The sequence below is a fragment of the Neoarius graeffei genome, chromosome 20 (assembly GCF_027579695.1).
Source record: "Neoarius graeffei isolate fNeoGra1 chromosome 20, fNeoGra1.pri, whole genome shotgun sequence".
NCBI classification, from domain to species: Eukaryota; Metazoa; Chordata; class Actinopteri; order Siluriformes; family Ariidae; genus Neoarius; species Neoarius graeffei.
In genome coordinates this window covers 19,084,710-19,373,067 of record NC_083588.1, presented here as the reverse complement: position 1 = coordinate 19,373,067, position 288,358 = coordinate 19,084,710, and the positions used below count along the sequence as shown (strand labels likewise).

Sequence of the window (288,358 nt, the reverse complement as noted above, 5' to 3'; positions counted from 1 at the left end):
AGAGACCCTCTGGTGTAGCAAAGGCCGTCTTCTCCTTTGACGCCGGGGTCAGGGGCACCTGCCAGTGTCCTTTTGTAAGGTCCAGAGTGGTGAGGAACCGGGCATGTCCTAAGGAGCCTACTAAGTCGTCAACACGGGGCATAGGGTATGAATCAAACTCTGACACCTCATTCAATTTGCGATAATCATTGCAGAATCTCACTGACCCGTCTGGTTTGGGAACCAGGACGATGGGGCTTGCCCAGGCACTTTTGGACTCTTCGATAACTCCCAGCTCTAGCATCTTTCTCACCTCCTCTTGGATGGCCACCTTGTGAGCCTCCAGCACACGATAGGGATGCTGGGTCACTGTTCGGCCCGGGACGGTGCGGATCTCGTGTTGGACCACCTCTGTGGGCCCGGGGAGTGAGGAGAAGACGTCTCGGTTGCGGTCCACCAGCTCTAGGGTCATCTGCCACTGGTGTGGGGATAGGCCTGGCCCCACCTGAACCTCCTCTCGGGCGGGTTCTTTGGACTCTGTTGGGGGCAAACAACTGAACAACGCCTCCCTGGCGTGCCATTTTTTCAAGAGGTTAACGTGATATATCTGCTCAGGCTTTCTTTTATCAGGCTGTCTCACCTTATAATTCACTTCTCCTACCCGCTTGATGACCTCATACGGTCCTTGCCAGGTTGCCAGGAACTTACATTCCACGGTCGGCAAGAGGACCAGCACTCTGTCCCCCGGCTTAAACTCTCTCGGCTGGGCAGGTCGGTTGTAGGAGGCCTGCTGTTGCCGTTGAGCAGTCTCCATGTGTTCACACACTATCGGATAGATGGCCCTCATTCTCTCCTTCATGGCCCCAACATGCTCGATCAGGGTCCGCTGTCTGCAGGGTTGCTCCTCCCAAGCCTCCTTGGCAATGTCCAGCAGCCCTCTGGGTCTGTAAGAAAGCAACAGTTCAAAAGGCAAAAAGCCAGTAGAAGATTGGGGTACCTCTCTTACTGCAAACAGCAGGTAGGGCAGCAGCTGGTCCCAGTTCCGCCCATCCTCTTCAACCGCCTTCCTCAGCATGAACTTCAGAGTCCTGTTAAACCGTTCGACCAACCTGTCTGTCTGGGGGTGGTAGACAGATGTTCACAACTGTTTGATTTTCAACAGGGCACACAGTTCCTTCATCACCGTGGACATGAATGGAGTGCCTTGGTCCATCAATATTTCCTTTGGAATCCCCAAACTGGTGGAGAGGAGGAACAGCTCCTTGGCTATCTGTTTGGAGGTAGCCTTCCTCAGGGGGATGGCCTCAGGGTATGGGGTCGCATAGTCTAGGATGACCAGAATGTACTGATGCCCCCTGGAGCTTTTTGGCAAAGGCCCAACTATATCCAGTCCAATCCTCTCAAAAGGAGTTTCAATAATTGGTAAGGGGATGAGCGGGTTATGGTATGGGGGTTTAGGTGCCACCTTCTGGCATTCTGGGCAACTACGACAGTAATTCTCCGTTTCCTTGTGCACTCCCAGCCAGAAGAAATGCTGTAAGATCCTTTCTTTTGTCTTCTCTACACCTAGGTGGGCCCCCAGTGGATGTGGGATGTGTGTGTGCCAGATTGAGCACAGTCGCCCGGTGGGGCTGTGGTACAAGGAGCTGTTCATGCACTTTGTCATCTTTCTTCACCACCTGATACAGTAGACCCTGTTTAATTGCGAAATGGGGGTATGTAGGGCTTGCTCTACCCCCTAACAGCACACCCTCTAGCACCTGCACATTTCTTAAGTCATTTGCAAGGGTGGGATCCTGCAACTTGGCAGTACCATACTGGCCTATGAGAGGGGGAAGTTCCTCAATGCCTGGGGCGTCTTCTTCGTTGGAGCTAAGAGAGCTTTCTGGGGCCCCATTCTCTTCTCTGGTCTCCGGGCCAGTCTCTGTGTCAGCCTGGGTGCCTGTCATCCCTGCGAGGGCAAAAGCGGGGATGCGGGGTTGTGCGGGTTGCACTTGTGTGGTTGCAGGATGAGTCTTACCTCTCTGACTGTGGGGTACCCAGGCTGGCCTCTGCTGGGTCTCTCTCCACAGCAGGTGGAAGGTTGGGCAATCTCACCCAATCAGAACAGGAACAGGGAGGGAATCAACCACTCCCACCCACGTGTGTATAGTCCCCCTGGTGGTGGTCATTTTTAGTTCAGCGGTGGGGTACTCTTTGGTGTCCCCATGGACGCAGGAAACTGGGAGAACTTTGTCAGTGGTCAGACACGATGGATCCACCAGGTCCTTATGCACCAAGGTGACCCGACTACCTGAATCTAACAATGCCTCGACATCACGGCAATTCACAGTCACTGGGCAGGTGGGGGGTCAATCTGGGGGCCCGTCTGCAGCCCTGATGAGTGATGCAAACAGCTGGGCGGATGGTGAGCTGGAGGACCCTGCAGTGGGCATAGGCTCGTCCACTGGTTTCCCACACTGCCACGACATGTGTCCCCTGCCCCCACACCAGAAGCATTGTCGGATGTCACCATCACAGGGAATCCTAACTGGACCTGGCTTGCTTCTGGCTCACCCTGGAGCATAGCCAGGTCCTGCTGTGGCTGGGCTGGACCCCTTGGTTTTTTTGGGGTGGCCTCCCCCTGTCAGCAGTGGGGGCACAGTCCTGGGGTCCTTCCTGGAAGCACAGAGCATTTCTGTTGTGGCCTGGTACTTTTCCACAGCTTCAACCGTCAGTTCAGCTGTGGTTAGGGCTTGTTGGCTGATGAAGCGCGTCACCTCATATGGCAGGGCTTGAATGTAGTGATCCACGACAATGGCCTACACTACTGCAGCCACTGTGGTTTTCTCAGGTTCCAGCCATCTCCTCGTGATTCTGGAAAGTTTGTGCATCTGTGCATGGGGAGCCTGGTCTGCTTGGAAGGTCCAGCTGTGGAAGCGTTGAGCCATACCGAACTTGGTGAGCCCATGTCTGCTGAGGAGCTCAGTCTTCAGAGTATCATAGTTCGTAGTCTTGTCCGGGGATAGGTCTTGGACAGCATTCAATGATTCTCCCATTAAAAATGGGGCTAACAGTCCAACCCACTGTGCCTTGGGCCATCCTTCCCTAGTGGCCGTGGCTTTGAAGGTGTGCAAGTATGCCTCAACATCATCTGTAACCCCCATTTTGGTGATAAAATCACTTGCCTTTATTGGGCCAACGCTCCGAACAGCCATCTTCTTCTGTAGCTGCAACTCCTCTGCCTTCAGTTGGTTGGCTTTCACTTGTTCCTCCAGGAGGGCCACGCTCACCTGCATTTGGGCTTGCTGGCCGGCGATAAGGGCCTTCAAAATTTCCTCCATCTTGTTATGCAGAAGGCCTATGGTTAGCTGGGAAAGTTGAGCAGTCAAATGTACAGTGTCCTACTCATACCTGCACTATTACTGATGATTGAAATGCCCACATTCTCCACCATATGGGATATCACGAGAGGCTGGCTGGCTCTTGGCGGGACCCTTCAACAGTGCAAGGACACAAAGGTTAAAATAAATCAAGATTTTTTAATGTTATGCCAAGAAATTAAACAGAAAAGGTAACTCAAAGTCCGATGTTCAAACAAAGATGGATTCCCAAAAGTCAAACTCAAGCAATGTCTCTGGCTTTAGAACAACAAAATTATAGGCAGGTTTCCTTCAGTCCAATATCCCGTTCTCAGAACAAACAAAATCTTCTGCCTTACTTTGAGTCCAGTCAACAATCCCTGTAGTCTTTAGCCTGGTGGCAGCCCAGTAGCAGGCATTCATAACACAGGTAAGTCCTTCAGTGCAAAATCCTTCAGGTAAGAATTCCAGATAAGCTTTTCAACAAATACTCCACCCAGCAGGTTCCACTCAGCAACAGGAGTCCATGAACCTCTCTCCTCCACATTCACACTGGGAGTTTTAAGCTCTCACAAAGCCCTCTTACTCATTAGGCCCTTATTGGCCACAGGTGTGTTGCCGTGTTGGGTGCTGAGGGTGAAGTTCCCAACTCCACCACCAGATGGAGTTATAGCTGCCAGAAGTTGGAGCCATCTGCGTGTGACATAGCGCCCCTCGATGACGCAGCCTCTCGGGATATCAATATATATATATATATATATATATATATATATATATATATATATATATATATATATATATATATATATTAGGTCAGGTCAGGCATGGAGCCTGCTACTGGTAACATGTAACCTAGTACAACCTGCCGCATGGACAGGTGGTCGGTGGCTAAACCAGCTCCCCCACCAGTGCATAAAACTGGTGAGGAGGGTGGCATGTCACCCAGCAGGACTAAAAACAAAACCTGTCAAAGGGCGAATGAGCTCCTTGCGAGCCAACGGCCAACATGTAATGGCGGTTCTGACAGCCAGTTCGACTTCAGTTCCATCAACAAGCAACGAGCTGCTCTGCGACCATCTCAGCGACACTGTGCTGTCGATCAACAGAGCACCTTGCCAAGGGACACTGCCCATGCACCAAGCAGCATCGTCATCATAGGTGCAGCCCCACAGTTTTAATGGAATTGCAGATAAGGAGTGAAGATATGGCTATCGCATATGGTGGAAGGGGGACAAGTAGTAAACCTTCATGTGGTGTCCCTCGTTAATCTGGCATCGCCAGAGACCAATTGCTACAACACATGAAGAGTGCAAAACTTCAGGGGTGGTAAAAGGATTGACCCTCGGCCCCGACCATGGCTTCCTTTATAGTCTGCACCTTCAACGCAGAAGGAATGTCCCAAGACAAATCAGTCCACCTGTCGCAAATGGACGTGGATTTTTTGTGCCTCCAAGAGACCCACAAAAATGCCACACCCCCTAACATCCCAGGAATGGCTTTGATAATCCACCGCCCTAGCCAGACTTATGGAAGTGCTATCTATGCTCGGGATTCATCCATCATTTCAGAGAGCAAGGATTGCACATTGAATGGGATCGAAATACTTCGCGTGGACACTGAGAAAGTCACCTTAATCTAGGTGTATAAGCCACCACCGATCTCACTTGAATGGCCCGCTAATTTTGACTTTGGAAATAAGGTTTTATTGGTTATTGGGGATTTCAATAGCCATAATACCTTATGGGGCTACGACCATAATAACAATGACAGTGAAGCAGTTGAGGAATGGGCCCTAAACAACAACTTGACACTACTCCACAGCGCAAAGGATAAACCATCTTTCTCTAGCGCTAGATGGAAACGAGGGTACAACCCAGACCTCGTCTTTGTATCCTCGCAACATCGTCACAACTTCAAAAAATCAGTTATGAGCCCCATACCAAGATCACAACACAGACCAATCTTGGTCGAAGCTAAGCCCGTTTTACGACCAAGGGTTACCACCAATCCCATGCCACGCTTCAACTTCTGTAAAGCAAACTGGGACAACTTCACTGCAGAGTTAGATGAAAGTGTTGCTGCTATACCACCAGCATCGCAGCACTATGAAAATTTACAGAAGCTTGTATGGGATTGTGCTAAGCACAACATTCCCAGAGGATGTAGGAAAGAATACATCCCAGGTCTAAATACCGAAAGCAGAGAAGTCTTTGATGAGTACGTGCGTGCATATAATGCAGATCCATTCGCAGAGAATACAATAGAACTGGACGAAGTCCTCATCGCACTTGTTAGTGATGAGAGAAAGGTGCGATGGAAAGAAACCATAACCAGCATGGACTTAACTCACAATAGCAAGAAAGCGTGGAATACGATTAGGAAACTTGATTGCAACAAGGAGCCGCCAAGATGATCTGCTGCGGTGACACCAAACCAAGTCGCGAACCAGCTCTTGATGAATGGAAAACCCATCAACAAAGAAAGAGGATGTCTACAGAAGATGAAAAATGAAATGGCATGCATCATGAACACCTGTGACGACCAATTCGAACCATTCACGATTGAAGAAGTAAATGCAGCTATTAAACAACTAAAGCCAGGAAAAGCTGCAGGACATGATGGAATCCCTCCAGAGACTGTTCAGCACTTCGGGGGACGAACCAGGAACTGGCTTGTAAGCTTCTTCAACTCGTGTGCGACATCCTACACCATTCCCAAGATATGGCGAAAATCGAGGGTTGTTGCTTTTCTGAAACCAGAGAAAGAGCCCGAAGATCCTAAGAGTTATCGCCCAATCTCACTCTTGTGTGTACTCTATAAAGTATATGAGAGATTGTTATTGGAGCGAATAGCACCCTCGGTTGAAGATCAACTAATCCCCGAACAAGCAGGGTTTCGACAAGGTAAATCGTGCTGCGGGCAGGTTCTAAATCTCACGCAGTACATTGAAGATGGCTTTGAGGCTAAGAAGATCACTGGCGCTGTGTTTGTGGACCTGTCCGCAGCTTACGACATGGTGAACCATAGGTCATTGCTCATGAAGTTAGCCAAGACAGTAAGCAACATCCCAACTGTCCAAATCATAGAGTCTTTGTTGACAAACACAAGATTCTTTGTCGAAATGGATGGAAGGAAGAGCCGCTGGAGGAGCCAAAAGAACGACCTACCACAGGGCTCTCTCCTATCCCTGATATTATTTAATATTTACACGAACGATCAGCCAGTCTTCAACAATGTCAAAAGATTTCTGTATGCTGACGATTTGTGTCTAGCGACACAATCTGATAGTTTCAAGACTATCCAACAAAGGCTAACTGAAGCACTTGAGGCACTGACCAAATACTATTTAAAATGGTCCCTGAATGCAAACCCAAGACTCAAGTTTGCACTTTCCACCTGAATAACAAGGAATCCAAGACCACCCTGGATATCAGATGGAACGGCAAGCTGCTTAAGAACACCAAGCACCCCCTTTACTTAGGAGTGACCTTGGACAGGACACTGTCGTTCAAGGAACACATCCTTAAGTTAAAGAAGAAGATCTCCAGCAGAAACAACTTGCTGGCCAAACTGGGAAACTCTAACTGGGGAGCCGATGCCAACACCATCCGAACAACAGCTTTAGCACTGTGCTATTCAGCTGCTGACTACTGTGCTCCCGTTTGGGCTAGGTCCGCACACGCCAACAAAGTAGACCCCTCACTGAATAGTGCATGCCACACTATAACAGGAACCATGCGTGCGACCCCACTGCCAAGCTTGTATAGGCTATCGGGCATTGCACTGCCCAACGTACGACGAGAAGCTCTGTCTCGTGCAGAGCGGTTCAAGCAGGCCAACGATGAGCGCCATCCACTTCACCAGCACCAGGAAGTACCTCGCCATCTTGCCTCGCGCAAGATTTTCGTCACCGTTGAACCTCTCGACCCTGCTCAGACTAGAGGTCTGCGCGTGTCGGATTTTTCAGTCCCGCTCCCGCCCGTGCCCGCATTGTGCAGTCCCACTCTCGCCCGCACCCGCAAAGAATTATGATTTTCAGTCCCGCTCCCGCCCACAAAAAAATTATGATTTTCAGTCCCGCTCCCGCCCGCAAATCCCGCATGATGCAGACGTTGGCGTTATTTCTCAGGAAAGTTCTTGTCTTGACACAGCGTGATAGCGCCCCGCCCCCTACTTTGAGTGGATTTCAGCATAAATATCTACAGCTCACGTTATTATTTACCTTGTTTCGGAATTCAACATGTACCATCTCTAATAATAATATTTAGTGCTATAAAACAATTAAAATACTTAATCACGAATCACACATTTTTAGTATATGAAAAGCCATTGTAATTCTCTGATCAGCATAAAAAAAGTGAAGGGGCTTGCTTTATACCAATGGGTGTGTGTGTTTTTTTTTTTTTTTTTTATCACAAAGCAGAGTTAGTAATAGTAGTGAATTAATTTACTGCTCGAGTTAGTCTACAACTTTAGTCAGAGAGACATGTTACACAGTGACGGTAGGCTTGACTCAATGCTATCCCAGAAATCCTTCCTGTAATATGCAAATTTGGCAGCCTCTGATTGGACAGCCAAATTTGCATATTACAGGAAGGATTTCTGGGATAGCATTGAGTCAAGCCTACCGTCACTGTGTAACATGTCTCTCTGACTGAAGTTGTAGACTAACGCAAGCCGTAATTCACTTCACTCATGGTTTTTTTTGTTAGCTGGGTGTGAACTGCGAGTTATTAGAGTGATCAAAGGACTTCCCGTTAGGGTGATTTAAGATGCTATTACTCTGGCAATCTAGGCATCTTAAAATGTTTTTATTAATGCCAAATAAAATATCCAGCACAAATTATGTATGATAGATATAAATTAATAATTTATACATTTTATTTCAAACACATTCTTAGTTAGCGGGACTGCAGCTTATAACTGCTCCCGCCCGCGCCCGCAATGAGCTTTCAAAATTTGTCCCGCACTGCTTTGCGGCGGGTCCCGCGGGACTCCTGCGGGAGTGCAGAGCTCTAGCTCAGACATCAAATTAATGTCTTGAAAGATGGAAAAACCTAAACGATGCCGATCTCAACGCAGCACTTCCCGAACATCAAGAGCAGTTGCCAACAGGAAGCTCTCCCAGTTGCAAGGACTGGGTGACATTGAACTGGGCAAGGAGTAAAGTGGGTAAAACAAAGAAGAACCTGGCACGTTGGGGTATTGCGACAGATGCAAGATGTCCCTGCGGCGAAGAACAGACTATGGACCACATCTTACGGGACTGTCCACTAGGTCCTCACTGCTCTGATGTGGACCTAAGAGAAGTCACCAACACTACCATCTCCTGGATAAAGCACTATCATGACAAGATATGCTGATGATATGGGGGAACCGATGTGCCACCCAATACAGCAGTGGTAACAAGTGGACGAAGACCGTATAAACGTTTTAATCTTGGTGTCTGGAATGTTCATACTACCAATGACAATGACTCTTCAATTAGACCAGAACGAGCAACAGCCCTCATCTGTCGTAAATTAGAGAAAGCAGGCATCAACATATGTGCTCTGAGTGAAGTTTGGCATCCTGGCACTGGGAACAGTTGAGAGAAGTCACACAATCTTCTGGAGTGGAAGAGAAGAGAGAATAGCAGGCATTGGTTTTGCCATGGGGCGGCACGGTGGTGTAGTGGTTAGCGCTGTCGCCTCACAGCAAGAAGGTCCTGGGTTCGAGCCCCGGGGCCGGCGAGGGCCTTTCTGTGTGGAGTTTGCATGTTCTCCCCGTGTCCGCGTGGGTTTCCTCCGGGTGCTCCGGTTTCCCCCACAGTCCAAAGACATGCAGGTTAGGTTAACTGGTGACTCTAAATTGACCGTAGGTGTGAATGTGAGTGTGAATGGTTGTCTGTGTCTATGTGTCAGCCCTGTGATGACCTGGCGACTTGTCCAGGGTGTACCCTGCCTTTCGCCCGTAGTCAGCTGGGATAGGCTCCAGCTTGCCTGCGACCCTGTAGAAGGATAAAGCGGCTAGAGATGATGAGATGAGATGAGATGGTTTTGCCATCTCCAACAAGTTTGCTGCTCAAGATATCAGCCCAACACCAGTCAGCAATGGAATCATGTCATTGTGCATATACCTGAGGAGAGGTGACTCTCTAACTCTCATTAGTGTATACGCACCAACCATGTTAAGACTGCATGAAGAAAAGGAACAGTTCTACGAAAAGCTTGGTAGCTGCATATCTGCAGCTGAGAAAGACAACCTTATTATTCTGGGTGATTTTAATGCATGTGTAGGTAAGGACTGGACATCATGGCCAAATGTTGTCAGGAAACATGGTGTCGGAAAGATGAATTCCAATGGTCTCATGCTCATAGAGTTCTGCACCAGATTTCAGCTCAGTATCATGGGTACAATGTTCCAGCTTAAAGACAGCTTAAAGAACACATGGCAACATCTGCGTTCAAAGCATTGGCACCAGCTTGATCATGTACTATCTAACAAGGCTGCAAAACCATTTGTTACAGTGACAAAGGTCAATCGAGCGACAAACTGCTTCACTGATCACAAGCTCCTTGTGTCTGAGTGCCTCTTCTCTATTAAGAACAAAAAGAAAGGTTCCAAACCACCCAAGAAGCTTGACACACGCATGGATGACAACAAGAAAGCACTGCTGGAACAGTTTCTCGATGACAACTTGTCTACTTGTAACACCAATTTTGATTAGCTCAGAGATGTTCTTCAAAATGTAGCTAACCATGTGTTTGGTAAGAAGAAAAGGGTGCAGAAAGACTGGTTTGATGACCAGGATGAAGAAATTCAAAAACTGCTTCAAGACAAGAACCTGGACAGATATGTTTTGAGAAGGCATATTAGAGAGCTCAAGAACAGTTGGTTTCAATAAAGAGCTGAAGAAGCAGAGCGGTTTTCTAAGGAGAAGAACCAAAGAGAGTTCTACGCAACTCTAAATTCCGTCTATGGTCCAAGGTCTAGAAGCTCTCATCCAGTGAAATCTAAAGATGGTGAGCTTCTGACCTCTCCCGATAGGATCAAGAGCAGATGGGTTGAACATTTCAATGATTTATTAAACCAACCAACTGATGCTGATTTCAGTATCGTCGACGATATAGACCAGTTCCCAGTCATTGAAGCAATGGTCTGCCCAACTGAAGATGATGAGCTTGATCTAGCTCTCAGTAACACTTGACTAGGAAAGAGCTCAGGTCCTGATAGACTTCTTCCTGAGGTACTTGTGTATGGTGGACACCGCCTGAGATCTTTCCTACTCGTCCTTTTTAATATCATCTGGGCTACAGAAATCTTACCTTTGGACTGGATCGATGCAATTATTGCCATACTGTTTAAAAAGGTGACAGAAGCCAATGTGGAAACTACAGAGGCATATCGCTACTGTAGTGCTGTTGGTAAAGTCTTTGCGGACATTATTTTACAGAGGCTATGCCTGCTAGCTGAATCCATATATCCATAGTTGCAGTCAGGATATTGTAATGGAAGAAGAACAATAGATGGTATTTTCATGCTTTGTCAGCTGATGGAAAAAAACAGAGCAATGCAGAAGTCTGTATATAGCCTTTGTGGACTTTGTGAAGGCATTTGATACTGTCAACCATGAGCTTCTCTTCATCATCCTTGGTAAACTTGGCTGCCCACCAAAGTTCATCAGAATCATCAGGAAGCTATACACAGATGTACATGCAAGACTCATCGTTGATGGTGATCTCACCCAGTCCTTTGGATACAATATGGGGGTCAAGCAGGGGTGCAAATTAGCATCAACACTCTTTGGAATCTATGCTACAGTCTTACTCTGGCTCGCTTTCAAGAAAATCAAGCACACTTGTAGTGTCCAGATCAGACTCCGTTATGATGGGGATCTTTTTGATCTATGTAGACTTAAAGCCAAATTTAAAGTCCTCACAGAGTTTATCAGAGAAGCTCAGTACGGTAATGACACTGCAATATTCAGTGACACACCAGAGGGCCTGCAGTCGCTTTTGATGTCCTACAATGATGTAGCAAAGAAAATAGGCCTGTTCATCAATACTGCTAAAACAGAGACCATGTGTATTAGAAACACTGCTGAGTTCTTCGTGGACGGCATCAAGTTAGCCAGTGTCACTCACTTCAAGTACCTAGGCAGTTATGTCACCAGTGATGGAGGTGGAACTCACATCCCGTTTTCAAGCAACATCTTGTGCATTTGGCCGCTTGAGGAATAGTGTTTGACTCGCATGATCTCACAGTTTCGACCAAAATTACCGTGTACAACCAATGCTTAATGCCTCTTCTGATGTATGGTAGCAAAACATGGACTTTATATCAGCATGAAGTCAGGCAGCTCCGTACAAAACAACAGCGCCATCTACATCTCATCCTGAACATCAGATGGGATCATTTCATCAGCAATGAAGAGGTGCTATGGTGCACAAACGTCGAAGATATAGAAATAAAGCTGGTGAGAAATCGTCTTCGCTGGCTAGGATATGTCTGTCATATGGACAATGACAGACTGGCAAAGGAACTCTTGTACCTGGCGAGTCCAGTAGGTCGACCCAAGCTCCATTTCAAGGACACCTGTAAAAATGCTCTAAAGTGTGGCCATATCCTTGATAAATGGCAGTCAACAGTGAACAACAGAACGGAGTGGAAAAGACTGATTAACGTTTGTCTGCACCAAGTATAACACAAAGAGGATCAAGAAATACGAAAGGAGAAGGGTGAAACGGAGAGAAAAGAGAACTTAATCTGTGTTTTTTACCCGTCTGCGGGTTATGGCATGCGAGAATATAGGCCGGCCCATAAAGGCCAGCGAGGGCCTTTCTGTGTGGAGTTTGCATGTTCTCCCCGTGTCCGCGTGGGTTTCCTCCGGGTGCTCCGGTTTCCCCCACAGTTCAAAGACATGCAGGTTAGGTTAACTGGTGACTCTAAATTGACCGTAGGTGTGAGTGTGAATGGTTGTCTGTGTCTATGTGTCAGCCCTGTGATGACCTGGCGACTTGTCCAGGGTGTACCCCGCCTTTTGCCCGTAGTCAGCTGGGATAGGCTCCAGCTTGCCTGTGACCCTGTAGAAGGATAAAGCGGCTAGAGATAATGAGATGATATATATATATATATATATATATATATATATATATATATATATATATATATACAGTGCCTTGCAAAAGTATTCATACCCCTTGAGCTTTTTCACATTTTTCCACCTTACAACCACGAACTTAAAAGTTTTTATTGAGATTTTATGTGATAGACCAACACAGAGTAGCACATAATTGTGAAGTGAAACGAAAATGATAAATGGTCTTCAAAATTTTAAACAAATAAAAATCTGATAAATACGATGTGCATTAGTATTCAGCTCCCCTGTGTCAATACTTTGTAGAGCCACCTTTTGCTGCAATTACAGCTGCAAGTTTTCTGTGGTATGTCTCTACCAGCTTTGCACATTTAGACACTGAAATTTTTGCCCATTCTTCTTTGCAAAATAGCTCAAGCTCAGCCAGATTGGATGGAGAGCGTCTGTGAACAGCAATTTTCAAGTCTTGCCACAGATGTTCAATGGGATTTAGGTCTGGACTTTGACTGGGTCATTCTAACACATGAATATTCTTTGATCTAAACCATTCCATTGTAGCTCTGGCTGTATGTTTAGGGTCATTGTCTTGCTGGAAGGTGAATCTCCTTCCCAGTCTCAAGTCTTTTGCAGCCTCCAACAGGTTTTCTTCCAGGATTGCCCTGTATTTAGCTCCATCCATCTTCCCATCAATTCTGACCAGCTTCCCTGTCCCTGCTGAAGAAAAGCATCCCCATAGCATGATGCTGCCACCACCATGTTTCACAGTGGGGATGGTGTGTGCAGGGTGATGAGCAGTGTTAGTTTTCTGCCACACATAGCACTTTGCATTTAGGCCAAAAAGTTCAACTTTGGTCTCATCTGACCAAAGCACCTTCTTCCACATGTTTGCTGTGTCCCCTACATGGCTTCTTATACCTGTCTTTCAACAATGGCTTTCTTCTTGCCACCCTTCCAAAAAGGCCAGATTTGTGGAGTGTACGACTTTTAGTTGTCCTGTGCACAGATTCTTCCACCTGAGCTGTGGATTTCTGCAGCTCCTCCAGAGTGATCATGGGCCTCTTGGCTGCTTCTCTGACCAGTGCTCTCCTTGCTCACTCTGTCAGTTTAGGTGGACAGCCATGTCTTGGTAGGTTTGCAGTTGTGCCATACTTTTTCCATTTTTGAATGATGGATTGAACAGTGCTTCTTGAGATGTTCAAAGCTTGGGATATTTTTTTATAACCTAACCCTGCTTTAAACTTCTCCAGAACTTTATCCCTGACCTGTCTGGTGAGTTCTTTGGTCTTCATGATGCTGTTTGTTCTTCAGTGTTCTCTAACAAACCACTGAGGCCTTCACAGAACAAGTGTATTTATGCTGAGAGTAAATTACACACAGTAGGACTCTATTAACTAATTAGATGACTTCTGAAGGCAATTGATTGCACTGGATTGTATTTAGATGTATCAGAGGACAGGGGGCTGAATACTAATGCACACCACATTTTTCAGATTTTTATTTGTTTAAAATTTTGAAGACCATTTATCATTTTCATTTCACTTCACAATTATGTGCTACTCTGTGTTGGTCTATCACATAAAATCTCAATAAAAAACTTTTAAGTTCGTGGTTGTATGGTGGAAAAATGTGAAAAAGTTCAAGGGATATGAATACTTTTGCAAGGCACTGTGTGTATATATACATTTTATATATATATATATATATATATATATATTGGGGCGGCACGGTGGTGTAGTGGTTAGCGCTGTCGCCTCAAAGCAAGAAGGTCCTGGGTTCGAGCCCCGGGGCCGGCGAGGGCCCCTCTGTGCGGAGTTTGCATGTTCTCCCCGTGTCCGCGTGGGTTTCCTCCGGGTGCTCCGGTTTCCCCCACAGTCCAAAGACATGCAGGTTAGGTTAACTGGTGACTCTAAATTGACCGTAGGTGTGAATGTGAGTGTGAATGGTTGTCTGTGTCTATGTGTCAGCCCTGTGATGACCTGGCGACTTGTCCAGGGTGTACCCTGCCTTTCGCCCATAGTCAGCTGGGATAGGCTCCAGCTTGCCTGCGACCCTGTAGAAGGATAAAGCGGTAATGAGATAAAGAGATAATGAGATGAGATATATATATATATATATATATTGTATATACTGTATATAAATAGAGTAAAAAGTCTCTGTCAGCCAAGATTGTATTTCTAGGAACATTGTTCCTTCAGGACTTTTAATGCGCTACAACCTTAATTTGGTTTGCCACGATGAGCGCTTAAAGCAATTTTGTGAACAGCAGACTTTTCGGTCATCCAGGATTATTCTCCATGAGGTTTGGGGCGCGATCAAGATAGAAGTTTCAAGATTACAGAGCCTACTGCAAGAGATGCGAAAAGAAGCTTTTCAGAGCATCGACTACAACACAGCACTCAGTATTTGGCATGAGATTCGTATCAAGATTCGGAAGTTACAGGACGATCTGAGGAATAAGGAGAAAACCAAATTGGCTAAAGCTATTTCATTTAAACATACAACTACAGTTTTGGACGAGGGTGGAAGGTTACGTGGAACTGGCTGTGGAACGAAGAGAAAGGCTCGACATTTCAGACTGAGACCGAGGAAAAGGCGTAGATCGAAGAAGCAAGTAGGGAGGTTCTATCATGCAGACTCAGCACAGGAGAGGAGCGCTACTCTTGAGTCGGGGTCGGAAGACAAATTGGATCTGGAAGCAATTAACTTGAGTGAGAAGCGCTGATGGAAGAACAAGCGAAGTTGTTACGAAAGGGTCCAGCATTCTGCCCTACTCCGAAGGATGTCAACTGGCTCAAGGTCCAGGAGGACTGGGACAACTTTGAAAGGAGGATGAGGTTGAAAGTGTTCTTTCACAATAAAGAAAAGGAAAGTGCAGACCCTGAGGATGTTCACACTAAGGATTTCCCAGTTCCCAAGAAGAGCATATGGAATCCACCTACCTCCAGTCATCCTGAGCTGGAACTCTTTCTCGCTAAAGTCAGGGACGGTATATTTAATCCTAAGAACTATAGAAAACCTAAGGACAATCTATCTAAGGGAGCATGATTAGCACTAAAGGAACTCAAATTGGATAACCATAGAATTATTCGGATACAAGATAAAGGTTCTAGGTTCGTAATGCTTAATAAGTCTGAATATTCTAGTAATATGCTGGGACAATTACAGAATCCCCTTCATTATAATGAGCTTAATTTCGATCCTACAGATCTAGATTTAAGGAAGGTTAAAGAATGGGGGGAGAAATGGCACGGTGAAGGCCAAATTAGTCTTGATATAGCCCAGTGGGTTATAGACATCAAGGCCAAACCAGGTGTGGCCTTCAGTAATATTAAAACCCATAAACTGGATAACCCACTATGTCTTATTACTTCGTGCTGTGGCACAGCTATAGAGAGACTATCTGTCTTTACCGAGTTCCATTTGAAGCCTCTTGCCCAAGGGCTACCATCATTTGTTAAGGATACTACTGATTTGCTTAACAAAATTGAAAATATCATTAAGGCGGGTCCTTTTCCCTCAGATACCCTACTAGTATCATGGGATGTAATTTCTGTGTTCCCCAATATAGACAATACATTAGGTTTAACTGTGGTTAGGAAAGTCCTTGATTCTAGAACAGTCCTGCAGCCCTCTACGGAATGCCTTTTGGAAGCAGTAGAAATTTGCCTTTTACACAATAACTCACAATTTAGTCAGTTTAATTTTTTGCAATGCATGGGTACTGCTATGGGCCCCAAGAACGCCTGCAGCTATGCAGATATGGGTGAGATCGATAACCTAGCTAAAAATGGTTATGCGATCAAACCCTTGCTTTGGCTGCACTATAGAAATGGCATAGTTGACATCTGGGTGCACGGTCAGGATAAATTACATGAATTTACAGATTACATTAATGGGTTGTACCCTACCATCAAATTTTAATTGTTTTTTTCTGAGCAAAAGCTCAACGTATTAGACCTGACCCTGCACCTAGTTGATGGTTTCGTTCAGTCAGATGTCTATTCGAAACCTACTGACAGTCACCTCTATCTTCCCCCCACTAGTTGTCACCCTGAGCATTGCAAGCGCGCCATCCCTTATAGCATTGCGTTGCGTCTCAAACGTAACTGTTCTAATGAGGGCTTTCTTAACCGCAGAAATTCAGAATACAAGAAGTATTTAGTAGATCAAGGCTATGACCCTAACCTGGTCTCTGGTAAATTTGATCAAGTAGCTTCTCTCCCTAGGAGTGAGTTACTTAAGCCTAGGGCAATTAAGCCTGAGCATAAGGTTACGCCCTTGGTTGTTGACTTTAATCCTAACCTTCCGGATATCAGTAAGATTTTGCGGAACAAGCTCAGCTTTTTGCATTCCTCTACTTTAATGCAAGAATTATTTCTGGAGGGTAGTATTATTTCGGCTTTTAGAAGGCCGAAAAATCTTAAGGATATTCTGGCGCCTTCTAAACTCAAGCGTGGTAACACAGAAGTCAATAATCAAAAGCGTGAACAAGGTTGCTTTAGGTGTAGCAAAAAATGTGATTTATGTAATAACTTTTTCGCAGAGTCAAATTTTTTTGTCAGCTCCGTAACCGGAAGGAAATACAAAATTCGCCAACATCTTTCTTGTACTTCCCACAATACAGTATATTTAGCAACTTGCTGTAAATGTAATCTCCAATATGTTGGCTCTTGTACTACAGAGTTTAAAGTATGTTTTCGTAACCATAAATCTAGTATGAAAAACAAAAAAAAACATGTGAAGTAGCCAAACATTTTAATCAGTCTCCCCATAATTTGAATGATTTTGAATATATTTGCATAGAAACTCTCTCTCTCTCTCTCTCTCTCTCTCCTTCTGATTTATATGGCGGTTGACAACTGTTTCGGTGTATTACCGCCACCGCTGGACTGGAGTGTGGAACAGGAGTCGCTTCTTATCTAGAAATTAAATACGTTTTAATAATCCTGTGTTTTTCAAAAAAGTAAACAAATAAGATAAAATTTTCCCATTACTTGTTTGTAAGATATTTCTGACATTAAAGGGTGTATTATTGGCCTCGACTTGAGCAATAAAATTCTGTCTCTCTTGATAGTATTTTTGACAATGAATAAGAACATGCTCTACAGTCTCTGGGCTTTGTGATGCACAATACTCGCAGTTACCATCAGCATGCCTACTCATAATAAAGAGAGTACTATTAAGATGGGAGTGCCCAATTCTCAGCCTGGCCAATACCACTTCCTCCTGTCTTGCATTAAGTGAACCAATAGCTCTATGTATTTCAGGCTGAATGTTAAAAAGATGCCTCCCAGAAGACCCATTCTCCCAAAGGTGCTGCCATCTCCCATGTACTCTGGCCTTAATGATGCTTTTGACTTCAGCCTTACTATACTGTATATTAGTATCTATATTGTCCCTACTTGCCGCTCTTTTGGCATATTTGTCAGCCAACTCGTTCCCCTCCACCCCTACATGAGCTGGAACCCATAAAAAGGAAAGTTTAAAACCTGCCTTCATTAACACACTTGTCAACTGTAAATGTCAAGAAGAATGTCGTTCCTGGATGTGGAATGTGAGTTCTGAATACTCACAAGAGCAAAGCTAGATGCTATGACCACTTGCCTGTGCCTATCCCCATTACCCTCTATCCAGAGCAGGGCAAACCATATGGCTACCAGCTCTGCTGTATACACAGCCAGGTCATCAGTTATTCTCTTTTTAATGGCCAACCCCAGCTTGGGTACCACATACTCCACTCCCACCCTTTTATCAGGACCCTTTGAGGCATCTGTATATATGAACATACTCTTGCTGTAATGTTCATGACTGTACCCATCAACTCTCCACTTGTCCACCTCACACTCCTGCCTTTCTTCAAGCAGCCCCAGGTCTACTTTAGCTTCCTCAAAGGTCCAAGGGGAGCTGTAGAATATGATACTGCAGGGCAGATATTAAAGCCACTTAATCCCATATTCATAACCCAATCCCTGACTGTCCACCCAAAGCTTTTCCCTCCCTCATACAGTCGCTCTTGGCAATATCTCAGGACTGGCTGAGTAATGTGGCCATCATTGTGACCCCTGAGGTTAGGCCAGTACACCAGGGCAAGCTGCTGTCTTCTTAAATATAAGGGCATTTCCCCAAACTCAATTTGAATGGCTGCCACTGGTGATGTTTTAACTGCTCCGCAGCAGATTCTCAAAGCTTGGTTGTGTATCACATCTAGTTTGTGCAACAATGACTTGGAAGCCGACCCATAGGCTATACACCCATAGTCTAATACTGACCTCATGAGGCCAGTATAGATTGATCTCAGTGCTGCACCGGATGCACCCCATTCAACCCCACACAGGCACCTCATTACATTTAGAATTTTTTTTACACCTATCCACCATTTTCTGGATGTGGAATGCCCACGTCAACTTCCTGTCAAACCATACCCCCAAGTACTTAAAAAACCCAACTCTTTCCAGCTCTCTGCCTGCCAGGTAAATTTTAAGCTCAGGACTAATACTTCCCCTAGAGAAAATCATAACTTTTGTTTTCTCCACTGAGATCCTAAATCCCCACTGAACCGCCCATTGCTGAACTTCATTAACTGCACATTGCATTTTATTTATAATGAAACCCAAATTCCTCCCCTTCTTCCACATGGCTCCATCATCAGCAAACAAGGCTACACCATCAGGCTCCTGTACATTCTTAAATATTTGATCTATCTATTTAACAGTAATGGACTAACAATACTTCCCTGAGGAGTGCCATTTTCTGCTACATAGCTGGAGCTTACGTCCCCATTTATTTTAACCCTTAGCCGTCTGTCAGTCAGGAAAGCCTCCACCCACTGGAGCATTCTACCCCCAACCCCTAATTGCTGCAGCTTGATTAACAAACCTTTTGTCCAAAGCATGTCATAAGCCTTTTCAATATCAAAAAATATTGCTACTCCTGATTCTTTATTTACTTGGGCTCTCCTTATGAAGTCTTCTAGACACACTACTGGATCCATGGTACCTCTACCTCTCCTAAAGCCACTCTGGTAGCTTTGGAGAAGTCCCTTAGTCTCTAGCCAGTAGGTCAGCCTATCATTTACCATCTTTTCCATGGTTTTTCCCACCTGGGAAGTCAAAGCTATTGGCCGGTAACTACTTGGATTATGAGGATCTTTACCAGGTTTCCTGATTGGTACAATCAAAGACTCTTTCCATTCCCTAGGAATCACCCCCTCTACCCATATTTTATTGAATAGTAGCAATAGCTTGTCTTTTCCTCTATCACTGAGCCTACTCAACATTTCATAACAGATAGAGTCCTTCCCTGGAGCAGACTTCCTTATTTTCCTCAGGACATTGTTTAATCTTGTAAACAGGGCACTCAAACTGCTTTCTTCCTAACCAACACTCACATTCTCAGTGTATTTTAAGACTGTTTCTTCCCTTCCTTTCCTTTCCACCAGACTTAGGTTATCAGAGCTATGCATGCTAGCTAATATTTTAGCTATAACCTCTGCCTTATCTTTGCTAGTAGCTGCAACATTCCCTCCATCAATAATCAAGGGGTAGTCATAGCTTCTGTTAATGCCATTCATTTTCTTAATCGTACCCCACACTCTCTCTATGGGGGTAGTATGCCCCAAGGAGTCACAAAACCTCCTCCAATACTTCTTTTTTGCCTTCTTCACAGCCCTCCTCACTAGAGCCTGTGCTCTCTTATACTCAATCAAAGACTGAAAGTTATGAGATTTCTTTAATATCCTGAATAACCTGTTCCTATTCTTCACTGCATCTTGACATTCTTTAGACCACCAAGGTACAATCCTGCTCAAAGGCCTGGCTTCTGTCTTTGGGATAGCCTCCCCTGCCACAGCCACTTGCACTAATTCCCTTACACATCTCTTCCACACCCACATCATCATCCACCAATGATAGCCACTCATCACTCAACTCTGTATACTTCTCCCAATTAGCTTTTTCTAGTATCCATCTGCCCCCTCTCGTCACCCCATCTTTTAGCACCTCCACCCCCACCTGAACCCTAATAGGGAAGTGATCACTCCCAATTGTATTACTATCAAGCACCTCCCACCCACACTTATCAGCCATGTCCCTGGAAACTATGGTCAAATCTATTGCTGATTCTGTCTCATCTCATCTCATCTCATCTCATTATCTCTAGCCGCTTTATCCTTCTACAGGGTTGCAGGCAAGCTGGAGCCTATCCCAGCTGACTACGGGCGAAAGGCGGGGTACACCCTGGACAAGTCACCAGGTCATCACAAGGCTGACACATAGACACAGACAACCATTCACACTCACATTCACACCTACGGTCAATTTAGAGCCGCCAGTTAACCTAACCTGCATGTCTTTGGACTGTGGGGGAAACCGGAGCACCCGGAGGAAACCCACGCGGACACGGGGAGAACATGCAAACTCCGCACAGAAAGGCCCTCGCTGGCCACGGGGCTCGAACCCGGACCTTCTTGCTGTGAGGCGACAGCGCCAACCACTACACCACCGTGCCGCCCTTGCTGATTCTGTCCCTCTGGAAATGTCTATCCTAGTGGCAGACCCATCATTTATACAAACTAATCCTTCTTCACCCCAAGACATTACCATCATCCCTATCCCCCCATAAAGTGCTATGTGCATTAAAGTCACCACACCAAATTATTTTCCCAGACATATCATTAAAAATGTCTTCAAGTGATCTCATTTCCAACTGCCTACAAGGATTATAAAAGTTAACAATTAAAACTTTACCAACATCACACCAAACTTCAACAATAATATATTCCATGTCATCTCCTTTCCTTACCTCCCTAAACTGTACTCCCCTCTGAATGAAGGTAACAACACCTTCACCCATACCAGAGTCCCTGTCCCTTCTCACTGAAATAAACCCTTTAATAACAAAGTCCAGCCTAGGTATCAGCCAGGATTCCTGAATGCAAATAACATCAGGCATTACATCAAGATTCTCAATGTACTTCTTAAATTCCTGGCCATTGGAAATCAAACTCCTTGCATTCCATTGAAGGATATGCAACACCATTAATACGATACTAAAGGTCCTGAACATGATTGATAAAGAGAGGACTCCTCAACAGTAGCGTCTTGTTCATTAAAAGTATCCACAACACTTGTCCATTCCAACCCTTGCACGTTCAAAAGCTTCCTGGCAGACTTAACTATGATTTTAATCCTGTCTGTTCTGCTATTTGTTTGAGCTGCTTTATTAATGACATCGGCCATAAAAAACACAAAGTCCCGTTTCTTAACAATCAGTGAATCTTCTTGAATCTTTTTGCATGTCGTGCACTCTCCTTTCGATCTATTATCATTCTTTGCCACATTAACTGGTTTAGGAACTTGCTTAACTGCCTCGGCATAAGAGTTTCCTTGCTCAACTTTAATTCTCTGAACTTTTCTCATTCATTTATACACCTCACAGCCTCCATACGCTGCACTGTGATGACCACCACAATTGCAACATTTTTTAATTGACCCTTCCGCACATTCCCCATAATTATGTTCTCCTCCGCACTTACTGCATCTTAATTTCCCTTTACATACTGTCGCTATATGCCCATACCTTTGGCACTTGAAAGATCTCAATGGAGGAGGGATATACGCCCTTACATCAGAACTCAGAAACCCTATAAACACTTTTTGGGGAACCATGATTTCATCAAACATAAGCAAAACCGACAGACTGTCGCTCAACACCCCATCCCTTTTCATTTTTAGGCACTTAGCCTCTTTTACTTTGACCTTTCTAATACTAGCCATTAGGTTTTCCATTGAACCCTCAACAGGGATCCCAGTTATTACTCCCCTAATCAGTTTTTTATCCCAGCCTACCACACACTTTACATTCTGCCCAGCAAATTTAGTCATCTTTACTGTTCTCATTAATTGTGCCTCATCCATACATTCTACCAGAAGTGACCCACTCCTTGTTTTAATGGCACGCACAACTTCTCCTAACTCCCCGTACACCTTCCTCGTCAACTGGATAGGACTCCAACCTGTAAACGAATCACCCTCTTTAACCAACATAATAAATACCTTATATGATTCCTTCCTCACCGATGTATCCATATTCTCATTAATACTGTTATTAATCCCCTTCAATTTTTTACGCTTGGGACTCCCATCCTCACCAAACCCGCACTCAGATTCATCCATCCCACATTTCCTACTCTGTCACTTCCCACAAGCAACTCCTGACCATTCACCCCACCCAACGCCCGTCCTCCAGCTCGCCACTAACCATTTGTATTGAGGTATTTCACTCACGTGACCAAGTCATGTGACACTGCCATTTTGGACGGCACGGCTCGAATCAGTTTGAATGCAAGGAAGGCGACAAACGAAAAACATAAAAGAAAAAGGAGCGAGATGCAGAAAACACCTTCACTATCCAGCGACGTAGGGCATTTACAGGGCGAGCAGAGGGAGAGGTATTTGCAAAAATTGAGGTTAGCAGGCTTAGAGAACGACGTTTACCTGATTCCACCAGGATTGTTCACTGACAGCTAAGATTTGTTCACATTTTCATTTACTTTCGGTCCTCAGGATAAACAAAATGTTATTAAATGTCATTGAAATAACTTCTTAGTCTGTTGAGACATGGCCCGTTATAAGTTTTTCCTTTACTGTATTTACTAGTTTACTGAGCGTGCTCCGGGGCGGGCTGGCTAGCTAGCGCTCCGGGGCTAGCTAGCGCTCCGGGGCTAGCTAGCGCTCCGGGGCCGGCTGGCTAGCGCTCCGGAGCCGGCTGGCTGGCTGGCTAGCGCTCCGGGGCCGGCTAGCTAGCTAGCGCTCTGGGGCCGGCAGGCTAGCGCTCCGGGGCCGGCAGGCTAGCACTCCGGGGCCGGCTGGCTAGCGCTCCGGAGCCGGCTGGCTAGCGCTCCGGGGCCAGCAGGCTAGCACTCCGGGGCCGGCAGGCTAGCGCTCCGGAGCCGGCTGGCTAGTGCTCCGGAGCCGGCTGGCTAGCGCTCCGGGGCCGGCTGGCTGGCTAGCGCTCCGGGGCCGGCTGGCTGGCTAGCGCTCAGGGGCCGGCTGGCTAGCTAGCGCTCCGGGGCCGGCTGGCTAGCTAGCGCTCCGGGGCTGGCAGGCTAGCGCTCCGGGGCTGGCAGGCTAGCGCTCCGGGGCCGGCTGGCTAGCGCTCCGGGGCCGGCTGGCTAGCGCTCCGGGGCCAGCTGGCTAGCGCTCCGGGGCCGGCTGACTGGCTAGCTAGCTAGCGCTCTGGGGCCGGCTGGCTGGCTAGCTAGCTAGCGCTCCGGGGCCGGCTGGCTGGCTAGCTAGCTAGCGCTCCGGGGCCGGCTGGCTCAGTAAACTAGTAAATCCAATAAAGGAAAAACTTGAGACTGAAAGGTTTTAACAGTCATCCAAATGACTGACCGTAAACATTGCTACAGTAACATACCAGCTACTGTTGTTGACATTAGCTAGCTTGCCGTCCAAAATGGTGGACACCAGGGCGTCACGTGACCCTGTGACGTCAGGTGAAATACCTCAATAGAAACAATAGTTAACGCTGCTGAAGATAGTTTAGACAACGTGCTTCTAAATAGGGAAGCATACTGGATGTCGCAATTGTTTACTTTAGCCCCTTTTGGGTTAAACAAGCAAAAAGAATATAAATCTAAAAATCACATTCTTTTTAATAAATTTTAATAATATTGAATTATTAAATTGTGTAATCAATAGTTTATTTTTTCTTTGTCTTTCATTTTGAAGTGTATAGAATTCACAAATTTGTATATACCGTATAAGACCATGCCCTTAGCACCATGTTGTTTTTTTGATACTGAAGAAGGCTGAAGGCCGAAACGTTTGTCGAGAATAAATTTTTAATAATGTTCAAAAGTTGGGTGTCAGAGTGAAATTTTTCTATTCTACATTTTATATATATATATATATATATATAAACCTTTTAAAAAGCAGCATAATGGCATATAAGCAGCAGTATAAATTGCAGTATGTAATTATTCAATGTAGCCAAACACAGTAAGGTGTAGAGTGTGAGTTCAAGTCCGGATCAGGCCTCCAACAGAGCTTTTACAGCCCTGGGGAAAAAGCTATTTTGGTGTCTTGCTGTTTGTGACTTTATGACCCTAAGCCTGCCAGAGGGAAGACATTGTCCGGGGTGAGTGCAGTCAGTCCTAATTTTTGTGGCTCTGTTTGTCAGCCTGGCAGAGTAGATCTGCTCCAGGGATTGGAGAGGGGTACCAATGATTTTAGATGCAGTCCTGATGATCCGCTGCAGATCTTTCCTCTCCTCTGAGGTGCAGCTGGAGAACCACACTATGCATCCATAGCTCAGAACACTTTGTATGGTTCACTGGTAGAAGTTGGTGAGGAGCTTCTGTGAGAGCCCAGTTTTCCTCAGGGATCTCAGGAAGAAGAGTCTCTGCTGGGCCTTCTTCACCACCTCTCTGGTGTTCACTCCCCATGTCAGGTCCTCTGAGAGGTGAATGCTGAGGTACTATTATTATCCATTGATGAAATTTGTCTGGAGAAATCATGAGCATTGAATTCAATTCAATTTTATTTATATAGTGTTTTTAACAATAGACATTGTCACAAAAGCAGTGTTACAGAAATGTGGATATTCATTTAAAATTTGGCATTTATTCCTAATGAACAAGCCAGAGGCGACAGCAGCAAGGAAAAACTCCCATGACATGAGGAAGAAACCTTGAAAGGAACCAGACTCAAACGGCACCCCATCCTCATCTCGGTGACATAATTACAGTGCAATCATAAATAATTTCTCTTCTATAACTGTATACTCTTGATCAGGGCCGTTGACAGCTTTGGCTGGGCCCGGGACAAAATAATCTGAGTGGGCCCCCCCAAATAATCTGAGTGCCCCCCACACACACACACATACGCGCGCACGCACATCGCCACACAGCAACCACCCACACCCAAGCCCTCTTTTCACAGTCTCCATTCACTCCAACCCTTAAATAACAGGTATTCCAAGCCCATTATAACAGTCAACCATTTTATTTCAACATTTCAACATATTTACAGTTTGAACATTTCCTTAGTCTGCAACTATTCAGGTGCGAAATGCAATGCGCCGGACTTTTGCTGTGGCAAAGTCGTCAATAAGGTCATTGAAGTCCAGCTTCTTTGCAAGTTCGTGCTCTATAGAGAGCATAGCCAGCCCATTGAGCCTCTCCTGTGACATGTTTGAGTGCAGGTAGTTGATAAACCAAAATGATTGTTTACGGGATGGAACTGGGCCTCAATGAGAACGGAGTTATGGCTTTCCCAAAATCTGAACATAGAAGCATCACCACTAGTGATGTGTACAGTGAGTTTTTCAGTGTATTTTTTTGTCTTGTTTTTCATAAACGTCCTTTCCGTACTCGATTTAGAATGTTACAAAAAAAATTGACACCCTCCCAACCACGTAACATTAGCCTATCTGACCTGGGGGCTGACACGTTTATTACGGATAAACCAAAAGGATTACAACGTTCCCTAGATATAGAACTGGACCAAGAAGATTTCAAAATCTTAACGTGTAAGCAACAACAATAAAACAGAGGTTGTTTTATTCATTTAGGGCTTATTAGGCTACTTTCATTAATTGCGCTTTTCATACAGGCCTATCATTTTTCACTTGAGCAAGGGAATTGTTTGAAGAGTATCCAGTCTAAGCGAAAGTTTAATGTTTTGCAACAGACTAACCTCAAAACACCCCATTTATAGCCCATTCGTTACATTAAACTCTATCTAGCTGGCAATTTCACATGCCGTCGTATCTACACGGGATGATTTCTAACAAAATAAGGTTTAATTAACAAGAGGCAGCATTCCACGAACTTTCAGCTAACCGGAGTCCAGCTCAGCGCAGCTCAGCAAGCGTGCCTAAAACATTTGGATATGATTGCAGGCCAATGTGCTATTCTTTGCTTCATTGAGATATATGCAACACAGTGTTATTAAACCGATATGTTTATGAAATAATTCAATGCCCTGTGCATTTCAGTGTTCACTCAGTGTACCCTGCTATCCCCTACTTTATAATTATGAATGGCGCGTCGCGCGTGCTGGGGTTACATTACGGGGCTGGAAAAAAGTTATCTGTGTCTTACTTGGCTCAGCTGCCCCACTGCATCATCTGAATCTTTTCTAAAATATCTATGCAGTGAGCCCCTGAGGCTCTTGGCTTCTTCATCTCTTTTTCTCTTTTCTTTTCTTTTCTTTTCTTTGCTCCTGACTTGTGCATGTTGGCAAACGGGCTCGCACGCTTATTGTCGAAGCGTTATGATGGAATAGTGCCGTGTTATTTGGCGCCTTAGTCAAAGACCAAACCATTTCTGCATTGGGGTGGTAGGTGGGTTCTTGAATCTATTTTCGAAGACAATAAAGGCAAAAGAACCAGAAATCATTCATTGAATGCAAATATAGCACATTTTTCTCCCCCAAATCAACACATTTTGAAATGAAACAGAATGATTAATGGCATCTTCATGAGGGACCAGTTCTGGGCCCCCCCTCATGCCTGGGCCCGGGACAAAATACCCGGTTGTCCCCCCCTGTCGACGGCCCTGCTCTTGATCTTGGTCTAAATCTTTGGTTGGAATTGTAGCATATAGAATTATGACTGGACCGGGAACCATATTACTCAGAGTCATGTTCTAGATCTTATTCTTCAAGTAATTAAAAGCTCAAATGCTTGTACGGAGGCTGGTGAAACTTTGTTTTCCATTGAAGCTGAAGATCACAAAATTGTATGGATTATAAATGATTGCATGGGTGGCATGGTGGTGTAGTGGTTAGTACTGTCACCTCACAGCAAGAAGGTTCTGGGTTCAAACCTTATTCATACCTTTCTAAGTGGAATTTACATGTTCTTTTGGGTTTCCTCCCACAGTAAAAAGACGTGGATTCACCCATAGGTGTGAATGTGAGTGTGAATGTGTGGCAGAAGGGGCGTGGCCAAGTGTCGATTTGTGAATGGAAGGCAGGGCCAGGGAAGGTGAGTGGCAAAGTCAGTATGCCTGTTGTTGATTAATATTGTGTCTGTGTGTCTTTTGCAGTGAGGATAGGAGGGAGAAAGCGACAAGAGAGGAGGCTCTCAACCTGAGTGTGTGTGTGTGAGAGCAATCAGATGAGAGTAGTAAAGGGGAAAAGCAAGGGAGAAAGTGAAAATAAAAGTCTGTCTGAGCATCATTTCCCGCCTGCCACGCTTCAGTATTCCATCCACATCAGGAATTCGCTACAGTGGTGCCGAAAGCCGGGATACTGAAGGGAACCACCCCATGGAGTCCTCCCCACTAAAGGATCTCATCCATGCCCTCACTACCACCCAACAGAACCAGCACCAAGCACTGACTGACCTCCAGAAGGAGCAGGAGCAACCCTTCGAAGCTTTGCTACTGGCCCAGCAGGAAGCTCACCAGGCGTTCCAGCACCTGCTCGCATCGTCAGGGTCCTTGACCACACCGCAGTGACCCCATCCCACATCACGCTGATGAAGATGGGACTACACGATGATCCAGAGGCATTCATCTCTCTCTTCGAACAAGTGGCCAAAGCATGTAGGTGGCCAGTCGAGCAATGTGCAGCACGTTTACTCCCGCTGCTGACTGGGGAAGCACAGCTCGCTGCACAACAGCACCCTGCCAACAGTCGGCTCGTCTATGCCGACTTGAAGCGAGCCATCCTGCAGCGTGTCAGCCACTTTCAAGAGAAACATTGCCGACACTTCTGCATGCTGATGCTGGAGGAAGTCAGCCGGTTGTTCGCGTTCAGTAGGGTATGGTAGGTATGGTAGGGTGTTCTTTTCCTTGTAGGCTTCATTGCGCCATCTGTAAACAAACTGTTGCTGTGCATTGCCAAAAAGCTCTATTTTTGTTTCATCTGTCCACAGAACATTTTCCCAGGTGGATTGCGGTTTGTCCAGGTACTCTTTGGCAAAGATCAGTCGTTCCTTTTTATGTCTTTTCCTCAGCAATGGCATCTTCCTTGGCCTTTGCCCATAAAGCCCTGTTTGGTTTAGTGTGCGGTGTATGGTACTTGTTGAAATCATGACCCCAGACTTTTCCAGGTTGGCCTTCAGATCTTTGGATGTTTGACGTGGTGTTTTTTCCACCATTCGCACCAACCTTTGAAGACTTCTCTCATCAATTTTTCTCTTCCCCCCATGTCCAGGGAGGTTCTTGACAGTTCCATGCTTGGCAAACTTCTTAATAACATTACGCACTGTTGAAACAGGGATACCAAGGTCTTTGGAGATGGCCTTATATCCTTTGGAGGTTTTGTATATGCTAATAATAGCTCTTCTGATGTCTTCAGACAGCTTCTTTGTCTTCACCATTGTGACAAAGGAACAGGGAATAACAGGTGGCTTTTTAAAACATGAAAGTCATCATTCATCGGCTAATTCATGTCACATGGGCACAGACAATTTATCACAGGTGATTCTCATTTGTGATTGACCACAGGTGAATCATAATGTGTTTCCATACTGATTTACAGCAAAGGGTGCCAATATCAGTGACACAGCAAGCTTTAAGTTTTTCTATTTTTTCCCCTCATTGTTTATTGTTTTAAATTGTTGTTTATCATTTGCTCTTTTGTATCAAACATGAGTTCTCTATAGAAAAAAGTTGTTTCACTTGATTCATTTTTTTCAGGATATATTCCACATTATGTACTTAAACTTCATGGTGCCAATTATGGTGAGCAGGTAGGTGTAGGTGCTACTCGCTTTTATTTGACACTGGACTTGACCAAGGGATATTGGCAGATCCCCTTGACTCCTCTACCCCAAGAGAAAGTGGCCTTTTCCACACCATTCAGATTACACCAATTTGTCATGCTTCCTTTCGGGTTATTTGGGGCCCCCGCTACATTCCAGTGGCTCATGGACAAGATCCTCCGCCCCCACACCGCCTATGCTGTGGCACACCTCGATGACATTATTATATACAGCAACGATTGGCTGTGGCACCTAGAACACCTCAGGGCCATCCTAGAGTCGCTGAGGTGGGCAGGTCTCACAGATAACCTGAAAAAGTGTGTGATTGGGCCAGTGGAAGTACAGTATCTGGGTTTCCACTTGGGTCATGGGTAGGTACATCCCCAAATTGACAAGACTGCAGTGATTATGGCCTGCCCAAGGCCCAAGACCAAAAAGGGGGTGAAACAGTTCCTGGGGCTGGCTACCATCGCAGGTTCATACCTAATTATTCAGATGTCACCAGCCTGCTGACTGAACTCACTAGAAAGGGAGCACCAGATCCAGTCCAGTGGATGGAACAGTGGCAACAGACCTTCACCAAGGTAAAAGCTTCTCTCTCCCTTTTATTTTGTAGATGGATGCATTGGACAGAGGGCTGGGGCTGTTTTGTCCCAGAAGGTGGAGGGTGAGGAACGTCCAGTGCTGTACATCAGTTGCAAATTCTCAATGCATGAAAGTAAGTACAGCACCATCAAGAAGGAATGCCTGGCTGTCAAGTAGGTGGTCTTCACCCTCTGATATTACCTGCTGGGGTGCCCTTTCACCCTCTGTTCAGACCATGTGCCCCTCCAGTGGCTCCACTGCATGAAGGATGGCAATGTGCAGATCACCCGTTGGTATCTCACCCTCCAGCCATTTAAATTTGAGGTGGTCCACAGGCCAGGGGTGCAGATGGTGGTGGCAGACTTCCTGGGGGAGTCTGCTGCAGGCCAGATGGCTCCCTGGCCTGAGTTGGGTGGTGGGGGTGTGTGGTATGGGCGTGGCCAAGCATCAGTTTGTGAATGGAGAGCAGGGCCAGGGAAGGTGAGTGGCAAAGTCAGTACACCTGTTGTTGATTAATGTGTCTGTGTGTCTTTTGCAGTGAGGATGGAAGGTAGAAAGGAGGGAGAGAGCGATGAGAGAGAAGGCTCCCAACCCGAGCACGTGTGCGTGTCTGTGTGTGAGCAACCGGATGAGAGTAGTAAAGGCAAAAAGCAAGTAATAAAGTGAAAATAAAAGTCTGTCTGAACATAATTTCCCACCTGCTGCAATTCAGTATTCCATCCATATCAGGGATTTACTACAGAGTGGTTGTTTGTCTCTGTGTCATGGGTTTCTTCTGGGTTCTTCCATTTCCTCCCACCTCTCAAAAACATAGCAGTATGTGGACTGGATTAGATAAATTACTCCTAGGTGTAATGTATGGCACCAAGAGTATGCTTATGCACCCCAGCCACTGGGGTGCATAAACATACTCTTGGTGCCGGTCCCAAGCCCGGATAAATTGGACAGGGTTGTGTCAGGAAGGGCATCTGGCGTAAAACTGTGCCAAATCTAACATGTGGATTGAAAAGAGAAATACCATACCGGATCGGTCGGGATTAACAATGGCCACCTCCGGTACTGTTGGTCAACAGGGTGCTGGTGGAAAGTATACTACTGTTGTGCCAAAATGGAGAAGGAAAAAGAGAGGGGGGAGGTGTGTTAGGAGAGAGCATGAAAGATGGAAGGGAAGGAGCTTAGAATTGAGGGTAGGAACACTGACTCTGGGAACATTGACTGGCAGAGCGAGAGAGTTAGCAGGTATGATGGAAAGAAGGAAGTTGAACATTTTGTGTGTGCAGGAGATGAGGTGGAAAGGAAGCAAGGCCCAGAACATTGGAAGTGGATGCAAGTTGTTTTATTATGGAGTCAATGGAAAGAGAAATGGTGTTGGTATCGTTTTGAGGGGAGAATTGGTCAACAGTGTAATTGATGTGAAGAGGGTGTCAGAGTGATAGGCATGAAGTTGGAGATTCAAGGAGTGGTAATCAATGTTGTGTGTGCGTACGCCCCACAGGTTGGATGTGAGAATAAAGAGAAAGAGTCTTTCTTGGAAAATATGGATGAAGTGGTAGAAAGTATACAGAGGGAGGAGCACATGCTGATAGGAGCAGATTTCAACAGACGTTGGTGAGGGAAACAGAGGAGATGAGGACACAATGGGCAGATATAGTGTAAGAGAGAGAAATGTGGAAGGGCAAATGGTGGTTGATTTTTCAAAGAGGATGAATTTGGCAATAGTCAATACATACTTCGAAAAGAAAAAGCAGCACAGGGTGACATTTAAGAATAGAGGAAGATCTACACAGGTGGACTACATACTCTGCAGAAGGGGTAACCTGAAGGAGATTGAAGACTAAAGTGATGGCAGGCAGGGCCGTACCCAGGATTTTTCAAATACCAAGGTCAAACATGGCTGACAGCACCGAAGCCCCCCGGCACAACTTAAATAAATAAATAAATAAATAAGGATAGATTTGGTGGAGGACACATTTATTTTTATTTTATGTGGTGTTTTATCTGACATAAAAGTAGAAAAGTAGTGAACTCTTGAACTGAGTATACATACCTAAAGTACCAGTTACCTAAAGTATTGGCATTATTTACATTGCAGCATACACATGACAGAAAGGGTGTGAACTGCTGAATTGTAAGCTTTAGTATTACACCTTATAATAATAGTGTGAGAGAGAGCGTGAGAGAGTTTGTGTGTTATTTGTGGGTGTCTGTATGTGTAGAGACATTCTGAGCAGTAATGTAAAGGCATCAGTCTATCTGGCTGTCTTGAATTGAGATCCATTTGCATGCATTCTCTGAAACAGAGTGTTCTCACCATTGCCTGTAATGTAAGTTTGGCTCACAACACATTTACTTTAACAATTCTAAAACTGTGCCATCAGAACTGTGGAGTTTTGTCTGACATAAAAGTCAAAACTGAACTGAGTGTATTGCTCAGCTACCTGAAGTATTGGCATTATTTACATTTCATTATCTTAAATTACATTAGAATGTAGAGCTATTAGTTATGTGTGAAGACTATGCATTAGAGTGTGTGAGAGTGTATTATTTGTGTGTATGTGTCTGTATTGTGTGTGTGTGTGTGTGTGTGTGTGTGTGTGTGTGTGAGTGAGTGAGTGAGTGAGTGAGTGAGTGAGTGAGTGAGTGAGTGAGTGAGTGAGTGAGTGAGAGAGAGTTATGAGAGAAAGAGAGAGTTACTCGAACAAGCCCGTTTACTCAGCCCTGCACAGGGCTGCCTGTGACAACGTAGTTTTGAATGTTTCTCGAAATGCTAACTAAAATGTAATAGGCAATGACAATGAAACGTTTCCCCTTGGAAAGTTGGCATGACACCGCTGAACGGTCTGCCACTGCACTGACAATATTTTCTCACCTTCCCTCCTTCTCTTTCCCTGCTCTTCTGTTGGCTGTCCAAACCTTAATTTAGTTTGTTGCAACTTTTTCATTTTGCACTCGGGTAAAGCCCTATAATGCTATGTGACTATTAGCCTACGTTAGGTTAGGTAGGCATATGTGATAGAGCGTAGACTACACCCTGCCTGTTTTATCCAAAACCCAACTTCCCCGCGGCCGACACTAGTATAGGCTACGTCGCGTGACGCTGCGTTAGACACGGCAACGATAGAGATAGAGGCTAAGAGATTTCAGATGACATTAGACAAATGTGAATTTTATTGGGGGGAAATACAGATGACATGTGGATGCGGACGCTGCGTTTTACATTGATCACTGCTCGAATTCAGCATAGTCCAATTTGAAATTTCTGAAAAAAATACTGAGGACATGACCTCGGTGTCCTCAATGGTAGTTACGGCCATGATGGCAGGGGAGTGTGTAGCTAGACAACATCGAGTGGTCGTGTGCAGGATGAGCTTGAAAGTGAAAAAGAGGAAGCATGAAATAGTGGAGCCGAAGATTAAGTGGTGGAAACTAAAAGAGGTTGAACATCAGAAGGAGTTTAGGGAAGAAATGAGATGAGCATTGAGTGGTAATGGAAGTCTGCCAGAAGATTGGGATACTACTGCTATACTAGTAAGAGAAGCAGCAAGGAAGGTGCTAGGGTGGTCATCGGGAAGGAGGAAGGAAGACAAGGAGACATGGTGGTGGAACAAAGAAGTGCAGGAAATTATAAAAGAGAAGAGGCTAGTAAAGAAGAATTGGGACGATTAGAGAGATGAGGAAAGCAGGCGGCTATACAGAGAGACGAGACAGAATGCAAGTAGAGCAGTAGTGAAGGCAAAAGCAGATGCATACCAGGAGTTGTACAAAAGACTGAAGACCAATGAAGGAGAGAAAGATCTGTACAGACTAGCTAGGCAGAGAAACAGGGAAGCGAGGGATGTACAGCAGGTAAGAGTGATGAAAGATGTAAATGGAAATGTGCTGACAAACAAAGAGAGTGTATTAAGAAGGTGGAAAGAGTACTTTGAGGATTTATTAAATGAGGAGAATCCAAGAGAGAAAAGGTCAGATTCATTGGAGACAGCAAATCAGGAAGCAGAGTTGGTTAGTAAGGATGAGGTGAGGACAGCCATGAAAAGAATGAAGACTGGGAAAGCAGTCGGACCAGATGGTATCCCGATTGAGGCTTGGAGATGTTTGGGTGAGACGGCTGTGGAGTTCCTAACAAGATTGTTTAATAAGATCCTAGAGAATGAGAAAATGCCAAATGAATGGAGAAAGAGTGTGCTAGTCCCAATATACAAGAATAAGGGAGATTTACAGAGCTGCAGTAATTACAGAGGGATAAAATTGATGAGCCACACCATGAAGTTATGGGAAACGGTATTGGAGGTGAGATTGAGAACAGAGGTAGCAATCTGTGAACAGCAGTATGGGTTTATGCCAAGGAAGAGCACGTCGGATGCAATTTTTGCTTTAAGAATGTTAATGGAGAAGTACAGGGAAGGCCAGAGAAAGCTACATTGTGTGTTTGTAGACCTGGAGAAGGCATACGATAGAGTGCCGAGAGATGAGTTATGGTACTGTATGAGAAAGTGTGGCATGAATGAGAAGTATATTAGAGTGGTGCAAGACATGTGTGAGAACAGTGAAACAGTAGTGAGGTGTGCAGTTGGAATGACTGAATGGTTCAAAGTGAAGCTGGGACTTCATCAAGGATCTGCTTTGAGTCCTTTCTTGTTTGCCATAGTGATGGATAGCTTGACAGACGAAGTGAGGCAAGAGTCACCATGGAACATGATGTTTGCGGATGATATTGTGATATGTGGTGAAAGTAGAAAAGAGGTTGAATTGGGTTTGGAGAGATGGAGGTATGCATTGGAATGAAGAGGAATGAAGGTGAGCAGTAGCAAAACAGAATACATGTGCATCATTGAGAATGGGGATGAGAGTGTAGTGAAGATGCAAGGAGTAGACGTAAAGAAAGTTGGTAAATTCAAGTACCTGGGGTCAACTGTGCAGGAAAATGGGGGCTGCAATAGTGAGGTGAGAAAGAGAGTGCAGGCAGGGTGGAGCAGTTGGAGAAGGATTTTGGGAGTCATTTGTGATAGGAAAGTCCCAGCAAAAGTGAAAGGTAAGATGTATAAGACAGTAGTGAGACCAGCTATGATGTATGGATTGGAGACAGTACTCTTAACGAAGAGACAGGAGGCAAAGTTGGAGGTGGCGGAGTTGAGGATGTTAAGGTTTGCAATGGGAGTGACAAGGCTGGACAGGATAAGGAACGAGCACATCAGAGGGACAGCACATGTGGAGAGCTTGGGAATTAAGTTAAGAGAGATGAGACTGAGATGGTATGGGCACATCCTGAGAAGAGATGCAGAGCATGTTGGAAGGAGAATGTTGAGGATGGAGCAGTCAGGCACACGAAAATGAGGAAGGCCAAAGAGGAGATGTGGTGAGAGAGAACATGAAAGTGGCAGGTGTGGAAGAGAAGGATGCGGAAGACAGGGAGCAATGGAGATGAAAGATCCGCTGTGGCGACCCCTAATCAGGAGCAGCCAAAAGAAGAAGAAGAAGACTCCTAGGTGTAAATGAGTGTGTGAGTGTGTACTCATGGTGTCCCATCCAGACTGTATTGTCCCACCTGACATCCATTGTTCCCAAGATTCCTTGGAGTCATCGCAACCCTGACCAGGATAAATCTGCTGCTAAAAATGAGTGAGAAAACACTCTTCTTCATAATGACCAGCTGATGGAGCCATTTCACTGTCAAAAATAAGCTCTTGATACCACTGGGTGGCAGTATAGCCTATAAATGGTACAAAAAAGGTACAAAGCTGAATCAGAGGCAAGAAACATAAATAAAACATTTAGAGTTACCTAGAAACAAAACTTTTTTTTTTTATTTATGTTTTGTTGGTGTTGGAACAAGAGGCGGTTCATGCACTGACACAAAATCAGGATAGATCAGAATATAATGGAGTAATATTGAAAAGAGTTTAATGCCATCATTAACAACTTTTTCTCAGTTTTAACAGACATGACCCCTAAGGATAAATGTGCCAGTTCTCCTGAATTATCAGCTTGGTTTCAATCTAGTGTTGCTGCTGAAATGACATTCACATCCATATTTGCAAGTCACACTTCCTTTATTCATGCCATGCTGAAATCATAGTGTTTTAACACCCTTATTAGTCACATTAAAGCCCATCCTGCTCTGTATCAACCCCCCACTGCTGTAATCAACACATTCAACCGCAGCACTGATAGATGAGACAGGAAGAGGTAGCCCCTGCTGACAGGAAGCTCATTTTGAGTGACAGGTGTGGTCTTGCTGCTGGGCTAAGCGCTACCTTACACAATGGTCGTAAATGTCAGAAGATGACAGTAGCTGTTTAAATGACAATTTGGCTTGTTTATTCACATGCTGAATATCAATGTTAGTGATGGCAGTCCACCACACCTCACTGCCATCAACTTGATATATGGCTCAAGCTCTTCTTCCACAGTATATATTTTAAGATTGTGTTTTATATTTTTTGTAAATTGCTGTTTTCTTTTATTACATACATGATCTTCATGTATTCTTTAAATGATTCTAGTGTCCCTTTTACATAGGAAGTTTATAATGAGAGTAATAAAATGTTTTGGGGGGGTTCTGAGTTGTTATTCCAATTTTTCTTTTATGTATACAAAGTAAGGCCTCAGAGGGATTCACAGCTGCTGAAGGCAGAAGAGTTATAAGCATGTAACCATTGAAGCGCTCACACAAATTCAGAGATGGGCATGGCCAATTATATCTCTCATCTCATCTCACAAAGTCATCTAAGGTGTTTGAATCTCCTGATCTAGGTTCCCTTTTCTTTCAGTCTTTCTCTCCATCCCTCTCCATCTTTCTCATCCTCTCTTTTTTGTTTGATGTTCAAGGTTTCCAGCTGAAGGAACTGTACAGGGAGCTACAGAGAGTCGTGCATGTATACAGACACACAAAGAGAGAGAGAACTGATCAAGTTTTATAAGATCCACCCTTTGGCCTGGACATAGATGAATGTGCTCTATCAGTCTTGGACCTTTTCAGATCAGGTCATTCTTCAGGTTTGCCAGCCATTAGAACCTACTACTGCATCCATTAGCTTGTTAAACTCACAAGAGGGCATATTCTATGTGATAATGTCTACTGTTAAAAGCACTATACAAATTAAAGTACCAGCACTCACATGGACTCCATAATCTTGTTCTATGTTGATTCATAACCCCCCAAGAAAATTATACTCTGCTAAGTAGAACGAAGTCTGTGTGATATTGTAGATGGTCTTTATGATACTAATATAACTTTTTTTTTTTTGGCCTGTCTACTTTGGAGAAGTGTGTTTGATTATAATGGTCCTTGATAAGTTCACTGCCATCGTTTAACATAAGATATTATGCACTTTAAAGAATTATTTTAAGGAATTTGCAATTTACATGGATGTATTTGAAAATGAATAGCTGTACTCAATTACAACTACCTTAAAACAGCTATAAATTTTCCTCCTTATATTATCATTAAACCTTTTAAATATTCAATACACATCTCAAAGATCATAGTTAAATTTGAACAGTTGCATAACACAGCCATCATCTTTGCACAGGAACTCCTAGTTAGTCTCATACATTAAAAGGAAAAATAATTAAATTGTTGGATTTGGGTTGATTTCATACAACAAAGCTATAAGAAAAAATCTAATTTTAATCTAATTTTAAATCTAATCCCTAATCTTCAACTTTAGAACTTCAGTCATGCAAATTATTACAAATTCACAACTATGAGACCTCTCTCACATCTGTGTGTGGGGTCATTGCCATGTAGACCCTATTGATCCACATGTCATATTAATTGGAGTATAGGTTTATACAGGACACCCTTCCTGCCACAACTCTCCAATTCCTGGGCTTGGAAAACAACCATTCACACCTATGGACAATTTAGAGTAGCCAGTTAATCTAACTGCATGCCTTTGAGGGAAACTGAAGCACCTGGAGGAAACCCACACAGACACAGGGAGAACATGCAAACTCCTCACAGAAAGGCCCCTGCTGGCCACTGGGCTCAAACTCAGAACCTTCTTGCTATGAGGTGACAGTGCTAACCACTACACCACGTTCCACCTTCACAAGTATGAGACCATGATGTAAAAAAAAACCATGTCCTGACTTCTAATTTTTAAATCTTTTATCTTAGAAATGTATCTTAGAAATCTTTTAGAAATGTGATAGCATGACATGATCATCATACATTCATTTAAGTATAAATTTTCTGTTTTTATGCCTAAAGCCTAATGATTGTAATGAATAAAGGCTAGTGGCTAAAAACCTTGACAGAAATATAATAATTTAATATTTGGTCATAAATCAAACTATGTGATGACTCCAAGACAATAAATTGACACAATAATAAAAGCAATAGGTTTTAAAGGATCTCATTAATTCACATGTGAATAATCACATGATTACACTTTGCATGTTAGGTTTCACATTTTTCTAACACGTATTGGACTTTCATGTGTTTTCATGTGTCCAAGTGCATGTGTTGTTTGTTTGTTTGTTTGTTTGTTTGTTTGTTTGTTTGTTTGTTTGTTTGTTTTTTACATGTAATTCTTTTCACATGATTACTTACACATGAATTGTTGGTGTTTTTTTTTTCCACAATTCACTTTTCACACATTACATGTAATTCATTTTTACATTGGATAACACATTACTCATATGACATCACACATTTCAGGCCAGGGCATGGTAATGGCACTTTCACATGTTTTTCAAATGTGGTCATGTAATATGCAAATAATCACAATCATGAACTCATACAAGAAAACATATGATTGCATGGGAATTTTGTATGTGATTTTTCCATAAGGGCTGGATGGTGTCGATGTCCTTTTGCTTGAACTGGAGAAAAACATGAGCTTCTGTCCAGTTCTCATTACTGAGGGTGTGCACACATCAGCACCACAGGCTGCATTTCCCTCTCATCAGCATGTCCGCACTTACTGACCCCATAAATCCACATATCAATTCACAGAAGCTCAGTTACAGTTTATGTGGTCTAATGGGGACCTTAGTTGAAGTGGTCATCATAATAAGCATTAAATGTCACCTGTTTAATAGTGCAGTTCGAGAGCCGTTCTTTATTTTCATTGCGGGACAAGAAGAGTCAAAGCAGAAATCAAGAGAGAGAGTGTGTGGTGGTTTGACTGGAAATTAATTATGAGTAATATATGTTGTAAAACATTCAAAAAATGAAGCATGAATTAATGTCATGGCTTTATACTAAACTCTGGTGGGTTGTTGTTGTTATGGAAAAACAAATTCAAATTTTCAGTGGGATTCACAAAAATTCAATTCGTTGGAATAGCACTCAATGTACAGCGTCTCAAGAACGTATTCACCCCTAGTGATTAGTTTTTCCTTTTGCTTTATTGTAACATCAAATCTAACTAAATTAGAATGAGATTTTTTCCTGCTCCTTTTGAAGTGACTCACTACACACACACACACACACACACACACACACACACACACACAAAAGTAAAATATCATACTTGGAGGTCCTCAGAATGATTTAACCTTCTTCTTTGTCCCATAGCCCACAAGGGCACCACTGATGACATTTTAACAGTCCATCATTGGTGTGTCTAGGGCATTTAAGCTTGGTGGAGCCCATCCCTCTCCAAGCTTGATCAATGGACAATTTAGAGTAGCCAGTTAGCCAAACTGCATGTCTTTGGACTGTGGGGGAAACTGGAGCACCTGGAGGAAACCTAAACAGACATGGGGGTAACATGCAAACGCCACGCAGATAGCCCCTCCCATTGGCTGTTGGGCTCAAACCCAGATCCTTCTTGCTGTGAGCCAACGGTGCTAACCACTGCACCACCATGCCGCCCTGAATTGTTTAATAAAAATCTAAAAACGGCTTTATAAGTATTAACCCCCTCTTTTTTCTTTTAACAGTCTAAATTAGGACGAGTATCTACTTTTCTTAAGCACGCACAATAAACACACTGTGTTCCTTTCAAATCCATTTGTGTCCAATTGTATGGCTGCACAATAAATATCACTGACTCTGGGAGGTCTCACAGCTAAAATGGCAGATCAGTGCAGAGTTTCCCAAACGCATCATAGCAAAAAGATCATTGTTAAATGGTAGAGCAAGTAGCACAATGAACACTCTCTCTCCTAGTTAAGATGTTCTTAGCATTAAGAGACTTTTGGGGAAACCCACCACAGATCAGTCCTACTTTCATTGGGCTCAAGGAACTTCCCATGAAGCATCAAGATGACTGTGACAACTCTCTGAGGTTTGGGATACAGAGGAACCAGGAGCAGCTTCAGAACAGGTGTGTTTATTATTTTTCCTCACTTTTCAGTGCAATTATTAACACACACACAGACTGAACACACATGGGGGAACACAGCACTCTCTCTCTCTCTCTCTCTCTCTCTCTCATTTCTGGCTATCTGAAAGACACACAGAGATACACGTTAAAAGACAGACAGAAATTAGACACAGGTGTACCTTGTCACATGTTACCTGCTGGTTCACCCTGACTCCTCGCTGTTCACAGCTGACGCTCAACCACACCCTTACTGCCACCATGATATTCTTAGGAGGAAAAAAGCTGGAGTTATAAAAAGATCAGCAAGGCTTTCAACCTTCCTAGGAGAACTGTGAAATCCATTATAACAAAATGGAAAAATATAGCACAACTCAGACATGACCAAGATCATGCAAAACTGAGCATTCCAAGACTCCAAGAAGTATAATTGTCAGAGAAGTTTCCAAGAGTCCAGATATGAAGTTTAAGGCGTTACAGAGCTCACTGGCTGAAATATGAGAAACTGTTCAGACCTCAGCAATATCAATAACAATATTGGCTCAGGCCAAATAAAGCCCAGGTATCATCATTGCTACCACTGAGAATGGTGGGGGTAGCATCATGTTCTGGGGTTGCTTTTCAGCAGGACAAACTGGAAATCTTGTTACGATCCAAGACAACATGGATTGAGCCAAATACAAGCAAATTCTTGAAGAGAGCTTGTTCCAGTCTACTAGAAATCTGTCCAAGGTAAAGATTTACCCAATGACAATGACCCAAAGCACAGAGCAAAAACTATAAGGGATTGGCTTGGGAAGCAAAAGAAGCCTTGTGTTTTGGAATGGCCAAGTCAAAGTCCAGATGTAAATCCAAGCTGGGGCATGACCTTTAAATTGCTGTCCAACAACATTCTCATTCTAATTTGGAGTAAGAGAAAATTATAATTGAAGAATGGAGAGAAAAGCCAAAATAAAAATGTGCCAAATCAAAGCTGTAATTGCTGCAAAAATGCACTATTGATACTAAGGAGTGAATACTTATCAATTAAACCATGTTTAGATTTTTAAAAAATAGTTATAAGGTAAATGTAAATAAATTATTTAATTTTATTCCTGCAGAGAGTCAATTCAAACAGAATAGGAAAAAAAAAAACCATACCAACACACTAAAATTTGATGATGCAACACAGCAAAAAGAGAAATAATCACTAGGGGGTGGTTACTTTCTGGAGGTAATGTCATGTACTGAATATAACAGAGTTGTCTAATCATATAATGCATAAGTATAGCTACACTGATTGGATAAAATATACAAAAGAAACAAAACTACTAAAATACACTGTTTTATTCTGAAATCATTATATGTTGCTTTTATAGTTACCTTTTTGTCTTGTGAGGAGAGGGGTAAATTTAAAATACTTTTCAACTTTGTTTTTCATATATTAGTTTGTATTCATGCATTAGTGGCATAGTTGTGCAGTATGTAGTGTTGCTGTCCCACAGCTCCTGGGACCTGGGTTTGATCCTGTCCATGCTCTCCTTGTGTTCACATGGGTCTCCACTAATTGCTCTTGTTTCTTCCAACTGTCCGAAAACATGTAGGTAGGTGGATTGGCGATGCTAAATTGCCCCTAGGGTGTGAATATGTGCATTTGTGCTGCCCTGTGATGAATCCCATCCATGGTGAATTCTACTGCCTTGAACCCAGTATTATTGGCTTCTCATTTTGACCAAGATGAAATGGTTACTGAACTTTTTTACTTTTAGACAATAAAAGAATGAACTTTTTTACTTTTAGACAATAAAAGTCTATTATTATACATACAGTCCACTTTTCCATGGAATAAAAACATGTATTCTATTCCCTTCTAGTGGGTTTATTGATGGCATGCAATATTGTTATCATATTGCTTATCCTACATGTATTACCCCACTCTCCCCAATGGAGAATGAACGTGCAATATTGTTACCATATTGCACATTGTCAAGACAACACGACATCACACATCGAAGCTCATGCGAAGATCCAATGACAAAAATTTTCTGCTGCGCATGCACAGAATCATTTGTTTGTCAGCCGGGAGAGAGAGAAGATGAGGCTAATCTAGTGCTAGGTTTAAGCACTAAGTAAATAAAATGAAAACTGAAACTAAAGACTCACTGAACACTCGAAAGGCTACCAAAACTTCACTGGATATTTTTCATGCATATTTACAAGAGAAAAACATACCAATGAACATCAAAAAACTGGAAAAGAGACACATCGGAGACGTAAAACTTCCACGCTAGCGAGCGACTGTGACAGTTTGTACACAAATATGGTCGCAAGGTTTGCTTCATTAAAAGTGGAAGATTTAGAGAGAATTTTGAAAGAGAAAGATGCGCTGAACACCCAAAAGGCTACCAAAACTTCACTGGATATTCTTCACGCATATTTACAAGAGAAAAACATACCAACAGACATCAAAAAACTGGAAAAGAGAGCAATAGCAGAAATATTGTCAAAGATCTACTTGGAGGTGAGGAAAAGTGATGGACGCTTTTACAAGAAGACTTCACTTGTGGACTTCACTCAGCAAAGCCCTTTTGTTTTGAACAACTGCAATGTAACAATTAACTACAACCAAAAGTAACTTTGAACTTGAACTGTCAGCCTGTATATAGTTTGTATATAAGTTGGGTTGTTGTTCAGGCTTTTTGGACTTGTACCATTTTTATTGTTAGAACTTTGAGCTTGTACATGTACACTGGATTGACAGAACATTGAATTACGTTTAATCAGAATCAGCATTCAATATTGGTTAGTTACCCCCCTGTTCTTAACTTTCTGTAAAATCTGTAATCGAATGTGTATGTATTATAATAATAATAATAATGTCTGCCTTTTTTCGTTGTATATCAGATATATTCCATTCAGCCAGCATGATATTGAACTTGTTTTTGACTCGTTATATATCATGCTACACTGTAAAAAAAAAAAAAAACAAGACCTGTCTAGGGTATTTACAATGAACACCGGGGAATTTAAATAATACCTCAGGAAGTCTTCTAGGAAGGCATGGGTGTATAAGGAGGATGCAAGAAAACACGAGTGTCTATTATAAAGATGTCTCTCAGTAGACACAAGACATGTCTTCCAGGCATTGCTAAATACCCTAGACATGTCTTCCAAGTATTTTTAAATACCCAAGAGGGTATTTAAATAAGACATGTCTAAGCTCTTTTTATTTACAGTGTAGCTGAATGGAATATATCTGATATACCATTCAACACCAGCCAATATTATTTAATTATTTTACTGCAATATTTAATGCTGTTACATCATTCAACAGTACAAACCCTTATTTACTTTTACTAGTATAAAGATTTGTTCTTTTTAAAGCTTCATCTTAAAGATAAATCAGAATGCCTAGTTAAATGGGATTTTATTTTTGAAGAACTGAAAAATGATTTTACTTTCAAAACGGCAGATACAACTCCATGATTAAGTATGATATCACTTTGACTTTACAAGCTGTTTCAGCTCTCAGAACACCTGACCCTAATACCCCAGGTTTAATGGAAGCTGCAGTAGAATAGAAATGTGGGCTGGAATGAGAAAAACTAAATGCTTATTTAAATCCAGAGAAAACAAAGTAACCTTTGTGCCGCCTTCATGCCCAGCTGTTACCTGCCAAGACTTGTGATCTTTCTATTAGATCACTGAAAACTATAAACAAAAGCAAAACCACTTTGTGTGATTTCATGTAATTCTCTTGAAATGCTCATAGCTATACCACATTATGACATATATTCTCTCTCAGTACGTCTTAGCTCGTATAAATCCACCATCTTGCTAGAGAATTTGTGTCCATGTGTGTATGTGGTGACTGTATCTCCCCCTCTGCATTCACTGTTTAATATATGGTATTGCAATCTAAACCAGGCTGGACGTATGACGGCTCGTGATGCGGTTTACTGCATTCCCCCACACACAGCCTGTAAAAGAGGGACAGATTTACACACAGGAGTGTAAATAGTGAACAGGCAAGACACACTGCATCCTTGTGCCATTGTAATGCCAGGGGTATAGGGGGAAGTATAGACACTTCCAAGTGCTGAAAGGTGTTCACAAACTGTAACATAGAGTATAGTAGTTAGAAATAACTGCTTCCCAAACTGGATTTTCACCATCTATTGGGGCAGAAGATACTATCAGTAGTACCAGTACTAGTAACATTGTAAGAGTAATGTTTGTTATCCTGTAAGAAATGCAGTAATTGCCATGAGTTCCTTACCAAAAACACACCCCTGACAGATAGTTTATGAAACAGATCCACAGGTTTATCCCTTCCTTTACAAAATCTTAAATCCCCTTGAGACATTTCCAGATTCATGCAGTTTGGATGACACACTGTTGCATTTTAATTATATAATATTAAAATCAGTTGAAAGACAAAAGTATCCTCTTTAGTACCCTCTATCTGCTGGTAGCTATATAACACTCTTGGCAGGCCCTCCTTTTGTAGCTGGTTTGGCATGTGTCTGAGGCAAAGCATGGTTGATGCTCACTTTGCCAGCACAATCCTAATTTATGTCCTATTGGGATCCATCATTTGACCAACAAAGTCATTTAGCAGTTCATTCCAGCTGTCTTTGATTGCAGTGAACCAGACCCCATTCAGAAACGATCCAACTGGCACCCAGTATATGATCAGTACAAGTACGAAGTGAGATCCATATTCAGAAAGCAATAGATATTATTATTATTATTATTATTATTATTATTATTATTATTATTATTGGTTTGTTTGATTGTCTGTTTTTTATGTTTTATTTACTTAATTACTTGCTTACTTGTTAGCAGATTTCAGAAATTACTCCCATAAAGGCTCCTTTATCATGAATAGATCTATCTACAGTATGTAGATTCCTAATCTTACCATATGTCAAATACAAAAGCATGTAATATATATCAAAATCATTGTAGTACCAAGAAATTAAAGGCAAAATGGAATTAAAAGAAGACAAAAGAAAATGAAAAAAGAAAATGCCTCCAAAATGGCAGCAAAGAAGAAACACAATATAATGTAAGTGCTGCTATCTATCCATCTATTATCCATAATTGCTTATCCTGTGCAGGGTCATGGGCAAGCTGGAGCCTATCCCAGCTGACTATGGGCAAGAGGTGGGGTACACCCTGGACAAGTCACCAGATCGTCACAGGGCTGACACATAGAGACAAACAACCATTCACATCTACAGTCAATTTAGAGCCACCAATTAGCCTAACCTGCATGTCTTTGGACTGTGGGGAAAACTGGAGCACCCGGATGAAATCCACGCAAACATGGGGAAAACATCCAGACTCCACACAGAAAGGCCCCCATCGGCCACTGAGCTCAAACCCAGAACCTTCTTGCTGTGAGGCGACAGTGCTAACCACTACACCACCATGCCGCCCTGCTGCTATCTAAAATGTTTTTTTTTCTTTTAACTTATCTTGGGAGCATTTATAGATATACTATGAAACATATTACATCATTCATTAGAGTCATGACCTGCTGCATTAGTTACATAATTACAGTTCTGGAAAACATTTCAGTAAAACTTCAAATGTTCATGGAAAGTGTGTGACTTTATATGGATTTTTTCAGGTGTATAGGATAACCATACTTGCCAACTCTACCGATTCACATAGTAGTCTACCGCTTTTGGCAGGTGAATACCACCTACCGATTTTAGTTCTAAAAACTACCACATCACAAAACAATCAGTGAACACTGTTGGATTCACTCTTCTGGCCTTGCTTCAGCTGTTTTCAGCACAGGTGATACAAGTATACAGCGTCAAATATTCATATTAAGTGAAGCCGAGAGCCAATGGAACGGCGCAATAATGATGTTGACTCTAAATTGTATCACTCTATCATGCCATTCCCTTGGTTCTCATTATGGTTCTGGCCAGTCGGCAATGAGCTCACATGTTGCAACAAATCTCATCTCATCTCATTATCTCTAGCCGCTTTATCCTGCTCTACAGGGTTGCAGGCAAGCTGGAGCCTATCCCAGCTGACTACGGGCGAATGGCGGGGTACACCCTGGACAAGTCGCCAGGTCATCACAGGGCTGACACATAGACACAGACAACCATTCACACTCACATTCACACCTACGGTCAATTTAGAGTCACCAGTTAACCTAACCTGCATGTCTTTGGACTGTGGGGTAAACCGGAGCACCCGGAGGAAATCCACGCGGACACGGGGAGAACATGCAAACTCCACACAGAGAGGCCCTCGCCGGCCACAGGGCTCGAACCCGGACCTTCTTGCTGTGAGGCGACAGCGCTAACCACTACACCACCATGTTGCAACAAATCATGCCAGTATTTATAAAAACCAAACACACTCTGGTGATCACAAACAATGAAAAATCTGAAGACAAAAAAAAAAAGCTTCATCATGACAACAAGTTCAAGGTGACTTGTTCATCGGATCACCGATGCATCAAAGTGTCAAGGTGAAGTGAAAAGAATGCATTTTGTGAAGTATGTCGGTCTGATTTCCTGATAAATTTTCTTTAAATATGGCACTCAGAATGCAAGAGAATGCACCATTTACCCTTTTTTTTTCAAAATTTTCCAGACCCCCTACAAGGGCACAACTGTGTCATGCAATCTGATCTACTGCTTTTCATTCTTTGGGGGTTGGCAAGTATGGTATAACATGAATTCATTCAAACAGTGTTTACTGAACATTGTGACTACAGACCTCCATTTGACAAGAATATGCAATATGCTTTTTTCCAACAGTAACCAAAGATAAAATTTCACTGATATCATTGACCATAGTAATATAGTATTGACTGCTGGTTCTATTGGAAGCATTGGGAGCTAGCTTTAAAGCAAAACTTGAAAATATAAGGATAATATACAGCTGCACATCATGTACATCGTGAACATCTTCTTCCACGTTACATCTCTGGCATGGAGGAGAAATATAATTTTCAAGAATCCTTAGCCAACTTGGAGTGCACCATGCTGTATCATTGGTCGGTTTAAAGTTGATTAACAAGAAAAAAAAGAGGTAAAACAATACAATGTTTGTAGAAAGTACATTTTATGATATATGAATTATGCTGGGTGAATATGAATGCATACAATTTTAGATCATTTTCTATTTTTATTTTCTCTTCAGACGCATTGAGTCCAACTCCTTTATGGGTTTTGAAGTAGGCTCTCAAAGGGTCAAGGGTTAGTGAGGGCATATTTAATCCCTGCACTGATTGAATCAGTCACTTCCCGTTGTTTATGCAGCTGTGAGGAATGCAAGACAGAGGGAGGGAGAGAGGGGGTTGCAAGAATTCGTGACCTTTGGCCAGTGTCCCTGGGACAGGCGAACATGGTCGGCATAGTGTGAACTCCTGAATACAGTGGCCTGAGTGGTCAGTGCTGAAGTGTTAAGCCTCTTGAGTGTAATGACCTCAATAGCACTATGTCACTCACTCACACACACACACACACACACACATGCGAGCCAAATATCGTATTCTAATCCTATGATATCCGAGTCAAGTAAAATTGATACCCTTGAAGGTTATGGAAAAAAGTGAAAGCTACAACATACATTCTGTTAAACTACTGCATTTACATCCTGTGTTTCTCTGGCATTATGTATAACTTTGCTATGGCCACCCCACACTTCTTTTTCTTCTTTTCCTCCTTCCTTTGGTCCCTAACTACCATCTGAATGAGGGTGACATCAGAACCAGTACTTTGCTGTGGGTGCTGCTGGATTTCAGACAATGCTTTGGCGATCAAAGGCAATAATTCTGGTTACTTTGAGGTCAAGTCTCTGATCCATCAGGTCATTTTCAACTTGCTTGGTCCACGTCTTCTTTGGTGCTGATTGCTGCACTTTCCACTGTGTGGGCCGCTGAGAACATGGTAGCCGGCTGACTTTCACCATGCACACGTGGCCAAACCATCAGAACCTTTGATTTTGTCTTCAACTGTGGGCTGCTGTTCCCATTTTAGTGGGATGGTCCTGTTTTGAAGGTGAATGTGAAGGGAAACTCCCAGAATTTGTCCCAGTCATTACACTGGAAAGACCTGAAGCTTGTTCAAGTCTGACTTGACCAGTGTTAACGTCTCCTGAAATCACCATTGGTCTTGATGGATATGTTCGGGTTTTGTCCCCCCCCCCCCCCCCCCCCATGTGCACTTGAGTGAAACGAAGGCTGTGGTAGCCTGACCAATCTTGAAGTGAGTTTGTGCTTGCTGTGAATTCTCCTGGATCATTTGTCTCAGATATTTGAACTCCTTAATTTGTTTGATTTGGACTCCATTGAGGTGGACAGTGGTTTGCAGTCCATCAGTCACCAGGACCAGTTGGTCTTTTTTGAACTGATTTTCTAGCCAGAAGCCTGCATGACATGTGCAGTGTTGTCAAGGATGTCTGTGGTCTCTGCTACAGGCTCCATGACTATGGAAATGTCATCTGCAAACATCAGATGTGTAACAAAGTGGTTTTCATCATACTGAATGTTTTCCTAATGCTAGCTATATTGAGGGGCAGTGGAGAGACAATGTCATCCTGGCAAACTTGTTTTGGATGGAAAACTCCTCAGACAGATTATTTTGAGTATTCACACAGCTATATATTGCTTGGAGGAGACAAATGCTAATTTTCCAGTGATTTCCATAATGCTGGCCAACACACATATTCGAAAGCCACTCTGAAGATGATGAAAATGATGACATTTTGCTTTCCACATTGTGGAGTGATCAAATGACTTTCATGAAGACTTTTTGCTGATGATCAAGAGCAGGTCGAATCTCTAAGCTGTCACCTTTTTCAGGATTGGCACAACGACTGCCCACGTCCACACTGCATCTGCATCCCATCTTAACCACCCCAGTCAAAATGTTCTTGACTGGCCACTGCCTGTAGAAATTCATTAGAGAGTGAAAACCATCACCAATCCAAAACTCTAGAAGAATGCACACTCTAAGAAACATTAAATCCAGAAACCTTAATTGGGAGAAGCTTTGTACAAGAGATTCTATGTATAGTAGAATGGTATCCTTCTTGGAAAAGCCCAAAAATCTTTAAGTCTAAAAGTTTTAAGGTCTTTATATCTGGAGCCACCGGCACAGTGGTGTAGTGGTTAGCACTGTCGCCTCACAGCAAGAAGGTTCTGGGTTCGAGCCTAGTGACCGACAGGGGCCTTTCTGTGTGGAGTTTGCATGTTCTCCCCTTGTCTGCGTGGGTTTCCTCCGGGTGCTCCGGTTTCCCCCACAGTCCAAAGATATGCAGGTTAGGCTAATTGGTGGCTGTAAACCTTAGGTGTGAATGGTTGTTTGTCTCTATGTGCTAGCCCTGCGATGATCTAGCGACTTGTCCAGGGTGTACCCCGCCTCTCACCCATAGTCAGCTGGGATAGGCTCCAGCTTGCCCATGACCCTGTACAGGATAAGCAGTTACGGATAATGGATAATAGATGGATATCTGGAGCCCGTAAGGTTTTGCAAGGAACTCTTTTGAAATTCTATGAAAGTTTCTCTTTTAGAAAAAAATTCCAAGTGTTAAAAGCTTGAGCTGTTAACAACCCTTGATGCAGTCTTTCTTCTAAGAATGGACAAATGCTGCAAATAAACTGCTACAAATTTATTTATCCAATTGCCATGCTTGCAGTTCGCTCAAAAATGTAAATAAATATTGGAAATAAATTATTTTCCCCACAGCAGTTGGTGTGACTGGGCAGATGGTGGCACTGTGCCCCTTGTGGCCCTAGGGAACAAAAAAAAGTATAATTGTTAACGAATAACTAGAGAGAGCATAATGGCTTCTTATTGTGCTAAAAGTGGGCTGAGACAGACTACAGGTGGTGGAAGCCGAGGTTTGTGTGTGTGTGTGTGTGTGTGTGTGTGTGTGTGTGTGTGTGTGTGTGTGTGTGTGTATTACTCAGTGGGAGACAGCAGATCACTTTACATTATACTCTGAACTTCAAACGGTTAAAATCGTTATGTCCATGAGCAACACACTAAATCAGAGGGGGTTCCTCACAGCTGTACTCCTCACAAATTATACCTTCCCCAACGTGTGTGTGTGTGTGTGTGTGTGTGTGTGTGTGTGTGTGTGTGTGTGCGGGGGTAGTTGTAGAGAACAGTGTACTGCTGGCTACATGAAGGAGATATGACATTATATAAATATTAACAAATCAAATATTCTGGGTAACATGCAGTGAAAATATGATGTGATTATTTTTTAGATTCTTTAAGTGACTCTAAGTCACTCTACACATGACACATTTTCAGTTAGTATGCATCATGATATGTGTTGTTCCTGGTACATAAAATCAAACATTTACCGTCAATCTTCATGAAAATGAGCAATAATATGTATTTAAAATGAGCATGCACGCTGTGGCACAGTCTGTAATTATTTTAAAACAATTTTTAGTTGAAACATAAAAAGCTTGTTTTTTCTCCTTTGGGGTGTATTCTCACTGTGTTCTCAGGATGAACTCTGTATCTGCTGTGACTATGACCAGGAGAAAGCAATTACCAAACATAAATGGATGAATTAATTTAGGAAAAAATTTAAAGCAATTAAAAAAATAGAGCATTTCCTTCGGTGGCACGGTGGTGTAGTGGTTAGCATTGCTGCCTCACAGCAAGAAGGTCCGGGTTCGAGCCCCGTGGCCGGCAAGGGCCTCTCTGTGCGGAGTTTGCATGTTCTCCCCGTGTCCGCATGGGTTTCCTCCGGGTGCTCCGGTTTCCCCCACAGTCCAAAGACATGCAGGTTAGGTTAACTGGTGACTCTAAATTGACCGTGAGTGTGAATGGTTGTCTGTGTCTGTGTGTCAGCCCTGTGATGACCTGGCGACTTGTCCAGGGTGTACCCCGCCTCTCGCCCATAGTCAGCTGGGATAGGCTCCAGCTTGCCTGCGACCCTGTAGAACAGGATAAAACGGCTAGAGATGATGAGATGAGATGAACATTTCCTTCTATACAACACAGGCTTTAACATTACTGGCACCTAACAATTAATATTTTAGAGGCATGATCAGGTGTTTTCCCTGACAGTTTTATATCCAATAAGCCAATGAAGGGGGAAGCCAAGCCAAGAAGCCTTTATTTGTCACACATACACTCAAGCACAGACTGAAGCACACAGTGAAATTTAAGAAGAAGAAGAAGAAGACAGTGCTTTTCGAAGAAGAACTTTATTCATCATACGTACACTTGTGAAATTCCTCTCTGCATTTAACCCATCTGAAGCAGTGAACACACACACTTGCACACACAAGTGAGCAATGAGCACACACACATACCCAGAGCACTGGGCAACTATGCTACAGCACCCAGGGAGCGGTTGGGGGTTAGGTGCCCTTGCTCAAGGGCACTTCAGCCCAACCTCAGGCCATGGCTGCCCCATGTTAACCTAACCTGCATGTCTTTGGACTGTGGGGGAAACTGGAGCACCCAGAGGAAACCCACGTAGACACAGGGAGAACATGCAAACTCCACATAGAAAGGCCCCCATCAGCCACTGAGCTTGAACCCAAAACCTTCTTGCTGTGAGGCGACAGTGCTAACCACTACACCCCAATGTGCCTGGACAAAAAATTTCATTTAGGTCTCATTTGATCGCAGCTCATTATTCTAGTTCCTTGAAGGTCATCCATTACAAACTCATCTCATTCTCATTATCTCTAGCCACTTTATCCTTCCACAGGGTCGCAGGCAAGCTGGAGCCTATCCCAGCTGACTACGGGCGAAAGGCGGGGTACACCCTGGACAAGTCGCCAGGTCATCACAGGGCTGACACATAGACACAGACAACCATTCACACTCACACCTACGGTCAATTTAGAGTCACCAGTTAACCTAACCTGCATGTCTTTGGACTGTGGGGGAAACCGGAGCACCCGGAGGAAACCCACGCGGACACGGGGAGAACATGCAAACTCCGCACAGAAAGGCCCTCGCCGGCCCCGGGGCTCGAACCCAGGACCTTCTTGCTGTGAGGCGACAGCGCTAACCACTACACCACCGTGCCGCCCCATTACAAACTGCTTCCGTTTATTGAGGTGGCTGATAGTTGATTTTAAATCTCAACAATTGTGCAATTCTGAAACTGTAATCTTTTGGTTCTTTATTGCTTCCTTCACCATCCTCCACACTGTATAGTGTGCATTATGCTCATATTCAACTGCTGTTGACTGTTACGGACAACTGACACTTTTTAACTATTTATGCTTTTATATCCATTCTGATGTTCGCAAGTTTTTGGATTTGGATTTGATTTTCCCCATGGTGATGGAAGATGAAGGAATTTTAATGCACCAATCTTATATTTGTTTAATGGCAATAAGAATTTCTTAAGACTGAGAGGGTTTTTTCCAAAGATGCATTAAAACATTTTAGTGGTATAAATTTTTATTTTTACATAAAATCCCGGCGGCACGGTGGTGTAGTGGTTAGCGCTGTCGCCTCACAGCAAGAAGGTCCTGGGTTCGAGCCCCATGGCCGGCGAGGGCCTTTCTGTGTGGAGTTTGCATGTTCTCCCCGTGTCCGCGTGGGTTTCCTCTGGGTGCTCCGGTTTCCCCCACAGTCCAAAGACATGCAGGTTAGGTTAACTGGTGGCTCTAAATTGACCGTAGGTGTGAATGTGAGTGTGAATGGTTGTCTATGTCTATGTGTCAGCCCTGTGATGACCTGGCGACTTGTCCAGGGTGTACCCCGCCTTTCGCCCGTAGTCAGCTGGGATAGGCTCCAGCTTGCCTGCGACCCTGTAGAACAGGATAAAGCGGCTAGAGATAATGAGATGAGATGAGATAAAATCCCATCTGAAAATCTTTTAAGAGTGTTTGTTTGTTTGTTTGTTTGACCAAATGTGAGTGGTTTCTTTAATTGAGTGGATAATTGTAATCCTTGTGTGTAATGTTTATTTAAAGCAATCAATTTGCTTCTTTTATGCAACATTGAGTGTTACAATAAAAGTAAAAAGACTGGAAAAAACAAATCAATTATTTACACTCAAAAAAATCCTCCACATTTAAATGTCTTCTTTACTTAAGCACAATTCTTGTATGATTTTTCAGTCATGCTCAACTAACCTAACATCAGCATGTCAGCATATATTCTAACTGAGGTATGAGGGGACGTTTGGTACGATCAGTTAAAGCAAACTGTTTTACAAATATTAATACTTGTAATTCGCTGCTGTACGCTACTAGATTAAAAATGAACAGTGATAGTAGAACCTGTTTTAGGTTTACTTGTGCACGTGACTGGATGACAGAGTACGAGTTGGCTATTCTATGGATTTGGCACAGTTTAAAACCTTTCTGACTTTGAGCGGCACCTTTACGAGAGGCACATGTCTTTCTGCTTTTTACATCTTGTTGTCTGCAGAGGCAGAATTTAATCCATGTAATTTAGAGTCTTATGTCTTATAGGTCCTTAAATTGACATGAAAACTTAATGCAGATCTCTGCTATGCTGACTTTGACATACAGTCCTGTGTAAAGTCTTAGGCACCCTATTTTTTTCATACAAACTTTGTTATAGATTTCTATTTTATGACATCTACATGATCGAGTCAGTACAAAAACATTTTAGAGTTCAAAACATTCGTTTTCCAGCACAAAATTAAATGTTCCAGGAAAAAAAAGTTTGTATCTGAGCAGCATATTACATAAGAGTCCACTTTTCCGACTAAAAAATAAAACATAATGAAGGCTACTGGGTTTTGCTGCAAAATGAAGAAGCGAGTGTGACAGTCAAAGTGTCCAGAAGAACTGTTGCTGGTTCTGCAAGATGCTCAGTAAAACCTACAGCTCATTTCCTTATAAAACTGCACTCATTATAACTGAGACGATTTTTTTTTTAAAGCAAAGGGTCGTCTCACACCAAATATTGACTTTGTTTCATTTATTATGGCTTACTGTTCACTGTTTATATTTTTTTTTAATGTTGAAAATTTTCATTTCATTACTTTTAAGCCATTTTTGGTCTACAGCATTTCTTTACATCTGCCAAAGACTTTTGCACAGTATAGTATGTGTAATGTATGTTTTTCCCTTATCTGTGATCTCTGAAGATAGAAATACATTCTACTGGTTTAAGTATAAGAGAATATGTTCCATGGTGTCCTGTGTACACATCTATATAAATGAGTAGTACTTGACCTCAGAATCCTGAGTAAGACAAATTGATGATTTATATACACACCAGATAGATTACAGTTGACCTTTATTTTCCTTGTTGGTGTGCTATATTTCCCCTGTGCTGTGTTATACACAAGGGCCTGACTTTGTATTCTTACTTGAGTTGAAGTCCCTATGTACAGTAAGTATTTACTTAAATAAAAAAAAATGATCTCAAATGTCTTCTCATGTTTCACAGAAGAAAATTTGCCTACAGGTCAGTTTCATCTGAAAAATCAGTCAGATCCCTTTGTGGCTTCTTGTTCAGTGTATACACAATCCAGCACCCATTAAAACTCTGGACACACAACAGTATTTCCCTTTGGCTAAAAGATACTTTGTGAAAGGCTTATGGCCGAATTTCTTCTAACACAAACATAAATGGTGAAGTTAATGACCATGTATACATTTATTTCTGAAGTAGTGTGATTTATAATAATAATAATAATAATAATAATAATAAATAATAATAATAATAATAATAATAGGGGTGGCACGGTGATGTAGTGGTTTGCGCTGTCGCCTCACAGCAAGAAGGTCCGGGTTCGAGCCCCGTGGCCGGCGAGGGCCTTTCTGTGCAGAGTTTGCATGTTCTCCCCGTGTCCGCGTGGGTTTCCTCCGGGTGCTCCGGTTTCCCCCACAGTCCAAAGACATGCAGGTTAGGTTAACTGGTGACTCTAAATTGACCATAGGTGTGAATGTGAGTGTGAATGGTTGTCTGTGTCTATGTGTCAGCCCTGTGATGACCTGGAGACTTGTCCAGGGTGTACCCCACCTTTCGCCTGTAGTCAGCTGGGATAGGCTCCAGCTTGCCTGCGACCCTGTAGAACAGGATAAAGCAGCTAGAGATAATGAGATGAGATGAGATGACCTGGAGACTTGTCCAGGGTGTACCCCGCCTTTCGCCCGTAGTCAGCTGGGATAGGCTCCAGCTTGCCTGCGACCCTGCAGGACAGGATAAAGCGGCTAGAGATAATGAGATGAGATGAGATAATAATATTCAACTGTCCAGTTCCAAGTTTCACTGTCCATTTTTTTTTTCACTTGATGCTACTGCTGCATGATTGGCTGATTAGATAACTGTGTTACATTGATCTTGTGGTATACCTGCTGTGTTTACCCTGGTGAAGCCTTCTCTTGACTGTTGATTTTAAGTCAACCTCCTGGTGGATGTTCCTGAACTGTTGTGAAGGGCATTTTCTTCACCAGTGAAAGAATCCTTTTGTCGTCCACCACAGTTGTTTTCTATCGTCTTCTTTTTGGTGTTCCAGAGCTCACCAGTTGGTTTCTTTGTAAGAATGTACTCAATAGTTGATTTGGCCACACCTAATGTTTTTGCTGACTCTGACGGGTTTTTTGTATTTTCCAGCCAAATAATGGATTATTTCACTGGCAGTGGTAGTGGCAGTGGCAGTGGTCTTTGGACTTCATTTTGAGAGTTAATAGCAACAGATTACAAATGCAAATGCACACATGAAATCAACTTGAGACCTTTTATCTGCTTATTTCTAAACAAACAAATAAGGGAATAAAACAGACCTGGCTATGGAAGAGCCAAGCATCAATTACTTGTTCAATTACTTTTGGTCACTTAAAAAGGAAAGGAGGGGCATGTATGTGGATTTTCACATATTCTCCTTCTGTTCTTATCCATGTTTGAGAATTTACTATGTAAGTGTGAATGTGTGTGTGAATATATGTGCGTGGTGCTCTACATTGGGCTGGCATACCATCAAGGCCAAATTCTCCCACCTTGCTCCCATTGTTCCCACAACTGGCTCCAAATCAACCCTTGCCAGAATAAAGTGGTTACTGAGGGTGTCTGAATGAATAAAAAGAAAACTTTGATTAGATTTCTTGGTCACTGTCTGATTCCATTTCCATATGTTAATGTGGAATTATTTTCTACTATTTCAGAATTATTATTCTGAAATAGTAGGAAATAGCAAAAATGAAGAACACTCATCTATGAGTAGGTGCATCCAAACCTTTGACTGGTAGTATATGTACAAAAGTCTGGATGTGATCTAGAGGAATATGAAGGTGTGGAAATCTAGTTTTCCACACCTGAGTGAAGGTGTGTTTAGGTACTATTGGTTTTGTTTTGGGTTTTTTTTAATGCAATATACTAATTACTGCAGCTGCAGTCAACTCCAGAAATAATAAAATGAATAACACATGCAATCAGTGATAGTGAGGTTTTAGCCCATGCACACCACTTGCATGTTTGGCAAATTGGGGCCTGCAAACAAGAAAAGAAAACAATACGAACTATAAAATGTGGTGGTGGATTGTTGTTATTTTGTGGTTGTCTTGGTGGTCCAGATCTTGTGAAAATTAATGGCAGCATGAATTCAACTGAGTACAAGGAAGTGCAACCCCAATTCCAAAAAAGTTGGGACACTGTGTAAAACACAAACAAAAACAGAATGTCAAGATTTGCAAATCATGGAAGCTCGATATTTCATTGAAAATAGTATAAAGATGTATAAATATCAAATGTTGAAATGGAGAAATTTTATTGTGTTTTGAAAAATATATGCTCATTTTGAATTTGATGTTAGCAACATGTTTCAAAAAAGTTGGAACGGGGCAACAAAAGACTGAAAAACTTGTGTAATGCCTAAAAAAACTAATTAGGTTAATTGCCAACTGGTCAGTAACATGATTGGGTATAAAAAGATCATCCCAGAGAGGCAGATTCTCTCAGAAGTAAAGATGGGTAGGGGTTCACCACTCTGTGAAAGACTGCATGGGCAAACAGTGCAACAATTTAAGAATAACTTTCCTCAGTGTAAAATTGCAAAGAATTTGGGGATCATGTCATCTATGGTACATAATATCATTAAAAGATTCAGAGAATCTGGAGAAATCTCTGTATGCAAGAGACAAGGCTGAAAACTGACATTGGATGCGTGTGATCTTTAGGACGTCAGGCGACAGTGCATTAAAAGCAGATACATATCTGTAATGGGAATCACTGTATGGGCTCAGGAACACTTCAGAAAACCATCATCTGTGAAAACAATTCATTACTGCATCCACAAATGCAAGTTAAAACCAGATATAAACAATATCCAGAAAAACCGACACCTTCTCTGGGCACAAGCTCTTTTACGATGGACTGAGGCGAAGTGGAAAATTGTCCCGAGGTCTGATGAATCAAAAGTACAGTAGAAATTCTTTTTAGAAATCATGGACACCACATCCTCCAGGCTAAAGAGGAGAGGGACCATCCAGCTTGTTCTCAGTGCACAGTTCAAAAGCCAGCATCTGTGATGGTATGAGGGTGCATTAGTGCACATGACATGGGTAGCTTGCACATCTGGGAAGGCATCATTACTGCTGGATGATACATACACATTTTAGAGCAATATGCTGCCATCCAGACAAAATCTTTTTCAGGGAAGGCCTTCTTTCTTTCAGCAAGACAATGCCAAACTGCTTTTTGCTCATATTAAAACTGCATGGCTCCATAGTAAAAGAGTCCGGGTGCTAAACTGGCCTGCCTGCAGTCCAGACCTGTCTCCCATTGAAAACATTTGGTACATTACAAAGTGCAAAATACAACAAAGGAGACCCCAAACTGTTTAGCAAGTGAAATTGTATATCAGGCAAGAATGGGACAACATTTCTCTTTCAAAATTACAGCAATTGGTCTCCTCAGTTCCCAAATGTTTACAGAATGTTGTTAAAAGTAGAGGTGATGGAACACAGTGGTAAACATGCCTCTATTCCAATTTTTTTAAATCATGTTGCTGACATCAAATTCAAAATTAGCATATATTTTCAAAAAAATATTCTCTGTTTCAGCATTTGCTATGTTGTCTTTGTACTATTTTCAATGAAATATAGGGTTTCCATGATTTGCAAATTATCACATTTTGTTTTTATTTACAGTTTACACAGAGTCCCAACTTTTGTGGAATAGGGGTTGTAAAAACCTGGTTATTGGTCATTGCAAAACAATGATATATTTTGCATCTCATTCTGAAAAATATTGCTGAAAACATTTAGTTTTGCAAATACATTAAATATGTATTGTGAGACAATAATTTTGAAATCAACTGTTTTAAGAAAACACAAGAGGCAAAAACATTTTTAAAAAACCACTATGGGAATATACTGTGTTAAAATAAAACTGTACAGTGTCAATATGTTTTTGCCTATTGTCTTGAAGAGTGCCAATAATTCTGGAGCTGACTGTCTATCAAAAACAGATCATTATTACCAAAACAGCTTACAAGTGAAGCAGCTGTATGCTGACCTCAACTGCACAGCACAGAGCTGCTCAAGGGCGCAGTAGTGGCTCTCCTGCAGTCATGTGATTTGAACTCAAAAGCTTCCGGTCACTAACACAGAATCTTAACAGGAAGAGAAGAAAGTCAGATACAGACTATGAAAAGGGATGGAGTGAGTGAATGAGAGTGAGAAAGAGAAAAAGCAAGGGGAAAGGGGAAGGGGAGGGATCGATGAATCTCTTCACAATGAGCTATTCAGTGTGTATAACTGCCTCCATTCAGCAGCAGATGTGTGTGGGTGGAGCAACCCAGCATGACAGAGCTGCCCAATCTCCCATCACTGAATCAGGATATGGAATTCATATAGAACAGATAGGGGGGTTGGTGTAATATATTTCGGCGCATTGTATAAATCCTAAAATGTGATTAGCCCTTAAGACCGCATGGTAAAAGGATCCTTGTGTAAAGACACTTGATCCTAGTGTCCATGATGCGTGTGACATCATTGCTTACCTCTGACAAGAGAAGTCACTTGACTGCTTCAAACAAGGCTGCCTTTTTCCTGACACACAGACATCCGATGTGCTTTCCTTAATAATAAAAAGCTGAACATGAAGGGAAGTTTGTAGTGCTGCTGTTCTTTCTCTACACACATAGGAGCCTGAGGGAGGCAGTGTGTATTGTTTGGAGATTAATAGCTGGTCCCCTGTTTTTGAGTCTCTAGGGAGGCTTGGTGACCTTCTCGCTCAGGTTCCCCTTCCTCCTGACTCAGCAACAGCTGCTAGAACACGCACACGCGTGTGCGTGCACACACACACACACACACACACATACACACACATTCTTGTAATTCTATCTTTGTGGAGACTCACTGACATAATGCATTCCCTAGCCCCTTACTCTAACCTAAACCATCACAACTAAATGTCTGACTCCAACCCTTACCCTTACCCTAACCTAAACCTAATTCTAACCTGAACCCTAAAACTAAGTCTTAACCCTCAAACAGCCCTTTGAAGAAGTGAAGACTGGATAAAATGTCCTCACTTCCCAAAAATGTCCTCACTCTTTTGGTAAACTACGTATTTTAGTCCTCAACACATAGCAAGTACAAGTACACACACACACACACACACACACACACACACACACACACACACACACACACACACATACACACACACACACACTATAGGCAGTAAACCCTGACACAAAGGGTACACAGCAAGAAGTCCTTGCTTATTAAACCTATTCAACTAATTAGTTCATGCTCAATACTGTGCAGTGCTCAGTGCAGTGTATTTTAGAACAACAGGTGGGCCATTAAGGAAGGCTGTGAAAGACCTTTAAACATGTTCTCTGTGCTCTAGCAAAGGGGTCGGATACTTTGTGAAGAAGAAGAAGAAGAAGTAGAAGAAGAAGAAGAAAGTGCTTTTCGAAGAAGAACTTTATTCATCATACGTACACTTGTGAAATTCCTCTCTGCATTTAACCCAGCTGAAACAGTGAACACACACACACACACACACACACACACACACACACACACACACACACACACAGAGCAGTGGGCAGCTATGCTACAGCGCCTGGGGAGCAGTTGGGGGTTAGGTGCTTTGCTCAAGGGCACCTCAGCCTAAGGCCGCTCCATGTCAACCTAACCACATGTCTTTGGACTGTGGGGGAAACCGGAGCACCCAGAGGAAACCCACACAGACACGGGGATAACATGCAAACTCCAAAACAGAAAGGCCCCCGACAGCTGCTGGGCTCGAACCCAGAACCTTCTTGCTGTGAGTGCCACAACACCACCGTGCCACCGAAGCAGAGACAATGCTTTCATGGACAGAATACTCTAAGATTGCTGTTTGAATTTTTTTAGGAAAACTATGAAAGAACCTGCCATAAAAACTGCATCAGTCCAAAGCAACATGGTCCACAGTGCAGTCTCTCACACACACACACACACACACACACACACACACACACACACACACACACACACACACGTCTCACTATCCTTGTGGGGACCTTCTATTGACGTAATTATTAATGCACTTAATTGATGTTGTGCCTGCACCTAAACCTAACCTCAGTAATGAAAAGGCTTATTTATTTATTTATTTATTTATACAACAACAATTTCCTTGTGGGGACCATCCAAAAGTCCCCACAAGGTCAAAATTGTCAGATTTCACTATCCTTGTGGGAACATTTGGTCCTCAGTAGTATACACACACACACAGACACACACAGAGTTTACAGTCTTCGAGACCTGAGTAAACAGGGTCTGCATGCTATGTACACAAGGACAGAATTTAGTGGGTTTTACTGCTTTGAGTGTCATAAACACCCACGAACGTTCAGCCAAAAAACTTTACCCACATGTGGTACAACCAACTTGGTTGCATCCAAGACAGAGCACAGCAGAAATCTGAGGATGATGTAGTTAATTAGCAGATTAGCTGAGCTTTAGTGCACAGAACATTAGGTTCAGTGCATATCCATATCTAGGGATTTATGTCTGAATGGCCAGGACAGAAGTTAGCCAAACGGATCCAGTTGGCTTATTTATTTCCCTGAGCCGCTTTCCCAGCTGTCTTACTGATCAAGAGGAAAAGGAAAGGAAATTGACATTGTTTTATTGCCAGTCAGTCTATGTCCTGGCATTGTCATTCAAGGAGGAACTACAGGCTATAGATTGGGCTCTAACAAGTGATGGATACTGATATGGCAACTGAAGGGCAGACACAAACCCAGGTACAAGCACAGACTCCATGAGATCTCTGAGTTCCATTAACTGAGAGGGCATCCCCTGTGTGACAAATCCAAGGAGGAAAAACATATGTACACCTTAATTTCCCTGAGGTAACCTTTCAGCACTGAGGAGCACCTTCACTGCATAGCAGCCCCACGGTGCCCTAATGGATCTCCAGCAGCATGACCAGAGGGAGACACACTGTGTGTGCATGTGTGTATGTGTGCATGTGCGTATGTGTTCCTCCAAAGAGACTCTGCTTTCCATTAGAGTTGGCTATCAGCCCTGAAATATAATGCTTCATAGAATAGAATAGAATAGAATAGAATAGATCTTTATTGTCATCGCACATTTGGTACAATGAAATTGGATGCAATCCTACCAGGGCAACATCTGCTTATAAAAATATATGTTCAGATGATATATATTAACAACTCTAAAACTCTAAAGACATACATACACATCCAAGACAGTCACACTCTGCTGTTTTTAACTGCACAGTCCCTTTAAAACAAACAGCATTTAGTGCAATTATGGCTCTTGGGTAAAAGCTATTTTTTTGTCTATTTGTCCGTGTCTTAATTGACCTGAACCGTCTGCCTGAGGGCAGCAGTTCAAACAGACAATGTCTGGGGTGGCATGGATCCATGAGTGGCATGGCAGTGGGAACTGTAAAGCTCTTCCAGGGAGGGGAGAGGGCATCCAGTGAGCTTTTGGGTGGTGGTGATGACCTTCTGAAGTGCTTTCCTCTCTGCTGCTGTCGAGCTGGCAAACCACACATTGATGCAGTATGTAAGTATGCTCTCTATGGAGCAACGGTAGAAGGACACAAGCCATTTTTGGAGGAGGTGGTTCTTCCCGAGGATCCTCAGGAAGTAAAGTCTCTGCTGTGCCTTCTTTATCACTTGTGTGGTGTTGTGCTCCAGGTCAGGTCCTCCTCTATGTGCTCCCCCAGAAACCAGAAGTCCAAGACCCCCTCCACATATTCCCTGCTGATGAGAATAGGCCGAATGTCTGTTTTCTTCTTCCTGAAGTCTATGATCAGCTCCTTCATTTTGGTGGTGTTGAGGACCAGGTTGCTATCTCTGCACCACCCAGACAGCTGCTCCACCTTGTCCCAATAAGCAGACTCATTCCCCCCAGAGATGAGCCCCACTATGGTACTGTCATCCGCAAATTTGACGATGCCATTACTTTAGTGGGTGGAGGTGCTGACATAAGTATAGAGGGTGAAGAGTAGGGGGCTCAGAACACAGCTCTGTGGGGAGCCAGTGCTGAGACTGAGGGCTGAGGACATGTGGGGGCCTACTCTCACCCTCTGGGAATGATCAGACAGGAAGTCCTTAATCCAGAGACAGATGGAGGAGACAGTCCCCGGTCTGTCAGTTTGGACACCAGTCTGTGAGGGAGGATGGTGTTGAATGCTAAGCTAAAGTCCATAAAGAGCAGCCTAGCATAGCTCCCCTGCTGCTCAAGGTGAGTGAGGGCAGTGTGGAGAATTGTGGCTATGGTGTCCTCTGTAGACCTGTTAGCTCTGTAAGCATACTGGTGAGTGTCTTACATGGGTGGGAGGCTTGTGATGATGTGAGTCCAGACCAGTTTCTCAAAGCATTTCATGATGACAGGAGTAAGTGCCAGTGGACGGTAGTCATTCAGGCTGCTAATGGTGATCTTTTTTGGCTGTGGAACTATGGTAGAGGACATCAGGCAGGGTGGGATGGTGGACTGGAATAAGGACTGGTTGAAGATCTTGGTAAAAACCCCAGCCAGCTGATCTGTGCAGTCCAGCAGCACCCACCCACAGACGCCATCGGGTCCCACAGCTTTCCTAGGGTTCACCACCTTCAGTGTGTGCCTCACCTCGTGCTCCTCTACTGTGAGAATGTGGCTGCTGTGGGCTGGTGGATGTAATGTACAACCCCAATTCCATAGATTTGGGACACTGTGTAAAATGTAAATAAAAAACAGAATATGACAATATGCAAATCTTGGGAACTCTATATTTCATTGAAAATAGTACAAGGACAACATATCAAATGTTGAAACTGAGAAATTTTATTGTGTTTTGAAAAATATCTGCTCATTTTGAATTTGTTGTCAGCAACACGTTTCAAAAAAGTTGGGACAGAGCAACAAAAAACTGAAAAAGTTGTGTAAAACAAAACAAAACAAAATGAATTAGATTAATTGGCAACAGGTCAGTAACATTACTGAGTACAAAAAGAGCATCCCAGAGAGACTGAGTCTCTCAGAAGTAAAGATGGGGATGGTTTCACTGCCCTGTGAAAGACTGCGTGGGTAAACAGTGCACCAATTTAAGAATAACATTCCTCAATGTAAAATTGCAAAGAATTTGGGGGTTACATCATCTGTGGTACATAATATCATTAAAAGATTCAGAGAATCTGGAGAAATCTCTGTATGCAAGAGACAAAGCTGAAAACTGACATTGAATGCCTGTGATCTTCAGGTACTCAGGCAACACTGCATTAATAGCAGGCACGTGCCTGTAGTGGAAATCACTGTATGGGCTCAGGAACACTTCAGAAAACCACCATCTGTGAAAACAGTTCATTACTGCATCCACAAATGCAAGTTAACACCAGATATAAACAATATCCAGAAACACTGACAACTTCTCTGGGCCCGAGCTCTTTTACAATGGACTGAGGTGAAGTGGAAAATTGTCCCGAGGTCTGATGAATCAAAAGTATAAATTATTTTTAGAAATCATTGGCACTACATCCTCCAGGCTAAAGGGGAGAGGGTCCATCTGGCTTGTTCTCAGTGCACAGTTCAAAAGCCAGCATCTGTGATGGTATGAGGGTGCATTGGTGCACATGACATGGGTAGCTTAATGCTGAATGACATATATACACATTTCAGAGCAATATGCTGCCATCCAGACAAAATCTTTTTCAGGGAAGGCCTTCTTTCTTTCAGCAAGATGATGCCAAGCTGCTTTTTGCTCATATTAAAACTGCATGGCTCCATAGTAAAAGAGTCTGGGTGCTAAACTGGCCTGCCTGCAGTCCAGACCTGTCTCACATTGAAAACATTTGGTGCATTGTGAAGCACAAAATGTGACAAAGAAGACCCCAAACTGTTAAGCAAAGCAAAGGGGAGTCCCATATACAATTCATACATTGGGGGAGTGCCTGTTAGAGAGCACACTTGTCCTGGGCCATCGGCATAGTGAGGTAGGGTGGCCAGTTCCTTTCCTTGCCGCCTTTAACTTCCCCAGTGTTTCCACCAGGTCCCCATTCACTGCTGGGTGGACAGGGAGCGAGCCCCAGATCCCCGTTGAGCCGAGGCTCGAACCAGGGACCGTTCGCTTAGCGGTCAAGCGCTCTAACCACTTGGCCACCTGCGCTCCAAACTGTTGAGCAATTGAAATTGTATGTCAGGCAAGAATGGGACAACATCCATCAATCATCTGTAACCGATCCTGTGCAGGGTCGCAGGCAAGCTGGAGCCTATCCCAGCTGACTATGGGCAAGAGGCAGGGTACACCCTGGACAAGTTGCCAGATAATTGCAGGGCTGACACATAGAGACAAACAACCATTCACACCTACAATCAATTTAGAACCACCAATTAACCTAACCTGCATGTCTTTGGACTGTGGGGGAAACCGGAACACCCAGAGGAAACCCACGCAGACACAGGGAGGACATGCAAACTCCACACAGGAAGGCCCCCATTGGCCACTGGGCTCGAACCCAGAACCTTCTTGCTGTGAGGCAACAGTGCTATCCATTACACTACTGTGCCACCATGGGAGAACATTTCTCTTTCAAAACTACAGCAATTGGCTGAGAACACTACACTTAGGACGAGAACAGATTAAGATTCTTTTGACTCAATTGAACTCATACATTACAAGTAATTGCATACAATTAACTCATGCAAAAAAAAAAAAAATTGGTCAGCATACAGGATCAGGTACAACCCCAATTCCAAAAAAGTTGGTACAAAGTACAAATTGTAAATAAAAACGGAATGCAATGATGTGGAAGTTTCAAAATTCCATATTTTATTCAGAATAGAACATAGATGACATATCAAATGTTTAAACTGAGAAAATGTATCATTTAAAGAGAAAAATTAGGTGATTTTAAATTTCATGACAACAACACATCTCAAAAAAGTTGGGACAAGGCCATGTTTACCACTGTGAGACATCCCCTTTTCTCTTCAACAGTCTTTAAACGTCTGGGGACTGAGGAGACAAGTTGCTGAAGTTTAGGGATAGGAATGTTAACCCATTCTTGTCTAATGTAGGATTCTAGTTGCTCAACTGTCTTAGGTCTTTTTTGTCATATCTTCCATTTTATGATGCGCCAAATGTTTTCTATGGGTGAAAGATCTGGACTGCATTCCATTTTTATTTACAATTTGTACTTTGTCCCAACTTTTTTGGAATCAGGGTTTTAAAACGGAAGATACGACAAAAAAGACCTAAGGCCTCAGGCTCCCACAAGAGAACTTGTGCGGCAGGTTGATCGTGACGAAACACATGGCCGCACAATGCCAGACGGCGTTTGGCGATTATGGTCAAGAGGCATGGTAGGGAACCGTACAGGTGGTCGTTTGTCCAATGGTCCTGCCAGCTGACGTTGAACACTCTGCGGAGCATGCGGGTGTACGTGCCATCCAAGGATTGTTCTTGTGCTCTCATTAGAGACCAAGACCCGGATCCGTAGAGAAGAATGGATTCAACTGAGGCCTTGAACACTCTGACCTTTGTGTCTCTAGACAGCGGGGCAGCCCACACCTTGATTAGAGAATTTAGGGCGCCCCAGGCTTTGGCCTTTCTGGAGTTGATGTCATGAGCAGTGTTCATCCAACTGCCAAGGTATTTGAAGTTGTCCACCTTCTCGATAGTAGAGTTGTCAAGCGCGTGGAGAGATTGGTCCGTAGAGGAATTTATATGCATCCATTTGGTTTTGCATGCGTTCAACTGAAGGCCAACTGATTTAGCAGCCAGTTCTACTCGGTGGAGAAGATCCTCGCCCGAATTCACAGAGTCCTCGAGAAGAGCAATGTCATCAGCGAAGTCGAGATCGGACAGATGGACAGCAGGGTGGCAAGAACTTCTACGGTGTTTAAGAGTGAGCCCATCATTCATGCGAAGGGCTAAACGCAAGGCATAATCAAGAACAATGATGAATAGCAGAGGAGCTAGGGGGTCTCCTTGAAGGACGCCCGAGTTGATAGAAAACTCCTCAGTTACACTGTCAGGAGTTATAACCACAGCAGTGTTATCGATATATATTGTCCTGATTGCCTTGACCATGCTAGGGGGGACGCCATATGCTTGTAGAATGGAAAACATTGTGTCGCATCTGATGGAATCAAAAGCCTTCTTAAAGTCCAAAAAGACTATCACACCTTCTTTATGGTGGTTCATGAGCTCTTCGATAATGCGCCGGAGGGCTAAGATGTGAGCGCTAGTAGAACGCAGTTGACGGAAGCCATTTTGGTTTAGGCGCAAGAAGTTATCCATTACCGGCCTCAACCTATTGAGTAACAGTCGGTTATACACTTTAGAGGCGATCTGAGCTAGACTAATTCCCCTGTAGTTGTCAGGCAATGTCAGGTTGCCTTTCTTAGGGACAGGGACGATGCCTGCTAGACCCCATTCCTTGGGCCTGTTGCCTGCAATGGTTTCACTGCAGAACGTGAAGAGGAAGTTGTGGATGTTTGGGACCTTCCATAGCTCAATAGGGAGATCATCCATACCAGGAGCGCGACCAGATTTCATCTCATCAACAGCAGAGTTAACTTCATTAAATATGACACTAAATATGACATATTTAAAAGTACTTTATTTTCAATGTGTAGGAATACCATGAGTTTAAAAAAAGGATATAACATTGTACCTAAAATTAAAATAAAAAATCTGTTATCGTTTGGCTTTAAACGATGGTGTAGTGGTTAGCACTGTCGCCTCACAGCAAGGTTCTGGGTTCGAGCCCAGTGGCCGACAGGGGCCTTTCTGTGTGGAGTTTGCATGTTCTCCCCATGTCTGCGTGAGTTTCCTCCAGGTGCTCCCGTTTCCCCCACAGTCCAAAGACATGCGGTTAGGTTAACATGGGGCGGCCTTGGGCTGAAGTGCCCTTGAGCAAGGTACCTAACCCCTGACTGCTCCCCGGGTGCTGTAGTATGGCTGCCCACTGTTCTGGGTGTGTGTGCATGTGTGTTCACTGCTTCAGATGGGTTAAATGCAGAGGATGAATTTCCCTGTGTGCTTGAGTGTGCATGTGACAAATAAAGGCTTCTTCTTCTTCTAGAAAATATAATTTCTGAACAAAATACAGCAGTAATGTTGACATGCAATATATTTACTTGCTTTAGGACTGTTGTACGATGCAGCTGGTTTCTGTGTGTTTAAGTCTGCTTTGGAGTCTAGCACAATTTTTTTTTTTTTAAATTTCAGATTTTGTTTTGAGGGTGGCACGGTGGTGTAGTGGTTAGCGCTGTCGCCTCACAGCAAGAAGGTCCGGGTTCGAGCCCCATGGCCGGCGAGGGCCTTTCTGTGTGGAGTTTGCATGTTCTCCCCGTGTCCGCGTGGGTTTCCTCCGGGTGCTCCGGTTTCCCCCACAGTCCAAAGACATGCAGGTTAGGTTAACTGGTGACTCTAAATTGACCGTAGGTGTGAATGTGAGTGTGAATGGTTGTCTGTGTCTATGTGTCAGCCCTGTGATGACCTGGCGACTTGTCCAGGGTGTACCCTGCCTTTCGCCCGTAGTCAGCTGGGATAGGCTCCAGCTTGCCTGCGACCCTGTAGAACAGGATAAAGAGGCTAGAGATAATGAGATGAGAATGAGATTTTGTTTTGAAAGTTTGTAAAGTTTTACCAGAGACATGCTGCACTGAGAATGACAAATATATACAGTTTATAGAGCAAGAAATCAAGTTAATGATTTATGATCAATTACAGTAATGGTCTGGAGTGACTTGGAGGTGATTTATATTTTATAAGTGTGGACTCTATGCATGAAAGGGTTAAGGGTAATGTTTATAGGGCTACATATCACCTACATAAGCCTAAATAAACCTTCATAAATATTTTTAATGGTTTATTCCAACAGGCATCGGTTCTCATACAGACTGCTTTCAATAATTTTGATGACAAGTGACAGATTTCTTTTGACATATGTTTGTGTTAAGACACTTTCCAGGCTGACGTACATTAGAACATCATGATTTGTAGCTCAGTGCACTTCTGGAAAGTCACATAATGGTACAAATGTGACATGTTGAGACATGAAGACCAAATTCAATCCCTTTAAAAGCCAGAGAAAATATACTAAACTTCTTATGACTTATTACAGTTCTGTGGCTTTGCCAAATGAAGGTTGAATTGGAAAAATCAAACAAAGGTGAACATCGCAATAAAATACTCGGCAGCATCTACTAAACTCGGCACTTTGTGGAAGCACTGAAATGAAAACCTGCTGTTTAACACTGCTACATACGGTAGTGAAGATTTATGACAATTGTTGCACTGTAGCAACAAAGTTATTTATAGTTTCACTGACTCTGAAGTAAATTATATTTCATATTTCTGTTTATTGGTGGTGTAGTGGTTAGCACTGTTGCCTCACAGCAAGAAGGTTCTAGGTTCAAGCCCAGTGGCTGACAGGGGCCTTTCTGTGTGGAGTTTGCATGTTCTCCCTGTTCCTGCATGGGTTTCCTTCCAAAGACATGCAGATTAGTTCAAAAGGTGGGTTGCATCTGATGTCACATCCACCTCGTTAGATATGCAAAACATGAAATGATGTTTTGGTCAACTAAGCTCACTGTTCACTTTCGCTGTGACGCCTTGCTAGTCATTAAAATGTCCTACGCTTGCATTGTTTCGGGCTGCTCGAATCAAACAAACTGTAAAACTGATAAAAAGTTTCTTCTGGGTTCCCCGTGAAGTGATAAAGGGTGAAAGAGCAAAGGATTTTGCCAAAAGATGATGAGAAAGGTGGCTCTTGAAACTTTCACTGCAATTGAAGGGAGTCAAGTTGAAGAGCGCTTAAGTTTGCACTGATCACTTCATGAAAGGTTTGTAAATTCCTCTGGTTTATTTCATTTGGATTCACAAATGACTTCTCCCCATTTGCCATTATTTCATGATGTTTTGAAGTTCAGGAGACACTTAAGTCCTCAGACATGTTTTTGTTTACTGTTTGATCGTGGTCGCCATATTGTAATCCAACACGTATGGTTTCACTTTATTCCTAGCAATCTTGACAAGGATGATGATGTAGATTGGGCTCCTGCACTGAACTAAAGAGACAAGATAATCGAGATGATCCACGTTAGCTCATACGTTAACAGCACGAAACTGCCTCCACGGCCATGCTGTGACAGTAAGCTGTGATAATCTCCATCCTATTTCACCAATACCTAGGTCTTTAAAGGGGTTTCTGTGGCTCTTTATGAATGATTTACCTGGAAGAGAAGATCAGGGAGGATTGAGAATCGAGCAGCTGTGGTTAGTTTACACCCAATACTAAAACTTGTAGCATCCTAGCAATCATCACAAAGATGCATATAAAAAGCCCAGAAATTCCTACTTACCCAGGCATAAACAATACAGTATTTATCTTGTAGTTTCTTGATCCCCAGATCTTTAACCCAGCCACACACACACACACACACACACACACACACATACATATATATATATATATATATATATATATATATATATATATATATATATATATATATATATATATATATTCCTCCATGCTCTTCCAGGTTTTCATCTGTTTGTCCATGTAGAATGATGTCTGCAGCACCAGATAGTGTGAGAAGTCAAGGAACTCAACAGATGGTTAATTTTCCAACTTGTAGGAAAAATCCTTCTTTACAAGCGTGTAAGGATCTATCTCATTGCAAAGAGCAACTTTCTGAAGGTATCTTGATCATGCATTGGCCTCTAAACTCTGAAAATAGTTGGAGACAGTTTCACTAGCTCTTTGCATAATGGCAGCCAAATTGGTTTGCCTGACTACCACTTCATTCACCAGAAGTAAACTCGCAAGCAAAAGTCACGTGACTGAATAAAACCTATTGGATACTCTAAATTACCCATACCGTAGGTGTGTATGTGTATCCAGCTGCCAGATGAGGGTATGGGTCCCTCTGGTGTGCTATAATCAACCAAGGAAATTCATGGAAGCTAGTTGAGAAATTTGCAGAACGGCTTCCTGGATCACTAACCCTCAAATATGAGGCTTACACACAGACAGAATAGTGTGCAAAGCTTCATCAAGGTAAATGGTGGCTACTTTGAAGAATCTAAAATATGAAACGTGTGTTCCATATGTTATTTCATAGTTTTGATGTCTTCAGTATTGTTCTACCATGTAGAAAATAGTCAAAATACAGAAAAACCTGTTGAGTAGGTGTGTCCAAACTGTTGACTGCTACTGTATGTATTAATATCTGTCCTATCAGTGAAAGCTTTCCAAAAGACACAAAGTGGCCATTCAAAGTTTGAATGGATTACCCACACATAATTAGTGTTCATCCAACTACAGTATTTATATGCTTTAATGCAGTTATCATTGCCCCTGTAGTAACACTAGTAGTGCTCCAAGTCCATATTTAGAGCACATGTCTAGGTAACCTTAGGCCTTGCCTACCTTCCTTCATTTGTAACAGAGCCTTGCTTCTCTTTTGGACAACCAGGGATTCTCATAACAGAGATGTTTTTCGAGAAGATGGAAACATTTCTCCTATAGACATCCTAACAATCAGCTGTCTGGGATGTGGGAGTGCAGGGGCAGTGTGAAGGTTAAGAGCATGGTACCAAGAGAGAGGAGTAAGGAATGCCTTATAAACAGCCTAGAGCTCTGGTAGTAACATTTCAGCAAATTAAAGTGGCTTCACTGTTCTCGAAAGATGGTCGTAGTTACACATCATAGTTACAGATCCCAGTCAGAGTGTGTCCAGATTATGATTTGCTATACCTTTATGGCTGGTTTGTTGAATTGATTTTGAGTTGTGGCTAAAAGCTTATGGATTATCATACTGTTCATCTGAAATTAACAATAAATCCTCCTAAATTGTCCTACGCCATAATTAAGCAGGAGCTAAACCTTTCTTTTGTGATGTTGTATACACTGGCCTAGCTTTGACCCAGTGTGGTTTATATTTAACTCCATCACCAAGAATAAACCACATTGTGTTCAGTGCTGGACATGAATGATATGCTTTCTTTAACCCACTCATAGACACAAAGCCCCTACAATGACCCTGAAGTCACATGTGGAAAGGTCAGGGACCTATTTACGGCTTCGCAATGGTACTTATACGCAGTCTTCATGCTCTTTTGCACTTCCAACTATAAAATTCCAAGCATCACGGAGGTGGACAATCAGGGCTGTCAAATATGACTGAGCATTAAAGGGTAAAATCATTTTCTTTTTCACTACTTTTTATTTTATTTGCGATCAAAGAGCTGATTTTTAAAGCTGACTGTATGTACACATTGGAAATGTAACACTGCCATGACTATTAGATGGGATCTTTATATTATTTAAGGATAATCAATCATCCAATAAGTGCACAGTTCTTTGAGCATGATATTTATTCATAGTCCCTCTATAAAAAAAAATCTTAATACTAAAACACATTTACAGCTTGATACTCATAAAGTGTTTTTCTGTAAAATGTTTACTCCCCAAACCAGACCTTACTTTACACATTTACAATCTTTACAACAGTTTTCAGCACAGAGAAATAAAACCGACAAAAAGAACATCAATAAAGCATATACTTAATTTTGCTTTCAATGTTAAAACATAAAAAAAATCTGTGATAGGCTGAATATTAGGTACATATATTTTACCATGTACAAATCAAAATACAAGTGGAAAGAACGGTTTCATAGGATAGACGTTCCCGCGTCCTCCTGATCATTAGCCATGAGCCTTTATTAGAAGCGCCACAATTGCTGACCATCATTCAAATGTTGAGTCAAAGTAGTATTGCACTTTTATCAATGGGCAAATGACCTTTTCTTAAATTATGACAGGTGACCAATTTCTAAGGCAAAACCATCTGAAAATCTCTCATATCTGTTCTTCGAAAAAGAGAAACTGACTTCTACTATGAAACAGTTATCAATATTTTCTTGTCTCTTTTTATCAGGACAGTGTAACTAATAGAACTTTGCCTTCATGATAAAAGATCAGAATTTTGTGCCATTCAGACAGGTCTTCAGAAGATCTTCGTGCTTAACTTATACTAAGTACATTCATATTACTCAGTCCAGTGCCCTCCTTTATCAAGACAGTAAAACAAAGGCAAACATTTAACATACAATTAGTATGGCCTATGCAGAGAGTTAATAAATAACCTATGTAGGAGTCAAGTCAAGTTTAAAATTATTTACATAATGTGTAACCTTTACTGCACTTTTTTTTTAAATCAAAGATTGGATATTTTGTAGAGAAACTAGCAATCATCAAATGTCCTCTTTTTCTTTCAGGTTATTGGTGAGAGGAGAATGAATAGGCTGAATATTGTAACAAATACATTTTTGGTGTCCATTTGTAAAGCACAGAGGCTAAGGTTAAATGGTCAGGGACAGGTCACTGAATGATGTCACTTCCCCTGCACGGCCACAAAAGTTGTTAATGGGGGCCAGGAGGTGAGGGTCGAGCTATAATTCAAGGCACAAACCAGCATACTAGTCCAGTGTTCTCTCTGTACAAGTACTCTCTGCCAGACCATTGCACTTTGATTTAAAGAAACTATGTTCAACACAAACTAAATAAGCGCTGTCACATTTTTTGTTTGGTTTTGTAATGAAACAGCAACACTGACAATAAATAGGTAATAAAAAAAAAATAATAATCAATACTTAGAGAATACAGTGAAGGTTGCATAATAAACACAATTTTCTTTTTTGGCACACACACACACACACACACACATCTAATAAAGTATCTTGTGATTGTGATCCTGTCAGACAGTCCACACTTTCTCTCTTTTATGAACATGATTGTCCCTAAAGACAAAACGATTCATCAGCTTCTCTAAGAGCTCTTGTTACAATTGGCACAATGCCATTTCTTTGTTTCAATGCCTTGGCCTTGGTAAAACAGTCTGCCTCAATATGCCATCACCATTGCTGATGAGTAGAAAGTTGGAATAATGATATGAAACATTGTCAATAAAGCAAAATAGGATACATTTTCAGCACAACATATTAAGAAATACGTTGATTGCAGAATGATATACAGGACTAATGAATATACTTTGCAATTTCAAGACTGCTCTGGTATTTTATACCTGCATAATAAGTACATAGTGTAGCTCCTGGATTTTACAGTAATTTTTTTGCTGACATTTTCTGATATACCTCTTAAACATGTATTTCTCATTTAAATAACAACAAATAACGTTTACAGGGTTTCACCGCCTTTTTTTCGTTTCATTTCCTTTTTTTTGGGGGGGGGGGTAAAAAGCACAGTGGACATGAAAAATAATAGTATGACCCAAAAAAATTATTAATAAATGCCCAAAGTGCAGCCATAATAATGACTGAAACTTGTAACATCATCTCTTTCTTTCTCAGCAGGCAATGTGCAGTGCAATGCATACATCTTCAGTTCATCTCTTCTCATAGAAAAATAAATCAATCCAAGCATCAGACAATAAACCTCATATGTACTGTACATCACCCATATAAAATAACTTTGTATATACATATAGACAACAATGACAAATGAAAAAAAAAGAATCAAAACAAATAAACAAAACAGATCACACATGCTCCTGTACACTATACACCTGAATAAGACAGGTAAGAGGTACTGAAGTGTATGGCTTGATAGTAAATAACTCCTTAAATATACACATATATAAACTTATTATACTAAATCTATTATTTACTTAAATATCCCTGGAATCATCACATGGTGTGGGGGAAAGCACACCACTCTGCCTTTGTCTCTGTTTTTTTTCTACGCTGTAGAATTCTCATGACAGCCATCTTTCAAAACCAAAAAAGGGTTCTGCTTTGGTGACTTGAAATAGAATATTGTTTTTCTGAAGTTAAATTGCAAGATGTGAGATTAAACACGGATGTACTATACAGAGAAGCTGGACCAGGGGCAAACTACCTGTGGTGGCAGTTCGTCTTTGGGAGACCAAGCACAGGTTGTGAGGCTGAGAGGTTGTGGGCTGGTCAACTCAACTCAATTCCTTTTGAACTCAAGGTAATAAAAGGTGTGATTCTTGCAAATACGCCATCTTGACTGGTCGGTATCTCGTCAAATCCCTACTCAGGCAAATGCTAGATTGTCATTACCATCAGACCAAAGCTAGCAGAGGACAGACACTCCGTCTGTCGTGAGCAGCTGGCCAGTGGTGGGGTCATAGGTGCCGGCCAGGTAGTAGATATCCTGAAGGTTGCTTCCAGGTTTCCTGTTGCGGCTCAGATGTTCATATTCCTTACGGCTCACAACCTGGCACTTATGAGAGATTGTCTGCACATCATTCTCATCCTCATGGCATGACTGATAGAGGGCATGCTGATGGGGAAGAAATATATACATATGTTTACTAACAAAGTTTATGGTAGAATATCTCTTGGAGGATACTAGGCGACTTGTCTTTGTCAGGTAAGCTGTACATCATAGATTGAAACCTCATCATGTTTACCTTGCCATCATGATGTCTCTTGCCAAGATTGGTCTCTTCAGGATGGTAGAACCATTTGACCTTCACTACCATGCTGCTGGTCCAGGATTCCCAGAAGCTCTCAATGCGGCCTATGTAGGGTAGGTGGGGACGACCAGCCGACAGGAACACTGCACAGTCTCCTACATGCACCGTGTCCCTGCCGCGGACTATGGACTTGTAGTAGAGTTTACGAGCTTTCCCTTTTAGCCCACGTCTCTTGAGAACAAGAAATATTTTTGACATAACATGTCTATATGAAAATTGTTTATAATGGGATATAATCTATAACTGATTGGTAGGCTTTGAACAGATAGAAGACAGAATAAGATATGTTTTAGCAATTCCTGGCTTACCTGGGTGGGATTCCCGGACCATCGCCACAGTTGCCTTGCTGGCATGCAGGAAGATAGTCTGGGCCTGCTATGGTCAGCCAGTAGTTTTTGTCTCTTGACAAGGTCTTTAGAGGGTTTGGAAGATGAACCGAGGCAATCTTTCCTCTTCTGGGGCTTGCGGGCTGCGCTGTCAACATTCCCACCTTTGACACTGGAGACGGCCATAGCTTTGGCGACAAATGAATGCTGTGGGGGTCCGGTAGGAGCTTTATGGGGATGAAGTAGGGAGTGGCGGGGGGTTAGGCAGCTCTGCAGGAGAAGTGTGGAGTTCTCATCATCCTCAGAGCTATACGAGGAGTCATTGTCAGAGGAGCAGACGCTAGAGCTGGAAATAGAGCCTGAACTAGAAGAGCTAGATGACCCTGAAGATGATGAGGAAACAGACAATTGGGAGAGGAAACGACCAGCCATCCTCATGCCACCTGAGGCTGGAACCAGAACTGATTCGCTTCTTCTCCTCCTTTCCTCTTCTTCTTCATCTTCCTCATCCATGTCTGAATAAGAGCTGTTGCAGTCCCTGTGGCAACTAAGGCCCATATCTCCATGCTTGCCCATTAGCAAGGATGGGGATGGCTTTCTCTGGATTGGAAGGAGCTCTGCCCGAGAACTGTCTCCCTTCCTTTTGTCCTTTACCAACAAGACTGGGTGAGAATATACTTCAGGCTTGGGTGGCGCACCTATACCTTTAGAACCAAATCCAGACCCTCCAAGCATGAGCAGAGCCTTGCTGCTCTTGTTCTTGGGATTCATTACTCCTTCATGATCCAGCTTGATCAGAAATTCATTTTTCCTTCCACGAGGCATGTCCGATTCCTCAGACTTTCTACTCTGCCCATAGGGGCTGCTCTTACCCTCTACAGGCATGCCAGAGGTTTGGCTGCAGAATGACGAGTAGCCATTAGCAATACTACTAAAAGAGTCCACCTCAAAGGATCTGCTATTGAAGATGCATTTGGCTGATGTTGTCACAGAGACTGAAGCATGAGGAAACACTGCCTCTCTGTTCTTCAGGGTCTTCTTGGTTGCTGAACCATTAAGTTGAAACAGATTGACAGGCGCTCTCTTACTAGGCTGAGCTATTGATGGCCAAGTAAGTGGAGATGCTGAGGTTTTGGAGACACTATCTGAAATAAACCGCTTCAGTCCTGAACCTTTAGGTCTCCCTGAGAAATAATGTTGAAATATATCAAACCATGTCTTTACTGAAGATTTACTGATGTTTTCTAAAAATAGATTTGCTGGATATTTTGCTGTATTTTGAAACACATTTGTTCCTACAGTACATTTATGCTTCTGAGGTAAAAACCATACCTGGTTTTCTCGTTGGTTTTTCCTTGGGTTTGGTTTCCTCTGTGCTAGTTGTCTTCTCAGAGGATCTGTCAATCTGTGAGCTTCTTCCTTCTTGACATGAAACTATTTTGTCTGATCGACCGCTGGAGACCAGAGTAAGACTGGACTCAGCATCTACCAGAGTTGAGGAAAAGAGATCATAACTTTGGCACAATACTGAGATCATATCAGTAACAAAACATCAACATTTTATATGCAATCTTTGGTTGTGTATTTGGAGTAAATATTTGATTAAACAATGTAATGCCATGTTAGCAATTTTGTTTGTTTTAAATGAGGGATAGCCCTGCTAAGAGTGAGATTTATGAAAGAATATAAGGGACCCACAGTGAATCTGGTATCCAGGTGGAAGGAGACGAATGTTACGGAGAGAGATCCATCCTCTGTCCCCATCATCAAACTCTACCATCACTCCACCAGGCTTACACTCGTCATTAGAGCCACCTATTATAGCACAACATGAAAACACAAAACTCTATAGCTTCAAAGAATCCATAACAATAAAAGCATATGCACACACAAACATAATAAGAGGATGGTCCCATAAAAATGCCTTCAGTTAAGAGAAATTCCAGATTTCTCACCCCTGCGCACATAGCCTGGGTAGAGACATCGTGAGCGCTCACTCCAGTAGGCGCACACTCTTGTCCCTTCAGTTAGCACTGCCTCTGTTTCAGGACGCACATCCAAAACCTGGTATACACACAAAAACACACCGCTGTTAGTCAATGCCAGTCCAAGACAAAGAAGTGTTTGGACCCAGAGAAGAAAGTCAGATAGCAAAACAGACAGCTACAAACACAAGTACATGCACTTGCACACACACCAGTCACTGTGGCAGTCCTGAAAGAAGCACTTATCTCATGCCAGCATGCCAGTCAGGCCTGAAAGCAGCGGAAGCTGTGATGTGGTAAACCCCGACTTGCTGAGTAATACTAAAGACTCTGTGAATGGGAGGGCTGTGATTGCCGGTTGCCAGCATTTCTCCTTTTCCACAATGCAAACAAGGCTCAGCAGCTACCATTCACCAAGACCCTCTTTCAAGTTGCCTTCATTTATGGTTGCCATGGTTACAGGTACCTTTTCACGGATGAGGTGTGAAGCTGGATTGTGACTAGTGAGAAGGGTTGAGTTTTTCCTCACTGTGTATGTGTATGTGTGAGGTTGTAGATTGAAGTCAAAGGTAAAAGTCGATTGGAGTCATGGAAGGACAGGGAAAGCAGAAGTGCATGTGTAATTAGATTCAGCTGCTGGGAGACTGCTGTTTACTCAGTGGAGCAGCTGTACAACAACTGTATGTGTGACTGTGAATGTGTGTGTGCACAGCATGTGTGCATTGAGTGGGTTTTTGTGTGAAAGCTGTGCTAGATTCAACTAGAAGTTATGAAATGTATATATGAAGAGCTATGGGATTTTTCGTCCTGAAGAGCCCAGGAGAGTTTGTATTTTTGTTTTTTTTAAAGCGTGTGCATGTTTTTTCCATGTATTTTTATGGATGGATGGATGGATGGATGGATGGATGGATGGATGGATGGATGGAGAGAGGAGTAAGCGAGCTATCAGAGACAATTAAACATGTCTCGTCATGCCTCAGCAGTACTGTTGGTAGGGGCATTGGTAAACCCAAATCATTTTGAAGGGAGCAAGCACTTTTTAGGTTACACAAGCTTGGTATATAAGTAAACTGAAAGTACCACTGAGTCAATGAGACTTGGTTCCTGTTTAGAGAATAACTGTTTACATAATAATTCTGAATTTTCATGTCAGGTTTATCTTTAGACAAATTCTTCACCGTTCACAAATTCATTTCCATTATGCTGAGATTTTGATGACTCGTTTGCCAGCGATGTGTGACCAGAATTTGATAACTATGCAAAACAACATTCAGCAACAAGCCTCCCCTCAACCCCCACCCCTACAGGACCAAGGAAACGCAAAGTGGGAGGAAAAAAAAACCCAGTGTGAGCCAAGAACAGGCTGCGGTTTTCAGTGTATCATTAGAGACCATTTCATTGATGGCTTAGATAAACAGTAATGTTAGCATAACCCCATGAGTTCGGCTCTGAACACACAAGAACATGCAAAGAAGAAGAAAAACTTGACACATTCCTCTATCTAACACTTCGGGCCAGAGGAAGCTTAGTGAAATACAATAAATTGCTTATTGGAATGACAAAGTGGACAGAAGCTGCTAAGTACACTAAACTGAGGATGTGTGAGTGTGAGTGAGTGAGTGTGTGTGTGTGAGTGGGGGTGGTTTAAAAGGGTGGGGCTCCTCAAATATAGCTGAGCTGTGGGCTGAAAGTGCTGGTTCTTAGGGATGCGGTTCTAATGGAAGGGCGGCATGTTTTATAATGAGGAGGAGGCTCTAAGGAGACTGGACTGGAGCAGTTTCATAATGGTCATTACAGGAAGAGAAGAAGCAAGGCGTTCATTAGGCTAATGGATATTGCATTTAATGAGAAGGTGTGAGCTGAGAGAGGGCTTTCCTGGGATCTGGTGTTGGATGAAGTGAGTGACATAAGAGAAATGGTTTCTGATGAGAGACCTTTGTGGAAGAGGATACGGCTGAATGTGGGGCTCTGATAGAAGGGGTTATTTAGTATGATGTGGTGAAAGTAGCGGGGGGGGTAAGTGGTAGCGTTAGAGGAAAAAGGGTGTGAGCGCATGTGTATGTGTAAGAGGATAGTCATGAGAGAACAGGCAGGCTTGCGCTGCAATTTGAACAAGAACTCACTGCTTCCTGCAAGAGCTGCTCCAGGGAGTAGATTCTGGGGCGGTTTCCTCTCTCTCCATCGATAACAATGCTGTAGCTGAGAGAAACAGAGGGGAGGAGGAGAGAGTACAAAGGAGTTATTTTCAGCTGTGTGTATAATGCTTGACTTCCCGCGTCCAGCTCCACTTCTCTCACTCACTTTCTATGACTGACCCCCTGCTGCATGCTGCTCTTTTAAACCAGTCTGAAACCAATATGCTTAAGTGCGTCTGAAATATCCACAACTTTCTATACTGACTGACTATATACATAAATAATGGCTGACATTTGGTGCTTTCTTTAAGAATTGGATGATAAAGTGCTACACATACAGTGCATTTGCATTGTGCTTACTTACATGTCAGGCAGATCTAGAGTTCTCACACGCGCGGCGTACAGAAGCTCATCTTCCTTACTGATGAGAATTTTGAGCCCTTCAGTCAGCAGGTCTTTGGTCAGTACACAGTTAGGAGGAGCTGAGGACAGAAGAAAAATACACCGAATCAAACGGCAATTCCTATTAAAAACATACACTACCGTTCAAAAGTTTGGGGTCACCCAGACAATTTTGTCTTTTCCATGAAAAGTCACACTTTTATTTACCACCATAAGTTGTAAAATGAATAGAAAATATAGTCAAGACATTTTTCTGGCCATTTTGAGCATTTCATCGACCCCACAAATGTGATGCTCCAGAAACTCAATCTGCTCAAAGGAAGGTCAGTTTTATAGCTTCTCTAAAGAGCTAAACTGTTTTCAGCTGTGCTAACATGATTGTACAAGGGTTTTCTAATCATCCATTAGCCTTCTGAGGCAATGAGCAAACACATTGTACCATTAGAACACTGGAGTGATAGTTGCTGGAAATGGGCCTCTATACACCTATGGAGATATTGCACCAAAACCAGACATTTGCAGCTAGAATAGTCATTTACCACATTAGCAATGTATAGAGTGTATTTCTGATTAGTTTAAAGTGATCTTCATTGAAAAGAACAGTGCTTTTCTTTCAAAAATAAGGAAATTTCAAAGTGACCCCAAACTTTTGAATGGTAGTGTATATTCATTGTATATGCTGAATGTTCTGGTTTCAATCCATTGCTGCCAAGGACATAGTACTACTGTTACAACATCTCAATAAGATAAATAAATAAATAAATAAATAAATAAATAAATAAATATTTTAAAAACGCATCCTGCATTCCACTGATCAAAAGCTCAAATTTGAGGCACATGAGAGACAAACCCTGTGTCCGAAATTGCTCACTTGTTCACTACTCCCTACCCACTATATAGGGAATTACTGTATAGAGGACTATATAGTTAGCTCATTGGTAAAATGAAAAAAACGCTTTCGGAGACTAGTCTGTCGCGCTGGTATTTACGTCATTACTGTTGCACAATTAAAACGTGTCATATCAGCTGGCTGGTGGGTTTTCAAAATAATAAACACATGCATGTATTTTTGTGATAAATACATATTATACTGAACGTATTTTCCACATTAATCAATACAAAATACCTGCGTCTTTCAGGGTTTTTTTAAATCAAGGCTGAATACTTTCTTCTTTGCCTTTTATTAAATCAAATTTGAGACTTTTAATTTGATTTCTTTCAGCGCGACCACAACGCATGATGGGATATATTGCTTTGGTTAGTCATCGGTTTTATACTACTTTTCGTAATGCATTGTGGGATACTTTGAGTGCACTATATAGAGTGTAAATAATCCTCATTATCGTTTCAGACAGCACTACAAAATGGCGTCCTCACCATATAGTGTCCTATATAGTGAGTAGGAAGCAACTTCGGACACAGGGAAAGTGTTTTCTTCCTCACACAAATTCTGACAAATGTTTTCCTTTCTTATCAGTCTTCAGGTTGCTTTTGAGTAAGATTAGCCCAACCGCAGCACAGGTGGGGGAATTTATCAGTACACAGGTGGTGAAAAAGCTTTTTTTTTCTTTGTTTTGTGAGGGATTTCTCCCCATGTTGTAGGTGTGTACCACCACCTGGTGTATACACCCTGAGCAAATCTCATACATACATGTTTAATCAATGGAAATCAGTCAGTCATTCTGTCAATCGTTTAACAGAAATGTATTTTTTTGAGGCTGAGAGTTACCTGGAGAATTTCTGGTGCTTGATGAAGAGCTCTCCTCATCCTCGTCGGAGAAGCTGCTGTCTCCACCCAGATGGAAGCCATCGTCTGCTGCAAAGCTCTCCAACAGACGACTGACTGCGCGCCCTTTAGACTACACACACATATACACAATGAACTACACAATAAGGGGCACTGACAATGCCAAATGTACATATACATCTCTGAGATCAATACATTCAATTATAGCAATAACTCTCATGTTCAGTCTTTATTGCGCATACAAGCTGTGCTAGAGTTTTAGTAATAACAAATCATGACTGCTCAGAGCTATGGTTATCACGATTAAAAAAAATCTTGTTTCACTGAGAGAAGCATTTAGTTTTGAAAATATGTCATCTCGTGTGTATGTACCTGTCTAAATCTGGTTCTCCGTTTACAGATGTCATCACTCTGAGGAGACTGGACCACAGCTGACCAACAACTTTTTGTCTGTAGCACGATAGAAAGTGATGAAAGGAACGAAGCTAAGCAACCTGTTCATCACAGTTCTAGAGTAGCAGAAGTCCAGGGAAGTTTAAAAGTGCATGTATACTAGGGATGGAAAGAGATACACACACACACGTACAGATACTTTTTTGTTGACTTAAATAAAGTAGATGTTGAAATTAGAGGTGTGTATCAGGACTAGGATCCTCAGGGCAACAGCAAAAAAAAAAAAACTCATGCAAGAGGGTGTTTACGTTCATGCGAGTGAGCAGCTTGCGGAAGAAGTTGAATATGAAGAATGTGACTCGCTGAACAATCCAGTGCAATCCATTCATTCATCCTAACTACCCAGGAGAGTGGCTTAAATTAGACTTCAAATTTGTTTATAATTTGAGAAATTGAGCCGAATGAATTTGCTAAAAGAAAATACCACGGGCAGGTACAAGCAAAAAATATTCATTGTGTGAACAGGATTAAAACAAAAACCAGTCACGCCCACATCTCTAGTCAAGTCTGATTATAAACCACAAGTCAGAATCCACAGATAGTGCTGACCTTTCATAGCTATGGGGGTTGTTCCAATGTTTCCAGGGGCATAGTGATAGGTTTATATATCATTTAATTATATATAACATGTAATTATAATTATATATGTAAATATATATATTATTATATGTACCGTACCAGTCAAACGTTTGGACACCCCTACTCATTCATAGCTTTTTCTGTATTTTGACTGTTTTCTACATTGTAGAACGATACTGAAGACATCAAAACTATGAAATAACATACGGAACATATATGGAATTATGTGGTAAACAAAATGTGTTTAAAAAAAAAGCAAAAAGCAAAATACGCTTCATATTTTAGATTCTTCAAAGTAGCCAGCGTTTACCTTGATGACACTTTGTACACTATTGGCATTAACTTACCCAGCTTCATGAGGGAGTCACCTGGAATGTATTTTAATTTACAGGTGCCTTGTCAAAAGTTAATTAATGCGTCTGAGATCAAACAGTAAATAGTAAATAATAAAAATACAGTAAACAGCCCAATTCCACAACTGTAGTAATCCATATTATGTCAAGAACCGCTCAACTAGGTAAAGAGAAACGACATCTATCATTACTTTAAGACATGAAGTGCCTTTTAATTAATAAAAATAAAGAAAAAAACACTGAATTAGAAGGTGTGTCCAAACTTTTGAATGGTCCTGTATAATTATACATAATATGGTTATATAAGTAGGTGTTTAGGTCACGCCTACTTCACATTTAAATCCAAATACAGATATTTGGAGCAATAAACAGACGCAGGTAGTGTCATTGTTTGTTGGTAGTGACGGAAAACCTGTTTGATGTCCAACAGCAGATGTTTGCTCTAAAATAGCTCTTTCGATTTAAAATAGAGACAGGTTGAAGAAGCATTGCATTACCAGCCAGTGAAGTGACTGGAAAAAGCTTACATTTTATTTCACCAAGTATATTAGCAGGTTGAAAATCTAAGGTATATACATCATGCCAGGCTTGTACTACTCGAGTCCAGGACTCGGACTCAAGTCCGGCTTGTGCCCTAATTTTAAGGACTCGTGACTTGACTTGGACTTGAGCACTGATGACTCGGACTTGGATTCAGACTCTTGCATTAACTGCATTCGGATTTGTAAATTGGAGACGAGGACTTGGATTTTTTTCTTTATTTTTTGTAACATGCCATAATAATTTGGCAGAAGATATTTATATCTACATTCATTTTATACTAATTTTGTGCAAGAGAATGCACATTCACCTGTTCACATGTCATGTTCAGGAACAAACTAACGTTAATAGCACTAAAATGCCTGGAGAGAACGCCCCTAGGATTGTCCACTTTGCTTATACAGATTTCTCGTGCCGTGGGAAAAAATGCACTGCTGTGTGTTCCATATGTAGAAGCACTATCGAGGAGACGACGGGGACAACCTCGAACTTCACTTGGCATTTGGCAAGACTCCACGCGGAGAAGGAAGTGACACACTATGTTCATTGCCCTGTTGATAGCAGGGCTTGCTGAGCGATGAACTAGCTAGTATTAATCCCCTCTCATGTTATTTTCCCTGTTGATAGTGGGCGGGGCTTGCTGAGCGATGAACAAGCTTTTTATCTGTAGCCTATTCACTAAAATGGGGCGGTCGAGCAGTAACGTTAGTCCAACACAGCAGCAGAGACGCTTTCACATAAAGGCAGCAACAACCACCGTCAAATGGTACGGTTGGAGGCTTGTTCTCGGATTCGACTCAGATCAATAGTGGACTCGACTCAATCTCGACTCTAAAGTTTCTTTAATGACTTGGACTTGACTCGGACTTGAACACTGGGGACTCGAGACTGGACTCGGACTCAAGGTTTAGTGACTCGACTACTACACTGCATCATGTACAGTATTTAGAAGGAAATCCAATTATTGACTGACTTCTATACAATATAAGTTGACTTTTTTGTAATGTGCATTTTGTACATATACATACTCATCTAACAGGCTGAGCTAATCACAAGGTAAATAAAAGGAACGTCACTTTGCTACACTAATGTTAATCTCCACTTAGGTTGCTCAGGAGTTCTTTGGATAGTTAATGGTTCTTGTTTCCTACAAGGAACTCTGCAAGTCTCTAACTGGAACCTTTCTTGAAAGAGAAACCTTTCTTCTTGTTTCCACAGATTGTACAGAAGACATGACTCATTATTATGTAACTTCATCATGATTGAACTTTCTGCTCTGTGCTCACCTTGCTAAGCACTCCACGGAGCATGGAGCTCTTCCGAGTGGCTCTCCTCAGCCTCTCGCTGGTGGTGGAAAAAGACAAGAGGCCTGCAGGTTTACGATAATGACCAGCCCACAGCTTCTCCTGCAGTCTGGGACGACCTGGTCTCCTCCTCACCCCCAAATTCTTCACTGCAGTGTTTGGTGCTGACCTGCAGTGGGGCCTTTTCTTTACTTTCACATCTCCTTCTGTATTTGACCAGAGCTGGGAACCTGCAGGAGCTCACTAATTAGATGAATACAAAAAAATACAAAGAATAAGTAAATAATGTTTGTGAGTTTTGTACTCACCGTACAGCTCTTGCCGTTCTCTTTTATTCTTTGCCTTCTGATTGACTTCCAGTTTCACAATAGAGGAAGGGGAGGGGTCTTTGAGGATGGAGCTGGATGGGAGGTCCTTGGAGGGTGGGACTTTGATGGTATGGCCTTCATCGATGTTGTAACTGCCTTCTGCTTCCTCCTCTTCTGTGGGATAAACAGCAACGACAGCGTGACTTTGAATGCAGTTTCACTAAAACATGATCTGTTACAAAACCAATTTTCAAATCAAATATACATCATACTCTATACATGACAGAGTTGTAGTACTTGAGTCCAGGACTCGGACTCGAGTCCGACTTGTGCTCTCATTTTAAGGACTTGTGACTTGACTTGGACTTGAGCGCTGATGACTCGGACTCGTGCATTAACAGCATTCGGACTCGTAAACTGGAGACGAGGACTCGGATTTCTTCTTTATTTTTTGTAACATGCCATAATAATTTGGCATAATATATTTCTACATACATTAATTTGTATACTAATTTCGTGCAAGAGAATGCACATTCACTTGTTCATATGTCATGTTGAGGAACAAACTAACATTAATGGTGCTAAAATGCCTGGAGAGAATGCCCCTAGGATTGTCTGCTTTGCTTATACAGACTTCTCGTGCAGTGGGAAAAAATGCACTGCCATGTGTTCCATATGTAGAAGAACTATCGAGGAGACGACGGGGACAACCTCGAACTTCAATCATCATTTGGCAAGACTCCACCCAGAGAAGGAAGTGACACGCTATGTTCATTGCTCTGTTGCTTGCTGAGCAATGAACTAGCTAGTGTTAACCCTCTCTCATGTTATTTGCCCTGTTGATAGTGGGCGGGGCTTGCTGAGCGATGAACAAGCTTTTTTATCTGTAGCCTGTTAACTAAAATGGGGCAGTCGAGCAGTAATGTTAGTCCAACACAGTCGCAGAGACGCTTTCACATAAAGTCAGCAACAGCCACCGTCAAATGGTGCGGTTGGAGTCTTGTTCTCGGACTCGACTCGAAATTTTCTTGACTTACTTGGACTTGGGTGGCACGGTGGTGTAGTGGTTAGCGCTGTCACCTCACAGCAAGAAGGTCTGGGTTCGAGCCCCGTGGCCGGCGAGGGCCTTTCTGTGCGGAGTTTGCATGTTCTCCCCGTGTCCGCGTGGGTTTCCTCCGGGTGCTCCGGTTTCCCCCACAGTCCAAAGACATGCAGGTTAGGTTAACTGGTGACTCTAAATTGACCGTAGGTGTGAATGTGAGTGTGAATGGTTGTCTGTGTCTATGTGTCAGCCCTGTGATGACCTGGCGACTTGTCCAGGGTGTATCCCGCCTTTCGCCCGTAGTCAACTGGGATAGGCTCCAGCTTGCCTGCAACCCTGTAGGACAGGATAAAGCGGCTAGAGATAATGAGATGAGATGAGATGAGATGAGATGAGATGAGATGAGATGAGATACTTGGACTTGACTCGGACTTGAACACTGTGGACTCGAGACTGGACTCGGACTCAAGGTTTAGTGACTCGACTACAACACTGACACATGACACCAAACCTAATCTAGACATACGCAGTTCAATTCAGTTTAATTTGTATAGAGCATTTAACAATTGTCACATAACAGCATTTCAGAAAGCTGGATATAAATTTAGATCCCCTATGAGCAAGCCAGAGGCAACAGTAAAGCAGTATCCAAGTTACAGTAGCAGTTCTTAGAAAGTGCCAGTCTACAGTATCCAGGTGAGTTTATCCACTGAAGCAGTGAAGTTTTACAAAATGGTTTTAGGAAGTGCAATTCATCGCAGCAGAGGATGAGTCACAATGACATTACAGTTTCATAGTGTGTTAAAGACATTTTTGATGCAGGAGTCAGCAACCTCTCATGTGCATGGGCATGTGTGTTTTTATAAGTGTGTGCGTGTGTGTGTAGCAGTAGGTGTTAATGCCCAGTCAGCTGTTGAGCTGTCGTATGAGATAGCAGGCTGCAGCTGTGGCTGTGTGTCTGCCAGCGAGAGGCTGGAGTGAGAGGTGTCAGGTGTCCACACACCCCCAGACACACTTGTCATTTACAAGCCATTCATCAACACCCTCTCACTCACCTCCACGCACACAATCTCTCACACTCTTGTCTTTCACTTGTCAGCATTAACAAATTAACATCTCCTCACATGGCCACTGGGGGCACACTAACTCAGAGAATTTCTTAATTGCCTGTGCATTACTGACTGACTTTTTCACAAAGCCACACAACGATAATGCTTCAGCGTCTGTGCTGATCCGTATAAAAGAATCAGATTTATTAAAATATGAAAACTTTGGTGCCAGCTCCTACAATAAGGACATTCTTGGGGCTGATGATTAAACAGGTCAGGCTCACCTTGCTCAGAGGACTCTGTATCCTCTGCAAATGTTTCCCCTTCCTCTGTCGCATCCTGTGCTCTGGCCCGAGGCTGCTGCACACTGGCTGATGCTCGATTTAAAGCTGCCTCACTCTTCTTCTTACTGTTCCTCAGGCCCTTCCAGCTCTCCTGAGTGCCGCTGTCTCCACTGCCTGTATATAGAGACAGAGTTAGAAAAACAGCAACTATCGCTATATTCACACGCATGAACAGGTTTTTGCCAGTGAGTGTATTTGACCTGTGTCACTTTGGCCCTCAGACTCATTGGTTGTTATGTTCGACAGCCTGGAATCCACTTTTGGGCTGCGCTGAGAAGTGTACAAGTGAGCAGACCCTAAGGTTTCACGGTCCCGGATGGTTCTACTGACAGCGGGTTTGGACTTCAGCTGTGCCATGTGGTGCTCGTGCAGGCTGCTTTTTTGCGTAGATTGCATCTTCACCTGAGAAATAAAAAGAATTACAGTGACATAATGTTAAAGGTAGACTGCCTTTCAGATTTTTCAAGTTTAAGTCATAAAAAGAATTTTCCCCTGACACCCAGTTATTTTTGTTTAGTGGACCGGAAGCTACTGAATTCACATCAGAGACTTCCAATTTTATTAGGGTTTTTTTTTTTTAATAGAACAATTAATGAATTTAAGGCCACATGGCCCTAAATTCTCCACTATTTTTCCCTGCTTCACCATGACCCAATTCAAGATACTACGTCATGCATCACATGGTGGGCTTTCCCCGTTCGCGCAAGGCATTGTGGGATACAAATTTGTAACAGGAGAGAACAATGGAGGACGTGAGTATGCGAATGAAACGTGAAAGACCGACTACAATAACGGAAAGCGAGAAGAAAAGATGTTATGTTGCGACGGAAAGGAAACGCAGGACCAAACTAATAAATATCGGCGGTCAGCGAGCACCTCGGTGTGATCAGCTGTTCGTTTAGCGACAGAATGATGGAACTGTCAGTGCACCGTCAAGGTAAACCTGTAGATGGCGGTAATGAAACACTGTGGATACCAGCTGCCGTAAAAGCCAAAAGAAGAAGAAGAAGCAGGTAAACCTTCACATGTGCACATGGACTTCCTTTGTCTGCTTGACTGCGCAAAGTGAGTGATTTCATGCACATTATTTGCTAGGGAATCCCCTCAAATTAAATAACTTCCCAGCCACACAATGGCCTGAATAGATATTACAGAAATAAACATATTACAATGACCAAATTTCAGAGGGAACTAAATTTCACAGATTTTATGAAATCGAAAGGCTGTCTAGCTTTAAGTGAGCCATAGTAGAAGTGCATGAGGCTATGTAGGAAGAAAGACATGTGATAGATAACGACATGATGAACCCACTGAGGAAGGGACAGTAGCCTGTACAGCTCCAAGACGGCCAAAGCTCCGGTTGGACAGCCTCTTCTTCTTCATCAAATCTCCGCCTCCTCTTCCTGACTCCTCTGTCAGCAGCACCACCCCCACAGTCCTGTCATTCAAACAATGCCACAGGTTTTAATAACACAACATTTGCACACTGAAGAAATATGGCAATTGTACATTTCTGTCACTGAGCATTATAGCATTTGGGCTGCATTTCCACATCAGTCCCAGAGTGCTTCTGTCTAACAGAGAGGATGCCCCTGCATTTCCCTGGCAACCTGCCCAAAGAAAGCACACAAACGTGTGGCAGGCTGCACTCAAACAAAGAGATTAACCTCCCTCCTCCCTTTGCTGTGCCATTTGTTACAGGGAGCTTAATGTGAATCGCAAGCAGAGCCCTTGGTGCAAAAGAGGGGAAACCTCATTGACATTTTTCTCCCCGAGTCTTGCTTCCTTACATAATCGAATGAGAGCAAGTGTATTTCTTTTTGTAGCCTATTGTCTGTGTGTCCGTTTGTATTTGTGCTAAACGTCTGAGTATGTGTGTCTCTGTGCGTTTGTGTATGTGATACTGCGCCCTGAGGCAGAATGATTGACAAGCTAGGGACAGAGGCTGTGTGTTCTCCCCATGAGGCGAGTTCTGCTGCACCACGCAATGACAAACATGATGTGACACAGCCCCTCCCTATTGGGAGCTCTCCCAGCATCTAATTAAACAGAACTGATTATCAGGGAGTTGCACTCATTCTCACACACACACACACACACACACACACACACACACACACACACCTCAGACAGTTCATTGCAGATAAAGTGTCTGTTGGTGAAAAAAAAAAAAATCACACAATACACACACAATATGTAGTTGATGCTATTTATGTAGTGTTATTTTCAGGTGAGATATAAGAAAAAACACACAAGAAGAAAAGAAAATGTCTCATTATGTAAGGCAGCGTTTCTCAACCTTTTTTCAGTCATGGCACCCTTCAGAAGTATGCAAATTCTCAAGGCACCCCCATATAAAATATACGCAGTCACGCTGACCCCGGCAGTGATGTTGTGACATGGGAAAGGGGGCCGTGAGACAAATTTTGATGATGCATGAGGCGGCGATGACCTGCATTAGTGTAACTATCGTTTTTAGGAATATTAATTCATTTTATTTATTTCATTGTTAGAATATATAATTTTTTGACGGCACCCCTAACGAAGCCAGGCGGCACCCCGGTTGAGAAAGGCTGATGTAAGGTACCACCTCAAAGGAATTTCAAGAAATAGCAATAGCATAAGACAAAATGCATTTTCTGCTAAAATGAAGAATCTGGCTACTTGCCTGGTGACTGCAGCAAGACATCCCAGTCATGAACACACACACACACACACACACGCGCACACACATCCATTCTAGCATGTGCTAAAGGGATTCTGGCTAACTGCCAGTGCGTCTGAGTGTCACTGTCATGCAGTATCATGTCGCGGCCAGCGTGGGGACATGACTACAAGGGCGGAAACAGAACTGAGGTGACACAGCAGCAGGACAGCTGGGAACACAATGGAAGATTGCCCAGAGGTCCAGAGAGAGAGAGAAAGACCAGGAGTAAGAGAGAGACAGAGAGACAATGTAACAGAGAGAAAGAGAGCGAGACTGAGTGACAGAGCGAGAGAGCACATGGGTCCTGATGATGGCTTTAATTGAAAAGTAACAGGCTCTCTCGACTTGTAAACCAAGGAGCCACAGACACAGCACTTGTCTGAGAACAAGAACCAGTATGACCATTGGCTTAGTCTGATCCCCAGTTCACAGGTATAAATAACATGCAACATGAGTTTACACACATCGCTATCTACAGTACCGTGCAAAAGTCTTAGGCGCCCAATTTATTTTATACAAACTTTGTTATACACTGCAAAAAACTGAAAACTTAATTTGAGGAGAAAATTCCTACACTACCGTTCAAAAGTTTGGGGTCACCCAGACAATTTTGTGTTTTCCATGAAAAGTCACACTTTTATTTACCACCATAAGTTGTAAAATGAATAGAAAATATAGTCAAGACATTTTTCTGGCCATTTTGAGCATTTCATCGACCCCACAAATGTGATGCTCCAGAAACTCAATCTGCTCAAAGGAAGGTCAGTTTTATAGCTTCTCTAAAGAGCTAAACTGTTTTCAGCTGTGCTAATATGATTGTACAAGGGTTTTCTAATCATCCATTAGCCTTCTGAGGCAATCAGTACGTTTACATGCACATCCAAATCGAGCTACTGTCGGTAATCGAGCAAAGGGTCCCAGCAGGGGTGCCAGAGAAATCCAATCCTACATCTCATCTCATCTCATTATCTCTAGCCGCTTTATCCTTCTACAGGGTCGCAGGCAAGCTGGAGCCTATCCCAGCTGACTACGGGCGAAAGGCGGGGTACACCCTGGACAAGTCGCCAGGTCATCACAGGGCTGACACATAGACACAGACAACCATTCACACTCACATTCACACCTACGGTCAATTTAGAGTCACTAGTTAACCTAACCTGCATGTCTTTGGACTGTGGGGGAAACCGGAGCACCCGGAGGAAACCCACGCGGACACGGGGAGAACATGCAAACTCCACACAGAAAGGCCCTCGCCGGCCCCGGGGCTCGAACCCGGACCTTCTTGCTGTGAGGCGACAGCGCTAACCACTACACCACCGTGCCGCCCCAATCCTACATGCACAAGTGAAATCGGGCTATTGTGCAAGGTGCATTGTGCACCCGAGCCACACGTGGCGCTACACGCCCCATCGTGTTGGTACACTTCCGGTTGACGTCAGGAAGAAGAGCTATAGTGTTGCCAGATACTGCTGACGTATTCCAGCCCAAAACATGTTCAAATCCGCCAAAAGGCACTTAAAACCCCCCAATCTGGCAACACTGGCAGTTCCGTGTTCAAGCTGTTAGGCTTGCTCTAACAGACTGTATGGCTACAAACTGTCCGGCGCAGACCACTGTTTTGTAAGACAACTTATTTTGCACAATAATATTTTTCTAAAGTTCATTTTTTGCTTACAAAAAAATATTTTTTTGCTTACAATTTAACTTATGTCTTAATAAACACACAAAAAGTTCAATTGTTTTGTTTTTATTGACATTCTTCAGATGTTGGACATATATATATATACACACACACACACACACACACACACACACACACACACACACACACACACAATGACTTGTTTATGTACACAATTCACAGCTATGCAACAGCTGTACAGATGTATTTGGTGATACAGTAAGTGAGCTAAATTTTAACAGTGTAAACAATGCCACAAAAAGAAAAGATTCATGCCGTTGTCATGATTCATTGTCATGCCGACCGAGGCTGTTGTGTTTCCCGCTTGTGGTCTCGTCACTCGTCACTTCCGGAAGGGGCAGTGCTGAAGTAAGCGGCTCGACTCCGTAGCTCGATAGGGTATACATGCACTAAGTAGCTCGGCTACAATCGCATAATCTACGTCGTGTAGCTCAACTGCGAGAAATCAAGTTCGGTTCAATTTCAGCCGAGCTAAGGTGTTTACATGCCATTTAGAGCTTCGATTTCAGTCGAGCAACGGCAGAAATTCGATTTTCTCTATGTGCATGTAAACGCACTGAATGAGCAAACAGAATTGTACCATTAGAACACTGGAGTGATAGTTGCTGGAAATGGGCCTCTATACACCTATGTAGATATTGCACCAAAAACCAGACATTTGCAGCTAGAATAGTCATTTACCACATTAGCAATGTATAGAGTGTATTTCTGATTAGTTTAAAGTGATCTTCATTGAAAAGAACAGTGCTTTTCTTTCAAAAATAAGGAAATTTCAAAGTGACCCCAAACTTTTGAACGGTAGTGTAAATACTAGTGAAATTATCTTGCTGCATGGACAGATCATTTTACTTGACAAGACATCTTGGAATTAGTTGGTTATAATCTAGAACTAGTTTTAATAATCTCAGAGTTGGTGTCTTGTATTCTTCTAAGAGGAAATGCTAGATCGTTTCAACTATATTCAAGATATTCTAACTTGTTAAGATATCATTTTTGCAGTGTAGAAGAATACAAGACACCAACTCTGAGATTATTAAAACTAGTTCTAGATTGTAACCAACTTATTCCAAGATGTCTTCTCAAGTAAAATGGTCTGTCCATGCACCAAGATAATTTCATTAGTATTAAGGAATTTTCTCCTCAAATTCAGTTTTTTGCAGTGTAGATTTCTAGTTTACGACTTCTACATTATCGAGTCAGTACATTTTAGAGTTCCAAACGTTCATTTTCCAGCACAAAATTAAATGATACAGGAAAAAAAAGTTTGTATCTGAGCAGCATATTACATAAGAGAGCACTTTTCAGATTAAAATAGAAAACATACTGAAGGCTACTGGGTTTTGGTGCAAAATTAAGAAGCAAATGTGACAAAGTGTCCAGAAGAATTGTGGCTGGTTCTGCAAGATGCTCAGCAAAACCTACAGCTCATTTCCTTATCAATCTGCACTCACTGTACCTGAGACTACTACTTTTTTTTTTTAAGCAAAGGGTCGTCTCACACCAAATAATGATTTTGTTTCATTTATTATGGTTTACTGCTGTTTATAGTATTTTTTTTAACGTTGAAACATTTAATTTAATTTCATTATTGTTTAAGCTATTTTTGGTCTACAGCATTTCTTTACATGTGCCCAAGACATTTGTCTAGTACTGTATATGAGGTATTAGCCATATCTGCTTCAGATTAAAGTGAGGTTTTGCATTCAAAAGCATATACTGTAAACAGAAACCAAGTGCATGGAATATATTCATAATCCATGACCCTTGTACTCAGTATCGGGTTTCCACCACATTTCTGGAATTAGAAAACCAGGGTCTTATCATTATCTTATCATGAGTAAAAAAAAATTTAACTCAAAGACATCAGATCAATAAAACACAACAGTTACAGAATTGTAAAAGCTGATTCATTACTAAGTGGTAAGTTAATAACTGACTGTCAGTCATAATATTTTGAAAAGAATTACTCAAAAGTAAAAAAGTATTTTTTAAACTTATCGTAGTGAATTATATAGAACAATGTAGTCAGGTAAAATGTCAATTTTATATAGTATAGTCTTGAATATTATTATTATGAGTACTAGTTTTTTTGTTGGTGTTTTTTTTTTTTTTTACGAATGATGAAATACTTCAAAGTAAGTTCCTGATCTGCACATTTTCAGGCTTTCTTATATACATGCTTCTTTACGTTAAACCCACAAAACAGCAGAACAGCCTGAACCCTGCTTGTGGTGTGCAATTCAGGCTCTTTACTGACGAAGATAAGAGTGAAATGGACTTCCTCACTGAGGTCAGACGAGTTTCTCCGTTTCCTGTTTATAGTATGAGGTGTGGTCTGGAACATGAAGGGCTCAGCTAAAAATGTGCATATGTTGTGTATGTAGAAGGTAAGATTACTTACTTGACTTTCTTTTGTGGCTCAGGGGGAGCCACAGGCCCTAGACCTGTTGATTTCCGCTTTCGAGGTCGGCCAGGGCCCCGGCGCGCAGGACTACGAGGAGTCTCCTCTTTCCTGAAGAAAGGCGAAGTTTGATTAAGAATTTGATTCACCAACATGGTGGGCAGGATTCTAAGTGAACACTTTGTCAAATGGTTGGTTTTCTTTTAAGATAATTAGAAATAAATGGTTTTATTGAGGAGAAGTTGAACCGAGAAGGAAGGCCGTCCTTACTGGTGGTCGTGCTTCCTCTGAAGCTTGACTAACTCCTTCTGCTTCTCTTTGTAGCGCCGTTGCAAATCTGCCAGCCTCACTCGCATAGCCAGTTCCTGACTGTCTATAGCATCCATAGCACCCTTCACAGGACACACCTAGGGAGCAGCAGTAACCAGGCCATTCAGGGAAAAAAAAATCAAATATTTGGTATACTGGCATGCGTTTTAAAATGTATAGAGTAGCAGTCAAAAGTTTGGACACATCTACTCATTCATAGGTTTTTCTGCATTTTGACTATTTTCTACATGGTAGAACAATACTGAAGACACCAAAACTATGAAATAACATATGGAACATATATGGAATTATGTGTTTAAAGGAGAACTGAAGTAATTTTTAAACTTGCTTTATTTCTTAATTAACGTGTTATTCAATTACGTTTTCGGTTTTAGTAACCTTATATCGTGACTTGTATTGGCAACTAATTGCAATTAAATATTAAACTTATCAGCCTATTTGGTTTTTAGCCATGTTGAATTTAGTTCATTTGGTCCACGGCAGGCGTCACTTATCCACGCGATCTTCACGAGACTTGTGCGAGACTTCGAAATGTGAAGTGTCAGCTAGGTGTCAGTGCCGCCATTTTGAAAACTGTTTTCCAAATTAAATATTGCACAAAAATGAGTTTAAATGACAATTACTGCCTACTTTTTTCAAACTTTCCTGATTGCTATCAAAACAAACAAGACTTCCGGCTTGATTACATCAGCAATCGAAAGAGGGCATGCACGTCTTTTGCTAACGCTGGCAGATGTTGGTTACTTTGATTTCTGCTGTACGTTTTACTTCCATTCTACGATGTCTCACACAGGTCTGAACCAATCTCGTTTATGGCCATTGCTTTGACCTATGGACTGATTACATAGCATATTTCAAACACTCATAACTTACTATAGCAGTGACAAAATAGCTATCAAAAATGCACTCTTATATTTAATAAAATGAGATAAATAGAATTTTGATAATAAAAAATTTGCCTTCAGTTCTCCTTTAAAAAACCACTGAATTAGAAGGTGTATCCAAATGTCAGACTAGTACTGTATAAAGTACACTAATGCATAATGAAGTGTGTGAAAATGAATAAACAGGTATGAAGACATGGATAATTACTGGCTCATGACGAGGGGTCCAATTGCATTTCCGCCGCAGGTTGAGGGTTCTTTTGGCTGGACACTGCTTCTCAGCATCTGCCATACTGTTTGCCTTGGAGTCCAATTCCAGGGCACGAGCCACTGCCAAGGTAGCGAGACTCTGGAGGTCAAATATTAGTTGCTCTTGTCCTGTGTCAGGAAGAGAAAAGAATATTGACTATTGAGTTCTAAGGACACTGGGGTCCTAAATATTCAAACAGTGGGGTTTGCTATATGAGTCAGGAGCTGGGTTCATTTTATTGTTTTATGAAGCAGCAGGATTTATTTATTAGAGCAAAGATTGTTCCATTTAAAATTTGATTTGCAAGGGTTGGAGCACTGTGTATTCTGAATCAAGTGATTAAATAAGTACTTCAATAACTTATAAAACATTCTGGACCAATGTGCTAATGGGATAATTAGCCTTAACAATGTTAACAAGTTTTAGCAGAGTTTTGATTTTGCTTAGAAATGGAAAACATCGAACAGAATTTATTTCATTTTGTGAAGCGTGTGGATCAAACAAGTTTGCAGAAACAAAAGGCATAGAAGCATGTCCCTCAGGACAAAGGGTAGCAGCAACAGCCCAGCCTGTTTCCCCTCTCCGCTGGGACTGCAAGCACTTTAGAATAATAATCCTTCTTAATCTCACCCTGCCCCAAAACAACCCACTTCTTTCTCTTTTTTGTAAGTGTGTTATTTTTGGACTTTTTGTAAGATACATTGCTAGCTTGGTTTCTAGCATGACTTGTGCTCACTAGAGCTCACCTTCACTTTTGTCTGCACTGTGGTGTTCCTGTTGGCGCTCCAGATCAGCCAGCTCACTAAGGAGCTCCATGCCATATGTACTTTCATAGAAGGGGCCAGCACAGCCCTGAGAAGTGGTGGAAGCAGGTGGGGAGGGGGGTGGGCAGTCTCCACAGAATGCAGCAGCAATCAGGAGCTCCAGGCTCCAATAACTTGGCACAGTTGCCTGTGGGAAGGGAGTGGCACTGATAGGAGATGAAGGAGTAGAGAGGATCTGTACACAGTCTTCTTCCTGAACGTCCATTGCTGTCTCTTCTGCCACTACCTCAGCAGCTATGCTGGGCTGGAGGTCAGCTGGATTAACTGGAAAACCTGGATGCTCAGGAGCTGGTGCTGATTGTGGTTTCAGCTCAGAAACAACGCTGTCCTGCTCAAGAAGGTCACCTTCCTCCTGACAGACTATGGTAGAGTCCTTATGTACTGGTTCCTCTAACCAACCACCAGGACAGGGTGCTGCTTCACAGGCTGATACCTCTTCAGGGTGGCAAATGAGCATTGCTGCTTCTTCCTGTGCTTGTTCATGCTCCACAGGCACACAGCAGCCCACTGGATCTGGATCTCCACTCTGCTCCAGCGCACCTCGTGCCTGCTCTTGTCCCAGATCTTCCTCATTCTTCTCCTCCACTGGCAACTGGGACTCTGTGATGGGCCGTACTATTGCATGGCACTCAGGTCCCTCCCCAATGCTGGACAAAGGGGCTGGGGCATGCTCAACTGGCTCAACTGGAATGGCTTCCATCTCAGCTGGCTCAGCCAGCTGCACATCCTGTGGGGACGGCCCACCTCTGTATCCCATGGCAATTGCAGGATAGGTGTATCCAGGTGGAAGATCTGTGGAAAGAAAATAATTTTGGCAATGCAACAATTCGTCACCTCAAACAGAGTACATTGCTTATTATACAGTACATGCTGAACGCTGTGAGAGAAGCCTCTGTAGGGAGGCATTTGCTTAGATTTGCTAAGCTGATCGCTGCCACAATAGGAATATGCAGAGCTGCTGAGGAGAAGCTCTGAAGTTGAGCTGTGCTGCTTTTCTTCAACGGCTCTGGGACGTTAATATCATCTGACACACTAAAGCACTTAGTGAGGTGTTAATGATAATGATAAAGTTGTGGACAAAGAAGGGCTAGTGAAGGCAGGGTCTCTGGACAAAGTGATTCTCATCATTACTGAGGTGGCAGGGCTTGGAAGACGAGCTGCTGGCCATTTTCTGCAGCTTAATCAATCGTGCGCTTGCCAATGCAGCCACCCACACAGAGCTACAGATTCTAAAAGCAGCCAGATTGTTCCTGCATGAGTGTTGAGTAGCTCAGTGTGGATAACGATCTACATATGGTGTTCTTGATTTGTAGAGAGTGAACGACTGGAGTCACTTATGCTTCAGGAAAAAAAAAAACATGAAGGTGGGCGTACAAAGACTGGTGTGATGGTTTGATGTGTTTTCTTTGAAACTCAACAACACAAATTCCAAAAGCCTCGAAGGTTGATATTGAGCCAGGCAAAACTATTTGTCAGCACAATCCCTACACAGGCCCAATAGATGCAGACACATAAGGTTCTGAAGCCAGATCCTGTCAACTTTACTTGTCAAGTACAACAGTTTCAAACTGTATATCCAATGAAAAATACGAATCTGAGACTTACCTGGTTCCATAGACTGAGGGTAGTCTTGTGGTGGCTGGCCTTTTGCTCTCTTGTCCTGAGTTTCTGTTATATTGGGTAATTGTGATGGGGCAGGGCTGATAGCAGGGGAGCAGGGCACAGTAGTGGCAGGACTTGGGACAGGGCAGGGGGTGGAGGGTGTGCTTTTTTGATGAGGATGCATACATGGTGACTGACAGCAGGGTGACATGTGTGCAGCAGAGGCCCTGGGAGGTGATGAAGCCCGGTTTGAAGAGCCATAGGTATAAGACTTGTTAGCTTTGGGGTTCCTGGGCTCAGACAGGATGTCCTGCAACTCCATGCCACATGCTCCATGGTCCTCAGGTTTCTTCTGCATCTGAAATATAAAGAGTTGCAAATTAAGGTAAAGTGAATCCATATGGAGCTTTTTGATCTATTTTTCTATCTAAATGTCAAACAAATATAGACAATCTGGCTAGCAAAAAAAAAAAAAAAAGCCTGAGAAATGTACAGTTTTCTCCAGAAAATCTGAAGTTGCCAGCTAAAAAAAAGTAGTAGGAGGCTCTGAAATTTGCAGCAGCAAAGCCACCATGGCATGCCAAAGGCACACTAATGGGGGGGCATGCCCCCTGGAAATTTTAGAAATTTACATTACAGGCATTTAGCAGATGCTCTTCTCCAAAGCAACATACAACAGGACCCTGACACACCCCACCCAGGGATTGGGGATTAGGTGCCTTGCTCAAGGGCACTTCATCCATTCCTGCTAGTCCAGGGAATTGAACCAGCAACCTTTTGGTCCCAAAGCTACTTCTCTAACCTCTAGGCCATGGCTTCCCCCATGCATGCCTTCTGGTGGCTTCTGGTGCATTCTCAGCTAATAAATCACTAACCATTTCCCTGTAAGATACTTGCAAAATATGTATGAAATTTCCCTCCAGATGCATGTGTGCTTGGCTTTCTCAGTTACCCTCTGTAGTATGCCGCCTGGTTCTGTAACATAACTACATGTTGAGCTTATTTTGTGCATGTGTAAATTACATTATTACATTACAGTATAAAATATTTTGTGAAAACCAAGTGAAACTGTCTGCAACAACCAACTGCGTCTTTACTGTCGTCTGCTACGGCGTGGTCACATGGTCCGGCTCAGCCAATCAAAGTGTGAGAATCGATCAACAAATATGTCATCACTTCCGGTCATGCTAGACCTGAATCGAAGACAATTTCATGGTGGAATAATTGGATTTGCAGCAAATTATGGGCAGCGGAGACAATATAAATCGCTTGAACATTGAAAGGCAAGTTTTTATTTTTTTCTGGGATCAAGTAGCCAGCACAGACCGTCTGTGTAGGTGGAGAAAACCGACAGTCGCCGGTGCTTGTGGACATCTCTGAATGTACTGATGGCAGCCAGTGAAAGCAGTATCAACATAACGCTTGTGCATTGCTGAGTCTGACACAGATTTGGACCAAAACGTGTTTAGATATAATAGTACTTGGTCCCCTAATGCTGCGCTGTACCATTCTTAGTACTAGGAAACACCCTTGAATTGTGTAGCGATTTTGAGGATGCTTTGGGGCCATGTGGGCTGCAATGCTTTGATAGGGGGATTGTTCAGATGATAACTCACTTGCTTCAAATACTATGCACTCTTCTCAGTACAAAAACAGTTATCTGACATGCACTATATTTCGTGCAGGCATGTTAGCATTTTTTGAAAATCTAACTCACAGATTCCTAACCACAATCTGGTATTATATGGTTATTATGTTATCATATATGTTGCATTCGTACTGTTTTTATGAAAAGTGTTACTATCAAATTAAGGTAACAATTCAGCTCCTATACTGTATTGGTTGGTGTGTGTTCTGACTTGGTTATGTCTAGCAAGTAATAAATTGAAGTGAAGTGATATCTTGAATCGTCACCATTTCACATTTCTCATGAAGTGATGCAGCAGAAATGCGGAGACCCCTATAACGTGTGGGGGAAATGTCTTGTATATCATCATACTGTACGTGGCCAGTCCATTTGACTTTTTGTCCATTTGCTATTCAACTCTAGCATTGCAAATAAAATTTTTAAATACATGCCTGGTTGTGAGTATTTCTGTGCTGAGGCTCTATGCTGTGTGTTCCTCTGTGTTGCTGGGGTGGTTGAGGTGGCTGCTGATGGCCAGGATGTTGCTGATGCTGTAGCTGCTGATGTTGTTGGAGTGCATACAGTTCTTGTTGCCGTAGAAACTGGGAGCGAGAATACACAGCAGGATGCTGCATGTGGGAGGGAGGCCCTCGGGCCCTGTACACTGGGGGCCATAGACCTGGCTGCTCCATCACATCTAATAGAAGTGAGAGAAAGGGGAGTAAAAAATTTTTCCAATAATTTTATTTTGGTATATACAGAAATCAATCAACAATGTCAGATTCAGTTACACAAGTACCTACTCATAGAGACACAAGCACAAATACAGTGCTCTCTTATTATACCACAGCCTACACTCAGGGCACTGCAGCAGGACTGTTAAACCAAACAGAATACTCCCACATTCTCTCTCTCACATACATGCTGACACATGGATTGCTTTGTTCCAAGTTGGTTTCTGAAATCTTCGAGAAACATGTTATTACATGATAATGATGATGATGCATGGAATGGAGACATTTATTTCAGACCAGCTTGAGATTTAACTTTGACTGAGATTACAGTCTGAGATTTACAGTGGTGCTTGAAAGTTTGTGAACCCTTTAGAATTTTCTATATTTCTGCATAAATATGACCTCAAACATCATCAGATTTTCACACAAGTCCTAAAAGTAGATAAAGAGAACCCAGTTAAACAAATGAGACAAAAATATTATACTTGGTCATTTATTTATTCAGGAAAATGATCCAATATTACATATCTGTGAGTGGCAAAAGTATGTGAACCTTTGCTTTCAGTATCTGGTGTGACCCCCCTTATGCAGCAATAACTGCAACTAAACGTTTCCGGTAACTGTTGATCAGTCCTCCACATCGGCTTGGAGGAATCTTAGCCCATTCCTCCGTACAGAACAGCTTCAACTCTGGGATGTTGGTGGGTTTCCTCACATGAACTGCTCGCTTCAGGTCCTTCCACAACATTTCAATTGGATTAAGGTCAGAACATTGACTTGGCCATTCAAAAACATTTAACTTTATTCTTCTTTAACCATTCTTTGGTAGAATGACTTGTGTGCTTCATGTCATTGTCTTGCTGCATGACCCACCTTCTCTTGAGATTCAGTTCATGGACAGATGTCCTGACATTTTCCATTAGAATTTGCTGGTATAATTCAGAATTCATTGTTCCATCAATGATAGCAATCTGTCCTGGCCCAGATGCAGCAAAGCAGGCCCAAACCATGATATTACCACCACCATGTTTCTCAGATGGGATAAGGTTCTTATGCTGGAATGCAGTGTTTTCCTTTCTCCAAACATAACGCTTCTCATTTAAACCAAAAAGTTGTATTTTGGTCTCATCTGTCCACAAAACATTTTTCCAATAGCCTTCTGGCTTGTCCACATGATCTTTAGCAAACTGCAGACGAGCAGCAATGTTCTTTTTGGAGAGCAGTGGCTTTCTTCTTGCAACCCTGCCATGTACACCATTGTTGTTCAGTGTTCTCCTGATGGTGGACTCATGAACACTAACATTAGCCAATGTGAGAGAGGCCTTCAGTTGCTTAGAAGTTACCCGGGGGTCCTTTGTGACCTCGCCAACTATTACACACCTTGCTCGTGGAGTGATCTTTGTTGGTCGACCACTCCTGGGCAGGGTAACAATGGTCTTGAATTTCCTCCATTTGTACACAATCTGTCTGACTGTGGATTGGTGGCATCCAAACTCTTTAGAGATGGTTTTGTAACCTTTTCCAGCCTGATGAGCATCAACAATGCTTTTTCTGCGGTCCTCAGAAATCCCTTTTTTTGGTGCCATGATACACTTCCATAAACACGTGTTGTGAAGATCAGACTTTGATAGATCCCTGTTCTTTAAATAAAACAGGGTGCCCACTCACACCTGATTGTCATCCCATTGATTGAAAACACCGGACTCTAATTTCACCTTCAAATTAACTGCTAATCCTAGAGGTTCACACACTTTTGCCACTCACAGATATGTAATATTGGATCATTTTCCTCAATAAATAAATGACCAAGTATAATATTTTTGTCTCATTTGTTTAACTGGGTTATCTTTATCTACTTTTAGGACTTGTGTGAAAATCTGATGATGTTTTTGGTCATATTTATGCAGAAATATAGAAAATTCTAAAGGGTTCACAAACTTTCAAGCACCACTGTAGCTTCCACTTGGCCAGTCTGAGCTAAGAAAATGGGCATGCTCCTTTAAAATCCCCTATCATCATGAGCCATGCCTACATGCAAGCATGTAATGCAAAAAAAAAAAGGCTCCTAGCTCACGTTTGTACCGCTGTTAGAGCCTCTGCTGAAGAGCTTACCTAGGGAGCATGCTGCAGGTCAGCAAAACAATGTTCCTTCTTTCCCATATTTCACATAGCACTTATAAAATCTTACACATTCAAACTAACCCCTTCTGCTCAATACCTCTACCCCCAGTCCCAACCCTCCCTGAAATGTTAACCCAGCCAGCGAATGTTACCCTAGGGAAGACTTTTGTGGATGCACTTCCTGACTTAGCTTCTACTCCAAAAGAGAGCGGAAGGAAGCATGCTCTGTCAAGGATGAAGGTCTAATTAAATTTCACAGCCTGTTTGCAGCAAAGAGGCACATATGTACTAGAGGGTCTAGAGAAACGTCATGCATGCTATCACAGAACCAGCCTCTATGTATAGACCTGGGAATGGGAAGAGCATCCTGACAATGTAGACGGCCATCCCTATGGAGATGGGGGTGGGCAGTCCATACAAAATTGCTGGATTTTAAGGAATCATGCACAGAGCTGGTTTTGTCCATTAGCTAACCACAAACACCACATAACAACCTTCACTTCTGTACTATAGTTCTCCACAGTCCTTCTCTAGATGTATTTAAACCTTAATTAGTTATTGTTGGAAGATTCATTGGGACAAGCCCAGGAAAAATACTGTGTAGTCACCAAAGTAAAACAGACAAATGATAGTGAATAAAAATAAATAAAGTTGCAGAGAGAGTAAAATGAGTATAAGAACATGTAGAAAGACTACAGCATACCTAAGTGATGAGTGGCTGGATGAGCAGTAGGCTCAGTAGGTAACACTACCAGCTGGGCAGAAGGGTCCTGGGGCAGGGGCAGTACAGGTTGGAGTGGAGCAGGCATAGTTGCAGAGAAACCTGGGGGAAGATTCTGGTGGAGACCAGTGTGGCTTATACCTGAGGAACAGGAAGAAAGGAGAAAGATTTTAATACACAGTATGCCAAATTACATAATTATTTACATTGTCAAATACAGACATGGCTTGATATACAGTACTCCATATGGTATAGCACACAACATATTTATCCATCCATCCATCCATCCATCCATCATCTGTAGCCGCTTATCCTGTGCAGGGTTGCAGGCAAGCTGGAGCCTATCCCAGCTGACTATGGGTGAGAGGCAAGGTACACCCTAGACAAGTCGCCAGATCATCGCAGGGCTAACACATAGAGACAAACAACTATTCACACTCACCTTCACACCGATGGTCAATTTAGAGCCACCAGTTAGCCTAACCTTCATGTCTTTGGGGGAAACCGGAGCACCCAGAGGAAACCCACACAGACAGGGCGGCACGGTGGTGTAAGTGGTTAGCATGGTCGCCTCACTGCAAGAAGGTTCCAGGTTCGAACCCAGTGGCCAGCAAGGGCCTTTCTGTGTGGAGTTTGCATGTTCTCCCCGTGTCTGTGTGGGTTTCCTCCGGGTGCTCCGGTTTCACCCACAGTCCAAAGACATGCAGTTAGGTTAACGTGGGGCAGCCTTGGGCTGAAGTGCCCTTGAGCAAGGTACCTAACCCCTGACTGCTCCACAGGCACTCTAGTGTGGCTGCCAACTGCTCTGGGTGTGTGTGCACGTGTGTTCACTGCTTCAGATAGGTTAAATGCATGAACTTGAAGTGTGCATGTGATAAATAAAGGTTTCTTCTTCTAACACACAAATTACACACAGACAGACCCTTGTCAGCCACTGGGCTCGAGCCCAGGACCTTCTTGCTGTGAGGCAACAGTGCTAACTACTACACCACTGTGCTGCCCCAATATATTTATAATTATTTGAATCTTAGAATTAATACTACCTGCTATGTGTAAAATGCATAATACAAAAAAAACCTTTCATGGGTCTTCATGTCTGATTTCCCTTTCTGTTTCAACTTTTTTTTTTTAAATTACACACCATAGGAATGACCTGTCATCCAGAGGGAAGGACTGGCTGTGCGGGGCATCCAGTGGTGGTGCGTAGAGTGTGTATGTGCAGCAGGGTCTCCCAACTGGCCTGACTGCAAGGAAGTGCCACCAGGCACCATCAGATGAGAGGGGAGGTCACCGCGGCAACTATTAGAGGGATGGATCCTTGCAAATTCTACCCTTTCCTTGTTGTCCCTAAAAATGTAGAAAAGCAATGGTTAAAGGTCAGAAGCTGTGCAAGAGATAGAAAGTGTGAGATGTGTAAGTGAGACCTTGTGTCATAAGTGGATTATTTACCTGATAAAGGTTTCTCGCTCTCTGTCCAGGCATGGATGACCACCACTGACCCCCATGTGCTCCCCACTCATTCTCTTCCTGTCCTCCTCTCGGGAGGAGTCTGGGGGATACATGGGCCGTGAAGCACCTAAGAAAATTAACATTTTATTTCAACACCTTTTCTCTGACTACAATATCTGAGATGCTATCTTTTAAATAATCAAAACAGTCTGCAAAGCAACAGCTGCACAGCAGCCTCTGGTTGCATTCTCTTTCCCTGTGCAAGCATTTAAACAAGCAGCAGGAAAAACTGTTTCCACTTTAGGCCCTGTGAAAGGCATGCTGTTTATTTTTCACCAGAAAGGTCTTCCAGAGGTCATACACATACAAGCAGGAATGCTTGCTTTTCTGTTTGTTTATTCAGTGACTAAGAGGTTAAAAGTTGTGCTTACCTTTCATGCCAGAGTGGACCCGCCCCTGGCAGCTGCTTGGATGGTTGTTGGGAGGTCTGCAGGTTGGTTCTTTCTGCCGTGCCACAGCAACTGCGATACCCACAGGGGGTTGCCGTACTTCCCCCTCCCCATGAGCCACCTCCCCCATCTCCCTGCTCCGTCCTCCACAGTCATGCCGTTCACTATCATTGGTTACAACTTTCCGGGAAGGTAGGGTTGTTTTGCCAGTCTGCAAGGTGCAGTTGGTGCTGTTTGGTCCCGTTTTGAGGCTTCCCAATCCTCCAAATGGTGTTTTCTGGGACAAAAGGAGAGGCTGCTGCTGGTTGCTATATTTAAGAAGGTTTTTCATGGCATTACCCTCTCCCTGTGTGCCCAGAACCTCCTGCTGGTTTTGTGCAGGAGCAGGTGGGGGACCCATTCCAGCTGACTGGTGTTGATGGGGCTGCTGCCTACCACTGGCAGTTCCACTGACAGACTCCACATAAGCCCTGCGCTGATCCTCCTCGAGGTGGACATGATGGGGGTGCATCGCCCATGGAGGCACAGGTGATTGCTGATGTGAATGATGCTGCCCATTGTTATTATAACCGTACGGAGACATGTCCATTTTCCGCTTCATCTCTTGACTGCTATTGGTCTGGCCCAGCTCTGCTGAGGGAGCACCTGAACCTGTTCTGCCATGCTGCTGATGGCGGATACGGGCAACTTTTTGACCTTCTCTCTGCATGGAGCAGCTCCCACCTCCAGAACCAGGTGCTTGCTGAGACATTGTCTTAGCAAGGGGCGAGGAGTTAGGAGTTGACCCAGAATGTGAGCAATCTCTATAGGATTGCGTGTTAACATTACTAAGATGAGTTAAAAGATGGCCAGTTTTGGGCTCCTGTGTCAGAGCAGATCTGTACACCTCTGTGTCCATGCCATTGATGCAGTCTGCACTATGAGAACGCACAGCCTGATGCTGCTGAGGATGGTTCTGCTGCTGTTGTTGTAAGTGATGATCATTGTTGTGCATCCAGTCGGGGGCTTTTTCTGCTTTTCTGTAGGGATGCTGCTTCTGTGGTGGAGGTTGCTGCTGTTGCTGTTGGTGCTCCTGTTGTTTTCTGTGCCAGTTACCTGGATGCCCCACACCCCCACTTGCCTTTTCCATGGCTTTTTCTTTGGTACTGCTTCCTCCACCAGCCACCCCCTGGCATTCAGGGTTCCCCAGTTGAAAGAGGCCTCCAGCTTTCTCCCCAAGGTGGCCTACAGATGGTACAAATGTGGGTCGGGTTGGTTTAGCTTCTCTTGCTCCACTGCTGCCAACCCCTTTTTCATGTAAGGAAGGATTGGTTATTGGGGCAGTAGGAGGGGGACAGAAAAAATCTGGGTGATGGTGGGAGTGGTGGCTGTGGTGTGGGTGTTGGGTGTGGTGTGGATGACTAGGATGGAGCTGTAAACAGTGAAAGCTGCCTGGATGCCCCCCACCAGTTGCTGAACCCACAGGCAAAGGAGGAGGCACAGAGTAGGACAAAGATTGGTGTAGCACCTGACCCCTCTCCACACAATCAGGGGGAGGTTGCTCGCTGATCCTCATTTCCCCACTTACAGCTTCTTTTGTGCAGCGCCCAGTACTGCCAATACCCATGTGTCTCGCTTGTGCATTTGTTGAGTCTCCAGGACCCCTGCCCATGCTCTCTCCTCCACAGCTGGCCATGGATCCTTTGGACCCAACCACAGCCCGAGAGTCTCCATTCTGCATTTTCCCATTGAGTAGACAGGCACTAAGAGGCTTACCCATGCTCTGCGAATGGTCCTTGTACTCCATAAGTAAGGAAGCCTTGTGCCTTTCCATGCCATTCATGTTGTCCATAATGGCAGGGTGCTGAGAATGGTGTTGAGGCTGATGGGAGTGGAGGTGCTGGGGCTGTGGATGTTGGTTGTGGGGGTGGCGATCTTTAGACTCATGCTTACTGCTGGGCCTTTCTTTGTCCTTTGGACCTGAGACCATGCCTTTGTCTATACTGGCTTCCTTAAGACCCTTGTTCAAGTTCACAACACTTCCTGTGTCCCTACTGCAAGAGCCCTGGGTGTTCCCTGGCTCTGTCCTTGACATGGGTGGAATGCTGTGATTGGCTGAAATAAGTGGGGGTTGGGATGGAAGGCTTCTTAAGTAGAAGTTTTCTGTGAGAATGATAAGACAGAATAGATACCACAGTGCTAAACATTTTCCATGGAATTGGAGTTGAGAATTGGAGCATATATTTGGAGATTAAAAACAAAAGGCCAGATAAAAACAGCTGAAAAGCCTGCTACAATGAAAAATATGTGAGATGCTTTACCCACCTTTTTGGGTGTCATAGAAATGGTGCTGACCATAGAGAACCCCACTGTTGGCATGGTGATCCAAATGACTTATAGGAAGGAATGTGTGGGCTAGACTTCCTGAAAAGCGTGGGTACCCTGGGGCTGCTGAGAGGAAAGGAAGAAGAGTCAAGAGAATTAAGAGCAAAAAGAAGACAACAGAAAGAGATAGAGAGAAAGTCAACCAGAACAAGAAAGAAATGTAAACAAAGATTACTGGGCATAAAAGGAGAAAAAAGACAAAGTATACTTTCCTTTAGCTGTCAAAATTCTGGTCATAATTTAATCCTTTCATTAGTTTAGTACAACCCCGATTCCAAAAAAGTTGGGACAAAGTACAAATTGTAAATAAAAACGGAATGCAATGATGTGGAAGTTTCAAAATTCCATATTTTATTCAGAATAGAACATGGATGACATATCAAATGTTTAAACTGAGAAAATGTATCATTTAAAGAGAAAAATTAGGTGATTTTAAATTTCATGACAACACATCTCAAAAAAGTTGGGACAAGGCCATGTTTACCACTGGGAGACATCCCCTTTTCTCTTTACAACAGTCTGTAAATGTCTGGGGACTGAGGAGATAAGCTGCTCAAGTTTAGGGATAGGAATGTTAACCCATTCTTATCTAATGTAGGATTCTAGTTGCTCAACTGTCTTAGGTCTTTTTTGTTGTATCTTCCGTTTTATGATGCGCAAAATGTTTTCTATGGGTGAAAGATCTGAACTGCAGGCTGGCCAGTTCAGTACCCGGACCCTTCTTCTACACAGCCATGATGCTGTAATTGATGCAGTATGTGGTTTGGCATTGTCATGTTGGAAAATGCAAGGTCTTCCCTGAAAGAGACGTCATCTGGATGGGAGCATATGTTGCTCTAGAACCTGGATATACTTTTCAGCATTGATGGCGTCTTTCCAGATGTGTAAGCTGCCCATGCCACACGCACTAATGCAATCCCATACCATCAGAGATGCAGGCTTCTGAACTGAGCGCTGATAACAACTTGGGTCGTCGTCCTCCTCTTTAGTCCGAATGACACGGCATCCCTGAGTTCCATAAAGAACTTCAAATTTTGATTTGTCTGACCACAGAACAGTTTTCCACTTTGCCACAGTCCATTTTAAATGAGCCTTGGCCCAGAGAAGACGTCTGCGCTTCTGGATCATGTTTAGATACGGCTTCTTCTTTGAACTATAGAGTTTTAGCTGGCAACGGCGGATGGCACGGTGAATTGTGTTCACAGATAATGTTCTCTGGAAATATTCCTGAGCCCATTTTGTGATTTCCAATACAGAAGCATGCCTGTATGTGATGCAGTGCTGTCTAAGGGCCCAAAGATCACGGGCACCCAGTATGGTTTTCCGGCCTTGACCCTTACGCGCAGAGATTCTTCCAGATTCTCTGAATCTTTTGATGATATTATGCACTGTAGATGATGATATGTTCAAACTCTTTGCAATTTTACACTGTCGAACTCCTTTCTGATATTGCTCCACTATTTGTCGGCGCAGAATTAGGGGGATTGGTGATCCTCTTCCCATCTTTACTTCTGAGAGCCGCTGCTACTCCCAGATGCTCTTTTTATACCCAGTCATGTTAATGAAATATTGCCAATTGACCTAATGAGTTGCAATTTGGTCTTCCAGCTGTTCCTTTTTTATACCTTTAACTTTTCCAGCCTCTTATTGCCCCTGTCCCAACTTTTTTGAGATGTGTAGCTGTCATGAAATTTCAAATGAGCCAATATTTGGCATGAAATTTCAAAATGTCTCACTTTCGACATTTGATATGTTGTCTATGTTCTATTGTGAATACAATATCAGTTTTTGAGATTTGTAAATTATTGCATTCCGTTTTTATTTACAATTTGTACTTTGTCCCAACTTTTTTGGAATCGGGGTTATATGACAAGAGTGCTCTATACACCATTGACTACAAATATTGGATGTCATACTTATCATTCCCTGTTCTTGTAATGCAAAAAAAAGACAAAATCTTGCTGAAAGTGTGCCCCAAACACATATCACTGAGGTAATCTCTCTGACTCACTGTTGATGAAGCAGATAATGTTAAAAAAAAGAAAAAAAAGCAACATTAGAACTTGTTGAACTTTAATGACCCAGTGCAGTGACCTTTTTTCTTGTTGTCACATCTCCATATTCAAACACCATCTGCATCAACAGCCACTGGCCAATCTGAGGTAATTGCTAGTGGGGGGTGGGGGGTATCACCCACATAACACTTCCATCCATCCATCCATCCATCCACCCACCCAACCACCCATTCATTATCCATAACCGCTTATCCTGTGCAGGGTCATGGGCAAGCTGGAGCCTATCCCAGCTGACTATGGGCAAGAGGCAGGGTACACCCTGGACAAGTTGCCAAATCATCGCAGGGCTGACACATAGGTGGGGTTTACATTAGACCGTATCAGCGGATCATCAGATTAATGTTTTTAAAATGATTAACATGCACACAGCAACACCAATACACGATTCGCCTGCACACAGCAACGCCAATACACGGATACGCTCGGCTCCGCAGGCATCCTGCGCTCCAAATCACTCCGCCCTGAACAGCGAGTGCCCTCTGGAGGGTGCGCACTCCGGCCCTGCGCAGCTCACAGAGCGCGCGAGCGAAGTGCACGAGCAGTAATTCGGGACTGAGCCGCTGTGTGTGTGCTCTCAGTGCATGTCGGGCATGCGCGTCACTTACCACTTGCAAGTGGAAAGATGGCAAGCCTAAAGACAATCATAACTACACAATGGGCAGTATTTGCATCAGTATTTGCAGTATTTTCATACTTTTACTCTTTAATGAAAGGTGATACAAGGCGGAAGTCCGCGCCGTTTTTCAGCAGTTGCGTCACATGACCAACGCCAGCGAATCAGGAAGGTGGATGTCACAGTGACGTTGTCCAATGACGACGCCAGCTAGAGCTCAGCACAGCGTATCCGCGTATTCTCAATGTTTACACAGCACCGGACCAGACACGATCTAGATTGAATACGTGGACGCTGGCGGATTCCCGTTTCCCGGCGTTTCCAGGCGTTTTAATGTAAACGGACAGTGCATCCGCGAAGAAAACGAGACAGATACGGTCTAATGTAAACTTGGCCATAGAGACAAACGACCATTCACACTCACATTCACACCTACAGTCAATTTAGAGTCAGCAATTAGCCTAACCTGCATGTCTTTGGACTGTGGGGGAAACCGGAGCACCCGGAGGAAACCCACACAGACACAGGGAGAACATGCAAACTCCACACAGAAAGGCCCCCGTCAGCAACTGGGCTCAAACCCAGGACCTTCTTGCTGTGAGGCGACAGTGCTAACCATTACACCACCGTGCCGCCCCACATAACACTTTATGTTATTTATTTGCAGATAGAAGCTACATACAGGTGTGGTTTTTTGGAGCTTAACTACTCAAAAGACAAAATGTTTGAACCCATTTATGCTTTGTACCTTCAGCAAAACATAAGAGCAGATATTCTTTGGTGATTTGATAACAAAGGTTGTGTCTTCTCTCGTGTTTTTGTTTTCACTCGCTTTGTTTTCACAATGTGAAACAATGGCGCTCTTGTTTTTTGATGTTGAATTTTGGTTGATTCGGTTCTGTGCAACGCATTCAGGCAACCTATAGAAAACTAGTAAAGCGCAACGAAAAACAAATAAAAACAGCCTTAAAGACTTTGGATACAACTCCTCCATGTACATCAGCTTTGCAATAAGTTATAAGCCAAAGACAAGAGCTCAACAAGGAAAGCTGCTGGACTTTCATACCTCTGACTGTACCACAAGAAGTCCATGTGTGTAGTGTTTTTAACAAAACCAAACATAGCTCTTATGCAAACATTCAGAACTTAGTTAACCATGTAAAGAAGAAAAAAAAACATGGTTTTCCCTATAAAATCCTTCACAAATAGAAATTATATTGATATTCTGAGGGTGCATCACATTTGCCGATTAATGTAAAATGTGATAATTTAAGAAAAAAAATTAAGAAGGCTGTCGAATCTGATCTTATGTCAGATCAATTATATTGCAAACTGAGGCAGAATTTTAAAAAGCAGATAATTCCTAATTCACCAGATGCATGACAAAGCCAGATAATTAACCCAGTTAATCCGTTCCTCCATAAATCTCCATCACCCATTAGGTCCAAAAATAGCTTTGGCCAAGACAGCAATACTTCATATTCACTGTTATTTCATGAAGTGTAACAAGAGGATGGAAAAAGAACAGAAATAAATGTTCGTTATACTTTTATCCTTCTGAATAATGTTGGCAACTGATAAGTATGTAATTAAATTATATTAAATTATGAAAATCTACTGAAAATTATTGGATATTCTCCAAATTACCTAACTTAGATTTTAAACCTTTCAGAGAAGCCATATATGTTCACAATAAAAATGACACCAATAGCTCATCAAAGTGAAGACCTATGAAGGATTTAAATTTTGTCTTTGGATGCCTCTAAACCTTTCATCATTAATTCTGTATTTACTGACTGCAGTCTGTTCAATTCTCCTGATCGGCCTATTGTAGGCCCCAGAAATGCATAATTCTACCTAAAATCCTGGATTTTAAATCTGCACATGATGTAAGCATTACAACTCATGCATACACTTGAGTACTAAACATGCTCTAGTATAGAGGTTTGTTCAGGACTCTTGGACACACTACTCCTGACTCCTTCTGCATGCTGTTATTTTTGTTTGTACCCATAACAACCATAATATATACCCTAATGAACTCAAGCTGATTGTCAACACTTTTAACAATTATTTATGCTATATATCTTTTAACACATCATTAAATTTTATCAAAGAGAACACAAGAACTACATTTTACATTGTGGAAGGATTAAAGATAAGAGGCAAAATGATCTACTGTACAGTGGAGGAAATAATTATTTGATCCCTTGCTGATTTTGTAAGTTTGTCCACTGACAAAGAAATGAACATTCTATAATTTTAATGGCAGGTTTATTTTAACTGTGAGAGACAAAACATCAAAAAGAAAACCCAGAAAATAACTTCATATAAAAGATATAAACTGATTTGCATTTCTTTGAGTGAAATAAGTATTTGAAGTATTTGAGAAGTATTTGAATATTATATATATTGAATATATATATATATATAATTATTTTTTTTTGTTTTTGATGGTTTCCTATATTTCATAATGATATAATTTTTATTTTCTAAATATTTATCAACATACTGCCATTGTGGCACGAGAGCCTATGATTGGTGGACAGCCGACAAAGGGTGTCTCCCATTGGTTGTACATCGTGACATAAAAATCGTAAACACATACGGGGCCCGCTGATTGGCAGTTCACATACTGAAGCCAAGCGGAGATGTCAGGCGTCTGTTGCTGTTGTCCGAAGAAAACTACAGCTAAAAAAGCTCTACTACTGGATTACTTGGACAGTCTTAGTCAGAAAGAAGTACGGGATAGATATACATGGAAATTAGAGTTTATTAGAGGTTATGAACTGTACAAAATTCCTCGAAATGACTGGAGTGACGGTGCAGATTAGTGGCCTAGCGTTAGCATTAGCTACACATTGGAATATACTTTCTTTTTCCCAAAAAGTCCCAACACGGAAGAACAGTTTAAAAAAACTACAGAAGCAAGAAAATCTGCTTTGTGTCAAGACTTTTTCCTGACATCAGCTTTTGGGAACAGAATGTTGCAAAAGCCAGAGCATTTACTTTCAAAGGGCTCTGACCTGAACTGGGGGGCTAGATGGTGTCCCCACCCCTCCATGTCTCATCAACCCCAAGGACATCTAGTTACACAGCTATTTACACTCTATTATTTATACAGTGATGCTTATTATTGTTAAAACAATAAAGTGTTATTATTTGTAAAATGACAAAATATCTTGCTCTAGACTTTCAAACAATGTTGTAAGATTTTATTTTAATTGTATCTAATAGTGGACGGTACAATAATTACAAACACGAACAGAATCAGCACATTCCAGTTGTAAGTCATATAGTAACTATAATCATTCTTATAATAATAATTTCAATAAACAGTTAATGTTCCGTTCCCTTTTCATTAATTCTCAATTCAAAGGCACAGCTGAGTCACACAGGTTGATCAGTGTGTAACGGACAATAACAATTTTATCCAAAATAATTTTTCCTGCCTTAGTCGATTTATTTCCATTTCACATACGTACAGCTGTTGTAAAGTTCAGTGTGTTTGTGTAGAACTTTCTTCAACTGTAGGTTCATTTCTACACTCTGGTTCCATGGTGACATTTTGCACAGGACTGTGTTCCTTTGATAACAAAAACAAACCTCCAGCATTATTATTATTATTATTATTATTATTATTATTATTATTAAAAACTCTCCACAGCTTAATATACCCTAAATTATTCATTTCTCTGCAGTGAGAACTTAATTCTTTCTGAATATATCTGCATATATTGATGTTATGGTTTTATGGATGTATGATAATTATGCTGCTTCACCTATAAAAAAAAACAAATATCAACTGTATTTTGTCCTCTCCAAAATAAAATAAAGCTCAATTGTTTTTCGGGCAAGTATGTTTTGGGTGCTGCTTGCCCATTAGACAAGTAAGGCTGGGAGAGAGTCCTTTTTCGAGGACTGATATCCACATTCACTAGATATGAGCAATTGTGTGCTCTGATTGGCTATTCTACTTCTAGGATATCAGCTCATATACTGTGAATAGATTAAAACAAAATGGCAGAGCGTTTTGCTGAACCAACTGAGGACAAAATAAAAAACTTTCCTCAAAAACAAAAGCCCAAAAAATACAAAAAAAAAGCAGCATCAAAATATGGAATAAAAGTATTTGATGGTAAGAACGTATATTTTTTATTTTTCAAGAAATTATTATTATTATTACAGCATTTTTCACAAATTGCTACTGTCATTTTGCTGGTTTGTTTACATTCTAATCATTCAATAAATGATTTTGTCAGACGTTTTGTATAAAGTTTTTATCTAATTTGCAAAAAGTAAAAATAAAAATGCTCTGTTTCTCAAAATCCAGTGAATGTGGATATAATAAAACAATTATTCCACTCAATCTCGGCATACATGGCTTATAGCCAACTCGGTGCTACGCCTCATTGGCTATCAGCTCATGTACGACCCGATTACTTGATTTTGTGGAATAACTATTATATATACAGTATATACTAGTGCATCTCAAAAAATTAGAATACCATGAAAAAGTTCATTTTTTTCATAATTTAATTCAAAAAGGTAAACTTTCATATATTCTATATTCATTACATGTAAAGTGAAATATTTAAAGCCTTTTTTGTTTTAATTTTGATGATTATGGCTTATAAGCTCATGAAAATCAGAAATCCAGTATCTCAAATTATTAGAATATTCCCTAAGATCAATCAAAAAAAGGATTTACAATACAGAAATGTCCAACTTCTGAAAAGTATATTCATTTATACACTCAATACTTGGCTGGGGCTCCTTTACCATGAATTACTGTATCAGTGTGGTGTGGCATGGAGGTGATCAGTCTGTGGCACTGCTGAGGTGTTATTGAAGCCCAGGTTGCTTTGATAGTGGCCTTCAGCGTATCTGTATTTTTGGGTTGGGTGTTTCTCATTTTCCTCTTGACAATACCCCATAGATTCTCTATGGGGTTCAGGTCAGGCAAGTTGGCTGGCCAATCAAACACAGTAATATCATGGTCAGCGAACCATTTGGTAGTAGTTTTGACACTGTGGGTAGGTGCTAAGTCCTGCTGAAAAAGGAAATCAGCATCTCCAAAAAGCTCGCCAGCAGATGGAAGCATGAACTGCTCTAAAATCTCCTGGTAGATGGCTGTGTTGACTTTGGACTTGATAAAATACAGTGGACCAACACCAGCAGATGACATGGCACCCCAAATCATCACAGACTGTGGAAACTTCACACTGGGCTTCAAACACCTTGGATTCTGTGCCTCTCCACTCTTCCTCCAGACTCTAGAACCGTGATTTCCAAACTAAATGCAAAATGTACTTTCATCTGAAAAGAGGACTTTGGACCACTGAGCAACAGTCCATTTCTTTCTCTCCTTAGCCCAGATAAGACACTTCTGACATTGTCTCTAGCTCAGGAGTAGCTTGATATTAGGAATGCGAAAGTTATATCCCCTTTCTTGAAGAGGTCTGTTTGTGATGGGTCTTGATACACTGACACCAGCCTCAGTCCACTCCTTGTGAAGCTCTCCCAAGTTCTTGAATCAACTTTTCTTGACAATCCTCTCAAGACTGCAGCCATCCCTGTTGCTTGTGCACCTTTTCCAGCCACCCTTTTCAGCAATGACCTTTTGTGGCTTACCCTCCTTGTGGAGGGCATCAGTGATCATCTTCTGGACAACAGTCAAGTCAGCAGTCTTCCCCATGATTGTGGTTGTGTGTACTGAACTAGACCGAGAGATACACTGTGTTCATACTGTTTTACTCAAACTCGAAATAAAATATTCTAATATTTTGAGATGGGTTTTTTTTAATGTTTTTGTACTGTATGCCATACTGATTAAAATTAAAATAGAAAAATGCTTGAAACATTTTAGTTTATGTGTAATGAGTCTATAGTATATAACATTTTCACTTTCTTAAATAACTGATGGAAAATATTGAACTTTTTCACAATATTCTAATTTTTTGAGATGCACTAGTGTGTATATATATATATATATATATATATATATATATATATATCATCTCATTATCTCTAGCCGCTTTATCCTTCTACAGGGTCGCAGGCAAGCTGGAGCCTATCCCAGCTAACTACGGGCGAAAGGCGGGGTACACCCTGGACAAGTCGCCAGGTCATCACAGGGCTGACACATAGACACAGACAACCATTCACACTCACACCTACGGTCAATTTAGAGTCACCAGTTAACCTAACCTGCATGTCTTTGGACTGTGGGGGAAACCCACGCGGACACGGGGAGAACATGCAAACTCCGCACAGAAAGGCCCTCGCCGGCCCCGGGGCTCGAACCCAGGACCTTCTTGCTGTGAAGCGACAGCGCTAACCACTATACCACCGTGCCGCCATATATATATATATATATATATATAAAAACATCCGCTATGAAACTATAATAAGACATTTCTAAAAGTGCGAACAGAAACTATGAAAGTGTATGCACTATTAGTTAATAACATTTATTCTACTGATTATAATTAAATAGTTTTTAATTAATGCATCCCTTCATTTAATCACATTTCATTGGACAGAAGCTGCTATAATGAGAGACAGGATTTGCAAATTGGGATGATGCATTTTTCTTGTTTCTACTAATAAGATACTAGCCAGGGGTGGGTTTCCCATAAGCATCTTAACTCGGACAGAGAGTATTCATTGTGTTGCTCGCTCGACCATTTAACAATGATCTTTGTGCTGCGATGTTTTTGGGAAACTCAGGCCAGATACCTACACTATAAGCACAGAGATAGTGAGGTAAAAGCCACTGAAGTAGCTTACTGGTGTTTACTGGAGTTTAACAAAAGAAAGTAGATCAGGCTTTATAATATGATGTACTTTTCCCCTTATTATTAACATTATTTTACAAAACCATGGTTACCCCTTAGCTAATACTTTATTAAAGCACCTTTTGCTTGTAATACAGCACTCAGACTTTTTGGGCAAGAGTTTACCAACTTAGCACATCTTGATGTGTATTTTGCAATTTTATTAACCTTTTTTTTTGTGCAAAATTTTTTCAAAGGAGATCACCTGGGCGCAGCTCTCTTCAAGTTATTCCACAGGTTTCTGATAGGATTAAGATCTGGACTCTGACTGGGACATTCCAAAATGTTGATCAGCTTCTCATTCCTTTGTTGACGTTGATTTGTTCTTTGTGTCATTATCATGCTCGAAGGTAAAATTTTTCTTCAGTTGTCTAACAGAGACCCGCAGGTTTTATACCAAAATAGACTGGTATTTGGAGCTACTGATGATTCCCTCTGTCTTGACTAGAGCCCCAGTCCCAGCTGAAGATATAAGAAATTGTTGGCACATGCAGGGAGTGAATAGTACTTTCCAGATATTCCTACAGCTGCTTTAATGTTGCTGTAGGTCTCTTAGCAGTCTCCCTGATAAATTTTCTTCTTGTCATATTGTCCTTTTGTCAATTTTTGAGACATGTTACGATTCTTGGTAATGTCTCTGTGGTGCCACTTTTTTCTGACACAATGAGAGCCTGTACATGCTTTGTAAACTCTTTGTGAGCCATGGCTTCAGGAGTAGGATGAAACCAAGAAGATGTCAAGAAAATCCTACAGAAACAGCTACTCTTTATTTGGGGTTAATCAAAATCATTTCAGTGATGACATCTGAGATTATTTATTTTGCTTTCAATTTTAATAGGGGTGTGTAGACTTTTTTTTTGTTACTCTTCACTTAAGAAAAAAATGATGCATCAAACAATTTGTCAGTGCTACTCACGAAACAACTGATTAAAAAAAGTACTTTGCTACCACCCTGACACTGGTAAATGTAATCAAACAAATTGTTTGTCCGCTTGTAAAGACACTACTGCTTAACACAGATGTGGACAATCTCTCACTTGATGCATTTCATCACAGCAGCAGCTCTTGCCATTTTTCACCAGCTTCATATGTCACTACTGGCTAATTGCAGAGGAGGTTGGCAGCACATTCAGACAGTCCTGGTTTGAAGACTGACTTTTCTGAACTGCCACAGATGATAATTAGATACATTTTTTTCCTCCTAAACCGCCTGTCAGCATTAATGAGCACTGTCATTAAGGGCAATTTGTTTAGGACTTAAAGGGTAAGGAAAAACGGGTCTTTGTTTAAACAAGACCTTTCTACAACCCCAATTGCAAAAAATGTGGGACGCTGTGTAAAATGTAAATAAAAACAGAATGCAATGATGTGCAAATCTTTTTCAACCTATAATCAGTTGAATACAATGCAAAGACAAGATATTTAATATTCAAACTGATAAACTTTTTTTTAATATTATAAATTTACACACATTCTGAATTTGATGCCTGCAACACATTCCAAAACAGTTGGGACAGGGCACGTTTACTGCTGTGTTACATCACATTTTCTTTTAAAAACACTCAGTAATCATTTTGGAAATAAGGGCACTAAAATTATTTTCCATTCTTGTTGATATGCAACTTCCATTGCTCAACAGTCCGGGGTCTCTGTGATCATATTTGCATATTTTGCATAATGTGCCACACATTTTCAATGGGAGCTAGACAGGCCAGTTTAGCACCTGCACTCTTTTACTATGAAGCCAAGCTGTTGTAACATGTGCAGAATGTGGTTTGGCATTGTCTTGCTGGAGTAAGCAGGGATGTCCTTGAAAAAGGCACAATCTGAATGGCAGCATGTGTTGCTCCAAAACTTGTATGTACCTTTCAGCATTAATGGTGCCTTCACAGATGTCCAAGTTATCTATGCCATGGGTACTACCACACACCATACCATCACAGATGCTGACTTTTGAACTTTGTGCTGGTAATAATAAAAAATTATTAATAATAATCTTTAGCGGCGGCACGGTGGTGTAGTGGTTAGCGCTGTCGCCTCACAGCAAGAAGGTCCGGGTTCGAGCCCCGTGGCCGGCGAGGGCCTTTCTGTGTGGAGTTTGCATGTTCTCCCCGTGTCCGCGTGGGTTTCCTCTGGGTGCTCCAGTTTCCCCCACAGTCCAAAGACATGCAAGTTAGGTTAACTGGTGACTCTAAATTGACCGTAGGTGTGAATGTGAGTGTGAATGGTTGTCTGTGTCTATGTGTCAGCCCTGTGATGACCTGGCGACTTGTCCAGGGTGTACCCCGCCTTTCACCCGTAGTCAGCTGGGATAAGCTCCAGCTTGCCTGCAACCCTGTAGGACAGGATAAAGCGGCTAGAGATAATGAGATGAGATAATCTTTAGCCTGAGGACACATCCATCCATCCATTATCTGTAGCCGCTTATACTGTTCTACAGGGTCGCAGGCAAGCTGGAGCCTATCCCAGCTGACTATGGGCAAGGTACACCCTGGACAAGTCGCCAGGTTATCGCAGGGCTGATACAGAGACAAACAACCATTCACACTCACATTCACACCTATGGTCAATTTAGAGCCACCAATTAACCTAGCCTGTATGTCTTTGGGCTGTGGGGGAAACCGGAGCACCCGGAGGAAACCCATGCAGACACGGGGAGAACATGCAAACTGCACACAGAAAGGCCCTCGCCAGCCGCTGGGCTCAAACCCAGGACCTTCTTGCTGTGAGACGACAGTGCTAACCACTACACCACTGTGCCACCCCACTGAGGACACAATGACCATGATTTGACTAAAAACAATTCAAATTGAATTGTGCCACAGCACAGTTTTCCACTTGATGTCCATCCATCTCAGATGAGCTCAGATGAGCTGGAAAGAAACCTTTTTGCATGCAAATTTATTGGGGAATTCCATGATATTTTATCAGCAAATAGTAAAGTGTAAATGTAAGCCAGGGTTGAAATCTTCAATTTTGGAAGGATTGCTCTGGCATTTGATCAGATTGAGACAATTCCATGGGAAATTATCAAGAAGGCTCATGTGTTAATGTAAAGAAAAGAAGTGAAGAAAAAGACAACAAAGAACAGAAGTAATACCTGGAAATTTAGTAACTGTGATTCAGTAATCATGATGCTGTTTTCCAGATGAACCAAGGACAAAAATCTTCAACAAATGAATGAATTTCTCAATAAAAGGAACAAATGAAACAGGTTGGGGTGTATCATTTATGATTCAGAGAATGGGGTGTAAGTACAGAGAAGATGTCAGTGATTAACAGACTTGAGTTTCATTTCCATGTGCAATTCAACTGAATGTAGGCCAAAAAAGATTTGCAAATCATTGCATTTTGTTTTTATTAACGTTTTACACAGCGTCCCAACTTTTTTGGAATTAGGGTTGTATAATTTTTATTGCAAAAGGAGCAAATACAGCATTATAGAATGTACCAAGCCTTTCTGAGTGTGTGAATGTGTCCGTGTCGTCCCCCCCCCGACTTGGGATAGTAATCCCCATTTCACAGTGCAGTCTGGCTGTAACCGATAGCAGGAAGCTGCTCGGTGCTGGGCAGGGGCATCATTGAATGGGGAGTTTGGGCAGCTTTGGGGTAGCACAGAGGCTCATTCAATTGTTAATCGAGCTATGAGGGGAGAAGGTGGCTGCATTCCAGCTGATGTTTGATACCTTTACTGCTGAGTGCTGATGCTAACTACATTAATGCAATGCCAGCTGGTAGGCTTGAGTAAAGATGAGTGGGTTTTCTAGAGAGTGACCGAGGCTAAATTCAACAGGTCCGTTGTCCTATTCAGACTATCCAGCACCTGTGAAGCGGATTTATGGGATCTTTAGGTTTTTGCCCAACAGCAGTCAGCAAAAGAGAAGAGAAAGACAAGCTGACAGAAAAAGTAGACCTTGTCATAGCTGGAGAACGAAGAATTGAATGGAATTAAAAACTGTTGACAGCAGCTCTGTATGTTGATAATAAGGGGTTTTAATACAGCAGTACATGGCTGAAGTGGAGTTCACTGAACCCATATTTGCATATTAGAGTTCATCATGTGACCTACTTTTGCACATTCCAGGACATACTGTACAGTTTGTACTTCAAAACAATTCATGCACATACCCCTTAAATACCGTTGTGGTCAGAAGTTTACATATAGTGACATGAATGTCATCTTGGATATGAATGTCATGGCAATATTTGGGCTTTCAGTAATTTCTTTGAACTGTTCTTTTTCTGTGGCAGAATGATTGTACAGCATACATCTGGTTTTCTGAAATCAACACAGGGTCAAAATTATACATACAGCACACCTAATATTTGGGTAAAATGTCTCTTCGCAAGATTCACCTTGACCAAACATTTTTGTTTACCATGAACAAGCTTCTGGCAGAATTCTGGTTGGATATTTCACGACTCTTCATGGTAGACTTGGTAGCGTTCAATTAATTTTTTTTTTCCTTGGCATGGACTTGACTTTTAAGCACAGCCCATTTATTTTCAATAGGGTTGAAGTCAGGACTTGTTTTAAGCTTAATGTTAGCCTGCTTTATCCTCCACAACCAGCTCTGATGCGTGTTTGGGTTCACTGTCCTGTTGTAACTCCCAAGTTGTGTTCAAGTTTCTGATGGTTTATGCTGAAGAATTATGAGGTAGTCCTCCTTCTTCATTATTCCATCCACTTTATGCAATGAACCAGTTCCACTGGCAGCGAAACAGCCCCAGAGCATGATGATCCAACCACCACCACCAGCTGGTACAGTGTCCCTCTGTACATGGTGATCATTGTGGCCAAACAACTCAATCTTTGTCTCATCTGACCATACAGCTATCCTCCAGAAGGCTTTTTCTTTGTCCGTGTGGTCAACTTCAAACTTTAGTTAAGTTTGAAGGTTTCGATTTTGGAGCAGGGGTTTATTTCTTGGATAGCAGTCTCTTAGTCCATGGTGATCTGAACTGTAGACAGTGATCCATCAGCTTCCAGTTCATGGCAGGGCTGTGCCATGGTGGTTCCCAGGTTGTTCCTGTGCATCCAAACCAATTTCCTTTCAGCTGAGGGTGACAGTTTGGGTTTTCTTGAAGCAAAGTGGCTTGGCAAAGTGACTACACCTCACAATAACTTGCATACAATTGTTTGAACTGGTCTTGGAATTTGCAGCTGCTTAGAAATGGCTCCAAGAGACATTCCGGAGTTGTGTATATCTGCGACCTCTTTCTCAGATCTGTACTGAGCTCCTTGGACTTTCCCATTTTACTGTGTGTGTTGGTCAATCCAATTAGTGCTGTAAACAAACCCTTTTTATGAAGGCACAGAGAAGCTACCAGCTGTCGTCAATCATGACCACTAACAGGAAGTTAAGAGACCTCGGCCTTGGCAAGCTAAGAGACGTTTTGGAAGTTTAAGCACCTCTGAATTAATAATCTAAGTGAGTGTATGTAAATTTTTGACCCTGTATGTATAATTTTGACCCTCTGTTGATTTCAGAAAACCCAAAGAAAATTTAAACTTGTGCACCAAATTCTTGTGTTTTTTTAATTAAAGATGTATGCTGTACTATCATTCTGCCACAGAAAAAGAACAGTTCAAAGAAATTACTGAAAGCCCAAATATTGCCATGACATTCATATCCAAGATGACATTCATGTCACTGTATGTAAACTTCTGACCACAACTGTATGTCCACTTATCAAATTTGTATATTTTAGATTCTTCTTATTTTTAATTTTATTCATAGAACTACTTTTGTCTTTGCTAAACTCTTCTATCTTAACTGTTCAAGCACCAATCACCAAAGCAAATTCCTTGTATATGAGAACGTACTTGGCAATAAACTTGATTCTCATTCTGATTCAACTGATATATTTTTTTCACCTATCTATTTTAAGGACTGAAGTACCTGTATCCCAGCATTTAAATGAATATAGTTCATAACAAGCAATGTATAACTAAACTTCTAAATCTCATAACTTCTAACAAGCATGAGCTCCTGAAGAGTTACCTTTAATAGTATGCACTTTATATCTGAATTATTAATATATAGTGCAAAACAAAGAAAAAAGTCTGCCGTAATATTTATCCGGTTTTAAATATCTATCATAAACTAATGACAAACATTTGACACACAGGTTCAAACACAAGTTCAGACACTGGGTGCTGAAGCTATAAACGTCATCAGACTTCAGGGATGTAGACAAATTTGCAAACACATTCATCAGAAGATCATTCATCTTTAAGTTTCAGCAGACAACCACACCAAAGTTATGAGGACTGCAGTAAGAATATACACTGCTTTTACATCATCCATCCATCATCCGAAACCACTTATCCTGTGCAGGGTCGCGGACAAGCTGGAGCCTATCCCAGCTGACTATGGGTGAGAGGCGGGGTACACCCTGGACAAGTCACCAGATCATCGCAGGGCTGACACATAGGCTACGTTTACATTACGTCGAATCAGCGGATCATCAGATTAACGTTCTTAAAACGATTCGCGTTTACACTAAAACCGTTAGCCGTGCACACAGCAACGCCAATACGTGGATACGCTAATCACATGACTTTAGACGGCGCGTAACATGATCCCAGTGCATTTCAGACGGCGCGTAACATGATCCCAGTGCATTTAGGGCATGCGCAAGGCTCACCACTTGCAAGTAGAAGGATGGCAAGCCTAATACACGGATACGCTCGGCTCCGCAGGCATCCTGCGCTCCAAATCACTCCGCCCTGAACAGCGAGTGCCCTCTGGAGGGTGCGCACTCCGGCCCTGCGCAGCTCACACAGCGCGCGAGTGAAGTGCACAAGCCACGATTCGGGACTGAGCCGCTGTGTGTGTGATCCTAGCGCATATCACTTACTACTTGCAAGTGGAAGGATGGCAAGCCTAAAGACAATCATAACTACACAATGGGCAGTATTTGCATCAGTATTTGCAGCACACACGGACTGGCCAGCGGGAGTTTTCCCGGTGGGCCGGTGGTTCAGTGTGGGCCGGCGGAGAAAAAAAAAAAAAAACAGTTGCGCGCTGGCCTTTAATATGATAAGCAATGTTAACAGTTTCTTTAAGAAACTGTTAACATTGCTTATCATATTAAAGGCCAGCGCGCAACTGTAATAAGCAATGTTAACAGTTTCTTAAAGAAACTGTTAACATTGCTTATCATATTAAAGGCCAGCGCGCAACTGTTTTTTTTTTTTCTCCGCCGGCCCACACTGAACCACCGGGAAAACTCCCGCTACTCCCGATGGCCAGTCCGTGTGTGATTTGCAGTATTTTCATACTTTTATACTCTTTAATGAAAGGTGATACAAGGCGGAAGTCCGCGCCGTTTTTCAGCAGTCGCCTCACATGACCAACGCCAGCGAATCAGGAAGGTGGATGTCACAGTGACGTTGTCCAATGAGACGCCAGCTAGAGCTCAGCACAGCGTATCCGCGTATTCTCAATGTTTACACAGCACCAGAGCTGACACGATCTGGATTGAATACGTGGACGCTGGTGGATTCCCGTTTCCTGGCTTTTCCAGGGGGTTTAATGTAAACGGACAGTGCATCCGCGAAGAAAACGAGACAGATACAGTCTAATGTAAACGTAGCCATAGAGACAAACAACCATTCACACTTGCACCTATGGTCAATTTAGAGCCAGCAGTTAGCCTAACCTGCATGCCTTTGGACTGTGGGGGAAACCAGAGCACCCAGAGGAAACCCACACATGCACGGGGAGAACATGCAAACTCCACACAGAAAGGCCCCTGTCGGCTACTGGGCTCAAACCCAGAACCTTCTTGCTGTGAGGCAACAGTGCTAAACACTACACTACCACTACACCACCGTGTTGACTTTTACAGCAATACTTCCCAAAAAAGTCAAAGTCCTTCCTGTGCCAGGACCTGGTCTTCCCAGGCAGTCTACTTTCCCAGTACTAACCAGGCCCTTAAGGCGCATTGGGCAGCGCCGATCTCCGTTTCTGTAGCCCTTGGCCTCTTGCCTATACAGCTAGGGTTACAGTGGAGGGCTAGTCCTCTGGTAACCGCAAGAGTTTGACTTCCCACTCGCATCTGTATTGCAGTGTGCCTTGCCAGATGATGGTCTATGATGGTCTTTGGTATGACCCTACCACGAGTAGAACTCGTGGCCTCCCGATCGAGAGGCGGACACGCTAACTACTAGGCCAGCTTGAGGTATCAATACTTCCTGTGTTGTATTTAATTCTTCTTTGTAAAGTTTAGCAAAAACCAAAGTTTTATTAATTTTCTGAATTTCACTGGTAGCTGAAGGACACAAATGCAGTAAAAGAGCTAGAATATGTGAATGACTGAGTTAGCAGTAGAGTGGTCCTTAGCCATTGATGTTGATAGGTATGTAGGGCTTTAATATTAGCCGATATTATCTGTCAAATGATATCTTGGTCAGGCACTAGTGAGTATGCAGGATATTTTTTCTATTCAATTCACTTTTTCCCAGTGGACAGCTTATGCCTCTTCCAATCTCCATATATGTCACCAAATACAAGCTTTCAACTGTAAATAGGCTAGAGTAAATTGCATTTGAGACAAAGAAGAGAGATATCAAAGGGAGTGACAGGAAAAAAAAGAAAAGGATGGACATGCAGAACTACTTGTCAAGACTACTAATTGAGAAAAACGTGACAGCAACACTACAAGGCAGAGAAGAAAAAAGTGAAATACTGCTCCTGATTGTTAATTGAAAGGAAGGGAGACAGAGAAAAGGGTGGGGACAAATTAGAGGGGAGAGGCACTGAAGATATGCTTTTGTACAGAGAGCTGATGAGAGTTGTGTATGATCCATGGAAGATGGGAAAACCGAGTGAGCTGGGGGTACAAGATGGAGGAAATGACAGACCCTGTGTTTGGCATAGTTAAAGTAATAATTTGGACACTAGCCAGCAGGCTTCCAGCCCTGGGGTTTTTCCCTGTATTTTTTAGAGTTTGAGTTCTCCTTTTTCAAGAAAATCAAATATAGTGTGTTTATCGTCTCCATTTGCCAGGCCTCATGCTGTCGATGTCATGAGCCTATTTATAACATAATATTCATGTATTTCTAAATAGTTCATACAGCCATAATTTGACAAAAAAACAGTGAAAAGGAAAATAATAGAGCGATGTTACTGTACTAACTTGGGGGGGGGGGGGGGGGGGGGACCTTTGCATGCAAATTTATTGGGAAATTCCATGGTATTTGATCAGCAAGTAGTTAAGCATAAATTTAAGCCAGAGTTGAAATCTTCAATCTTGGGAGGATTGCCCTGGCAGTTGATCGGGTTGAGACATTTCCTGGGAAATTATCAGGAAGGCTCATGTGTGAACATATGGAAAAGAAGTGAATGAAAAAACAACAAAGAAGAACAGATGTAATATTGGGAAATTTGGTCATCATGATGCTGTTGGCAAGAAGAACCAAGGACAAAATCTTCCAAGAAATGAATGAATTTCTCAATAAAGGAATAAATGAAACAATCTGGGGTGTATCATTTATGATTCAGAGAATGAGATGTACATAGAGAGATGATGTCAATGATTAACAGACTTAAGTTTAGTCTATAGTAACCATTTTATCCTGATCAGGATCATGGTGGTTCTGGAACCTCTGCTGGAAACACTGGCCACAAGGCAAAAATGCACTCCAGTCCAGCACAAACCATAACATGCAAGGAAAAGCTAAACTACCTACCAGTCCTTCCATTACCCATAACCACTTATCCTGTGCAGGGTCGCGGGCAAGCTGGAGCCTATCCCAGCTGACTATGGGCAAGAGGCAGGGTACACCCTGGACAAGTTGCCAGATCATCACAGGACTGACGCATAGAGACAAACAACCATTCACACTTGCACCTACGGTCAATTTAGGCCCTGTCCACACGGCAACGGATTCAGGTGAATCTGATAAAATTGTTTATCGTTTCGGCCTGGCGTCCACACGGCACCGGCGTTTTGGGTGCCCCAAAATGAAACCTTTTGAGAACGGGTTCCAGAGTGAAAAAATCTGGCAACGGAGCCATTGCGAAGTCGTCTGGATGAGTAGAACGGATTTGTTTACAATAACGTCACAACCACATGTGCTTCAAGCCGGGTAGAAGTGTAAAGAACTCGATGCGAGTTGTCAACAAATCCTATAACTTGGTTCATGAAATGCACTTACAAAATATTTTCACCGTGAATATTTATTGTGTAATGGTGCAGAGAGAGAGAGAGAGAGAGAGAGAGAGAGAGAGAGAATAGCCCTTAGGGCAGAGTCAATCCTGCCATCAAAAATAGGGAAAAAAAGGAGCGATCTCACCTCTTCAGATGTTGGTTTAAGTCCGACAATACATTCCTCAAAAAGGGCGTAGAAGAACAAAGTAATCCATCAACGTGTAAAATCAATTTATTCCGGACCATTAAAGAATTCTGGAGGATATCAGAATGTTGGCGTACCGGCTTCCATCTACCCCCATTCATTCCTCTTTCCGCATCTCCATTCAAAAAATGAGCACGTGATTTAAAGGGACTATATCCATAGGATAGGGAGTGAGAAAGCGTGTGCGTGTGACAGTGACAGGGATAGTCACTGTGCGCATGCGCAGTTATGCGCATGCGTCTACTTCTATTGTTCTGGTGTCTCCGATGGGACTGTCTTACAGCGCATGTAGTGGTGTGGCATGTGTATTGCATCGTTTTCAGCAAGCGTTGCGTTGCCATATGAACCTGATATTTTACTGATCCGTTGCCCATGTGGACGCGATATTTTAAAAAAAAAAATCTTGTTGCCGTTGTCGTGTGGATGTAGCCTTAGAGCCACCTAACCTAACCTGCATGACTTTGGACTGTGGGGGGAAACTGGAGCACCCGAAAGAAACCCATGCAGACACGGGGAGAACATGCAAACTCCACACAGAAAGGCCCCTGTTGGCCACTGGGCTCAAACCCAGAACCTTCTTGCTGTGAGGCAACAGTGCTAACCACTACACCACTGTACCGCCCGATGGCCCAGGTTAGAGTATGAAAAAAATATAGCTTGAATATTACCCCATCTATTTTATCAAAAGGCAATTTAGTCACAACTGTATCCCAGACTTTCCCACCTATCCTCTCTCCTGTTTCCTTTATGCAGTGTGTTCCACTCATGACATTTTTCTGCATCATTCAAACAGGTGCATGGATAAGGAACCCACAGACACTTTAGATATACACATGGTTTTGGCTGTTGAGCACCACCATACTGATTTGTACACATGGTACAATCCAAATTTGTTGAAGGAGGTTACGTTTTTGCCTCTGTTTCTTTGTCTTTTCCCAGTGTAACTCAAAAAGTAGTGAACAGATTTTGATAAAATATGGAGGAAAGGTGAACCATGGGCCAAGGAACAATCGATTCAGTTTTGATGCAAATCAAGATATATATGTGGATCCAGGACCCAGACATATTATGAGGATCCAGGATTTTTTTTGGCTTTTCCCAATGTAACGCAACAAGTCATGAATGGATTTTGATGAAATTTTGAGGAAAGGTGAGCCATTGGCCAAGGAACAATTGATTAGATTTTGATGCAAATCCAGATATATACGTAAACAGTAAACATCTGGATATTCTAATACATGGCTTGGCAGAGGTCTGCATTCTACCGAGTGGCCTTCGAGTTTAGATTAAATTTAGTATATTTAGTAAAAGATTATCCAATTTTACATTAGTGACAAAAGGAATAGACTGATGCAAGATTGATGCAAAAGAAGGGCTATTTAAAGGAACTTTCGTATCTACAAAAAACCTTACAAAGGCAATAGGCAAAGACAATTATACACACTCACACACCAGTGCTGCTGGCGGGAGACTGTAGGCACCCATGGAGCAGAGGACAGGCTGGATAATTGTGCCCCTCGTTTTGATGACTTGCTTTTGATGGAAACCGGAGAAAAGACAATATGCAATTAACTTAAAGAGGGAGAGAGCCGAACACAGCTGATGAAGGGCTGGGATTCAATCATGCTCCCTCGGTGTTCTACACAATTAAACTGCAATAGAGATAATAGCCCATCATAATAATCTTACTCATAATCATCCTTATTACTTTTAGTAACGTCCCTACTATCATCGCCTTTTTTATTAACGTGCCATTTCTTCAGAGATGACTGACATTGATAGCATGACTGTTTTTCTACCCAAGTCATTCTAGCAAGTTGAGAGTATTTGCAAGTCTCAGGTTGACTGTTGTATATTTTCTACCAAGCCAAGATGCTGTCATTTTTAAAGGTAGACTGCCTTTCAGATTTTTCAAATTCAGGTCATAAAAAGAACTTTCCCTGACACCCAATTATTTTTGTTTAGAGGACCGAAAGCTACTGAATTTGAATCATAGACTTCCAATTTTATTAGTTTTTTTTTCTTTAAATAGAACAATTAATGAATTTAGGGCCACGTGGCCCCAGGTTCTCCGCTATTTTTTCCTGCTTCACCATGGCCCAGTTCAAGATACTACGTCATGCATCACGTGGTGGGCTTTCCCCATTCATGCAAGGCATTGTGGGATACAAATTTCAAACAGGACAGGAAAATGGAGGATGCAAATGAAACATGAAAGACCGACTACAGTAACAGAAAGTGAGAAGAAAAGATGTTATGTTGTGAAGGAAAGGAAACGCAGGACCAAACGCAGCTGTTCGTTTAGCGACAGAATGATGTAACTGTCAGTGTACGGTCAAGGTAAACCTGTAGATGGCAGTAATGCAACACTGGATGCCAGCTGCCGTAAAACCCAAAGGAAGAAGAAAAGGAAAAGGCACGTAAACTTGCGCATGCGCACACGGACTTCTGTCTGCTTGACTGCATGAAGTGAGCGATTTCATGCACATTATTTGCTCTGGAATCCCCTCAATTTAAATAACTTCCCAGCCACAGAATGGCCTGTTTTTTGAGATATTACAGAAATAAACATATATCACAATGACCAAATTTCAGAGGGAACTAAATTTCACCGATTTTATGAAATCGAAAGGCCGTCTAGCTTTAAGCAAATTAGCAATGAGCTCTGACAGAAATTGTCTCCAGTGCTCGTAACACTTTAGCTGCCTGAGTGACCAATCACACCCCTAGAGGAAATGTCTATAATCCAATCTGAAGGCAAACTCTTTTCATCAGTGTGCACTTCTTGGGAAGCAGGGGATTCGGTATGCAGTATGCTGTAGCATTTCACAGTTTAGGGTTTTTTTTTTTCTCCCAAAGAGTGTAAGCTGTTAAATGTAGTTCAAAAACACATATCTCATCACTGGTGTTGATTAAAGATCTGCAGTAAAAAGTCATAATGGTCATAGGAAATACACTGTCATACTGTGAGACCAGTATGCCTGGAAACCAGTAATTAAAAATAGGCTATGTTGGCAACATGACAATGATGTGGTTCTGAATTTTACAATTGACAAAGGGATGAGATCCTAATGGTTTATGAGTATTACGGACATTGAAACGCAGTCTATTTCTACTCTCTGCTCTCTCAACCAGGTCTGACCAGCACCTTGGCATTGTCTGGGTAACTGTTTCTTTATCCATATTCCTTTTTCTGTGATTCTAGCCATATTTCCCAATCTGCCATCTGTCTTTGCAAGTGATGCTGGACAGAATCAGAACAAAGGGGAGGGAAAAGCGATCAGAAGTTTATCAGACTATTGGCTGGGAAGAGCCTGGGGTCGGGAGTGAGAGGCATAGCAGGATGGGAAAAGCCACACTGTCTTTCAGATGACAGCTGCAACCACTGTGGACTGTGTAGCATTTTACTGCCTGAGGGGTGTATGTGTGTCTGTATGTGTGTGTTTGGGTAGAAATGGCATTCTTGCTGACGTGTACAAACGACCACAAGATTCTTTGGCTGAACTTTTGCCCTCTTGTCACAATCTGGAAAACCACTAGGGTGGGGCCTTGAAGACAGTGGGAACCAGAAAGACCTACTTGGACTGTAAACTCAATGAAAAAACCAGCAGGCATATAGACTTTCCAAACACAAACTCACTCTTTCTCTCTCTCTCTCTCTCTCTCATACACACCCAGGTATATGGGCATACATGGCCATACAGGACAAGTGGGGTAGAAATAGGCTTACCTTCGTGCGAGTGTGGGAACCATATCTGTGAGGCGGTGGAGTGTGGTCCTCCACGGCATGGAGGAGAAGAGGGCGAGGATGGAGGTCTGGAGGGGTGAGGTGGGTGTGAGGGAGAGGAACCCAGGCTGCTGGCCAGAAATGTCCCCATAAACGAGGCAGAGGAGTTGCCCATCAGTCCGCTGCCTGCACCCACACAAAGAAATAAGAAGTGAAGCAAAGGGGAGGAGAAGAGAGGGAAAAAAACAACAACTATTAGGACTATGAGCTTTGGGCAGCTATGGAAAAGGTGGACAAGTCTGGGCATATGAATTCATTTTCTGATTGATTTGCCATCTGCAGCAATGCCTGGCATACTGCTCTAATACTTTCACTGACTATAGACCTTGCCACAAGATCTGGATAACTTATCATATTAACTGTGATCCACCCAGCCACATACTTAGCAAATTTTAGGGGAATTTTGCTAAAAGAGATGGTCAGCACAGTGACACAGCAGGTAGTGTTGGTGCCAAGTTCAGGGTCTGGGGTTCAATCATGAGCTTTGTGTGGAGTTTCCCCCAGATTTCCACCTACTTCCAACAAACATGATGGCAGGTGGACTGGATACTTTAAACTGCCTCATGTTATGAATTGGTGTGTGCCTTGTGATGTCCAAATCAGGGTGTATTCCTTCCTTACACCCTGTGCTCCCAGGGGAAAGGCTCTGTATCCATCATAACCATGACCTGGATAAGGCACTTACCGAAGATGAATGAATACATGAATAAAAAATACTTCCATTAACTGATGCTACACCAGTATTCTGAAGAAAACAAAAGTTCAAAAGAGCACCACCAAAATGGCTGTGGAGTGATTGGTACAGATACATGTTATGGCTTCTTTTATTTTAAAAAATCTGTTTCCTACATCGGTGGCATATTGGTGCAGCTGGTATCATTGCTGCCTGGTTCGATCCAGAGCTCAGGTTACTGCTTGTGTAAAATTTTGCATGTTCTATCTCTGGGTTTTCCAGTGTTCTCCCACATCCCAAAACATGCTAGTAGGTGACTTGGCTACACTACATTGCTCCTCAGTGTGAATGTGTGTGTGCTTGGTACCATGCATGTATTCCTACCCCATGCTCAGTGTTCTAGGGATTGGCTCCAGATCCACTGCAAAGAATTAATGACTCCATCGCATAATCATAATTATTATACATACAGGACACTTTTTCCATGGAATAAAAACATGTTTTCTATTCCCTTCTAGTGGGTTTATTGATGGCATGCAATATTGTTATCATATCGCTTATCCTCCATGTATTACACTACTCTCCCCAATGGAGAATAAGCATGTAATACTGGTATAATATTGCACGTTGTCAAGACAACACAACATCACATGTCAGAGCTCATGCAAAAGATCCAATGACAAAACTTTGCTGCTGCGCATGTGCACAATCATTTCTTTGTCAGCCGGGAGAGAGAGAAGACAGGGTTAATTCAGTGCTCCATTTAAGCACGAAATAAACCGAAAACTGAAACCAAAGACACGCTGAGCACCCGAAAGGCTACCAAAACTTCTTCATGCATATTACAAGAGAAAAACATACCAACGGACATCGAAAAACTGGAAAAGTGATATGTCAGATGTAAAATGTCCACGTTAGTGAGTGACTCGGACAGTTTGTACACAAACATAGCCACAAGGTTTGCTTCATTAAAAGTGTAAGATTTAAAGAGAAAGACACGCTGAACACTTGAAAGGCTACCAAAACTTCACTGGATATTCTTTGCGCATATTTACAAGAGAAAAACATACCAACGGACATCGAAAAACTGGAAAAGAGAGCAATAGAGGAAATATTGTCAAACTTCTACTTGGAGGTGAGGAAACGTGACGGAGACTTTTACAAGAGGACTTCACTCAGCAAAGCCCTTTTGTTTTGAACAACTGCAATGTAACAATTAACTACAACCAAAAGTAACTTTGAACTTGAACCGTCAACCTGGATATAGCTTGTATATAATTTGGGTTGTTGTTGTTCAGGCTTTTTGGACTTGTACCATTTTTATTGTTAGAACTTTGACTTTGTACATGTACACTGGATTGACAGAACGCTGAATTACATTCGATCAGAATCAGCATTTGATATTGGTTAGTTACCCCCCTGTTCTTAACTTTTTGTAAAATTTGTAATTGTTCCACTGAATGTGTATGTACAATAATAATAATAATAATAATAATAATGATGATGTTGGCTGTTTTTTTCATGGTATATCAGATCTATTTCATTCAGCTATCATGATACTGAACGAGTCTTCAACTTGTTCAATATCATACTAGCTGAATGGATTACATCTGATATACCACTAAAAACCAGCCAATATTATTTAATTATTATCCATACAGGACACTTTTTCGATGGAATAAAAACATGTATTCTATTTTCTTCTAGCGGGTTTTATTCATTTGGTTTGATAACATGCAATATTGTTAGCATAGTGCTTATCCTACATGTATTACGTCACTCTACCCAATGGAGAATGAGTGTTGAATATGGTTTACAATATTGCATGGTTGTCAAGACAACATGACGCAACATGTCAGTGCTGATGCGAATATTCAATGAGAAAGTTTTCTGTAGTGCATACACAGAAGAATTTAAAGTTGAACTGTCAACCTGTATATAGCCTGTATATAAGTTGGGTTGTTGTTCAGGCTTTTTGGACTTGTACCATTCTGATTGTTAGAACTTTGACTTTTTACATGTACACTGGATTGACAGAACATTGAATTACATTCGATCAGAATCAGCATTGGATATTGGTAAGTTATCCCCCTGTTCTTAACTTTTTGTAAAATGTATAATTGTTCTATTGAATGTGTATGTATAATAATAATAATAATAATAATAATAATAATAATAATGGCTTTTTTCATGGTATATCAGATATATGTCATTCAGCTTGCATGATATTGAACTCGTCTTCGACTCATTCAGTATCATGCTAGCTGAATGGAATATATCTGATATACCACTCAGTGCCAGCCAATATTATTTAAATACAATACTGTGACATTTAGGCATTTTTTTTCCCAGCGTTCATTTAGGTATTCTTATGTGCAAATTCTAAAAATATACTGAAATGATTATAAATTATAAAATACAGTATATACGTAACTATACCAGCCCAAAGACATATGGGCCAAGCCTGGTTTCCTTACACCCGACTGGACAGACATCTCATCTCACAGTTGAATGCACACTCACGGTCTCCTTCCCTCTCATATACTCCCTTGTGTTCCTTTTCTAATCCCCCATTTCTTTCCCTCTCTTGCTCTCCGTCCATTATCTTTTTTTTTCAATCTCTCATTCTCACGCCCTCAATCTCTCCCTGAACCCTGCTCCATTTCTCTATTTCTTATCTTTTACTCTGCCATACCATTCGTCGTCGTTCTGGAATTTTCCATCCAACTCCTCTTTCTCCCCACAACTCACGTTTGCACTCTCTCATCCCTGCACATTTAATGAACTATTCTTCAAGAACAGAGCAACTAATTGGCATTCGATAGGTACAATCTTGTCACGCCTTGACCTTACATTTTGAGCTGCACACCTCCAGTCAGACACACATAATCATCTGGCCTCAATTTCAGGCAGGTAAACACTTTGTCTTAATTATACGGAATGACATTAAGATGTATAGACTACATTACCCAGAGGCCCAGAGAGTGCTCACTCCACTCTCGAAGGGTTTCTGTTGGCCTCACCCCTGTAATAAATGTAGCAGTGCTGCAATCTGTTCTGCACCCACTCTAGTATGTGTTTAAGCAGACAATGATGAGTAATTGACCATTCAGAACAGCACCTCTGTAAGCTGCCCACTGATTGTCCATTATGTGTTATGGGTACAACAAGGAAAAAACATACTGATTAAGCAAGGCTTAAACTGTGTTCCCATTACCCTAATACACTCTTGACAAAGACACCCGAGCTCCATTCCCCAACGCCGAAACCCTAGCATGATACATGAATATGTATGAGCATATATATGCTGTGTTTACATAAACTATAAACATGTAAATTACAGCTGCTGTGTGCTGGTTTATTCCAAGCATAATGCATTCAGTCATTTAGTGGTGGATGGGGTTATTAATCAACATGCTGCGATTTAAAATACGGTCATGATTTTTTTTCAAGCACATATTAAAATATGTTTATATATTTTACTTCTATTATATGTTTGCTCATTTTCTTCCAATTCTCAATTCCCACATACAACAGCAAATCAAAAAAAAAAAAAGTTGGGACACTGTGTAAAACATAAATGAAAACAGAATGTGAAGATTTGCAAATCATGGAAACCTTATATTTCATTGAAAATAAGACAAAGACCAGTGTTGTGCAAGTTCACACTTTTTTTGAACTAGTTCAAGTTCAGTTCAAACATGTTAAACGTGAACTGGTCACGTTCATAGTTCACAGTTTTAATTCTGAACTAGTTCAAAGTTCAGTTCATTTTACTTTTAGGCGGGATATGAAAATAAAGACTAAAATCATATGCTACATTCTAGCTCAAAACTACTCACATATTATAGATATTATATTCTATCACACAAAATGGAAGTTATTGTACATACTATATATGGAAAAAGGACACTTTGCTTAGTGGTTGTAAATCTTCCACAATGTAGTCAATAATCAGTTTATCTACCTGCTGCTGGGAGACAGTGGTACTCTTGAAGGCTGCAGGCAGTGTGACTTGGATTTTGGGATTTTGGCAGGGGATCTTCTTGCCCTTTCCCTTCTGATCCTCGAGGACTTGCATATATGCTTTGAAACTGGACAGATGCTTCAACTCAATGTGTCGTTTCAAATTTGAGAACGACGTTGTCGATGTTCTTACTTGTTTTTTCAGAGCAGGTGGACAGAGCTTACACAGAAAGGTAAGGTTTTTACCGTCTGAGTCTTTGTGTGAAATTGTGTAAAATTGCTGTAAATAACCATGAGGAGAATCCGTCTCATCTGTGTTCTCCATGCCGCTACTTGAACTTTCACTGGCCATGTTGCTGTGAGTGTGCGCCGGCTGTGGTGTGCGCGCTGTCTGCTGCCTGTAGCTAGGGAACGCTGGGTTACGCCTACTCTGCTCTGCTGCATCATGGGTAACGTAGTATGGAGCCAAATCATAGAGCCATCCACTATCTCCGGCTTCACACTACGTTATCCATGATGCATTGCACACACGCGGCACCTCAGGGCAGTGAGTGACAACAACATCAGACTGACAGTGAAGTACTAGAACGTAAAATATCTTGCAAGTAGACGTGCCACTCGATTCATCAGGTTTCATGTTTCGTTCATCTTCATGTTTGTCGTTTATGTCGCATAATTTGAACGAATTCACGTTCAAGTTCTTTCATTACAAAGTTGTTGCGTTCAGTTCAAAGTTCATGGAAAAACGAGCGTGTTCAGTGAACGCGTTCTTGCACAACACTAACAAAGACAACATATCACATGTTGAAACTGAGAAATTTTATTGTCTTTGGAAAAATATATGCTCATTTTGAATTTGATGGCAGCAACACGTTTCAGAAAAGTTGGAGCAGGGGCAATAAAAGACTGAAAAACTTGTGTAATGATAAAATAACAAACAACCTAATTTGGCAACAGGTCAGTAAGATGATTCGGTATAAAAACAGCATTCCTGAGAGGCTAAGGCCCTGTCCACACGGCAACGGATTCAGGTGACTCCGATACAATTGCTTATCGTTTAGGCCTGGCGTCCACACGGCACCGGCGTTTTGGGTGCCCAAAACGCAATCTTTTTGAGAACGGGTTCCAGAGTGGAAAGATCTGGCAACGTTGTCGTTGCGAAGTCGTCTGGATGAGTAGAACGGATTTGTTTATGATGACGTCACAACCACATGACTGTGAGTGCTTCACACCGGGTAGAAGTGTAACGAACTCGATGCGAGTTGTCAACAAATCCTATAACTTGGTTCATGAAACGCGCTTACAAAATATTTTCACTGTGAATATTTATTGTGTAATGGTGCAAAGTGAGAGAGAGAGAGAGAGAGAGAGAGAGAGAGAGAGACTCTGCCCTTAGGGCAGAGTCAATCCCGCCAGCAAAAATAGGGAAAAAAAGGAGCGAGCTCACCTCTTCAGATGATGGTTTAAGTCCTACAATACATTCCTCAAAAAGGGCGTAGAAGAGCAAATTAATCCATCAACGTGTAGCATTCAATTTATTCTGGACCATTAAAGATGCCGCCTTCCGCGTAGAATCATACGGCATCCTCGCCGCCATATTGGATAGGTCAAAGCGGAGAATAAAGATTCATGTGCTGCGTTTAACTATACCAACAGGTTTACCGTCCAAACGAGATCACATGGGATTACCTTTCACAGGTGAGAAACAACAAATTAATCCATCAACATGTAGCATTCAATTTATTCCGGACCATTAAAGACGCCGCCTTCCGCGTAGAATCATACGTCATCCTCGCCGCCGTATTGGATAGGTCAAAGCGGAGAATAAAGATTAGCTGCGTTTAACTGTACCAACAGGTTTGCCGTCCAAACGAGATCACATGGGATTACCTTTCACAGGTGAGACTGGAAAAATACTTTTCATTGTATTTGGTCATTATAATGTAATTTTACGAACAGATTTTCCTGACTTTATGGCTAATATGAAGTCTCGCGCATAATAGTTTATGCGCATGCGTCCTTACTTCTTCTATTGTTCTGGTGTCTCCGAAGGGACCGTCTTACAGCGCCCCTAGAGGTGTGGCATGTGTATTGCATCGTTTTCAGCAAGCGTTGCGTTGCCATATGGACCTGATATTTTACTGATCGTTGCCCATTTGGACGCAATATATTTTTAAACAACATCTTGTTGCCGTTGTCGTGTGGATGTAGCCTAAGTCTCTCAGAAGTAAAGATGGGGAGGGGTTCACCACTCTGTGAAAGACTGCGTGGGCAAACAGAGCAACAATATAAGAATAACGTTCCTCAACGTAAAATTGCAAAGAATTTGGGGATCACATCATCTATGGTACATAATATCATTAAAAGATTCAGAGAATCTGGAGAAATCTCTGTATGCAAGAGACAAGGCTGAAAACTGACATTGGATGCCTGCGATCTTCAGGTACTCAGACAACACTGCATTAATAGCAGGCACGTGCCTGTAGTGGAAATCACTGTATGGGCTCAGGAACACTTCAGAAAACCATCGTCTGTGAAAACAGTTCATTACTGCATCCACAAATGCAAGTTAACACCAGATATAAACAATATCCAGAAACACTGAAAACTTCTCTGGGCCCGAGCTCTTTTACAATGGACTGAGGTGAAGTGGAAAATTGTCCCGAGGTCTGATGAATCAAAAGTCTGTGATGTTATGAGGGTGCATTAGTGCACATGACATGGGCAACTTGTACATCTGGGAAGGCATCATTAATGCTGAATGATATATACACGTTTCAGAGCAATATGCTACCATCCAGACAAAATCTTTTTCAAGGAAGGCCTTCCTTTTTTCAGAAAGACAATGCCAAACTGCTTTCTGCGCATATTAAAACTGCATGGCTCTGTAGTAAAAGAGTCCGGGTGCTAAACTGGCCTGCCTGCAGTCCAGACCTGTCTCCCATTTAAACCATTTGGTGCATTATGAAGTGCAAAATACAACAAAGCAGACCCCGAACTGCTGAGCAACTGAAATTGTATATCAGGCAAGAATGGGAGAACATTTCTCTTTCAAAACTACAGTAGTTGGTCTCCTCAGTTCCCAAATGTTTACAGAGTGTTGTTAAAAATAGAGGTGATGCAACACAGTGGTAAACATGCCCCTGTCCCAACTTTTTTTGAAACGTGTTGCTGACATCAAATTCAAAATGAACACATACTTTTCAAAAAACAATAAAATTTCTCAGTTTCAACGTTTGATATGTTGTCTTTGTACTATTTTCAATGAAATATGGGGTTTCCAAGATTTGCAAATTATCACATTCTGTTTTTATTTACAGTTTACACAGTGTCCCAACTTTTTTGGAATTGGGGTTGTACTAATCAAGTTCTCCTGTATTGCGTGACAGCTACCAAACAGGAAGGACGAAAGCCAAAGCATGTCAACGTGTTGTGAATCTGTTTCTGCATCTTTCGAGCAGCTGCTCGTTTGATGTCACGGGACAGTTTAACACATTTTGCAGAAAGTATTAACTCCCCTCTTACTTACAGAAGACACCCACAATTGGTTAGTGTACTCTACTAACTCCAATTTACATGGGACAGGAATATGCAGGTTTTGACATTTTTAAAATGTACAGAATCCCTTATTACCTGCTATTTCACCACATCACAACTATTTGCAGCCAATAAGCGAAATATGCTGACGAGACGTGCTCAACCACACATTCCTCAGGTACGTGATCTGGCAGACTTCACTCAGTTTTCTGCAGCAATTTGTACTTGGTCAACTAGACCTGGTTTCACCATTGCATCTAAACACCTTGTTGTACAACAGCTTTTTCAGACAGACTGAAGAAAGAAATGCACAATGATGTATTTTGCCAAGACTGCTGCTAAAGGTTTGACAGACATGATATACGACATGAAACACCTTGTGATTTGTATATTCATGCAGCTAAATTCACTTTTCTGAATAATTAAGGGTCACATGTCCGAGATATTATATTATATTTATTTATTTCACAGTGGTGCAGGGGTTAGCACTGTCACCTCACAGCAAGAAGGTTCCGGGTTTGAACCTCACGGCCAACGGGTCTTTTTGTATGGAGTTTGCATGTTCTCCCCATGTCTGCATGGGTTTCCTCTGGGTGCTCCAGTTTCCCCCACAGGTCAAAGACATGCAGGTTAGGTAAAAATACCCAGACACTGGAGTTGCGCAAGTCAGTGCATACTTATTGCCGTTCCAAGCCCAGACAGATTGGGAAGAGTTGCGTCAGGAAGGGCATCCAGTGTAAAAATCTATGCCAAGTCAAATATGCAGATCATAAATTGGGAAGGATGATCTGCTGTGGCAACCCTTAATGGGAGCAACTGAAAGAAAAAGTACTAAATATACTGAACAGTTATTCCACAAAATCGAATCGTACATGAGTTGATAGCAAATTGGATGAATAAAAACTTGATACAAAACGTCTGACAAAATCATTTCCGCTTAGAATGTAAACAAACTGGTGAAACAACAGTAGCAATTTGTGAAAAATGCTATAATAATAATAATAATAATAATAATAATAATAATAATAATAATTCTTGAAAAATTAAAAAGATACATTCTTACCATCAAATACTTTCATTCCATATTTTGTTTCTTTTTTTGGGGGGGTTTTCAAGTTTTTATTTCATCCTCGGTTGGTTCAGCAACACGCTCTGCCATTTTGTCTTTCTCTACTCACGGTATATGAGCTGATAGCCTAGTCGTAGAGTAGCCAATCAGAGTGTGCGATTGCTCATATCCAGTGAATGTGGATAGAATAAATACAGTGGTGCTTGAAAGTTTGTGAACCCTTTATAATTTTCTATATTTCTGCATAAATATGACCTAAAACATCATCAGATTTTCACACAAGTCCTAAAAGTAGATAAAGAGAACCCAGTTAAACAAATGAGACAAAAATATTATACTTGGTCATTTATTTCTTGAGGAAAATGATCCAATATTACATATCTGTGCGTGGCAAAAGTATGTGAACCTCTAGGATTAGCAGTTAATTTGAAGGTGAAATTAGAGTCAGGTGTTTTCAATCAATGGGATGACAATCAGGTGTGAGTGGGCACCCTGTTTTATTTAAAGAACAGGGATCTATCAAAGTCTGATCTTCACAACACATGTTTGTGGAAGTGTATCATGGCACGAACAAAGGAGATTTCTGAGGACCTCAGAAAAAGCGTTGTTGATGCTCATCAGGCTGGAAAAGGTTACAAAACCATCTCTAAAGAGTTTGGACTCGCTCCACCAATCCACAGTCAGACAGATTGTGTACAAATGGAGGAAATTCAAGACCATTGTTACCCTCCCCAGGAGTGGTTGACCAACAAAGATCACTCCAAGAGCAAGGCATGTAATAGTTGGCGAGGTCACAAAGGACCCCAGGGTAACTTCTAAGCAACTGAAGGCCTCTCTCACATTGGCTAATGTTAATGAGTCCACCATCAGGAGAACACTGAACAACAATGGTGTGCATGGCAGGGTTGCAAGGAGAAAACCACTGCTCTCCAAAAAGAACATTGCTGCTCATCTGCAGTTTGCTAAAGATCATGTGGACAAGCCAGAAGGCTATTGGAAAAAAGTTTTGTGGCTGGATGAGACCAAAATAGAACCTTTTGGTTTAAATGAGAAGCATTGTGTTTGGAGAAAGGAAAAAACTGCATTCCAGCATAAGAACCTTATCCCATCTGTGAAACATGGTGGTGGTAGTATCATGGTTTGGGCCTGTTTTGCTGCATCTGGGCCAGGACGGCTTGCCATCATTGATGGAACAATGAATTCTGAATTATACCAGAGAATTCTAAAGGAAAATGTCAGGACATCTGTCCATGAACTGATTCTCAGGAGAAAGTGGGTCATGCAGCAAGACAACAACCCTAAGCACACAAGTCGTTCTACCAAAGAATGGTTAAAGAAGAATAAAGTTAATGTTCTGGAATGGCCAAGTCAAAGTCCTGACCTTAATCCAATCAAAATGTTGTGGAAGGACCTGAAGTGATCAGTTCATGTGAGGAAACCCACCAACATCCCAGAGTTGAAGCTGTTCTGTATGGAGGAATGGGCTAAAATTCCTCCAAGCCGGTGTGCAGGACTGATCAACAGTTACCGCAAATGTTTAGTTGCAGTTATTGCTGCACAAGGGGGTCACACCAGATACTGAAAGCAAAGGTTCACATACTTTTGCCACTCACAGATATGTAATATTGGATCATTTTCCTCAATAAATAAATGGCCAAGTATAATATTTTTGTCTCATTTGTTTAACTGGGTTCTCTTTATCTACTTTTAGGACTTGTGTGAAAATCTGATGATGTTTTAGGTCATATTTATGCAGAAATATAGAAAATTCTAAAGGGTTCACAAACTTTCAAGCACCACTGTATATATATTTCTGAAAAACAACAACTGGCATTTTTTTAAATTGGCTCAATATCACTCTTGATCGTTACACTAATATCAAACGTTTTAATTGAACGCCTTCAAATCCATGACACGTTTGTATTGCATCAAAGTGTTTCCTTCACTCGCCGCCTCTCATATATTCATTTTGGATATCTTTGTTTCTTAAAAGGAATTAAATTTCAACCAAAAATAAGTGTTTTGTTTTTGCAATGTGAATATAATTCCAGAGAGCAGCTACTGTGGCTGAATGACTGCAATGAGAGCAGCTTCTGCTATATACATGTCACTGGAGAGATAGATCACTGCCAAACATGGTCTAAAAGAAGCTACTTTACTCACACCTACTGTAAATCCACGTTCAGTAGACTTCTTCCTAAGGACATTCATTCCACAGGCATTAGCACACACCAACACATTTACTGACCAGCGTGATAGCCAGTCCAGCATGAGCTCTTTCCTCTCCATCTCCACCCTTCTCACACCATTTTTTACCACTTTTAACCTCTCCACTTGTCTTCCTTGACTCTCCATTTCACTCTTTCTTTCTCTCTGTCTCACACACACGCACACACTTAAGCTAAAGCATGTCCTGCAGTGAACAGGTGTTGTAAACAGCCACATCATCACGTCCTCCCTCCACATTACTCTCCCTCTTCTTGCCTGTGCTAGTTCTCCAACTCTAATAATTTGATCACACCCACACAGACCAAAGTGGAGCGAAAGTAACAGGTTAGGGGCTGCTGCCAAGGAAAGCAGGCAGCCGAATGAAGCAAAGGACCAGGGTGCAAGAACACGAACAGGGCCAGCACCACTGTTTGCTTAGCAGCTTATTAAAAGGATGACATGGGCTTCAGCAAGCTCTCCGCAGCTAAGCCAGTGCTCATCACTGCCTGTTTTTCTCTCCTTCAGACTGCATTTATTTTCAGCTTTGGCATACAACCGTTATTGGTGACAGAGAAAGGTTTTGTGGACACTTAGGAAATGTGACCCTGATCAGAGCCTGCAACAGAGATCCTTTCACAGGATTAAGGCTTTCCTTTTGTTTACCTCCATACACAAATGCATAGAACTACAATTAATATGCACTTTCATATGTTCTTGTTTACAACTAGTGCACACACCCAGGCTCACGAGTGTGTATTTATTTTTTTTTGCTGAAAAGTGACATGAGGACACATGAAACAAAGTAGATATGAGTTGTTGTGATCTTTTTATCCCTCCGGCATATAATGCAGAGGGATATAGCTATCGCTCTGTCCATCTATCCGTCCATCCGTAAACATTTTAGTTTCCGAAGCATAACTCAAAAAACAATAAGGAATTTTTTTTTTCACGAAACCTGACAGTTATATTAAGTGACTAGATGAGTTGTGCCTTTTGACATTTCTGTGATTTTTATTTTTTCCGTATTCCCACGACAACCAATTAAACTTAGGAAAATCTGGAGGGGGGTTTTCGTGTGGGGGCCGAGATCTCACCTCCTGATGACTCTTGTTAAAAGTGGTTACGCTTTGATTCGGGTTAAGAGAACCTGGTAACTTAAAGAAGCTGTGACGAACGGTGCGATGTGTGTGTATGGAATCATACATCAGTTCACACCAATGGTGAATCACTCGAAGTAAATTCATACTGCACACTGAAAAAAAAAACCTGCACATGGATTCAAATAACACATTTCCACTGGACAGCGTGGTACTGTAACAAATTCATGCTCACACATTTTGTTTTTATTTCCATGTCTAAGTGAGCCATAGCAATATTAAATGTCCAAGCTGAATTTGGTTACTGTTCTAGTCTGGGGACTGAGTATACCAAACATGGACATCGAGGAGGAGCCAGAAATTTTGTTTGATTAAATGGAATAGTCACAAAATGACCCTGATCATCACCTTTCTACTGTCTCATCTCAGTTCAGTTGGTCGGGTTCAATGCCCGAACTGATGATCACATCATCAGTTTTTCTTTGGCTAATCAGACACAAGGTACGCCACCACTCTTGCCAGAGCGGTTGGGGGTTAGGTGCCTTGCTCAAGGGCACTTAAGTCAATCCTGCTAGTCTGGGGAATCGAACCAGCAACCTTTTGGTCCCAAAGCTGTTTCTCTAACCATTAGGCCATGACTTCCCCCAATCTCATCTCATCTCATCTCATCTCATTATCTCTAGCCGCTTTATCCTGTTCTACAGGGTCGCAGGCAAGCTGGAGCCTATCCCAGCTGACTACGGGCGAAAGGTGGGGTACACCCTGGACAAGTCGCAAGGTTCTCGCAGGGCTGACTCATACCCCTTTTCCACCAAATCAGTTCCAGGGCTGGTTCGGGGCCAGTGCTGGTGCACAACTCATTCAACTTGCGAGCCAGCTGAGAACCAGTTTGCTTTTCCATAGCTCGTGGTGCTAAGGGAAACCACATCATTACGTCGCTGTATACGTCAGTTACGTCGCTGTATACGTCAGTTATGTCGCTACGTTTGCATAAACCTTGGCGCGAATACCGAGGCAAAAACAACACGGAAGAAGCAGCAGCAACAACAACAATAATAATAATGGATGACCGCGTTTGTACAGCTGCTGCTTCTCGTCGCTTAAAAATGGCGATCTTGTTATTGTTGTTGGGCTTAACAACTCCGCCCGCCCCCCGCTGACGTAAGCGGTTCTTTCATCTGGCCCAGCAGAGAGTTGGTGCTAACCTGAAACCAGTTTTTCTGGCCCCAGAGCCAGTTCTTTGTCAGTGGAAACAGAAAACCCAGTTCCAAACTAAGCACTGGCCCCGAACCAGCCCTGGTGGAAAAGGGGCAACATAGACACAGACAACCATTCACACCTACGGTCAATTTAGAGTCACCAGTTAACCTAACCTGCATGTCTTTGGACTGTGGGGGAAACCGGAGCACCCGGAGGAAACCCACGCGGACACGGGAAGAACATGCAAACTCCTCACAGAAAGGCCCTCGCCGGCCACAGGGCTCGAACCCGGACCTTCTTGCTGTGAGGTGACAGCGCTAACCACTACACCACCGTACCATCCCACTGTGCAACTGTATTAGAATGAATTCCAAAGATTCTTTCTCTTTTTAAAAGTAATTTCTGGTTGTTGTTTTTTTGGTCTTACTCACTATAATGTGTATGTTGCTGAGGTTTAACCTGATTTGATTGGGTTTTTTTTTGTTTTTTACCCATGACCCACATAAAACGCCCCATCATTGAGTTAAGCCAAATTCCAAAAACGGCATCCTCATCTTATTCACTGTGCTTGCTCAGTACTTCAACATGTTAGCATACCAGAGCATATGCAATGAGGTATAAACTACATTTATGATTCAGTCACAAGGAAGGTGCAGCTCCTAATGTACAGTACCAGTCAAAAGTTTGGACACCCCAACTCATTCATAGGTTTTTCTGTATTTTGCCTATATTCTATGTTGTAGAACAATACTGAAGACATCACAACGATGAAAAAACATATAGAACATATATGGAATTATGTGGTAAACAAAAAAAGTGTTAAAAAAATAAAAAAAAAAGTTTCATATTTTAGATTCTTCAAAGTAGCCTTGATGACGCTTTGCACACTTGGCATTATCTTAACCAGCTTCATGAGGTCGTCACCTGGAATGCTTTTCAATTAACCGGTGTGTCTCGTCAAAAGTTAATTAGTGCAATTTCTTGCCTTCTTAATGCGTCTGAGTTCAAACAGCAAACAGTAAATAATAAAAATACAGTAAACAGCCCTATTCCACAACTGTACTAATCCATATTATGTCAAGAACTGCTCAATTAAGTAAAGAGAAACGACTTTAAGACATAAAGCATCTTTTAATTAAAAAAAAATGAGAAAAAAAACCATTGAATTAGTAGGTGTATGTATATATACACACATATATGCATGTGTGTATATATATATATATATATATATATATATATATATATATATATATATATATACACACACATAATCAGGGCTTTCCCCAAAGCGCGGATACATGGCGCTCCGCCGCACTGTCACTTGCACACCAAAAAATAAAAATAAAAAATAAATACCATAAGTTGAACAATGCAGAGTACTTTTCACACCTAAATATTTCCTATTCCCCTCTGAAAATGAGTAATAACTATAGAAATAGGAAGATATTGTAATATATAGGACTAGACAATCCTGGTACTCAACCCAGAAGTGAAAATAAAGGGTTTCGCTGCGTGCACTGACTGCCATTCGCAACCATACATAAAATCACGTTCTAGGCGCTGGTCTTCTAGATGGCGCTGTTGCGTGATTTGACCTCGAGTCTGTTCTTGGCATCCTGGAATTGGAAAATGAAGAGGCGTGCTACGAAGCTGCCCAAAATCATTGAGCATTTCAAGTAAGTACAGCAGACATTAAATGCTTATCTGAATTGACTGTTTCCAGTGTTTTCGTTTTAAATCTAATTTTGCCCTTTAAATTTTGCCCCTTGGATATTTGACAAGATAAAAAAAAACCCTAGCAAATTTAATAATGTTGAACTGTGGCATCAATGTTGAACTAAATCAGCCCTAGATGCCACCAGAATGCACCATTTGAAGTCTCTAATTTCAAAATTTTCCAGGGGAGCATGTCCCCGGTCCCCCATAGCATCAGTCTGATGTTTTTTTTCTGGGGAAAGCCCTGCATGCACATACATATATATATATATATATATATATATATATATATATATATATATATATATATATATATATATATATGTGTGTGTGTGTGTGTGTTTCTGTATATATACACATCAGTGGCGACTGGTGGTCATAAAAATAGGGGAGGACAGTGAGTGAATAGATAGGTGGATGGTTGAGAGAGAGAGAGAGAGAGGTTGGAAGTTGTGTGGGTGTTTACAACTGTTAGGGGGTTTGTATATTTTTAAAGATAAGCTCTGTTAAAAATGGTTTTTTTTGTTACTGCAAGAAATAAAAGTAAAATGTTTTTGAGGACACAGCATGGGAAATACCATGTAGTGTAATGCTTGTTGAATGAGCTATGTGAGGTGTGAATGGGTCAAATTTAAAACAGTAATTCAAAATAAAAAAGTAGTCAAGTCTCCTGGATGTCTGGGTGGCAAATTTGTCAATGACTTGCTCATACCACTGGGGATCTTGTTGAAGAGATTTAAGCATCCTCCTTTCAATTGACATGACTGCTAAACTTTTCAACCTCTCTTGTCCCATTGTGTTTCTGGTGAAGCTTTTTATGCGCTTCAGACATGAGAAGCTCCTCTCAACTCCTGCTGAGGTGGCACCAATGGTGGCAATCAGACACATGAGTCTATACACCTGAGACATTGCCTCATCAAGCCCGTTTGACTTCATGAAGCTGATAGCCTCACACAGTTTTCGGGAAGAGTGGATCTCTGCATGACTGTAGAAATGCTGCAGTTCCACTTTCAGTTTGGCCTCATCAAAGAAATTCCCATATGTCTCTGACAAGTTGGACAATGCACGAGAAGGGAATTCTGCTTTAAATTATTCAAATTTGTCAAAGTCTAACAGCTCCATGAAATGCAAACGGCCAAGCTGCTGGAAGCGCTGTGTGAGTTGGGCCTTGATGCTGTCATGCACTGAGTCATAGAGAGTTTTATAGACCTGGTGATGGTCTTGCTCACCCTGCCTTCTCTTTCTCCTGTGACCAAATTCGGGGTCTTCTGTGAGACTGGCAGCTTTGCTGTATGTTTTCTCAAAAGCCCTGTCTGACTTCAGCTCATTAAGCAACTGCATAAAGTTTTCTATATGCTGTTTGCAGAAGGCAACATCCATGACTTTCTGTTGCAGTATGTTAAATAAAACGTCGGTCTGTGCAAACAGCTCCTCAAAAGTAAAAAGCAAGAACATGAACTCAAAGTCTTCCAATTTTGCCTTCAGGCCATCCGCCAATCGAGTTGTTTCATCATCCATAGAAGGATGTTCTAGAACGCGGGTAAACGTGTTAAGCAATTTTTCATGGTTACCTGCGACGGTATTCACGACCCTGGATGAGAAATTCCAACGTGTTGGAGCGGTCTTTGGCATTCTCGCGCAATCAGATTCCTCAAGTAGTGCCACCCTCTTACTTGATTTGGAAAAGAATGACGTGAACCCACCCAGGTTTGCAAAAAAGACTCGCGCTTTGGGTATGGCCTTGACACCTTGATTAAGGACGAGATTCAGGCGGTGGGCGTGACAGTGAACAAAAGTTGCGGCTGGAGCAACCTCTCTCACTTTAGCCTGCAGTCCATTGAGAGCCGAGGCCATCACCGCAGCACCATCGTAAGTTTGTGCAACCAACTTCTCAGCGAAGTTGTAAGGGGACATCTCGGACTGCACAAACTGAAACAATGACTGCGCATCCCTCCCACTAGACACGTCGAAAAAGCCCAGAAAACGTTCCTGAATAATGCCCTGACTGTCCACGAACCTCGCGATAATTGAGAGCTGGGAATGACAGCTTATATCAGTGGTTTCGTCAATCTGCCATGAAAAAAACGGAGTCACGTTTAATTCTTTCGATATTTCGTGGCTGATTGACGTGCCGATTGCACAGATCAAGTCGTTCTGGATGCCACAGGACATGCCACTAAAAACACCAGAAGACTGCAACTGCTCTGCCAGCAAATTGTCATACCGTGCAATCAGTTCCGTCAGCTCCCTATAGTTTCCCTTGTTGTCTGAATATGGCCCTTCATCCCACCCCTAAATGCCAGCTCCTGCATGCCCAAATACACCACAGCATCAATCAGACGCCTCAGTGTATCTCTGTTGCGACGCACTTTAGCATTGTGCTGTGCCACTTGTATCCGCACACCCTCGTCCACTAGCTGGTCAACTGGCACACTGCCTAGCAATTTCAGGCGAATAGCTGCACCAACGTGTTCCTTGGTCTGGTCGTGGCGCTTGGTGGCCCTGTCCAAATTTTTAATGTCATTAAATCCCTGCACAGACCATGTTTGGGATTTGCTACCCATCAACAGGCAAGGCCAGCAATACAGCCGTTTGGTTGTGACACTGCCTGTTAGCCATGGGTATCTCCGATACCATGAGGTGTTGGTGTTAAACACACTTAGCTTACCATTCGGTTTCTGAATGTTAAGTTGGGGAACTGGTCTCCCTTCGGTTTTGATTCTAACCTTCTCCTCATAACCCAGTGTTTGAAATGGCGTGTTTAACATCATGTAGACAATGTCACGTTCCTCCATCGCGTTTTATTAAGTTGATAAACTACAACAAAGCAATAGCCAACAATTAGTCAAATTCTCCGCTGTCCGCACTACTCAAAACGACACTACTCTAGCTCGGCAGTGACACTGACAGTAAGTATGCTATGATTTCAACCCGCCAACTCATCCCTTCATTCTGATTGGCCGCACTGATGAATGCAGCTCTGCTGATTGGCTGCTTGATGACAAGCAAATAGACCCGCCCAAATGGAGGAATCGCCTCCCTTTCGCCCATTCACTCCCATGTTAAAAGAGGAGCCCGCGAATCGCCCATGTCAATGGCGACTCCTCCATTGAGGAAAGGGAGGAAGATCCTCCCTTACAATTTTAAAGAAAGAATTTCCAGGACACATTAGTTTAAAAAAACGCATATAATTAATAGACAAACGTTTAAAACATGTCAAAACAGTTGAAATAACTATATTTTATCAATTAAAAATGGAAGAAAAACTCGCCAAAATATCGTCCTCCCTAACCTCCTCATTGACATCCATTGTATGCGCTCACATATATATATATATAAAAAAAAACACACACAGAGTTATTCCACAAAATCAAGTCGTACATGAGCTGAAAGCCAACGAGGCGTGTAGCACCGAGTCAGCTATAAGCCATGTACAATGAGATTGAGTGGAATAACTGTTTTATTCTATCCACATTCACTGGATTTTGAGAAACAGAGCATTTTTATTTTTTGCAAATTCAATAAATAAAACCTTGATACAAAACATCCGACAAAATCATTTCTGCTTAGAATGTAAACAAACCGGCAAAATGACAGTAGCAAGTTGTGAAAAATGCGATAATTCTTGAAAAAAAAAAAGATACGTTCTTACCATGAAATACTTTCATTCCATATGTTGTTACTTTTTTTTTGTATTTTTGGGGGTTTTGTTTTTGAGTAGAGTTTTTACTTCGTCCTCAGTGGGTTCAGCAACACGGTCTGGCATTTTCTTCTTCTTCTTTAGGTTTTTTTTTTTGGCGATTGGCAAACCAACTTAAAGGTGCATTACCACCACCGACTGGGCTGGAGTGTGGAACAGGAGATATTTGGAGGGAGTACCTATATTCTTTTAGCTATTTCTGTTTCTTTTAAATACTTGATAAAGTGATATCTGACTTGATGAGCGCTGCCATTTTGTTTTTCTCTACTCATGGTATATGAGCTGATAGCCTAGTAGTAGAGTAGCCAATCAGAACACGCAATTGCTCAATCCAGTGACTGTAGATAGATAGATAGATAGATAGATAGATAGATAGATAGATAGATAGATAGATAGATAGATAGATAGATAGATAGAATTTTAATGCTGTGCGAAGATTAATCTATCGGCAGACTTTGACTGAGCTGCTGTCTGCGGCTGCTGCAAGCCAAAGAAAATTACTGCCTCTTGTGTTCAGTAAAAGCCCTGTGGAACAGACAAGTGACAATACTAAAATACAGAACTGAAATAGTAATCATACTGTGCCATGCTGCACTGTTTGATTGAATTGCACTCAAAGAAACCCAAACTGAGTGACAGTGACAGAGAAACTTTTAAAACGTTTTACTGCTGGAATTGCGAACATGTTTCTCCTTTAGTATAAATCCAAGAAAATGTAAGGTACTTCATGCTGGATGGGAATCAAATTCTGGGAATTCTTACATGAGAATTCAAGAGAACATCGAGGAGGCTGAAATTGCTACGATTGAAACTATGTTTTGATTGTTTTGCTTTGTTGCATAAATATGAGGTTAACATCAACGCAGCTATTTAAACAAATGTTAGCGGCAAGCAGCAGTTACGCAGCCTAAAAGCATGTAAAAAAAATACCCTTCTGCTATATTTTTGACTCACTAGTTGTGTAAAAATAAATGGGTTACAAAACTATTCTACTTTGTCGGTCATGTCACGCCTCTTCTAACTTTATACAAGCTTCAGTAATAGCTTGTTAGCTAAACGCAAGTGGGTAAGAGGGTTTGTCGTTCTGTAAAGCTTGTCTCTGACCAATCAGCAATGCTCACTGTAGTTGGCTCTACCCAAGTTACTGCTTCTCAGAAAGGAAGGGAATACGGGGAACTAAATATCAGCCTTGATTGCTCCAGTGGAAACCCACCTTGGCACTGTTGAGCAACAGAAGGAGCCAATGAGAATGCCACACAAACAGCTATACAGATAAACGACAGATGTGACAGTTGGACCCGCCAGCTAATTCCTCACTACTCCAAACACACAGGCAGATTTTCTCTCTTTCTCTCTCTCTCTCTCTCTCTCTCTCACACACACACACACACACACACACACACACACAGACATGGAAGACATGCAATTTAAGATTTTCAAATAGTGAGTACAGAGGAAAATGTGTACATATGGCCTCGTCAGCTCTCAGTCACTAACATGTGGTGGAGGCTTTGGGAAGCTCTCATCATGCTGGCATGATCCAAGAGAAACAATTGTCTTGGTTCCACAATCTTGGCACACAAAGCCAGCCACATAGGCTCCTGCTGAAATGAAGCGAGGGGAGAAATCTACTGAGGAGGTGGCAAAAATGAAGAGCAAAATGACAGCAAGACTGACAGACTCACCCAGCAAAAACATCCCTGTCGCGTCGTAAGGGTCACTGAACTCCTCTGTCACACTTGGCTTTTCTCCACAAAACAGGTGCTGAATGTATGGCTTGAAAACGAAGCAGTAAATCAGAGCACCTCACACTCCTGTGTCTCAGAGAGCGAAAGCCTGGCCTGAAGACGAGCAGCTGAGGCGCTACGGTACTCACTGGTACGCCAGTTAAGCCTCTGTAAACGAGACAGAGCAGCCAGCTTACGCTTTTCACCCAGTGACTCAGAGCGCACTTCCGTGCTGTAAAAAAGCAGAAGGAATTTCAAATGGCTACTCAAATGGGGGGATTTCCTTATAACGGTCAAAATCATCTTGAAAACATTAGATGGATTGGTAGCCAAACATTCCTGCCGGTCTAGAGGCAACTTGGGACGGACGCTCTGTTTTCGGGACGCTGTGGGAGGACAGCTATGAGTAGGTGGACCCCCTCGAGGTTCTGTGTGGGTGTGTGTATCGTGGGGGCGGGTGGGTTTGGTCTGATCAGAACCAGAGTAAGCAGAGCTGGAGTTTTTCCAGGGCTTGAGTAGGAAGAGACTAAAGGAGGGCAGTGCACGCCTCCAACAACACTCGCCTCTGTGCATGTTTGTGGAGTGAGTTTGGTGGATGTGGTCAGTCCGGGGGTGGTGAAGAGATGTGTGGGAAGAAGGAAGGGTGTGTTAGAAACTATAGGTAGGACTAAAAGAGGGAGAGAGTGAAAGAGTGTGTGGAAGAGAAAGAGAAAGGGAGAATTGTGGCCAATCTCTCCAGGTTTGGCAGCCAGTGTTTGTGCAGTGCCTTGGTGGTTACCCACTCAAACTCAAACCCAGGGTGAGGAGCATTCTGCGCTCTTGTACTCTAATGTAAATAAAACCGGAGCAGAGGGTCAAAAGAGGCTTCCCCCCCCAGATACGCTGTTTACATTACACAAGTTGACATAATGGAGGGGCAGCACGGTGATGTAGTGGTTTGCATGTTCTCCCCGTGTCCGCGTGGGTTTCCTCCGGGTGCTCCGGTTTCCCCCACAGTCCAAAGACATGCAGGTTAGGTTAACTGGTGGCTCTAAATTGACCGTAGGTGTGAATGTGAGTGTGAATGGTTGTTTGTCTATGTGTCAGCCCTGCGATAACCTGGCGACTTGTCCAGGGTGTACCCCGCCTTTCGCCCATAGTCAGCTGGGATAGGCTCCAGCTTGCCTGCGACCCTGTAGAACAGGATAAGCGGCTACAGATAATGGATGGATGGATGGATGGATGGATGGATGGATGGAGATAAGTCTCCTCAACCTCAACAAACCAAGAAAAAAAAACCTATTCATTCAGGGACCTCTTTAAAAACAAGTGGATCAAATTAAAGCTTTATTGGAGGCAATTAAGGTGCCTGTGAAATGGCTACAGCCAGCCAGACAGTTTGGTCTTCAAAACTTAATCATGCCAATAACCATGGAGCCGGCCAAGCCAGACAGGCTTATCCAGGCTGTGTGTGAACACACGGATGTGAACGCGCAAAAGTTAGCGCCTGTGTGTGAAATGCATGCGAAGGAGGAGGGACACATCTGGAGCAATGAAGAGCAGAACGGAGGGAACACATGAAGCAGGCTTCTACCTACTGCACCAGCCTCGTTCCCCAGGGACACTGAGCAGAGCTTTTCAACTATTAATCATTTATAGGGGCCTGTCTCTAGAAACAGCTCTCTCATCAGCCGAGGCTCAAGCGTTGCTCCCTGTGCCAGCATTCGGGGGCAGACTGACGTGGGCAAATGGACTGCTGTCTGGAGGCAGAGTGCTGCAGAAGACACGTTTTATATGGACGGTAAATATCAGAATCGGATGGAGAAAGACATTTGCAGAGGAGGATAGAGGCAGGAAGTATGGCGTCTCAAGGACAATGAAAGCTTTCACATGGACTCGTTGCCTGAAGGGGGTCTGCGCTGTGATGTGAAGGACACAGATGGGGGAAAAAAAGAGGCAAAATGAGAACAAGCAAGAACATATGACAGAGTAGAAACAAAAGGCAGCAAGTGCTGAGTCATGGCCTGTTGTCCTGTTGTCAGGGGATGGGGGTTCATGGTGGAAAGAATGACAGGAGAAAGTCTGGACAGTAGAGGTGTAATTCTAGGCCTGTTATCCACCCCACCCCACCCACCACCAACACCAACACCACCACCCCCACACACACACGCCATAGTGAGTCAGGATTGGACACTAATGCTGCTACAGTGGCCAATTTCTGGAAACATGTTCCGAGATGGTAAGTGAAAGTCATCACAGCATGCTCTTGCGCTCCCACCACTACTTCATACCTCACATCACAGGAAGACCATAACACTCCAGACTACTGCCGTTTGGCTTGGACCTGGCTCCGCCGGCTCTGTTTTCTCTAAAAACACCTCATGTTGTTCTTCCATCCCACACTCACTTTATTAAATTCGGCTTTTTCTTTCCCGTTCTGCCTCTTTTTTTTCCACCTTTTTGGTGCTCACATGAAAGGATTTCACTGAGTGCACAAGAGCGATTGGCCAATCGGGAGATAAGACAACGCATTTGATTCATCCATCTGCCTTATCTATACCTATCTCACATAGGTGAGTGTGCGGAGTCCAATTATTGCGAAATATCTCACTGGTTGTGCTCTTGCTAACACACATTACAATATACACAAGCAAACCCACATACACTTAATCAACTCTAACACTGATGAAGCGACTCCAGGGGAAAAAAAAATCTTTGATGACGAATGATAACTTAAGCAGTCATTTAATGCAATGTGAACGTAGTAAACTGTGCTGGCAAATGATAATGACAATAGCTAGCTGCAGCCGCATTGCAGAATGATAAGATTAAAAGAAAAAAATAAACATCTACCCAAAGAATACTTTTAAATATGGATTTGTGTTGAGTGTTGAACGCGTGCATATATCTGTACAAAAACTGTACATTCAACTAAAGCAACAGGGTAAGTCAAGATTGTCCTGTTCAGATACAGTGATCAGCGTGAAAGCACACAGAGTTAAACTTTCCCATGCAGGTAGAGTGTATTTTGCCAAACTGCATTAAGCAGACGCATAATCTGGTGGTATTTTGGTGAGCCAGCTTTGAAACAGATGTGGCGCTTCAACTGTCTTGACCACCAAACCAGAACGTCAAGGACGGAGCGGCTCATCTGGCCTGCCATCAAAACAACCGTGACTACCAAAACATCAAAAAGAAGTGAAATGTGACAATGTGAGAGAGGACCAACCTCCACAACAAACTGTTTACAACAGGAAAATCAAAAAAAGGACTAAATTTTGTTCTCCAATGGAAGATCTACCCAAATCAAATCAGAGAGGAGATACAATTCTAGTAGGAAGAATATTTGTTAAGTTGACCTAATTATTAATTTGTTAGCAAAAAATTGACAATACAGTGATCAAGTTTTGTGCAGAAGGTCTAGTCCTTTCAAATAAAACAATCCGAACTGAAATCCATTGAGAACTGAGGGAAGGAGGAGACACGATTGAACTGAAAATAAACAAAGTTGTAAACAAATTGTTTACAACAGGAAAATCAACAAACAAATGACCCAGTCTTGTTCCCCGAGGGAAGATCTACCCAAAACATCGATCAGAACTGAAATCTGGTGAGAACTGCGAGAGGAGACACAATTTTAATGAGAAAGCACCAAAATTCGTTTAGTCGACCTAATTAGTAGTTTGTTAGCAAAAATTTGACAATACAATGACCAAGTTTTGTGCAGCAGGTCTAGTTCTTTCAAATAAAACAATCAGAACTGAAATCCATTGAGAACTGAGGGAGGGAGGAGACACGATTTAACTGAAAATAAACAAAGTTGAAAACAAATTGTTTACAACAGGAAAATCAACAAACAAATGACCAAGTCTTGTTCCTCAAGGGAAGATCTACCCAATCAGAACTGGAATCGGATCAGAAATGAGAGAGGAGATAAAATTCTCGTGAGAGGCCTGGAAAATTCATTCATTTGGCCTAATTACGAACTCGTTAGCAAAAAATATGACAAAACAATGACCAAGTTTCATGAGGAGTGATGAGTTCTTTCAAACAAAGCAATCGGAACAGAAATCTGTGGAGAATTGATGGAGGAGATACCATTTGGGCAGCACGGTGGTGTAGTGGTTAACACTGTCTGCTCGTTCTGGATTCAAGCCCAGTGGCCGACGGAGGCCTTTGTGTGTGGAGTTTGCATGCTTTCCCTGTGTCTGTGTGGGTTTCCTCCGGGTGCTCTGGTTTCCCCCCACAGTCCAAAGACATGCAAGTTAGGTTAATTGGTGGCTCTAAATTGACCATAGGTGTGAATGTGAATGGTTGTTTGTCTCTATGTGTCAGCCCTGCAATGATCTGGCGACTTGTCCAGGATGTACCCCACCTCTCGCCCATAGTCAGCTGGGATAGGCTCCAGCTTGCCTGCGACCCTGTAGAACAGGATAAGCGGCTACAGATAATGAATGGATACCATTTGGGCAGCACGGTGGTGTAGTGGTCAGCACTGTCTGCTCCTTCTGGGTTTGAGCCCAGTGGCCGACGGAGGCCTTTGTGTGTGGAGTTTGCATGTTCTCCCCGTGTCTGTGTGGGTTTCCTCCGGGTACTCCGGTTTCTCCCCACAGTCCAAAGACATGCAGTTAGGTTAACACGGAGCGGCCTTGGGCTGAAGTGCCCTTGAGCAAGGCACCTAACCCCCAAGTGCTCTAAATTGTGGATGACGGACGCCACACCATGGCAACAGCTCATCAGCCTTATGGCCAAATGAGCTACTAACAACCTGTGGATGTAACTGAATACAAATACATTATTCAGAATGAACAGAAAATATGTTCTAAACAGATACAAATATAGACACAAATAGGAGATAGGCGAGGGATGACTGATGATATCGGGACTTGCCAATAAACTCCGACTATCGCAATGGCTAACACGTAGGAAAATTTGTCTCTCAGAAAGCCTGGTGTCCTCCACTTTCAGAAAAAGTTACTGTATTCGGTTTCATTTCCAGCTATTTGATATTCTATACGAATCCTAATTCGATGCAGAGCAACAAAATATCTTTCTTTGATGAACTTAGCTTCCCTTATCTGTGTGCTGCTAAAGCCGTCTTCGCTTTCAAATCATGAATGGAGATTTCAATTAAGAAAATGATTCAATGTGTTGTTTATCAGGACTACTTCACAATACAGGAATTCAATCATTATTTCCACTGCTGTTCACAGAAGATTACTTACAGCTACCAACTCATTACATTTATTTACAGTTCTGTGTTCAGTTAGCAAGCATTCCTGACCTTCTTAACAGGTAATTAATAAAAAAAAAGAAAAAAAGAAAGAATTGAAGCTATCATTGACTCATAACAAGCTTATTTATTTGTCGTGATATAGCGTGTAACGTGACACACATTACATATATTTGGCCATGCCCCCTTCTCCGCCCCAAATCATTGCAAGCAACAGGCTACTGTCAACCGACGTTTGTTAGGGGACATGACAGGACGGTGGCATTTTACACATGATCTCACACACCTAGGAGATTCACTATTATTTATTTATTTATTTATTTATTTATTTATTATTTTTTTAGAAAGCTTCCCACAAAGGTTCACATAGCATCTGGCCGAGACTAGAAGTGTGCACTGGAACTGGGATCCCCACTGGTTTTTATTTTCATGCAGGTAATCAGTCAGACATGAGGATCAGTGGACAAAGAAAGCGTGGAGTCTTTCACATAAACATGCATTTATGGTAGCATGTTTACACAATTATTTCAATCATTCACCTTTAATAACTGCATGGTCAAAGTTGCCTATTAAACTAGCTTAATTCTTTATCCATCCATTATCTGTAGCTGCTTTATCCTGTTCTACAGGGTCGCAGGCAAACTGGAGCCTATCCCAGCTGACTATGGGCGAGAGGCAGAGTACACCCTGGACAAGTCGCCAGGTCATCGCAGGGCATTCTTTGTTTATCTCATCTCATCTCATTATCTCTAGCCGCTTTATCCTGTTCTACAGGGTCGCAGGCAAGCTGGAGCCTATCCCAGCTGACTACGGGCGAAAGGCGGGGTACACCCTGGACAAGTCGCCAGGTCATCACAGGGCTGACACATAGACACAGACAACCATTCACATTCACACCTACGGTCAATTTAGGTGGGGTTTACATTAGACCGTATCAGCGGATCATCAGATTAACGTTTTTAAAACGATTAGCGTGCACACAGCAACGCCAATACATGATTCGCGTGCACACAGCAATGCCAATACACGGATACGCTTGGCTCCGCAGGCGTCCTGCGCTCCAAATCACTCTACCCTGAACAGCGAGTGCCCTCTGGAGGCTGCGCACTCCGGCCCTGCGCAGCTCATAGAGCGCGCGAGTGAAGCGCACGAGCAGTGATTCGGGACTGAGCCACTGTGTGTGTGATCCCAGTGCATGTCGGGCATGCGCGTCACTTACCACTTGCAAGTGGAAGGATGGCAAGCCTAAAGACAATCATAACTACACAATGGGCAGTATTTGCATCAGTATTTGCAGTATTTTCATACTTTTATACTCTTTAATGAAAGGTGATACAAGGCGGAAGTCCGCGCCGTTTTTCAGCAGTCGCGTCACATGACCAACGCCAGCGAATCAGGAAGGTGGATGTCACAGTGACATTGTCCAATGACGACGCCAGCTAGAGCTCAGCACAGCGTATCCGCGTATTCTCAATGTTTACACAGCACCGGACCAGACACGATCTGGATTGAATACGTGGACCCTGGCGGATTCCCGTTTCTCGGCGTTTCCAGGCGTTTTAATGTAAACGGACAGTGCATCCGCAAAGAAAACGAGACAGATACGGTCTAATGTAAACTTGGCCTTAGAGTCACCAGTTAACCTAACCTGCATGTCTTTGGATTGTGGGGGAAACCGGAGCACCCGGAGGAAACCCACACGGACACGGGGAGAACATGCAAACTCCGCACAGAAAGGCCCTCACCGGCCACAGGGCTCGAACCTGGACCTTCTTGCTGTGAGGCGACAGCGCTAACCACTAACAAACAAAAATAAATAAATAAATAAAAACAAGTGTTGCCAGGTGAAACAAACCTCGCCCGGTATCACTTATGATAAATATGAAGGAAGATATCGCAAAAAGACGATTTTGACCTTTTTGGTGACCTTGACCTTGATTTTGAGCTTATGTGTGAACATTCTTGGCCAATAAACATGGTTCTGATTCTGATTCTCTGCTGCTCTCAGCCAATCAGAACACACTGTAATGCTTACTGCTCTCAGCCAATCAGAACACACCGTACTCCTCTCAGCCAATCAGAACACACCGTACTGCACAATTGTTACACTCTTACGTTCTTACAGCACAATGACATAGTGGCTACCGCCTCTATATGAAGCAGTAGACACAAAAACCTTGACCGGCTGACCCTCAAAATGTTGGAGATTCTATTTGAGACCAATGCCCATCTATCCTGAAAGTTTCAAGAAGATTGGTCCAGCCGTTTTCCTGTAACATCATTAACAAACAAACAAACAAACAAACAAACCCCACCGAAAACAATACCTCGCCCCCTGGTGGACTCCGTCCCAGGCGAGGTAATAATGTAAAAATCAGTCCTGTATACAAAAAAGAAAGAGACCCTTCTGGTTTAAGCCATGCCCACTTTGAGTTTAAATCCAAATATAGATACAGATAAAAATATTTGGAGTGCTAAACAGATACAGACACATTTACTGTCATTGTGTTACGTCCTTATTATGTATACAGTTTATACGCCATGCAGGATTTAACAAGAATACCTCACCATGCACGTGTATTTATGTTACTACATAAAACTTTTGCTATTCAATATTGGGTAAAGTTTGGAATAATAGCTAGAAGGATTAGGTTTCTGACATCATATGCAATATATCATCATCCTATTGTGCCCCAAATTATGGTTGACTGTCGTGTGGTGTAGCCTCCAACTAGCGTGTGAGCAGGTATTGCCACAACAAAACTGACCTGGAGCAAAAAGGGGGTGTGGCTAGACATATTTAATATGTGTCGTGTAAAGTCATTCCAGGACCACGAGTTGGCCTAGTGGTTAGCGTGTTTGCCTCTCGACTGGGAGATCACAAGTTCTACTTGCGGTCGGGTCATACCAAAGACCATCATAAAAATGGTACCGACTACTGTCTGGCAAGGGACGTTGCAATACAGATGCGAGTGGGGAAGTCAAACTCTCGTGCTTACCAGAGGACTAACCCCCCACTGTAACCCTAGCTGTATAGACAAGAGGCCGAGGGCTATCAAAATGGAGATCGGCTCTGCGCCCATACGCCTTAAAGAGTTGGTTAGTACTGGGACAGGAGACCAGATTCTGGCATGAGAGGGACTACGACTTTTTGAAAGTGGAAGCTGGCTATGAGTCTGTCATGGCTAAGATCTGCATTTAGTATTTTTTTTTTAAATTACCCATTAATAAGGTCAGAAACTACAGTTATTAGCTATAACTAAGCTGATTATAAAATTGAAGTCAATTATATACACTACACATGAATTACTTATTTAATTCTTGTATAGCGAAGTAGCCCTATTAATCAAGAGTTTGTTTCATTTTCTTAATTTAAGCCACCGTTCTTGTTTTACAAGTGAAGACATTCCATGGATGGAAGGCTAGTATGGACAAGGGAAACTAAGATGCTAAGATGTTTTGTTGCTCTACTCTGAAGTCAGAAAACATAGGTGATTAAGGCATATTATCAGTTACAATTAACAGTTCTCATCTCATTATCTCGAGCCGCTTTATCCTGTTCTACAGGGTCGCAGGCAAGCTGGAGCCTATCCCAGCTGACTACGGGCGAAAGGCGGGGTACACCCTGGACAAGTTGCCAGGTCATCACAGGGCTTCTTTTACTTAGTTCTGTTTCTTTTAAATACTTGATAACAAAGTGATAAATCTGACTTGATGCGCGGTGCCATTTTGTTTTTCCTTTACTCACGATATATGAGCTGATAGCCTAGTAGTAGAATAGCCAATCAGAGTGCGCAATTGCTCATATCCAGTGAATGTGGATAGAATAAACAGTTTACCTTTGTCAGTCTTAAAGCTCCAGGCACCATCTTTTCTGAAAAACATTTAAAATTTGGTAGCCATCATAACACTATAGTTAATCATCTCAAGCCTATCCTTCCTACCCTCTCATTTTGTAGCTCATACCACTGCCATTATCTAGCTGGAACTCTAGCTAATTTCTCACGTATTTATAGTCAATCAGCCCCACCCAAGCACTGACACAAAAACACACCTGCGTATACAAACCCACGCAAAGAGTTTCCCAGCCCTGTCTTCCAACAATCCAACAACAATCTGCTTGCTTTCTCATGCTGTTTTAACTAGTACAGTAGGGGGAAAATCTGATCTAGCCACCCACGGGGCCCATACACCAGAGCTGATATGAGCTGCTCAGGCCCATAAACATTATTTTGGTCCCATTTGATAATGACACACTCCTTTTCCCACCATCATAAAGCCCAGTGGGGAGGACAGAGTGGGCTAGGCTAGAGAGCCCAGTCCCAGACCTAGAGATCCCCATTAGGACACTAAGAAGATGCATGACCTTCTGTGTGAAAGACAATTCCGAAAGCAATTTTTTTTCTTCTAACTGATGAATATCAGGATATGGATCAGGGATCTAGACCTGAATCTATATTTGTATCTGGAAGTTTTCTGGAAACCACGTACTATTGGGTAACTTTAATCACCACTGGCAAGACCATTTGTGAAAAGAGGTGAAATAAAGCAGAATTTACCAATTCTATAAGGACATTATAATGTAACCAGTCATTAGTACATAATACTTCAAGCCAACAAAAAATGACATTATTGATAGCTTCTAGACCTCACTTTTCATGCTAGCAAATGAGACCGTGAAGTCTGCGACACTGATGAAAGCCACTGATAAAGCAGATGAAACAGTCCCCCTGATGTCCTGTGGTGTTGATGGACATTGTACTGGATTTGCAAACTGATCCTTCATAAGCCTAATCCAACTGGTATTCATCAAACAGCATGCAATTCAGTTCCAGTGTAGGTGGAGTGGGCCGTTCTCTACTCTTCCCAGAACAACAAGCTCTTGCTCGGCTCCATCTTTAAGAGCCACCATCTGTTTGAGCTGAGCTGAGCTTGAGTCATAGTGCACCGTACAAAGCAGCTCCCACAGCTCTGATATCTCCCTAACACAATTTCACATGGCTTTCTCGTTCCACTGGCGGGGAGTCGGGGAATTTTACAGCTCTGGTTTGTTTCAGAATTACTGTTGCCCAATCCACGTGGTTTCCCAGTGAAGACAGAGTTGAACAGCAGTATTAGACATGCTACATGTCAAAACCAAATAGGCAGGAAGTCTTGGTTGAATGGTTATGTGATCCTAAAACATGAAGGCATCATGGAAAGCCAGTGGGAACTGTATTCATACTGCATTTTTGACAGGTTTTGAACTTAATAGAGGAATTAGAGATTGGTGTGATCTGCAGATTCTACTAGCTTTGGGCTGGCCACAAGAGCCTGGTGTGGGTGAGGAACGCTCTGAGAGACTGGGTGTGCATGGGTGGGTGTGTGTTACACAAGTCTTTGACTATGCACGCCGACGCCACACGGAAGCCTGTAAAAATGCACGAGCGTGTTTTAAGAGAGGTTTGTATCCATGCTCCCCACATTGGGCCATTCCACATCAAAGTAAACCCCCTGCAATCAAGAGCTGGGTGGTCTTTTCCAGGCTAATAATGGTAAATGTGCAGGTAACCAGATGACTGAGCTCAGCCTATGTGGCTCAACAGGCTACACTACACAAAACACACTACCAGGAGTGAAGCACTTATGTACCTACTAAGCAACTTTATAGCCACAAGACTTAGTAACAAGACTAAGGCTACATCCACACGACAACGGCAACGAGATGTTATTTAAAAATATATCGCGTCCAAATGGGCAACAATCAGTAAAATATCAGGTCCATATGGCAACGCAACGCTTGCTGAAAACGATGCAATACACATGCCACACGTCTAGGGGCGCTGTAAGACGGTCCCTTCGGAGACACCAGAACAATAGAAGAAGTAAGGACGCATGCGCATAAACTATTATGCGTGAGACTTCATATTAGCCACAAAGTCAGGAAAATCTGTTTGTAAAATTACATTATAATGACCAAATACAATGAAAAGTATTTTTCCAGTCTCACCTGTGAAAGGTAATCCCATGTGATCTCGTTTGGACGGCAAACCTGTTGGTACAGTTAAATGCAGCTAATCTTTATTCTCCGCTTTGACCTATCCAATATGGCGGCGAGGATGACGTATGATTCTACGCGGAAGGCGGCGTCTTTAATGGTCCGGAATAAATTGAATGCTACACGTTGATGGATTAATTTGTTCTTCTACGCCCTTTTTGAGGAATGTATTGTAGGATTTAAACCAACATCTGAAGAGGTGAGATCGCTCCTTTTTTTTCCCTATTTTTGCTGGCGGGATTGACTCTGCCCTAAGGGCAGAGTCTCTCTCTCTCTCTCTCTCTCACTTTGCACCATTACACAATAAATATTCACAGTGAAAATATTTTGTAAGCTCGTTTCATAAACCAAGTTATAGGATTTGTTGACAACTCGCATCGAGTTCGTTACACTTCTACCCGGCGTGAAGCACTGACAGTCATGTGGTTGTGACGTCATCATAAACAAATCCGTTCTACTCATCCAGACGACTTCACAACGGCAACGTTGCCAGATCTTTCCACTCTGGAACCCGTTCTCAAAAAGACTGCGTTTTGGGCACCCAAAACGCCGGTGCCGTGTGGACGCCAGGCCTAAACGATAAGCAATTGTATCGGAGTCACCTGAATCCGTTGCCGTGTGGACAGGGCCTAAGTATCTCCAGAGAAGCTTTTTATGAAAAATGGATGGTTCTCGGAGCAACAGTGCATAAATCCATTGTGTGCTACTATAGTGTGCCTTTGGAGTCTCAGGGTTGATTTACTCTACAAAGTCCGTTGGCCTTCCCCCTCCACCCATTCTGTCACTTTGCTTTACTGTCTCAATCACTCATTCTTCTTCTCAGTTTCCCTGCTCGGTCTCCACTTTTCATCCCATATCTCCCATCTATCTCTCGGTCGTTCCCATATTCTTGCCCTCCCCCTAACCTCTCCCTTGATACAAAGCTGCCCCTCTCTTCTTCTCTCCTGCACTTTTTGGTTCTCTTTCTGGACATCAGTTTGGCTGGAGAGGCCAATGAAGGACGAGTTTTCACAGTCTCACTCCCATCCGTCCCTCTGTCCAAACGCCACATAAATCAGCACCCCAGCATGCAACTGGCACAAACTGGAATGTCCTGCTTTAAGGTGTCCTTCACGTCCTCTACAAGAACCCACTGTGTCCTTTGCAAGCACACATACTGTATAATACGATGAGAGATGACCAAGTGTATGATTCAGTTCAATCTCTTAAAGCCTAGGTCACAACCGGACGTACGATTTTTTGGCCGTGCGATTTTTGCCGTTTCCCAAATCGCTGCATTTTTTTTGTTCATGGAGAAAGACGCACGTTGGCCGTAAGTTTGTCTTGCAACCTGAAAAAAAGTAAGCGCCCATAGAGTTTGTTTGACATGACAAAGAACCTCTGCGGCCGGTCTGCGGCCAGTCTACGGCTCGAAAATCAGCACGTCACACGCGCACCCTCCGTGCGTTTCTTGCGTTTTTTGCACGTAGACCGGCCGTAGGGGCACGTACGGCCGGTTGTGACCTAGGCTTTCAGGAAAGTGCTTGCTTTTTGCTTCTGCAAGAAAGCAGATGACCAGTGGTAAAGAAAACCTGAGATGGCAAAGTCAAAACCAAGGCTACATAGTAAGGGCACATTTATATTTCACAAGACAATACAAGATGCAAGGGGCTTGAATGTGCACTCAATCATTGGTCCTACAGTTCTACAAATCCAGGACCTTGAACGTGAGTTATGCTTTCCATCCGCCAATGCTGGTCATCCGAGGAATGCCAGGACATGGTCTGCTCAACATCTGGGGGATTGGATGAGTAAAATTGGGAGCATTTCTGATGACCTGGCCCTGGCGTGGAAGATCGAATTTACGGGCAAAAGAGCAGATGAGGTGAGACATGAAGTGGGTTGGCTTGTCAGATGTGAGGACTTCTCTCTTCTCAGTTTGGCTAATTTAAAAGCCAAAAGAATTAGCAAAACAGTCCCAAGGTCAAAATACCAAGAGGAAAGACTGCCTCAGGATTGTCAGTCTCTCTCTTGCTTTCACTCTGCATGTCTCACACTCTAACCTGGACTGTGGTCTTTGGTATAATACTTTGTTCTCCTTTTCAGCACATTTATCTGTGTTTGTAAAGCATTCAATCCTGGGCTTCTGCTTTATATCTAAAGGGAATAGAGGATGAGGATAAAGAAAGAGAGAGACAGTGAAATTGAGAAAAAAAAGAGAGTCAGGGAGAAGTCAACATGTACACAGATGCACTACAGCTGGGATCGACGTACTAGGCCAACAGCTAAGACTGCAATCAGGGCAGCAAATGCTGTAGGGCACTGAGAGCTGTGCACACACACATACTCACAAAAGCCTGTGGTATCTGATTACAGGGATAGAAAAGGGAGGGTCATGGCAGTATGGCACTCTTAGGATAAAACGGTTGGCCGGAGCACTGGCTACATAGCTGGTTGGTATAGTCATACTGTGAATGCGCCTCAATGTGACTAGCACACATCCCCTCAGCCCGAATCCCATTTTTACCCCTGTCACACTCACGAGCTCGGACCGGAAACCATTTCTTTAATTCGCTCACCCTGGGTATAAAACATCGTCCACACAGACCAACACTAACTCCAATAAAGCTTTTCCAGATGAGTTCTCACGTCACTGGCACCATTTTATCTAAAATGGAAACTCTTTATCCCTCCACAGCCATTAACCACCGACTTGTGATGGCGTGGTCTGGCGAAACTCATAGATTACCGTCTTTTTTTCCCCCTTAACTGTATATATGGAGCTTGAGTTGCTATAAACCATGTCAGCACAGCTGTGGTGGGTAATGTGTGGGAGGTAGGGGCGAGTGCAAGTGTGGATTTCGGGATTCTTTATGGATTACGGGGAGAGAGAGAGAGAGAGAGAGAGAGAGAGAGAGAGTGTGTGAGAGACAGAAAGAGAAATATTATTATTGTTGTTGAAAAAAAATGTCTTAAAATATGTTATTTTGCATTTTCTTGTCTGTAGTAGTATGTTTCCTCATATGTGTGTTGTGTGTAAAGAGACAACACCAAAGCAACACTATGGAAGGCAGCATATGGAAAATATATATTTCATTCATATATTTCTATCCACATTCAATGGATATGAGCAATTACACGCTCTGATTGGCTACTCTACTACTAGGCTACAGTATCAGCTCATATCCCGTGAGTAGAGAAAAACAAAATGGTGGCGCATGTTGCCGAACCAACCAAGGACAAAATAAAAACGCATCTTTTTTATTTTTCAATAATTATTATTATATATATATTTTTCCCCACAAATTGCTACTGTCATTTTGCCAGTTTGTTTACATTCTAAGCGGAAATGATTTGGTCGGACGCTTTGAATAAAGTTTTTATTTATTGAATTTGCAAAAAATGTAAATAAAAATGCTCTGTTTCTCAAAATCCAGTGAATGTGGATAGAATAAAACAGCTATTCCACTCAATCTCGTCGTACATGGCTTAAAATCGTGCTGAAGTAGTCAGCTCAGAGGAGCCTCCAGTGAAGTTCTGACATTAAAAAAAATATATTACAACAACACTCACTCAAACAGGCACCTTTGAAATACTGAGGGGGAAAAAAATGCATGACTTTGTCATGTCGGTCATATCAGCCCACACCTAAGTAAAGCTTCCCTGGAAAAAGCTGACTAAGTTACCCAGTCACATGCCAGAATATAACCAACAAAAACACTGATGTTCAATGCCAACAGCTATGCAGATGTCAAATGGCCAACAATCACACATTAAAATGCATGTTCGGAGAAACTGAAGAAGAAGAAGAAGAAGAAGAAGAAGAAGAAGAAGAAATGTGGATGTAGATAGAATAAAACAGTTATTCCACTCAATCTCGTCGTACATGGCTTAAAATTGTGCTGAAGTAGTCAGCTCAGAGAAGCCTCCAGTGAAGTTCTGACATTAAAAAAAAATATATTACAACAGCACTCACTCAAACAGGCACAGACTGTGACTTTCTCAATCATTTCTGACACAGCGCAAGATCTCCTTCGAGAAGTGTGTGACAGAAATATAAGCTCAGTTACAGAATAAACATCCAAGCATCCATGTTCAATTTTTTTTTAATATTTATTGAGGGGGTGGCACGGTGGTGTAGTGGTTAGCGCTGTCGCCTCACAGCAAGAAGGTCCGGGTTCGAGCCCCGTGGCCGGCGAGGGCCTTTCTGTGTGGAGTTTGCATGTTCTCCCCGTGTCCGCATGGGTTTCCTCCGGGTGCTCCGGTTTCCCCCACAGTCCAAAGGCATGCATGTTAGGTTAACTGGTGACTCTAAATTGACCGTAGGTGTGAATGTGAGTGTGAATGGTTGTCTGTGTCTATGTGTCAGCCCTGTGATGACCTGGCGACTTGTCCAGGGTGTACCCCGCCTTTCGCCTGTAGTCAGCTGGGATAGGCTCCAGCTTGCCTGCAACCCTGTAGAACAGGATAAAGCGGCTAGAGATAATGAGATGAGATTGGATATTTATTTAGAAATCTTCAAAAAGAGCCTTTTTCCCAGAGCACCATAAGGGTCATTTGGAAAAATCTAGGAAAAGCAAGTTTGTTTGGCTACCCAAAGTGAACCAGTACCCAGTATTATCCATCCATTATCTGTAGCCGCTTATCCTGTGTAGGGTCGCGGGCAAGCTGGAGCCTATCCCAGCTGACTATGGGCGAGGGGCGGGGTACACCCTGGACAAGTCGCCAGATCATCGCAGGTCTGACACATAGAGACAAACAACCATTCGCACTCACATTCACACCTACGGTCAATTTAGAGCCACCAATTAGCCTAATCTGCATGTCTTTGGTAGAAACCGGACCACCCGGAGGAAACCCACGCAGACACGGGGAGAACATGCAAACTCCACAGAGAAAGGCCCCCATTGGCCATTGGGCTCAAACCCAGAACCTTCTTGCTGTGTGGCGACAGTGCTAACCACTACACCACCATGCTGCTCCCTGTATGAGATGAAACCCTCTTATATATTTATATCAGCCAAAGACATCCTAGTCCCACCTACTTGGTTTCTATTGGCTCACAAGTCATGTTACACAAGTCCTTTTTTCTCAATATAAGAAATCTGAAAAGCCTGAAATTTCTTGTAGCTACATCTGTTGTCATAACATACTGTATGATTTTTTTTTACCAAATGATCCATAATAGAGATAATAAAAACTATTTCAGCCAAGACATTGTTGTTGTTGTTGTTGTTGTTTTCCTTCCCCATTCCTTTAAAAGACAGATAATGCTATTTTTAGGTTAAAAAAAAGAAACTGAAAGGCAAAAAAAAAGAAAGAAATTTTCAATAAGTGTTAAAATGTTTGCTGAGAAAATGAAATATTTGGGGATAACAAATACATATTTTAGGGTGGCACGGTGGTGTAGTGGTTAGTGCTGTCGCCTCACAGCAAGAAGGTCCTGGGTTCGAGCCCCGGGGCCGGCGAGGGCCTTTCTGTGTGGAGTTTGCATGTTCTCCCCGTGTCCGCGTGGGTTTCCTCCGGGTGCTCCGGTTTCCCCCACAGTCCAAAGACATGCAGGTTAGGTTAACTGGTGACTCTAAATTGACCGTAGGTGTGAATGTGAGTGTGAATGGTTGTCTGTGTCTATGTGTCAGCCCTGTGATGACCTGGCGACTTGTCCAGGGTGTACCCCGCCTTTCGCCCGTAGTCAGCTGGGATAGGCTCCAGCTTGCCTGCGACCCTGTAGAAGGATAAAGCGGCTAGAGATAATGAGATGAGATGAAATACATATTTTAAGGGTTTTTTTTATTCATCAAAGACTGAAAAAAAAGACAAAAATCCAACCTTTAAATTTGAATAAATTCATTCAGAGAAAAACAAATCCCTCTTCAAGAAATAATTATTAACAACAAAAACACGTGTCACTATTATTGGCACCCCTGGAAATGATAGTGAACACAATCTAACTGAAGCATGTTTCCCATTAAATTGTACATTTTTGAGTTGACTGGAGTGTGTAGGGACTTTCAAGCTGTAATCCAGGACTTCTTGATTAACTGAGGAACAATATGAGATGACACAGAGGCCAAATTCCCTTACTCTGTGTCCGAAATCGCTCCCTGCTCACTATATAGGGCATAGTGAGGATGCCATTTTGTAGTGCTGTCTGAAACAATAGTGAGGATTATTTACACCCTATATAGTGCACTCAAAGTATCCCACAATGCATCACGAAAAGTAGTGTACAACCGATGGTCACTAACCAAGCAATATATCCCATCATGCATTGCGGTCACGCTGAAAGAAATCAAATTAAAAGCCTCAAATTTGATTTAATAAAAGGCAGCGGCAAAAAAACTGAAAGATGCAGGTACTTTGTATTGATTAATGTGGGAAATATGTTCATATAATATGGATTTATCACAAAAATACATGCATATATTTATTATTTTGAAAACCCACCAGCCGACTGATCTGGCACGTTTTAATTGTGCGACAGTAATGATGTAAATACCAGCGCAATGGAGTAGTGTCCGAAAGCATTTTTTCATTTTACCAATGAGCTCACTCTATAGTCCTCTATATAGTAATTCCCTATATAGGGAGTAGTGAACAAGTGAGCGATTTCGGACACAGGGTTAGTCATCCATCAACATGGGAAAGATGAGAGAACATACAAACCAAATGAGGGAGAAGTGTGTTGATCTTCATAAGTCAGGGAATGGTTATAAAAAATACTTACGTTCCTGAAAATGGCCATTTCTACTGTTAGGGCAATAATAAAAAAGTGGACACCAACTGGAATGGTTACAAACTCGCCTGGAAAAGGACCCAAGTTTATTTTGTCCCCACGTACAGTGAGGAGGAGGGTAAGAGAGGCAAAAATAAATAAATAAATAAATAAATAAAATCCCCTGTTGGTGAATTACAAGAAAAAATAAAATCTTGGGGTTTCCAAATCTCCAAAATCACCATCAGACTCCATCTCCATGCCAACAGATTATTTGGAAGGTCTGCCAGAAAAAAAGCCTTTTCTGTCAGTTAATCACAAACATAAGTGCCTGAAGTTTGCGAAATGCTACTACAACTTTGACTGGAACCATGTTCGCTGTTCTGATGGAACAAAATGGAGCTTTTTGGTAATAAACACTTAAGGTGGGTTTGGCGTAAAAAGAAGGATGGCTATAGTGAAAAGAACCCAATCCTAACTGTAAAATATGGTGAAGGTTCTGTGACGGGCGGCACAGTGGTGTAGTGGTTAGCGCTGTCGCCTCACAGCAAGAAGGTCCGGGTTCGAGCCCCGTGGCTGACGAGGGCCTTTCTGTGCGGAGTTTGCATGTTCTCCCCGTGTCCGCGTGGGTTTCCTCCGGGTGCTCCGGTTTCCCCCACAGTCCAAAGACATGCAGGTTAGGTTAACTGGTGACTCTAAATTGACCGTAGGTGTGAATGTGAGTGTGAATGGTTGTCTGTGTCTATGTGTCAGCCCTGTGATGACCTGGCAACTTGTCCAGGGTGTACCCCGCCTTTCACCCGTAGTCAGCTGGGATAGGCTCCAGCTTGCCTGCGACCCTGTAGAACAGGATAAAGCGGCTCGAGATAATGAGATGAGATGAGGTTCTGTGACGTTTTGGGTCTGTTTTTCCTCCAAAGGCTCTGGAAACCTTGTTAGGGTCCATGGCATCATGGACTCCATGAAATACCAGAACATTTTAAATCAAAATCTGGCTGGCTCTGCCAGGAAACTAAAACTGGGCCGTTATTGGATCTTCCAACTAGGGATGTTAACCGATGACCGTTTGACCAGTGGTTGACCGAATCAACGTCAACTGGTTGATTTTTTTTTGGTTGTCGGTTAAAAAAAAAAAAATAAATCGTTTTGAAGCTGCCGATTTTGGAGCGGAGGACTTGGATTTCTGTGTTGTAAATGCTTGGGGCATGCCATGCGGTGTAAGGACGACAGCTGACGAATCAGAAACACCCATTCAGTCATGTCCCGCCCTCCTGCCCCAGTTAAAGACAGCTGACAAATCAGAAACACCCATTCAGTCATGTCCCACCCTCCCGCCCCAGTTAAAGACAGCTAACAAATCAGAAACACCCATTCAGTCATGTCCCACCCCAGTTGAACACAGCTGCCACTCGGCGAAAGAAAAAAGTGTAGACACATGCTTTTTAGCTTACAAATTACTATTTTTTTTTTTTTTTTTTTTTTTTAATTATTATTAGAAGGCACATCGAGTTTAGTCCTGCCTTGGCCAGTGCATTCTGAAAGTATGTTTCGGTCTGTAGCCAACAATGCATGTTATTGCAGATCATATCTCTCCACACAAACTAAAGGCGCAGATGCCGACTTTTTCACGGCTGAATCGTGCAGATCTGATTGCTTTCCTTTGAGCATACAGAATTTACTCTGATGAAATTATTCAGACACTCCAATGCCCCCCCCCCCCAAAAAAATCGGATCTTTGCACGATTCAGCCGTGAAAAAGGCGGCATCCGTTAAAAGGCGCGCCGTTTGCATCCCTGTTTAAACTCATAGGTTAACCAACTTTAACCGGCTAATGAGGCTCGGTGGTCGGTCAAGATTTTTTTTAGTTTTTGCCATCCCTACTTCCAACAGGACAATGATCTGAAGCATTTGTCCAAATCAACACAAAAATGGTTCGCTGAGCACAGAATCAAGCTTCTGCTCTGTATCTCCAACCTTATAAACTGTTATAGGAGAAGACTCGATGTTGTTTTACTGACAAAGGGAGGTTGTACAAAGTATTAACCACAGGGGTGCCAATAATAGTGGCATATATGTTTTGTTGAAAATAATTATTTCTTTATGAGGGATTTGTTTTCCTTTGAATAAATTTATTTCAATTAAAAGGTGGATTTTTTCTCACCCTTTTTAACTAATCTTTATAAGGGGTGCTATTAATTGTGGCGGACACTCTACATGAAACATTGAGGTATTATTGGAGCAAGTGTAGCCCTTTTTATGCAGTAAAGAAAATTCTATCCACATTCACTGGACATGAGCAATCGCACGCTCTGATTGGCTACTCGACTACTAGGCTATCAGCTCATATACCGTGAGTAGAGAAAAACAAAATGGCGGAGCGTGTTGCTGAACCAACCGAGGACGAAATGAAAACTCTACTCGAAAACAAAACCCCAAAAAATGCACACAAAAAAAAGAAACAAAACATGGAATGAAAAGTATTTCACCGGTTTGTTTACATTCTAAGCGGAAATGATTTGGTCGGACGTTTTGTATAAAGTTTTTGTTTATCGAATTTGCAAAAACTAAAAATAAAAATGTTCTGTTTATCAAACTCCAGTGAATGTGGATAGAATAAAACAGTTATTCCACTCAATCTCGTCGTACATGGCTTATAGCTAACTCAGTGCTACGTGCCTCGTCAGCGATCAGCTCACGTACGACTTGATTTCGTGGAATAACTGTTAAATATTCCAAGTTTGTTTGTTTTCACTGAACCAAAAAAAGTAGGCATAACGCTGCACTAGCGTGTTTTTACACAGCGTGCTGGTGTTCCATAATCAGAGGAACAAGCATTAATTTTTCAGCAGTTTGTGCTACAGTAGCTCTTCTGTGGGACTGGACCATATGGGATAGCTTTTGTGCCCCATGCAAATCAATCAGTGAGCCTGCAACACCCATGACCCTGTCACTGGTTCACCAGTTGTCCTTCCTTGGACCACTTTTGGCAGGTACTAACCACTGCATACTGGGAACACCCCACAAGATGTGCCATTTTGGAGATGCTCAGACCCAGTCGTCTCGCCATCACAATCTGGCCCTTGTCAAAGTCACTCAGGTTCTTCCACTTGCCCATTTTTCCTGCTTCCAACACATCAACTTCAAGAACTGACTGTTCTCTTGCTGCCTAATATATCCCACCCCTTGACAGGTGCCACTGTAATGAGATAATCAATGTTATTCACTTCATGTGTCAGTGGTTTTAATGTTATGGCTGATCAGTGTATGCTTCACTACAGGAAATGTCACTTATTTTAAAGAACTGAAGTCATTTTAAAACTTGTTTTATTTCTTAATTAAACATGTTACTCAATTACGTTTTCGGTTTTAGTAACCTCATATCGTGACTTGTTGCAACTAATTGCAATTAAATATTATACTTATCGGCCTATTCGGTTTTTAGTTCGTTTGGTCCATGGCAGGCGTTGCTTACCCGCGAGATCTTCACGAAACTTGTGCAAGACTTCGAAACGTGAAGCGTCAGCCAGGTGTCAGTGCTGCCATTTTGAAAACTGTTTTCCAAACGAAATATTGCACAAAAACGAGTTTAAATGACGATTACTGCCTACTTTTTTCAAACTTTCCCGATTGCTATCAAAACAAACAAAACTTCCGGCTTGATTACATCGGCAATCGAAAGAGGGCGCAGGCGTCTTTTGACAACGTTGGCAGATGTTGGTCGCTTTGATTTCTGCTGTACGTTTTACTTCCGTCCTATGATGTCTCGCACAGGTCTCAACGAATCTCGTTTACGGCCGTTGCTTTGACATATGGACGGATATATTACAGAGTGTATTTCAAACATTCATAACTTGTTATAGCAGTGACAAAATAGCGATCAAAAATGCGTTTCTATATTTAATAAAATGAGATAAATAGAGGGGCGGCACGGTGGTGTAGTGGTTAGCGCTGTCGCCTCACAGCAAGAAGGTCCGGGTTCGAGCCCCGTGGCCGGCGAGGGCCTTTCTGTGCGGAGTTTGCATGTTGTCAGCGTGGGTTTCCTCCGGGTGCTCCGGTTTCCCCCACAGTCCAAAGACATGCAGGTTAGGTTAACTGGTGGCTCTAAATTGACCGTAAGTGTGAATGTGAGTGTGAATGGTTGTCTGTGTCTATGTGTCAGCCCTGTGATGACCTGGCGACTTGTCCAGGGTGTACCCCGCCTTTCGCCCGTAGTCAGCTGGGATAGGCTCCAGCTTGCCTGCGACCCTGTAGAAGGATAAAGTGGCTAGAGATAATGAGATGAGATAAATAGAATTTTGATTATAAAAAAATTTGCCTTCAGTTCTCCTTTAACACTTCACTACCATGAGTATTTTTTTCTAATCGCAGGATCATCATCAGAGCAGCACTCCCTACACATTGTTTAAGTTTTGGCAGCACGGTGGTGTAGTGGTTAGCACTGTCACTTCATAGCAAGAAGATTCTGGGTTCGAGTCTAGTGGCCGATAGGGGCCTTTCTGTGTAGAGTTTGCATGTTCTCCCCATGTCTGCGTGGGTTTCCTGCAGGTGCTCCGGTTTCCTCCACAGTTCAAAGACATGCAGGTTTGGTTAACATGAGGCAGCCTTGGGCTGAGGTTGGGCTGAAGTGCCTTTGAGCAAGGCACCCTAACCCCCAACTGCTCCCAGGGCGCTGAAGCACAGCTGCCCACTGCTCTGGGTACGTGTGTGTGCTCATTGCTCATTTGTATGCACATGCGTGCATTCACTGCTTCAGATGAGTTAAATGCAGAGGAGGAATTTCTCTTCTTCTTCCTCTTCTTCTTCTTGTGTTGAGCATACAAGTCCATCAAATCTGACCCGTGATCACATTTTTGTCTGCGATACTAACAGTTCACATGAAGATTTTGTCTCAATTTAAGGGTTTTAACTCTCTTGACTGGCACAGAGGTCCACACCGAGGTGAAGAATGTCACACTGACCTGGTCAGAAAGCAGGAGAAGCGTGCGCATTGGCCGAACCAGTCGGCAGTTTCCCATTTTCGCGTCTTAAACGGGGTCCACATTCCTACTGGATGGATTCAGGAGCGCGGGCAAACAGAACTAGTCGTGTGTGTGTGAGTGTATGTCCACAGACCTGCTTGTGTGAACGGTGTAGTGTTTACATGTGGTGAAAGCGAAGGTATATTTACAGTTAGCACCTAAGTGCACTCTGACAGAGAAGGCCTGACCTCTGTGTGAACTAAGAGTCAGCAAAAGGAGCACTTCTCCTCTTTCGTTCTCCTCCTCTCTGCTCTGTCGATTTTTTTCCCCTTCTCTTCTCTTTTCCTTCTTAGAGAAGCAACGATCCAGAGAACAGCAACACCGTGCAGGCGCCATAACAACGGGTTCAGTGAATTATTCACAGATTAGGGTATAGCCTGCTTAATGAGTCATGTCCACTAGTACGCGCGTGCACACACACACACACACACACACACACAAACACACACACACAAACACACACACACTTAACAAAATGTACCTCGACCAAGCTTTTTGTCGAAGAATTTAATAAAGCACTGAAAACAGCAGTTCATCTTCTTCATTCATCCCGCCATGCTCCTGTCGGCCTCTCTTTTCTTTCTCTCGCTATATTTCTCTCTATCACATTCTGGCTGTCTCTCTCTCTTTCTCCTGCTCCATTGTCACTGTATTGTGGCAGTGTGTGGGACACAGAGACCAGGCTGGATTCTATTGAGGCAGTAAAAGGGAGGGGGAGAGGATGGATGAAAGAGATGAAAGGCAACAAATGAAAGATTTCCTTCCCAGGCTCATAAATCAAGAGACCTGAGAGCAGGACAAGGCCTCCCCTCTCTCTCTTTCTCTCTCTCGCTCGCTATCTCTCTGTTTCACTCAAACACAACCACTCTTCTGTCTCTCACTGCATACATACCAACCGACTGCATTAACAGACACGATCATATACATACAAACACTGACAGCCCGTTCACACCCTTGCCCTTATGTAAACACACAGGCTTACACACATACCCTATGCAGATGGCGTGTGCAGGAATGGCGTCCAGACGCACCGGGCGGTAGTGAGCTGGCACAGAGGCAAGCCCATAAAATCAGTCAAGAATTAAAGCAACGCTACGCTTCAAAGCAGCGCATCTTCAATCTGGCCTCTTTTAAAGCCTCCACACGCACATGTTATCATATAAAACACGTATACAGTGAGAAGTAACAGCCACATGTGCGAGAGGGACAGCTGTCACATACTGATACACTTACGTGTCAGAGCACACACACAAGAACAAATGCTCATACAGTTAGCAGACACATCATCAAACAGGATCGGACAGGCCTAGATTCTGCAAGACCGCCAGCGACTGCACGGCATTTTTTTATGGAAGTGTCAACAGTATGAGATTCGAGACACTTCTTCTCCTGTATAAGGAAATCTCTGATAGGATGTTTGACTTACTATATTTTACTGCAGAAGACATACAGGCTAGTCATTCATGGTCTGGGCTCGCAAGCCAGACTGCCAGCATTGATTAAAAATCGAGCACATTTCATCACTAAACATGGCTAAAACCAGCGCACTTTCATCGAACCCGGCAATTTGACTGACAAGCTAGATAACCAACCATAGACCTTTTTAAAGAACCCGTCAGCAAACAAATGCGAGATTATTTCCTTTGCTCTCGACTAAACGCTGTGGACAAAATTCTTGAAGAACTTTAACAGACGGGTTCCCAAATGACGCAACAGGAAAGCGTTCACTTTATCATCAGTTGAGTTGTAGATCTCAACCTACTGTATGGATTTCCTGAAAGACTCCCAGTTCACGCACGTTCAAACGTGACCCATTAAGCTTGGCATGCTGGTAGAGAGCTGGTACAGGACTCAACGGGATCCATTTTATTAACCCGTAAGAGCTCCATGCTTGTCGTCATCGCTTGATCTGAGCACATCCTCGGAATAGTTTGCCAACATCATGCTAACATTAGGCATATCAGACGCTCACTCGCTGGCTGCGCTGTGAAAATTTTACATGCAGACGCTCATCTAAGTTTCCTAATCTGTCACTGCTTAACTCTTGAATATTTTCTATCATTAAAAAGCTTATAATCTCTGCTTTCCAAAGAAATTGATCTCGTTAAGATCTGTTCAGTACTTTGGGAGTAACGGCAGGTTGAAGTCGGTATAACAGAGTTCACTCTCTGCTCACGGGATGTCGGGAAACTGCCAGTGCTTTTTGAGTCACGGGAAAGAGCTCAGGCTCTCTCTCTCTCTCTCTCTCTTCTGATCGGTTTCCAACTGGATTACTCATGAATATCAATCAGAAAGCTTTTATAGGGTTGTTCTCTCGCTCTCACTGTTTATTCAGTAAAATTTTCCGTCTGCTAGTTTTGATGTTATGCTTCACGGGAGACTTTGAAGTGAGTTTTCAGAGCTTTACCTACTTATTTTTTCAAATCAAACTGATTCCTGTAAATAAATAACTATTTTAGAATATAACTGTAGGGATTTTTTGTTTTGTTTTGTTGATTAAAATTATTGAGATCTTAGTGGTCGGACTGAGATTTAAAAAAAACGGAACTCAGAAACGCGAGTGTTAATTTCAATTCAATTAACTGGAATTGTTTATTGGATGTGGCTCATACAGTTTTTTCGAGGTTAGCCTTGAAAGTTCATTCTCTGCTCACGGGACGTCGGGAAACTGCCCGTGCTTTCTGAATCACGGGAAAGCGCTCAGGCTCTCTCTCTCTCTCTCTCTCTTCTGTTCGGTTTCCCACTGGATTACTCATGAATATCAATCAGAAAGCTTTTATAGAGATGTTCTCTAGCTCTCACTGTTTCTGATGAAGTATTCAGCAAAATTTTTCGCCTGCTAGTTTTGATGTTATGCTTCATGGGAGACTTTGAAGTGAGTTTTCAGAGCTTTACCTACTTATTTTTTCAAATCAAACTGATTCCTGTAAATAAATAACTATTTTAGAATATAACTGTAGGGATTTTTTTTTGTTTTGTTTTTTGATGAAAAATATTGAGATCTTAGTGGTCGGAATGAGATTTTTAAAAACCGGAAGTCAGAAACGCGAGTGTCAATTTCAATTCAATTAACTGGAATTGTTTATTGGATGTGGCTCATACAGTTTATTTCAAGGTTAGCCTTGAAAGCTGGGAATATTATTATTTATATTCTTTCATATAAACACTAGTAGGCCCTACTTTTGAGAAATACAAAGGCCTACAGAGTACAAAGGGGGATTAGAAATAATCTTTTATTATGTTTTTACTGAGTACACCAATTTAAAGGTAGACAGCCTTTCAGATTTTTCAAGCATAGGTCATAAAAATAATTTTCCCCGACACCCAGTTATTTTTGTTTTGTGGACCGAAAGCTACTGAATTCGAATCACAGACTTCCAATTTTATTAGTTTTTTTTAATAGAACAATTAATAAATTTAGGGCCACATGACCCTAAATTCTCTGCTATTTTTTCCCACTTCACCATGACCCAATTCAAGATACTACGTCATGCATCACGTGGTGGGCTTTCCCCGTTCCCGCAAGGCATTGTGGGATACAAATTTGAAACAGGAAAGAAAATGGAGGAACTGAGTGAGCAAATGAAACCTGAAAGACCGACTACAGTAATGGAAAGCGAGAAGAAAAGACGTTATGTTATATAAGAAGGAAAGGAAACGCAGGACCAAACTAATAAATATGGGCGCTCAGAGAGCACCTCGGTGTGATCAGCTGTTCGTTTAGCAACAGAATGATGGAACTGTCAGTGCACGGTCAAAGATAAACCTGTAGATGGCAGTAATGCAACACTGTGGATACCAGCTGCTGTAGATGGACTTCCTCTGTCTGCTTGACTACACAAAGCGAGCGATTTCGTGCACATTATTTGCTCAGGAATCTCCTCAACTTAAATAACTTCCCAACCACAGAATGGCCTGGTTTTTTGTTTTGTTTCGGGGTTTTTTAGATATTGCAGAAATAAACATATATCACAATGACCAAATTTCAGAGGGAACTAAATTTCACCAATTTTATGGAATCGAAAGGCCATCTCACTTTAACGTTTTTACCCAATCAGCATAATTAATACCACTTAAATACTCATCTCATCTCATTATCTCTAGCCGCTTTATCCTGTTCTACAGGGTCGCAGGCAAGCTGGAGCCTATCCCAGCCGACTACAGGCGAAAGGCGGGGTACACCCTGGACAAGTCGCCAGGTCATCACAGGGCTGACACATAGACACAGACAACCATTCACACTCACATTCACACCTACGGTCAATTTAGAGTCACCAGTTAACCTAACCTGCATGTCTTTGGACTGTGGGGGAAACCGGAGCACCCAGAGGAAACCCACGCGGACACGGGGAGAACATGCAAACTCCGCACAGAAAGGCCCTAGCCGGCCACGGGGCTCAAACCCGGACCTTCTTGCTGTGAGGCGACAGCGCTAACCACTACAGCACCGTGCCGCCCCACTTAAATACTAATTTGCATAATTTGTTTTTACTAATTTTTCAAACTTTGTATTCAATTTCCATGTAAATATCTTGAAAAATAAAAAAGCTATGAAGAAAAAACATTTGACTCATTTGTTAATGAGGCCCATTTTGGACCACGTTATCGTAATACAGAATATTGCGGCAGTTTTCGAAAAATTAAGCCGTTTTTTCAATCTCTGATTTGTAATATCTCAAGAATGGATAAACATATTTGAATTCTGTAAAAAATATGTTGTTCTGCCTTCAATTATGAATTCTATGAAAGCAGTTCCAAGCAATTTGGATTGAATTTGAATTTTCACCTGATATGCCTGCTAACATACAATACTCTCCGTCCCGTCCTTTGGTCAGATTTGCAACACTCACAAGCCTTTCCCAAACACTCTCCTATTGCGTGTTGCTGCTGGTTTATTGAAGGATTTGATCATCAGCTCGTGATGTAAATCAAAGATCCAGGTTGTGGTGTAAAAGTGGAGGAACATTCTCCAACGCTGGCAAGGGGGGACATGGCGTAACGAGGGATCACTAAATTTGATGGAATGTCATAAAGTTTCCCGGAGAGAGCTGCCTTGTGAAAGGACCATTAACATGTTTAGGGCTTTCCGTTTTGGCCGTCAGCGAGAGACAGGCAAGTACATGGGCTGGTGAGACAATTACAGACCTGAGTGTCTTGTCTTTGTCCCCCTTCTCTTTCTATAACACACACACACACACACACACACACACATGCAGAAATATGCACGGATTAAGTTACACAAAGTCCTCTGTCTGCCAGAAGAGCCAAAGGTTCTCAGTTACACAAGAACGTCTCTGAAACTTGGTTAAACAGAAAAAGAGAGCATCACTTGTGTGTATGTAATCATAGCCTGACCTCACTGTAATTAGATGCATCTCATAGGAAGCATCACACTGTCTAGAAGCTTATACACACACACACACACACTCACACACACACACACACACACACACACACACACACACGTACTTCTATCTTTGTGGGGATTCATTGATCTAATACATTCCCTAGCCCCTTATCCTAACCTTAAAGTGCTAGTCTTACAAAAATGACATCATAAAATCCCAGGTTTTCTGTGTGTGATACGCTCAAATAGCTTTTAAGTTCACTGATACATATAAAATTGGTTTGAAAAAGAAATTTTTCGTGCTTGTCCACCATTAGATCGCAGCAATTTATTGGTCAGTGGTGCTGCATGTGTGATATTATATGCGCAGCTGCCTTCTACACAACTTTACGACAACAAGGATGAAGAAGTGACTCAGAGTAAACATGGATTGGTTTGCTTTTAGATCAGTAATTGTCTGTCGTCTATCTAAGTATTATATTTGGCCACACAGAAGCTACCTTAGAACATTGCTGATCTGACTAAGGACAACTAATAAATTCAAGCAACAGGCTAAACACAAGCTTGACCCTTCCTGTATAGCGGTGAGCTCTTTGGGACGGCGCTTCTGCCTTCTGTTTCCAGATCATAGGAACTGCTCCGCGTACCAGACATCGCACAAATCCTGGTATGTGAATTTGCGTCACAAATTTATCCTTTTCAGAATGTATGGAGCAGACACCAAACCGTCCTGTCGGCTTGAAGTTACATCTCTTTGTCCGTACAAATCAAACCCATTCATTAAGTAAGTGTCCCGTTGACTTTGGGCTATAATGGATATAAAGCTACACTTGAACAGCCTTGAACGACACACCTCTTAGGAGGCATGCTTTGGTTTTAATTTTGTTTTGGAATAAAAAAAATATTGTAGTGGTTAGCGCTGTCGCCTCACAGCAAGAAGGTCCGGGTTCGAGCCCCGTGGCCGGCGAGGGCCTTTCTGTGTGGAGTTTGCATGTTCTCCCCATGTCCGCATGGGTTTCCTCCGGGTGCTCCGGTTTCCCCCACAGTCCAAAGACATGCAGGTTAGGTTAACTGGTGACTCTAAGCCCATGTTTACATTAGACCGTATCAGTGGATCATCAGATTAACGTTTTTAAAACGATTAGTGTGCACACAGCAACACCAATACACAATTTGCGTGCACACAGCAATGCCAATACACGGATACGCTCGGCTCCGCAGGCATCCTGCGCTCCAAATCACTCCGCCCTGAACAGCGAGTGCCCTCTGGAGGGTGCGCACTCCGGCCTTGCGCAGCTCACAGAGTGCGCGAGTGAAGTGAACAAGCTGTGATTCGGGACTGAGCCGCTGTGTGTGTGATCCCAGCGCATATCACTTACCACTTGCAAGTGGAAGGATGGCAAGCCTAAAGACAATCATAACTACACAATGGGCAGTATTTGCATCAGTATTTGCAGTATTTTCATACTTTTATACTCTTTAATGAAAGGTGATACAAGGCGGAAGTCCGCGCCGTTTTTCAGCAGTCGCGTCACATGACCAACGCCAGTGAATCAGGAAGGTGGATGTCACACAGCACCGGAGCTGACACGATCTGGATTGAATACGTGGACGCTGGCGGATTCCCGTTTCCCGGCGTTTCCAGGCGGTTTAATGTAAACGGACAGTGCATCCGCGAAGAAAACGAGACAGATACGGTCTAATGTAAACGTAGCCTACATTGACCATAGGTGTGAATGTGAGTGTGAATGGTTGTCTGTGTCTATGTGTCAGCCCTGTGATGACCTGGCGACTTGTCCAGGGTGTATCCCACCTTTCGCCCGTAGTCAGCTGGGATAGGCTTCAGCTTGCCTGCGACCCTGTAGAACAGGATAAAGCGGCTAGAGATAATGAGATGAGATGAGACGTGCTACACTTTGCAAAGCAGACGAAGCCAGAAATGCCGCAAACTTTCAAGGATTACATGTATGATGTCACTTCCTTTGAATTAACAATAACTTACCAGGAACGCATTTGTGTCATGGCAGACTCAAAGAGCCAAACTTTACCGGCTAAATAGAACATGTTCCCGGTCTCATATTAAAATACAATTTAGACAGTAAGCTATTTAACATGTCTAGTTTTATAAGGTATACTTTCCAGGGGTGATGTCATTTTCGTAAGATTAGCACTTTAACCATCACAACTAAATGCCTAACCTGAACCCTAACCCTAAACTAAACCTAATTTTAACCTGAACCCTAAAACCAAGTCCTAACCCTTAAACAGTTCTTTGAAAAAGTGAGGACCAGATAAAATGTCCTCACTTCTCAAAAATGTCCTCACTGTGTTGGTTAAACATGTATTCTGTATCCGTACTGGTTTTTTGGAGGATGAAATACACTTAGGAATAGTCTCAGTCTCACACACACACACACACACACACACACACACACACACACACACACACACACACGTACTTCTATCTTTGTGGGGACTCACTGATGTAATGCATTCCCTTGCCCCTTATCCTAACCTGAACTATCATAACTAAATGCCGAACCCCAACACTAACCCTAACCCTAAACTAAACCTAATTTTAACCTGAACCCTAAAACCAAGTCCTAACCTTCAAACAGTCCTTTGTAAAAGTGAGGACCAGATAAAATGTCCTCACTTCCCACAAATGTCCTCACTGTGTTGGTTAAACATGTATTCTGTATCCGTACTGGTTTTTTGGAGGATGAACTACAATTAGGAATAGTCTCTCTCTCTCTCTCTCTCTCTCTCTCTCTCACACACACACACACACACACACACACACACACAAAATGAACTGTAACTCTAAATTCAACTTTCTTCCAACCTCTTTATTAATAAGTCACAACACACACAACACATTTGGACAGAACCAACTGTGCTGTTAAGCATGCGCATGCTTGAAGGAAAAAAAAAACAAAACCTAAATTATTAAAGGCAGAAAAGCAGTTCTGTTGCTGTTCAGATAATAAGAGTGGGAAAAAACACAGAAAGCAAGAGAGAATTTGAGCCTCTGTGCATTACCTTTTTTTTTTTTTTTGCCTGAGCATCTCTGTGGTTGGGTATCACTTCAAAGCATTCAAAGCTATTAGTCAGACGCTACACTAAACCTCCCCCATTCCTATTTCCATCTAATCTCCACTAACCACAAAATACGATAACATCTACAACTAATCCCGCCCTGCTCCACCCACCTTATTCTACAGAAAAAACACCTTTATATGTACACACACCTTTAACACAGCTGACTTTATTCATTTGGTTTGGCATACATGCATGGGTGCGTGCGCACACACACACACACACACACACACAACTTCCTAAAACGACAGCCAGATTGGTGTATACAATCCCTGGAAGCCATAACTTCGGTCTTTACCTTCCATGTCTCATCCTCATGTCTCAGTTTTTCCATAGTGTCAGTTCTGATGACTGATTTGACACCATTTTGTGCATTTCCACCTCAAAACAGGAGTTCGACAGTAAAATCTGGCTGAATTGAACTATTTAAGCAACTCGAGTTTTTTCAAAGACAGATGAGAAATTGAGGACGGAGTATACACACATTTGTATGGAAATATTTTCCAGAATGACGATGGAAGTTCCCAATTTACTTCCATCAAAACTAGATCATGGAGTCTTTTATAATCTTGTTTTGATTTGAATAGTCATCTAAGTTGTATCAAATGAGACAGGCCAGAGGAGCAAAGAAACTATTTTATAGTGAACAATTAAGAGCTGCCAGCAGCACTGAAAAAAATAAATAAATAAATAATTAAAAATTAAAAAAAAAACCCAGCTAAAATGTTCTTAACATCCAATTAAAAGGTCCATATAATTCTCTCCAAGGCAACCTTTTAAGCAGCTATTCTGCCTTTGTAGTTTTGCTGAACCACAGAAGAAATGGTGTTTTAATATTTCAACTCATTCACCTCCCACCACGGACTTTGTTGGTTTATTTTTGAGAAAATAAGCGAAGTCAATTCTTTGTTTGCACATGACATCATAGCTAATTATACATGAGGCTTTGAACAGGAAGTGGGCCATGTTGGAGGATATACACAAACTCATGTGGCGCACATTTACTATAGAAGATATGCTCGAGAGGTTGTTACGCTCAAGAAATCCTTTAGTTTCTTCGCTATGCCGACTCTTTGTGCTGTAATTAGATGCGGGCACAACTCTATTCGAGACAAGAGGACTTATAAGTTCTTTCAAATTGTGCAATTATAAATAATCAAGGAGAAAAAACAAGAGAATTGTCCATGGAGCGTCGACGTCACTGGCTGTCCAACATAAACCAGGCTGATCTAAGCGATAAGAAAGCAAAAACCACACGAGTCTGCAGTGAACATTTTATCAATGGTAAGTGCTACGAACTAGTTATTAATGAAAGATCGTGATATATAAGCAATACTGGATCGTTTAATAGCCTGGTCATGCAGAAACTCGCCGCTGTCAAATGTGACAAAGTCGTGATCATCGAGTGTGTGATCCGACAATCAAAGGCTTCTACAATTGTTTCATTGTCAAAAGTGCTGTATATAATTTTTGCTTTCATTTTGCTTTTTCTTTCCATTAGGGAAACCAGCTGATCAATTTTACAGATCCAGACTGGGCTCCAACACAAAATATGGGCCACAACAAAATCAAAGATGGTACTAAAGCGGTAGCTCGATGTGCTAGGCTTACAGAGCGCAGAAAGAAACACGAAATTATTGACCAATCTTCCCAAACGATCACAGAGTCAATTGAACAAGATTCATGTCAATCCCCTACCTCAAATCCTGCAGCATCCTCATCGGTGAGTGCTCTTTTATAACTAAAGATCTTATATAGTGTGTTTGATACCTATCTTTTGAAGCAGTCAAAATGATCGTTTTTAAAATAGATTTGAAAAATGGCTACAAGTTTCTAAATGTAACTCCTCTTAACCTTCCAGTCTGTACTCTTACCACTATATATATATATATATATATAGTATATCCTCCAACATGGTGGCGGTCAATGACGCAGGCACTTTTGGTCATTTGGTTGCAAATCAAGAATATGAGGCCCGTGAATCTGTAGCTAAGCTTACATGCAGCTTTAACCAAAATAATCAAGCGTCATATGCATAGCCGGTCACGCATAGCCATTTGATCCATGAGAACTGTGGCTGGGGCCTACCAAGGCTATTCTGGCACATTTCGGAGGTGATCCATCACATAAATTTGGGCAGAGTAAATATGCAAATGAAGCCACGGTAGCCGTGAAGGAAGATGTTGGTAAAAGCAATGGCGGTAGTGACATAGCAACATATGGCCTTACAGCAATGACAGCAGTGTGTATGGTTTTCACGGCTGCACTACGGCACATCCACGGCAAGACAAAATATGTCACGCCCCCTAGGCAAACTTTTCACTTTCTACAGAATGTTGCTCTATGAAGATTTTAAACTCGAAGGTGGCGACGGAATGCTACGGTAACCCCTGATAGCCCATGCAAGTCTTGTGTATGCCTAAAGGATGCTCACAGATGCCTTCACGGTTGCAATGGATGAATTCATCTGGTGCTTGCCCCACAGCTAATTTCAACATGACCCAACTATCCAGGGATGGAAGCCATGCCATCCTAGTTGTCAAGGTAACTCCCTGGCTCTCACGAATTCCAACAGAAGGGCCTGGAACGCATACCAGTTGACCCCCGGAAGGCCCAAAATCATCTACCAGTGTCTACAGAAACGGCTTTTGTGACAGCACCTTCTGATTAATCAAGACTTTCCTGGTGTTCTTTCTCAGATTCTGTGGAAGGAACCAGTGCTGTAGTCGAGTCACTAAATCTCAAGTCTGAGTCCAGTCTCAAGTCCCCAGTGTTCAAGTCCAAGTTATGAAAGAAAATTTTGAGTCGAGTCCGAGAACAAGACTCCAACCATACCATTTGACGGTGGCTGTCGCTGCCTTTATGTGAAAGCGTCTCTGCTCCTGTGTTGGACTAACGTTACTGCTTGACTGCCCCATTTTAGTTAATAGGCTACAGATAAAAAGCTTGTTCATTGCTCAGCAAGCCCCGCCCACTATCAACAGGGCAAATAACATGAGAGAGGGTTAACATTAGCTAGTTCATCGCTCAGTAAGCAAGCCTCGCTATCAACAGGGAAATGAACATAACGTGTCACTTCCTTCTCTGGGTGGAGTCTTGCCAAATGACGATTGAAGTTCGAGGTTGTCCCCGTCGTCTCCTCGATAGTTCTTCTACATATGGAACACACAGCAGTGCATTTTTTTCCCACTGCACAAGAAGTCTGTATAAGCAAAGCGGACAATCCTAGGGGCGTTCTCTCCAGGCATTTTAGTGCCATTAACCTCCTTAAGGCCCAAGCTGTTTTTTTACATGCATTTTTTATTTCTCTTTGCTATTTGGGCTTATTAGAACCTGATTAGAATAAAAACTAAGCATCATCTTTTGATAAGATGTACTTTTAGAGAAAAAAAGTATGTCCACATATGTGGATTCTTGTTCCGAATTTCCATAAAGTGCTGTCCACGCATGTGACCGCTAAGCCCTAGGAGGTTAATGTTAGTTTGTTCCTCAACATGACCTATGAACAGGTGAATGTGCATTCTCTTGCATGAAATTAGTGTAAAAATTAATGTAGATATAAATATCTTATACCAAAATATTATGGCATGTTACAAAAAATAAAGAAAAAATCCAAGTCCTCGTCTCCATTTTACGAGTCCGAATGCAGTTAATGCACGAGTCCGAGTCATCAGTGCTCAAGTCCAAGTCAAGTCACGAGTCACACCGAAGTCATTTTTAAACTTGCTTTATTTCCTAATTAACGTGTTATTCAATTACGTTTTTGGTTTTAGTAACCTTATATCGTGTCTCCTTATCGCGAGACTTCGAAACGTGAAGTGTCAGCCAGGTGTCAGTGCCGCCATTTTGAAAACTGTTTTCCAAATGAAATATTGCACAAAAACGAGTTTAAATGACAATTACTGGGGGCGTCATGGCTCAGGTGGATAAGGCGTCATACCATAAATCCAGGGACCTGGGTTCGATTCCGACCCGAGGTCATTTCCTCAACATGATGTATGAACCAGTGACTGTGCATTCTCTTGCACGAAATTAGTATAAAATTTAATGTAGATATAAATAAAATGCCAAATTATTATGGCATGTTACAAAAAATAAAGAAAAAATCCGAGTCCGAATGCAGTTAAAGCACGAGTCCGAGTCTGAGTTCAAGTCATCAGTGTTCAAGTACAAGTCAAGTCACGAGTCCTTAAAATTAGGGCACGAGTCCTGGACTCAAGTACTACAAGTCTGGTAAGCAGTTAAATGGAGGAATAATCACGACTGAAGAACGTTCCTTGCATGTGCATTAGTTGGGTTCAGATGTAACTTAGTGGCTCTGGACCAAGAAAAACGGCTACTGAAGACAAATTAATGAAACATAAGTAAATAAAGATTTAGCAAGTTGACAAATTTATGATTTACGATGCGCATAAACGCTTCAGGAAAATGCTATTCACAACGACTTTCAATTGGAAAATCTTTACAAGTCAACAAACGAACGAGACACAAACCACATTCAGAATAAAAAGTAATAAAACCATGTTTCAGTCATCTGGCATGTAATTGTCTACTACAATCTCTCAGTTCTGTTTACAGACGATAATGGCTTTGGCTCCGGCTCTCTCATCGGCACTGTGTCGGTGGAAAATTGGTACCTGAGAACCATAAATCCAGCCCTCCTCCTTTCTCCAGCCGTTAGCCTCCTCCCTCCATCACTCCTGCCCCGCAGCAGGGGATTAACTCCTGGGCCTCTGCTGTCTCTTTAATACTGGATAGATTTTATACAACACTAATCCCTCTCCGCCACCCTCACCCCACTGCCTGCTCCCTAAGCGATGTGCTACGCATGGGCACGATTTCTCATAGCAAACTGCTTCCATTTGCACTGAGAACATTAGAGCAGAAACCAGTTGCTCACATTTTGAGTTTTCAGAGTAGATGGAACATAAAATAAATCGAAATAAACACTTGATGGAAACAAAGATTGTGTGATTCTGGCACTGTGTCAGTGTAGGGTTGCTTACTGCGTAGAAAAGGTAGTGTTCTGGTGGTTTAGTTCAGAGAGAGAGAGAGAGAGAGAGAAAGAAGAAAGCAGTACACAGGAAGCAGTGTAGCCTAGTGGTCAAAGCAGGGAAGGATGAAAGAAGGAAGGAAAACAAATAGATGCTTTGGGGCAAATTTAAGTTAAGCACATACATACATACATACATGTGCAATGATAATGCAATCATAGCTCAGCAATTCTCACAAAACAAGACAAAGCAGGAGCAGGACAAGCCATTTGTTTTAATCAGCGTCAGAGGACAAGCAGCAAAACCTGCCCAATGCACCGCACACATGCATGCACACTTCAAGCGCAACAAGTCCCTATGCATTTGAGACACGAGCTGACTGTGTGCAATGTCCCTGGAGACTGATTAAGATGGAATTTCTGATGCTAATCTTTGGTTTTGCACAAAAAAAAAAAAACAGCATGTCCTCAAGAGGCACGCCGCACTTATATTTAATTGTGGCGCTCAGCATGTGTTTAGCAGCGATGGGCAATGTTGCTCTGATGACTTGGACAGGGCAGCAACACCATACTTATATGTGGGTGCAATTGGGTGAGTGAGAGAGAGTGTGTGTGTGTGTGTGTGTGTGTGTGTGTGTTGGGGGGGGACATTACACCTTCTCATCTCATCTCATTATCTCTAGCCGCTTTATCCTGTTCTACAGGGTCGCAGGCAAGCTGGAGCCTATCCCAGCTGACTACGGGCGAAAGGCGGGGTACACCCTGGACAAGTCACCAGGTCATCACAGGGCTGACACATAGACACAGACAACCATTCACACTCACATTCACACCTACGGTCAATTTAGAGTCACCAGTTAACCTAACCCGCATGTCTTTGGACTGTGGGGGAAACCGGAGCACCCGGAGGAAACCCACGCGGACACGGGGAGAACATGCAAACTCTGCACAGAAAGGCCCTCGCCGGCCACGAGGCTCAAACCCGGACCTTCTTACTCTGAAGCGACAGCACTAACCAATACACCACCGTGTCACCCACATTATGCCTTCATTTTCTTTTTTGTTCTATCTAAAGCAGGGGTGTCAAACCTGATCCATAAAGGGCCTTGTGGCTGCAGGTTTTCATTCCAGCCATGCAGCAGCACACCTGACTTGGCTCATTCAATCAACTGAACTGTCTTCACACAGTCAAATACTTGCAGCCACACCCACCCTTGATTAAAGGGTGGGTGTGTCAGTTGATTGAATAAGCCAAATCAGGGTGCTGCTGCATGGCTGGAATGAAAACCTGCAGCCACATGGCCCTTTATGGATCAGGTTTGACACCCCTGATCTAAAGCATTTAGTTATTTATTCGTTCATTTATTGTGTCCGAAACCACTCACTCATTCACTACTCCCTACTCACTATCTAAAGCTGGGCATACACTGTGCGATTTTTGGCCCGATTTTGATACGATTTTCACTCGTGCAACTATTTTGGAGATCGGGCCGAGTTTTGGCTCAATCGTGAGTCTCGGATCGTGTAGTATACATGGGGTAATGACAAGCGATTAACACCTCACGACCTCCTCCCGATCGATCGGATGAAAATCAAACCTGTTTGAAATCCTGAGCATCGGATCCGAGCATCGCATCCGAGCATCGGATTGTATAGTGTGAGAACAGGAATCGTAAGCTGCGTGCTGTTTACCCCTGCGATTCACTCGTACAGTGTGAGCAGCAGCTGAATACCGCGATTGAAAAAAATCGCACAGTGTATGCCCAGCTTAAGGAATTCTATATAGAGGACTATATAGTGAGCTCACTGGTAAAATGAAAAATGCTTTCGGACACTACTCTGCCACGCCGTTTGTTAAGTCATTACTGTCGCACAATTAAAACGTGTCGGATCAGTCGGCTGATGGGTTTTTTAAATAATAAATACATGTTATACTGAGCGTATTTCCCACATTAATAAATACAAAGTACTTTGTGTCTGCTGCATCTTTCAGTTCTTTTAAATCAAGGCTGAATACTTTCTTTCTTCTTTGCCACTGCCTTTTATTAAATCAAATTTGAGGCTTTTGATTAATTCCTTGCTCTGCACTGTAGCTTTTATTCTTGTATTTTAATCTATTTTAGCTTATTTTCTATTCTCTTACCCTTTTTAATTGTACTTGAATGTCCGTTTATAATGGGTTTCTTCCTCCGTCCATTCACCCCAACACACTACAATATTACTGCCATTTTCGCGCCACAACTTATACATTTGTCTCGTGCCCAAACTACTGCTATATTCAATCTAAAATACTTAACAGTCCTTATGAAAAAGCTTTTACAGCTCTGTGAAAATGTGTGACCGCAGTGCATGGTGGGATATTTTGCTTGGTTAGTGACCATCGGTTGTACACTACTTTTGACGATGTATTGTGGGATACTATGAGTCCACTATATAGAGTGTAATAATTCTCACTGTACATTCGGACAGCACTGCAAAATTGCCGCTTTTCCACTACCAACGCGGCTGAGTTGGGCTGAGCTGTGCCGTGCTGAGTTGGGCTGAGTCGAGCTGAGCGGGGCTGTTGGAGTTGCATTTCGACTACAACCGCGCTGAACCGTGCTGGCTGGAAGTGGGTGGACACATTGGGTGGAGTTAGCGAAAGTGGGTGGACGTCACGTGATGTCGTTAGGCGGCGCAAACAGTGACATCAGTGATCTTTTAAGTGGTAGTCTCACGACCCGGATAGTAAACAATAAACATGGAGGACATGGAGTCGTTAGTGTTGCTGGTCTTGGTGCTGTGGCTTGTTGTCACCGACAACGCCAACAGATACTGGCAAGAGCATATAGATGAGGCGAGGCGCATAAGGCTTCAGAAATTCTCGTAATTCGTAATTCTTCTTCTTCCGGGTTTATGGTGTTTACAGATCCCAGCGTACTCGCGGGGCGTGTGTGGGCATGTGAGGACACTCCTCCTCACCAATCAGTGCACAGGGGAGTGTCTGCTCACACCCCCAGCCTCACTCGGCTCGGTTTGGCTCGCTTCAGCCCTACTCCAAAACCGTGCGAGTTTTGGGTGCTGAGTAGGGCTGAAGCGAGCTGAGTCGTGCTGCTCTGAGGTAGTCGAAACGCGAGCCGTGTCGGGCTGAAGTGAGCTGAAGTGAGCTGAAAAAGGGTAGTGGAAAAGGGCCATATGTACGTAGTGGGCTATGCTTTATCCTGATCAGGGCTGCGGTGGATCTGGAGACGACACTGGGCACGAGGCGAGGGAATTCACCCCCCAAATGAGACGCTGACCCATCACAGAACAAAATGCAAGCTTCTCCTTCTAAAAAAAATTTAAAATAAAAATGCAAGCCTACATTCATAGTACCTAGGGTTAGTCTAGCATGCACCTACATGCATGTTTTTGGACAGTGTGGAGAAACTGGAGAACCCGGAAGGAACCCATGGCGAAACAGAGAACAGACTGTAACCCAAGCTGATTATACCCATTGCACCGCCATGCCGTCCGTATAAGGTTATTAATATTATTGATGTTGTTATTGTTATAATGTTTAAAGTTGCTTGGGTGTGCTGGGACCTGAGAAAGGCCCTAGGGGCAACAGGGCAAGTCAGTCAGGCAGATGAAAGGAATCAGTGCTGCACCTGTTTGGCCCCAGAGGCTGCAGCCACGGTGGGGGTGAGGAGGAGGTTTCCAGTGTTAATGCTCCCCCATCATCATCACACATTCTGCACAAGTTCCCAAGAGAGAGAACGGGGTCTGTGACTGCATGCCTCCCTACCCGCTCTCATAATCCGTCCTTTCCACAACGGCCTTCTCTCAGAATTAAATAACGAACCTGAAATTAAAAACACGTAATCTGGCTTCTGTGTGTCCAACGTTAATAATGACTACCAGATGTCACGCAGGAAGCTGTGAGACAAGACAGAAAGACAGGCAGGCAGGCAGACAGACAGAAAGAGCCTTTTATTTTTAAACCATTACGAATCAAAACTCAGGGGTGTTAAGGCAAGATGGCTTTTCAAATAATGCATCACACAAAAGGAAACAGTCAGATCTGTGCACGCCTGAACATCGCCAATTGAAAACTCGATTTGCAAAATCCCTCACTGGGACAAGTGCCTCTCTGGAACGCATTTCATTTGAAAAAAATAAAAATAAAAATCTCCCCAGTCTGCCGGTAGAGCATACACAGCTCTAACTATATAACTATCTACTGTATAACTACGCATGATTCCACTAGAGATTTGACGAGGCAACTTATTAACCACATGCCTTCCCTTTTGACATCAATGTGATTTATAAGTACACACTGATCTTGCCATGCCTGATTCTATCTCTAGCCCAGTACAAACGACGTATGGAATGAAACACTTGCTATTATAGGAAAATAATCAACGACAGGGTGATGTAATGCAATCCAATTCAGAGCAAAGTCAATTATTTCCTTTAACAGCACATCCTGAAGTGTTTCATTCCTTTTATGCCGCAGCAATTCAGCAACATTAAAAATGTTATGGGGGCGGCACGGCGGTGTCGTGGTTAGCACTGTCGTCTCACAGCAAGAAGGTTCTGGGTTTGAGCCCAGCGGCCAACGGGGGCCTTTCTGTGTGGCGTTTGCATGTTCTCCCCGTGTTTGCGTGGGTTTCCTCCGGGTGCTCCGGTTTCCTCCACAGTCCAATGACATGCAGGTTAGGCTAATTGTGGCTCTAAATTGACCGTAGATGTGAATGTGTGCATGTGTGAATGGTTGTTTGTCTCTATGTGTCAGCCCTGCGATAACTTGCCCAGGGTGTACCCCACCTCTCGCCCATAGTCAGCTGGGATAGGCTCCAGCTTGCCCGCGACCCTGCACAGGATAAGCGGCTACAGATAATGGAAGGATGGATAATGAACATCCCCTTTCCAAGAAGATTCAAGAATTCTGTGGTATAATGAACAATATATATGTATAAAATTCAGCCTTCTAAATATTTTTCCAACAAGCGAGTAGCGAGATGGAAACAAGCAAGTTTAAAAAGCAACTCACAAAAACTGGGAAACCGTAATCGGTTGCATTCTCATCTCATCTCATTATCTCTAGCCGCTTTATCCTTCTACAGGGTCGCAAGCAAGCTGGAGCCTATCCCAGCTGACTACGGGCGAAAGGCGGGGTACACCCTGGACAAGTCACCAGGTCATCACAGGGCTGACACATAGATACAGACAACCATTCACACCTACGGTCAATTTAGAGTCACCAGTTAACCTAACCTGCATGTCTTTGGACTGTGGGAGAAACCGGAGCACCCGGAGGAAACCCACGCAGACAACATGCAAACTCCACACAGAAAGGCCCTCACCGGCCACGGGGCTCGAACCCAGGACCTTCTTGCTGTGAGGCAACAGCGCTAACCACTACACCACCGTGCCGCCCCTCGGTCGCATTCATAGCAGAAATTACATATTGGTGAATCTTGCTGTGTTAAAGCCACCTGACATAAAAAAGACCTTTTTACACCTTGCTCGTTCATGAGCCTTGTGATGTTGAACACAATACGCTTGTATGAAGTCACCCAAAATTCTTGTTTCCCCAAAAATGTTGCGTAAAAATGTAATGATTTTGGCCTGCATTAAAACGTCTTCTGACCTTTGTATGAGGAATATATGAAGCAAATTATTATTGGTAGCTGTGGACTGGTTCAACTTCTACTAAAGATCTCCAGAAAACTGATGGATAAGTGTGTCTCAAAATACTGGAATATCGTGAAAAAGTTATCTTTTTTCATAATTTAATCTAAAAAAGTAAACTTTCATATATTATATATTCGTTACATGTAAAGTGAAATATTTCAAGCCTTTCTTTGTTTTACTTTTGATGATTATGGCTTATAGCTCATGACAATCAGAAATCCAGTATCTCAAAATACTTAAATACAGTGTATGTCTTGGTCTAGTTCAGTCCACGCAACCACAATCATAGGGAAGACTGCTGACTTGACAGTTGTCCAGAAGACAATCAATCATCAACACCCTCCACAAGGAGAGTAAGCCACAGAAGGTCATTGCTGAAAAGGCTGGCTGGAAAAGGTGCACAAGCAACAGGAATGACCACAGCCTTGAGGGGATGGTCAAGAAAAGACGATTCAAGAACTTGGGAGAGCTTCACAAGGAGTGGACTGAGACTGGTGTCAGTGCATCAAGAGGCACCACACACAGACGTCTTCAGGAAATGGGCTACAACTGTCGTAATCCTAATATCAAGCCACTCTTGAACCAGAGACAACGTCAGAAGCATCTTACCTGGGCTAAGCAGAGAAAGAACTGGTCTGTTACTCAGTGGATTTGATAAAACACAGTGGACCAACACCAGAAGATGACATGGTACTCCAAATCATCACACACTGCAGGAAACTTCACACTGGACTTCAAACAGCTTGGATTCTTTGCCTCTCCACTCTTCCTCCAGACTCTAGGACCTTGATTTACAAATGAAATGCAAAATTTACTTTCATCTGAAAAGAGGACTTTGGACCATTGAGCAACAGTCCAGTCCTTTCTCTCCTTAGCCCAGGTAAGATGCTTCTGACATTGTCTCTGGTTCAGGAGTGGCTTGATATTAGGATTGCGACAGTTGTAGCCCCTTTCCTGAAGACATCTGTGCATGGTGGCTCTTGATGCACCGACACCAGCCTCAGTCCACTCCTTATGAAGCTCTCCCAAGTTCTTGAATTGACTGTGAATGGATTTAGATGAAATTTGGTTTACAGCTTTAGTATTATCCTAGGTTCAAGTGATTCGATGTTGATGTTGATAATACGTGACTTGTCAGAGGTATGCTCTCTACCGAGTGTCCTTCTAGTTGTACTTGTACTTTTTCTTTTTGATTGGTTTTCTTGCAGCTTTTTTCATTGTATCTTTACAAGAGAGTGAACACTGTGGGTTATTTTTTCTTTTGCCTATTCAAGAAAGGCATGTACACGATTTTGAGTTCACAAATGTGATAATATTTTTGTATGGTTTTAAATCCAGGCAGAATTTTGTACAACCCCGATTCCAAAAAAGTTGGGACAAAGTACAAATTGTAAATAAAAACGGAATACAATGATGTGGAAGTTTCAAAATTCCATATTTTATTCAGAATAGAACATAGATGACATATCAAATGTTTAAACTGAGAAAATGTATCATCTAAAGAGAAAAATTAGGTGATTTTAAATTTCATGACAGGCGGCACGGTGGTGTAGTGGTTAGCGCTGTCGCCTCACAGCAAGAAGGTCCGGGTTCGAGCCCCGTGGCCGGCAAGGGCCTTTCTGTGCGGAGTTCGCATGTTCTCCCCGTGTCCGTGTGGGTTTCCTCCGGGTGCTCCGGTTTCCCCCACAGTCCAAAGACATGCAGGTTAGGTTAACTGGCGACTCTAAATTGACCATAGGTGTGAATGTGAGTGTGAATGGTTGTCTGTGTCTATGCGTCAGCCCTGTGATGACCTGGCGACTTGTCCAGGGTGTACCTCGCCTTTCGCCCGTAGTCAGCTGGGATAGGCTCCAGCTTGCCTGCGACCCTGTAGAAGGATAAAGCGGCTACAGATAATGAGATGAGAATGAGAAATTTCATGACAACAACACATCTCAAAAAAGTTGGGACAAGGCCATGTTTACCACTGGGAGACATCCCCTTTTCTCTTTACAACAGTCTGTAAACGTCTGGGGACTGAGGAGACAAGCTGCTCAAGTTTAGGGATAGGAATGTTAACCCATTCTTGTCTAATGTAGGATTCTAGTTGCTCAACTGTCTTAGGTCTTTTTTGTCGTATCTTCCGTTTTATGATGCGCCAAATGTTTTCTATGGATGAAAGATCTGGACTGCAGGCTGGCCAGTTCAGTACCTGGACCCTTCTTCTACGCAGCCATGATGCTGTAATTGATGCAGTATGTGGTTTGGCATTGTCATGTTGGAAAATGCAAGGTCTTCCCTGAAAGAGACGTCGTCTGGATGGGAGCATATGTTGTTCTAGAACCTGGATATACCGTTCAGCATTGATGGTGTCTTTCCAGATGTGTACGCTGCCCATCCCACATGCACTAATGCAACCCCATACCATCAGAGATGCAGGCTTCTGAACTGAGCGCTGATAACAACTTGGGTCATCCTTCTCCTCTTTAGTCCGAATGACACGGCATCCCTGATTTCCATAAAGAACTTCAAATTTTGATTCGTCCTGAGCCCATTTTGTGATTTCCAATACAGAAGCATGCCTGTATGTGATGCAGTGCCGTCTAAGGGCCCAAAGATCACGGGCACCCAGTATGGTTTTCCGGCCTTGACCCTTACACACAGAGATTCTTCCAGATTCTCTGAATCTTTTGATGATATTATGCACTGTAGATGATGATATGTTCAAACTCTTTGCAATTTTACACTGTCGAACTCCTTTCTGATATTGCTCCACTATTTGTCGGCACAGAATTAGGCGGATTGGTGAGTCTCTTCCCATCTTTACTTCTGAGAGCCGCTGCCACTCCAAGATGCTCTTTTTATACCCAGTCATGTTAATGACCTATTGCCAATTGACCTAATGAGTTGCAATTTGGTCCTCCAGCTGTTCCTTTTTTGTACCTTTAACTTTTCCAGCCTCTTATTGCCCCTGTCACAACTTTTTTGAGATGTGTTGCTGTCATGAAATTTCAAATGAGCCAATATTTGGCATGAAATTTCAAAATGTCTCACTTTCGACATTTGATATGTTGTGTATGTTCTATTGTGAATACAATATCAGTTTTTGAGATTTGTAAATTATTGCATTCCATTTTTATTTACAATTTGTACTTTGTCCCAACTTTTTTGGAATCGGGGTTGCACATAATGCCTCAGGTCTTTTAGTTATCACAGGCTCTATGATTGAGACAAAGGAAGGAAGGAAGGAAGGAAGGAAGGAAGGAAGGAAGGAAGGAAGGAAGGAAGGAAGGAAGGAAGGAAGGGAGTGAGAGAGAAAGGAAGACCACTTCACCTTCCAAGTTCTCTAAATCTCTCTTTGTTCTGGTTGCCTTGACATTTTCTCTCTCTCTCTCTCTCTCTCTCTCTCGATGCTCAATGGCGCTTACTCAGCTGAAGTGTAAAAATAGACAGTGGCGTTTTGAAATGAAAGACTGGTAATGCGATACAGAAAGGTGTTGCCCGGCCTGCTCGTCTCCTTTGTGTTTGACCTGCCTGGCCCGCAGTGTGGGAAGGGTGAGGCACGCTGTTACACTGTAGGGTACCTGGCACTCTCTTGCGCACACATATGCACTGATGGCTCTTGCACACCTCAGATAGACTCTCGCCCCCAATGACACCGTGCACAGCTGACACCATCAATAAATAAACCGTGACCCTAATAGGTTCAACCGAGCAGGTAGACAGGCACACACAGACATCCACACCATCTCTGAGTGGATTCCTGCATGGTAAACAAACACAGACAGGACTAGAAAACTAGTTATTTCAGATTTTGGACCATCAGAAAGAAGACTCATGCAAAGCAAAGCATTCACCAGAGTTCGAGAGAAGCGTTTTCTAAGAAGTTACACTAGGTACTACAAGAGAGCCTTCGTTAACCATTTGCAAACACTGACTTGAGCATCATTAACCAACTGTCATGACTGCTCATCGGATTATTTGTACGTCTGCTCTTCAAATGTCCCTGCCAGACCAGCCCTCATGCCAGACATGCAAAGTGTGAACATGTTTTCTGGGTTCTTTTTCCCCCCAAATGGTATAAATGTGCAGACCAAATGGATAGGAATGAGTATGCACTGCTTGAAATGTCACTCGAAAGGCTCACAACATTGTCATTTCATGGAAGAAACAGAAAACCTAGCTTTAAAGTTTGTTGTTTTTTTCAAAAGGTCCCTATATTAAAGGGATTTTAAAAAAAAAAGTGTGGCATGCTGTTGTAGGAAAATACTCTCCAGCCTACCACCCCAAAGCTGATTATTTTCCCAATAACACCACACCACGAGGTTTAATCCCTCTTATATCACAGCAACCTGCCAATGCTAGCATTTTTTTCACATTTACACATCATACTTTTCATACATTATCTATTTATTATTACATTTAATGTTAAGTCAAGTCAAATTTTTTGTATTGCGCTTTTAACAATCTACATTGTCATAAAGCAGCTTTACAGAAAATCTAAATTTTAAACGTACGGACTAAAATTTATCCCTAACGAGAAAACCTGAGGTGACACGAGCAAGGAAAAACTTCCTGAGATGACATGAGGAAGAAACCTTGAGAGGAACCAGACTCAAAAGGGAACCCATCCTCATCTGGGTGATAACAGATAGTACGATGATAACTTCTTTCTATAAGTGTATCCTTTATGGTCAAAAAGTGTACCTGTGTAACCAGGAAATTCATGACAGTTTTAATATGAAGTCAGTTTTGTTGAAGTTATCAACTGTTCACTGATGGTGACTTGAGCACAAGACTGTTCATGACAACTGCAGTCCTCAGCCATCATAGCAAAACTATAAGTGTCCAGAGCCATCTTCTAAGGCTACATCCACACAACAACGGCAACGAGATTTTTTTTTTAGCGGGTAAAAAAAATATCGCGTCCACATGGGCAACGGATCAGTAAAATATCAGGTCCATATGGCAACGCAACGCTTGCTGAAAACGATGCAATACACATGCCACACCTCTACGTGCGCTGTAAGACGGTCCCATCGGAGACACCAGAACAATAGAAGAAGAAGTAGGATGCATGCGCATGTCATTATCCTTCTACAGGGTCGCAGGCAAGCTGGAGCCTATCCCAGCTGACTACGGGCGAAAGGCGGGGTACACCCTGGACAAGTCGCCAGGTCATCACAGGGCTGACACATAGACACAGACAACCATTCACACTCACACCTACGGTCAATTTAGAGTCACCAGTTAACCTAACCTGCATGTCTTTGGACTGTGGGGGAAACCGGAGCACCCGGAGGAAACCCACGCGGACACGGGGAGAACATGCAAACTCCGCACAGAAAGGCCCTCGCCGGCCACGGGGCTCGAACCCGGACCTTCTTGCTGTGAGGCGACAGCGCTAACCACTACACCACCGTGCCGCCCCGCATGCGCATGTAACGGGTTTATTTTTTTCCTCTTGCCATTGTGTGTAGTGGTGGGGAAATTCTGCGCTGGCCCTTTAAGAGCGCAGGTAGTTATGGGAACGAGGCGCTGGCCTCTTTCAGTTCGTTTTGGAAATGTAAGCGCCAATGCCACTGGACGTTTGCAGCCCGTCCTCAGCAGTGTATTTGTGTCTCATTTCTTCAGAATAAAAAGACTGGTGAACAACACAACGCAACGTCTGTTACACGCATAAACCCCTTCTTCTATCCGGCGTGAAGCACTCACAGGAACAAACACACAACAACAAGAAGAAGATGGCTGCGACTACGCGAGGAAATCATGCCTTCTGTGTGTACAAATTAGTTTTATTAGTGTGCATAGTTTTATATAACTTAATTTTCTTATTGTGTGCAAACATTTTGAAAAGCATTTTTATATAACTTTTTATATTGTGTGTGAACATTTTGAAAAGCAGTCTTATCCAATAGAAAAAAGAAATTCAAGAAATGGTTCAGTTACTTGTTTATTTAAAAGAAAAGCTGTATACAAAAGTGAATGCAATGCAGTGGTTCATACAAAACAGTCTGTTGAAGGGTCTTCTGACCCTTTTCCCCTCTGCCTCCATTATAGTCAGGTAACTGTTGCTTTGTGTGGAAGGCTGTACTTTCTGTTCATCAAAGCAGGTGTAAATTGTCTGTCTGGCAGGTCAGTCAGGTTAATGTGTAAACAATTTCAATTTCTGTTGTTACGAATGATGCGCGCGAGAGTGCTGCTTGTTCTAGTCATGTGGTTGTGACGTCATCGTAAACAAATCCGTTCTACTCATCCAGACGACTTCGCAACGGCTCCGTTGCCAGATTTTTTCACTCTGGAACCCGTTCTCAAAAGATTTCGTTTTGGGGCACCCAAAACGCCGGTGCCGTGTGGGCGCCAGGCCGAAACGATAAAAAATTTTATCAGATTCACCTGAATCCGTTGCCGTGTGGACAGGGCCTAAGTGTGTCTTTAGACTGTCCATCTGGGGCCATCCTCCACTGGAATGACGCGATCAATGACTTTGTCAACTGGTATGGAAATAACAACCTTCACATTGGCACCAGGAAGACAAGGGAGTGGGTGATCGAGTTCCACAGGAGAGCACCACAGACTACACCAGTGAACATCCAGGGTTTGGACATTGTTTGAGATCATGAGGGAATACAAATAACTGGGTGTTCACCTTAACAATAAACTGGACTGGACTACCAACACAGATGCTTTGTACAAGAAGGTCCAAAGTCATCTCCACCTGTTGAGGAGACTGAGGTCCTTCGGATTGTTCATTGTTGAGCAGTGTTGGAGTCGAGTCACTAAACCTCGAGTCCGAATCCAGTCTCGAGTCCCCAGTGTTCAAGTCCGAGCCAAGTCATTAAAGAAAATTCTGAGTCGAGTCCACTATTGAGCCGAGTCAAGTCCAAGAACAAGACTCCAACCGCACCATTTGACGGTGGCTGTTTTAGCGCCATTAACATTAGTTTGTTCCTGAACATGACGTATGAACAGGTGACTGTGCATTCTCTTTGTCAGGGAGTATGAAGTATTCTGTCAGAGATGGTTGGGAGACGGATGTAAGTGCAGAAGGTGTGTTTATTAATACAAGTGAAGACGGGTAAACAATCCTGAACACCAGGCAAAATCGTAAAACAATGAAACGGGCAATAAGTTAAGCAAGGCACAAACAGGCTATCGTAGACTCGGCAGAATCAAAGACGAAAAACAGGAAATCAGGAACCCAGGAAACCGAACAAGGCTCGGTAATGTGTCAGCAACGCAACTCAATACTTCGCAAAGTAAACGTGATTTCACAGTCTTTATATAAGCGCACCGATTGCTCCTTCATCCTGTGCAGGTGCACGTCATTTACGGCACATGCGTGAGCGTCCACTTGGCGCATGTGCTGTCTGGAGCACGCCTGAGAGTATCTGATGCATGCGTCAAGGTGCGCAGGTGTGACACTCTTGCATGAAAATTAGTATAAAAATTAATGTAGATATAAATATCTCAGGGCTCGACATTAGCACTTGCCCGATGGCCCGGCGGTGTTTTTTACGTCTTTCGGGCCACTAAATTTGGCCAAACAGTGGCCCAGGCGGGCCAGTACGTTTTCGATACAAATTAACAAATTTTATTACTCATATTTTACCCAGAATTGTGAAGAAATTGTTCGTAAAATGCACCTTTTCGATACGAGGTCCGCCATCTTTGTTTTCGTCCCGCTCCGCTCCGCGGCAGGAGTGTGACAGCCACCCTCACCTTTCATCCAGACTTGGGACTGGCCTGTGTGTCTTGTGGCTATTATATAAAGGTGTATTTAAAAAGTTCATTGTATTTCTATAAGAATATCTACAGTGGTGAGAATTCAGTATCTACAATGTTGAGAATATATGAGCCAAAGTTGAAACCATGACAAAAAAGGGAAATATATCTACATCACACAGGGTGGGTTACAGGCAAAGCTTATTCTATAAACAAGTTAGTTGCATGGTGAGGCAAAACTTAGCTTATTCTAAAACTTATACAAAAAATTGTTAATGTAAAACAGTAATCAACAGCATGTGTTAAACGAACAGAGAACAAGAACAAAGGAAATTTTTAAATGTAACTAAGAAATTGATAGAACAAGAAATGCAAACAATAAAATATCAATGTGAACAAACAATAAAGATATAATAATGTTAGCAAAATATGAATAATCTTATTTTCATTAATTTCACCTTAAAATGCACCAGAATGCACGAATATGAATTGAAAAATCAAAATTTTCTGGGGGAGGGGCCCCAGACCCCCCTCTTTGTGCAAGCACCTGCGGTGCTTGCAGCGGCTGCCTGTGGAAGCCGTGGTTCGGGTACCTCGCGCATTCGGGCCACCACATTTTCCATTTGGGCCAGTAACTTTTCAATTCCATTGGCCCAATGGGCCACCAGTGGTAAATGCTTAATGTCTAGGCCTGTATCTTATGCCAAATTATTATGGCATGTTATAAAAATAAAGAAAAACTCCAAGTCCTCATCTCCAATTTACAAGTCCGAATGAAGTTAACGCACGAGTCCGAGTCACCAGTGCTGAAGTCTAAGTCAAGTAACAAGTCCTTAAAATTAGGGCATGAGTCGGACTCGAGTCCAAGTACCGGACTCAAGTACTACAAGCCTGCTGTGGTACTGTGGTAGCATCTGCCATCTTCTTCACCGTGGTCTGCTGGGGACATGGAAGCTCTGAAAGGGACAGGAAAAGGCTTAACAAGCTGGTGAAAAGGGTTCTGTCCTGGACTACCCTCTGGAATCCATTGAGGAGGTGTGTGAGAGAAGGATGTTAGCTAAGCTAATGTCTATCATGGACAACACCTCTCACCCCCTACACAAGACTGTTGGCACCCTGAGCAGCTCCTTCAGCAGCAGACTGCTGCACCCACGCTGCAAGAAGGAATGCTACTGCAGGTCCTTCATCCCAACTGCCACCAGACATTTCAGTGAGAGCCTGATGTAGTAATGTAGTACTGTTTTTTTTCAATGTCACTATCACCTTTTTGTCACTTTGATTCGCATCTCATTACTGTCATCTACTTATGCTAATAATATTATGATTTGGTACAATATCCTTTTCATTTGCAAGTATTTTCTTATTTAAGACTCACTCTCAGAATTGTTGTGTACGTATGTTCATGTTCATAGTCTGCGGTTGGGGTTTTTTTGGTCATTTTTTGGGTTACTTTACACACATTCCATCCTCGTTATTTATGCTATGCTGTGCAATAACATTCACTACCTGGTGCAATATTTCTATTTCTATTTCAGCTGCCAGTATTTTATTAGTACAATATTTCTACTTCAGGCAAAGTACTACTCTTATTTAAGTGCCATTCTTATTTTGTTGTGTACATTACGTACATGGCCTGTGTTTTTACTTTTTTTTTTACTTTTTTTATACATAGATATATATTTGTTTTTTCCTATAGGTTTTTAATACTTTTATTGCACTCTGTTTTTGTTACTGTCTATTACTGACTCTTTTCTATATGTGAGCTGCTAAAACGTAAATTTCCCCACCGAGGGATGAATAAAGTTTCATCTTACCTCATCTTATCTTATCTTATCTTATCTTATCTTCAGCCAAAAGTAGGGCATCAGGATGGATCAGGGGCTGTGCATATGGGACCATCATCACAGGAGCGAACAGATGAGAACCTCAGCCAGAAGTAGGGCATCAAGATGGAATGTTGTGAAACGTCTGCCAATTATGTATGACTCTGTTATCACTGACATTACAATAGTTTGAACCAGTCATTCCCTCATCAACCTCGAACTTCAATCGTCATTTGGCAAGATTCCACCCAGAGAAGTAAGTGGCACGCTATGTTCATTGCCCTGTTGATAGTGGGGCTTGCTGACCAACGAACTAGCTAGTGTTAACCCTCTCTCATGTTATTTGCCCTGTTGATAGTGGGCGGGGCTTGCCAAGCGATGAACAAGCTTTTTATCTATAGAGGGACTTCACTGACGTCACCCGAAACCGGAAGTAAACAGACCCTGCGCCATTTTGTAAGACCAACAAACTCGTGATTGGGGGAAATAACGGCAGCGGTATGTGAACCCACGAGAATAAAGTGGAGTGGCAAACGACTTAAACAAACAAATCTGAGCTGTTTTATTTATGATTTATTGGCCCAACAGTAGACTTGAAAGAAACCTGTGTGAGACTTGGCAAAAAACTGTGGATATAATGGATAAGTCTGTGCATGATCTGTGGACACTTTGAGGTAAGCAAACGCAAGAAATTCAGATTTAAAACATGCTAAATTGGCCCCAAGTTGATAACTGTATGAGGAGCAAGCCTCCCAGACTTCTACAATTTAATAATAATAATAATTTAGGATGGGCGGCACGGTGGTGTAGTGGTTAGCGCTGTCGCCTCACAGCAAGAAGGTCCTGGGTTCGAGCCCCGGGGCCAGCGAGGGCCTTTCTGTGTGGAGTTTGCATGTTCTCCCCGTGTCCGCGTGGGTTTCCTCCGGGTGCTCCGGTTTCCCCCACAGTCCAAAGACATGCAGGTTAGGTTGACTGGTGACTCTAAATTGACCGTAGGTGTGAATGTGAGTGTGAATGGTTGTCTGTGTCTATGTGTCAGCCCTGTGATGACCTGGCGACTTGTCCAGGGTGTACCCCGCCTTTCGCCCGTAGTCAGCTGGGATAGGCTCCAGCTTGCCTGCGACCCTGTAGAAGGATAAAGCGGCTAGAGATAATGAGATGAGATGAGATAATTTAGGATGGTTTGGGGCTTGCTCTCCCTCCTATTATATAAATAAAGCATAGTTGTTGTGTAGGCATATATCATAAATACATATGTATAATTTGGATAAATTAACCTAAATTATGGATACCTTAATAGTAACAAAAAGTATTAATTTTTCAACTGAAAAGATATATTATTAAAAGATAAATATCAACAAGATTACCTTGGCCATAACTATGTGAAGGTTATTCTTAATAACAGCTGTAATATCACGACCCAATCCACTAACAACATAATTGTAAGCCTGTAGCCCTTTGTAGGCCTTCAAGTCATCAGCAGTGTAGGCAGTGGGTGTAAACAACAAATAGTTTACAATGTCTGGGTAGCAAACAGATGGCAGAATTGGTGTCAGGTCCTCCTTATGTTTCCATTCTCCCTTGCCGCGAGTCTTATCATATGGGTCAAACCCATCAATCACAGCGAGTTTCTCCACATACCGTGCCCTTTCTGCAGCTGGTAATGTACTCACATAACCAGAATTATCAGCCATCGTGTCACTTCACTCTCGCTCGTAGTTTGTTTTATATTGTGAGTGCATGTACTTGGTCTTCCAATATGGCGCCTAACAAAATCTCGTGGCGCGGTGACGTCATGCGGTAGCCCTCTATAGTCTATTAACTAAAATGGGGCGGTCGAGCAGGAACGTTAGTCCAACACAGTAGCAGAGACGGTTTCACATAAAGGCAGCAACAGCCACCTTCAAATGGTGCGGTTGGAGTCTTGTTCTGGGACTCAACTCTAAATTTTCTTTAAATAACTTGGACTTGACTCGGACTTGAACACTGGGGACTCTAGACTGGACTCGGACTCGAGATTTAGTGGCTCAGCTACAGCACTGGTTCCTTCCACAGAATCTGAGAAAGAACACCAGGAAAGTCTTGATAAATCAGAAGGCGCTGTCACAAAAGCCGTCTCCGTGGACACATTCTTGGTAAACACCAAGCAAGAAGAATGATTACCACCTAGGGCTGGGCGATATAGCTGAAAATGTTATCACGATAAAATGTTCCTTTTCTGCTGACAGAGATCATTACTGATAAACAAGTCGTTAAAAAAATGTTCATAATTACCAGGAGAAAAAAAAAAGCTTCATTTAACCACTATTTTAAATTTAAACACCTTGCATTTATCAACAATTTCCTCATCATCTGCACAGTGTGTCACTTTATTAGGTGGGCTGATAATCCAGGAACATTATCAGCTGCCAAATTAGGTTTGGTGAATCATTTTAACAAAAGTATGTAGCACGAGAATGTTCTGTGAGTGATATATAAATAATAATGAACGTTATGTACTGTATCGCTTAAAGGAACTGTGCTGTGCTGGAATGATTGGCCAAATAACTGACCAAATGAAGGGAGAGATTTCATGCTGTAGACAATCTTAAGCAGTGTGCATGTTACGGGTTCTTGTCAGCGTTACCATGACGACATGGAGTGCTTGAGTCCACTCAGCACAGTCAGCTTTGCAATAGCGCTTTTTTCTAGCCTATTTAGCTGAATATTAAAAGGATATTAATGGTCCGTGTACATTTGGTCATTTAATTTTCGTGTCAGGAACAAAAATTAATAGGCCATTTTGCTTTTTTTGTGCTTCTTTTCCTTCCTTTTAAGCCAAAAAATTAGATCGTAAATGAAATAAAAAGAAAAAAGCCCGTTTTCCTAAAGCCTCTGATTGTCGCTGATAGCAGGTGCAATTTACCGAGCAGCATGAGAAGAGAAAATTTCAATCCACACAAGCGGAGCACATTCCATTGTGATCTGAAATCACATTTTTGTGTTGGCAGGTAATGTCGGCCCTTTCTGCCGGCTACCACTACAAGTATAATTCAGACCTGTGGGAAACACTGCTCATTTTCTCACTCCACACTGCTTCTGTTGTCGTGTCATGTCGATGGTGCAACTGAACAATACACCTGTTAAATGTGTGTGTGTCACACATAGCATGCTGCATTATCAAGGGATCTGATTGACTGTTTATGATTGAAGGAAGGAGCGAATCTGGGGTTTGTTGATGCAACCGAACTTTGCGTATTCATAATGCGCTTGTCTGGAGGTTTGCATTGAAGTGTATTTAAAAGGGGAACTGAAGTCATTTTTAAACTTGCTTTATTTCTTAATTAACGTGTTATTCAATTACGTTTTCAGTTTTAGTAATCTTATATCGTGACTCGTATTGGCAACTAATTGCAATTAAATATTATACTTAGCAGCCTATTCGGTTTTTAGTTCGTTTGGTCCACGGCAGGCGTCGCTTATCCGTGCGATCTTCACGAGACTTGTGCAAGACTTCGAAATGTGAAGTGTCAGCCAGGTGTCAGTGCCGCCATTTTGAAAACTGTTTTCCAAATGAAATATTTTAAATGACGATTACTGCCTACTTTTTTCAAACTTTCCTGATTGCTATCAAAACAAACAAAACTTCTGGCTTGATTACGTCAGCATTCGAAAGAGGGCGCGCGCGTCTTCTGACAATGTTGGCAGATGTTACCCTATGTCCAAAATCGCTCCCTATTCACTACATAGGGCACTATATAGTGGGGATGCCATTTTGGAGTGCTGTCCGAAACCTTAGTGAGAATTATTTACACCCTATATAGTGCACTCATAGTATCTCACAATGCATCACAAAAAGTAGCGTACAACCGATGGTCACTAACGAAAGCAATATATCCCATCATGTATTGCAGTCACGCTGAAAGAAATCAAATTAAAAGTCTCAAATTTGATTTAATCAAAGGCAGTGGCAAAGAAGAAAGTATTCAGCCTTGATTTAAAAAAAACTGAAAGATGCAGGTACTTTGTATTGATTAATGTGGGAAATACGCTCCGTATAATATGGATTTATCACAAAAATACATGCATGGATTTCCTACTTTGAAAACCCACCAGCCGACTGATCTGGCATGTTCTAATTGTGCGACAGTAATGACGTAAATATCAGTGCGACGGACTAGTCTCCGAAAGCATTTTTTCATTTTACCAATGAGCTCACTATACAGTCCTCTATATGGTAATTCCCTATATAGGGAGTAGGGAGTAGTGAACGAGTGAGTGATTTTGGACACAGGGTTGGTCACTTTGATTTCCGCTGGACGTTTTACTTCCGTCCTACGATGTCTTGCACAGGTCTCAACGAATCTCGTTTATGGCCATTGCTTTGACATATGGACTGATATATTACGTAGCGTATTTCAAACACTCATAACTTGCTATAGCAGTGACAAAATGGCTATCAAAAATGCATTCCTATATTTAATAAAATGAGATAAATAGAATTTTGATAATAAAAAATTTGCCTTCAGTTCTCCTTTAAGTGAAAAACAGTTTTAAGAAGAAGAAGAAGAACCTTTATTTGTCACATGCACACTCAAGCACATAGTGAAATTCCTCCTCTGCATTTAACCCATCTGAAGCAGTGAACACACACATGCATACACACTGAGCAATGAGCGCACACACATACCCAGAGCAGTGGGCAACTATGCTACAGTGCCTGGGGAGCAATTGGGGGTTAGGTGCCTTTGCTCAAAGGCACTTCAGCCCAACCTCAGGCCATGGCCATCCCATGTTAACCTAACCGCATGTCTTTGAATTGTAGCTCTTCTGTAGGATTGGACTATATGAACTAGCCTTCGTGCCCTATGCGATTCAGTGAGCCTTGGATACCCATGACCCTATCACCAATTCACCGGTTGTCCTTCTTTGGACCACTTTTGGTAGGTACTAACTACTGCATACCAGGAACACCCCACAAGGTGTGCCATTTTGGAGATGCTCAGACCCAGACATCTAGCCATCACAATTTGGTTCTTGTCAAAGTCATGCCTTGCGCTTGCCCATTTTTCCTGCTTCCAACACATCAATTTCAAGAACTGACTCTTCTCTTGTTGCCTAATATATCCCACCCTGTGATAGGTGCCATTGTCATGAGATAATCAATATTATTCGCTTTACCAGTCAGTGGTTTTAATGTGATGCTTGATCGTTGTCCACTAAACAAACCCACCACTGGTTTCCTGCAGTAAATTACGCTGCCGCTGGACATCCAGTGCATTTTTAGAGGACGACGTTAAATAAAGTTTGTGGGCGTCGACTATGATAAACATACAATCCAATATTACCTTTTTTTATCTATCAGTCACCTCAGTTTTGTTCTCATACCTCAGTGACCATTCCCTGGAGTGCTTGTTCACCAGGTTAGATCTGAAAATACCGATGACACAACGTTATCTGCTACTTCAGTGTCGTCAAAAATGCTAATATTGCTAACAACCAAAGAAAATAAGGAGGAGGGCGCGTTATACTCGCCAGCTTATCTTTGCAAGCTTTCATTTGTTGTCAGCTACCTGAGCAATTGAGGCAAAGTATCTCTATGAAGAATGTTTGAAGGGACAGAGGTGTCTCGCTGCAAATTATACAGCACGTCAACAGTACCACAGCCAACAAACCCATTCTCGAAATGAACGGGAGACACATCCAGTCGTAAACAGAACACAGGCTTTCTCAACGCCACCAAACACCTGTGTTTGTCTTTGAAGCGCAGCTTTTGCATACCACTTTCCTCTGGGGACCTTACAGCAATGAGTTATTGAATAAAAAAAAAAGTACACAGACAAGTTTTGTGTTCCAGTCTGACAACAAAACCGAGATACATCACAGATTTTGAGGGAAGCAGGCGGGTCACAAGGCTGCTCGGATATCCAGGCAGGATACACAAACCAGGGGAGGGATGGGGACATCTTACCACAGGCACAATAAAAGAGGATGGAGGGTGTGTGTTTTTTATCTTTAAACAACATGCCATAAAAAACACATGCACAAAGCTGCAACAATGGCCCTGAGGTAGGGGGAGATGGCAGGAAATGGCTCTGGCTTTGCTAATAACGATGTAGACTTCCCTGATGAAAGGTGTGTGTATGCATGTCTGTTAGATCAGGAGGAACAAGATCGCATACACAGGTTCTCTCATGATGCAAACCTGTCAGCAGTCATGTACCAAACTTCAGTGCAGCACAGCACATAATGTTAAAGCTTAGACTGCCTTTCAGATTTTTCAAGTTTCGGTCATAAAAAGAATTTTCCCAACACCCAATTATTTTTGTTTAGTGGACTGAAAGCTACTGAATTCGAATCACAGACTTCCAATTGTTGTTGTTGTTTTTTTAAATAAAACAATTAATGAATTTAAGGCCACGTGGCCCTAAATTCTCTGCTATTTTTTCCTGCTTCACCATGACACAATACAAGATACTACGTCATGCATCACGTGGTGGGCTTTCCCCGTTCGCACAAGGCATTGTGGGATAAATTTGAAACAGGACAGAAAAATGGAGGACGTGAATGAAACATAAAAGACCGACTACAGTAACAGAAAGCGAGAAGAAAAGACGTCCTGCTGCGAAGGAAAGGAAACGCAGGACCAAACTAATAAATATCGGCGGTCAGCGAGCACCTCGGGGTGATCAGCTGTTCGTTTAGCGACAGAATGATGGAACGGTCAGTGCACGGTCAAGGTTAACCTGTAGATGGCGGTAATGCAAGACTGTGGATGCCAGCTGCTGTAAAACCCAAAAGAAGAAGGTAAACCTGCGCATGCGCGCACGGACTTCCTCTGTCTGCTTGACTGCGCAAAGTGAGCAATTTCATGCACATTATTTGCTCAGGAATCCCCTCAAATAAATTAAATAACTTCCCAGCCACAGAATGGCCTGTATTTTTAGATATTACAGAAATAAACATATATCACAATGACCAAATTTCAGAAGGAACTAAATTTCATCGATTTTATGAACTCAAAAGGCCGTCTAGCTTTAAGAGAAAAGCTCAGCTCAATAATCATGACTTCAACCTGCTAAGTAGGTTATAATCTATAATTGAAGCTTGTTGTGGCGGCACGGTGGTGTAGTGGTTAGCGCTGCCGCCTCACAGGAAGAAGGTCCGGGTTCGAGCCCCGTGGCCGGCGAGGGCCTTTCTGTGTGGAGTTTGCATGTTCTCCCCGTGTCCGCGTGGGTTTCCTCCGGGTGCTCCGGTTTCCCCCACAGTCCAAAGACATGCAGGTTAGGTTAACTGGTGACTCTAAATTGACCGTAGGTGTGAATGTGAGTGTGAATGGTTGTCTGTGTCTATGCGTCAGCCCTGTGATGACCTGGCGACTTGTCCAGGGTGTACCCCGCCTTTCGCCCGTAGTCAGCTGGGATAGGCTCCAGCTTGCCTGCGACCCTGTAGAACAGGATAAAGCGGCTAGAGATAATGAGATGAGATGAGATGAGATGAAGCTTGTTGTAACAAAGGGATGCACATTCATGACTTTTTTTTTTTGCTTGAGACATCAGTGAGAATGAGATCAAACGGAAGTGTCGTAACTCATAAACGAAATTTTCTTTGCTCATTAAAGTGCAGATTTCTCTGTTAAAACGTGCCCATGTACATGTATACATGAGCACAAAGACACCTGCACCGCCCACCCGCCCCCCAGGCTGCATCCCTCACATGGATAAAATGTCAGATGGCATGCAGCTGCAGGTAGATAATGCCTATTATATGCAGCCTGATATTTATGAGGAACTGTCAGGGAATCTCAGCAAGCAGTCGCTCCATCTGCAAGCAGCCCAGCCTGCTGAGTGAGGCATGTTTCACCAAGAGGAACGACAGAAATACCGCAGCTGGGAGAAGTGAAAGCTAGCCGCTTCCCCCGAAACAATCTGCTATTTCATAATTCTATGAGGCGACGGCGGCATGGTGAAGACATGAGCGTGCTGCTGCCAGAGAAGCCTCTGTCTTTGCAACTTTGATATTTATGGAACTGCGGTTTCTACATCCAAACCTGAAATATGTAGCGTCTTTCTTTTTTTAAAAAAAGAATTTCACTGAACCAGTGGGTGTGTGGTGTTAACCTCGTGGAATGGGGTGGCCTGGGACAGAAGCACTCCAGTCAGCAAACAAGGAAGAAAAAAAAAAAAACACCACTACCATGAGTACCACCAATGATCAACGTTTAGAAAGGAATTGCTTGAAGTGATCACACGGCTTACATGACTTGATGACTTGCCTGTAAATACAATGTGCGAACTGTCAGCTTTGATTTCAATTCTATATTTGATTATATATAAGCTACAGGCAGTGTTGTAGTCGAGTCAGTAAACCTCGAGTCCGAGTCCAGTCTCAAGTCCCCAGTGTTCAAGTCCGAGTCATGAAAGAAAATTTCGAGTCGAGTCCGACACAAATTACCAGGCTTGTAGTACTCGAGTCTGACTCGTGTCCTAATTTTAAAGGGGAACTGAAGGCAAATTTTTTTATTATCAAAATTCTATTTATCTCATTTTATTAAATATAGGAATGCATTTTTGATCGCTATTTTGTCACTGCTATAGCAAGTTATGAGTGTTTGAAATACGCTATGTAATATAACAGTCCATATGTCAAAGCAACGGCCGTAAACGAGATTCGTTGAGACCTGTGCGAGACATCGTAGGACGGAAGTAAAACGTACAGCGGAAATCAAAGTGACCAACATCTGCCAACGTTCCCTGTGTCCGAAATCGCTCACTCGTTCACTGCTCCCTATATAGAGGAAAAAAAACGCTTTCGGACACGAGTCCGTCGCGCTGGTATTTACGTCATTACTGTCGCACAATTAAAACGTGCCAGATCAGTTGGCTGGTGGGTTTCAAAATAATAAATACATGCATGTGTTTTTGTGATAAATCCATATTATACGGAGCGCATTTCCCACATTAATCAATACAAAGTACCTGCATCTTTCAGTTTTTTTCAAATCAAGGCTGAATACTTTCTTCTTTGCCGCTGCCTTTTATTAAATCAAATTTGAGACTTTTAATTTGATTTCTTTCAGCACGGACAGCACTACAAAATGGCATCCCCACTATACAGTGCCCTATATAGTGAGTAGGGAGCGATTTCGGACACAGGGGTTGTCAAAGACGCGCGCGCCCTCTGTCGAATGCTGACGTAATCAAGCCGGAAGTTTTGTTTGTTTTGATAGCAATCAGGAAAGCTTGAAAAAAGTAGGCAGTAATCGTCTTTTTTTTTTTAGATTTTTTTGGGGGCTTTTTTCACCTTTATTGGATAGGACAGTGTAGAGACAGGAAATGAGCGGGAGAAAGAGACGGGGAGGGATCGGGAAATGACCTCGGGTCGGAATCGAACCCAGGTCCCCAGATTTATGGTATGACGCCTTATCCACCTGAGCCATGACGCCCCCAGTAATCGTCATTTAAACTCGTTTTTGTGCAATATTTCATTTGGAAAACAGTTTTCAAAATGGCGGCACTGACACCTGGCTGACACTTCACGTTTCGAAGTCTCGCACAAGTCTCGTGAAGATCGCGCAGATAAGCGACGCCTGCCGTGGACCAAACTAAATTCAACATGGCTAAAAACTGAATAGGTCGATAAGTATAATATTTAATTGCAATTAGTTGCCAATACGAGTCACGATATAAGGTTACTAAAACCGAAAACGTAATTGAATAACACATTAATTAGGAAATAAAGCAAGTTTAAAAATGACTTCAGTGCGACTCGTGACTTGACTTGGACTTGAGCACTGATGACTCGGACTCGTGCATTAACTGCATTCGGACTCGTAAAATGGAGACGAGGACTTGGATTTTTTCTTTATTTTTTGTAACATGCCATAATAATTTGGTATAAGATATTTATATCTACATTAATTTTTACACTAATTTCATGCAAGAGAATGCACATTCACCTGTTCATAGGTCATGTTGAGGAACAAACTAACATTAATGGCACTAAAATGCCTGGAGAGAACGCCTCTAGGATTGTCCGCTTTGCTTATACAGACTTCTTGTGCAGTGGGAAAAAAATGCACTGCTGTGTGTTCCATATGTAGAAGAACTATCGAGGAGACGACGGGGACAACCTCGAACTTCAATCGTCATTTGGCAAGACTCCACCCAGAGAAGGAAGTGACACGCTATGGTCATTGCTCTGTTGCTTGCTGAGCGATGAACTAGCTAGTGTTAACCCTCTCTCATGTTATTTGCCCTGTTGATAGTGGGCGGGGCTTGCTGAGCGATGAACAAGCTTTTTTATCTGTAGCCTATTAAGTAAAATGGGGCAGTCGAGCAGTAACGTTAGTCCAACACAGTAGCAGAGACGCTTTCACATAAAGGCAGCAACAGCCACCGTCAAATGGTGCGGTTGGAGTCTTGTTCTCGGACTCAACTCGAAATTTTCTTTAAATGACTCGGATTTGAACACTGGGGACTCGAGACTGGACTCGGACTCGAGGTTTACTGACTCGACTACAACACTGCAAATGACAGCTGTCACACTCGCACACTCTCTAAAAACAAGTTGACAGCTTTGAGTAGTGTGAAGACGTATGTCAGGTACCATAGCCTACAATAAATTCACAAAAAAAAATAAGATGTCTTCTATGAAGAAATATTTCGGAAAAGGCTGGTGGCACGAATGTTAAGCATCCATGTCAAAAACATAACACTCTCACAAACAAACATGATGCATCTCAAAAACAAAAGCTTTGATTCTGACACCATGGAACGACATGGCAGGGAACTTGGATTTGGTTTGTTGTGCTGTTGGCGCTTGGTGCGTTTCAAAATGTTACACAAACATTTCAAATTAGTATAAAAATTTATGTAGATATAAATATCTTCGGCCAAATTATTATGGCATGTTGCAAAAAATAAAGGAAAAATCAGAGTCCAAGTCATCAGTGCTCAAGTCACAAGTCCTTAAAATTAGGGCACGAATCGGACTCATGTCCGAGTTCTGGACTTGAGTACTACAAGCCTGGCGCCAGGGCATGGTGTGTGAAATTTAAAATCACTGAGCAATTTCAGCACATTGGTTTTGTAAAAAAAAATAAAAATAAGAGACCAATCTTTTTGGAAAAACTGAGTTTTCATTTGACATCCTGAGTCTAAACCATAGAGGAATCACAGCCTGTGTTTTTTGTGTTTCTTTTTTAAACAGTCTATTCATTTTCGCTCACCAAAATTGGAAAATTGGCTACTTGAATGTTATTTGGCATAACTGGATCATACGCAAAAGCTCGAATCTCGCATTGATTCTAGATGTGGTGTTTTTCCACTGGAGGCTGCTGCTAGTGTGTCACAACATGAGGATCAAAGCCAGTGTCAGTGCATATCATCAGGTCATGAATAAAAACTCTTAGATAGATCAGAAGCACCAGGAACGGTATAAGCATAGATCAGGAGAAGCATGACTTTTGAGTGTTCAAGGGCAAAATCTTACAGATGAGATGAAACTGTACTACACTGGTAGGTATGAAAGGAGAAAGAAAAATCGGTCATTCAAGCAGGAACAGAGGGAAAACGAGTACAATCCAGGCTTTGTGGAACAGGGGAGATAAGCAAGATCTGGTGATGCCTACTGGACACGAATTTCAGGATCCAAAAAAAAGGATCTGAACGTGATGATATTTATTTAGGCTCATGGTTATACGTCCGATGGAGTTTGATCCCCAGTTTATATATTTAAAGATGAAAGTTCCCTTGAAACAATGCTGACATTCTGCAATTCAACCTCACTGTCTTTTTTTTTTTTTTTCCCCATTTCAGATCCAATGTGCTGGAGAACACAACCGTATCAGCAAAATCTGTAACGATGACCAATTACTTACGGCCTGTACTGTAGAGCCACAGCCATTTTTTCATCCTCAAGAACAATACCCCATCTATTTTACTTTATGAACACGGACAACATGTGAAGTAAGGTGTGTGTGTGTGTGTGTGTGTGTGTGTGTGTGTGTGTGTGTGTGTGTGTGGGATGGCATGGGCCATGGGAGACCTACAAAGGACACAAGACATCCTGTTAGTGACGCACCTGTACCCTTTAGCTAGCATTAGCCTAAATGCTCTCTGTTGCAACATCTGCAAGAACAAAGACAAGCAGCAAAATCTATAAATATCCCTGTGTGTGTGTGTTTCCCATGCATCTGATGCTAAGGATGTCTTTTTTTTTTACACAAAACATAGAGACAAATATGTAAACGTGCACTTCTAAATGGGTGCATGAATAATAATAATAATAATAATAATAATAATAATAATAATAATAATATGGAAATCACATTTAAAACATAATAATGCAATCTTTATTCAAGCGCAAAACAACTCTGCATTAAAGCTAGACTGCCTTTTAAATTTTTCAAGTTCAGGTCATAAAAAGAATTTTCTCCGACACCCAGTTATTTTTTGTTTAGTTTGCCGAAAGCTACCGAATTCGAATCACGGCCTTCAAATTTTATTCGTTTTTTTTTTAACAGAACAATTAATGAATTTATCTCCACGTGGCCCTAAATTCTCTGCCATATTTTCCTGCTTCAACATGAACCGATACAAAATACTACGTCATGCATTACGTGGTGGGCTTTCCCCGTTCGCGCAAGGCATTGTGGGATACAAATCTGAAACAGGAGAGAAAAATGGAGGACGCGAATGAAACGTGAAAGACTGACTACAGTAACGGAAAGCGAGAAAAAAAAGGCGTTATGTTGCGAAGGAAAGGAAACGCAGGACCAAACTAATAAATATTGGCGGTCAGCGAGCACCTCGGTGTGATCAGCTGTTCGTTTAGAGACAGAATGATGGAACTGTCAGTGCACCGTCAAGGTAAACCTGTAGATGGCAGTAATGCAACACTGTGGATGCCAGCTGCCGTAAAACCCAAAAGATCAAGGAAAAGAAGGCGAAGGTCAGCATGTGCATGTGCATACGGACTTGCTCCGTGTACTTGACTGCGCGAAGCGAGCAATTTCATGCATATTATTTGCTCAGGAAACCCCTCAAATTAAATAATTTCCCAGCCACATAATGGCCTGTTTTGTGAGATATTACAGAAATAAACATATTACAATGACCAAATTTCAGAGGGAACTAAATTTCATCGATTTTATGAAATCGAAAGGCTGTATAGCCTTAATCATTCGTGTAATGGATATGCGTCACGTTGATGATGTTCTTTAATGAGTATCTAGCCATTCCAGCTATTCTTTGCTCTTTTTATTTGTGTATATTTATGAACCTGTATAAAATCAAGCTTAAAACTAAATATTTTGCATGACCATATTCATGACGTTACCACACTAAACACACATTCAGCAACATGATGAAATAGTCATAGTGACCTACGGCATATGGTGTGCGGTTTTAACCTTACTACTGTTTGGTACGCAGTGTGCATCTTTGACTTGTCTCAAATTAAAGAAGTTGTTTGAAATTTCTCATCTCATCTCATCTCATTATGCCTAGCCGCTTTATCCTGTTCTACAGGGTCGCAGGCAAGCTGGAGCCTATCCCAGCCGACTACGGGCGAAAGGTGGGGTACACCCTGGACAAGTCACCAGGTCATCACAGGGCTGACACATAGACACAGACAACCATTCACACTCACATTCACACCTACTGTCAATTTAGAGTCACCAGTTAACCTAACCTGCATGTCTTTGGACTGTGGGGGAAACCAGAGCACCCGGAGGAAACCCACGCAGACACGGGGAGAACATGCAAACTCCACACAGAAAGGCCCTCGCCGGCCACGGGGCTCGAACCCGGACCTTCTTACTGTGAGGCAACAGCGCTAACCACTACACCACCATGCCGCCCCTGTTTGAAATGTTTTATATTAAAAAAAAGTTATTATAAATGAATTTCGAAAGAGTAAATCAAATATAACAAACTACCTGCTCTCATTATAAAGGGTCATATAACCATAAAAACAATTTTTATTTCCTGTATGGAATATGACTCATTAACACAACTGATTACAATAATGGTTCTCTCTGCATTCCGGTGAATATTTCGGAAGGTAAATTTCTGGCCCACTACATTCACAACAACATGACGTGCAAAGACAAATCAGTTTAAGCTTCTTTACTAAGAAGCAATAAAGCCTCTGAAAATGTCAGATGACTGCAAGTTGTAGTGGAAGACTGCACATTTGACAGGCTTCAAAAACAATCTCTCCCTTGCAGCATGTCTACTCATCGGTATTTTCATAAACACTTCAACACAATACCCAATATGCAAAAGAGGTTTGCATTTATTGCAGGCCTCAAGTGTTGACCCTGACACCTTCTCCTTTACATGCGCACCTCCGTCAACGTCTAATACACAAAACGCCATGGCAAAATTATATGACACTAGTGTGCACTATGGATTTTATATCACATCCTGTCAGGCACTGTGCCAACAGCAAACGAACAAACAAATAAATAATCTGAAGATGTCTATTACTAATTATTAATAATATTATACACATTATATTATAAAGTAAATTTAAATGTGTGTATATTTATATATCTATTACCAGGTTTTTGCCTCGCACATCCAGTCCCAGTCAAAAGTTTATACACCCGTACTCATTCATAGGTTTTTCTGTATTTTGACTATTTTGTACATTGTAGAACAATACTGAAGACATCACAACTATGAAACAACATCTGGAACGTATATGGAATTATGTAGGAAACAAACAAAATATGTTTCTTCAAAGTAGCCAGCGTTTCCCTTGATGACGCTTTGCACACTACTGGCATTATCTTCACGAGCTAGTCACCTGGAATGCTTTTCAATTGACAGGCGTGTCTCATCAAAAGGTAATTAGTGCAATTTCTTGCCTTCTTCATGTGTTTGAGATCAAAGAGTAAACAGTAAATCATAATAATAACAGTAAATAGCCCTATTCCACAACTGTACTAGGCCATATTATGTCAAGAACCGCTCAGCTAAGTAAAGAGAAACGACATCTGTCGTTAATTAAAAGACACTTCATGTCTTAAAGTAATAAAAATAAAGAAAACACTTTGAATTCAAAGGTGTGTCCAAACTTTTGCCTGGTACTCTAGATAATTACTACTGCCCAGGCATTAATTAATAAAACATGAATAAGCCTATTAATATTTTTTATTAATCGGCTTAGATCATGTGGAGTGTCCCGTGTACACGGAGTCGTTTCATTAAAATAAAGGAAAACAACTGAATTTGAAGCTGTGTCCAGACTTTTGACTGGTACTCTGTGTGTGTGTGTGTGTGTGTGTGTGTGTGTGTGTGTGTGTGTGTGTGTGTGTGTGTGAGAGAGCAAGAGAGAGAAAGAGAGAGCAGGAAAGAGAGAGAGAGAGAGAAAGAAAGAGAGAGCGAGAAAGAATGAGGGAGTGAGAGAATGGAGAGAGAGAGAGAGAGAGAGAGAGAGAGAGAGAGAGAAAGAAAGTGTGTGTACCTAATTAAATTAAAACATTTAAAAATCACTCTCTCATACACACACACACTTATGTAAATTATAAATGTTTCATGAAGTTCTACATTTTTCACATTTTTTATTTGCCTTTTTTCAGAAACTACACAATTTATTAAAATAAATGTGTCCTCTGAATTGTTTACACAATAATAATAATAATAATAATAATACATTTATTATTATTATTATTATTATTATTATTATTATTATTATGTCTGACCTACATGACCCTCCTGCTTGCAGCCGCGACACGACCCCTTGTATAAATGACCCCCTCAGCTGCTGGATTATTACACATCTGGATTTTGTTCATGCTCATGAAGTGGTGAAGGCACCAGGTTCATCAGTGCAAACCGGCGAGTTCATGTTTCTGTAATGCTGTGTGCTGTCGAGCAGAAGGAACAGACCTGAGTGTGTGGCCATGGGCAGATGAGAAGGGTAATATTTGCCAGGCGGGAAGGCAGCGGCGTGCTGCACGGAGCTGTGGCCGCTTGAGGTGATCCGTGAGGCGGCGCGGTGAACCAAAGCGCCCCGCTCGGACAGGAGGTGCGCCGGAGCGCCGAAATCCCGGCTCTCCATAACCGCTGCGTCGCGCCTTATAATCCCAAATATTCCGGCGGCGTCGACCACAGCGATCAAACCAAAGCCATATATTTATAATCCCTCTCGCTGGGCGTCGGTGTCGCTTTCAGGGGAAGTGTCGCCTCTCCCGATCATGTTTTCTGAAAAGAAAACAAAAGAAAAAAAAGGAGAAAAAGACGCGTTTGACCGGCAAGCAGCAGCAACATTCACTGGGAGTCAGCTCAACACACTGCAGCCTCCATGCGTGACATTTTTTATATCTGTGTGTGTGTGTGTGTGTGTGTGTGTGTTTATGTTTACGTGTTTATACAATTACAACAGCAGTAATGAAACAATGAACATTCAAACCCAGAGTTCACAATAAACCCCAGGGTGCGTTCAAGCGCCTCTTTTTGTTTTATATAAATACATAAACACACAAATATGTAGAATTAGTGTAAAGCGATAAAGAGCCTCAGACTAAGGCAGATGTTCCGCTGCAATACAAAAACCCGGTTTTACCGAATGAAAAAAAAAAGACATGATGATTTTGCAAACACGACTCCAACACAATATGTTGAACGCATCCTGAGCTGCACTCTGAGCTCTGGGTTTGAATGTCTATTGTTATTTAAAACACACACAAAATGATGCGTTACAACTTTTCATAGCAATACAATTAATTCAACAGTCCACTCCAAACACACACACACACACACACGTTTGAGACATTTGCATGGGGTGTGTGTTGCAAGCAGAGCTCGAACCTTAACGTGGTGCATGCCGGGATTTTGGTTCTGTACATGGCTCGTGTTTGAGAGCCAAATAAACGCTCGGGAATGTTTCAATGACACAAAAATGTCATTTATCATAAGTCATACTCAGCTTCTCATACAGCCCGGACATAAAACTGTGATTAATTGGGCTGTAATTGGTCTCAAAATTAAACAGACCACTGAAAGGATTTACCCAAATCTCTGTGATCGATGCATGCAAACCGCGACAGTATGCAAGGCCTGTGTGTGTGTGTGAGAGAGATTATATATATATATATATATATATATATATATATATATATATATATATATATATATATATGACATTACCCTTTTCTGTCCTTCTTTATAAATTCTTCCATGTACCAAGACTCATCAGATCTCTCTACAGTGCATCGACCTAGTGGGGTTTTATAATTATTTCTATTTGCTTAAATTAAATCTCCAACCTTCATCAGGAGACAACATGCCAGTCAAGACAAGACAGCATTGAAGATTTTATCCAGTTTAATTGTAACAATCCATACATGCCACATTTAAACCAAACAGTGATATAACACAGATGTATTTGTGTTGAGTATCATTTCAGGAGAGTATGTTCAAGGCTCAATGGCCTGAGAGGGAGCTGCCTTTGTCTCACTGCAGTCTGTCAGCCATTAACATTACAGCGCTCAGCAGCGAGCACAAATCCCCACAAACACACTCATACCAGTAGCCCTAGCTTTCATTCACACAAACAAACGAACAAACAAACAAACACGCCACAATCCAGTATCATTTTATAGACCGCATCATGAGCACCGAATTAAGTCTCCGGGTTTGTTCTTCAGGACAAGGCGACGGACGGAGCCGTTTTGTCTCGTCTAACAATAGCTCGTGTGAAACATACAATATTTATTTTGTATAAAAAAAACTAAGAATGAACCAATATCATATTTTATGGCTTTTTTTCCCTCTCCTCGAGTTTAATGCGCAGTCAGACGCAGGCGTTAGGAGTCAGACATAACGCTGTTTGTTTGCTTAATGAAGCTGCGCGAGAGCAGTGACTGAGTGAAAGAGCGAGCGCCCGCGGAAACGCCGTCCGGGTGGAAGCGTGCGCAGTCCGGACACCAAGAGAACAAGGTTCCGCTCTGTAGCGCGGCCTCGCCCATTGGATCAGGGAGTTTACATCACACACAGCACAAGCGCAAATACAAACCGACCGTTTCAGAAAAACAAAAATATTTCTGTTGAAAATACCTGACGTCATGTATGTCATGAACGCAGGTCGAATTACATCCAAGTTTATTATGTCAATATAATTATGTCAAGGATAAATCCATTCAGACAAAAGTGATCCAAGATTTTATTATTATTAATAATAATAATAATGAGACATCGAGAAAATATACTGCTCAGTTTCTTTGTTTTTTTTTTCCCTATATCAAAGGTCCAAATCGTTTTCGAATGTAAAATATTTTAAAATGTAAAAAGCCTTGACAGAAAATTAAAAATATTAGACTATACTATAAAAATTATATATATATATATATATATATATATATATATATATATATATATATATATATATATATATATATATAATTTTTTTCTGATAAGGCGAAAAATTACATTTAGGTTATTTGTATGAGACGATACATGGATATTGTTGTTTTTTTCTCGCTCCTACATTTTTAATTCCCTTTTAAATGCGTAATGTTTTAATTCCAAGAGTTTATTTATAATTATAATGATTGTTATTGGGTCAAATAACAATAACACATGCACAGGATTTTTCATTTCTTTAAAAAAAGAGAGAGAGAGAGAGAGAGAGAAATGAATGCATTTGCGTTAAAGCTATTGTAGATTTAAAAAAAAAAAAACCAAAGAATAAATCGGTTACTTACTGGTCTGTTAAATCCTTGCATGACAATAAATATAATTAGAAGTAGAGAAAAAACCGTAGATGAAGAATGTTGCTGATCATATTTCAAAAATCAGATTTCAAAGGTAATCCTCGTATTCCGCCCGCGCGCGCGCGTGTGTGTGTGTGTGTGTTGAAGCGTCTCGATCTGCCAAAGCGCCGGTGCAGGCCTCGGAGTTCAGAGCCGAGTCTCCGAACGGCGATCCTGTTTCCCAGCGCAGCTCGTGCCTCGCAGCCCACGGTGAGTAAACACACTCTCCCATTGGTCACATCCGTGTGTGTCAATGAGCTCGTGCAGCTTTCCGAGACCCATTTCAGGCGCTGATTGGTCAAAATCTTTCGCCAATAGGAAAGCAGGATGTAGAAATCACATCAACGCCCCGCTAAATTCAAGCTAAACACAGAGCAGTGGGTAATTTATGTTAGAAACACTTTTATACTAAATCTTTTTTTTTTAAACATTGACCCAGTGACTGTCATAAAGATGAGTAGCTATGAAACACTTTCTTAGGATTTATGCTTTATTATAATCTTACTTCCTTTGGTAGTCTTTTCATACATTTACTGTTTAATTTTCACTCTTAACATCATGGGACTGAAACTAAAAATATTCATTTTTAGTGCTTAGAGTTAAATCTAACCCAGATTATAAATTTGGGTTTGATGAATAAAATGTTATAGATTAAGCTTATAATTTATAACAGTTATCTAGTATATCATCAGCAAATAATAATTCAAAACAGTGTGATACAATATTTTGGGTTGAGGTTTTTTTTTCTTAATTCCAATCAAAATCTTTCCTTACTCCGAACATATATTTTGTTCAGAATAAATTAATTCTGATAGATAGATAGATAGATAGATAGATAGATAGATAGATAGATAGATAGATAGATAGATAGATATTGTTTCCAGTCTGAACGTGTTGTTTTCATCATGAAACAGCTCGCCCTAGGTTAGGTAAGCAGGTTTTTTAAAAAATGTGCACCGTTCAGAGCAGGATCTGATTGGCTGGCACGGCGCCAAGGCATTGTCACTCACAGAGTGTAAACAAGGCTCTGATTGGCTGCTGTCCAGTCCGCATTGGGCTGTCTGAGAGAAAAAAGCAATAACTTGCTTTGCGGTTTCAAGGCGTCCTGGAGTTAGATGATGAAAGATAAGAGGGAGACAGTTTCAAGGCGCCCCGAAAGGCGGGCCCTTATGGCCCAGGAGTCATTTGTGTCAGGCGTGAAGTGAAGGCGCCTCAGTAACAGGGAGAAATAGCTAGTCCTGTTTATATGGCTTAAATCATAATAATAATAATAATAAGCAGCAGCAGCACATGGTAGGATTTTTGATAATGTAATAGTATGTCCATGATGACTCTGGGGAGAACCAGGACGGTGGGCCGCCAACTCCGAATCACTAGGCGGATTAACGTGGGAGAATATGGAAGGACTGGACCGACTGGGAAGGTCTGTGCGGAAAACACACAAGCTGTGTTTACAGTATTACAGTGTCGTTTACTGTACATTTCTCAGCCTCATCTAGTCCTCCAGGTTATATTCTGAGACTGGAGTTGGTGTTGATGTTCTTGTTGTTGTTGTTTGCTTGTTTGTTTGTTTGTTTATTTACTTTTTAAGATATTGACTGACATCTTGAGGAAAAATAAACCCCATGACTATTCATTTAGTGGCTGAAATGCTAACACTTAGGACCACTGAATGAAACACTTGTGATTAGTCCAGCATGATAGCAAGAGAAAGATATTTTTTAATGCATGTGCATTCTATACTAAAATATGAAATAGATAGATAGATAGATAGATAGATAGATAGATAGATAGATAGATAGATAGATACTAAAATATGCGTATTATTTTATTGATGCATGAACAAACTAAACTAACTTAAACATGATCACCACAGATCATAACTAATGCAGATACTGGGCCATGTAGCACTTATTTGCCTATTTTGATTGTTTCTTGTATATAATTTTTTCCCCGTCCAACAGAAGAACAAATATCTAATCTATCCTCCTGAAAACACACAGAAATCATACACAGGCCTTGTTTTTTTCTTTTCTTGCCATTGTGATTGTGTAACTCGGTGCTCTTCCCTATACAGTGATAACTGCTGCAGAGAAATGGATGTTTCTTTAGAAACGCACCAGGTCCTACAATGAGGATTTGTCCTTGGCCAATGAAGCATGTCTGATTGACACACACGCTTCGGGCTATCATCCACTACCAACAACCAAAATTGGATTTTTTTCTGCTTTTCTGTCATTGTTTCCGAAGACCAACCAGTAAACACATGGCAAAGTAGATCATTTTTGTAATTTTTTTTTTCTGGCAGAATATTGGTGGTTTTTCAAGAACAATGCAAAGTCTTGCACTATAGCATACACACACACACACACACACACACACACACACACACACACACACACACACACTTGGGGTGTCATCCTCAGGCTTTCACAGGGTACAATATGATTTCAATTCTTCAGATAACAAGTCAAAATTTGATGATACGACTAAATCTGCCACGATATGATATCGATTCATAAGATTATTTGATATGTGACCACCTTTGTGACGTAGTGAAGGATAATTTTAACATTATTAGCATTATGGGTAAATCACCTTGCTAGCCTTGTAAATTATTTACACACCAATTTAAAAATATGAATTATTTACACACCAACTGTCTGCCATTTAAAAAAAATCTGTCTATAATCAAGCATGTTCAGTAATAATCGATTTATGATTTTTGCCTCAATTCATTTCACCCATTGCCTTTGTGATACAACGATACATCAGGCGATAGTTACACCCCTATTCAGGAAAAGAAAAAGAGTACTGTGACCTTTCGTTGTCACTGGTGTGGTACCCTTATCTCTTTTACTTTTAGTATGTGTCTTTCACCTGGAAATGTGGATATTGTGTACCTTTAAAACTACTTAATGTTCATATTTGTACAGTAATAGTAAACATTTAAAGGTGTACTATAGGCATCTTCATTTCTAGGTAAAAGATACATGCTAAATGTGCTTGACAGTATCACTCGAAAGACAAGGAATGGTGTTAGAGTCAGTACCCTGGCTGTCTTGGTAAGAGAGTGTGGATGTTTTTGAAAAGATGTAAATATAGAACAAGTGCGAGTCTTTAACACCATCCACAGCATGCATATTGGGTTCTAAATGCAAAATGAGATGAACACGTTGAGAAAACGCTAAGAATAAACTGAGTAAATGTACCTACAGTATACGGTATGCAAAAGTATGGAATAAACACATCAGCTCCTGCAGACAAATGTAACCTGTGTGCTTGTTTGGATCAATAGCTGATGCTTGGCGTGATCGATAGGCCTTGCATCAGCATTTTGAACATTAGTATTTTCACATGGATAAAAATGTTGACTTTACAATTTGGGTTCTCACTTCTGAATGTGTATACTTAATTGTTTAGTCCTAAATTTTTCCTAATAACTCTGAAAAGCAGCAACAAGCTTCGAACAGCAAAGCAAGCATCAACCTCGGCTGACTCATATTATCCATCCATCCATTATCTGTAGCCACTTTATCCTGTTCTACAGGGTCACAGGCAAGCTGGAGCCTATCCCAGCTGACTATGGGCGAGAGGCAGGGTACACCCTGGACAAGTCACCAGGTCATACACATAGAGACAAACAAACATTCACACTTATGGTCAATTTAGAGCCACCAATTAGCCAAACCTGCATGTGTTTGGACTGTGGGGGAAACTGGAGGACCCGGAGGAAACCCACGCAGACACGGGGAGAACATGCAAACTCCACACAGAAAGGCCCTCACCGGCCGCTGGGCTCGAACCCAGGACTTTCTTGCTATGAGGCGACAGTGCTAACCACTACACCACCATGCCACCCCTGACTAATATTATCCTTTTGGAAAATAAATCCTGCATGAATAATTTAAAATGACCATGCCATGACAGGTTTAGATCGGAAGCCATTTTGAGCTGCCGTAATTGAAAACCCTGAAAGATATAACATTAGCTGAACTTGTAGTGTTTCTTGTCTTTAATGTTTTTAAATTATGAAGCCATTATTTATAATAGATGATGTAGCTCAGACTAACGAGAAGTAATAAAATAAGTTCATTTGGATCTTTCTTTTGTGCACTTATATTATTAAATAATAAAGGACAGCCTTGCATGCATGCTAAGAAGCAAATAACAATGTCAGGTGCAGAGTATTTATAAGCCCATATGATATATATATTAACTAAAATACAGTGTTCCCTTCTCTCTCATGGCATGTTTGTTCTTGGAGAATCCTCTGTTCTTAAGAATTTTGTTGAAATCTATTTTCATGTAACATTACAACCGTAGCACCTCTTCTAATCATAATCACCACATCTCAATAAATGATGTTCATCAGCCTTTAAGCCAGGGTTTCTCAAACCCGTTGCACCCAGGGAGCCCTTTAATTGTTAAATTAATTCCACACACTCCATCAGTATAGAGTTATATAATGAACATAATCCAACGACTCAAATAATAAGCTCGTTGTTCTAGTATGTACTGTATATTCTGGGTGTTTATTAGAATCAGAGAGCTTATTATTCCTGAACTTTCCACCGACAGAGCACATGAGCTCCAAGTTGACGTTGTTAAAAGGCTGACATGTTTTTGAGTTATTGAGGTTTGGTTCAAGGGGTCAAGAGGTGAGTTTAATTAAAGGGGGAAGTCAAAATGGAGGAGAAGAACCCAATATCGTTTCATAATGGTGGCCTGTGATTTCTGTTGCTGTGACAAAATACATTAAAAAAAAAATGGACCACTTGGATATGCTTCCAGATCCCTGAGGAGGGGGACCCCAATTTGAGAAGGACTGCTTTAAGAAGGTATACTCTTTAAAGTCACTCAGACACATATTATCTCTTGAGGTTATATATACAAAGCTCATCAGCCAAATACTGTAGCGAGTGTGTTTAGGTTATATCATAAGCCAGTAAGATGTTTCTGCATATAAACGGCAGGTGATGACTATTTAGGCTTCGTTTTAATAGTGATTGTTTTATAATTATGGAGTTCACGTGTAATACACAGGATCTTGTATGTAAAATATTAGCCACAGTTAATAGTCATCCATTACGCAATACCCAGCTAAAGCCACAAGACTGTAATAGTACGCTTAGAGTATATGACCACAGTGTGAGCAGAACCTAGGGCTTCATGTACAACAGGAAGTACACCATGATATTTTTAGTTACATAGGCAGAAATCCATCTTAAGAAATCTTGCACGGATGTTACACATGCCCTTCGTCATTCTGCTTCGTACAGAAAATACAGGGACATTTGGACCATATGTTGCCTTCAGAGCGAAGAGGGGATTAACTGGTTGGAACTGGATCAAAATTTTCAACAGAGAGGTCTAGATTGGAATTAAGTAAAGTCAATCACAGTTCTGGAAGCATAGTGTACTACGACAGACTGGCACAAGAATCCAGGGTGTCTTCCTCCACCATGACCCTGACCAATATAAAGCGATTACCAAAGATGAATGAATGAACGAACATATAATCACAAATTCTGCTTCAGTTATCTTTATTAATCTGAATTTCATTTTTAAAGCAAATTACATTCAATTATAATTAGAGAAGGTTTGCCCAAATCAGGTTCCATTTTTTTTGTTTATTTGTTTTTTGTTAACAATAAGGTCATGTAATAAATATGTTATGTACAAGCTACTGAATGTGAATGTGTCACGTTTTAAAGGTACAAGTAATATAAATTTAAAGGGTTGATCTGGCCTTCAAATTTGAGGGCAAAAATCTTTAGGTTCAATGCTATAAAATCACAGAAATGTACAACCGTGACATCTTGAAACGTTAATTTCCCAATGTCATAAAAATACTTCATCAGATACACCATAATTTTCCAATGCAGTGTGTATAAATTGGAGCGCAGGTGGCCAAGTGGTTAGAGCGCTTGACCGCTAAGCGAACGGTCCCTGGTTCGAGCCTCGGCTCGACAGGGATCTGGGGCTCGCTCCCTGTCCACCCAGCAGTGAATGGGGACCTGGTGGAAACACTGGGGAAGTTAAAGGCGGCGAGGAAAGGAACTGGCCACCCTACCTCACTATGCCGATGGCCCAGGACAAGTGCGCTCTCTAACAGGCACTCCCCCAATGTACGAATCGTATATGGGACTCCCCTTTGCTTTTTGTGTATAAATTACGCATAAATTTAAAGGTAGACTGCCTTTCAGATTTTTCAAGTTTCGGTCATAAAAATTTTCCGACACCCAATTATTTTTGTTTAGTGAACTGAAAGCTACTGAATTCGAATCACAGGCTTCCAAATTTATTAGTTTTTTTAAACTAGAACAATTAATTAATTTAGAGCCACGTGGCCCTAAATTGTCTGCTATTTTTTCCTGCTTCACCATGACACAATACAAGATACGACGTCATGCATCACGTGGTGGACTTTCCCCGTTCGCACAAGGCATTGTGGGATACAAATTTGAAACAGGAGAGAAAAATGGAGGACGCGGATGAAACATGAAAAACCGACTACAGTAACAGAAAGCAAGAAGAAAAGACATTATGTTGCAAAGGAAAAGAAACGCAGGACCAAACTAATAAATATCGGCGGTCAGCAAGCACCTCGGTGTGATCAGCTGTTCGTTTAGCGACAGAATGATGTAACCGTCAGTGCACGGTCAAAGGTAAACCTGTAGATGGCAGTAATGCAACACTGTGGATGCCAGCTGCCGTAAAACCCAAAAGGTGAAGAAGAAGAAGAAGAAGAAGCCGAAGGTAAACCTGCGCATGCACACGCAGACTTCCTCTGTCTGCTTGACTGCGTGAAGTGAGAGATTTCATGCACATTATTTGATAGGGAATCCCCTCAAATTAAATAACTTCCCAGTCACAGAATGGCCTGTTTTTTGTTTTTTTTTACATATTACTGAAATAAACATACATCACAATGACCAAATTTCAGAGGGAACTAAATTTCACGGATTTTATGAACTCGAAAGGCCGTCTAGCTTTAAGAAAACAACAGAGAAATTGTGTTAAAGGTCCAATATGTAGGATTCAACCAAGTGAATGCCCCTCCCTCACCCTTCCCTTTCCGAGCATATATTAGAAAGTATGGTGGCCATCAGATTCCCATAACATACTTCCAAAACTTATAATCATTCGCCCTTGCTTGTTCTCCTGCTAAATATTAAGTATGAGCTTCCATTTTTCAAAATTCAGGTTCTCAAACTTGTTAGCCAGCACCAGCAAACAGTGATTCATCTTCTTTCTTCTTCCTTGTCTTCGTCTTCCTTCTGGTGCTTCCTTCTGGATTCATGCCGCCACTTGTAAAAACGTGAAACACAAAAGGCGCTCTAGAAAGGTTTACTTATTCTGGGCTACTGTGTAAAATATGGTGGCTCTGTGGAAGTGAACCCACATCCTGTATCATTCTAAGCTTAAGAAAATACAACGATTCGTAGTTACAGGTAATTATACATTACATTATATTATATTATATTATATTATATTATATTATATTATATTATATTATATTATATTATATTATATTATAATGACAACATGGTAGTGTAGTGGTTAGCGCTGTCGCCTCACAGCAAGAAGGTTCTGGGTTCAAGTCCAGTGGCCAGCGAGGGCCTTTCTGTGCGGAGTTTGCATGTTCTCCCCGTGTCCACATGGGTTTCCTCCGGGTGCTCCGGTTTCCCCCACAGTACAAAGACATGCAGGTTAGGTTAACTAGTGACTCTAAATTGACCGTAGGTGTGAGTGTGAGTGTGAATGGTTGTTTGTCTCTATGTGTCAGCCCTGTGATGATCTGGCAACTTGTGTACCCCACCTCTCACCTGTAGTCAGCTGGGATAGGCTCCAGCTTGCCCGTGACCCTGTACAGAATAAGTGGTTATGGATAATGGATGGATGGACTATATTCCCTTTTTGCGAATAGATCCCATTAAATCCTGCTGTTGACTGGTATACCATATGTCACAATGAGTAATCACAGAGCTGATAAAATAACATAAGAGACAAATACTAAAATAGGCAAGAGGTCATATTTGCTGTGCATCTTCATAGCTATATAGGTAGCTATAATAGGCCACACATAACTCTGTTATAGTAGACTTGTTCAACTGATTACGTTCATCAGAGAACACGTACCAACAGAAATGAAAGTCCTGTGGCTAGGATTAAAAAAAAAAAAAAGTTACCGTAACTGGAGAAAAAATACTGCTGTAGTTCTTTTTGCACCACTGGTAGAATGGCAGCTACAAATGATATAAGCAGGTGTGTGTGTGTGTGTGTGTGTACATGTCAAACACCCACAGGATATGACACGAAGCCAAAGGCAATCCGGAGGAAAGAGAACAATACGCAGAGGAACCAGCAGAGCCACATGCTCATTAGCCTCCTTCATCAGTCAGGGACTGAAACAGAGAGTGGAGCGACAGAAATATAGGGGGATCTGGGAGAGTAAACAATACTCTGATAGATGGTGTAAAGGAGAAAGAAGGAGCGATTCGTCGTGTCAGTGTTACGATGCTCTTGGAACACTGAAGCTTTGTGCTGTTGTGGAACACTGAGTCCGTGTGTGAGTATGCGTGTAAAGCTGGCAAACAGGATTGTGTGTGTTCAAGTGAGAGTCACTATTTGGATAAATGAGCGGTAAATGTCTTACTTCATACTGTTTCCTTTTGTGGGAAAGGAACTGGAAGATGATAAGCACTGTCCAAATGCTCTTAAAATAATAGAGTAGTGATACACATAATCAATCAGAATATTCCCATAGGTTCTCAGCCATCCTAGGGTTTTTGGGGGTTTTTAAATGTCATTTAATAGATCACTTTTTTTTCATGTTAAGTGATGATAGGCCTGCAAAGTCAGTATGCAGGCTGCATTCATGGCCAACACAATATTCTGTCTGTTACAGACAGAAACATATGGGCGTCTTCATCAATACCCTTCATTCAGCACAGAAGAAAATCTGAATCCCTGAAAACATTCCAAAGACTCGCCATTGACAGGCAGATTGAAGCAGAAATAAATGCAGAAAAAAGATGTGGAAAGCCTGAGGACACCCTGTAGGACACACTGCCAGAATGGACACATATATGGGTGGTTTTTTTCTCACAATATAAAGGGTTCCTCTTTAAAACTGGACTATTGCTTTATTCATGTTTTATTTACATGTACTCGTTGATCTACCTCTGGATGGATGGATGGATGGATGGATGGATGGATGGATGATGTATTAGCATATAGAAATAAAGTACCAAATCCTTGGCTCAGGTTAAAAGCCTATGCATATAATTTAATTGGAGGATTTAGTCAGTAAAAGTGAAAGTCGTTCTCTGAAAATCAGTTCAAGCAAAATGATGAAAGCATCTCATCTTAAATCAATTTCATTACCTCCATCTTAAGGTTTTAATCCTCTCAGCGAAATTATCATTTGCAAAAAAAGAAGAAAAAAAAAAAAAGTATTCATAAAAATGGCCCCGTTAATCATCCAGCCAGTACAATTTCATTACAACTGTCAAATAACACACCTTTCACCAATGACGTTAAAAGTTATGTGTAGTGCAGTCTGTAAGAACTTAAGTAGCCAGTAACACACTTTTGACTTTTGGGGCTAAAAGAAGCCATGGCAGGCTAGTTTTATATTTAAAAAAAAGAAAGAAACAAACAAATGAATGTATATTTCTTTAAAGAAAACGTTTCAAACGTTCAGAATGAATTAGATGTATGGAAATGTACATCAGTCTAAAACCGAATTATGTATAACGAAAAGTTCTATGGTGGATTAAAATAAACCTGCACATTCAGTAATGGCATTATTCAGTGCTTAGTTTTTAATCAGTAAAAAACACAGTATTTGTGATGGTCTAAGCCACTGCTTTTGGAGACTTAAAACGTCAATAGATTTTATGTAAACTATTCAACCCCCATGTTTCACCACAAGTAATCACTGTTATAGAAATGCTACACATGATGCAAGAGTAATGCATTCCCAATAGTAATGTTTTCTCAACAGCAGTAATCTTGTTTGGCCAGTATACAGTAGCAGCGCGCACACACACACACACACACACACACACACACACACACACACACACACATATATATATATATATATATATATATATATATATATATATATATATATACAAACAGTACTGTGAAAAGTCTTAGGCACATGTAAAGAAATTCTGGAGACCAAAATAATGAAATAAAATGTTTCAATATTAAAAAAAAATACTCTAAACAGCAGTAAGCCATAATAAATGAAACAAAGTCAATATCTGATGTGAGACGACCCTTCGTTTAAAAAAAAATAGTCTCAATTTGAGGAAATGAGCTGTTGGTTTTACTGAGCGTCTTGCAGAACCAGCCACAGTTCTTCTGGACACTTTGACTGTCACACTCGCTTCTTCATTTTGCACCAAAACCCAGGAGCCATCGTTATGTTTTCTTTTTTAATCTGAAAAGTGCTCTCTTATGTAATATGCTGCTCAGATACAAACTTTTTTTTTCTGTAACATTTCATTTTGTGCTGGAAAACGAACGTGTTAATCTACAAAATGTTTGTGTACTGACTCGATAATGTAGAAGTCATAAAATAGAAATCTATAACAAAGTTTGTATGAAAAAAATAGGGTGATGAAGACTGTTCCACAGGTATTATTATTATGTCCATGATAACTGGATAGGGGCGGCACGGTGGTGTAGTGGTTAGCGCTGTCGCCTCACAGCAAGAAGGTCCGGGTTCGAGCCCCGTGGCTGGCGAGGGCCTTTCTGTGCGGAGTTTGCATGTTCTCCCCGTGTCCGCGTGGGTTTCCTCCGGGTGCTCCGGTTTCCCCCACAGTCCAAAGACATGCAGGTTAGGTTAACTGGTGACTCTAAATTGACCGTAGGTGTGAATGTGAGTGTGAATGGTTGTCTGTGTCTATGTGTCAGCCCTGTGATGACCTGGCAACTTGTCCAGGGTGTACCCCGCCTTTCGCCCGTAGTCAGCTGGGATAGGCTCCAGCTTGCCTGCGACCCTGTAGAACAGGATAAAGCAGCTAGAGATAATGAGATGAGATGAGATAATTGGTTATGAGCAATCGTGTGCTCTGATTGGCTACTCTACTACTAGGCTAGAGAAAAACAAAATGGCAGAGCATGTTGCTGAACCAACCGAGGACGAAATAAAAACTTGAAAACTCGAAAAACTCAGAAGCAACCCCCCTCCAAAAAAGCAACAAAACATGGAATGAAAGTATTTAATGGTAAGACTGTATCTGTTTTTAATTTTTCAAGAATTATTTTATCGTAACATTTTTCACAAATTGCTCCTGTCATTTCACCAGTTTGTTTACGTTCTTCATCTTCCAGCATGGCGGCACAGTGGTGTAGTGGTTAGCGCTGTCGCCTCACAGCAAGAAGGTCCGGGTTCGAGCCCCGTGGCCGGCGAGGGCCTTTCTGTGCGGAGTTTGCATGTTCTCCCCGTGTCCGCGTGGGTTTCCTCCGGGTGCTCCGGTTTCCCCCACAGTCCAAAGACATGCAGGTTAGGTTAACTGGTGACTCTAAATTGACCGTAGGTGTGAATGTGAGTGTGAATGGTTGTCTGTGTCTATGTGTCAGCCCTGTGATGACCTGGCGACTTGTCCAGGGTGTACCCTGCCTTTCGCCCGTAGTCAGCTGGGATAGGCTCCAGCTTGCCTGCGACCCTGTAGAACAGGATAAAGCGGCTAGAGATAATGAGATGAGATGAGATGAGATGAGATCTTTCAGCATTAAAATTTGTTGAATTTTTTTTTAGACTGGTTCAAAAGCTCAAAGAAGTTTGAAAATTACAGAACTGAAATGTCCAAGGAAGAATTAAATAAATGTCTAAAGCAATTCTATACCTCAGCATGACAGCAAGACGGCACTCTCTACAAAAATAAATAAATAAATAAATCCAACACTAAAGTCTATTTGTGCAGCCATCGATAGGTTTTGAAGAAGCCCGCCTCAGCGTAAATTATTTTGTTTGACGTTTTGTATAAAGTTTTTATTTATCGAATTTGCAAAAAATAAACATAAAACTTCTCTTTTTCTCAAAATCCAGTGAATGTGGATAAAATAAAACAATTATTCCACTCAATCTCATCATACATGGATTTTAGCCAACTTGGCGCTACACACCTCGTTGGCTATCAGCTCATGTATGACTCGATTTCATGGAATGATTGCTATATATAAAATTTGTGTCTGTGCATGCAAAAAAATTGGAAAGGTTGTATTCCTTGATTTTTTTAAACAATAGAGTGTGTGTATTTACTACTTCTGGGAACATGACAATTATTATTTTTTTTAAATCATGGCTCAAATCCTAAGACTCATTGCAAATACAGAAAAACAATAAGTATCTTCCTGGAACACTTTCATGCATTTACAGCCACACAATGATGTGTAGTTTGGGGAACAAAGCATTCAAATGCCAAAATAACCTTTCCAGAGAAAGCAAGAAAACGAGGACATTAGCAATCCTGAATAATTTTGAAGTCCAATTTACACAATTGATAAAATCTGCAAAGGGAAGTGTCATTAATCCTCATGTTCTGCTCATTATTCAAGAACGGATGTTACACTGACAAAGGATTGAATGTATTTTATCTTCATTTCAGCTACTACTAATAAACACTATTTCAGAAATAGACACAAATAATCCTTTTGCATGCCTGGGGATTCTCCCGTTGGCAAGTATACACACAGGTGCAAACGCAAGGGAACATGACAGAGCTATTTACACCCACCAGTCATTTAACACTTTCATTTCACCTTTACACACTCAGAGCAAAATGACCTGAGCATAACGTGACATAATTATTTTCATCTGAGAAACTGCCCGAGCTCACAGTAGTTCAAACTGGACAAAAATATAACTGTACAATTTTAGCACAATTAAACTAATACAGTAACATTTGCATTAATCAGTCTTAGTGGACACGATACATGGAACAGTTCGAGTATGTTTGGCCACAGTCAATATTCAGATTATCTGTAATGAAATCAAAATACAATAGTTGCCCTGCTTGTTATGTAACCTACATCTAACCTGTAGATCAAACCCCAAATCAGAAAAAAAAAAAAAAATTAGGACAGTATGTTGAAATTGAAATAAAAACAAAAAACAATGACTTGTAAATAATCTTTGACCTGTATTGCATTCAACACAACACAACAGCACATTATTTGATGCTTTACCTCATGAGTTTGATTGTTTTTTCAAAAATAAACACATTCCAGCTTTGCTTCTGGCAACACATTTCAAAAAAGGTTGGGACGTTGAAGAATTTACTACGTTATAATGTTGCCATTCCTTCTCACAAGACTAAAAGCATGTTTAGGGACTGAAGACACCAAGTCATGAAGTGGTTCAGGTGTTATTTTGTCCCATACTTCCTGCAAACAGGTCTTAAGCTGTGCAACAGTATGCAGTCATCGTTGTCATTTTTTTTTTCATTTCAAAATTCACCACACATACTCTACTGGGGACAGAGGGGGCAGGCGTCCTCTCCTTCCACAGCCCTGCCTTTGTAATGTGTGCAGAATGTGGTTTTGCATTGTCTTGTTGAAATATCCCTGGAAGAGATGTCGCCTTGAAGGCAGCATAGGTTGCTCAAAAACCTCAATGTATTTTTCTGTATTAATGCTGCCATCACAGAAGTGTAAGTTACCTTTACCAAGGGCACTGACACAACCCCATACCATGACAGACCCCAGCTTTTGGACTTGGTACTGGTAACAGTCTGGATGGGCCTTTACATCTTTGGTCCTGAGCACATGACATCCATTTCTTACAAAAAAGACCTGGAATACTGATTCATCTGACCACAATACACCTTTCCACTGTGTGATGGTCCATCCCAGACTCCTCAGAGGCCCGAGAACTCGATGGCACCTCTAGACATGGTTAACACAAGGCTTCCTTTTTGCACAGTGAAGTTTTAACTGGCATTTGTAGATGTAACTCCATATTGTAGCGCTTGACAAATGTTTGACAAAGTAATCCCGAGCCCGTGTGGTTGTATCAGCTATAAAAGAATGTCAGTTCTTGATGCAGTGCTGTCTAAGGGATCGGAGATCACAGGTGTTCAGCTTAGGCTTGCGCCCTTGCCCTTTGCACACTGAAATTCCTCTAGATTCCTTGAATTGTTTAATGATATTATGCACTGTAGAGGGTGAAATATCCAAATCCCTTACTATCTTTGTTTTTTGAGGAACATTGTTTTTAAACACTGCAATAATTTTCTCATGCATTTGTTGACAAACTGGAGTTCCTCGGCCCATCTTTGGCCCGTCTAGGCCTTTCCTGGATACTGATTTTGTACCAAATCATGATTAAAATCACCTGCTGACATCACCTGTTTCAAATCACATCATTATTTAATTGTTTTCTCTCATTATGAGCCCTAAATTGCCCCCATCCCAACTTTTTTTGGAATGTTTTCCAGGCCTGAAACACAGGAATGGATGTATATTATCAAATGAAATGAAGTTGACCAGACAAAACATTAAATATCTTGGGGTCATTCTGTCTGCAATGAAATACAAGTCAAAGAATTTTTAGAAATCACTGCTTTCTTTTTTAATTTGCATTTTCCAGACCATCCCATATTAATTAGACAATTTATTAGCTACATTGATGAGCATCATATAGGTGCTTATCGTCGGTATATAATTATTGACTGTAGTTTATTTGCTTTTCGGAATAATTTGCCTCAACCCTGTATCCTGTCCACCGCCCAAACAATACCAGGTCAATGGTTGTCTTGATCGATGGTGTAGATGGGGGCTGAGAGGTAAATGTAAAGGAAAAGGCAAAGTTTGAGGGGCCTGACGAGTATCAACATAATTACATCATACTTAAGTTTCGACCTTTTGAGCCATACAAGCTGTCCACACTGACAAGACAGAGTCGAATTTTTCACAAACTCAACATTTCAATACAGTCAAAGTCCCTCTCACGCCAGGATCTGGTCTTCCCAGGCAGTCTCCTGTCCCCATACTAACCAACTCTTTAAGGCGTATGGGTGCGATGCTGATATTTTGATAGCACTCGGCCTTTCGCCTATACAGCTAGGGTTACAGTGGGGGGTTAGTCCTCTGGTAACCACGAAAGTTTGACTTCCCCACTCACATCTGTCTTGCAGCGTGCCTTGCCAGATGGTAGTGGGTACCATTTTTATGATGTCTTTGGTATGACCTGACCACGAGTAGAACTCGTGATCTCCTGGTCGAGAGCCGGACATGCTAACCACTAGGCCAACTCGCGGTCTTCAATACAGTACTTGTTAAATATTAAATTCTGAATCTCCAGATTATTTTAAGGTTGGATTTGAGAAACTTGGATCAAAATCCCTGGGCTAGGTAGAAACGTGCTTTTGTCAAACAGTTGACAAATACAAAACAATTTGCCAAAACATTGAGGAACCATTTGCAAGCTTATGACATCATCTATAGCAAAATTAAGGGGAAAAAAGGAATAGTGCCATCCAGTGCTGAACTCTTTTGCATTCTTTGATGACAGGTAATAAATACACTCACCGGCAACTTTAATAGGAACTTGTTCTTGATTCTGAGATTCCTGTTCTTGGCTGCAGGAGTGGAACCCAATATGGTCTTCTGCTGTTGCATGCTGAGATGCTTTTCTGCTCACCACGGTTGTAAAGAGTTGCTATGAGTTACGATATCCTTCCTGGCAGCTCAAACCATGAATCTGGCCATTTTCCTCCGACCTCTCTTATCAACCCACAGAACTGTCGCTCACTCAAATCAGTGTTTTTTGTTTTTTTGCGCCATTCTGTGTAAACTCTAGAGACTGTTGTGTGTGAAAATCCCAGGAGGTCAGCAGTTTCTGAAATACTCAAACCAGCCCATCTGACTCAAACCAACACCCATGTTCACACTTTGAGATCACAATTTTTCCCATTCTGATGTTTGACGTGAACATTAACTGACGTTCTTGATTTGTATCTGCATGATTTTATGCATCATGCTGCTGTCAAGGGATCGGCTGATTAGATAATTGCATCAAACAGCAGGTGTATGAGTGTTCCTAATAAAATGGCCGGCGAGTGTAGATATTCCATTTCATGATATTGATGATTGCCAGTGCTAAAACTGGGAAAGTTTTGCTAAAAGTGGATTACCTGATGGTAGGAAAGTAATTAAGTCAATCTTATACATGGCTCAAGGAAGTGTTGTGTTGTGAGAAAGTTCAGCAATGAAGCTGTAGGGAATAATGGTGCATAGAATAACGGTGCACACATTTGGATAATGAGTCGAACATTTAATTATTTGTATTGTGTTCATAAATTTAATCTGTTCAAGGGAGTCTGCGAAAATAGAAGTCCAAGATCTCCAGCAAGTTTGATATCCCTGCTGTATACATTTTTTGCTTTTCACTGGATGTTATGGAAATACCTGATTTCATACAGTCTGTGAAAATAGGTTCCATTTAATACATTTGGTCACAATCAAAGAAACGCAAAAAGTAAAATTAATTCACTTAAAGTGAATTTAAATAGGTTAAAAAAAAAATCTTAGGTAGTCGCATGTCTCACACTTCCCCACCCACGCTTTTCATGTCATGCAAGGCATATGTGGTCTCATAAATTGTTCTGATAGAAAGAAAAAAAAAATACGAGTAACACCAGTGTATACTGGGATCTCGCAGAATTTCTTGCAAACAAATGTGTCTTCAGATCAGACAAACATGGCAACTCATGACAGTTCAGCCTGACTCGCTCTCACATGCATGATGTCAAGACACATTTTTACATGAGACAGTCTGCGTGTCGTCTCTCCCAATATTACAGTATGAGTCATAAGTAATGAACGTGTTTATTATATCCGTTTTTAAGACTAGAATGGATAATCTCAGAAAAATAATCGTTTTGGTCAAACTTAAAGCTGGACAGCCTTTTGATTTCATAAAATCGGTAAAATTTAGTTCCTTCTGAAATTTGGTCATTGTGATATATGTTTATTGCTGCAATATCTAAAAAAATATATTTAATTTAATAAAAAAAAAAACAGGCCATTCTGTGGCTGGGAATTTATTTAATTTGAGGGGATTCACTAGCAAATAATGTGCATGAAAGCTCTCGCTTTGTACAGTCAAGCAGACAGAGGAAGTCCGTGTGCGCATGCGCAGGTTTACCTGCTTCTTCTTCTCCTCTTTTTCTTCTTCTTTTGGGTTTTACGGCAGCTGGCATCCAGCGTTGCATTACTGCCATCTACAGGTTTACCTTTGACTGTGCACTGACAGTTACATCATTCTGTTGCTAATGCCCAGGCCAGACGGCAGAAAGACGTGGGTGGCGACCAAACGCATGTGAACGCAGGTGTTTTGCGTCAAATCCTTCATTGTGGTCAGGTGTCTTGCAAGATGCGGAGTTTTTAAGTTGAATCTTGTCACGAGCCAGCCAGGAACATCTCGGTCCTTATCCGATCTTTCACCCCATTCCCTGGTTTTCCCCGAGCTTTCCTCGCACTGTAGCCAGCACACCTGTCTCTCATCAGCTCATCCATGACTATATTATACCGCTCGGATATTCATTCGGCACGGAATTGTCTTTGCCTCAGGATATCGTTTTACACCCTTCCCCACCCGGTTTTTGTATTCTATTATTTTGTTACTTTGCTGCGCATTGTGGAGTATTTTGCTCTTTTGTAGATATCTTTTATTGGGACTTTGAGCACGTTGTTTTCCCGACGCGGAAGCGCTTTGAACTTTTGAACTTCTGAACTGTCTTCTTTGAACTGAGCGCTCTTTCCTGCGTTTCTGGACTCTATCATGCTTTTTTCCTTTTGCGCTCATTTGGCAACTCATCTCTAATCTCCGTTTTCTTCCCTAATTACCTGTTCCTGTATTCCTCCCCTCCACTCCTCCGCCTTCATGCATCAACCTGCTATTTGCACCGATTGGAGTGAATCGCAGTTGAAATGAGAACAGATCGTGATCCACTTGTGTCAACCTGCCTCTACTAAAGACCATCTGTAACACTCTGCCATTATCTGCATTGTCATGCGTCGACGCAAGACCAATCTTCCGTCTACCTACGATTTTGTTATTGCAGGTAGACGCAAGTAGTTGAAAACTAGTACCTGGGCATAAACGAACAGCTGATCACACCGAGGTGCTCGCTGACCGCTGATGTTTATTAGTTTGGCCCTGCATTTCCTTTCCTTCGCAACATGACGTCTTTTCTTCTCACTTTCCGTTACTGTAGTCAGTCTTTGACGTTTCATTCGCGTCCTCCATTTTTCTCTCCTGTTTCAAATTTGTATCCCACAATGCCTTGTGCGAACAGAGAAAGCCCACCACGTGATGCATGACATAGTATCTTGTATTGCGTCATGGTGAAGCAGGAAAAAATAGTGGTGAATTTAGGGCCACATGGCCCTAAATTGGAAGTCTGTGATTCAAATTCAGTAGCTTTTGGTCCACTAAACAAAAATAACCGGGTGTCGGGGAAAATTCTTTTCATGACCTACACTTGAAAAATCTGAAAGGCAGTCTAGCTTTAAAATCTTGAAAATGTTGCAATTGTCAAGAAAGGAAATGGCTTCAAAATGGATCTGATTACGCTGTAGTGTGTCCCAGGCATAAGAAACCTTCGAGTCTTGACACAAATGCAGCATATAAAATTACAATTTGAGTGGACAAGTGGTTCCAAAGAACATTTTTTTTTAACAAGAGTCTCGGTATTGATGCAGCTTTCTATAATTCCCCATTTCAGCTCTTGACTTCGCTGCTTGCACCTACAGCTTAGCGTTCCTTCTGCACCTTGGCCTTGTGTAAGGAGAGTATCTTAAATGGACTTGCAGCTGGGTGGCCTCACAAAGCTTTTTAACTCAAGCTGTTCTATGGGAGAAGCAGCGGTGCCAACACTTGTGCACAGGGACGGCAGCTCAGTGCAGATACAGGCCAGGCTGTTTGATCAGCTCTACATTTTAATGGGCTCTTAGGACCCTGGAGTGTCAGCATGGCAGTGATACGCGCTCCTGCTGCACCTTCCTAATTAAAATCATTAACAATTCCAAAGTGCATTACTCTGCAGCATGCCTGTGTGTGTGCGCGTCCTGATATCTTGATTCCAAAACACACTTACAGTTGTATCATCATCGGAAAATCAGTCAGATGCTTATTTCACACAGGCAAATCGATGCAAAGCAATTTGCAGTGAAACATGAGCTGTGTTATTAGCTCTCTGTAGAAAGGAGGTGTTGCGTGTTCCCTTCAAAGACTCGGGCGCTCAAACAAAGGACGGTTCACGTCTCCTAATGTCCCTCGATCACCCCTGGAGACACAGACAGACAAGAACGCACTTTATTGGCACAATAAAAAGCCCGTCAAATGGGAAAATTAGTTGAAGGACTTGATAATAGATCCAAGGTTGCGAGCGTGAAATGGATCATAATCACTATACTCCTATTAATCGAGCAAATGTTGAGCTGATCTTGAAATTAGCACTCATGCCTATTAAGGACCCTTAACACTTATACAGCACCTAAAATTTCACCTAAAACGTGGGTTTTTTTTAGTGGTGACGCATGAAAGGATTTCAGCAGCCAGAACATAATATTAATCAGAAGAAACAATGAATATTGCTTCAAAAAGCTTGGCTATTTATTACCTATGGCATTTTGAAAGCTGTTTTAAAAATGGGTTGTCCAGATCAGGAATAATTTGGACTATATTAAATTAAATAAGCAAGCAACAAATAAATAGTGTAATTTGAGAGTTAAAGTGCTTGTCTTATGAAAATGACGTCATAAAATCCCAGGTTTTCTGTGCAGGCCCGTTTCAAGCTATTTGGGGGCCCTAGGCAAAGGGGGATCTGGGGCCCATAATTATCCCCCCCTCGATGAAAGGCCTTATGGCTGCCTACCCACTGAAGACTTAATAAATAAACATCACACATATTGTAATCATTCTTACGATTTTTACTTAATAAATGAACTCTTTACATTATTATAAATAATTATCAAACCCAATTAAACACAAGAATAGACAAAATACACACACACACACACACATTATATATATATATATATATATATATATATATATATATATATATATATATATATATATATATAAATCAAATATGAAAATAAGACAAAGTAATATAAAATGTGCAAATAACACAACACTAAATATTTACAGTATATACACAAGTAGAAATAACTTCAAATGGTGATTAAATGATTACAAACATGAATAAGAATCTTAATAAGAACCAGCACACACAGAAAAGTGCAAAAGGTATAGAAAAACATAAAAATTTAAGAATACACAACTAGAATCATGGGCAAAATGTCTAAAACTGCTGCTTGCGGGCTTTGGCTTCAGCAAAGGCAGCCACAATACCCTCCATGTCCAAAGACCTGTGGACATCACATTCAATTGACATCAGTGCCAGTCCGGAGAGCCTCTCTTGGCCCATGGCGGACCTCATATAGTTCTTAATAAGCTTCAGAACTGAAAAGCTCCTCTCACTTGAGGCAACTGACACAGGAAGTGTAAGAAGTAAACGTAGTGCAATGCTTAAATTGCTGTACAAGTCACTGTTATAAACACTGTCTACAAGATAACTACCATTAACGTAAGCTAGCTACCAAATTTGCTTGTCGACCCACTTGGTATTAATGAGTGTGTACATTCTCACTTACCAGTGTCTTGTTTTTTTCTGTCTTCCTCTTCCCTTTTCTTCTTTCTCTTCTGGCTCCCTGAGGGGTAATTTCGCTTCATATTTGATTTTGTTTTTTTTTTTGCAGCGGAGCTCTGCAACCACTTGACTGGACGGAGATGGGCATTGAGGGGTTGACAACAGACTGTCATTGCACTTTTCAGCCAAAGCATGTAGGGAGGCGCTGTTGTGCATCAGGGGGCCCCCCCCTTGGAACTAGGGTATTTCAACAAGTGTCATTAGGCGCTGCGCTGCCGCGCTCAAAAAGTTGTCATTGCTATTGAATACATAACCAGTCGTTCGGCATCGGGGGCCCTTCGACGGCTGGGGCCCTAGGCAATTGCCAAGTCTGCCTACCTTGTTGCAACGGGTCTGTTTCTGTGTGTGATACGCTCAAATAGGTTGTTCACCGATAGACAAAAATTGGTTCAAAAAAAAATTTTTTTTGCATCTGAATTCTGTTCCAAAAGTCACTAAAAGCTTGTCCGCCATTAGATTGCAGGCATTTATTGGTCAGTGGCGCTGCACGTGTGACGTCATATGTGCAGCTGCCTTCTACACAACTTTACGACAACAAGGTCGAAGAAGTGATTCAGAGTAAACATGGTTTGGTTTGCTTTTAGATCAATAATTGTCTGTCGTCTATCTAAGTATTATATTTGGCCATGTAGAAACTACCTTAGAATGTTATTGATCTGACTAAGGACAACTAATAAATTCAAGCAACAGGCTAAACACAAGCTTGACCCTTCCTGTATAGCGGTGAGCTCTTTGGGACGGCGCTTCTGACTTCTGTTTCCAGATTGTAGGAACTGCTCCGCGTACCAGACGTTGCTCAAATCCTGGTATGTGAATTTGCATCACAAATTTATCCTTTTCAGAATGTATGGAGCAGACACCAAACTGTCCTGTCGGCTTGAAGTTACATCTCTTTGTTCGTAGAAATCGAACCCATTCATTCCGTAAGTATCCCGCCAACTTTGGGCTGTCATGGATCAAAATTTCGCTTTTTTTATCGGCTACACTTGAACAGCCTTGAACAACACACCTCTTAGGAGGCATGCTTTGGTTTTAATTTTGTTTTGGAATAAAAAAATCATTAAAAACGTGCTACACTTTGCAAAGCAGACGAAGCCAGAAATGCCGCAAACTTTCAAGCATTGCACGTATGACATCACTTCCTTTGAATGAACAATAACTTACCGGGAACGCATTCATGTAATGGCGGACTCAAAGAGCCAAACTTTACCGGCTAAACAGAACATGTTCTCGGTCTCATATTAAAATGCAATTTTGACAGTAAACTATTTTTTTCCCATTTCCAGTTGAGAGTATGCTGTGCGAATTTTGGCTGCCACTTCTTTTTGTGTTTGTTTTTTGTTTGAATGTTTTGTCCGCCAGTTGTTGCGTAGCTCCAGACCCAGTTTTGGGCGTCGGTTCCCTTCAGGCCTTGGTCCATCATGGGCCTGTGCTCCTCACTATGGACTGCAGTAAGCTCATTGCTCTTTTTAACATCAGGGTTGTCCAGCGCTCTGTGCGGTGGTGCTTTTATACTTGGTGCGGTATTCTGAGCGATGTTGCCTGGTGGCGTTGCGGTGGCTGTGTAGGCGGTTTGGGACATACCGGCGCTCTGTGTGGTGGTGCTTCTGTGCTCGCGTTGTGGATCCATGGCGCAGTGTTCCAAGTGATGTTGCCCGATGGCATCATAGCAGTGTGGGGTTTATCTTCCTGTGCCTTTTGGTGGGACGGTAGTAGCTACGCCATTGGAGTTACATCCTGATCCTTTTTTTTGTTTTTTTTTTACCTTGGGTGTGAGAAAGGTGCTATAGAAATTGAACTAGTTATTTTATTATTATTGAACATGTCTAGTTTTATAAGGTATAATTTTCAGGGGTGATGTCATTTTCATAAGACTAGCACTTTAAGCAACAGTATCTATCCATCCATCCATCCATCCATCCATCCATCCATCCATCCATTATCTGTAGCCGCTTATCCTGTGCATGGTTGCAGGCAAGCTGGAGCCTATCCCAGCTGACTATGGGTGAGAGGCGGGGTACACCCTGGACAAGTCTCCAGATCATCGCAGGGCTGACACACAGAGGCCAAGTTTACATTAGACCGTATCTGTCTCGTTTTCTTCACGGATGCACTGTCCGTTTACATTAAAACGCCTGGAAACGCCGGGAAACGGGAATCCTCCAGGGTCCACGTATTCAATCCAGATCGTGTCTGGTCCGGTGCTGTGTAAACATTGAGAATACGCGGATACGCTGTGCTGAGCTCTAGCTGGCGTCGTCACTGGACAACGTCACTGTGACATCCACCTTCCTGATTCGCTGGCGTTGGTCATGTGACGCGACTGCTGAAAAACGGCGCGGACTTCCGCCTTGTATCACCTTTCATTAAAGAGTATAAAAGTATGAAAATACTGCAAATACTGATGCAAATACTGCCCATTGTGTAGTTATGATTGTCTTTAGGCTTGCCATCCTTCCACTTGCAAGTGGTAAGTGATGCGCATGCCCGACATGCACTGAGATCACACACACAGCGGCTCAGTCCCAAATCACTGCTCATGCGCTCCACTCACGCGCTCTGTGAGCTGCGCAGGGCCGGAGTGCGCACCCTCCAGAGGGCACTCGCTGTTCAGGGCGGAGTGATTTGGAGCGCAGGATGCCTGCGGAGCTGAGCGTATCCGTGTATTGGCGTTGCTGTGTGCACGCGAATCGTGTATTGGCGTTGCTGTGTGCACGCTAATCATTTTAAAAACGTTAATCTGATGATCCGCTGATATGGTCTAATGTAAACCCCACCAGAGACAAACAACCATCCACATTCACACCTACGGTCAACCAATTAGCCTAACCTGCATGTCTTTGGACTGTGAGGAAACCGGAGCACCCAGAGGAAACCCACACAGACACGGGGAGAACATGCAAACACTACACAGAAAGGCCCCCATCGGCTACTGGGCTCGAACCCAGAACTTTCTTGCTGTGAGATGACAGTGCTAACCATTACACCACCGTCCCGCCCCATTTGAAGACCCTATACAGCTATTCCAGAAATATTTAGTAAACTTTTTTATCCTGGTCACAGTCATGGTAGCTCTGAGTCTATCCAGGAAATGCTGGACATGAGCCTGGGATCCACAATGGATGGGTCACACACACACACTCACACACACTTTCACACACATTCAGACTTGGAGTAACTAATCTATTTATTGATATGTTTTTGGGATGTGGGATGATTTTTTAAAAAATCATTTTTAAAAATGTCTTGAAATCTTTATTATAGGTTAATACAAGTACATTATTGTGTATTCGAATTGATTTATGGACATTGTAACAAAGCAGCTATACAGAAATCCAGATATAAATTTAAATTGAAATGTATCCCAAAAGAGCAAGCCAGAGACAACAATAATGAGGAAAAACTCCCTGAGAGGACATGAGGAAGAAATCTTGAGAGGAACCAGACTCAAAAGGGAACCCATCCTCATCTGGGTAACACCAGATAGTGCGTTTGCAAATCATTTCTCTTCTATAACTGTGTTAACAGTATCCTGTGTTAACAGGAACTTGAGTGTGACCATCATTAGAGTTTTAGTTTTAAGCATAGACATATAAACATAGACGCAGCCTTCTGCGTAGAATCATACGTCATCCTCGCCGCCATATTGGATGTGGCAAAGTGGAGATTCTTCAACCGTCTCTGGTATAGCGTCTAGACAGTAGCCGAGAATAAAGATGCCTCATTCATGTGCTGCGTTTAACTGTACCAACAGGTTTACCGTCCAAACGAGATCACATGGGATTACCTTTCACAGGTGAGACTGGAAAAATACTTTTCATTGTAGTTGGTCATTATAACGTAATTTTACGAACAGATTTTTCTGACTTTGTGGCTAATATGAAGTCTCGCGCATAATAGCCGCTCGGTGAAACCTGTCTCCAAACAACGAAGTATTTCCTTCGTAACTACGCTGATTGTTGTTAGTTGCTTAGCTAACTTTTCACATACTATGTAGGTTTCCCAAAAATAAAGACATGAAAAAGCAGTGGGAGACAGCTGTGCGATGGGGAAGGGTTTTCTGCTACCCCATCATCCATGCTCTGCAGTGAGCACTTAAGAACGGAGGATTTTGACAGAACAGGTTAGACAGTCAGGATCAGAGAGGGAGCTGTTCCTTCAGTCTTCAGTTTCCCAGCTCATCTCCACCGGGTAGGTGTATAGTTATAAGCAGTGAGAATTAGATAATACAGTGCCACACTATGATGAACGTTTTTGAACGTATGATGAATGTTTTTAACCTTTCTGAATGTGAAGGAATCAGTGATGTATTTTGTTTTGGTATGACGTTAGAACCTGGCCAAACTCAGTTTGGCGGTCATTCAGAATATTGACGGGTATTTCGCACACTATTTATAACCATCACATTAAAAGTTATATATGTTGTTTTGATGCCTGTTTGTTTCCCAAATATATACGTGTGTGTCTTAATGGGTGAATAAAAGGCATCGAGTTAAATATTATTGTAGAAAGGGGCTTTATGAAGTTCAGTCCATTTACTTGCATTGGTTTACGGGGAAGATTTGCCACATCCAATATGGCGGACACTCTGACGTATCCCAGCAACGGGCCACCAGCTCAATGCGGCGTCTATGTTTATATGTCTATGGTTTTAAGTCTATCATATGTAGGGGGGGCTGCCAATGCCATCGCCATAGTAACCATCTTCCCCCTTTCACTGTACAGCATTGAACACACCAATCCCTGTATTCGATGCCATGTTCTATCTCCACCCATTCTTCTGGCTCCCTGTAATGGTATTGGATACAGAGATGATACCGGATACCAAATACAGTGGCGTCACGACTGTGCTTAAAACCCGCAGCGAAATCGAAATTCCTTCTCTCTGGCAGTGGGTTTCCATGCGTGAAAGAGACATCGTTGCATCTGTGCTACAGGAGAACAAAGGACAAAGAACGAGCTATTGATACCAGACCTTTAGCCAAAGTTCAATGTATTTGATCTTCGCATAGTTGTAATAATAACTGAACTGGTTAGTTACTGCAGCCCACGCAGTATATTAAAGAGAAAAGGCGACCAGATCCCTTTTCCCTTTCGCAACGTCGACGAACTACAAACAAGATTCCTTCCAGATCATCGGACGACCGATGGGACACTGAAGATCTTCAGCTGACGAGCTGTAAAAGTAAAAGGAACAGAACTGTTTTCTCCCTGGACCTGCACTCCGCGCTGTCTTCGGATAATAGACGGCGCACCTTCAGTCGCCAAGCAAGAGTGATCTCAAGTAAGGCTGGCATCTGGGCAATTGTTAGTCTTAGTTGTGGCTAGTTAATGTGAAGAGTGTTATTTATTTCAATTCATTCATGGTTTAAATGTACGCATTTTGATTCAAAGTCGGTCTTAGACCGCGTGTTGTTTGATTTGCTTTGTTTACTATCTGTATTTAGTTAGATCGTGCATGCGTTCTCTCTCTCTCTCTCTCTCTCTCTCTCTCTCTCTCTCTCTCTCTCTTTAACTCCCTCTATCGCACTACACCCCTCAACATTGGGATTTCAGGAGTAGCTAAGGGTTGAGTAGAAGTTGGGTTTAAGGCCTAGCTGAGACTAGTTTTTAAACTAAAGATCCTTTCTCTCTCTCTCTCTCTCTCTCTCCCTCTCTCCCTCATGCACTCTCCTTATTGCCCATCCCCTTTTAGGCAAGGTCTAGCACAAGGGTCGCGCATTCCATTCACATATCACACCTATCTCACCTACACTCTCACACACACTCACACACACTCTCACACACACACTCTCACACAGACACACATAAACACATGATTTCTTCTCACATTTTTAACATCCACTCGCCCCTACACTGTAAACTTGCATATAGCTATTACTTCTGATCACCATTAGTGCCTTAGTTATCATCACATACACTACTGATTATTACCTGTATACATTGTATCACCATTTATATTGAATTATTCCTTGGCTGCTATTGTTGCTATATCTGATCAGTATTAGTTTGCAAATTTGTGTCAGCTATTTCAATAAATGGTATCTTTGGAATAAACTGTGTCCTGTCTATTGCTACAACATTCACTGAGTGCCAACCTCTGCCAAACAAGTATTCTAATTGCCTTCACCCATTTGGTTGTTATATGAATGTTATAGATCTAGAGTAAATGTATTACGTTAGAGCTACAATACTCACTAAAACTATAGCAACATCACCACTTAGTTATTCCATTGATTTTAATAGTTTAGCTATAAACTATTAGACACTTGAATTAATGATTAATGAATTTATGAGACTGATCCCTTTTTACATGAGACTGATTTGATAAGCCTATTATACCTACACATATCATCTCATCTCATTATCTCTAGCCGCTTTATCCTGTTCTACAGGGTCGCAGGCAAGCTGGAGCCTATCCCAGCTGACTACGGGCAAAAGGCGGGGTACACCCTGGGCAAGTCACCAGGTCATCACAGGGCTGACACATAGACACAGACAACCATTCACACTCATATTCACACCTATGGTCAATTTAGAGTCACCAATTAACCTAACCCGCATGTCTTTGGACTGTGGGGGAAACCGGAGCACCCGGAGGAAACCCACGCAGACACGGGGAGAACATGCAAACTCCGCACAGGAAGGCCCTCGCCGGCCACAGGGCTCGAACCCGGACCTTCTTGCCGTGAGGCGACAGCACTAAGCACTACACCACCGTGCCGCCCCCCCTACACATATCAAACTGAAGTTATTAACAGTTCAGTGACTGAGACTTGAGTGTAAACTGTTGCTCGCAGTTGAAGCCTTTATGCTATCCAAGCAATATGTTGTTATTATTACTGTTGTTGTTCTTGTTTTTGATGAACTGGAAAAATAAAAAGACATCAAAAAAAATTCATATTCATATTTTTATTTACATTAATATATCACATATATGATCCAAAAAACCCAGTATTATTGTAAATAATTAATACAGCATTATTATTATTATTATTATTATTATTATTATTATTATTATATAATGAATCTTTTAAAAATCACATTGTTTCTATGCACTTTCTGAGGTGCTTCCTGTTTAAACGTCTCCCCCAGTGTCACGTGTCACTCATGTAGTCACCTGAATTTAATAACATAACAACTCTGCTAGAACATAGTAGTGATCTTGCAGGCGAGTCCGACTCGTGTCCTAATTTTAAGGACTCGTGACTTGACTTGGATTTGAGCACTGATGACTCGGACTTGGTCTCATACATTAACTGCATTCAGACTCATAAAATAGAGACGAGGACTCTGATTTTTTGCTTTGTTTTTTGTAAAATGCCATAAGAATTTGGCAGAAGATATTTATACCTACATTCATTTTTATGCTAATTTTGTGCAAGATGCACATTCACCTGTTCATACGTCATGCTCAGGAACAAACTAACATTAATGGCACTAAAATGCCTGGAGAGAATGTCCCTAGGATTGTCCGCTTTGCTTATACAGAATTCTCGTGCAGTGGGAAAAAATGCCCTGCTGTGTGTTCCATATGTAGAAGAACTATCGAGGAGACGACGGGGACAACCTCGAACTTCAATCGTCATTTGGCAAGACTCCACCCAGAGAAGGAAGTGACACGCTATGTTCATTGGCCTGTTGATAGCAGGGCTTGCTGAGCGATGAACTAGCTAGTGTTAACCCTCTCTCATGTTATTTGCCCAGTTGATAGTGGGCGGGGCTTACTGAGTGATTAACAACTTTTTATCTGTAGCCTGTTCACTAAGGTGGGGTTTACATTAGACCGTATCAGCGGATCATCAGATTAACGTTTTTAAAACGATTAGCGTGCACACAGCAACGCCAATACACGATTCGCGTGCACACAGCAACGCCAATACATGGATACGCTCGGCTCCGCAGGCATCCTGCGCTCCAAATCACTCCGCCCTGAACAGCAAGTGCCCTCTGGAGGGTGCGCACTCTGGCCCTGCGCAGCTCACAGAGCGCGCGAGTGAAGCGCACGAGCAGTGATTCGGGACTGAGCTGCTGTGTGTGAGATCCCAGTGCATATCGGGCATGCGCGTCACTTACCACTTGCAAGTGGAAGGATGGCAAGCCTAAAGACAATCATAACTACACAATGGGCAGTATTTGCATCAGTATTTGCAGTATTTTCATACTTTTATACTCTTTAATGAAAGGTGATACAAGGCGGAAGTGCGCCGTTTTTCAGCAGTCCCGTCACATGACCAACGCCAGCGAATCAGGAAGGTGGATGTCACAGTAACGTTGTCCAATGACGACGCCAGCTAGAGCTCAGCACAGCGTATCCGCGTATTCTCAATGTTTACACAGCACCGGACCAGACACGATCTGGATTGAATACGTGGACCCTGGCGGATTCCCGTTTCCCGGTGTTTCCAGGCGTTTTAATGTAAATGGACAGTGCATCCGCGAAGAAAACGAGACAGATACGGTCTAATGTAAACTTGGCCTAAAACGGGGCAGTCAAGCAGTAACGTTAGTCCAACACAGTAGCAGAGACACTTTCACATAAAGGCAGCAACAGCCACCGTCAAATAGTACAGGTGGAGTCTTGTTCTTGGACTCAACTCGGAATTTTCTTGAATGACTCGGACTTGAACACTGGGGACTCGAGACTGGACTCGGACTCGAGGTTTAGTGACTCGGCTACAACACTGCTTTGAGCTTAGTTACATCACACTACCCTAATTCAATCTACATTACATACAAGTGCTTCCCAAAAGCTTTGGTTATTATAAATGTACCAAACACATTCTTAGCAATTCTTTGTTGATTCAAAAAAAAAATATTGGATTAGTGACTGAAACAGTATAGCTGGAAGGAGATGCAGTATTTTTAGATGGAGGACAATTTACTGTACCAACAAACATTATGCTTGCTTGGGGACAAAATGGAATAAATTATATTCCTTGATCAATTTTGTATGCAGAGGGGAAAAAACATTGCATAGAGTTTGTCTGTGCAACTCTATGAGCAATGATTTCAATCAATCAGTGCCAAAGAGTTACTAATAGAAAAGGAGAAGTCTGACCAGAGAGGGAAGCTATGAGGAAAATGAAGATGACAATATTCTGAACAAAAGCAATTCCTGCAAAGTGATTTGTTCTTTGAGGCTAAACATGAAAGGAATACAAAGAAAAGAAGATCAGCTAATTTTGTCCAAAAACAAGCTTAGTATACAGTGTTAGCTTGTTTTCTTTAAATAAACAGTGTATTTTGAGATGAGGTGATAATTTATCTTGGTGCTGAAGCACTCGTTTGTGTTCCACACTTTCCTTGTGGAAACTTTCTCGTGTTATATTGTTCTTAAAACTGGAGTTTTATGAAAGTGTATTCATTAATTTAAAAATACATTTTTAAAAGTAAATAAAATGATCAAACATGACACATAACTCAGTTGTGTTGCTCCTCTCTGACCTGAAAGTGTAATGTTCATCTCTCTCTTGTCTTCTACAGTGTCTTGCAAAAGTATTCATCCCCCTTGGTGTTTGTCCTGTTTTGTCACTTTACAAGCTGGAATTAAAATGGATGTTTAGAGGGTTAGCACCATTTGATTTACACAACATGCCTACAACTTTAAAGGAGCAAATTGTTGTTTTATTGTGACACAAACAATAATTAAGATGAAAAAAAAACAGAAATCTGGAGTGTGCATAGGTATTCCCCCCAAATCAATACTTTGATCAATACAGGTTTTCCTCCAGAATTGCCCTGTATTTAGTGCCATCCATCTTTCCTTCAGTCCTGACCAGCTTTCCTGTCCCTGCAGATGAAAAACATCCCCACAGCATGATGCCGCCACCACCATGCTTCATTGTAGGGATGGTGTTCTCAGGGTGTTGGGTTTGCACCACACATGGCGTTTCCCATGATGGCCGAAAAGTTTAATTTTAGTCTCATTTGACCAGAGAATCTTCTTCCATGTGTTTGGGGAGTCTGCCACATGCTGTTGGGCAAACTCCAAATGTGTTTTCTTAAGCAATGAGTTTTTTCTGGCCACTCTTCCATAAAGCCCCGTTCTGTGGAGTGTACAGCTTAAAGTGGTCCTATGGACAGATACTCCCATCTCCGCTGTGGATCTTTGCAGCTCCTTCAGTGTTATCTTTGGTGTCTTTGTTGCATCTCTGATTAATGCCCTCCTTGCCCGGTCTGTGAGTTTTGGTGGGTGGCCTTCTCTTGTCAGGTTTGTAGTGGTGCCATATTCTTTCCATTTTCTGATAATGGATTTAATGGTGCTCCCTGGGATATTCAAAGTTTGGGATATTTTTTATAACCCAACCCTGATCTATACTTCTCCACAATTTTGTCTCTGACCTGTTTGGAGCGCTCCTTGGTTTTCATGTTGCTTGCTTCGTAGTGTAGCAGAGTCAGGGTCCTTCCAGAACAGGTTGATTTAAACAGACATCATGTGACAGATCATGTGACACTTTGATTGCACACAGGTGGATCTTAATCAACTAATTATGTGACTTATGAAGTGAATTGGTTGGACCAGCTCTTATTTAGGGGTTTCATACAAAAGAGGGTGAATACTTATGCACACTCCAGATTTCTGTTTTTTTTTATCTTAATTATTATTTGTGTCACAACTGAAAACAAAACAAAACAACAAAAAAAAAAATTTGCACATTTAAAGTGGCAGTCATGTTGTGTAAATCAAATGGTGCTAACCCCAAAAAATCAATTTTAATTCCAGCTTGTAATGCAACAAAACAGGACAAACACCAAGGGGGATGAATACTTTTGCAAGATGCTGTATAGCTGCCAAGGGGACACTAATGCAGACAAAATCCAATGTATATACCGAACTAGAAGATCAGGTGATCAGGTTACTTGTTTTTGTAAAAAATACATCAATGACCATGAAATTTCCTACCCATTCTCTGAAACGCTTCCTGCCCATCTGTCTGTCTGACTAGACGCTCTTAGTGTTGCCACGGTAACGACAGGCTTGTCTTGGCTATCCAGTCACTCACTGCTCAATGGTTGGAGACTGCACTAATTATTTTGATACATCTCATCTCATCTCATCTCATGATCTCTAGCCGCTTTATCCTGTTCTACAGGGTCGCAGGCAAGCTGGAGCCTATCCCAGCTGACTACGGGCGAAAGGTGGGGTACACCCTGGACAAGTCGCCAGGTCATCACAGGGTATTTCATCAATTAATAATAGTCTTAAATAAACCTCCGTACAAATCCGTCCAGCAAACCGCAACAATCCACAGAAAGATGGTATGATACATAGCTTGAGGTAAAAGAGACAAATAGCAAAGCCTCGCTTTCAGAGTCCCAACAGAACAAGAATTACTGGATTCTCAAAATGAGGAACGAGGACACAATGTGAACAACGCAGAGCTTCACTCTTGCATGAAAAATCCTGGTGTTCTGCCATTCCACAACCAATTCAAGCACACATCCAATATTAATCTTCTTGGAGTTTAAAACACACACACAGTTCCAACTCTTCGTCCATACATAACCATTTACTATGAAATAGTAAATATGAAATGATCAAATGATTAATGCACTGTTTGTCTTTTGTATATTTTATTTTACTTCAGACCACAGAGTTGTTGAATTCTTGAATCTGATTGGTCAGAAGGTCGTGATACTTTTTCTATAGCAGCAGCTTTGACAGTCGTTATGGCTCTAAATCAAACCACTGGTTTCTATTAATGCTCTGGTTATACTACATTATCAAATTGACACTAACAGCTCATTCACATGTATGCTAGACTACTAATAATAATAATAATAATTCACATATATGGGTGGCACAGTGATGCAGTGGTTAGCACTGTTGCTTCATAGCAAGAAGGTTCTGGGTTCAAGCCCAGTGGCTGATGAGGGCCTTTCTGTGTGGAGTTTGCATGTTCTCCCTGTGTCTGCATGGGTTTCCTCCAGGTGCTCTGGTTTCCTCCACAGTCCAAAGACATGCAGGTTGGGTTAATTGGCGGCTCTAAATTGACCGTAGGTGTGAATGTGAATGGTTGTTTGTCTTTATGTGTCAGCCCTGCAATGATCTGGCAACTTGTCCAGGGTGTACCCCACCCCTTGCCCATAGTCAGCTGGGATAGGCTCCAGCTTGCCTGCAACCCTGTACAGGATAAGCGGTTACGGATAATGGATGGATGGACTTCACACACATCTCAAACGAATAATAAACAAGTTCAAAATATTCCTTGATTTTAAGACATGTACAGTGGGGCAAAAAAGTATTTAGTCAGCCACCAATTGTGCAAGTTCTCCCACTTAAAAAGATGAGAGAGGCCTGTAATTTTCATCATAGGTACACTTCAACTATGAGAGATAGAATGGGGGAAAGAATCCAGGAAATCACATTGTAGGATTTTTAATGAATTAATTGGTAAATTCCTCAGTAAAATAAGTATTTGGTCACCTACAAACAAGCAAGATTTCTGGCTCTCACAGACCTGTAACAACTTCTTTAAGAGGCTCCTCTGTCCTCCACTCGTTACCTGTATTAATGGCACCTGTTTGAACTCGTTATCAGTGTAAAAGACACCTGTCCACAACCTCAAACAGTCACACTCCAAACTCCACTATGGCCAAGACCAAAGAGCTGTCAAAGGACACCAGAAACAAAATTGTAGACCTGCACCAGGCTGGGAAGACTGAATCTGCAATAGGTAAGCAGCTTGGTGTGAAGAAATCAACTGTGGGAGCAATTATTAGAAAATGGAAGACATACAAGACCACTGATAATCTCCCTCGATCTGGGGCTCCATGCAAGATCTCACCCCGTGGGGTCAAAATGATCACAAGAACAGTGAGCAAAAATCCCAGAACCACACGGGGGGACCTAGTGAATGACCTGCAGAGAGCTGGGACCAAAGTAACAAAGGCTACCATCAGTAACACACTACGCTGCCAGGGACTCAAATCCTGCAGTGCCAGACGTGTCCCCCTGCTTAAGCCAGTACATGTCCAGACCCGTCTGAAGTTTGCTAGAGAGCATTTGGATGATCCAGAAGAGGATTGGGAGAATGTCATATGGTCAGATGAAACCAAAATAGAACTTTTTGGTAAAAACTCAACTTGTCGTGTTTGGAGGAGAAAGAATGCTGAGTTGCATCCAAAGAACACCATACCTACTGTGAAGCATGGGGATGGAAACATCATGCTTTGGGGCTGTTTTTCTGCAAAGGGACCAGGACGACTAATCCGTGTAAAGGAAAGAATGAATGGGGCCATGTATCATGAGATTTTGAGTGAAAACCTCCTTCCATCAGCAAGGGCATTGAAGATGAAACGTGGCTGGGTCTTTCAGCATGACAATGATCCCAAACACACCGCCCGGGCAACGAAGGAGTGGCTTCGTAAGAAGCATTTCAAGGTCCTGGAGTGGCCTAGCCAGTCTCCAGATCTCAACCCCATAGAAAATCTTTGGAGGGAGTTGAAAGTCCGTGTTGCCCAGCGACAGCCCCAAAACATCACTGCTCTAGAGGAGATCTGCATGGAGGAATGGGCCAAAATACCAGCAACAGTGTGTGAAAACCTTGTGAAGACTTACAGAAAATGTTTGACCTCTGTCATTACCAACAAAGGGTATATAACAAAGTATTGAGATGAACTTTTGTTATTGACCAAATACTTATTTTCCACCATAATTTGCAAATAAATTCTTTAAAAATCAGACAATGTGATTTTTCTGGATTTTTTTTTTCTTATTTTGTCTCTCATAGTTGAGGTATACCTATGATGAAAATTACAGGCCTTTCTCATCTTTTTAAGTGGGAGAACTTGCACGATTGGTGACTGACTAAATACTTTTTTGCCCCACTGTATTTCGAATGTACAGTATCATCTCTGACATGGTGAGGTTTTTCTTTCTGGAAGGAGTGTCTCTAGTGCCAGTGCTGAGACAAAACTGTTCCTTTCATTTCTTGCACCCTGTTTTTTTGTTTGGTTTTTTTTTTTTTAGTAAAATGCCAAGTTAAATTTTTCACTTCAAGAGAGAACAAAAAAGGGTGAGGTGAGGGAACGACTATTTATAACTGCTATAACAAAGTGATGACAGAAAAGAACGTGTTTCATAGATGTTTCACAACATTAAACCTCACTGTAAATGGTTAAACAGAATCAGTTGGTAAGTTGCTGGGGTATAAGAACAATAAAATGCTACAGGGTGTGCTGTTACAGTTAAATAAACAACTTCGGCGTGGAAACTGCATCACAGCACCAATAACTGATTTTTTTCTGGAAGAGTACACACTATTGTCATTATTTAAAGGAAGTGACTGATTATTACAGATAGGATAAATAGTTGTAGAACTAATCACACATTCCTGTGCCAACTTCCAATAAGCTTCAGTGTCGCAATACTCCTATAGAGAATACTGAATTATTTATTTATTCATTCATTCATTTATTCAATACTTCAGGCTGGGTGATACGGTGGTGTAGTGGTTAACACTGTTGCCTCACAGTAAGAAGGTTCTGGGTTCAAACCCAGTAGCGGACAGGGGCCTTTCTGTGTGGAGTTTGCATGTTCTCCCCGTGTTTGCGTGGGTTTCCTCCGGGTGCTCCGGTTTCCTCCACAGTCCAAAGACACGCGAGTTAGGCTAATTGGTGGCTCTAAATTGACTGTAGGTGTGAATGTGAGTGTGAATGGTTGTGTGTCTCTATGTGTCAGCCCTGCGATGACCTGGCGACTTGTCCAGGGTGTACCCCGCCTCTCGCCCACAGTCAGCTGGGATAGGCTCCAGCTTGCCCGCAACCCTGTACAGGATAAGCGGTTACGGATACTGGATGGATATTTCAGGCTGTTGTTGTTGTGAAGAAGTAGCTCTTATGCTCTTTCCTGATGTTATAAGTGCAACTTGCTTTCCTTTTGGAAAGGTACATGACCTGTGATGCAAGGCGTTACCAATATTTTTAACTGTTTCAAATCCAAATTCAAATGTATTTGTCACATACACAATCATACAGAGTATGACATGCAGTGAAATTCTTATTGCAATTCTCCATTGGTCCTCAAGATAATTTGGGTGGAGTGGTAAAAAGGAAAGGGAGTAAAATAGAATGTAATAAATAGAATAAATTGCAGGTATATCCTGCAATATACACTGTAGAATATACAATATACAGAATATCTATGAATATATTGCACTGTAACAAATATTTCACTGTTATTCCATATTCCACGAAATCGAGTCGTACATGAGCTGATAGCCGACGAGGCGCATAGCACCAAGTCGGCTATAATCCATGTACGATGAGATTGAGTGGAATAACTGTTTTATTCTATCCACATTCACTGGATTTTGAGAAACAGAGCATTTTTACTTTTTGCAAATTCGATTAATAAAAACTTTGCACAAAACATCTGAGAAAATAATTTCCACTTAGAATGTAAACAAGCCGGCGAAATAACAGCAGCAATTTGTGAAAAATGCAAGAATAATAAATATATGTTATTTACCAGCTGGGAGGTCCGTATGGTGAAATATCGTGACTGAGGTCTTGAAAGTATTGAGCGAGGCCCTCTGGGCTGAGGTCAGTATTCAAGGCTGAGGTCACGGTATTTCACCATACGGACTGACCTTAAGCTGGTAAATAATATATTTCTTTTATTCTTTACCAAATTCTAACAGAAAACGAGAGCGCCCGAAAGGGAAAACTGAGCTGAGCCACCATTTTGAATCCTCATTTACGGCTGTAATGCAAATTGCTTCCTCCTCGGTATACAAGTGCACTTCCATGACAGGAAAAAACTACATTTTGCCGCCTATGTAGTCCCCTATTTATACAAAATTGAGTCATTCAGGATTCAGCTATGTTTTTGTTCGGCGTTAGCTTTCTCCTGAAATGTTTTATTTTATTTCTTCTTCCTCAGGGTAGTAAAACTCGCTTTCGCTGTGAACACTGTCATTATCGCTGTCCACGATGTAAAATTAATGCTATTATGCTGAGTAATGCTGGCAAAAATGTATAAGATTTTTGATGAAAATCAAAAAATCTTTATAACTGCTATAAAAATGTCTCATCTCATTATCTCTAGCCGCTTTATCCTGTTCTACAGGGTCGCAGGAGCCTATCCCAGCTGACTACGGGCGAAAGGCAGGGTACACCCTGGACAAGTCGCCAGGTCATCACAGGGCTGACACACAGACAACCATTCACACTCACATTCACACCTACGGTCAATTTAGAGTCACCAGTTAACCTAACCTGCATGTCTTTGGACTGTGGAGGAAACCGGAGCACCCTGGAGGAAACCCACGCGGACACGGGGAGAACATGCAAACTCCGCACAGAAAGGCCCTCGCCGGCCACGGGGCTTGAACCCGGACCTTCTTGCTGTGAGGTGACCGCGCTAACCACTACACCACCGTGCCGCCGCTATAGAAATGTACTGTATATATTGTAGTTTAGTTAGATGAATTTACATGAAGAGGATGTAAGAGATGGTGGGATGACGGTGAAGTGGTGATGATACCTAGTAGTTGTCCATTATTGTTCTTGTTCTTGTTATTGCTGATTAAGAACTCGAATATCTGATTATCCTGTTTTTGTTCATGTCTCCTTTAATCCCCCCCCCAAAAAAAAAAAAAAAAAATCATGTGTTTTTAAGTGTAATTAATCTTTTTTAGACATTGGTGTCTTTGGTTGAGAGAGTGGAGTGGATTGAGAGCACAATCGTCTAGTGTATTACAAATCATTAAAATCATGATTGTATTAATCATTAATTAGCTTGAACATTATTTTCAGAAGAAGTACCTATGAAGGAGAAGCAGGGAAAGCCTATGATATAAGGTATTACTGTGAAAACACTCAATAAGGCACCAATCAGCTGTGGATTTTGCCAAATAATTGCCGTATTTACTACTTATTAGTTATGTGTTAATGTCTAATTTGTGAGCCCTTTCTCCCCAAATACTGAATTGTTAATTCATTACTTAATGTTTATTTGATTTGCATGAATCTCCTACAAACCCTTTAGACCAATTGTCAATATGCAATGTGCAGCTTGTGGAAAATACATCAGTTCTCGAGCTATTATTTCATGTAATGTATTGCAAATGCTCTCTCGCTCTCTCCCCATGTCCCTCAGCAGGAGGCTCAGTTATGAGCACTATTGCTTCACCAAGCCACAGAGAAGAATGGAAACTCTGGAGAGAGTTGGAGCATGATATTGTTTCAGAGAAGGAGGAGTAATCATAGGAGGCATTGTGGGGTTGAAAAGAAATTTGGCCCTCAATCATTATACTTATATCCAGCAGTGCTGTGTTGGATCTTAAGCCATGGTGTCTGGGTAGCTCGTTGGACTGCCTCCCTCTTAGCCATTCCCAATTCAAATATAGATACAACCAAAGGAGGAGATTGTATATGTCATTTCACTATTATTTGCACCAACCCACTGAAGATCCTCCCTGTGGAGGAATGTGAGCCTTGTATGCATGCAGCTCATCCACAGAGCAGGCCATCCAGCAGCCATGAGTAGAAACTGGAAGACAAAAAAAAGACCCGACATCTTGATGGAGATCTGGCAAGAGTGGGATGTTAGGCCAAGGTAAGGCTCGGTGACCGTGGCAGGAGGAAGGAGAGTGAAAAATGAGCTTGGAGATGAGAGAGGGTAGGGTGTCTCTTCAGCTGTCATTTCCTGTGCTGAAAAATCCATTCATCATCTTCGCATCTCCATGTCACAATTCACTTTGGGAATGAGGGAGACTGTGGTAACGATGACACAAGGATTGATGGGGTTTAGGCAGGGGGGCCTGGTGGGCTGTGTGGATGCTCAAACCAGATGCAGAGTGTGTATGTTGGTGTGGTTGGAGAAGCCTGACCCCCTGAAGGTCGTGGTGATATGAACCCACCCGGCTCATATGATGGTGTAAAGGAGAAGAATGCAAAAAGGAAAATCCTCAAGCATCAACGGAGCCTTTTGGATTTGGCTAGATCTTTTAAACTGTTCTGCTGAACTCTACCTGATCGAATGTTGCTGATTTATTGAGCGAGTGTGCGTCCATAAAATCTGGATTATTCTAACACACTTCGAAACACTCCCACAGACGAGCACTCGCCAGAGAACTGACTTAACTATTACTTAATCACTCTGCACATCAGTCCCTTGTGTTTCAATCAAAGGAAGATGTATTTGCTGTAATTAGGACCAAATTAAAATCAATTAAGAGATAAATAACTCACGTCAAAAGTGTCCTAAACTGAATTAGCAGTCAAAAATGAGACATGAATGAAGACAAAGTGCGTGCAGGTCTCCCTCTAGTGGAGAAAGGGGGGTAAAACATCCCTTAAGAAATTGTAATATCCCTCAAATAATCTTCAAGATCTAAACAGCACATTAGCTGAAGTTGTTTGAATGATTAGTAATTTTAAAAAAAGGGGCTCAGCTTGTCAAAATGACTGAGGATCTTTCGCTCACTCTCTGGCACTAGGCATGAATGTGTGGCTTTACAAACTCGGTAGCTGATCACAACCAGGTGGTGAGTTTTTGCACATGCTTTTCATTTGCACAGGCTGAGAATGGGCCTCAATTAAAACCAAATGCACTAACTGTCAGCTGGGTGAAGTGGTGCACTTCGTCAAAGAAGCTTCTTTGGCTGTGGGCTCAACAACAACAACAAAAAAAAAAACCCAAACAACCAGCCGAGATTGGAACAGGTCACAAGGGAAATCACGTGTTTTATAGGTCAACTCAAGAAAAATGTATTCTTTTTTTATTCCTTATAATGGAATAACAAAAAGGTCACATGAGTGGATTTCCATGCAGGATTTCCATGCAGGCGGTCAGATGTGACGCTCATGGGACAAAGAAATACCACGGCCATTAACTTGAGAGTACACAGAGCTGGTGCGGCATCACACTTTTACTGCATTTATTCATTCATTTTTATTAACTGCTGTGTTTTGATTAGGGTCACGATGGTTTCAATCACAGTCCCTACATGCCCCAATACACAATCCTCCTCGGGCTTCTTTTCCGACAAGTTATCTCATCTCATTATCTCTAGCCGCTTTATCCTGTTCTACAGGGTCGCAGGCAAGCTGGAGCCTATCCCAGCTGACTACAGGCGAAAGGCGGGGTACACCCTGGACAAGTCGTCAGGTCATCACAGGGCTGACACATAGACACAGACAACCATTCACACTCACATTCACACCTACGGTCAATTTAGAGTCACCAGTTAACCTAACCTGCATGTCTTTGGACTGTGGGGGAAACCGGAGCACCCGGAGGAAACCCACGCGGACACGGGGAGAACATGCAAACTCCACACAGAAAGGCCCTAGCCGGCCACGGGGCTCGAACCCAGGACCTTCTTGCTGTGAGGCGACAGCGCTAACCACTACACCACCTTGCCGCCCCGACAAGTTATGACACGGAAAAATCCCTAAAGCTGTAATTCATGAACGGTCCACTCTACATACAATCTGTCGGTCTTCATTTGATCCCAAACCAATAAAGGGTTCCCAAATCAATATCAGTGTCCCCTGCTGCCAATTTTCTGAATCCAGCCAAAAAGCTAATCTACTCCGCCGGCACCGCCATGATTGAAAATCATGGCATTCTTGCACGCTGATTGACCAAAGCTCGAAAGGTGTTCGTGAACCTTTCATGCCATGCTGTTTTACCTATCAGTATCCACCAATCAGTGCACCCAAATAAACTTGGGAATAATTATTTGAAGCCACATGCATAGTGTATCATAAATTTTGACTTTCCGTGTTTCCGAAATCACTCACTCGTTCACTACTCCCATGTAGGGAATTACTATATAGAGGACTACATAGTGAGCTCATTGGCAAAATGAAAACCGCTTTCGGATACTACTCCGTTGCGCTGGTATTTATGTCATTACTGTCGCACAATTAAAACGTGCCAGATCAGCTCAAAATAATAAATCCATGCACGTATTTTTGTAATAAATCCATATTATACTGAGCGTATTTCCCACATTAATCAACACAAACTACCTGCATCTTTCAGGTTTTTTTTAAATCAAGGCTGAATACTTTCTTTCTTCTTTGCCGCTGCCTTTTATTAAATCAAATTTGAGACTTTTAATTTGATTTCTTTCAGCGCGACCACAATGCGTGATGGGATATATTGCTTTGGTTAGTGACCATTGGTTGTACATTACTTTTCGTGATGCATTGTGGGATACTTTGAGTGCACTATATAGGGTGTAAATAATCCTCACTATCGTTTCGGATAGCACTACAAAATGGCATCCTCACTATATAGTGTTCTGTAGGGAGCGATTTCAGACACAGGGTTTGTGTACTACTTGTTTAATTTCCAACCCTTCTACAGATGACTTGCAGCCACGTGATCAAACTGTGAGACGTCATGAGCGTTCGCCATGATGGTGGATATACAAAGCAACTAGGGTAGCAGCCATTGAAAGCGTGTCTGTAAACAATGCTGAATTTTCTCAGTATTACAACGATTTGAACAATCGAGCGAAGGTTCGATACAAAGGAAAGATAGATGTGTGTGGTTTTGAACCATATTATTTAAAAAAGTCAGACTTTTCTGAAGATAAGACGCTTCTACCGACCATCAAGTACCCAGATATCGCGTTCTATCTGGTTTGGCTGCTGAACAATCAAGTCCGACCTTGGACGAAACGTAGCCCGTTTTCTGAGTGGGTGCCCAGTCTGGATGATTTCTATCGTATAATTTTGCTGGCGCTCCTAGAAGCGAAATGCTAATCCACATGTTAAAATTATAACAATGACTGACTGAACCACGACAAGAGAACGCTCATTTTATAGCAAAATTCTAGCAACACGAACTAAAATTCTTCCATGATATTATCGAGAAAGCTTTTGAATCTCACCTGAGATAAAATGATTACCGCAAACATGAGCTGTTTTGGTTTTCGCCTCTGTTAGATCAGCCCTGCCGATGTTGTTCAGCCGTGCTCGTCTCCTCTCCGTACTAAGCCTCAGAGTTTCCTCGCCCTCCTTCCAAATCACAGACGGAATTCTAAAAAATCAGAACGTGCCACGGTCACGAGTACTGTTGTGATCACAACCATATACAGCACAAAGATATGGCATCGCTGAAAGAATGCTTAAAGCAGTGGAAAAACAAAGAGAGTTGCGCACAGCACGCGTGACTATGTTTTGGATGTAATGTCGCTTGACCCCGCATTTGTATATCCACCAACATGGCCGACATCCGGGTTTCTATTTTGCTTTGACATCACTTGCAAGTCACATAGTGTATGATAAATTTAGACTGTGTACTAGAGTGGCGGCTACAATCATTGACACCTTAACGATCTTTTGGCCATTGCAAAAGTAGAAAAGACTTTCAATACGTAAACTGTGCATGAATAATTACTTAAACTTCTCATCTCATCTCATTATCTCTAGCCGCTTTATCCTGTTCTACAGGGTTGCAGGCGAGCTGGAGCCTATCCCAGTTGACTATGGGCGAAAGGCGGGGTACACCCTGGACAAGTCGCCAGGTCATCACAGGGCCGACACATATGGCCCTTTTCCACTACCCTTTTTCAGCTCACTTCAGCTCACTTCAGCCCGACACGGCTCGCGTTTCGACTACCTCAGAGCAGCACGACTCAGCTCGCTTCAGCCCTACTCAGCACCCAAAACTCGCACGGTTTTGGAGTGGGGCTGAAGCGAGCCAAACCGAGCCGAGTGGGGCTAGGGGCGTGAGGAGACACTCCCCTGTGCACTGATTGGTGAGGAGGAGTGTCCTCACATGCCCACACACGCCCCGCAAGCACGCTGGGATCTGTAAACACCGTAAACCCGGAAGAAGAAGAATTACGAATTACGAGAACTTCTGAAGCCTTATGCGCCTCGCCTCATCTATACGCTCTTGCCAGTATCTGTTGGCGTTGTCGGTGACAACAAGCCACAGCACCAAGACCAGCAACACTAACGACTCCATGTCCTCCATGTTTATTGTTTACTATCCGGGTCGTGAGACTACCGCTTAAAAGGTCACTGATGTCACTGTTTGCGCCGCCTAACGACATCACATGACATCCACCCACTTTTGCTAACTCCACCCAATGTGTCCACCCACTTCCAGCCAGCACGGTTCAGCGCGGTTGTAGTCGAAATGCAACTCCAACAGCCCCACTCAGCTCGACTCAGCCCAACCCAACTCGGCCGCGTTGGTAGTGGAAAAGCGGCAATAGACACAGACAACCATTCACACTCACATTCACACCTACGGCCAATTTAGAGTCACCAGTTAACCTAACCTGCATGTCTTTAGACTGTGGGGGAAACCGGAGCGCCCGGAGGAAACCCACGCGGACACGGGGAGAACATGCAAACTCCGCACAGAAAGGCCCTCGCCGGCCACGGGGCTCGAACCCGGACCTTCTTGCTGTGAGGTGACAGTGCTAACCACTACACCACCATGCCGCCTACTCAAACTTCCACTGGGAAAAAAAATGAGTTGATTCCCGATTACTTAGTGTATCAGATCACATGACACCGTTCCACAATTATGGACAAAGGTGTCGATAATTGTGGAACGGTGTCATGTGATCTGATACACTAAGTAATCGGGAATCAACTCATTTTTTTTTCCCAGTGGAAGTTTGAGTAGGCGGCATGGTGGTGTAGTATAAAATGTCTACTGCTATTGTAATATGTGGTAGATATTTACAACAAACTGCAAAAAAAAAAATTCTGAATGGAATAGAAAAATCTGAATATTTCAAACATGTCATTTTTTTATACACTAGGAATTTAATTCTGGTCTAATTCTATTTATTGCAATAGGATTCCAAATACTCTATAAACATTCTGTTATGCAATATTTGGGCTTTCAGTCATTTCTTTGAACTGTTCTTTTTCTGTGGCAAAATGATTGTACAGCATACATCTTTAATAAAAAAACACTAGAATTTGGTGCACAAGTTTTAATTTTCTTTGGGTTTTCTGAAATCAATACAGGGTCAAAATTATACATACAGCACACCTAATATTTGGGTAAAATGTCTCTTCGCAAGATTCACCTTGACCAAACATTTTTGTTTACCATGAACAAACTTCTGGCAGAATTCTGGTTGGATATTTCACGACTCTTCATGGTAGAACTGGAAGAGTTCAATTAAATTTGTTTTTTTTTTCTTGACATGGACTCGACTTATAAGCACAGTCCATATATTTTCAATAGAGTTGAAGTCAGGACTTGTTTTAAGCTTAATGTTAGCCTGCTTTATCCTCCACAACCAGCTCTGATACGTGTTTGGGTTCACTGTCCTGTTGTAACTCCCAAGTTGTGTTCAAGTTTCTGATGGTTCATGCTGAAGAATTCTGAGGTAGTCCTCCTTCTTCATTATTCCATCTACTTTGTGTAATGAACCAGTTCCACTGGCAGCAAAGCAGCCCCAGAGCATGATGATCCTACCACCACCACCAGCTGGTACAGTGTCCCTCTGTACATGGTGGTCATTGTGGCCAAACAACTCAATCTTGGTCTCATCTGACCATCCAGCTATCCTCCAGAAGGCTTTTTCTTTGTCTGTGTGGTCAGCTTCAAACTTTAGTTAAGCTTGAAGGTGTCAATTTTGGAGCAGGGGTTTATTTCTTGGATAGCAGCCTCTTAGTCCATGGTGATCTGAACTGTAGACAGTGATCCATCAGCTTCCAGTTCATGGTGGGGTTGTGCCATGGTGGTTCCCAGGTTGCTCCTGACCATCCAAACCAGTTTCCTTTCAGCTGATGGTGACAGTTTGGGTTTTCTTGAAGCAAAGTGGCTTGGCAAAGTGACTACACCTTGCAATAACTTAGACACAATTGTTTGAACTGATCTTGGAATTTGCAGTTGTTTAGAAATGGCTCCATGAGATATTCTGGAGTTGTGTATATCTGCGATCCTCTTTCTCAGATCTGCGCTGAGCTCCTTGGACTTTCCCATTTTACTATGTGTTGGTCAATCCAATGAGTGCTGTAAACAAACCCTTTTTATGAAGGCACAGAGAAGCTACCAGCTGTAGTCAATCATGATCACTAACAGAAAGCTAAGAGACCTCGGCCTTGGCAAGCTAAGAGACATTTTGGAAGTTTCAGCACCTCTGAATTAATAATCTAAGTGAGCATATGTACATTTTTGACCCTATATGTATAATTTTGACCCTGTGTTGATTTCAGAAAACCCAAAGAAAATGAAAACTTTTGCACCAAATCCTAGGGTTTTTAAAAAAAGCTGTATGCTGTACAATCATTCTGCCACAGAAAAAGAACAATTCGAAGAAATTACTGAAGGCCGAAATATTGCCATGACATTCATATCCAAGATGACATTCGTGTCACTGTATGTAACTTCTGACCACAACTGTATATATATATATATATATATATATATATATATATATATATATATATATATATATATATGGTGATACACATACATGTGTCCCATTCATGGTGTTTTCCTGTCTTACCACCAAGTGTTCCCAGGATAGACTCTGAATCCACTGCAACCTTGACCAGGATAGACTGGTTACTGAAGATGAATGAAGGTATGAACAGTACTGCACGAGCGATTAGGATTGGTCAGACTTTGTGTCGGAGTGGGCAGGACTGGGTTTAAAAACCAGTCCTGAGCACTGATCTACTTTAAAGACATTTCATGGCTTCTGACAGAGTCGAGTGCCAGTAAAGATAGCAGTTTAATGCCATTTACATTGTGCGGGATTGTGTTCCAAGCATTCCTGGTGCTGGAATTTTGAAAGAGGGTGAGATGGAGGCGTACGGCACCGTTAAAGTTATTCGGGTTGTTAAATGCGTAGCTGTTAAGATTAAAGACTTCCAGGAAACAGCCCAAGAATAACAACTTTCCTTCATGTTCACTGGCCAGGATAAAGGCAAATGGTTTCAATTGAATTTCCATGCACGTCCTAATAGCATGGTAAAAATTCCAAAGCGAGGTAACTTATTTATGGAGAATAAAAAGACAATAAGTTAGACCATTATCTGTTTGTCTGTTCATATGATCTTGAGCTATTTGAGCCATGCAAATAGAATTTTTATGATGGGAAGGTCATGTGTGGGTTCGTGGCTCGTGATTCTGGGCAGAATCAAACAGACGTGGGGGAATTACAAGATAGGTCAATACCACAGAGGCAGTTTCTGCATCCTGCCACACCTGGGACTGCACAGATGTGCAACTGGCTCCAGCTGTGCCAGATGTGTCTACAGCCATCTGTTTGGTGTGTGTGCATGTGTGTGTGTGTTTCATCATTTTTCCATTGTTTTTTAAGCATAGCTTTAATTATTTTGACAATGCGGGTTAAGTGCAACAAATTTAAACTGAAGGCTTGCGAGCTCATCTGATAATTCCAATACTACAGACGACGCCATATAGCTTGTGTTCTTTTCTTGTCTTCAACGTGGCATTCACAGTTGTACTTGTGTAGAGTATCTAAAGCAAAACATTGCAATTTCAGAATATACAGTGGAAGCTTCAGCCTCATCACTGATACGTTTTTCATGAAATCTGAATGAAACACACACATTTGTTTATATTTGGAATGTCTTGAAATCTATTTTAGTTCATCCTAGTGTAGAGTAATACAGTATCGCTATTTCTCATCACAATAGTTTGGAAAATTTCAAATCAGCTACTATAGTTTACGCTACAAATTAGGTATAAGCAAAAATAGTTGCGCAATTCACTAACCACTAATTGGAAAGCAAGAGTATGAGTACTTGGGCGTTGCTGCATCACTGTGGTCTTTCAAACACAAGAAAGCAGGTCTAGATTCAATTACGATCCATCAAACTAAGTCGATTAAATATAGCCATGTGCTGTACCTTTATCCTGACATTTTATTTTATTATCATACAAAGAAGAAGAGGAGAGAATAACATACCTCACACTGAGAAGCTCTTAGGATAAAGTAGACACTTGAAAGCGTTCCCTCTTCAACTGAGGCACCCACTCACAGACTCGTATAACTATAGAGTTTAGTGTTTTCACATATTTAACATTTAAACTTTGACTTCAGGTTGAGGAGAATTAATACATAATGGCAGCCCAGGAATCACATCCTTAAAGGTAGACTGCCTTTCAGATTTTTCAAGTGTAGGTCATAAAAAGAATTATCCCCAACACCCAATTATTTTGTTTAGTGGACTGAAAGCTACTGAATTCGAATCACAGACTTCCAATTTTATTATCCATTATCCATCCATCCATTATCTGTAGCTGCTTATCCTGTTCTACAGGGTCGCAGGCAAGCTGGAGCCTATCCCAGCTGACTATGGGCGAGAGGTGGGGTACATCCTGGACAAGTCGCCAGGTTATTGCAGGGCTGGCACAGAGACAAACAACCATTCGCACTCACATTCACAGTCAATTTAGAGCCACCAGTTAACCTGACCTGCATGTCTTTGGACTGTGGGGGAAACCGGAGCACCCGGAGGAAACCCACGCAGACACGGGGAGAACATGCAAACTCCACACAGAAAGGCCCTCGTTGGCCACTGGGCTCAAACCCAGGACCTTCTTGCTGTGAGGCGACAGCGCTAACCACTACACCACCATGCCGCCCCTCCAATTTTATTAGTTTTTTTTTTTTAAATAGAACAATTAATGAATTTAGGGCCACATGGCCCTAAATTCTCAGCTATTTTTTCCTGCTTCACCATGATCCAATACAAGATACTATGTCATGCATCACGTGGCGGGCTTTCCCTGTTTGCGCAAGGCATTGCGGGATACAAATTTGAAACAGGAGAGAAAAATGGAGGACTTGAATGAAATGTGAAAGGCCAACTACAGTAACGGAAAGCGAGAAGAAAAGACATTATGTTGCTAAGGAAAGGAAACACAGGACCAAACTAATAAATATCAGCGGTCAGCGAGCACCTTGGTGTGATCAGCTGTTCGTTTAACGACAGAATGATGTAACCGTCAGTGCACACTCAAAGGTAAACCTGTAGATGGCAGTAATGCAAGACTGTGGATGTCAGCTGCTGTAAAACCCAAAAGAAGAAGAAGCAGGTAAGCCTGTGCATGCGCACACGGACTTCCTCTGTCTGCTTGACTGTGCTAAGCAAGCAATTTCATGCACATTATTTGCTTGGAAATCTCCTCAAATTAAATAACTTCCCAACCACAGAATGACCTGGTTTTTGAGATATTACAGAAATAAACATATATCGCAATGACCAAATTTCAGAGGGAACTAAATTTCATTGATTTTATGAAATCAAAAGGCCGTCTAGCTTTAAGTGTTCTGCATAAGAGTTTTATTCATTCATCATTTCTGTCTTTCTATCGATCTACATTCTTACTGATGGCAATTTAGTATCGCCAAACCGGAAACCCGGAATAAACCCACATGGACACAGAGAGAACATGTGAAATTCCGGACAGACAGTAACCATCGTTCAGAATCGAATCTGGAACTACGTGCTTTCTGATATGTTCAGGTCTAGACTAGTCGGGCCTCCTAACATTCAGGCATGGAGTGCGATGAATGTCTGTTCAGCTCACGCTCACTGTTAGTGCATCGACTGAAAACATTTAAGGCAGCACTGCCTCTTTAAATGGCAATGGAAATGAAGAGAGGTGAATTGTAGACACGCTGAAGCCACAGAGAAAGGCAACAGAGCGAAACTAACACAGCTTAGAAGGACTACACTGGGTTTAGCAGGCCTTCCACTTTAATATATGGCGGTTGTAAATTCTCCATTTACTGCTGTCTGGGTCGCATGGTTTAACGTGCTGCTGTAAGAGAGGAAGAGAGTTTTACGGAAAGATCAAGGTTGTAAGTGCACAAAGCCGCCCAATTTCCAACATAACTCAAGTGTCAGCATTGCATTGATGGCTATAACTGAGGTATAAATACAATGTCAGCTTAAAAAAATGACTTCAGTATTATTCCCTTTTGAAATTACATCTATTTGACAATGGAAAGTTGTTGATGCCCAATGAAAGAACATCTACAATGGTGGGAAAAGACAACCTTGGACATTGCACATTTTTGCTCTCCCCAAGCTCTGAGTAGAACTGAACAAGTTATAGTGTTCTTGATTTCTTAGTTTTGGCATGTTGAGAGGTGGGAGAGAGAAAAACATGTGACGAATATAGACGTCCCTGAGGACCAGCTTTTGGAAACACTTGTTTAGAAAAAGTAAAGCCAAAGGCTGTTATTGTGGGAGAGGCTGGATGTACAACATATCTTTCCAAGCAGTGTTATGGTATTTATAAGTTACTGGGATGATTCAGAATATGATAGTTGAAAAAGTAATAAAGCACAGTACATTAGCCAAAGGGGTTTGTACCTGACGCTGCTCTTAATCTACATCTCAGTGACTTTGGGTGCCGTGCTATGAGTAGTTCAAAAATCGTTGGTCTCCTGGGATTTTTCCATACAACAGTTTCAAGAGAATAGTCTGAAAAAAAAAACCATTCAGCAACCCATATTGATGTGAGAGGTCAGAGAAGAGTGACCAGACTGGTTAAGGTAACTCAAATGACCAGTCTTTGCAACGATGGTGAGCAGAAAAATCATTGTCAGAATGCACAACATTGTGAATATTGAGGCAGATGGGCTGCAACAGCAGAAGAATGCGCTGGGTTTGAATCCTCTCCACCAAGAACAGGAATCTGAGCCTACAGTGGGCAGAGACTCAATGAAAGCGGACAGCTGAAGATTGGAATCACCTGGTCTTTTTCCAATCTTCAGCTGTCCTGGTTTGGTAAGCCTGCGCCCTGCAGAACTGACACAGATGTGTTAATAAAGTGGATGGTGAGTGTATTTTCTCTGGAGTTCATTTTACCTACAGGGAATGTTTAAATACCTATAGGCACCAGTGGCGAACTGTTACTATTGCTTAGCCAGACACACCAAAAAAGCAACAGGGCGAAGAATTTTGCAAGGGATTAGCGGCGGACTGCCAAGTCGCGCTGTTGTGTGTAGCTGTCGATGTTGATTTTAAAAGTAATTAAGTAAATTACACAGGGAAATGAATACTTAAGTCTGAGTGAAAGATACTGGGGTGTGTGTAACCGACTATAACTCGAATGATAACTAAAAGTCTCTGTTTGGCTAATAGATGATGCAGAGGAGGCGAAGAGCTGATGTATCAGCATTTATTCTGGAAAACAATGAATGACAGGGTGATCAACACACGGAGACAGGGGAAAGAATTTCTAGACATCCCAAGCACGATTTAGGGCCCGTTTACACAAGGACGCTGTCGGGTAAAAACGACTAAATATTTTATCGGAAGTGCCTTTCGTCTACACGGGGACGGCGTTTTCGAGGCTGAAAAACAGAAAAAATTTAAAACGCCTTCCAGAGTGGATAAGTTAAAAACAGCCCCCGTTGCATATTCGTCTAAACTACCCAATACGCGAAACTCTGCTCAGATCTGCTCACGTCGGGTACGCGTTTACGTCATAGTAAGAGCATGTGTGGCAGCGGGGGCATGGTCAAGCGCCGGTCTGTGACAGGAGGGTGGAGTCAGGGAAGGTAAGTGGCAGAATCACTACACCTGATGTCAATTAACCTGTGTTTGTGTGTCTTCCCAGTGACCACGCCCTACTTAAAGAGGGAGAGCAGAGACGCTCATCCCCAAGCTAGACGCCGGTTGCGTGTGTGTCTGTTGATTTAAAAATATTGTTAGACTGAAAAGTGTGGCAATAAAGCCTATTTGTAAACCTGATCTCTGTCCTGCCGTCCTCTGTGCTCCACCCACTCATATAGAACGGCTACAGCATGTCTGATTACATCGATCCAACGGACCTTCAAGCTGCTCTGGCAACCTCACGAGTAGCCATAGGCAGAGTAGTCAAAGTTTTCGCGGCGCAGATGTGCAGATCAGACAAGACGGAAGACGTTGCGCATGCGTGCAGACATAGCGGAGGTCTTTCACAGCACCACTAAGCCGCCTGGCATGCACATCCAATTGAATTCCACACATTTATGCGTCACCGTATAGACGCAGATTTCCTCCTTGAAAACGGTCATGTAGACGCGGAAAAAAGTGAGAACGAAAACGGACTTTTGCGTTTTTGTTTCAGACCATCCCCATGTAAAGTGGGCCTTAGAAAAGTACATACTGTAGGCTACGTACTGTTCAGTAGGCTGGCTACATTACACTGTGATAGACTGTAATAGAGCAGCAGCTACAATTATCGATAGTCCATAATTATCGACAGATTTTAGATTTACCAATAAAAAACAAATTTACAAACGTGAGTTTCAGTTACAACAGTTATTATCGGTTGATTAATTAACCGGAAGACCCGCCTCGCCCTTTGATCTTGTCCTGAGATGGAATCGTTTTTAGCACGATCAGCAATTCAAGGAAAACCTGGACGTTATCATCGCAGGTAAGCATGGTGTTGGAAAGATCATGGACATGTTTTTACTTCTCAAATTCACTGATATTTCATGATCTTGTCGAAACCTACTTTGTTTCTTACTCTTTCATTTGACTGTCGCCATTTTGTATCTAAACGCACGTTTGAGAAGTCACGTGAGGTGTCGATAACAGTGATCACTTTCACCGGTGTCCACCATTATCGACACGCTGTGGAATTAAGGGACATTTACAACTGTTATGGATCGATCTTTGTGTAACATTGTTGAAGTAGATGAAGTACTTTAAAAAAAATAAAAGTGCTGTGATTTATATATTTTTTTCTGATTTATAACAGAATGGAATGTTTATAGAGTATTTGGAATCCGATTGCAATAAATAGAATTAGACCAGAATTAAATTCCTAGCATATAAAAACTGACATGCTTGAAATATTGTGATTTTTCTATTTCATTCAGAAAATATTTTTTGCAGTTTGTTGTAAATATCTACCACATATTACAATATCAGTAGACATTTTATATTTTGGTTCGAGGAATGACATGCGACCTTTGACCTGGATTTTCATGTGGTTACAATTTACATACATGTGGTTGACATTTATTGGTAAACTACAAAACTAGAAATTAATACAAACAACAATGAATGATTTAACAAAATGCGATCTACGAAAATACTTAGGCCAAGTTTACATTAGACCGTATCTGTCTCGTTTTCTTCGCGGATGCACTGTCCGTTTACATTAAACCGTCTGGAAACGCCGGGAAACGGGAATCCTCCAGGGTCCATGTATTCAATCCAGATCGTGTCAGCTCCGGTGCTGTGTAAACATTGAGAATACGCGGATACGCTGTGCTGAGCTCTAGCTGGCGTCGTCATTGGACAACGTCACTGTGACATCCACCTTCCTGATTCGCTGGCGTTGGTCATGTGACGCGACTGCTGAAAAACGGCGCGGACTTCCGCCTTGTATCACCTTTCATTAAAGAGTATAAAAGTATGAAAATACTGCAAATACTGATGCAAATACTGCCCATTGTGTAGTTATGATTGTCTTTAGGCTTGCCATCCTTCCACTTGCAAGTGGTAAGTGATATGCGCTGGGATCACACACACAGCGGCTCAGTCCCGAATCATAGCTTGTGCACTTCACTCGCGCGCTCTGTGAGCTGCGCAGGGCCGGAGTGCGCACCCTCCAGAGGGCACTTGCTGTTCAGGGCGGAGTGATTTGGAGCGCAGGATGCCTGCGGAGCCGAGCGTATCCGTGTATTGGTGTTGCTGTGTGCAACGAAATCGTGTATTGGTGTTGCTGTGTGCACACTAATCGTTTTAAAAACGTTAATCTGATGATCCGCTGATACGGTCTAATGTAAACATGGGCTTAGAAAGTGGGTAGAAAGTGGAACAAAAAGATTTTCTGACACAGGTTCAACATTATCAGTTCATTTGTTTACAAACATTAGAATTACTTCCTCATGTACGTAAACACCGACATTGATATATTTATATAAAAGATATTTTGTACTAAATATAAGTCTATGTAAAACAAATTTTAAATAAAAACTATGTTTTGTTAATTTAATACCACATACCGAGTATTTTTTAAATAAATAATCATCTGAATGTCGATAATTGTGGCATGGTGTCGATAACTGTGGACAAAGGTGTCGATAATTGTGGAACGGTGTCACGTGATCTGATATGCTAAGTAATCCGGAATCAACTCATTTTTTTTTCCAGTGGAAGTTTGGGTAATTATTCATGCACAGTTTATGTATTGAAAGTCTTTTCTACTTTTGCAATGGCCAAAATATCGTTAAGATGTCAATAATTGTAGCCACCACTCTAGCTAGTCGGGCACTTAATATTTGATCCGATACAAACAGCGGATGTGTGTCAACACATACTCAGATTTAAAAAAAAAATCATATCTTGGGGAAAAAATATACTGTATTAATGAATATTGTCTGTGCAGGATTCATGAAACCAGCTTCTCCCTTTCCAGACATCCCAAGCACGATAATGTCCACAGGTGTGTTACACTAATTAATGCCCCATCAGAAACAATAGTGGAACCAGTAACGGAACCCAACAAATTAAGATATTTTAAAATACAGGGATTTGGGGAAGTTCACAAAAAAAAAAACTTTATTCATATGAAATTATGACATTGCTACATGTGTGTGGAAGAAGAGTCTGGAAGCAGAAATCTTAGTTTCTTGGTCATTAACCTGTGCTACTTGCTCTCGATAGCACTGGCTTGACCGATAGTGTTGGCCTTCGAGAAGTCCTCGGGCGATAAATTTTTGGTCCCTCCCACTATAAATCAATATCTGATTGGTTAATTCATCTGTCACTTCCTCCATAAACATACACTGCCATGGCCTTCTGTCCAAGCAATGAAGTCCTAGCCAATGAGTGAGCCGGCTCTAAACTTTTCTCAGCCTTGAGACAACAAACAAAAAAATATCTCATTGGATAACTCGATTTTAATGTTTTTAGGACAGTAACCCTTTCATTTCTGAAGCAAATTTGATAGAAAATGAGGCCAAATTCAAATTAGAAGATAATGAAATTATGAAAGAAATTAAATATAACATTTGAAATGCTGATACGTTTGAGCCTTCTCTTCCCTGATGGTCCCCCTCTGATAGGCACCATCCTGTGCATTCTCTGGCCTTTTACAGCACATGTGGCACAATACAAGTGGGATGCTAAATAGTTCAAAAGTGTTTAAGGCCTGTCTACTCCATGCTTCTTTCAGAGTGGAATGTTGCTTCGGTTTTCCATGTGCAATCAAGGCAACGAGCTGCCCCTCCTTCGCTTTAAAGTTGCGAGCTTTTGTTTCTCCTTTTTGATGCTTTAAAACAAAAGAAGAGGTCTTCAGCGTTTGAAGATCTGCATCACTCTGTTACGATCATTGGTTTTTCACTGAAGCAAAGACAAAAGAAGTAATGGCTGCTTATTAAAACCCTTGTGTAATTATTAACAGACATGATAGCACTAATAAAAAATGATTTACACCACTTTCTCTTTCCTCCATTAAAAGATGTTTTCATTAACCCCCCCACAATACTCATGGCCTCCTGCAAAGACTCGAAAAAATAAGCAGAGAATAGTACACACACTATTAATGGTTAAGTTTAATGATATGTGAATGTCCTACATGGCTACTCTTTGGAAATCTTCACCATGGATATAACATACAGTGGTGCTTGAAAGTTTGTGAACCCTTTCGAATTTTCTATATTTCTACATAAATATGACCTAAAACATTATCAGATTTTCACACAAGTCCTAAAAGTAGATAAAGAGAACCCAGTTCAACAAATGAGACAAAAATATTATACTTGGTCATTTATTTATTGAGGAAAATGATCCAATATTACATATCTGTGAGTGGCAAAAGTATGTGAACCTTTGCTTTCAGTATCTGGTGTGACCCCCTTGTGCAGCAACAACTGCAGGTAAACGTTTCCGGTAACTGTTGATCAGTCCTGCACACTGGCTTGGAGGAATTTTAGCCCATTCCTCCATACAGAACAGCTTCAACTCTGGGATGTTGGTGGGCTTCCTCACATGAACTGCTCAATTCAGGTCCTTCCACAACATTTCAATTGGATTAAGGTCAGGACTTTGACTTGGCCATTCCAAAACATTAACTTTATTCTTCTTTAACCATTCTTTGCTAGAATGACTTGTGTGCTTCGTGTCATTGTCTTGCTGCATGACCCACCTTCTCTTGAGATTCAGTTCATGGACAGATGTCCTGACATTTTCCATTAGAATTCGCTGGTATAATTCAGAATTCATTGTTCCATCAATGATAGCAATCCGTCCTGGCCCAGATACAGCAAAACAGGCCCAAACCATGATACTACCACCACCATGTTTCTCAGATGGGATAAGGTTCGTATGCTGGAATGCAGTGTTTTCCTTTCTCCAAACATAACGCTTCTCATTTAAACCAAAAAGTTCTATTTTGGTCTCATCTGTCCACAAAACATTTTTCCAATAGCCTTCTGGCTTGTCCACATGATTTTTAGCAAACTGCAGATGAGCAGCAATGATCTTTTTGGAGAGCAGTGACTTTCTCCTTGCAACCCTGCCATGTACACCATTGTTGTTCAGTGTTCTTCTGATGGTGGACTCATGAACATTAACATTAGCCAATGTGAGAGAGGCCTTCAGTTGCTTAGAAGTTACCCGGGGGTCCTTTGTGACCTCGCCAACTATTGCACACCTTGCTTGTGGAGTGATCTTTGTTGGTCGACCACTCCTGGGGAGGGTAACAATGGTCTTGAATTTCCTCCATTTGTACACAGTCTGTTTGGCTGTGGATTGGTGGAATCCAAACTCTTTAGAGATGGTTTTGTAACCTTTTCCAGCCTGATGAGCATCAACAATGCTTTTTCTGCAGTCCTCAGAAATCTCCTTTGTTCATGCCATGATACACTTCCACAAACATGTGTTGTGAAGATCAGACTTTGATAGATCCCTGTTCTTTAAATAAAACAGGGTGCCCACTCACACCTGATTGTCATCCCATTGATTGAAAACACCTGACTCTAATTTCACCTTCAAATTAACTGCTAATCCTAGAGGTTCACATACTTTTGCCACTCACAGAAATGTAATATTGGATCATTTTCCTCAATAAATAAATGACCAAGTATAATATTTTTGTCTCATTTGTTGAACTGGGTTCTCTTTATCTACTTTTAGGACTTGTGTGAAAATCTGATGATGTTTTCGGTCATATTTATGCAGAAATATAGAAAATTCTAAAGGGTTCACAAACTTTCAAGCACCACTGTAGGTTACCCTTGGCGATAATATTTGCTGTACCTCTTTTGAGCAATTCCTCATCTTTAAGAGAATGGAATGAGTGGGAGGGGGGTAGAAATCAACCTCTACCAACAAATGCGTTCTCTTCTTGAGGTTTCAGGGTCTTGTTCAGAAAAGCCACTCTACTGCTGCCTGCTATAAAAGTCCATGTGGCATTAAGACATGATGATGGCATGCATTTGAGGCCGATGTTTTATTAATTTGGAAATGAGCTCAGCTATCAACAGCATTGGGAGCTCACAGGTTCAATTAGTATAATATGCGGAGTGGAAGAGATTATGGGCAGCCATTTAAGCATATAGCGTGTGGGTATATCTCTTCCTGACAGTTATGGTCTAAATGCAACCAAGTGCACCTTGGGTGCTGCTAGTTTGTTGATGTGAGAACGAGCGTATGAGGTCTCCATGTACTGAGATGCCAGTGTGGCAGATCAGAACCAGATCAACAGCTTGTTCTGTTTCCTTTCTAAAACTCTTTACACTGCACAGAGACCAGGCACACACATAAACACACATACAAAGATAAATGGACAGTTGGTTCCTGGTAACAATTATGTTGCATTGGCAACGTGGACAGGAGCTCAACAAATTAGTCTAATTTCACGAATCAACCTGACAAAAGCCATAAATCTTTTCATAAGATCTGATCTAGTGGTATAGAAACAAACCTGTCTACTGTATCCTATAACATACTGTACTGTGCAGATGTCTTAGGTGCGTGTAAAGAAATGCTGTCGACCAAAAATGGCTTAAAAATAATTAAATTAAATTAAATACATTAAAGCTGTACTGCCTTTCAGATTTTTCAAGTTCAGTTCATGAAAAGAATTTTCCCTGACACCTAATTATTTTCATTTAGTGGACTGAAAGTTACTGAATTCAAATCACAGACTTCTAATTTTATTTTATTTTTTTTTAAATAGAACAATTAATGAATTTAGGGCCTCATGGCCCTAAATTCTCTGCCATTTTTTCTTCTTCGCCATGACACAATACTACGTCATGCATGACGTGGTGGGCTTTCCCTGTTCGTGCAAGGCATTGTGGGATACAAATTTGAAACAGGAGAGAAAAATGGAGGACGTGAGTGTGTGAATGAAACGTGAAAGACTGACTACAGTAACGGAAAGCGAGAAGAAAATATGTTATGTTGTGAAGGAAAGGAAACACAGGACCAAACTAATAAATATCGGTGCTCAGCAAGCACCTCGGTGTGATCAGCTGTTCGTTTAGCGACAAGATGATGTAACTGTCAGTGCACGGTCACACGGACTTCCTCTGTCTGCTTGACTGTGCAAAGCGAGTGATTTCATGCACATTATTTGCTAGGGAATCCCCTCAAATTAAATAACTTCCCAGCCACAGAATGGTCTGGGTTGGGTTTTTTTTTAGATATTACAGAAATAAGCATATATCACAATGACCAAATTTTAGATGGAACTAAATTTCACTGATTTTATGAAATCAAAAGGTCGTCTACTTAAAAAAAATATATGATAAAGAGCAGTAAGCCATAATAAATGAAACAAAGTCAATATTTGGTATAAGATGACCCTTTCTTTAAAAAAAAATAGTAGTCTCAGGTACAATGAGTGCAGTTTGATAAGGAAATGAGCTGTCGGTTTTACTGAGCGTCTTACAGAACCAGCCACAGTTCTTCTGGACACTTTGACTGTCACACTCGCTTCTTAATTTTGTACCAAAACCCAGTAGCCTTCATTATGTTTTCTTTTTTAATCTGAAAAGTGCTCTCTTATATAATATGCTGCTCAGATACAGACATTTTTTACTGTAACATTTAATTTTGTGCTGGAAAAAAATATGAATGTTTGGAACTCTAAAATGTTTGTGTACTGACTCGATAATGTAGAAGTCATAAAATAGAAATCTATAACAAAGTTTGTATGAAAAAATAGGGTGCCAAAGACTTTTGCACAGTCCTGTATGTTCATCAAATGCTCAAGAAATCAAGCAAAAAAAAAAAACCCTACAACTATTGTTTTCCTTATTGTTATAATAATAGGAAACACATGTAGATCTTTCAAGCATAAGGGCTTTTGTACTGGAAAACGTGTGTCTTTTATTTGTGCAGATCAATGAATAATTATCCATATTCCAGGCAGAGGTCAGAGAACAGACAGACAGCATAAGCTAAGAGTAATCCATACTCGTAAATCAAATGATCGGGCAGAAGCAGAGGTCAAAACCAGGAAGTATACAAGAGCGAGGAACAAGGGAGATTATGGCTCAGTAGTACATATTAACAATGATGAGACTTGGCAATGATACAAAGACACAAGAGAGAATAAATAGATAAACTAATCAAGAGCTAAAAAGAGAGCAGGTGAGTACAATCAGGACAGGACAATGGGCGGAGACAAAACTAGAATAAAAACAAAAGGAGTGAAGAAGAAGAAGAAGAAGAAGAAGAAGAATTCAATTAGTGCCTTTCTCACACCCAAGGTCGCTTTACAATTACAAAAAAACAAGATCAACTGTGAGCTACTGCTCACTTCCGTATCCCCCCGCTCTCACTTATATCAGAATGCAAGCAATCGAAGGAATAGGACACTTATTATGAATGTTGACGTCAACAAATAATTAACCCTGAAACAAGTAAGTAAAGAGCAGTGTTCTCCCCAGGGATTTCAAATAGCATCCCGGTAAACTGTCATTATGAAATAGCGTCAAAATCCACCCTATATGTTTCGTAAATACATTCGGTCGGTAAACAGGAAGTTGATGTGCGACAGACCTGAAAATGGTATACACTGTATAGAACCCCAAGCTGAAGCTTGGTACCAAATATCAAACAGTTGTGATTTGTAGATGTTGAGAAAAATGTTATGAAAATTTTGTAAATCCATGCTATATGTTTCGGAAATACATTCAGCCGGTAAACAGGAAGTTGATGTGCGACAGACCTGAAAATGGTATACATGGTATAGAACCCTAAGCTGAAGTTTGGTACCAAGTACCAAGTGGCTATGATTTGTGGTTGCTGAGAAAAAGGGTGTTTCAGACAGACGGAGATACGGACAGACAGAGGTAAACCAGTATAGCCCCCCTCCTTTGGAGCCAAAAGAGGGTCAGGATGTTATTCCAGTGGCATACCTGCCCACAGTCCCACCAAAAGGAATGCGAAGATAAATCCCACACCGCCTGCACAGCTGCCGAGACGCCACCGGGCAACATCACTCAGAACACCGCACCAAGCACAGAAGCACCACCGCACAAAGGGCTGGACAACCCGGATGTTAAAAGATCAACAAGCTCAGTGCAGTCCATAGTGAGAAGTACAGGCATCACCCATGGCAGACCAAGGCCTGAAGAAAACCGACGCCCAAAACTGGATCTGGAGCTATGCCACAACCAGTGAACAAAACATTCAAACAAAGAACAAACATCAAACTATACAAACACAAAAAGAAAAAGCTCCGGTGAGAAGCGGCAGCCAAAATGTGCACAGCGTACTCTCAACTGGAAACAGAAAAAAACCCGTAGAATATAGAGGGAAATCAAAACAAAACATGAACAGAGAGGAGGAATTGGTACCAAGCATTGTTCAATATCTGGTTTAAATTTTAAGAGAATCCATCCATTATCTGTAAGTGCTAATCCTCTACAGGGTCGCGGGCAAGCTGGAGCCTATCCCAGCTGACTATGGGTGAGAGGTAGGGTACACCCTGGACAAGTCATTGCAGGGCTGACACAGAGACAAACAACCATTCACACTTAGATTCATACTTACGTACGGTCAATTTAGAGCCACCAATTAACCTAACCTGCATGTCTTTGGACTGGAAACCGGAGCACCCAGAGGAAACCCACACAGACATGGGGAGAACATGCAAACTCCGCACAGAAAGGCCCCCGTCGGCCACTGGACTTGAACCCAGAACCTTCTTGCTGTGAGGCGACAGTGCTAACCACTACACCACCGTGCCACCACTTTAAGAGAATGTCACCCATAAATGAAATGGACAAAAATTATTTAAAAAAAATAAATAAACAGAGTACAACATATACATGATTACACAAGTGTTATACAAAACAACTGGAGACTCCGAAAGGATTTGAAAGCAAATGTAAATAAATCATTATTCTTGAAAACAGATTTTTGAAATAGCTTTTCATCTCATCTCATTATCTCTAGCTGCTTTATCCTGTTCTACAGGGTCGCAGGCAAGCTGGAGCCTATCCCAGCTGACTACGGGCGAAAGGCGGGGTACACCCTGGACAAGTCGCCAGGTCATCACAGGGCTGACACATAGACACAGACAACCATTCACACTCACATTCACACCTACGGTCAATTTAGAGTCACCAGTTAACCTAACCTGCATGTCTTTGGACTGTGGGGGAAACCGGAGCACCCGGAGGAAACCCACGCGGACACGGGGAGAACATGCAAACTCCACACAGAAAGGCCCTCGCCAGCCACGGGGCTCGAACCCGGACCTTCTTGCTGTGAGGTGACAGCGCTAACCACTACACCACCGTGCCACCACTTTAAGAGAATGTCACCCATAAATGAAATGGACAAAAATTATTTAAAAAAAATAAATAAACAGAGTAAAACATATACATGATTACACAAGTGTTATACAAAACAATTGGAGACTCCGAAAAGATTTGAAAGCAAATGTAAATAAATCATTATTCTTGAAAACAGATTTTTGAAATAGCTTTTAGTCTCACTAAATGCCATTGTATGAGGTTTCTGTGCGCACAATTGTGACTATATTTGCTCTACTTACACCCCACATGCGCTTGCTCAGACAGATTCATCAAAATCAGATTTTGTTCATATTACAATCAATCTTGAGTGTGTCCATTTCTAATGCCTAGAGGCATTTCTTAAAGGTTTTGAGGCAAAGGATGGGTATATAAGATGTTATTCATTTATTTTCCATAACCATTTTAACACGGTCAGAGTCGCTGTGGATCCAGACTCTATCCCAGGAACACAGTGCATGAGATAGGACACCAGTCCGTCACTGGGCACCATGCACACAACTTCACACACTCACACACGGAGAACATGTGAAACTCGACACAGATATTAACCTGAGTTTAGGATTGAACCGGGGACTCTGCTCGCAGACTAGAAGATAGATATGTATCTTTGCATACAGAAATGGAATTGTAATTAATATCTCAAATTACACTAAAAGACCACTTTTGTGACTTGAGATATGAAGGAATATTTCTGAAACCAAACACACACTAAATCTTTGTCTTTTTCATCTTTTTTCCACTCGACTATGGCTATCAATGCTATAAAGACAGTATCAGCAAGTGAGTAATGCAGCTCAAAATCTGTGCTTTCATTTATTTCAGGAAAGGAAGGCTACTTGGGGTAAATCAGGAAGACATATGGGTTGGACAGAGGCAGAGGAGATTATGACAAAAGGAACCACAGGGAAGGGAGATTGTAGGGTATGATGGATGAAAATGCAATTTGATATGCCATAAGGAGTGGCAAGTATACTTTGTGGGATGTGTGTGAGTGCTGAGATGCTTTAGGTTGAACGAGGTCAGTGCGATGAGAAAGGCAGGAGTTTGCAGTTTGTTGAAGCAAGTTGTTCTCCAAGTAGAGTCTGAACCCTGTCAGGCTGTCAGGTGGTCAATGATATTTTATTTTGCTTGTTACTGAGGAGGAAATCCCACCTTATATATATATATATATATATATATATATATATATATATATATATATATATATATATATATATATATACAGTTAGGTCCATAAATATTTGGACAGAGGCAACATTTTTCTAATTTTGGTTCTGTACATTACCACAATGAACTGTGAAAAAAACAATTCAGATGCAGTTGAAGTTCAGACTTTCAGCTTTAATTCAGTGGGTTGAACAAAATGATTGCATAAAAATGTGAGGAACTAAAGCATTTTTTTAATCACAATCCCTTCATTTCAGGGGCTCAAAAGTAACTGGACAAATTAAATAATTGTAAATAAAATGTTCATTTCTAATACTTGGTTGAAAACCCTTTGTTGGCAATGACTGCCTGAAGTCTTGAACTCATGGACATCACCAGACGCTGTGTTTCCTCCTTTTTAATGCTCTGCCAGGCCTTTACTGCAGCGGTTTTCAGTTGCTGTTTGTTTGTGGGCCTTTCTGTCTGAAGTTTAGTCTTTAACAAGTCAAATGCATGCTCAATTGGGTTGAGATCAGGTGACTGACTTGGCCATTCAAGAATATTCCACTTCTTTGCTTTAATAAACTCCTGGGTTGCTTTGGCTTTATGTTTTGGGTCATTGTCCATCTGTATTATGAAACACCGACCAGTCAGTTTGGCTGGATTTGAGCACACAGTATGTCTCTGAATACCTCAGAATTCATCCGGCTGCTTCCGTCCTGTGTCACATCATCAATAAACACTAGTGACCCAGTGCCACTGGCAGCCATGCAGACCCAAGCCATCACACTGCCTCCGCCGTGTTTTACAGATGATGTGGTATGCTTTGAATCATGAGCTGTACCATGCCTTTGCCATACTTTTTTCTTTCCATCATTCTGGTAGAGGTTGATCTTGGTTTCATCTGTCCAAAGAATGTTATTCCAGAACTGTGCTGGCTTTTTTAGATGTTTTTTAGCAAAGTCCAATCTAGCCTTTTTATTCTTGAGGCTTATGAGTGGCTTGCACCGTGCAGTGAACCCTCTGTATTTACTTTCATGCAGTCTTCTCTTTATGGTAGATTTGGATATTGATACGCCTACCTCCTGGAGAGTGTTGTTCACTTGGTTGGCTGTTGTGAAGGGGTTTCTCTTCACCATGGAAATTATTCTGCGATCATCCACTACTGTTGTCTTCTGTGAGCGTCCAGGTCTTTTTGCATTGATGAGTTTTCCAGTACTTTCTTTCTTTCTCAGGATGTACCAAACTGTAGATTTTGCCACTCCTAATATTGTAGCAATTTCTCGGATGGGTTTTTTCTGTTTTTGCAGCTTAAGGATGGCTTGTTTCACCTGCATAGAGAGCTCCTTTGACCGCATGTTTTCTTCACAGCAAAATCTTCCAAATGCAAGCACCACACCTCAGATCAACTCCAGGCCTTTTATCTGCTTAATTGAGAATGACATAACGAAGGAATTGCCCACACCTGCCCATGAAATAGCCGTTGAGTCAATTGTCCAATTACTTTTGGTCCCTTTAAAAACAGGGTGGCACATGTTAAGGAGCTGAAACTCCTAAACCCTTCATCCAATTTTAATGTGGATACCCTCAAATGAAAGCTGAAAGTCTGGACTTTATGGCCATGTCCATTATATAACTATAACTTGAATATGTTTCAGTAAACAGGTAAAAAAACAAAATTTGTGTCAGTGTCCAAATATATATGGACCTAACTGTGTATATATATATATATATATATATATATATATATATATATATATATATATATATATATACACACACACACACACACACACACACACACACACACTTGTGAATGTCATCTTGGATATGAATGTCATGACAATATCTGGGCTTTCAATAATTTCTTTGAACTGTTCTTTTTCTGTGGCAGAATGATTGTACAGCATACATCTTTAATTAAAAAAACACTAGAATTTGGTGCACAAGTTTTAATTTTCTTTGGGTTTTCTGAAATCAACACAGAGTCAAAATTATACATACACGGTCAAAAATTTACATACAGCACACCTAATATTTGGGTAAAATGTCTCTTCGCAAGATTCACCTTGACCAAACATTTTTGTTTACCATGAACAAGCTTCTGGCAGAATTCTGGTTGGATATTTCACGACTCTTCATGGTAGAATCAGTAGAGTTCAATTAAATTTGGGTTTTGTTTTGTTTTTTCTTGGCATGGACTAGACTTATAAGCATGGTCCATACATTTTCAATAGAGTTGAAGTCAGGGCTTGTTTTAAGCTTAATGTTAGCCTGCTTTATCCTCCACAACCAGCTCTGATGCGTGTTTGGGTTCACTGTCCTGTTGTAACTCCCAAGTCCCAAATCATTTTCAAGTTTCTGATGGTAAATTTCTGAGGTAGCCCTCCTTCTTCATTATTCCATCCACTTTGTGCAATGAACCAGTTCCACTGGCAGCGAAGCAGCCCCAGAGCATGATGATCCTACCACCACCACCAGCTGGTACAGTGTCCCTCTGTACATGGTGGTCATTGTGGCCAAACAACTCAATCTTTGTCTCATCTGACCATCCAGCTATCCTCCAGAAGGCTTTTTCTTTGTCTGTGTGGTCAGCTTCAAACTTTAGTTAAGCTTGAAGGTGTCAATTTTGGAGCAGGGGATTATTTCTTGAATAGCAGCCTCTTAGTCCATGGTGATCTGAACTGTAGACAGTGATCCATCAGCTTCCAGTTCATGGCAGGGCTGTGCCATAGTGGTTCCCAGGTTGTTCCTGACCATCCAAACCAATTTCCTTTCAGCTGATGGTGACAGTTTGGGTTTTCTTGAAGCAAAGTGGGTTGGCAAAGTGACTACACCTCACAATAACTTGGATACAATTGTTTGAACTAATCTTGGAATTTGCAGTTGTTTAGAAATGGCTCCAAGAGACATTTTGGAGTTGTGTATATCTGCGATCCGCTTTCTTAGATCTGCACTGAGCTCCTTGGACTTTCCCATTTTACTGTGTGTTGGTCAATCTAATGAGTGCTGTCAACAAACCCTTTTTATGAAGGCACAGAGAAGCTACCAGCTGTAGTCAATCATGATCACTAACAGGAAGTTAAGAGACCTCGGCCTTGGCAAGATAAGAGACATTTTGGAAGTTTCAGCACCTCTGAATTAACAATCTAAGTGAGCGTATATAAATTTTTGACCCTGTATGTATAACGTTGATCCTGTGTTGATTTCAGAAAACCCAAAGAAAATTAAAACTTGTGCACCAAATTCTAGTGTTTTTTTTAATTAAAGATATCTCATCTCATTATCTCTAGCCGCTTTATCCTTCTACAGGGTCGCAGGCAAGCTGGAGCCTATCCCAGCTGACTACGGGCGAAAGGCGGGGTACACCCTGGACAAGTCGCCAGGTCATCACAGGGCTGACACATAGACACAGACAACCATTTAATTAAAGATATATGCTGTACAATCATTCTGCCACAGAAAAAGTACAGTTCAAAGAAATTACTGAAAGCCCAAATATTGCCATGACATTCATATCCAAGATGACATTCATGTCACTGTATGTAAACTTCTGACAACAAATATATATATGTGTGTGTATATATATATATATATATATATATATATATATATATATGACCTGTAATAGTGCTCTCCAGTAAAAAGGATTAGAAAAAAATCCACCTTATGTCTTGATGTGGGATTTGTTTTTCTCTGAATAAATTTATTTCAATTAAAGGTCAGCTTTTCTCATTTTTTCAGTGTGAGATGAAGCTACTTCACCAAAAGGTGGATTTTTTTCCTAACCCTTTTGACCCATCTTTACAAGGGGTGCCAATAATCATGGAGGGCATTATATAAGCTACAGCTGACAAATAATTTTAGACATGAATGCCGGAAACAAATCTCCTAATACATAACACAATTTCAAGCTAGGAACAAGGAAATAATATCTCAAAATACACTCAATCTTAAATCTGTTTAAATACAATCGAGAAATATTAGTTGGCTGTGCCTATATTCAAGATATTTTTTTACCTTCTGTGATATCATTTTTACTGCACTGTTATTAACCTGTTTCACTGGTCACTTGAATTTAATCCAAACCTCAATAACCCATAAATAAAGAGGTCTTTAACCCCTTCAGAGCTGATTTTTTTTCTACTGTGCAAAATTTTTTTACACAGCTGGTTTTTACTCTTCTTCAATGTAGAAATGAAGT

At 42.0% G+C, this 288,358-nt stretch overlaps 1 protein-coding gene and 1 long non-coding RNA gene across 5 annotated transcripts; one reads left to right on the top strand and one right to left on the bottom strand.

The window, feature by feature from the left end:
* Positions 1-71,754: 71,754 nt before the first annotated feature.
* On the bottom strand, positions 71,755-222,765 carry LOC132868479 (BAH and coiled-coil domain-containing protein 1). 4 transcript variants are annotated; one of them, XM_060901387.1, is made up of 29 exons: positions 222,492-222,765; positions 219,676-219,990; positions 131,260-131,442; positions 107,577-107,702; positions 105,255-107,414; positions 104,824-104,950; positions 104,516-104,721; positions 103,357-103,515; positions 100,251-100,495; positions 98,175-98,529; positions 96,492-97,361; positions 95,704-95,873; positions 94,552-94,688; positions 94,282-94,392; positions 88,783-88,909; positions 87,672-87,873; positions 87,412-87,585; positions 85,037-85,210; positions 84,711-84,958; positions 81,872-81,949; positions 81,482-81,611; positions 79,715-79,832; positions 79,339-79,414; positions 77,186-77,294; positions 76,929-77,045; positions 76,563-76,715; positions 75,213-76,414; positions 74,839-75,075; positions 71,755-74,708 (listed from the first exon to the last, which is right to left on the bottom strand). In XM_060901387.1, the coding sequence occupies exons 2-29, from the start codon at positions 219,845-219,847 to the stop codon at positions 74,499-74,501; spliced, it is 8,376 nt and encodes a 2,791-aa protein (XP_060757370.1). In that variant the 5' UTR covers positions 219,848-219,990; positions 222,492-222,765; the 3' UTR covers positions 71,755-74,498. The 4 variants fall into 4 exon arrangements, with proteins under 4 accessions (XP_060757370.1, XP_060757371.1, XP_060757372.1 ...); XM_060901388.1 differs by having other exon boundaries at positions 107,577-107,699; XM_060901389.1 differs by lacking the exons at positions 219,676-219,990; positions 222,492-222,765 and adding an exon at positions 152,168-152,448.
* A 946-nt stretch (positions 222,766-223,711) lies between these two features.
* LOC132868478 (uncharacterized) lies at positions 223,712-225,807 on the top strand. The gene is made up of 2 exons (XR_009650841.1): positions 223,712-223,962; positions 224,617-225,807. It is a non-coding gene; the product is annotated as an uncharacterized LOC132868478 (long non-coding RNA).
* The last annotated feature ends 62,551 nt before the right edge of the window (positions 225,808-288,358 follow it).

Excerpts from the sequence above, each read along its gene's own strand:
- LOC132868479 (XM_060901387.1), bottom strand. The coding sequence starts at position 219,847 with ATGGAGAGCCGGGATTTCGGCGCTCCGGCGCACCTCCTGTCCGAGCGG. Across the intron at positions 103,516-104,515 it reads GATGACAGGTCATTCCTATG|GTATAAGCCACACTGGTCTC; the intron begins GTGTGTAATTTA and ends CCTGTTCCTCAG. Across the intron at positions 87,586-87,671 it reads TGAGGGCCAAAGTGACACAG|GCAGTGGAGACAGCGGCACT; the intron begins GTCAAATACACT and ends CTCTATATACAG.